This window comes from Scatophagus argus, chromosome 6 (genome assembly GCF_020382885.2).
Source record: "Scatophagus argus isolate fScaArg1 chromosome 6, fScaArg1.pri, whole genome shotgun sequence".
Classification (NCBI taxonomy): Eukaryota; Metazoa; Chordata; class Actinopteri; family Scatophagidae; genus Scatophagus; species Scatophagus argus.
Window position 1 is genome coordinate 21,624,352 of NC_058498.1, and position 285,761 is coordinate 21,910,112.

At 40.5% G+C, this 285,761-nt stretch overlaps 14 protein-coding genes and 1 long non-coding RNA gene across 43 annotated transcripts; 4 read left to right on the plus strand and 11 right to left on the minus strand.

Annotated features, from left to right (window-relative positions):
• Positions 1 to 975: 975 nt before the first annotated feature.
• sned1 (sushi, nidogen and EGF-like domains 1) lies at positions 976 to 25,921 on the minus strand. Of its 3 annotated transcripts, none has more exons than XM_046391268.1 (32): positions 25,505 to 25,921; positions 18,795 to 19,082; positions 17,485 to 17,625; positions 17,195 to 17,357; positions 16,975 to 17,100; positions 16,563 to 16,676; positions 15,903 to 16,016; positions 15,245 to 15,358; positions 14,060 to 14,107; positions 13,856 to 13,963; positions 12,376 to 12,468; positions 12,093 to 12,224; positions 11,614 to 11,733; positions 11,179 to 11,295; positions 10,524 to 10,667; positions 9,963 to 10,136; positions 9,704 to 9,817; positions 9,497 to 9,610; positions 9,286 to 9,399; positions 9,046 to 9,162; positions 8,623 to 8,910; positions 8,306 to 8,489; positions 7,933 to 8,045; positions 6,616 to 6,894; positions 6,367 to 6,508; positions 6,181 to 6,263; positions 5,324 to 5,422; positions 4,890 to 5,006; positions 2,159 to 2,246; positions 1,924 to 2,003; positions 1,798 to 1,825; positions 976 to 1,662 (listed from the first exon to the last, which is right to left on the minus strand). In XM_046391268.1, exons 1-31 carry the CDS (start codon positions 25,721 to 25,723, stop codon positions 1,800 to 1,802), a joined length of 4,173 nt encoding a protein of 1,390 aa, XP_046247224.1. In that variant the 5' UTR covers positions 25,724 to 25,921; the 3' UTR covers positions 976 to 1,662; positions 1,798 to 1,799. The 3 variants fall into 3 exon arrangements, with proteins under 3 accessions (XP_046247224.1, XP_046247223.1, XP_046247225.1); XM_046391267.1 differs by having other exon boundaries at positions 12,093 to 12,227; XM_046391269.1 differs by lacking the exon at positions 15,903 to 16,016 and having other exon boundaries at positions 12,093 to 12,227.
• A 130-nt stretch (positions 25,922 to 26,051) lies between these two features.
• On the minus strand, positions 26,052 to 59,621 carry crocc2 (ciliary rootlet coiled-coil, rootletin family member 2). 3 transcript variants are annotated; one of them, XM_046391265.1, is made up of 37 exons: positions 59,240 to 59,621; positions 58,127 to 58,283; positions 57,860 to 57,975; positions 48,002 to 48,169; positions 47,838 to 47,921; positions 46,984 to 47,087; positions 45,778 to 45,922; positions 45,212 to 45,318; positions 44,478 to 44,684; positions 43,403 to 43,499; positions 43,125 to 43,214; positions 42,899 to 43,033; positions 42,306 to 42,505; positions 41,737 to 41,919; positions 41,150 to 41,294; positions 40,905 to 41,051; positions 40,600 to 40,830; positions 38,115 to 38,308; positions 37,465 to 37,592; positions 36,975 to 37,120; positions 36,699 to 36,878; positions 36,279 to 36,413; positions 36,061 to 36,204; positions 33,668 to 33,906; positions 33,393 to 33,552; positions 33,134 to 33,301; positions 31,827 to 32,211; positions 31,641 to 31,720; positions 31,396 to 31,516; positions 31,154 to 31,317; positions 30,629 to 31,069; positions 29,872 to 30,021; positions 29,586 to 29,786; positions 28,400 to 28,531; positions 28,163 to 28,193; positions 27,680 to 27,859; positions 26,052 to 27,573 (listed from the first exon to the last, which is right to left on the minus strand). In XM_046391265.1, exons 1-37 carry the CDS (start codon positions 59,294 to 59,296, stop codon positions 27,362 to 27,364), a joined length of 5,964 nt encoding a protein of 1,987 aa, XP_046247221.1. In that variant the 5' UTR covers positions 59,297 to 59,621; the 3' UTR covers positions 26,052 to 27,361. The 3 variants fall into 3 exon arrangements, with proteins under 3 accessions (XP_046247221.1, XP_046247219.1, XP_046247222.1); XM_046391263.1 differs by having other exon boundaries at positions 36,975 to 37,144; XM_046391266.1 differs by lacking the exon at positions 28,163 to 28,193 and having other exon boundaries at positions 36,975 to 37,144.
• A 97-nt stretch (positions 59,622 to 59,718) lies between these two features.
• klhl30 (kelch-like family member 30) lies at positions 59,719 to 64,899 on the minus strand. The gene is made up of 8 exons (XM_046391270.1): positions 64,496 to 64,899; positions 63,048 to 63,885; positions 62,749 to 62,950; positions 62,115 to 62,201; positions 61,809 to 61,964; positions 61,288 to 61,476; positions 60,413 to 60,558; positions 59,719 to 60,286 (listed from the first exon to the last, which is right to left on the minus strand). The coding sequence occupies exons 2-8, from the start codon at positions 63,819 to 63,821 to the stop codon at positions 60,038 to 60,040; spliced, it is 1,803 nt and encodes a 600-aa protein (XP_046247226.1). The 5' UTR covers positions 63,822 to 63,885; positions 64,496 to 64,899; the 3' UTR covers positions 59,719 to 60,037.
• Positions 64,900 to 65,005: 106 nt separating this feature from the next.
• On the minus strand, positions 65,006 to 80,386 carry LOC124060829 (espin-like protein). Its single transcript, XM_046392173.1, has 11 exons — positions 79,968 to 80,386; positions 79,122 to 79,312; positions 76,817 to 77,003; positions 76,542 to 76,724; positions 76,272 to 76,403; positions 70,480 to 70,644; positions 69,223 to 69,364; positions 68,936 to 69,108; positions 68,687 to 68,851; positions 66,923 to 67,881; positions 65,006 to 66,085 (listed from the first exon to the last, which is right to left on the minus strand). The coding sequence occupies exons 1-11, from the start codon at positions 80,259 to 80,261 to the stop codon at positions 65,554 to 65,556; spliced, it is 3,123 nt and encodes a 1,040-aa protein (XP_046248129.1). The 5' UTR covers positions 80,262 to 80,386; the 3' UTR covers positions 65,006 to 65,553.
• Positions 80,387 to 80,788: 402 nt separating this feature from the next.
• On the minus strand, positions 80,789 to 85,952 carry scly (selenocysteine lyase). The gene is made up of 13 exons (XM_046392174.1): positions 85,809 to 85,952; positions 85,061 to 85,159; positions 84,773 to 84,882; positions 84,506 to 84,606; positions 84,239 to 84,416; positions 84,002 to 84,129; positions 83,547 to 83,702; positions 83,351 to 83,457; positions 83,188 to 83,224; positions 81,699 to 81,782; positions 81,523 to 81,622; positions 81,283 to 81,358; positions 80,789 to 81,184 (listed from the first exon to the last, which is right to left on the minus strand). The coding sequence occupies exons 2-13, from the start codon at positions 85,150 to 85,152 to the stop codon at positions 81,031 to 81,033; spliced, it is 1,323 nt and encodes a 440-aa protein (XP_046248130.1). The 5' UTR covers positions 85,153 to 85,159; positions 85,809 to 85,952; the 3' UTR covers positions 80,789 to 81,030.
• A 1,343-nt stretch (positions 85,953 to 87,295) lies between these two features.
• On the minus strand, positions 87,296 to 126,355 carry kif1aa (kinesin family member 1Aa). Of its 19 annotated transcripts, none has more exons than XM_046391832.1 (51): positions 125,983 to 126,354; positions 124,047 to 124,214; positions 116,022 to 116,095; positions 115,687 to 115,869; positions 115,527 to 115,592; positions 115,178 to 115,356; positions 114,723 to 114,834; positions 114,374 to 114,451; positions 114,162 to 114,227; positions 114,053 to 114,070; positions 113,862 to 113,940; positions 113,702 to 113,780; positions 113,267 to 113,409; positions 112,395 to 112,433; positions 110,628 to 110,830; positions 109,856 to 109,935; positions 109,303 to 109,378; positions 108,597 to 108,676; positions 108,356 to 108,462; positions 108,148 to 108,228; positions 107,854 to 108,034; positions 107,629 to 107,701; positions 107,193 to 107,283; positions 106,951 to 107,099; positions 106,673 to 106,851; positions 106,191 to 106,328; positions 104,170 to 104,484; positions 101,918 to 102,036; positions 101,711 to 101,796; positions 101,489 to 101,624; positions 100,994 to 101,156; positions 100,786 to 100,876; positions 100,578 to 100,696; positions 100,418 to 100,473; positions 100,078 to 100,293; positions 98,724 to 98,832; positions 98,488 to 98,554; positions 98,289 to 98,373; positions 98,073 to 98,178; positions 96,046 to 96,072; positions 93,544 to 93,658; positions 93,292 to 93,425; positions 93,143 to 93,204; positions 92,918 to 93,063; positions 92,038 to 92,226; positions 91,499 to 91,570; positions 91,272 to 91,390; positions 90,902 to 91,039; positions 90,621 to 90,813; positions 90,415 to 90,533; positions 87,296 to 90,327 (listed from the first exon to the last, which is right to left on the minus strand). In XM_046391832.1, exons 2-51 carry the CDS (start codon positions 124,150 to 124,152, stop codon positions 90,285 to 90,287), a joined length of 5,685 nt encoding a protein of 1,894 aa, XP_046247788.1. In that variant the 5' UTR covers positions 124,153 to 124,214; positions 125,983 to 126,354; the 3' UTR covers positions 87,296 to 90,284. The 19 variants fall into 19 exon arrangements, with proteins under 19 accessions (XP_046247788.1, XP_046247787.1, XP_046247785.1 ...); XM_046391831.1 differs by having other exon boundaries at positions 101,495 to 101,624; positions 101,711 to 101,817; XM_046391829.1 differs by having other exon boundaries at positions 101,711 to 101,817.
• Positions 126,356 to 129,449: 3,094 nt separating this feature from the next.
• On the minus strand, positions 129,450 to 138,207 carry LOC124061144 (tetratricopeptide repeat protein 39C-like). Its single transcript, XM_046392710.1, has 15 exons — positions 137,890 to 138,207; positions 137,509 to 137,693; positions 136,831 to 136,879; positions 135,719 to 135,847; positions 135,163 to 135,277; positions 134,367 to 134,727; positions 133,393 to 133,561; positions 132,957 to 133,050; positions 132,750 to 132,857; positions 132,552 to 132,661; positions 132,330 to 132,453; positions 132,123 to 132,220; positions 131,931 to 132,035; positions 131,787 to 131,825; positions 129,450 to 131,671 (listed from the first exon to the last, which is right to left on the minus strand). The coding sequence occupies exons 2-15, from the start codon at positions 137,655 to 137,657 to the stop codon at positions 131,582 to 131,584; spliced, it is 1,740 nt and encodes a 579-aa protein (XP_046248666.1). The 5' UTR covers positions 137,658 to 137,693; positions 137,890 to 138,207; the 3' UTR covers positions 129,450 to 131,581.
• A 1,111-nt stretch (positions 138,208 to 139,318) lies between these two features.
• On the minus strand, positions 139,319 to 141,988 carry LOC124060468. The gene is made up of 3 exons (XR_006843580.1): positions 141,490 to 141,988; positions 140,134 to 140,226; positions 139,319 to 139,780 (listed from the first exon to the last, which is right to left on the minus strand). It is a non-coding gene; the product is annotated as an uncharacterized LOC124060468 (long non-coding RNA).
• Positions 141,985 to 148,678, plus strand: zgc:103559 (Allantoinase, mitochondrial). The gene is made up of 11 exons (XM_046391474.1): positions 141,985 to 142,197; positions 142,391 to 142,542; positions 143,349 to 143,463; positions 143,569 to 143,715; positions 143,814 to 143,859; positions 143,999 to 144,092; positions 144,165 to 144,351; positions 144,466 to 144,604; positions 147,616 to 147,788; positions 147,906 to 147,938; positions 148,018 to 148,678. The coding sequence occupies exons 1-11, from the start codon at positions 142,051 to 142,053 to the stop codon at positions 148,165 to 148,167; spliced, it is 1,383 nt and encodes a 460-aa protein (XP_046247430.1). The 5' UTR covers positions 141,985 to 142,050; the 3' UTR covers positions 148,168 to 148,678.
• A 160-nt stretch (positions 148,679 to 148,838) lies between these two features.
• Positions 148,839 to 152,995, plus strand: agxta (alanine--glyoxylate and serine--pyruvate aminotransferase a). The gene is made up of 11 exons (XM_046391477.1): positions 148,839 to 149,394; positions 150,167 to 150,359; positions 150,755 to 150,819; positions 150,904 to 151,004; positions 151,089 to 151,159; positions 151,288 to 151,372; positions 151,451 to 151,549; positions 151,650 to 151,719; positions 152,341 to 152,436; positions 152,563 to 152,691; positions 152,789 to 152,995. The coding sequence occupies exons 1-11, from the start codon at positions 149,236 to 149,238 to the stop codon at positions 152,894 to 152,896; spliced, it is 1,176 nt and encodes a 391-aa protein (XP_046247433.1). The 5' UTR covers positions 148,839 to 149,235; the 3' UTR covers positions 152,897 to 152,995.
• Positions 152,996 to 154,220: 1,225 nt separating this feature from the next.
• Positions 154,221 to 156,468, plus strand: dtymk (deoxythymidylate kinase (thymidylate kinase)). Its single transcript, XM_046391479.1, has 5 exons — positions 154,221 to 154,483; positions 154,631 to 154,739; positions 155,589 to 155,679; positions 155,780 to 155,977; positions 156,067 to 156,468. Exons 1-5 carry the CDS (start codon positions 154,354 to 154,356, stop codon positions 156,175 to 156,177), a joined length of 639 nt encoding a protein of 212 aa, XP_046247435.1. The 5' UTR covers positions 154,221 to 154,353; the 3' UTR covers positions 156,178 to 156,468.
• Positions 156,469 to 156,527: 59 nt separating this feature from the next.
• Positions 156,528 to 163,626, minus strand: atg4b (autophagy related 4B, cysteine peptidase). 2 transcript variants are annotated; one of them, XM_046391476.1, is made up of 13 exons: positions 163,493 to 163,626; positions 161,746 to 161,847; positions 161,541 to 161,612; positions 161,311 to 161,409; positions 161,031 to 161,132; positions 160,853 to 160,925; positions 159,877 to 159,956; positions 159,143 to 159,339; positions 158,612 to 158,690; positions 158,340 to 158,485; positions 157,680 to 157,736; positions 157,181 to 157,274; positions 156,528 to 157,069 (listed from the first exon to the last, which is right to left on the minus strand). In XM_046391476.1, the coding sequence occupies exons 1-13, from the start codon at positions 163,500 to 163,502 to the stop codon at positions 156,996 to 156,998; spliced, it is 1,185 nt and encodes a 394-aa protein (XP_046247432.1). In that variant the 5' UTR covers positions 163,503 to 163,626; the 3' UTR covers positions 156,528 to 156,995. The 2 variants fall into 2 exon arrangements, with proteins under 2 accessions (XP_046247432.1, XP_046247431.1); XM_046391475.1 differs by having other exon boundaries at positions 157,181 to 157,289.
• Positions 163,627 to 165,779: 2,153 nt separating this feature from the next.
• On the minus strand, positions 165,780 to 174,221 carry boka (BCL2 family apoptosis regulator BOK a). Its single transcript, XM_046392487.1, has 5 exons — positions 174,082 to 174,221; positions 173,520 to 173,960; positions 170,580 to 170,708; positions 168,569 to 168,732; positions 165,780 to 167,213 (listed from the first exon to the last, which is right to left on the minus strand). The coding sequence occupies exons 2-5, from the start codon at positions 173,731 to 173,733 to the stop codon at positions 167,088 to 167,090; spliced, it is 633 nt and encodes a 210-aa protein (XP_046248443.1). The 5' UTR covers positions 173,734 to 173,960; positions 174,082 to 174,221; the 3' UTR covers positions 165,780 to 167,087.
• Positions 174,222 to 176,174: 1,953 nt separating this feature from the next.
• On the minus strand, positions 176,175 to 205,905 carry farp2 (FERM, RhoGEF and pleckstrin domain protein 2). Of its 5 annotated transcripts, none has more exons than XM_046391396.1 (27): positions 205,736 to 205,904; positions 204,815 to 205,046; positions 197,670 to 197,774; positions 195,778 to 195,820; positions 195,614 to 195,689; positions 195,151 to 195,248; positions 194,552 to 194,666; positions 191,877 to 192,024; positions 191,681 to 191,776; positions 191,395 to 191,558; positions 191,195 to 191,263; positions 191,008 to 191,065; positions 190,575 to 190,836; positions 185,080 to 185,264; positions 184,803 to 184,892; positions 183,883 to 184,016; positions 183,721 to 183,802; positions 183,391 to 183,628; positions 182,264 to 182,394; positions 182,101 to 182,169; positions 181,929 to 182,018; positions 181,122 to 181,204; positions 180,234 to 180,352; positions 179,277 to 179,416; positions 178,316 to 178,423; positions 178,066 to 178,217; positions 176,175 to 177,674 (listed from the first exon to the last, which is right to left on the minus strand). In XM_046391396.1, exons 2-27 carry the CDS (start codon positions 205,013 to 205,015, stop codon positions 177,581 to 177,583), a joined length of 3,150 nt encoding a protein of 1,049 aa, XP_046247352.1. In that variant the 5' UTR covers positions 205,016 to 205,046; positions 205,736 to 205,904; the 3' UTR covers positions 176,175 to 177,580. The 5 variants fall into 5 exon arrangements, 3 of the variants coding, with proteins under 3 accessions (XP_046247352.1, XP_046247353.1, XP_046247351.1); XM_046391397.1 differs by lacking the exon at positions 179,277 to 179,416 and adding an exon at positions 179,885 to 180,048 and having other exon boundaries at positions 185,128 to 185,264; positions 205,736 to 205,903; XM_046391395.1 differs by lacking the exon at positions 179,277 to 179,416 and adding an exon at positions 179,885 to 180,048 and having other exon boundaries at positions 205,736 to 205,903.
• Positions 205,906 to 213,482: 7,577 nt separating this feature from the next.
• hdlbpa (high density lipoprotein binding protein a) lies at positions 213,483 to 228,134 on the plus strand. Of its 2 annotated transcripts, none has more exons than XM_046391661.1 (28): positions 213,483 to 213,616; positions 215,774 to 215,845; positions 218,577 to 218,691; positions 218,810 to 218,973; positions 219,874 to 220,089; positions 220,179 to 220,385; positions 220,502 to 220,717; positions 220,837 to 221,043; positions 221,174 to 221,281; positions 221,434 to 221,538; positions 221,771 to 221,849; positions 221,965 to 222,104; positions 222,187 to 222,291; positions 222,384 to 222,497; positions 222,605 to 222,691; positions 222,781 to 222,912; positions 222,996 to 223,214; positions 223,653 to 223,874; positions 223,974 to 224,192; positions 224,302 to 224,440; positions 224,535 to 224,683; positions 224,879 to 224,983; positions 225,077 to 225,211; positions 225,478 to 225,621; positions 225,827 to 226,006; positions 226,235 to 226,351; positions 226,471 to 226,611; positions 226,701 to 228,134. In XM_046391661.1, exons 3-28 carry the CDS (start codon positions 218,616 to 218,618, stop codon positions 226,788 to 226,790), a joined length of 3,816 nt encoding a protein of 1,271 aa, XP_046247617.1. In that variant the 5' UTR covers positions 213,483 to 213,616; positions 215,774 to 215,845; positions 218,577 to 218,615; the 3' UTR covers positions 226,791 to 228,134. The 2 variants fall into 2 exon arrangements, with proteins under 2 accessions (XP_046247617.1, XP_046247616.1); XM_046391660.1 differs by having other exon boundaries at positions 213,484 to 213,616; positions 224,532 to 224,683.
• Positions 228,135 to 285,761: the final 57,627 nt, after the last annotated feature.

The following is a 285,761-nucleotide window of genomic DNA, read 5'->3' on the forward strand; positions in this document are numbered from 1 at the left end:
AATTAAAAGATAACATTAAATGAAGTGAATTCTGTGTGTTTGAGTTTGTGTTGGTTTCATGGATCAGGTCAGGTTTTCAATCTTGCGCCTCACTGGCCATTTAGTGCCTTTTCACAAATCTAATCTAAACTTTGTTTAGTCACGTGCTGCTGTTCCACGCAGCCAAAATAAGAATGAAAGTAAGATAAGAAGTGGTCAAACATGGATGGAGCAACATCTAATCAACATTGTACTGCAGTGACTATGGAGGTTTGGCACAATATACACATTTGGCAGAATACACAAGTGAATCCACAAGTACAAATGTGAGGTAACTGTACTTTACTCGAGTATTCCCATTTTACACAGCTTTATCTATTCCACCATGTCTCAGAGCACATGTTGTCGGCCTACTTTTTACTCCACATATTTGCGTTGCATTTGTCTGACAGCTTTAGTTCCTTTTCAGATGATAATTTTCCATCCCTCCTTTGTCCTAATCCTTGGTTACTTTGCTGGATGAGTGGGATCACTGATGAAGAACGCAGACCTTCCCACTGTGTTTTCTACTTTGAGGCCCTTTCTCCCTCATTTGGATTAATGTTAAAACCTATAGGGTTAGAGTATTTTTTCCAGTCTGTATTCACAGCTGTGAGTTGTGGAAAGTAGGTGCACAGATAGAAGTAACTAGTATTTTATATATTATATATGCTATTCCTTCTTTAGAATATGTAAAAATTAACCATGTTCCAATTTTTGGTACTTTTGAACTGACTGTCCTTTTAAATAACTTACTTAAATGATGATTAAACATAGTATATCTAAATATGAACAGATGCATGGGTATGTATCATACATACAAATAGCGAGGCTATTTAAATTAAACTGTTGACTATGTCTATGTGATGTGATTTGCATCAGTGCAAACATTTAGCAGGTTCCCATACATACATGTAAAATAAAAATGTCAACCCCAAAAGACACCAGAAACACAAAACATTTTAACATTTTTATTATTAAAATATTCACCTACAAAATGGCCTATAAACACTATTTACAGAATAGCGAGCAGTGATGCCTGCTAAGACAGAGAGAAAGATATTTATACAGAGAAAATACTGTGACACCGTTGTCAGAGGAAGAGATGAATTTATGGCGTGAGGAGAACTTTACCATCGTCTTTATCAGGAGATCACTGGGCCGGTGTAAGGAACAAATTGAGACTTGGAACAATCTACAGTTATTTCCCTGAGGGACAAACCTGCAGCTGAATCACAAATAATCATAAAAACCTCTCCTAATGTGTCAGCATGGATGTGAAAATGAGGTATACAAGTTCTCTGATGCAGTACTGCTGACTGCTTACCGTTAACATCTGCTTACGTATGTCTTTTGTATGACAAATCAGCCGTCAAACATCAAAAATAACGAATGATTTGGGCCATTTTTCAATTGTCCGATCAAAGTCCTTTCATGGAGCACGGAGCTACAAAAACAACTCTCAGGAATGAACAAATACAACGGTATTTTCCAATGATCTGTTTCAAAATTGTTTCAGTGGGCTCTGACAGGGTTTCTCAGCACAAACATGACCATAATCAGTTACTTCAAGTAGATTATAAACATCGAAATTGAAGTTTCACATGACAGCGTCGACAGTCTTTTCATTGGTATCCAAGTGCTCTAGAAAAAAAGAAGAAAAGAGTCATTATTTTCAATTGTTGAAAATCTTGTGACTCTCCACAGCAGCATTGCAAAGACGTGAGAAAACACTTCACCACAAAAAATATTATGTTGATTGTGTTAAAGAAAACAAACCTTTACTGTTGTCTGTTTGTTCTTCTGACTGTTAAAGAGAGTTAACATCAGCATGTGAGAAGAACTGCGTTGGTTTAATTGCAATAAAACTATATTAACACCGTTCAGACAGCTTTCTCAACTTACTCTGACTTTTCTTGGGAAGCAACGGTTCACAAATCTCTCGATAACAAACATCCTGCTGTACTTTATATGTCCTTTTGTACCTGCGAAGAATAAAACATGCTCACGGACTTCATCCTGTAGTTACAAATCCCATCTGCATTTCTGCGGCTTTGCACTTTAAATGTTTAAACATCACACACCATAAGTCATGATGAGGACAGGGACGCAAAGGGAAGCGTTCCTGGTAAAGACTTACAGGTAGTGGCACACTCCATCCTCCCAGACAGGCACGCTCTTGGTTTCAGAGTAGAGTCGGGTGCAGGGGTGGGGCACTCGCTGGCACACTGAAAACAGCGGCCACACAACATGAGGTATGAATGTCTGAAATATTGCAAGGAAAAGTCTGCTGGATGGTTTAGGAGTCACATGGGATGGAGCTGGGCCCTGGCTGATGGATGCTTTTAGGAAAGGAATGTTTAAACAACCTGATGCTGAATGTTTAGGTGAAGAAAGGGACCCAAGAGGGCCAAGGGTACATCCAGTGTCTCCTCATACACAGCTCCATCAGCATCGAATTATTAGTGAAATCAGATTTACTCTCTTTTTTACTCTTTTAGACATCCATTTATGTTTCAGTTCATGTATCCAGTCTAAAGCCTACTGATGTGACCAAATGATCACCTGTATATACTATAATAACATCAGTATGTTTTCATTATGATAATAAAGTTCCAAAAGTCACGCGGTATCAGTATTAGTGCAGCAGAAATCACAAACTTTCTTCAGAAACTGGTGCTAATTTTCTGTTTTGTTTCTGTTTTTCTTATGAACTGTGATGTCTACAATTGTGTTGTAGTATTTAAATTCCTTGATGGAACTTGCTTGTTGCAACAGATTTAACTCTAACAGTCCTGCAGTAAATACTCTGACTCAGACTGTGATAACTGCCGGTTAAAAACTCTTTGTACAGTTAAGTTGTTTTTATGAGATTCAGACTGAAGCAGCCTGTTCAAGAGGAGAGATCAATGATCAGAATAATTATCAATATAAATAGATTCCTGTCCAGCAAGAACATTTTATTCTTCCTCATGTCCATTCATGTCAATAAGACACTGGACACAGCAAATAATTCAGTCCTACAGGCTGTCATCCACATAAAGTAGTCATGGCAGAAAGACTTTTCCTCCAGGCAGCTGGAACTTTCCCATTTATAGACTGTTACAGTGCATTTAATACATGCTGGTGTCTTGAGTCATAACTGTGCAGTATCTTAAAAAGTATCTGTGCATGGGGAGATTCCAGTCATCTAAAGATTTTTGAAATTTGGACTGCTGAGAGATCTTATGAGGGCAGAAACCCTCTTTCTTCATGAATAATATATGAAATTGATTTACCATTGTAACCTTGTTACTGATTATTAATTTGAAGAAACCTGTCACAGATTAATTTCCTGTTGTTTTTTTCTTTTTTTTAGTTATCTGAGTCAAAGTTAAATGAGCCATAAGAAAGTGAGCTGAATATTTGCCTGTGAGATGTGGGAAAGCCAGTGTAAACATCAAAGCTAGAGTCTGAACAAAGATGGACGCTGTCCACAGATAATAAAGCCCCCCAGAACATTACAAAGAAGCCCTGAGTTATGAATGTACCACTTGCTCACTGAAAAAGGAAAGAAAGTGGTGCTGTGCTACTAATGCTGCTTGTGCTTTGTGCTTATCCATGTTGAACAAGCCATGCCCTTAAGCCTTAAAGTTAACCAAGTCATTCATACACTGTGTGTCAGAGGGGTCAACTGTCAGTGGAGTGTGTTTCCTGCTTTTAAGAAACCACGGGGTCTATACATAGCTCAGTGCTCTGTCAGTTTACATGATGAAATGCAAATCTAACACGGATTCTACACTGTAAGTTCACACCACCAAACGCTTGGGTTGCACTGAGAGAAAGCAGAATTCCAACACATTCCAACACACAGACACGACTATAAATCCCGCACTGACGCTCGTGACAGTCAGACAGCTGGTGAGCTGGTGATATCTTGCACTAGAGGCATCTATACACTGACTGCAGTTAGCATGAATGCTGCTCAAAAATTAAAAAGAGGTTCTATTGTTGTCACTTGAAATAGCATAATATGTATCCATTTGTAGATCATTTATCCTGTTCAGTGAACAGAGTTTCAATAGCTGACATTTTTCTGGACCTATTGAGATCAGAAGAACATGCCAACTCCACACTGGAACCCAGGACCTTCTTGCTGTGAAGTGACATTGGAAGTCACTGAGCCACTGTGCTGCCAACCATTAAAATTTCCTTCTTATGATTGCTCCACTGATAAAATACAAAGAAGAGACTGCTCCAGCTGATTTAAGGTTTGGAGAGGAGTTTTTGGCCATGCTTGCATCACAACAATGATGATCTCTTGGTTGGTCCACCATTTGATACAGACTGAAAGATCTCAACATCTGTTGGATGGATTATCATGAATTTATGGTACAAATAATCATATCCGCCCCAGGATGGAATCAATCAACCTGACTTGACAACATGATATACTTAAGATGTGAACATGGTAAACATAAGATTTGATTAAATCAGCACATCTTATTGAGGCAGAAGGCATGTTAGCATGCAGACATTAGCATTTAGCTCAAAGCACCGCAATTCCTGAGTACAGCCCCACAAAACTGCCAGCATATCTGTAGACACTCAAGCTGGTTAGGACGTGCAAGACTTTTTCTTTGTTTTAAAGAAAACATTTACATGAATGCTCCCAATCGGTCGCCTAATGCCAGGTGGGATAGACTCAAACCGCTGCATCAAAACTTCACTGATCAACTCTCAGATCAGGTGTTTAAGGCAAAAAATCAATCTCCCTGAATCATTTTTTGGTTATCTGAAAACCAACAGAATCCTAAAATGCAACCTACAGTATCTGAACCCACCCTGTGTGTGTGTGTGTGTATGTGTGGAGAGGACGCACATAAACTTACACAGTTCACACTGTCTGCCTTTGAACCCTGCTGAGCAGTCACAGATGAACGAGTCGCCTTCGTTCACACACGTACCTCCGTTCTGGCAGGGCAGAGTGCGGCAGTCCTGTGGCAGCTCTGAAAGACAACAGCTGCCATCAACATCCACAGCACACAATGACTGTGAGTCTCAGGTTTCAGGCTCGCTTCTCCACATTATCTACAGCTGATACCATGTGTTGACAGCCTCTAGCTCTTATACTACTTCTTCTTTTTCTTCTTTTCAAGGTTAGAATCTTTACTGACATTTCAATCACAGCGCTTGGCAAACACATGCAACACCACTGATACACTGTACATTAAAGACTATTAAGTGTCTCTTTCTAATAAGACATTCAACTTGTATATCAGAATTCCTTGCCGGGATCAATTGCAAGGGTAGACGTGCCACCTACCAGGCTTCGATCTTAAACTGTCTTCTTGAATCTCTAGTGCAAGACTGATTTTGTTGGTTGTTTCTTCCATCTTCTCTAATTTAATTGGTGGCTCAGGTTCTGCAAGGTAAAACATTTCATGTCATCAATCAGGGTAAAAAAGATAAAGTGAATGACGGATGTCATACTAAATTAGAAAGTTGGAACAATTAGACATGCTGGACACTGAGGACATTACATCGAGAACAGAACAATGTTAGACAGTAAGTAGCTTATTCTCTATAGAGCACAAGATGACACCTATAAAACTGTTTTTTCTGTTAGGTTTCAGGCTACAAATCTATGCACCGGGTTGCATTAAGTTATAAAAAAGTGAAAATACATGAAAGATTTCTAAGAGTAATTGTTTTCTGAACTTGTCACGCTTCGTGAAAAGTCGCTGGATACAGTGAACACGTGAACACGATAACGTCTGTTTGTGTGATAGGAGAGAGTCCAGTTTACATGAGGGGACCAGCTATATTTCATCCAGACAGGCCATGGTTAGGACCATATGGTTATAGGATCACTGCCTGAGTTATTCCATCTGCATCAAGATAAGCAAATAAGATTACTCTTTTATTATTTGGACATCCTGAGCAAATCAGAACCATTTCAATATGTTGGTGTAACATGTTAGCCTCATGGATCTCAGAGACATGCGGTGGTGTCCTGTTGTGTTCATATGGTTGGACTGGGTAGCTGTACTACATAATAATGTAACAGTACAACATTTCACATGTGAAACACTGTATATAACACATAAAATGTTTTAAGGAAATTATCAGACTGTTTCATGGTAGTGAAGCTTCACTGTGGTTGCTGCTACATGCACTTACTAGTGCGATGTCGAATGGTTTTTCGAGGCAAGTGAGTGAACTTGGCTGTTATCCTTCCCCTTCTGTCAATGAGTTCCGTGTATCTGCAAAATAAAAAAAATCAATGCTAATTGGCTAGCATTAGCATTGACAGCCAAATTTACAGATGGAAGCAAAGTATAATAGTCGTCAACACTCTATATGTACCTGGGCAAGTCATCTGAGTTCTGTGTTTCTGCTGTGCCCCCCAAGACCTGAGGCTGCGATGGGGGAAGTGTGCGACCGACCTGAGTCCCCTGTCCAGTCACGGCTGGCCTCTCTCTTCTGCCTGACCTTGCCTCCATTGGCACTGGGTCAAAGGGAATGTATACATAATTTGTTTTAAAATCCACTTTTAAGTAATCATGAATTTTGAAAGCGGTGATAGCGAAATGTTCTTTGAACACGTTCACTCACAGGTGGTGAAGGCTAAGTGTTGTGGTACACTGTGGATCTGTTCCTGCCCTGTGTTTTTGACGGATGTGAGAGCCACATAGTATTGCTGCCCAGGCGTCAGTTCACGCAGGGTATATGACCCTAATTTCCCACTGGGCAGGAAGCGACTTCTTGTATTCAACCCTCGGGTCACGTTGACCACAAAGCCATCTGGGATGTGTCTCGGGTGGCGGCTCCAGGTGATCAGTGCCGAGTTAGTGGTCACATGTGACAGGGAGAGGTTCTGTGGGGGAAGAGGCCCTGTGGGAATACAGGTCAGATGTTCAGATACTGTAACAAATATTCTTTTTGCTTTCTTTAAGTGTGGACTAACAATTCTTGCATCCATTGACTGATTAGCTAGATGCTTTATCCCATGATTAATAGTGATAGTAATAATAGTTTTTATTTGAATAGCCCTTTTCTCAGACAATAAGTCACAAAGTGCTTCACATTTGATTAAAAAAAAGGAACAAGGAGATCAAATAAATAACATTTATCTACTGAAAGCAAACAACACGATAAAAGAAAGTGACTACCTAAAAGCCTCTCTATACAACAGTGCTCTTATCTAAAATTAACTGGGAGCCAGTGAAGACCAGCTAAAATACAAGAAATATTTGATCTCCTATCTGTTTTATTTAAAAGCCTCACAGTAAGACAGGTAAAGAGAGAATTATGATAATCTAAAGAATTAGCTACATTGATATGACCAGTAGCTAAACAAATTAATATATTAGCATTTCACGTGCCATACACACAAAGCTGTCCTGCCCACATGGATTTACAAGTAACTAATTACATTATACACTATACAGAGGAAAGAGAAAATGAAAGGAAAGCACATACTGTACGTATCAATGTGTGTCAAAAGCATCAGGTATAAGCTTAACCAGCTTAATCAAACATACATTGATGATTGCCTTTTACAGAACTGAGCTAAAGTTTGACTTAAACTGAGCACAAACAGGCTCCTGTTTCTGGGAGAACAAATGACATAAAGTGAAGTTTAAGTGAAATTTTTTGTTGACTTGTAGCCACAAAATTGTGTTCACTAAACAACCAAATGAAAAAAACTATTTGCATAATGAATGAAATGTGATAACGCAGTGTAATTCTTTATATCTCATATGCTGCGCAGAGTGTACAGGTACGCAGAGATGTGCATTATAGTTCTGGCACGAGGAATCATGAAATAGAAATCCCAACACACTAGCTTCTCATCAGGCAGCCGACGGTCACGTGATTATCATCCTAATAATACATACTTGACTACTTGACCAATGATATGAAACCTACTTGTCCAGAATTGCAGTGGTCCAGCTGAGTGGCTGGTGGAGGGAAACTCATCAGGTCTGATTCCACTCTGAGTCACCACATCCACTGTGTACATCTGAGCAGGAAGTAATGAACTGGAAAACGAAAAGAGGCACATTGCACTACTGCGAACAAAGCATGATAGTGACTTCATCATCCTCATTCCACTGTTAAGAGCGGGAAACAATGGTGAAATACTACCCCCTAGTGGTTGAAAGGTATATTACCCCAAGCCGTTCGAAGCGCAGCATCTCAGCTGCACCACTTAGTGGACACAGGAGATGCTGCAGGTTTGCACGACAAACTGAAGTTTGGGGTTATCAGCATTCTTTGGTAGCAAAGTGCAGAACCTGACCTGAAGGTATGCTCAGTGGTGCTCGTGTTGACAACAGCAGTGCGAGCTTCACTCCCGTCTGAGGGCAGCAGAGACACGTGCACCCTGCTGACGGCTGCATGACGAGCTGCCTGAACCAGCCAGCTCAGCCATACCTGAGAGGAGGTCACATTGAGCACCTTCAGCTGCTCCACCTGCCGAGGTCCTAGCACAGAAACACACACAGGAACACATGAAAATACAGGCATGTATGCATTCAAACTCCTGTGACTGCACAGAGAGAAGCGCTTTCCTAGAGTCTTTTCTTACTGCTACAACATAAAAGCTTAAGTGCTCACTGGTGCGTATTAGTGCGGTGGCAGGCTGGCTGATGTCGTTGCTGTTGGTGTTGCGTTTAGTGGAGAAGGTGGAAATGTTGTACAGCACACCAGATGCCAGGCCTCGCATGACGTGGGTGGACTTCTGCCTGTCCAGCAGGTCCGATTTGCGATTACTCCGGCCCAGAGGACCGTAAGTGACTATGAACCCGCTGATCAGACTGCGAGAGGGCTCCGGCTCATCCCAGCGCAGCTCCAACTCGTTCTCCTCCACACGCACCACATGGAGACCAGAGGGAGGCAACAGGTCTGGGAACAGTGTCAACCTTACATGTCTAATCCATACATTAATTAATTAATTACAGAGCTGTCTTTGCAATACAGAGGGTGGAGCGGCACATGACAAGCTGAAGCTGGATGCAGTTTGGTGTAACTCTTACTGACCTTTCTCACAGTCTTTGCCCGTGTATCCTGTTTTGCAAACACAGTTGTAGTTGCCTTTCCTGTCACTCCTGCAGAGGCCGCGGTTCCCACAAGGCTGCAGTACACACGGGTTCTCCACTTGGGGGTGACAAAGACAAGCACTTGCTACAATACGGTTCATGTCACAACTGGCCGCAAGTTGTGTGAATTAGCTCTTAACATCAAGAAAACAGACTTGTGAGGAAGCACAAAGTCACTTACACATCTGGCACTGGTCCCCGAAGAAACCATCTTTGCATATGCACAAATAATTCCGCCTGTAACCCCGACACACACCTCCATTTAGACAGGGGTTGGACTCACACGCGTCCTGTTCTGCACACAGGTATTGACGGTAAAATTTGATTGCTGTCCTGTATAATCTGTATGTTAGAATGTAAAAGAAGTACAAAAAGCTGAATAAACACTGTACCAATTTCACAGCTATGGCCTTTGAAGCCTTGTGGACAATGACACAAGTAGGAGCCTGGCTGGTCCTCGCATGTCCCTCCATGTTTGCAGGGCTCTGACAGGCATTCATTTATGTCTTGTGGGAGTTAAACACACAAATATACAGGAAATACGTATCAGTGCACTCAATTGGGGCATTTAATATAGGAAGACTTTGGTCAGGCTTTACCTGTCTGACAGCGCTTTCCACTGAAGCCATCATCACACTCACAGTGGTAAGATCCAATCTGGTTCCAACATGTACCGCCATTAAGACAAGGCTGTGATAGGCATTCATTGATTTCTGTCATGATGAGAAATAGGATGAATCAGTGCTAACCAACATCAGTATAAACTGTTGTAATAACTGGAATCTTCTTCACTGGAACTTTGTGGGGCTCATTAATAGACAGTTTTTGTATGTACATGTGTTAGCGTATGTTACAGACCCTCACAAATGGGTGGCTGGCTCCAGTCCCCCTGAATACCACAGATGCTCTGGGTGGCTCTGGGAACAGACATGAAGCCTGTGTGGCATATATACACAGCAATGGAGCCCGGTGTTGTCGAGGAGAACTGGACCTCAGCGTGCTTCATTTGTGGAGGAGGCCCACAGCCCCACTCTGAAGGCAAGCATACCGATAATGTCAGCATGGCTGCATAGTAACACACGCTCACCAACACTGGGGCTTAAAGGAGTTCATCCTGAACATATCCAGACTCTCTGTTTTTGTCTTTCTAAAATTACCCCCAGCACCCTGTGAGAGTGTGTAGACATGAATCATCAGGTCTTACTTTATATAGCTAACGCAGCCGTTCTATATCTGTAAATGAGGGGCCTTCAGTACAGCAACACTGCTAAGATTATCTTCAAATGGAATACCAGTATCTCTACACTTCACAGCTCAGGAAAACCCCTGCCTGTTAATCTATTCACGTCAACATTGTACAAGCTTCAGCGTCTGAGTGAAAGCTGGACATTATTGCACGGTGACACAAGGTCTGCTTACCTGCGGCGGTTTGCACTGAGCTCCTGCTTATTTCACAGTGCCTGCCGCTGAAGGCCTCTGTGCATTCACATTTGTACTTTCCTATGTAGTGAAAACACGTCCCCCCATTCAGACAGGGGCTGGAGGCACAGGGATCTGGTTTCCCTGCAAGAAAACACACGTATTGAAAATTGGCAATAATAACAATAATAGTTTCATTTGTTTTTTTAAAAGGCACCTTTTGTGCAAAGATGCAACCTAAAGTGTTTCAAAGACAAAGACTTTGCTTTAAGTGATAAAACGGTAAAAATGGAGAGTTACTTCTAAAAGGAAGGCAGTGGGATATGAATGAAAGGCAGGTATCACTCATATCAAAAGCTTTAAAAACCAATAAGTAGCAAGTGCAGTGTTGGTAATGTGATCTGTTTTTTAACATTAGCTAAAATCCTGACTAAAAATAACTTTCTTTAGGGCTTTTTCAGTAAAAATAGAGCTGCAGTAGACATCTCATCATATGAGAGCTTTCAAATAACTGGCATTTGGTCTGCTAATTAGATTACTCGCAGTTTATTTCTACATGTGCTCTTTTGCTTTCACACAAGTTTTCGGGAAAGAAAGTTTTGTTTGTCCATTGCACATGAAAATCTTGTGAATATCACTTGAGGGCGGCACTCACCCACTTCGCAGTGTTTTCCAGTGAATCTGTAAGGACACACACATCTATAGCTTCCTGCCTCTTCCTTACAGGAGCCTCCATTGCGGCAGGGACCAGAAGCACAGGTATTGAGTCTAACTGGAAAGAGACGAGGAGAAGGGAATCCTTGAAGCGGAGACCACGTTAGCTTTTAATCACACAAAATAAACCTGTTCCAGTTCATTGGAATTCAAGTCATGATTCAGGAAAATAGCTCATAACTCAGTCATAAGTACAAATTATCATAAGCCTTTCAGCAATGTAATATTTCCATCAGCATTACAAGTAATGGCATGTTTCCTGGTGCTTTCAAAGCTGGATTTGAGCCTGAGTAACAAACCACAGTTCTGAAGGGTGTTTTGAGAAAGGCAGTTCACGTGAATGCTGTCTTCTAGTGGTTTCTATTCATAATGCTACCTTTTTCACAGTGGTTCCCCAGGTATCCGTATTTGCATTCGCAGGTGTAGCCTTCATCCCGCTCATAGCAGTAGCCCCCATTCAGACACGGGGAGGAGTCGCAGGCCGATTGGGGCTGTACTGAAAAATACACACCGATACTTGACTGCGTTCCATTGCAAATGGGAAATGGCACACTTAAAATTATTAATTTTATTCAAGCATGTTGTCCAGCCTCTAGAAAAACACAGATTATTTGTCATTTTAGGACTGAATCAAGCACAAAATCTCCTCAGAGCATTCAGCGGCAGCATAAATCAACTTGAAATGTCTCTCCACATCGTTAATGTAAGCTGCAAAACGTGACCATCTCTTTTGAAAAACAAAGTGACAGTTGTCAAGACCGGTGTCTGCCAAAATGTGTTTGTCGCTATAGAAACCAGCTGCTCATGCAGCAACACAAAGCTGCAAAGTGCCGGCTTAGTGCCTGAGGCTCTTACCATAGGGGTAGAAGTCCTTATGGTCTAGTTCTACCGCACTAGTCTGACACGTACACAGGTAGGTTCCTCCATACTCCAAACAGGGACTTCCATCAGGACAAGGCCTGCTGTTACTGCATGGCGTCTGAGTTACTTCTGAGAGAAAGGGAGTGTGTAAGACAGATTCACGAAACAAAATGGTTGCCGGTTTGTGACATTTGTGGACTTCCAGTGATATGATTTTGTTTCACATTCATCAAAGCTCTTGTGAGACACCTGATAGGATTATATGTATCATACTCACCAAACTGACAGTAGATTCCTGTGTAGCCAGAAGGGCATTCACAGGTCCCATTGCTGTCCACACAGACACCCCCGTTCTGACACAGGCATTCCTCTGCAGACACAGGAAGAGAGAGAGTGTCTGCGTCTATGTGCATGAGAGAGAGAGGCTCAAAGCTGGAAAGTTTGATCGAGCTACTTGAACTTTGAAAGCAACATTATGTTAAGTTTTCAGTACTGGCCTAAGCGTAAACGTAGGCAGAAGGTACAAATGGTCAACATGTGTACCATATGCTGAGCGTCTTTCATCTGCTATACTGTAAACTATGATTCGCTATCATTTCTCTTTCCCAAATCTTTTCCAACAAAGTTCACAGGACCAGAGGCTTACCAGTCAGCACGCTGCACATCCGCTCTGCACAAATTGTAATAATGTTTTTATTTTCCTCTCTCCTAATTGCAGCAGTGGATCAAAGGACGTGGCCGTATCACAGCTAAACTGCTCCCCTTTGAAGTCCTGGGAGCTCGATGGAGGGTATTATTTTTCTGATGATATGGAGCATATTTTGTGACCAGAACGTATGGCCCCCGAAGGCAATTAATGGATTGTTAATTTGCGAGAGACACTTTCATTGGCCACCTGTGCGGCCCGGGCCCTTTGATCTGAGAGCCTGATTAGGCACTTCAGAGTCCCACTACTTTCTCTTCCTTGGAGGATCGTGCTCCTTTTTCCACTGTGCCTTCCAAGTGAGCCAGGCAGGAAAGTATTTGGGAGATTTAAGAGAGCCTATATAAGCAGTGATAGTTATTTCAGCTCAAGGGTGAGAGGTAGCATGCATTTGCAATGGCTCAAACACTATTAAAGAGCTTTGGTGGGAAAAACGTGCGACAACTGCTATCAGAGGGTGACACAAACCTCTCATAGGAGCCTGAATGGCTCAATAGTTATTTCCTAAAACTAATATAATATGACAAAGACATTAAATGTTATATAAAACGACTGAGGCATGAAGCATTAGCTGAAGATGAGAGCGTTTTACATATTTTGTGTTCATATTGCTCCACGGTTATGTAAGCAGCAGCTGTGTTTCAAACTATAGCGTGGTGCAATGGCCAACTTCCAGAGGAGCAAGTAGTGGTGTGGAAGCATGCATATTTCAACAGCTCTGTCTGTAGAAATGACCTGAATACCAAAGAGCAGCTTTGACTCATAAAGAGGCCTTTTCAAGTCTAGACAAAGCACTTCCTCTTGTTGGTAAACTAATAAAATGTGCTATAAAACAATTATTCACAACATCAAGCGAGCGGTTCCCGTAGTAAACTGGGCGAGGCCGTGTCAGTTTTGATAATTACAATAATCCATCATCACAGCAGCCTCTTCCAGGGCAGAGCTCCAAATTCCTGTGGGATAGCACATCTCCTCTTTAAAAACCCCAGTCTGCCCCTCTACCTGCCCAGCTGCTGCCTGCGGTGAGCGGCAGTCGGGGCCAAGTGCACAATACCTTCACATTTGTCGCCATAGAAGCCTGGAGCACATGTGCAGTTGGAGATTCCCGAGCTTGTGTGTTCGCAGATCTGGTTCGTCTTGCAGTCTTCCTGTTCACATGAGGCTGCACGTGGAAAAGCATGGCAGGCTGAGCTGAGAGAATCAAATTGTATGTGAAAATATTTGGCAAAGCCTTAGCTGTAGCTGTACTTGCTTTTACCTGTTTGGTTTTCTGCCTCAGTTGAATTGACCTGAAGCACCACCAGCTCTAAGAGAGGAAAAAAGGAACATGCTTTAAAGGGTTTCATCCAAATACCAAGAAAACTTATTTCCTCACTTACCTCCGGTGGTATTAAGCAATGCAAGCAATAGTTGGATTTTTTCTTTATTATTCCTCTTCCTAAGAGACAAATGTCTCCAAACCAGGGCAAATAAACCAAAATCAGCACGACTGGATTCCACTAACTAAGATACAAGCGAGAAATAACTGATATGACACAGGAGAAATTAGAAAAACAGTCTGACTGATTATTATACACCAATATTAGCTCATCACAGATGCAGTAATGGTGCATAGATTGACCAATGGGCATCAGGAAACTATTGGCCATATTCTGATTTCATTCATATGATGTAAATTTGCAACATACACCAACATTTTTAATACATTTAGTTATTAAAGAATTTCTTGATAATAAACCTGTCGGTGGACGTTAGCTGGCAGTTGTGATACTGTTTCTAAGTTAAGACAAACACAGCTTTACTTCTGTGCTGCAGTTTTACTGATACCTTTATTTGACCTGATCTGGTGTGAGTGGGATTAAAATAAAAACAAAAAACAAATAAAACCCAAAAACTACATGCACTGCATTATTCTCGAATTTAGTTGAAGCGACCATTCAAAGCAGACAAAAGACATTTGCATATGCCACAGTCCTCTATCATAGGGAAAAGAGCCCTGTAACTCTAGAAAAACACTTGAGTCTTGAGTCTTGAGTCTAAACCACAGGACCAAAGAGCAAACTGCCCACACTGACAAACGAAGTTGTGCTCTATAGACGGATCTGCACTGCAGTGTCAGCTACCATGGTTTAAAAATGTGTGACTTCCTCTGTATGTAGAGTCATTTTGTTTCTTTACAGTTGTCAAGATCCTTGGTAGCAGCAAATAAATTATGATGACATAATATTTTTGACAGATCTTAACAGTGTCCATAGCTATAAACACTGGTTTTGTTCTCAAACAGGCATGGTAGGATTCTCTTTCTGCCTGTCCCAGTTGGAAAAAATGTGACTTTATAGAACACCAAACAGAAAGACAAAAGCAGGGCTTATAGAGGCTATGTCAACATTTTCAATCAAGATCCTTTTCTTAAAACATGCTTTTCTGGCAGAATTCCAGCTACCTGTCTCACAGAGCGCTCCAGTGAAGGCAGCAGGACAGATACAGGTGAAGTTGGCCACCCGATCAACGCACTCTCCTCCGTTCAGACAGGGCTGCGACTCGCATTCGTTTATGTCTGGAAGATGCACAAAACAAAGAGAAGTTTATCTGCTGATGATTCTATTTCCTCACTAGGAGCTTTCAGACTTCACATGGAAAAGCAAGAGGTTGCTTTGCTGTTGAAGACATTGAGGCGGATTAAGAGCACGGAACTTGCCTTCTGAAAGCCTAGAGTTTCACTGACCAGGTGTCTGGTATTAAAAGTAATCCTGTCTCATGTAGATACAAGGATTCATGAACTGTGCAAGGTCTGATAATTTAATTCCCTAGTGGGTTCATGTTTCATCAACGATCGGTCACAACCTGACTTCAGTGAACTTCCTCACCGTGGTTCAACTACATTGTGTGACCTCCTCCACCCCCTGACAAAAAGAGGAGTTGGTTGCAATTGAATTTAGCCATAACTTCAACTTGGACCCATTTTTCTAGGTAGACTGGGAAACTCTTTGGACAAAAACATCTGCCAGAACGACTGAATTTGATGTAGAAAGCAGCAGAAGATATTTCCTCTGAACAGAGATGCCTACTTTCCCTCCGGAGTGTGAAAAAATCCAGCTCACCTGTCTCACACAGGACACCAGTGTAACCCGGCTCACACACACAGGTGAAACTGCCAGCGCCTTGTACACACAGCGCATTATTGAGGCACGGCCTGTCTTTGCACTCATCAATGTCTGTAGCGCACACACACACACACACACACAGGGGGAGAGAGAGAGACACACACACGCACATGGAATATTTACTCAGCTGATTAATATATCCGCCACACTGCTCCCCTCACTCTGCAAGTATGTGCTGCTGGCTGTGAAAGGTATTAGAAGAGGTTTGATACATCTCCACAGGCTGGACTGTGGGAATAGGCACCAAAGCTCCAGAGAGGCTGGACAAAGATATTCTGAACTCCTTTTCGGTGTGGAAACTGCTTAATGAGGCACAAAAACACTTAAATTAATCCGAGTTTTTCCTGGTCTCAGGCCTGTTTTAGCATAGAGAGGACAGAAGTGAGGTTTTTTTTTCTCTGCTAAACATACTGTACAGTGACAATGTCTTCATATCTATAGATTTGTTTTGGGGTCATTCATTGCTACTGTGTAAAATGATATGTATGTGGTTTCAACTTTACTTTGAATTCATAGTTTTGTGCGCATTTCCATTCTACATAAAGTATTCTGTGGAAGAAATAAGATGAATGATAGAAATAAAAGTGCTCTTTGTACCTGTTTCACACTGAATCCCGGTGTAGCCAGGAGGACACTGACAGATGAAACTATTAATCTGGTCTTCACAAGTCCCGCCGTTCTGGCAAGGATTTGAGGCACACTCATCGACATCTACAGAGACAAGGAGAAATACAAAGGAGGTAGTGTGACTCTTTTAATTAGAGGAAAACATCTGGCCAAGTCAGTTAATAAGGTAACGTCAGAGGAGAATGCAACAGGATGGCATGAAGCTGATACAGGTATAAAGGAAATATCCAAGTGTCCCTTTGGCAGGTCAGGTGAAACCTAGTATTTTTTTACAAGTTGACATTATTTTTCCTGGCTGATCTCAGGTAGTCAGATATTCATTCACAATGTGCAGTGTGTCTCAAGATCAACAGAGCAGGAAGCCATGTCAACCATAACTCACTGATCTGGCATCGTCGGCCGGTGAAGCCAGCCAAGCAGGAGCAAGTGAAGGAGGGGTTGCCTGTAATGCAGTCATCGATGCACTGGCCTCCATTCAGACATGGTCGTAGGTGTGGGCACACTGAAGCTGTCGAGAGAGGTCAATGTAACAGGAATCTTAGAAGCAAAACTATAAACACAGCCAGTAGTAGGCGATCTAATGTCTCAGCAGCAAGTCTTACCCGAGTTATTACAGCCGCCCACTTCCACATTTGCATCGTCTATACGGAAAACCCATCTGCCTGGGTATCCAACATTGGTGGTTTCCTCAACGTTCACCACATCAGCTGTTCGAGAGCCGGGGATGTTGAAATAGCGCTGGCCATCGCCGGCATTGAAACCTGCCTGTGAGGAGAGTAACGAGGAGGCAGGCATCATAAAAGATGGCTCAATTAGAGTTCACAGGAAGCACATTGTACTGTACATTTCAAATTTTGACCATCACCATAAGCAATTAACCATGTGATCTTACCTGCGCTGCAATCCCCCCCAGACCAGCCAGGTTTCCTCCACTGCTGGCATGCATGCCTGTGGTCCAAGTGATGTTATTGTACTGGAATATAGTGAAGGAAAGCTCTCCATCTGTAATAAGCACCACTTGGAAAGTATTTACCTGCACAGAGAAGAACAGGCTCAGTTAAACTGTTTTCTGATTTCCACAAAATTTGGTAATGATGCATGCATCTGACAGACTTCATATTAATGGTACAGATACCTAATTCTCAGTCAGGCTAGAGACAAAGACTCCTTTGAGCCTGTTGTTGGGACAGACAGCAAGAAATTGCCAGTAGAATGAAATCTAATAGTCGTGCTTTCATCACATATCATATTCCAGTTTTAACCAGTAAAAACAAGGCTATTTCCTGGGACTAGGAGATTATCTAGGCTGGCGGTTCCTAATAGTTCGTCCCTATTAGCTCAAAGACCCCTTCATCAACAGCACCTGTCATGTTCCAGATATGTTAATTACACTTGATTTTATGCTTGTGGATGTAAAGCAACACTACAAAAATTGGGCATTATCTCCGCTAGGTATAAACCTGGAGGGGGATCGTACGTTTAGTCGTGTGTGTATCTGTAAGCAGATGATCTTGCACACTACCAGACCCATCCGCCTAAAATGTTTGTGCAGCTTTGTAACTGCATGCCCAAGCAACCCTCGCGGTGATTTACAATTTTTTCTATTGTACTGTTTGTTCTTTTTTATACTATCACTGGCTGCTGACTCGCACTCTTCTTCACCAGCTAGTAGTGGCTGCAAGTGATCAACAACTGATTCAGTTTGACCAAGACGCATCCACAGACATCTACAATTACTTTTAGCTAACTATTTCAACTGGTTACATATTATTTTTCAACCACTGGTTAAAAATCTTCTATTAGCTAACAATTTAAACCATTAGATTTACTTAACTGTTTCAACTTCTCTGATACCCTCCAAGATACTTTACGACACTCCCAGTAGTAACAAGTGGCTGTTAGGTGTTATAACTGACTCAGGTTGCTGAGAGGAATATATGGTGCAGTGGCATACATTTATGAAAGATCAGTATTCAAATGGGGGTGCTATTTGAATGATTTTGCTTGGATGGCTATTTCTCTTTTAAACTCAAAATATGGACATATTCTTAAAAATCAAATTGGAATTCCTATTTTTTTCAACTCAGTTATCTTTCCACATACCTCCTTGCGAGTATACCTTTGGGGTTGGCAACCACTCTCTAGGCCCTAAACGATATTTAAAATCAGAAAAAGAGAAAGAAAGTAAGTGTGAGTTTGTACCGGTGTGAGGGAGTTGCCTCCAAAGAAAGTAACTTGAAGCCATGTAGAGATGAGGACCCATGTTGCATTGAAGTTGGGGAACTCTGAGAAATATGTCTTGACATCAGCTGAGGCCCTCCTCAGGATAGAGGGCTCCAGGCTCTCTCTGTAGAAGACTCTCCCTGCTCGACGGTTGTCCACATCAGCCCAGAATGGTGCCACAACCCTTCTGTCCCCGGCAATTGGAAAAGCCACTGGCGTGAACTGAGACACCTCCCTCAGGAAAGATACCAGACCATTGTTGTTAACCTACAGATGAGAGAGTTGGAGTTATCTGAGTAAGATTAATTATACAGTTGTATATTTTGTCAAGTGAAGTCGCTGTGATTTGTTTGTAGGATGAGGTGGGGTTAGAGTGGAAGTGCAAAGGAGAGGAGGCAAAGGTGGACAAACAGAGGTAGTCTGACCTCATGGGGCAAACAGCAGCATGGGGCGGTGAGCGTTCCCATAACGGATGTTTGCACTTCTCATGTAGCAAACAGACGCTAAATTTATTCCGTGAAATGACAGCAGCTGAGAAAACCAGGTTTCCGCTACTTACGCACCTGCAAAGCCATCACACCAGGAAGGACGTTCACGGCCTTTAAATCCGCAGATGTCCGCCAACAGAAAAGTAACCAAACAAATTTTTCCACATTTCTCCTCTGTGAGAAATGCAAAGTCAGCACTGCGGCTATGTCCTCCAGCATAGTGAAATATCAACCTCCCACAAGATCATCTTTGACGTCCATAAATGTTGATGGTGTATTTCTGATGCAATTCGGTGATTAATTTGTTACTCAATTGACAGAAAATAAAGCAACAATCACTTTCACAGTCAAAAGTGAGGATTTCCTGTTTTTCTGTTTAATGGGATTGATGATCTCTGGATTTTGGAAAGCTGGCTGGAGAATACAGTATTATTATTAATACAGTATATTAATATAACACATATTGAAATAAATTTGAAAACTTTATATATCAGTAAGGTTTGCAATTACATCATCATGTTCTGCCAGAGGTTTTCCTGCCATGGAGCCAGAGGTAGTAAATGGTGGATGCTTCAGGGCAGAGGGGAGCTTATATAGGCAAGAAAAATGTGCAGAAAAGGAAGTTAAATGCTAGTAGAAGGAGTGTGATTAAGATATTTCTGTAAAAGATTCTAAAATAGCACTTAGCAATGTGGTAGATGACAATTTCAATGATAAAAAGCATTTAGCAGTGTCCTCCTATCAGGAGTCCCTATATGACAAGCATTAGGCGGTGTGCGACCAGCCACTGCACTGAATTTTGAACATTCAAAGAAACAAGCCGCAAATCCTGAGTGGAGAGGAAAGTTCTACAGGGTTGAATCCCCATGAAAGGCCTTCATTCATTCATTCATTCATTCGTACATAATTTCTGCATTTTATCAACAAGGAGAGATTCTTCTCACCATGGCACCTCTCCTGTTTCCTCTGAACTTTGCCTCGCTGCATTCAAGCCCAGTGGCATGTGACAGTGACAAAGCAACGTCAGATGTCTTGGCTCTGCTGCCTGCATGTATGAAAACCATAATTTGAAGGACTTTGCTATAAAAACAGCAGAGGAAGTTTTGTTTGGCACGACACAGGAGCTAAGTTAATTGCCCGACCACAGTCTTCCCCTCTGCATCAGCGTGATGTGGTGAGAACGTGGCTGATGTGGGGGGAAGAGAGGACCAACTGTAGGGACAGAGTCCAGGGGTCAGCCAGAGCGCCATCTGATACCAGGAGAAAAACAAGAGAGAGGGCATGGGACTGGATGAATGGAGGGATGTACATGAATTACAAACCTCCCACACCCACACACCCACTAATGAGAGATCTGTGGTGGCAGTGGTCTGGAAGTCACCCATCTTACAGCAAAATTAGTGTAGGAAATCATGCTGAACACTAAATAGAGTTTATGCTCCAATACTGGAATATGTTTAATCACCTAATCCAATCTCTTGTAGCATCTGGAACTGTTTAAACAAGTGTATTTCTTACTTGTTAAGGTTTTTTAGGGGACCACGCTGACATGGAAATGACCTTAGAAGAATTTAAGCTGAACCTTTTCTTTGCTCCATATCACATACTTTTCTTCTTCTCATGAATGTCAACAAGGTTATTACTTGTAGAGAGATCCAGTGAAGGGTGGTTATGTATCACACGTACGTGAGAGAGTGACTGGGTTCAGAGCTGCCTTGTGTTGTGCTGTAACAGGTCAGAATCACAGCGGAGAGAGGTGCAATCAGTCAGCCTTGTAAGAAGCATCTCTCTCACTATATTTCTTTCTCTCACTCTCAATGGTGCCACTCCACTCTACAACTCCCTTGTTATTTTTTGGGAATTCTTTTCCGGATATATCCAGGATTTTGCTTGGGTGGTTTTCTTAGGAGCCAAGCAATTTATGGACTAAAATAAACTTTCATCTGGCTTAAGTCAAGCCAAAGCAAACCCCTGAATGAAAAAGGTGCCCATGGATCAACTCAGGAAAACATTCGTTTTCCTTGTCAAAAACAGAGGTTTCACAGTTTCAAGCTTGTCCAATTATTTGACGGGGCCGAAGGAACTGACTACAGTGTGTGCACTTGGCCTGTCTCCTCAGCACCGGTTCACCTTTATCTCCAGAGAGTTTAGATCGAGGCAATAAATCCTGTGTGGAAGAGAGTGGAAGTGTAATACAAGTTACATGGTGCAAGTGATGTGGAGGCTTGGTGTTACAAGATGTGAGTATAAAGGTGTAATGTAGGGAAAATGTGCTTTAAACACTTTAATCTGCAAATCATGCTATTTAGGGAATTAAAGGGAATTAAAAGGACATCTCAAAGTACTTTCATCAGGTAATTCAAAGGAGGTGTGGGGGTGATTAGGCTAAAAAGTAATACCTAAAAAATATATTATCTATCTAATCATGTCATCCTTATAAAAATAGACGACATGAAAGCTCCCCAAAAGTGAAGTCAAAACATCTTGATCGCCCCCTGGTGGCTGGCTCCACTATAGGTCATAAATCCCTCCCGTCCTCGGTTATCAGAGGGGACTGTGACCAAACCAAAAACTAAATGTCAAATTTTGAGACGGTTCCTCTCATCACACTGATGTATGTTCAAGTTTGGTTTTAAACATTGTGATTGACAGCTGTGTGCTGAGTATGGGCAGGAAGTTGGTCCCATGGCTCCACTGCCTGATCACTATTGCACTCTGGCTCCGAATGACATCATTTTGTACAGTGGGAGGAAGACCATTCAGTTAGTTCAGACAGATAGTTCTTTTTTGGCACAAGATCCTCAATTGTTATTCACTATAACAAGGAAGAACCATGTGAATCAATTCATCCAATATGTATAGTCATCTAGCTGGCTACAGCACTTTATTGGTTTGTTCACATAGTGTAAATCAGCCTGTCAGTGCGGTCATGTGATGTTTGGAAATAGAGGTAAAAAGACATTAAATATCATAATTTCTATGAAACACCTGAACAGTAGTTTGTAGACCCCTTTAAGATCGATCACAGTCTAAAATCATGAGAATACTAATGTAATTTAAGGTTCAAACATCAACTTTTTAGCCAAATCCAATCAAACTTGGCATCAATCTAAAATAGTCCACTTCCAATTTGAACTACTATACTGGATAATAGCATGGTAAACCAAAACTGTGGCTTCTAACCAACGCATCTGAATACATTTATATAGAGTTTTAATTGAATAGTTCCATATTGTGGGAAATACGCGTTGTGCTTTCTGGCCCAGAGTTAGCTGAGAAGATGTACCAGACTAATTCTTGGCTGGGTGCGGTGACTTCCTGGAGGCCTGTCATCAATGTGAGCTAAACAGGCAACCAGCAGAGACTCCAGGAAGTCACTGCGCCCAGCCAAGAAACAGTCTGGTACATAACCCTCCCGTAAAACCACAACTTGCTGTTTTTACATAAACAAGCTTCCAGTGTTTATGCTCAGCTAAGCTAACCATCTCCAGGCTGTGGCTTCATATTTAATGGACAGGCATGAGATTGATATCAATCTCCTCATCTAACGTTTTGCAAAAGAGTGACTTGTGCATTTTCCAAAGTATTTCTTTAAAACGCATCATTTACTTTAAAACTTTAAGGCTTTTTAAAGTATGTGCAGATATATCTTGTCCACGGTGTATGAGCTGTTTCTAACATCACTCAGTCAAATCTCTCATCCCACACAGGCACGTAAAAGGCACTCCTGCAGAGTACAAAGAATAAACTTGATGCACACATCTTTGGGCCATACATAGCAGTGAGTGAAAGTCACCGAATGAAATTACACCAACTCCAAGTGTTGAAGAGGAGCAGATGAGCACTAGCAGATGTGCAAACTGTGAAGAGTGCAGTTAGAGTGTAGCATGTTTTTGGCAGGATCAAAATGCATTTGAATTTTGTTTAAATGTAGTTCATTTGTAATTACAGACAACCATATAAACATATACAACAAGGACTAGAGGCATCTTTCTCTTTTCATGAGTTTACGTATCTACAATAAATGCCTTTGATCATAAGCTTCTATTCTCACATCTGTTTTCAAACATGTGTTCTTTCATCTCTGACCTTGGACATCCTCCTTCATGTCCTTTACAGTGGCCATCGGTAAGAGTAGTTTAATCTGTGAACTGCATTGTTTGGAAGCTGCTAAGACGCTTTGCAGATACATCTGTGTTCTGTTAAAGTTATTGGTCATTTCTCAGATAAAGCAGCTGGACAGTTCCAGGGGGAAGACCCCTGCCATGTTATCTGAGGCGTGGGAGGAGGAAAGGGGGGGGGGGCTGGAGGAGGAGGAGGAGGAGGAAGAGGAGGAGGAGGACGAGGAGGAGAGATCCCAGCAACGTGCGAAAACCCCAAGACACAAACCATAACAGAGGGACAGCATGGTTGCCAGGAGGCAGAAGTGGAACTGGAGTGGGACCAAGTCAGGGGCGACCCGTGTTTGTAAAGTGATTCAATGAGACATTAGAGACCTCTGTAACCAAGTGTCACATGGCTGTAGCAGTCTTTAGATGCACTGCTGCATTTGTTGATGACAGCTGCTAAAAATAAGAAGTTTTCCTTCAGGAAGGGACAAAGGCTGACAGCATCTGCTGTGAGGGGTTTCAAGGTACACATACCACTACACAAAATGAGCGGGGACAATAAAGTCAGACAGCACCTGCAAAACATTGAAAATCAGTTTGGTTCTACAACTTCCATGTGGCACTAGCTCACAGGCATGGAACAAACTCCTGGAAGAAAATATTCATACAAATGCAGTCCCTTAGTGCTTACTTAAACATAACTGTTCAAAGCAGCTCTCTGGTGGCAGGGATCACTGTGTGGCTGGGTGTGCACTTTACAGCAGATGTTTAATGGCTTCAGGTGAGGCATTTAAAATGAGCGTGACTGTAATTTCAAGTGCCTGTCACAATGTGTTATTCCTCGCCTGGCTACAGAATTACATCCTAAAGAGACGCAGAGCGAGCTACAGGGTATCGTATCACATCTAACGCAGTACATTTCAGAATAAGGAGGGCTCAGATTTCTATCACTATTAGATGATCATTTCAAGATAAGATCAGCCAAGCAACCAGTAACTTGTCGTATCTTGTCTAATTGGACTATTGTGTATCAGTATTACAACAGGAGAAATGATGCACTGGAATGCTAAACATGCAAGGATCACAATGTTTGTCACATTGTGATCCTTGCATGTTTAGCAATCCATAGACTTCTGACTTTAAAGCTCTTCAGAAAGACAGAATCCTCAAATACTACACTTAAGAATACTGTGGAGATGTCTATGCACTGTGTGCACAAAAGAGTTTTAAAAATGTCTTCATTGGGAGACTGACCTCACCCGGTTGGCGCAGATGCTTAGATTAGAAAGACGATCTTTGACCTTGCCCATTGTTGCCATGGTTCCTCAGCCTCCCCTGCCCATGGTTTGAAAAGGGAGGAGACAGGAGGAGGAGGAGGGGATTCGGAGAGCAAACGCGGATGCATAACCGCAACAGGTGGTGTTGATTTAAGGGAGTTCTGTCTTTCCATGTGCTGGAGCTGAACCCAATACATGACAAAGGCAGATCAAAGTGTGTTTCACTACGCTGTGCGAAAATCCTTGTCAAACCATTCTGCTTCCTCCCATGAGCACTGTGCACCCCCCCCCCCCCCCCCCCGTCCGGCGTGCATATTTTTCCCCGCGCTCCCTCTGAAAAAGCTCACAGATGCTGCGCAGCAACAGTAAGAACACAAACTGTCATTTCCTTTAACCGCTCATTGTGGACTTATTAATACAGGGCTTACCACTGTTTCTGCTAATAGTTTCTCTCTGACTCTCCCTCTGTGCACTTGAAAGCCCTCAGAGTGCGAGGCGGGCACATGTAAAGTGGAGAGAATGTCATGGAGGATTGTGATTCCACCCTTGGGGGGGAAACACGATATTCTACAAATGAGGTTACACAGCAGAGCTTGTGAGCGCACACAAACATATACAAATTCTCAAAGGGCATTGAAATGTAGCATTTGGCTGCATGCCAAATCTCAACTCCCTGAGGTTCTTATACAATCCACACCATGTCAGTTTCAATTGCCAACTGCCAAGTGCATGCACACACACACACACACACACAAATACACCCAAATATATAAAGACATAAACACTCATCAGTAAAGACCCTGCTCTGTACTTACATAGAGTCCCGCGTGCCGGTCTCCAAAGAAGGGGAAAGCAACAGAGATCTCCACGAGCCTGGAGCCCCCGTCGTCCTGAGCGATGGTCTGGGAGTCCCCCTTGTCCTGGCCAAAGGGGTAGAAGTCTTCCAAGGGCACAGCGGGTTCCACCCCAGGCAGCAGGTCCAGGGAGAGTAGGGTGCAGAAGCAGGGTAGCAGGGCTCGCACCACCAACACCATGGCCTCAGCCACCCAGGGATGGAGCTGACAGCAGGCACTGCGCAGGGGAGGGAGGAGCACACACACCTGAGGCAACAAGAGCAGAGCAGAACAGGGCAAGAGTGTACTTTCCTCCTCTCAACCGCAGCAGTCTGAATCCTCCCCTCTCTGGCTCTGCCTCTTTCTCTCCTGACTTGTCCTTCAGTAGTGAACTGGGCTTCTTGTGTGAGACAGGGGAATACTGTGGATTCCTTGCATTCTGCTTGCTGCTGGGTGCTACAAGAGCTACACTCCGTCTCACTGAAATGAGACGAGGGAAGGAATGAAAGAAGGGGAGCAGCGTGATTCAGCTGAAAGATGTTTTTTTTTTGTGTTTTTTTTTTTTTTTTTTAACAATCCAGCGATTTGGTCCCTGATGGTCAGCTTAGAAATATCCTCAATAAAAGCTCTATTCTGCCTGCCAAAAGACTTCTTTCAGTTTTGGCCCCACCTCCCCCACAGGGATTCACTACCTTGCATAATTAGCTCCTTCCAGCCAATAGCTGAAAAGAGGCCGGTAACTGGATAACCACTGGGCGGATCTATGATAATCAAAGGACTGCTTTAAAGAAACTCTGACAAGATTTTCCGCTTTCAGTGAAACTCCCACTATGTAGCGTTACCAACGCATGCAAGGTTACACAGTGAGAGGACATGCATGTGCACTGTTGTGAAAATGCAATACTGTACAGTTAGAATGGAACTAAAATGGAATAAAAAGTGAAAAAAACACGCACACAGTAGATGCATGTGCGGATGGGAACACAAAACACATGGAGAACACAACATATCTGTGGTTTCTAATTAGCAAAGGGAGGACCACATATTAGCTAAATACTGTGGGTGAAAACTCTCAAGGAATGATGATCCCCACAGACCTTGGAGTCTGCAACGATCTTTGAAAGAAAACAGTGAAGACAGCACTGGCAACAGAGAGCGAAGGTCATTCTCTCACCCACAACACTAAATCCACAAAGGCTTTTAATGGTGCGAACCAAATGCCAGAACTTGCATGCCATGAAAGGGCAGTGCTGTCCTCTGAGAAGTTCACAGAAAATTTTTTCCATTACAAAGTTGTGTGGCCAACAGAATAAACATCATTATCAAATCTCAAATTGTATAACTGTGCTCTGATACACCCAGTTTATTAAAAACAATCACACACACTACTAAAGATTGAGACAAATACAACCCATAACAAAATACATGGTTACACTATACAGTAGAATCTTTATGACATGATCTGAAACACTAACAAAATCACAGCACCAGGAAAATCTGCAAACAATTACTGTAAATATTTGGAAATTATTCTCATTAGGATACACAAAGAGTGATTATGACATATAAAATTGGTACATGATCAATATGACAAATGAGAACATGAACAATCATAAGAGAATACAGCACCAACTAAGGAAACCTTTCATCACTTTGTTTCCTAAAAAAAAAATGACACAGCATAAACAGACGCAGTGAAGTGAGCCAGAGGAAATCCTTAAAACAATTTGGCACATCTAGTTTGCTCATAAACAAAACACTCATTGTTTGTTGTTGTTGAGTTTTCCTGCAGATTAAAGTAATCCACTGCGCACATGTGCATGGGTGGGAGCAAATGCCTCAGGAGTGTGTTTGTGTGTGCTTCCAAATGTGGACATAACTTGTAACATAATGTTGTTGGGAAGCAGCCAGCGGAGCCGTGAATGAGGAAGCCAGAGGTGCTACATACGTCACTGCGGGGTCTCTGCCTACACACCAGGTTGAAGCATCTGATTGAAATAGGCCTGTCGTCTCCTTGTCTCTTGATCCAGCTGCTCTTTCAGGGTCAGCAACTATGAACATCAATAAATTATCGAGTAGGTAGACAAACACAAGCGCACAGAAATAAACCTGTAATCACAGAATTAATCTAAATTCAAATGAAATTGATTAAAATACCTGTTCTTCCAGACATCTGACCCTCTGGCGATGGGCCTTCTCCCTGCTCTCCAGGGCTCGTTCTGCTTGGAGCTGACTGTCTCTCAGACGACCCGTCTCCAAATCCAACTCCTGGTGATGCCGAGCTGTCACCTCCAGGAGGCGCTGTGCGTGAGTGTGTTCCAACTGGGAGATTTGGGCCTGTAGAGAGTTTGAGTTTATAGAACTGAAAATAGAGTATTCCGTTGCTGTAATCAGTGTTTGGACACAAAGGGTGTACACTGAGGTTCGCCGACACTGGGGTTACAGAGGTCATGACCCCATGGCTCCCAGGGATTCTCAGTTCTCTAAAATCAAATCACACTGCAACAGCAGCAGCTTGCCTTTGAGAATTATGCCTGATGCTATAGTTCAAATGCAACTTAAAAGGCTTTCAAAGAGTGCAGGGATATCTAGCTTTTCATGCAAGCAACTACATATTGCCTTGACTGAAGCCGAAAGTACCTTCAGTGAAGTTAGAGAGGGTTCCAGAGTCCTACAAAAAACATTTGAATATTCTTAAATATGCCGTGAGTCACAGTAACATGTGAATATGTGCAAAACATACTTCTCCAAGACACAACAGTGTAGCAACTTTTAATTTCCTGTCTGAAACTGCTGAATGTCTTGTGATATGTGGTGTGGAGCTGATTGTGGTGTGACCCCTGGACCATCCCTGGCTAACATCCAGCAGCCACTGACCTGCACATACTGCACCTCCTCCTGCTTTTTAGCCAGCTCCTGCTCCAGGCTGTGGACTGTCTGCTCCAACTGCTCCTTCTCTCTGGCTGCAGACGCTGCCTCCTCCTCCCTCCTCAGCCTCTCCATCTCCACCTGACAACAACACGAGGGTGACATAATGTGAACGACTTTACCATGATTGTTCTGCACTCATGTGCCTTCCTGTAATGCGTGTAGCAGAAGCCAAGCGCGGAGCCTCTTGGTTCTCACAGTCCACCTACGTGTTTCCATCCCTTCAAGACTGCTTTGCACAATGTGTGACAAAGGAGAGGAATATGTGGAGAAATGGAAGGATGTTACGCAAATGACAAACTACAGGATAATGAAACGGCAAATTATTCAGATCATCTCCTCCTGCATGGGTTAATGTGACTGTCCGTTTGTGTGCCTTAGTGCTTCAACAACTGCATGTATTCACTTGATCCAGAATGTGGCAGCAAGACTTCTGACCAGCACTAAATGCATATTACTTCAGTCCTGGCTTCCATATGTACAAGGGATTCCAGCAGTTTTAGATTTGACTTTAAGACGTTTTTAATTACATTTTAAAGCCCTCTGTGGTTTGGCTCTCTCTATATTTCAAATATTCTACCTCATATTCCGCACCAAACCTTTTCAGGTCTGCTGACCAAAAGCTGGTTAGTGTAGTGCGGTCCAACAAAAGGGGGATCATGTCTGTACTGTTCTAGCTGTGACATTATGAAGCTGCTTCTCATCCACAGTAGCACAGCAGCTGAATCACTGCAACATTATTACTTTTTATGAAACTTGTTTCTTCTTTCTCTTACAGTATATTACTTTTACGAGACATAACTATTGCATCAACTTTTTTCATCTGTCTCTATAATGCTCTATAGTCCTTTATGGAAGTACCATTATAGCATTTAATGATCACAATTGTGTGTTTTAAATTTTATGATTTATTGTATTTGATAACTGTGATTTAGACAAGTTCCAGCAAGTCAAGACACATTGAGTTGAACTAATCCCAATGACTAGGAACAAAGGAATAGTTTGATATTTTGGTAAATATGTTAACTGTTTCCTTGATTCCATTCTTTATGCTAAGCTAAGCTAACCAGCTGATTGATATATGCTCATTTTTACCTTACAGGCATGAGGGCATGCAGCAGATAGGTGGGCTCACCTTTTCCAGTGTCCTCCTGAGTGCTGACTTGTCTTTACTGAGGCGTGTTAGCGCCCTCTCCATCTCTGCTCTCTCACTCTGCAGTTTATGCAAAGTGCTCTGAAGGTTGGTGACCTTGTCCTGGAGCTCCTCCTTCTCTCGCTGCAGCTGTTGGAAGGTCCCCTGGGTCTGCAGTTCAGCTTCCTGCTGTTGCTTCAGGCTCTGGGACACAGTCAGCCATCCACACATCAAAATGGTGTCCCAACCTTTGCACCTTTATTTGTGCTTTGACCTCAATGTGACTCACCTCCTTCAATGCCCTGTTGCACTTCTCCAGCTCAGATTCTTTAAGCTCTAAATCCTCTTGGGCTCGCTGAAGGTTCTGGTTCTGCTCTGTTAGCTTGTGGTTCAGTCTCTTACTCTCTGAAAGGGCATCTCGAGTTTTATCCAGACGCTCCTATAGGCACACACATGTTGGTGCACAGTATACAGTGAAACACCCAGTTTCACCAAACACATTTTTGCATTTGGGCTGACCTTGTGTTTCTGTCTCTTTTACAGTTCTTGACATAATGTTGAACATTGCAGACAGGAGTTAGATTTTTTATCTCGCCTTTTACTGTAATGACCTGACAGCTTTTGAGCAAATAAGGAGATTTATACCAAGCATGTCATGTTTTTGTTTGCTCAGTATCTTTAAATTGCAGTAACCAACTGAGACCGAAAAGCTCTCCGGAGAAGCTCTTGGAGAATTAATGAGCTTGCCGGTGCATTTTATAGCTCAGTCTTTGAGGTCCTTCAGGAAAACCACAGCAGCAAATGTAAATAAAAAAGACTCAGTGAGAAGGTTACATAGCTACACTGTTAATCAAAGCACAGCAATGGAGGCATTGCTATTCGTCTTATTTTGAAGTTTGAAACTTTAAAAATACACAGTGCACATGATTTGTTTTATGTTAGACAAGCGAGGAAATGTTTTTCTTAAAACTCATTTCTGCCTGTGGCTTGGTCATCCAGCATTTATCTTGTTAACTAATCCTGTAGTGAGGATGATGATGTGGTACCTGCAGCAGCCTTCGGTCCTGCTCACTCACAGTCAGAGCCCTCTGCAGCTGTGTGATCTGCTCCTTCAGGGCTTCGCTGCTGGTCCTGTTGTCACTGAGGTTGTTTGACAGTTTGTGGATCTGTTCTCTTAGCTGGCTCTCGTGCTGCTCAGCTCGAGCAAGTGACGTGGCTAACCTCTCCTCGCTGACCCTCAGTGCTGCACACCGGTCCTCACTCTCCCCCAGCTTCCTCCTAAGCTGTGTCAGTCTTTCCTGCAGTGCCTCTGCCTCTGCATCCATCTCTGATGCCCTTAGCTGGGCCCTCTGTAGCTCACCCTCAAGGGTGCGCTGGGAGAGCTCCAGATGGCCCACCCTGTTCTCAGCTGCGTCCAGGGACTCCTTCAGCTTCCGTTGTTCTACATTTGCACGGGATTCTAAACTCTGCGAGAGCTCCAACTTATCCTGTAGAGGAATTGCCACAGGAGTTGTCACTGGAGATGCTGTATGTTATTTTGGTTAATATTTATCTCTGTAGCTTTCACATACTTGCAGTGCACGGGACTCTGCCTCAGCAGCTTGCAGACTAGCCCTCAGTTGAGCTATCTCCTCCTCAAGGCTTCTCTTCTCCTTCTCTCTACGATGTGCTACTTCTTCCTGCAGGGCAAGGGATGCATGTGCCTCATGCGCTCTCTCTGCCATCTCTCTTTTTCCTGCGAAAATATGTCAAATACGCTGTGTGTAAACAGAATTAATAACTGATATTTACTGCATATGTAGGATCCACCTACCCTGCTCTGATTGCTTCAAGGACTTCTGTAGTTGTAGTAGCTGGGCTGCTGACTTATCATGGCTGTCCTGGAGTTCTGTCACCTGCTGACTTAGACTAACTACCTGAGCCTTGGCTTCATCCTGATGAAAGAACATATTTATGAGATTAAAAGTGCCAAAAAGTAAACATTAAGATGTAATAAGTGAATTCAATTTAGGATTGCTGAACTGACTGAACTGGTGGTCTAAATTATTAAAAATGTACCCTGTCTCTTTGCATGTCCCTGACATCCTGCTGGAACTCCCTTAGGGCAGTGTGCACTGAGTCCACATCCAGATCTTCATCTTTGCCGCAAGACAAGGAAAACACAGAGAACACACTTAATTTTGCACCTGCTTTTAGCACAAAAATGGCATCACGACACCTCATTAAGAAAGTGCATGAACGTACCTTTTACCTGCAGGTGATTTCCCCAGAGTGAAGGAGACCTTCTGTGTGACTTGGGTCTGCCTGAAAGCCTTGTATTACCGGTACCAACTAAGCAGCGCAGAGCTGTATACAAGCCTGCCAACTTGAGCTCCAGGTCTGTGCGTTTGGCATTAGCCTGGCACAGCTGCTCTTCTAGGCTCTGAACTTTGCTTTCAGCAAGGCCAACCTGCACAGAGAGGTTCTTCACCTGGATCCTGGCGTCTTCTAGTGCCTCCCCCAGCTGGCCGGTGGTTTCTCTGTGCCTCTGGTCACACTGCTCCTGATAAGCCTCTCTGTCCTGCAGCAGCTCTTGCCTCTGATGCTCTGCTGTCTCCAGTTCCACCACACGACGCTGCAGACCTGCAACCTGAGCAAACACCCAAAACAGGGTAACAAGACAGACCTAATTTACACCATTAGTCATGTGTATATTTATTATATACTGTGCATTATATCCACATATTTAGTAAACATGCCATAACAGGAGAGCTTTTAGAGGATTTAAATAGTTTAAAATGTTAAAACATAAATAAACACACTTGAATAATGAATAACACTGCAATGTAATTGCTGAAGAAACATGCCTCGAGCGTTATCAAGTGACCAAGGCTTGACTGCATCAACAACAGAGACGTGGCTTCTGTAAAGAGTCAATGTGCTATGGGACAACAAGCCTGTCAAGTTCACTGAAAAGATTTCTGAAAAAATCTTCTAAACCATATCATAAAAGGTTAAATGGTACCAGGAAGAATCCTGGTTGAGGCATAAACTGGAACAACATACTTCTTTTATCCCATTATAGTAGAGCTTCTCATCCTCAGGGCTGAGATGCTTGACAAAGAGAAAAGGCCGCTAGGATATTTCAAGGATATTTTAAAAACTGCTGACTGATGGGTATTGGCTTCGAATGCATCAAGAGTAAAAGTACACCAAACATTAATTTGATCTGCTGAGGTCTTGAGAATTTGGGGACCCTACAAATGGTGTTAAAAGCATTTTATTTTCTAGAACATTTTTTAGAAGTTAATTTTTTCCTCAAATTTTGCTGCACTATTAGAATACATAGTAAATGGTAGTAGGTAGTAATGGTTTCTTTAATAAACTGTAAGTGGTTTTAAATTCACAAAGCACACCTAAATACAACTGTCATCACTGCAGAATATTCAGTGTAGTATGGTTCATGTTCTCTGTCTCTGCATGAGTATGGCAGGTATTCTTCAAGTATGTATGCAAAGGTGGAATGTTTGCTCTAGCATGTTGTTAACAGACCGATTCCCGCAGGCCTCTACCTCATTCAGCGCTGCTTCTCTGCCAGCCTCACACTCCAGCACTCTCTGCTTGAGAGTGAAAGCTTCACGACGTGCCTCCTCCTCCTTCTGTTCCTCCTGACATACCCGGGCCTGCAGCTCTCGCAGCTCCTGTTTCTGCCGGCCATTCTCCCCTTCGAGGACCTTTACCTGCTCATGGTAACATACCACATACTAGTTAGAGGTGATTCTTTATATGAAATAAATCAGATGGAAAGCAGCTACCTCACTAATCTTTCACCTGTCTGCGCAGCTCCTGCAGCTCTCTGCGTGCCTGCAGGCGAGACTTCTCCAGCTCTCTCATACTACTTCGTAGAGCAGTTGCTTCCTGGTGCATCGAGCTTCTGCATTCCTCTACGATGGCCACTTTCTGCTCTTTCTCCTCCACAGCTCTTCTCAAACTAGTAAAGATATGTTTGAAGTTATAGCAATCATGAAAGTACTGACAGCTGTCGCTGTCCACAGTCACAATAACCACATTTACACAAAATCTCCAGGTCCATGTGATAGCCATACCTGCTGTTGTCACTCTCTGCTCTTTTGATCAAAGCTCTAAGCTCTTTGTTAGAGGCTTGGATGGCATCTTTCTCTCTAGTCTCATCACCCAAGAGCCGTTTCAGGTCCAAGGCTTCTTTTCGTTGCATGTCCCGATCTTGGGCACACTCCTGGAGCTCTCTGTGTGCCTCAATTAGCTTCCTTCGCTCTTTAATCAGTCCATCCTGTGCCTCCTGCAGCTGCCGATGAAGCACCTCTAGCTTCATGTCAGATTGTACAGAATGATAGGTATGGCATGTCAATTAGGGTAAATTAAGAGGTCTTGTGGATAAACAGCACACCCTTTATTCATGAGGTTAATAAACTGTAGAAATAAAAGTAGAAATACTTTGACTGTAAACCAAATCTAGAATTGTTCTGGTGATATGAATTCTAACTGCATATAAACATTGTTTATTGAAAAGCTAATAAGGACTTAAGTTAATAACCCAAAACACTTCTCAAAATTCATCAAAAAATTCTCTGAGGCTGCTATCTACAGAATATCAGATACTAAAACACATATATATAATTATCAAAATTGAATGGAAAAAATCCATCAACATACTGACATCTATACATATATTATTACTGTAGGTATATTGTATGTGATACTGACTTTGGATCAGATAATGTATTAGAAATTCACAGTTTGAAAGTCAAACCTCAACATCTCCCACTTTAAGTGCTATGTGCACAATCCCAAGACACTGTATGACCTATATTCTGTTGTATAGCAACATGTTGTGTGTATTGAGAGACACAGGGAGGACAGAGCTTATCTGGGCATGGATAAGAGCCAGTTCGGCATATAGCCAGGTGCTGTCTCTCCCCATCTCCTTACTACAGCTTGCCGTGTAGAAAGTCCACAGAGAGTAACATGATGAACAGCAGTCACCCCACCGCCCCTGCAGGGGTGTTTGGGGAGGAAGGGGTGAGGGAGGATGAGGAGGAGGAGGAGTGTTGTGTTCAGAGGCCACACAAGATGACTCTTTCTCATAAACTCTAATGTGAGAAAAAACAAGCCAGTGCTGATCTGTCCAATTATACTTTATTTTATCTGATTTTTTTGAGGGGGGGTGGGGGGGTGGGGGTGGGAGAGGAGAGAATATGAGGGCGGCAGTGTTGTGTTATGTGCAGGGGAGAGAGGGACCTGTAGTCCCAGTGGAGCCAGCCTCTCGCTGCTGCTAGGGAGAAAATAAACACTCCCCCACTGGTTTATTTACACAAGGGGTTAACTCAAACTTTGATTTCATATTATGGTACCAGGGACCGTATCCTCCCCCTCTCATTCTCCCTCTCTCTTCCCATTTCATGCTCACTAGCTCTCTGTCACACACTCTCACTCCTGCTCTGTCACTGTCTAACATGAGGCTCCTGAGCTGGAGTAAGAGAAAATAATCAAACAAGGGATTGAGCAGGGGTGGCGGCCAAACATGACAGTGACGCTGAAGTTTGACTTGATATATGGTAGGGAGGGTTGTCCAAAACCTCAAAACTTTTCTGCTCTGGCTCCACACAACCTCATTCACTATGCTTTGACATGACTAAGGAGACAGGGGGAAGACAGGATGATCCTCATTTTTGCTTTTTTATTGAAACCAAAAAGTCACACACAGATAAACAATCTTCTTTTCCAGGGAAAGCAGGCTTTTAAATCAAGGCACGGCAAGGCCCTTACATCTTAATGAGGTGACTCTGAGCTTGTTATTTCACTAAAACGCCCAGTGACCCCGTGCCTGCAATCCTGACCTCAAGCAACCCCGAGAGATGAGATTTATGGCTCTCATTTGGCTCAGAGGAGTATGTCACTGGGCCAAAATTATAGTCTCTAATTGCACTTTTGTATTTAAGGTCAGTGGAACTACATTTTCCTCCAGCAGGCTTGACAGGAAAAAGACACAGTGAGCGGGTGCTGAGCAGGAGTCGTAAGAGAGGACACTACTTTCTGCTTGTAGGATTTGGCACCGAGTACTCTGCACCTGATGGCACCCTGATGCTAGAAACACTCTGTGGCATTGGCCAAGTTCAACAGTCGGCCTATGGTAAATGGCTCTCCCTCACACTAGCACTAATTGGTGCAAACCCCCTTCTCTCTAGAGGCATATCCCTGGTCTCCCATCCTATGCCAAGCCAAACAAGCCCGTAATTTCCTATTCATTTCGGTGATCCTACTGTACAAACCAGGTGTGGTGACATCCACCCCATATATTCTGCGACTTGTTTGTATTTCCAAGTCAATATTGTAACATTCCCTCAAGGCTGACATTAGTCCTGCATGAGTCATCATTGCAACAGGTATTATTATACAATGGTGCCACAGAAGAGACAGCCATGATGTTTATGTTTAAAAGAAAGTTTTCAAAGGTCCTCACCTCCTGTTGTGTGTGTTCTCTCTGTTGGTTCAACTCTCTGACTTGCTCAGTTAGACTCTTCTTGGCATTTTCATGGGAGTTCAAAGACTCTTCAAATTGAGTGCGCAAGTGCTGCAGCTCAGACTGAAGAATGGCCATTGCATTCTGGAACATGGAGTTATATGTAAAGAACAAGAAAAGCGACCAGAGCCTATATGATCTTGCTGTATGTATTTCACCTTATCCTGTTCCTGTTTGCTCAGTGCCTCCCTCTGCACGCTCTCAAGCCCCATGCCTGCTGTGGCCAGGTCCTGCTGCAGAGCTGCTAGCTTCTCCATGAGGGCACCCTTTTCCTCCTCCTTCTGGCACAAAATCTGGTCACAGCAGACTGCAAGGTCAGGGTCATTTATAACAACAAGTTTCAAGATTATATCACGCTTACATAAACTTTCACTGAGGGACAAGGAAAGGATGTAGTGCCTTGCATGATGAAACAGGCAGGAGATGTTTACATAGACTTTTTATACACACAAACAAACAAACACTGTGAAGACAGCACTTGTTGTGGATGAGACACAATTCTCTAAGCCTAGGACTACCCTAAATACTCCAACATTTTAAAGTTCATACAAAACTCATGAAGGTACCACCTTACACACCTGCTGCTTTTCACTCTCAGCCCGCAGGAGGCTTTGGTTGTAGTCCTGCTGCAGCCTGGCCAGCTCCTCTTGCACCTGCTGTAGCTCCTTCTGGCTGTGCGCTCGCAGCTCATCACACTGTCTACGCAGCTGCTCCTCAGCCTGCTCCCGCTGAACTGTCAGCTCTGCACACTGCTGGTCCTGTCAACCACCAAACACATATACCACTGATAAGTGAATAGATAGCTGAAGTATTTGATTTGTCAAGCCACAATAACTATGCAAGTCTTATTGTACCTTTTGCAGACGTTCAGCTTCAAGCTGCTCTCTGTGAATTTGCTCTTTGTTGTTCAGGGTCAGCAGGGCATTCCTCTCAACATGGGCCAGCTTCTCCTCCAACATACTCCGCTCTTGTGCAGCTTGTGCTGATTGGCGTTCTGCATCTGCACGCATCCGAGCACCATCACCTAAACAGATGCATCCAATCTCTATTGAAATCCCATTTAGTTGTTAGATGGAGACCCTCGGGTTCAGCAAGATTTGATATAGAATTTTATTTGCGGGGGATACTTATGCTTGTCTTTATGTGGAACATGCTAACTTATCCAGTCCATGTGTGTTTGTATTGGGACCCTGGTCAGCTGAGAAAGCAGCTCCAGTGATCCTGCAGCCCAGCTGTTGCAGATCTCACAGCTGAAATATGGATCTCTAGGGGGCTGGAAAGGCTTCATGGCCAGAGGGCTTGGCACGGAGGACAGAGGGGTCTCTGAGGGAGGGGGCTACTCACGCGTCAAGGCCTCGTTAGCCAGGAGCAAGCTGTGCCTCTCCCCCTCCATCCTGGTGCGCTCAGCCTCCAGAGACGAGACAAGCTCCTGGCTCTCAAACAGAGCCGTCTCCAGGGACTCCTTCTCTGCTCTGGAACACAACGGTAAAATGGTTTGAGCTCAAAAAAAAGACCTTTGAACCACTAGGTGTAGAAGGTCATAAAATCCAATGATCCATCATGAGCTAAGTTTCCAAATAAAACCACATTACTTGAAGACTCTTGTTACATGTGACTAACTGTGTTTTACAAAGCAAAAACGACCTTAAATACACATTGGCAGTTGGTTTCACTTGACAAACACACAAACATACACTGAGTTATTTACGATGCTCTTGAGGAGACTGTACTGACTTACATTCATTCCTTACGCTCTTAACTTAACCATACCCATAACTGATACATGCTTAACCCCAACCCCGACCCTGAACTTAACCAGTGAAGACAGAAGCAAATTGACTGCAGCCTGTGTTGAATGCAACTGCAGAAAACAAGCTGGGAGAACTGGTTTTAAATTTGAAAGTGGTCCCAAAACATTTCAGAGGTCAGACCACACAAACAAATACACACACACACACACACACACACACACACACACACCAACACACTCAGACCTAAGTGCAACCAGCTCCTGCGTGAGACCACAGGCGTTTCGGTCAGCAGAGTTGAGCTTGACATCCAGAGCAGCCTTGTCCTTGGCCAGCTCCTCCCTGTCATGGGTAGCTCTCTTTAGGGCTGTGGTCTGTGTCTCAAGCTCCTTCCTGCACGCACAAAGCTCCTCTGACATAGTCTGCATCTGCCTGCTGACCTAGAGACCGACACACACACAAAAATAAAAAAATACCATTAAGCAATCAATCTATACTTTTTGGGTCATGAAAAAAAAGAGACTATACAGTAAATCATTATGTGCATACGCTACAAACTACAGCAAACGCACTTCATGGCTGAGGAAGAATGAGCAGCAGTTGTGTTATGGTTGGTAATATGTATTTGTTGGATTGAGAATGAACCGCCAAACCTCTACACGTTATGTAGCCACATATGCTGCACTAATATTGAACTCTACATACCCCTCTTTTCGGTGTTATGAAGCATAAATTAAACAAACTTTAAATGATTCATGACAGTGTATAGGAACTGCAGGGCCATTACAAATGCAGTGCCTGAAGCAAAACAAAAATGATTAGTGGGGGTTATGATTTTTTTTCCACTTACCACTTAAATCACTATGACACACCACAAGACCTATATCTAGAAACAAAAATAATGATCTGAGAACATGTGCAGCTCATGAAGAACTTGCTGAGTTTTATGCAGCATTTATTAAACGTTAACAACATATTATTGTAATGAAAGTGCTGAAGAGACGCCTGTCCTGTGATTCATCTTTTACTGTAGAAATTCACTAAACTCAGCAGCCAATTTACAATTCAAATTACACTTATGTGCAAACATGATAGGTTTGCACATGGCTTAAAGGGTCAGAGGAATACACGAGAAAACTGAATCCACTTTCACATTTATAAGCTAAATATGAAGCAACAGCCTTACCTTAGCTTAGCACTAAGACCGAAAGCAAGGGAAAACAGCTAGCCTGCTACTGCGCAAGGGCACATCAGTCTATCAGCAACTCCAATGCCCATAAATGAACATGTTATATCTTGTTTGCATACTCTTGACAAAAGGTTACATGTAGGAACTGTTTCTTGGCCTGGCCACTGACTTCCTGAAGTCTTGGCAATATCCCCAACATAACAAGACTCCACTGACTTAGCCAAGAAATAGTTCCAGCATACAAACCCTCGGAAAACCACAACCTCATCTTTACATTACTGTTTGTGTACAAATGAAACAAATTAAAGCAAATTACTTGTTATTATAATTATTAATGTTAATTAGTGAGCTCAAGAGCTACTGATAGCTATATTTTATTTACCTCTGGACAGCATTAGGCTAGCTTTTTCTCAAATCTACTAGTTTTTTTTTTTTTTTTTTTTATGCTAAGCTAACCTAACTGCACGCTGACTTCTTATTTAGTGAAGAGACACGGGAGAGAGTGGTATCTATCTTCTCATGTAACACTCAGCAAGAAGTCTACTTTGCTTATTTCCCAAAATGTCACCTATTCCTTGATGGGTCATTCTACTGGTTCGAATCAAACGATCATAAAGCTGTATTATGAAACAGAAAAAAAAGTTAGCTATAAACTGTAAGATCTCAGAATGTTCTCTAATATACTGTGCCTTTAGGGCTGGTGACTAACACACCATCGCACACTGCTTAAGTCTATAATGGGGCCTGCAACTTCTAATATTTCACTGCAACGGATTGTTTAAAAAGCAACAATCACCATAATTTGATTTTGAACCAAACTAAAATGAACTCACACTAACTAAATATTAGCACATGATGTCTTTCAGTCTCCCCTTAGGTAAATATGAGAGTGGATGAATTACACCAATGTTATGGGTGTCAGTGGTGCCCAATAAGAGGATGAAACATGAGCTTACTGCAATGTAGGCCACTCCAGGGCTTGTTTTATGCACAACTGATTTATTTTTACAGATAAGCTATCTAAAAATGTTTGGATGGAATTTGTCAAATTGTTTATGTTTGTTATATTCTAGCTGAGATCAACATGGTTATCCGAGTTTCACATTCACATTCAGAACAGATAACAAAACAGAAGAAGATTCCTTTCATTCTTTAGGGGACAAAACAGGGAGATCTGGAGCTGCTGAGGGAAAAATGGGAATACTTTAGGTGTTAATTTATTGGGTCTCTCACTAAACCCCACTGGATATTATCTGTCTATCTATTTATCTTTCCCAGTTCACATTTGTTCAGGAAGATCCCCTGCTTGTTATGTCCCAAGTTACTCATAAAACACAGAGTGGGTCTCAAACTGCTCTCCATATCCCATTTGAAAGAAAAAAAACATGACAGATGTGTCCAGTACCTCCAACACGTTTTATTGTGACCACAAGTCCCACAAACCTGCTGAAAGCCATTACTAACATCAACACAGTTCTCCCTGGTGGGGGGAGCTGGGGGGGCATGGAGACTAAAGTGTGTGAATGGCCAGAGATCTCTGACCTGGGACTGCTGCTCCAGAGCCTGAGCTTTCTCCTTCTGCAGCAGGCTCAGCTCTGCTTTGAGCTTCTGGCAGAGATCCTGCAAGTGGCTGTGAGAGCTCTCCAGGGCTTGTTTCTCAGCAAGCAGGACCATCTTCTCTTGTTGCACTTGTGCTGTCTCATCCCTGGCTGCTGCACGCTCCATTTCAGCGTCCCGTCTACGCTCACCAAGCTCTGCCTTCTCACCCTCTGTCTGGAAGGGAAGAAAAAAAAATTTCACTTCTGTTGTGTTCTACTCTGCCTTCCATCAACAGCACAGCTACTGACCTGCAACAGAATACGATTGAGTTCCACCTTGTCTTTGGCTAAACCTTCGCTCAAGGCAGCCATTTTAGCCAGAGAATCTTTTAGGGCAGCCTCCTGATTTCGAAATTTGATGAGGGCTAACTCATGCGCAGCACTTCGGGATTCCATCTGTACAGTACAGGTAGATCATTACTATGGGAGTTTAAACCCCCAGAGAAAATCTAATAATACAGACAAGTCTACCTGGTGCAGAACAAACAGTGTACCTTGCTAAGAGCCAAAGCCAGGCTGGCTTTCTCATCCTCCAACACCTCCTTCTGCAGGGTGGTTTGACTCAGAGCCTCCTTCACTGTCACAAGCTCCCTACGCAGATCTGAGTGCTTCCCTTCAAGCTCCTCCAGACTCCTCTCTCTGAAATACAAAATAACTCGCTCACACAGTTTCTTTGTCTCACACACACACAGATTATTTATACAAACAAAATCCCTTAACAGTAATCCATCTCCACTTTGAAAGATGGAGAAATGTTGGTTCCAAAGGCCAGACCTCTGAGGGAGTTACTTTTTTTCTGTATCGCATGACCTGCTCCAATTCTCAGCTAATCAAATTTTTTTGAAGCAAAAGAACCCCCCCCCCCCCCGCAAAAGTGGAAAAAAAATGTTTTCCTCTTGCATGAGTGCAGTAATGCAATGTAAATCATTTACATTTTCATCCAAATGTCATCTGGGTGCAATGCCGGCCGGAGAATGACATGTGTTACTGATCTGAGCTCTAAACAACTGGAGGTTGAGAACAATCCCAGGTGACGGAGTGTGTGTTGTGTAACGGTCATGCTGCCTTGTTCATGTTGTACCCTCTTTGGGCCTCCGTGCGCTGGCGTGCCAGCTGCATCTCCAGATCTTCCCTCTGCTGCCTCAGGAGATCCCGCTGTCTCTGGAGCTCCAGGGATGAGCCTCGCAGTACTTCCAGCTCAGTTTGCTGGGAGTCCACCTTCTGCTGCAGCTGTGACAGCAGCTTCTCCAGGCTGCCCTTCTCACTGACAGAGAGAGGATATTAAGGTCAGCTGCTGCGTCAACATCGTCATTAATGGAACAGTTGATTTTCTTCTTTACTTCTTGTACGATGTTGTATAAATATTGTTTTTGGAGAGGTTTCAGTGTGTTTCAATATGTTCTCATAATTAGAGTGAAAATGATCTGCTTAATTAAACATAAAACCAAACTACAATATTTGTCATCATCATCATAACCATTATAATATTTGTATTTTTCCAAAAACAACATTAAGTCCTAATGGCAGTTTCACAAATAGGAAAAAAAGTCTAGAAAATATGAATTAGAATACACACCTAATAAATTATTTTCTATCCACAGCCTCAAGACAGTTCAGGAAAATTATAATGACTGCAGGATCATAAAGTACCTGGAGATGTGCTCCAGTGAGCAGCGATATCTGTTGCTGTCTCTGAGGCTTTCCTCCAGAGCTTTTTTAGCCTCCTGACTTTCCCTCCTTACTTCCTGGATCTTCTGCTCTAGCTCTCTCCTCTCAGTGTCCCTCTCCTGCAGGTGATCACGCAGAGTGTCCACTTGCTCCAGGACAGCATCTAGACACCCACGCAGGTCCTGTGGTTTCAGTGTAGTGTTTGTGGTGTGTAGGTAAAGAAACTTGTTAGATATATTATCTCTCTAAAAAACAGTGGTTCCTAACATTTTTGGACTCTGACCTCTTAAAACTAAGCTATATATCTCATTACAGATTAACCCTTGTATGTGCATAAGCACTTTAACTGTAGATTGATTTTTCCTTGTTGAACCACCTCATCTGTTGGACTTTTAGATGCCCGAACAGGTTATAGAATACAGTATTTCACATGAAAAGTCTGAAAAAGAAACATCATTTTGAGAACATATGTGTACTTTGTGACCTCTCAGATTCACTACCCACAGGTTAGGAACCACCGTTCTAAACCTTAATATTGAGGAAATAGCAGCAAAGACCAGCCATTTTTGTTGGACCTGTGTTTGTTTCTGGTGCTTGGAGAGAGCACCCTGCACAGCCATCAGGGTGGTGTTCCTCAGAGGAGACCGGCCATGAAGAGGTGAGGAGGACATGCTTTCAGAGCCACTGCTATCAAGCTCACCACCAACCAACTGGATGTGGTTAACAAAGAAGAATGTAAAATCATTAATCGTCTTATGTGCTAACCTACAATATAGTTCAGCACGTTTGTTTTGTTCTGACCTGGTGAACATGGAATAAAATCTTTTGGAGGACTTGGATTTCTTTGTGGAGGACCTCCATCTCTGCTTTATCCTCTGTTCTCCTTGTCTCCTGTGCAGGAAACCATTAAGGTCAGATAAGCGGCATACATAGAGCAAGCCTGACATTCCCCAGACAGCAGCCCTCTAGACAAGGAAGTCGTGGAGTTTATCAAGCCTAAGGTCCAGACTGCATGCGATATAGCCCTCTTAACCACCCGTCTATTTGCCACCTCCCAGTCGTGATCCCTCAGGTCCCACCATCCTGTCCAGGCTGACTTGCATGGTGTTGAGGCTGGCATCCTTCTCACTGTTCTGGCTGCGGAGGTGCTTCACAGTGTCAGTCAATTCCAGGATCCTATATAGATCAATATTCATGTAAATGGACAGAGAACATAATCACACACACACAGTTACCTGAGACACAGTCTCTATTAGAACATCAACGTTATCATATTTTCTGCATACAATCATGAGATTAACAAAGACTTTTGATGACATCAAATGCCAGCTAAGATTCAGAATACAAAGGCACTGACTTTCCTGCAGTCATGTAAATGAAGTGTGGTGGAGGTGGTACAAAAGACTTGATTCTTCTATATGACGACGGACAAGAGCTGTTGTCAGGGAAAATAGCTTGATCTGTAGGATTTTAATGATCAAAGCCTGTGTAAAGTTCTAAGGTTCCATCTGGGGGATTAAATTTGGCTTTCATTTCAATCATAGGAAGAATAGGATTTTTGTAATTGATCAAATGATGGTGATGATCTCAGGATGAGCATTTCTATTTAAAGTCATGATGGGTTTTTTTTATTCCCAACACTCCTTCTTGATCAATCCAGAGACTACAGAAAAATATGGGTGTGGGATTTTTGTGATGTTAGTCCCAGGTTTACTTGGCTCTAGGTAGCCACCCACCTAGAACCAGATTCTTTTTTCCCTTTAAAGGAGACTTCTTCCTTGCTGTCCTCACCAAGCACTTGCTCACAGGGGAATATTGCTCTATAAGATTTGCTATTATATAAATCAAGCTGACTTTACTTTAGACTTAGTTTCTGGTTGAGGCGGAAGTGAGATCAGATTGTTCTTAACTGAACTTGCGTTATTATTTAGTGAGTCCCCAAAAGTTTTATTCCCAAAAGTCATGGGGATAAATGTACTGATTTTTGAAAGATAAGCAGAGACTTCTCTAAGCTGCCGCGATGTAGTTGAAACCAGAATTCAGCGACCCGAAATGTTTAAAGCTATAGCTTATGCCACATTGGCTACCATTTTCAAAAGACAGGAAGTGCTCTTGATGATGCCCTGGCCCATGTGGATTTAGAGATGGCTTTACCTGGAGTTAAGTTCAACTTTTTCTGCATCCCAGCGACCCTGAAGCTGCATAGCTTCTTTCAGCTTGTCCTTCAGTTGCCTCTCCAGTGCTGACATCTCCACACCACTAGAAGTGCTCTCCTGTGTTACTCTGGCCCTTACGTTCATGCAAGCAACATGCAACTGTCGGCTGGCTGCGACACACTCCCCACGCATATCAGACAGAGTCCTGTTGAGCAGAATCATGTGCATCAAGATTTACAGAATTTATCATAATATATGAAACATGGCATGCTGTTTTTGTTTTTGTCCAATTATATATTATATTTGATATTTATATATTTGAAAAGGATAGATGTCTGTAGTGGTTAATGGATCAGTTTCAGACACACAGTTTAAGTGACAGTACAGCCTCTGACATGACTGCAGCAGTCGATGAGCTGAGCAATCATTATTAAAGCAAATTACACCCAGTGATCACAGTGCTTCAACAAGACAGAAGCCATGTCTTTTAGGGCTCAAGCTTTGCCCTGATGAATGATTTCAACAGTGAGGCCTGACACCTTAAGCCATCGGTACTCCCAGTGAGGAAACACTGAGCAGGGACACTGGTGACCCTGCTGACCTATTCCACTTTGATCTTTGGCTCAGTGAGATGGATTGCGGTTGCAGGCGTGAGTGTGAGACACAGGGGAGGTGGAGGTTCTTGTGGAATCCTGCGTCGCTGGAGGGATTCTGGCAGTGGGCCACGCTCACCTGTCAGTGAAAGTCCTTAGCTGGGTGAAAGTGTTCCGCAGGGAAGCGGCTTGGCGCCACAGTGCTCTGACACGAGCCTGTTCACGACTCAGCCGGGAGGCACATGTCTGCAGAGACAAGCAGATAAAAAAGGGACTAGGGACGGGAGGGTGGGTGGCAAGGATTGCTTACAGCAAATGATGGCACCTCTCATTTTATTGTGATCCCAAACAGATGCAATCCTGAAACTCCTGGACTCCAGCACACTGGCACACATACAAATAATTGGATTTCCCTGAATCAACAGATGTAGCCCATTTGCAGCACGAACACCAGATTGTTTGTAGAAAATTTTCCTCCCCCTCAGCAGTTGGAATGTTTTCACAGGAAACAACAGCTCAAAAATCATAGCAATGAAATGAACAGGGAATGAGAATGAATTGACGAAACCAGCTATGAATGGAATTCCTACCCCATGTGAACTCAACAGGAGTTTAATTGCACAATCTCTGTGCAGAAGGGGATAAACTTGAGCTTTCTCTGTTGCTTTTCTTACTTGAGCACTTCATTTTTGTGGTTTTTCTCACCTCTTGCTCTTTGCGCAAACGGGTATCACACAAGTCTGCGTCTTCGCGAGCCTTCCACAGGCTCTCCGTTAGCCCGTGGTTGACGGTGCCTACCTGCTCCAGCTGTTCCCGCAGCATAGAGTTGACCTGACTGAGGCTGGCAGACCTGGAAATAACAAGACACTGACAGAGCACTTGGCACTTCTCTCCTGACAAAAACACTGTCGTGGCACCCTTCTGTAACCTTTCCACAGCAGCCACACTCACTCATCTGTCAGTCATAAAGTCAGCATATCTGTAGCCTTCAGATCCACCCTTGCCTACCACACTTACAGGGTGAACATGTGTGACAGTTTTATAACGTCTGTGTCAGCTTAGAATTTAATTTCGACCAGATTTGCTTGTATAGTCATTGACAAAAATGTTTACATCATTCGCACACTAAACACACACCCTGTTACAGTAAAGCACACCACATTGCTATGTTTGGTTATCTGGCTGAGAGCAGGCCAAGCCCATGTTTGCATGTATGGGATGATATCATGTTTAAAGGGAACTGAGATGTAGTGAAAGATCCAGTAATTCCAATAGTAAGAAAAAACATATAAGTCATGGTTGTAGACTTAATCTCTTGAGAGAGAGCTTGGTAACTCTGAGGCGAATGATATTTTAGCCAAAATGATCGGGTCCAGGCAAAGTTTCTGCCACAGGGATTTCAAATAAAGTTTCATAACTGTATAAATCATGGGGCATTAAAACCTGGCCTTGGTTGCAAAGGTTGGCCCAACCTTAATGTGAAGCATTGTTAAAATGCTTAAGGAGAAGAGGGCCAATACAGTCCCGACAATTTTCTCTGACAAATTGGATGCTGAGATTATCTGCCAAGGGCAGGTTCTGTCTTCTTCCTGCAGCAGTTACAGGGAAAAACACAACAGGAAAGCTCAAAGGACTGCTGGGAATATCCACACATTTAGCAGAAATATTTCGGCTTGTTTTCTGCTAAAAAATGGGAGGAATTTCTGACAGGCTTTTCCACAAATTAACTTCTTTAAGTCTGAATCCAAACAGCGACTTCCTGCTGCTGCTGTAGGTTGTCTAACTTCTAGATTCCAAACTTTCTGCAATTTTTCTTTAACTCCCTAATCAGTTACGAATGCAGAAGCTGAACAGGTTTCTCTCTTGGCTGGGTGAACTGGCCACCTGCACTGCATGGTGCCCATCACTCACCTCTTCTGTTCCTCCTCCAGCTGAGCAGACTTCTTCTGGATTTCCACGTTGAGATCCTGCTCTGTCCGCTGCTGACGCTGCGCTGAGTCCAGGTGGGCCTGCAGCTGAACACACACACGTACACACCACCAACACTGGCATCCCGATAATTTTTCAGCGCATTCTAGCAGTAGGAATTTAGCAGTTACAGCAACATAATTACAGTGTAAATCTGCTAATCCAAATTCTCTGTGGGGCCACTCAGCCAAGAATAATATTTGGATGAATTAAATACATTTCAATAAAAGCAAAAATCTTATTCACAACATGAAAAGAACATGTTTCACTTTTCAGCTCTGCAGGATTCTTTTTCTGCTCGTTAAAATTCCTTTCATTGCTTGAATAAACAACTGGATACAAACAAATGAGCACAAAGGACAGAACTGTATTGCAACAGAATTCTAATGTGGAGATATAATGGTCAATAGTTCTCATGTCTGAATTAATTATAACTAGTTCAACAAAGAACATGTGTTCTCAGAGATCAAACACGATTTTAACATAATTTGGAATATTATTGTAAATACTGCAAGATACTGTACTGACATTATGATAATGACCAAGATTTATTTTGCCACCCTGCCCTACCTTCTTTGTCAGAAGAAACAACTGGACAATACTTCTGTATGAAAAACCTAATGATTCGGAAGCAGTTTAATGATGGTTTAATGGTAGCAACGCAATATCAGTCGATGGCCTCTAGAGGACCCTAGTGGGACCCTAGTGTGCCCTTCAGACCTTAGACTTGAAAACTGACAGTATATCTACCACAAGCAACGCTAATTCTTGATGATTTTGCTACAGTGTAGACGTACCAACAATCTCATCTTCTCAGACTCTGAGGTCTTCCCCAGCACCTGCTCTTCTAGTTCCCCACACCTCTTCTTGTACTGGAGAACCTTGGGTACGACAAATATAAGGTGCACAGTTAAGCCAAAAGAACTTTATGATTTTCTTTGTGAGGTCAATTTCTTGTCACCTTGGTCTGCAGCTTCTGAACAAGTTGGGCTTGTCTCTGTTGGGCCTCCTGGTAGACCTGCAGCTTTTGCATATAAGCTCTCTCCTTGCTCTGCAATTGTAGGGATCTTGGTGATGCACTGTCCTGGTCAGAGTCTACTGCTGACTGCAGCATCAGCATCTGATCAAGCTGAATGGGGAGGTAACAAATGAGCTTTAGTTTGACAATGTGACAAGATATTGCACCATGCAATACATAAAACCTCAATTCCAAAAAAGTGGGACACTTTATAAAACACGAATAAAACAGAATTTGATCATTTGCCAATCTTTAATTACATATACTCAATTGAAAACAGTACAGAGACAATATATCTAATGTTTTATCTCATCATCTTAATAGATTTTTGCAAATATACTCTTATCTCTGAATTTGACAGCAACAAGCTTAAAACAAGTTGTGACAGGAACAACAACAGACTGGGAAAGATGTGTAACGCTCAAAAACACCAATTTAGAAAATTCCACAGCGAAACGGGTTCATTGGTAAAAAGATTCGCAAAATTTTTTCGCAAAATTTTCGCATTTGCGGTCCCTGAGGGGTATACCAGAAGCAGTGCTGTACACAAGTGCTTTCAGTGCATACACTAACTACTACTGAAATGACAGAGTTGTGTTTACAGTTATATATTATGGGAGGGGCAGATCATATCTGGATGGGGGGGAGCGGGGGTGGATTGGTTCCCTTGTGTCAACCCTGGGATTAACACCGTTATTTAAACCTTGCAAAACTTACTGTATTCTGTTTTACTGACCATTTGCCAATGGCGGTGTGGTAAAGTCATGCTGCAGGCTGCGTTATACTGAACTGCATGTTCATCACACCATTCACAAGGGTCCATTACACACTAAATACATTGGATTGCTTATCTAGATGGACCAATGATTCATGGTTGGGCTAAAGGATATGGTTATATTCAGATGAGTCATTTAGTAGTTTTCAACAACTCACTGGGAGCTTTCAATGTATTTATGAGGTGCTCTGTGAATGCATGTTCAGGTCAAAACAAAGTGAGTAGTAATTGCTATTACTGCGTGATTGAAGATGTGTATGTTCCCCATCAGAACTCATACCTCAGTATACCATCTGTATTAATTCAGTTACGGGCTGGACAAACAGTGGCTAGATAAAATAAAATAACATAAAAAAAAAGATATACACATGTACTGGTCTTTCTCATTGTAGAATCTCATATCTTCTCTCATATCTTAAATCCAAATGTCCTGTAACCTCTCAACCTCACACAACCTAAACTCCCTTTGCACCACCCACTCTCCTATCCTGGTGCCAGACACCCTGTCCTCACTAATACAAACCACATGGCCCTAGAGCACTAGAACACACTGCGTGCCTCCAGCTGCCCTTGCCGACTTCTCATTTAAAAAGAGAGGAAGAGAGTGAAGTCGAGGGAGCCCCCTCCCAGCAACACTCTCCAAACCACCATCCAAGCCCTTCAAATCAACCCCGGACCCACTCCCTCCTTCCCCCCTCTCTTCTGTACCTCATCTCTTCTCTGGGTGCTTAATCTCTCCAGCAGGCTCCAAGAGAGCCAAGACAATAGTCTCACTGTTCAACACTGAACCCAGCAACTTTGCCACCATTATTAACACATTTTCAAATGCTCTTTTCAGAATTTTACACTACAAACTACCCTAACGGCCATCATGCACTTGGCTCTGTGCTTTTGGTGTTTTTCTCCGAGGGCCCAGGGAGCACAAAAGTTTCTTTTACTGCCCGTTGTTGAGGTGACAGCTTTAGGGACTGAAAAGCAAGGAACAACATGGGCGGAGTGTTCGAAGCACACAAAACTGCAGCAGCTGTGTTTAAAGGGACTCCTGGAAACAGCTGTCTGTGGAGCATTAGTGATTATGCATCTTTTCAAGTATTTTGGCACAACTATAGCAATAACGCTGACTTACTAACAAGCATGAATTTCACAAATACACCTTAAATACAGGACCATAGCACACAAAGTTTATTGTAGCACATGAGCAAAAGATTCAGTTATTTCAACACATTTGCCACTGATAGGAATCTGCCCCAGTGGGAGCACAGTCGACTCCACAGTCAATTAAGCCTACCAGGGGTGCTGGTACAAAAATGAGAAATGGGCCCCAGTTGACCACCCACTACTATTACCTTTCTGTAAAAATGCAACAAGTGAGCAAAATATAAAGTTTACTAATGTCAAAAAATAGTTCTATGTTTAGGTAATAATACAGAAGTCAGATAAAGGCATTTGTCTCTTCAGGTGATACTGTACTTTAAAGGTATTCTTTGGAGTTTCAGACCACTAGCAGTAATATGGAGCAATATTTGTGTGTATCTCGCACATGCACATGGATGTACATGCACCTACATGCAAGCACCCAGGTAGTGCCGCCATACACAGTCCAGTCTTAAGCTTGATGCTACTCCAGTGATCAAAAGTTGCTGACGGGAACACGCAGAGAGGTGTAACAGTGCACCGACAAAGACAGTGCAGAAGACTGCCAGCTAGTAAACAAAGGTGCAATCAATGCAGAATTTAAAATCAATATTGGCTTTGTAAATGTTTCAACATGTTTGTCAGACCACAGGGAAACACACAATGCATTTTGATGAGGAACACAGAATGTAAACATTACTTTGTTTGTTTGAAAAAAGTGCACCTTTGATGTTTTACGTAACAAAACAAAATTGCAATTAATCAAACTACCACCAATGATACACACAGTGAAATGGCAACTGTGAGTGAGGACAATGCCATAATGTCACAAACACTTTACAACTGCTCTACAAACTTTTCCGTGTAGACCCTCTAAAATGAAACATCAGAAACATATATTACTAAGACAACCCAATCTCCTTAGAGCTCAAAGGTCATGCAAATTTCACAAATCCTGCAGATTTGTTTCTATATGGGCAAATTGTGGCATACATTATCCTGTCCATATGTCACAAGACCAGATGTATGGGTTGCTCAGGTCGATCAACAACCGTCACTGACTACGCCCTCCCTACCTTTGCTGTGCACTCAGTGACCAGGTGGACCTGCCAACTCCTACAGGTCTCCACCCTGTCCGGATAGGGAGGGCTGTTTACACTTTTCATACATCGCTGCAGTGTGTGGGCTTCTAGCCAGCGCCTCGCCCCTGCTCCACACACTACAGAGGGGACGCTTATTTTTATTGTTTCTCCCCAGTCAGCTGTAAAGCAGGAGGCCGGGGGCTGCTCTGGATTAGCCATGCTCCATGCAAGAAGCTCCCAAGAGGGCGCCACAGCAATGTGTTGTGAAGACCCCCACCTTCGCTAAACTCCCCAACGCCACCATTTATTCCCTAACTCTGCTTGCATCGTTTAATCTCATCACCCTCATCTCAAAGTGAGCTTGAGCTTGTTCTTCACAACACACCCATCCACTGGTGACAGTAAAAAGGCAAAAGAGAGAAGCGAGTAATCCCAGTTCTCCATCTGCCCTAACTCGAGGGCTTAGAGGGCTTACTGGGGGCCCAGAAGTGTGTTCAGTGAACACCAGTGCTATTTATGATCTGCCTCAATGTACAGCCACTCTCGAGCAGCCTCGGCGGCCCCCTAAACTGGGCTGAACCTAATCCCAATGTAGCCCAACTCTTTGAGGTCATCTACTGCCATTTTGCAATAAAGCTCAATTTATACAAAAACAGGCTTTTTGTCATGGTGGGTTTTATGCCTCCATATGGTTGCTATGGTTGCTTTTCTTTTTTTTTTTCATTCCTAAGTATCTGTTTCTTGAGCCCCACTTATGTTTCCAAAGTAAAAGACTTTTCAGCCTCTTAAAATGTGCTTTGAATTAGCTTTTTATATTTCTTGATATTTATGATTTGCGCCACTCCTTGTATTGTCTCTTTTGATAAATATTTCAGACAACATCAAGGGATAATCTTGCTTTGATTCATCTGCCAACAAGCAACAAGAGAATCATTTTCAAGGCTTTTGTGAAGGCTTTGGAGTTTGGGCCAAGACTTGCTGCCTTGCTCATATGGTCGATCAAAATCCAATCCATTTCAGTTACCAAGTTATGATTACAATACTCTTTCACTGACCTAATGTCACAACATTTGGAGATCTGATAACTCACCAGTTTGTCTATTGTTTCAACTGGAGTTTTTACAAATTGTCTTGCAATTTGTTATGCATTTCTGAAGTCATTTTTCTCCACATTGTGGATCCATACCTTTAACTCTACAGAAACATTCCCAGACAAATCTAGCAACCAATGCTCAGTCTTCTTTCTTGTTGTCTCTGACATACACAGGACATAATGTGGCCATGAGTGCTCAGTCCAGCCAGCAAGTGAAGGGTTACAGCTGCAATCGTTTTCCCTGGCTTGGCCTGGGCCCAGAGGCTTAATAAAGGGAATTAATGGAGTGCACTATCTGTCAGATTCCTAAACACAGCTGGAGCGGATGTCCATCGCCCCCAAGCTGCCCAAAAAACTTACTATCCTACTTCAACAACATACCCGTTCCCCCCTAACATTACCCCCTGAGTGCTGACTCTGTGAAAGAGCCCCAGCTGATTGTGAAAGCTGTTTATGTATCATCACTGATGGTAATTACACAATGTGGGATAACAAACTGGAAGAATGGAAGCGAGGAAGGGGAGCTGCTGTGAGTGAGTTACCATGGAATGAACTTTTTGATTATGGGGACAGCTGCTGTGATGGCACACAAAGATACAAGTGATCTGTATAAATACAGCCATGCTAATAATACATGCTGTGTACTCACAAGCATGTGGCTGGCCTTGTAGCACAGAACACAATGCCCTGTACACCCCACCCACCCCACCCCTGCCCCCAGCAAGGACAATGCTGCACAAAACCTCCACACAGATACACCCACTGAGTCAGCTCAAGACTTCACATTTGATTAGTCCCTCTTGACATGTAAAAAAGAACTGAAAAGGGTGCTTAATGTTTGACTTTAAAGTCGGGTAACATGAGTAGCCTAATGTCAAATGCTGAAAAGTTTTAATGGAATACTTTCTTCAAAAAAAAAAAAAAATCTGCACTGGGATGGACTTTTAAGAATATACTCTCTGGGGTAGGCAATTAATTTTTACAATTTCATGATAGTGGAGAGAGTCAGACCGTTCTGGCAGTGTTCCATTCAAGCTGCAGCATAAATTAATGGGTTTGTGCCAGCAGGAAAAACAAACTAGAAACTGGGGGGGGCAGCAGGGTAAAAAGGGACAGAAACACAATCCCTAAAACAGACTTTATCTGCTCCAGCTATGTTTGATGGGGCTCTTATGCAGAGACACAGGGGATTCAAGATTTCACAGGGCACTGGCAAATAGCAGTTGGTGTCAGAAATCATTCAGCAAGAGTTTATCTTTATCCAACTGACTGCCACACTGCAGTATTGTGCGGTCACTCGCTAAGTGTTCAGGCAGGAGGGTATGGATGTCTATGTCTGAGAAAATGCGCACTGGCCGGGCTCCAAAAGCAACACAGAGGGTTCAGAATTCACCCCAACATGTTCTCCAACCTCCTGAGGCCATCTAACTCACAAACTGGGTCAAGGTTTATCCTGGTTCAGGTGTAATTTTCTGGGGTCACCAGAGATCACGCTGAGTGTCTTAACAGAGTCACAGAGGAAAACTTTCAGAGTCCAGGTGTGACTTCACCAGTACCGCGTTAACAGTCCTCTGTCAGGTCAAAGAGGCTTCGGAAAAGTCAGGGGGAAATGGGGATTTGGGATATTTGGGATAACTATGTATGTATTTTTTGTCATTCGGTGGTGGGCCTGCTTCAGCAGACATTCTGACACGATGGATTTCAGAAATTTGGGCATCAAATTTAGCCTTCCCAGTATACATGTTATAGCCTTGCTGCAAACAGATAAACAAAATGCTCCACATCCATCAAATTCAAGGCTTGCAGACCAAATCAGGACTCAGGACCTCATTTTATATGGACAACAAGAGCTTGTAAAGGATATATTTTGTGTAATTCTATACGTGTAGTGTCCATAAACTACATGTCCCGAGAATACATGCTGATTTTTTATCTGCATAATGAAGGCATGTAGCCGCTAGATGTCAGTATATCCTAGACAGCGTCGAAATACCATTTAGCTGTTTCCAGCAGTGGCACTCCATTCAAGTGGCTGTAGCTGGTAGCATTAATAGTGGCGGCATATTGAGACATGGGAAAGTGAAAAAATGTTTGCGCTTTAACTGAGACAAGCCGATATGTCTTCTTTGTAGAGAAGCACTGGCAGTGCCAATGGAATACAACTTACAACTCTGACACCAAATGCAGAGCCAAGTATACTAACATTAGCCACCAAGAAAAGCAACAAAAGGACAAATCATTAAAAGGCTTCCTGAGTTCTCAACACAATGCGAAAGCCAGCTTTATAGCGCCTGAGGAAATCACACAGTTATCCAAGATTTTTTCAGTGGGTGCATTGAAACAGTTTATGTTAAACATATGAAAGTGTGTAGTTGTACCTTTGAATGTCTGATTGCCATTTTTTGTGCTAGAATTCTGTTTTCAGAGAGTTTATAATTATTAATGGGCAATCATGTAATATGATAAGAAGTAGCTATTTATATAGTCTTACATATACATCCAGCACTTGAGAAGAAACAAAATGCTAATGTGGCCAATGGGGATAGGAGGAGCAGACATTTTGGGAAATTGTGAACTTTGCTCCCTTCTCAAGAGTTAAATGAGAAAATTGTCAGTATTGTAAATATGAAGTTACCACAAACAGTTGATTAGCTTAGCTCAGCTCAATAGCAGGGAAACAGCTATCCTGATTCTGTCCAAAGTTAAAAAAAAAAAAAAAAATCACCAGTAGCATCTCTAAGGCTCACTAATCAATATGGTATGTCACATTAGAGAAGAAGCAGTCAAGGGCTGACTTTCTGGAGTTCTGCTCTCAGCAACCAACAGAGACTTCATTGTCACCAAATCCACTGATAAATTACTATGCACAAAGAAACATGGTAATAAAGGTGGGGAAATTAAAGCTCATGGAGAGACTAACACCTTCCTGTGACCGACTTTGAAGTCTTTTTGTCTTTGGCTTGGTACATAACACGCCTGAGAAATAAAACTTGACTCTTCTTGAAGACTGGTTATCTGTAAGTGAGCGAGGGAGTTTTGGTCTGTAAGTAGTTGTAGGAGGACATAATCCAGCTGTGAGATGCTGACTGTAAGATGTTTTATACTATATGGGCAGGATGATAACTGGTCCCCACCATGTTGTGTTTTTATCAACACATGCAACCAAAAACTGCTCAGGGCAGAGCAGATGGACTTGTATGATTATCTTTCAAGGAAGACAACGTGTATAATTATGAGCAAACTGTCAAGACAAATTGAATTTGAATTTGTTATTTCAAGTCTGACAAACATAATGATTGTAAATAGGGCACAATCTCTATCTCCTTGTCAGCTTTACCTAAAATTTGCTTGGAAATTTTAATTTCAACAACTAAATTTCATGTCATCATATCATATCGTATGACACTATTGAAAGTCATGGAATAATTATAATGTATTATCGCGCAACCTTACTCCTGAGATTTGATGGTGATTATATAATGTCTGTCTGTGATATGATCTCTTTGGCAGTTAATGTTGAGGGAGGAAAAGCTATGCAGATACTACTGTTGCCCCAAACATTAGCTCCACATGGATGCCACAGCCAAAGCAGCATGTTTAGCTCGAGGGCATTGATTAGCGCACTGCATTAACATCACATCACTGTCAAGCTGCTTAACAATCATAATCTGCAGAGGAAAAATAGCAGGGACAAGACAGGAGAGACAAGTCACAACAGGAGTCTTATAATAACTTCTCAGACACGACTGGATAAAACATTCAGCTGCGTGTGATCTTTGTGAAAAAATGGCTGGTCTCTCAAATTGCTACTCAGTGGTGTGAGCATCAAATATCAGCAACGCTTGCTTATGTTTTTTTTCTGTTTAGTGCCTTTTCACACATCTAAAAATATCAACAAATTAAATATGCTATATATATATATCTGCCAAGTTAATTGAGGTGTATTTATAGCCTAGACTTTAAAGTAAGTAAGAGTAAGGCAAGCAGTGAGAGTTCATTAGATTTAACAGCAGAATGAGGGCAGTGTTATCACAAATGGCTGCTTTGTGCACCATGAAAAATGAGCTTTTTCTTTGACAGTCTCCAGGGAGGAGGCCAGTGACCTTCACAACTTTCCCCCCAAAACAGCAGCTGCCAATGGAGGGGCTATGAAGGGAGACGCCGGTCCTGGTAAGCACAGGGGGTCTGAGCCTTCCTGAACAGACCACAAGGAAACCCTTCACGAAGCACCCTCCCATCTCTTATTTACACTTACAAACACAAAGATGTGCACACATGCACCAACACTCACCCCCCGACACACACAATGGATGCTTATAGAGCACATACTGTTATATGTATACCATAATTCTACAGTAGTTAGTTAAAGAAAACGTATGACATAAAATATGTGCTTGTGCCAAGTTACATTAATTAAATCGTGAATTTGTACATGTATTTTTCCAACTCAGTTTTCATTACAGTACATGCAAAGCTGCTTCAGCCTTGCCACACTGTTTGTTTGTTCAGCCTCAAAAGGTTTTCCCTGCTGGAAAGAGCATGGTATACTGATGTTTAATGTAGCCATATTCCATTTCAAACGTACGTAACTTTTGCTGTCAATGCTCTAGTGTGTCTGACCTTCTTGATCTCATCTCCAAGCAAAGCTGCACAAATTTACTATTGATAGCATTACATACTCCAACTCATTAACACTCAGTTGATCAACTTAAGAATGACTGCATTATTCCACTCAGAAAAAAAAATACTTTTGGCTGGATGGCATTCTGTTTAATTGCTGCACTAGAATGGATAAAATTCCAGACAACTGGACACATACAGTTTATTCAGAGCTTATTTAAAGAGATGGTTAATCAGTACTCAGGTCTGTAACATTAAAACTCAACAGCGCCTTATTATCCTCAGTCTTTCTGTGCTGAACTTCCCCTGCTGTCTGCTGGTATCTGTCCCTACCCTTGGTATTGTCAGTATGCCTGCAAGTACCTGCATGCATGTCTTATTGTGTTTTTGCTTTTATTCTGTCAGACAGTTTTATGTATCTTATGTACAGCACATGCTTTTTATGCCTATGCATCTGCTTTTCATGTTTTTTTTGCAGTTAGTGTCTAACAGTGCAGCACAGCGTGGTCTTATTCAGTCCATATTTGTATTAATGTTAATATCTGCCATTTTATTGCTTTACTGGTCTGGAATTATGAAACTCTTGTGTTGCATGTTTAATGATGTAATGTCAGGGTGTCCCAAATTACTTTTTGACATCAATATTCTCTATAGTTTATATTATTGTTCTGTATGCTTATAAATGATCTCAATAACTTTGTAACTATGGTGCATTTACAACAATGTTTACTAATGTGCACATTCCCTGTTAAAAAAAAAACAATAAATAAAATTATATATATCTGACATTATAAGCAATGTCTGCCAAAGTAGTTTCACGAGGTTAGGAAACAGTAAACATTTACTGAACAATAAGTATTTTGAGGTACTATTCATCAAGGTGCACTACACATGTTGACAGGAATGTTATTATGACTTTATTAAGAAGGATGTTTTCTGCTGTTCAAACCAAGAAAAAGTAAATGATAGTGTGTATCAGATGTACTTGCCTAGATGATGTCACCAGTGCATCCCACGACATTCATCAAAATAGCACAGGTACAACAAATGCTAAAAGTGTAAATAAGGTTCCACAGGTTGACCTGTGTCACGCCTACCCTGTCTGTGAGACTGCTGTGTTTGGCTAGCGGCTGGTCACAGTCCACGTGGCCAGGACACAGCTGCTCCCTCAGAGCCCTGCTCTCTTCCACATCGCTGACCTGACAGCTCTCACCTGGGATCAGGAAACAAATCATGCATACAAGTGTCAATCTTACCCCATGGGATATGACAATAACTGATATCTAGCAAGGCAGATTTATTGTTTGTACTGTTTGTGCTCAAAGCTTTTGTCTGTGCATGTCGATCAAAGCTCTCTTCCCTACCAGCTGGCTGCTCTGTCAGGTTGCTGGTGATGATTTGGCGTATGCGGCTGGAGACAGACTTGGGAGTGACACCAGACTCCTGTCCATCACCTCTAAGTGTCAGAGTCGTCTCTCCTGAGCTGCTCTCTCCTGAGTGAAGCAGGGACTTCTCCAACTCCTACAATTATACCCCGACAAATCACACAAACCATTCAAGTTAGACGATGAGGACAACAGAGGTGGAAGAAGTACTTTGTATCATATTTAAACTGTACTCAAGTAGAAATACAAAAGTATAAGCAAACAAAATGTACTCATTAAGTAGAATGGGCTGTAGATCGTTTTGTCCACTTTATATAGTTTAGGGTATTTTTTTATCTCTAACAACGTATACTATTTTATTGGTTTATATGAATATCTATGATCTATTAAATAACTATAAAAGATAATTGCACTAAAGTAAAAACAAGTTCAAGAAACTCAAGTGAAATTCCACTAAATTGTACTTAAGCCCAGCACTGGAGTAAATGCACTTAGTTACATAAAAAAACTGACTAATATCCTAACTTATTCTTAGGATAATTTATTAACTTAGTATTGTTTCATCACTTAAGTACTGTGTTTGTAAGTTAACAAGTAGAAAACAACCAATAAGTACTGCACTTATGTACAATTATGTAACAAGTGCTTGTACTGAACGTGAATATTTCCATTTTTTGCTGTTTTATGCTTAAAGACATCATTTTCATATGGAAATTATGTCAGTTTTACTCAGTCACTACTACATTTATTTTAAATCTTTACATGCTAGTTACTAATATAATGTCACTATATATTCTCCATGAAAGATACAGTTACTTTTGTTACTAAAGTATAGTTTCATGCTAATAATTAGTACTTTCACTCAAGTAAAATTTCTGAAAGCCTGACTTTGATTTGAGAGTGAGCAAGGATGCACGAAACCCGGAGCTTAAAACTGAAGCAGTTTAATGGAATTCAGCCATCTTTGATTCCATTATTTACACATTTGCTTTCTCTGACTGGACACGTCAAAGCGTCTTCCGTGAAAAAAAGGCCTGTTAAGATATACATGACATTTATTACACAGTGGGTGACAGCTGTTGTTTTACCAACCTGAATCACGGCCTCCAGTCTAGGTGAATGTGCACTTAGCTCCCGTTGAGAACTCATTGAAGAACTTTGAAGAGCTTTGACAATAAAGTGTTTAGAAACGTCACATTTGTCGAGTCGGAAGACAGAAAACCTGCTCTAAAGCTAGCTTGCCATAGGTTAAGCTAGGAAAACTTCAAATAAATAGAGGTCAATGTTCAGCTAAACAAAGCACAAAAATTACGCATTAAAATAATGTAATAAGAAATAAATGAAGGTCGTGCTGAAGTGGTACCTAAGAGGCTGCAGTTAGAGTTTTTAGCAAACAAACTTTCGGAGCGTCTGCATTCTGATACCAGTGACGTTACCGGGGTGACAACACGCTTCCGGCCCGTTGTCATGGAAATAGAATGCTTGCTTGGTTGTTTCCATGACAGGACAAGACGCCTCAAGCCTATGGGTTAATGATCATCAAGGCACAAAAGACAAAGTAAGCATTTACATCTGGTGGAGCAGGAACGCATTTTATTAAGCATTTTCACACACCATGATGAACAACCAACAACAACAACAATAATAAGAAGAATTATAACGATTCACACCCTTCAGTAACATAGAAAGGAAGTCAGATCCCAAACACATGATACAAAGTATAAATACACACCTGCTGAGCAGCCAAACAAAGCCCGAAGACCAACCAAGAATACCTGAGTATCATGTAACACACTATTCTAGGCCACAATGACATCCTGAGATAAACAAGCCATTTGCATTGTAAGATGATAAGAGCATGTGTCTGTGAACTTTATGAGTCCAAGCCCTTTAAGTTGAATCTATGGGGAAAACCTCAGGCCATTGGGATGGATCTAGGAAGATTGTGCAGACTCCGCTGTAGAACCAAAGTCTCGGCAGGAAGCACTCGACTTCCCAGGTATTGGATGCTCGATTATAAACCTCCACTTCCACCCCGTAATCTCCCTCCATGCCTTTCCAATGGCCTCCAGTGACAAACAGTTTGCCATCCAGAGCTACCAGGCCACCATTCTCGTGGAGCATGTGGAGTAGCTGGACCTGAAGAGAGGGAAATGTTGGCATATAGCTAAAGGCAAAACAACAGCAGAATACAACTGACTCTTTTTGCTACAGTCCTGCAGGGTTGTATGACTGTTTTGTGACTGCAGTGATATCTAAACCTACCTTCTGCCACATGTTTGCATCTGGATCATAAGCATAGACTTTCTTAGTGTTGTCAGCAACAAGATATATTGTTCCATCCACACAGACGGAACAAGGAGAGGACAAATACTTAGGGATGAACGGAGAACATATGCTGTTCCAGCTATCTGTAAAAAAAGGAAAATACATTTTGAATTTAAACAAATAAATAAAGCACAAATATCCAGAATTCAAGTTTCATAAAATCATCACGATATCTTCGAGGACTGATCGATAACGATAGACGAAATATTTTAAAGAAATGGGAAAAAGATCCCACTGATGAGATGAGATTTCTAAGAACAATTAGCTGTCTGAAGTCACACATCTACTAATTCACATGCATTATATAGGCAAAAGTATTGGGGCACCCAACCAGTGCACCAACAGGGACTCTTGGTATGTCTTGGTATGCTGAAGCATTAAGATTTCCCTTCACTGGAAATAAGGGGGCTAGCTCAACAGCCCCATACTAGTATCCCTCCTCCATCAAACATGACAATTAGCACAATGCAATCAGGCAAGTAATGGTCTCCTGGCATTTGCCAAACCCAGTCTCGCCTGTCAGACTGCCAGAATATCAGGATATAACTGTGTTACAACAAGTACTAAAATATGAAGTATGATATTTTATTTTTTAAGAAACTACAATACGAAGCAATAGAGGTTTTGTTAAAATACTATAAATAGCAATTCGTAAGTTATTACAAGAAAGTGGGGAAAATAGTTGATTCAGTACTGGAGCGATGAATATAAATGGTCTTAGATTAAAATCTGACACAAGAAACACAACTGAAAGTAAAATGAAAAAGGAAAAATGACAATCTCCAAGACAAGAACTTTGCTTTGATCCTTACCTATAACAGGATTGTAGCACTGCATGGTCAAAGCATTGTACTTCACAGCACATGAGCCAATCACATAGAGCTTCCCATGGCACGCTGTGGCAGTGAAGTTAGTCACATATTTTAAGGCAGGGCACGTCAAGGCCCAGGTGTCATTGTAAGGGTCATAATGCTCGACTTCAACACGATCTGCTGTTGTGCCTAAAAGAGGGAAATGTCAAGTAGAATAAGTGCCAAAGTTAAATCATGGTCTTATAAATGTAGAGAAATACTTAAATTTAAAAATGCATGTTTGTGGCAGTACTTAAATATCATCTCCACCACACCACACATGTAAAACACCACTGTGTTCGTAGAACCTGGCCATAGTTTAAACTATATTCAACCACAAAGAAGAAACTCAAGCAAATTCTGACAAACTATCACCACAGAGGTAAGCCATTAGGGGCAGATGAGCTGTTTGAATTTATCACAGTTTTCCATTGCGCTGCAGGTTTAAGGCACCACATGCAGGACTGTATTTATTTTCTCACCTCCAATGACGTAAATCTCCCCGTTGAGCGTTGCAGACGTGTGGTTAGTCCGAGGCCGGAGCATGGGTGCCACAGTAACCCACCTCCCTTCTCGTGTGATGTACTTCCAGGTCTCTGTGGTCGACCAGGTGTTGGTATTCGAACCTCGCGAGCCCCCTGTCAAACAGACAAAAACACTTTGTCAAAATTCTGACAAGATTTTGCATTCCTCACAAAAGAAACTACTGAATTCTGTTCAAAATCGTCTCCTTGCTTTCCTCCTGAAAGTTTCTCTGTTTTAAAAGGGATTGCATACACTTAACTCACCTGTGACATAGACATCATTGTTCAAGGACACCATGGAGTAACCCCACTTGTTAGGATTGGGGAAGTTTGGAAGCTCATGCCACTGTTCTGCAGAGATAAATAAAGGGGAGTTTCATGCTTGAGCATAAGTCAGAGAGTAAGGGAAACTATAGTATGAAAGTGATAGATGTATAGCAGGGAAATTAGAGGCAAAACTGTCCTCAAAGAGCATTTAAGTGAAAGTAAGTCAAAGTCAGGTCAAGAAACAAACAAACGGCTAAAAAATGTAACTTCTCTGGCACAGAGAATGCTGTGGCTAGAGTTGTCATTGCCTGAACATAAAACCAGAAATCTTAGAATGAGATGTGACAGTGTTTTCCTTAACATCCCATGAAAAACATGGACATGGATGCCTTCTTCCAGCGCTACACAATAAAATGCTCATTTGAGGAAGATGATCCAATTTTGTCACATCCAGGCTACATTCCTACGGAGCTGTTATTCTGTCAACACTGCATTTTATAACCTACAACCCGTCTGCCAAACTTATTTTTTCAAGAAATCAAACAGAAATTTCACAACAAAGTTCTGTTGTAAAATGGATTCTGAACTTAAACAAACTTGAAATTCGGATATGTGCAAAACATGTTTGTACTTGTCTTTGTGTTGTAGAAGGCACAGTTCCTGCGTAGCAGTCTTTGCAGTCTTGGGTCTCTGTCCTCATCTTCGTCTGAGTCATCTTCATCATCCGAGTCATCCAATGAACGACCTCCCATTACGAACAGCACCTCTTGCAGGTTTGGTTGTGGACTCTGAGAGTTGAGTCTGTCCCTGTATTCTGGTGCCAAATCCATTTTCTATAAAAGTAAAAGTCATGATTGTTTTTGGAAATGTTCTCAGATTGAGCAAACAAAGATAAGAGAGAAAAGGAGGAGGAAGTGTGAACTCACTAACCTCTCTGTGAATTTTTTCCACAGCTTCTTTGCAGCTGGGAGAGGCCTGCACCAGACTGTCCTTCAGCAGGGTGTCAGCCAGGTATTCCAGGCTGAGCAGAGAGAGACGAGACAAGGTGAGGAGTTCTGGAAAGTAGCAGAGTCGAGACTCCTTGTGGTGCCTGATCCATTTCAGGATGGCGTCCACACGGGTGCACTCTGACCGGATTTGTAGTCCTTCATCGGAGAGGCAGGCAATCAGCCTGTCCTTTCCCAGGAGTAGAAACTCCTCACCTTGTTGTACAGCCTCAAAGTTCTCCAAGAGGAAGGCCCACGCTTTGGCCATCACCTCAGGGCAGCCATGAATGGCCCCAAACTCAAGGATTCCCAGGCAGTTGGTTGCATCAATCTGGTGCTGGAGGTATCGGCTGCACACGGCTCTCACTGTCTGGAACTGCAGCTGGCTGGAGGTGCAGATCAACCCTTCCACATTGCTCTGGTTGATGGTCAGTTTGCCTGTGTAGGCAAAGTCCAACAAGCAGCTGAGTATATCAGGATCCACATCATGAAGCTCCACACGCGCAGCTATGCTCTCCACAAAGTCCCCTGAGAACATGCAGCGGAAGTATGTGCTGCAGAGGGCCAAAACGCCACGGTGACAGGGGAAGTCCCGACCACCTGCGCTCAGCGTTACATCGACCAGTTTGGGTTGAGAGCAGAGGGAGCGCAAGCCCTCCAGGATGCTCTGAGGGTGGGATGATAGGCAGAAGTCCAGGTCATCTACGTTCCGCACCATGGTCAACTTCACTTCAGAATGGAGGTTAAATTGTCTCTCGATGAAAACTGAGTTAACAGCTTACCTGTGATTAAAAAAAAAAAAAACTTGTGATAAAAATAATGCTGTCTAAACAATGTTTTTTTTTTTTTACAAAAAATCAGCAATAATTTCACCGCGAAGTAAAAAATGTTATTCAAAAACCATTTAAAAATTGCTGCGCTGATAACATGATATTGAAATGGCATAATACAGAGAAACCGCACCTTAATGCTATTGGTGAATAGTTTGCCATTTGGTATTTACAATAAAGTAAGTAGTAAGTAAAGTGGTGAAGTATGTATATAAGTGATATATTATATGATGTAATATTTTTCTTTGGTTTTACAACTAAGGGTAAAATAAAATGAGTTTTCGTACTGTGTTGCAAATAATAAAAGGTCAAAAAAAGAGCTGAAGAGAAAATTAAATCCATTTTGACTGTTATGTTTGGAACTTTGAAAAAAATACAGTAATTGTACAAAATGTCTTGTCTTCTTAAGTGTGGCACCACTGTGTTGTTACAACATACTTCTGGCTCATGATTAGTATGATATTTAACAGTAAGACTCTAATTTCCCCCGAAGCCAACAACAAATGACATTTCCTGTCATCAAATACTATAAAATGAAATAAGTTACCAACAACCAACTCACCACAGAAGCAGAGAATGGAAATAATGGTTCATCCTTCCAGTAAAAAAGCGATTCGCAGCCGAGCAGCTGGTTAGATCAACATGGAGTGGGCAGCATGGCGAAAGGTTTTTGCCAAGTCATTTGGACGACGGGCTGCTTGTAGTTCAGTTATTTTTAGGACTGACAGTGACTCCACGCTGCAGTCAGATTCCAAACAACATGCATGGGAGCCACAGCTGCTGTTACAGAGACATACTTAGCATTTTCTCAACAGGCCTGGAAGCTAGTAAAGGGGATGAATGATGTAGCACCAACTTTGTTATATGTTAAAAGAGTCAATTAATGATATTGTGATGATAGACAAAGGGCCACATGTCTACAAGATGGATACAATACATGAGGTTTGATTTATGGGACCACAAAAATGACAAGAAATAAAAATAAAATGTATCATCAGTTAAATGAGTATTTACAGTAAGTTAATGTATACATAAAGTCAGCCTAACAAGAAATGAAATTACACAAGTATCTGTGTAATGATTTATTTTGTAATAATGCCAGAAATGGTCCTCATTCTGTCTGATAATTGATTCTAGGTTTTTTTAGTGAATATGAACCATTAACAGTTTCCTTATCAAACCAAGGAAAATGAAGCAATCTCAAAACAAAGCTGTTGACTCTCAGAAAAACACAATAGTACACCAGGTAGTCTGGATTTTCTAATAGGGCTGGGTATGGTTAGAAATTTGTTGCCAGTTTGATACCTGAGTTTGAATAGCAGTACCAAAACATTTACTAAAAAGTCTTAAAATACTATATATAAATATAGTTTTTTACAAAATCTTTTTAAAACTTATGAACAAAGTCCAAACCTTTGAAACGTTTACAGTTTAATGTTTTAACACAATAAAATACCATAAAAAATTAACAAAATGATAAACCAAATCAGGCAAAATCAAAGAGTTTTTGACATTTACAAGAACTCAATTTACAGATCAAACAATATTAGGTTTGATACCCAGCCCTAATGTCATCTGACCACAAACAATACAAAAATATCAAAAGGATGACACAAACAACTACTCAAAATCAAAAATCTCTGCCTCCTTCTCTTTCCAAAAAGCGAAACTACGGTCTATGTATTTACAAATTTCTTCATTGCTAAAACTGGAGATGTCAGTTCCACAGTGGAGCACCCCCTCATCAGGTGTGGGCGTCTGCACAATGACTTTAGGGACCTGTCTAACTTCTGGGAGGCTGTGTTTTATCAATTCTACAGTGCTTTCAGACTGACTTACAGTGTTTCCAAAGAACTTCACTTTAATGTCCTCAAAGCCGTCCTTCCACTCGCGGTTCCCAGCCTCGATGTCCTGTATGACAGCCTTATGGAAATCCCTAACCAGCTCCCAGGGGAAGCTCCCCACGTGGTCGAACACCTCAAAGCACAGCAGGTGCCTCATTTTGCGTTCGTCCACAGGCAGCTCCAACTCCAGGATGTGAAAGTACCCCAGCATGAAGAGATCCAAGGTCAGGTTGTCGTACTCAACCGGCACGCCATCCAGACGAGGCAGGAACTGCTCTGGGGAGTAGAGGGCTTGCTGCCGGTGGAGCCTGTTGATAACACTGAACGGTTATTCTCTTGTATGTACTAAGCTCCAACTAAACTCTGTAAGCTTTGCAAACAAATACAGCTAAACTTTCAGTCTACTAATGGAGCACTAATCATTTCAGCATTACAGACAGCTTTTCAGCCCAAACTCAATAAGATAAAACCCCAAATCATTAGCTTGCAAAGTTGAAAAGGTGCACATTATCAACATTAACATTCATTTGTTGCATTTCTGGCTAAGTAACAAATTTAAGTCCACTATTGACCCATTCAAGCTTATTACAAACATTAACAAAGAGTTCAGCTAAATGTTTGCTTTCTAAAGCTGTCTTTGCCAGCTAGATGCTAACTTTGTTTTATTGTATTGAACTTGGAACCCGTGGTTCTGTTACTATCAGTAATTCCCTTCACGTTGCACAAAGTGACTTAATCAGTTGCTGATATAAAAATACGTTTGCCTCTCTATCAACAAAATCTTAAAGTTTATGGGTTTTCATTATACTTTATGAAGGGGCTGGTACTAAGTAAACAGCATCTGCACAATGAATGAACGCATCTTTTTCTAGTGGTTCTCCACAGTTCGTGATGTGCTCAGAAGGAACGGGTGCAGCATAAAGTACTAAAAGATAAAGTTGTTCCACACAACAAACAATGCCACTGTTTCACATCAGACTTTCAATTAAGGTTATGACATAACACACTGCCTGAAGTGTGTAGTGTGTTTATCCTTTCCTTTCATATTTGAGCATGTCTGCTACTGTATAAGCTTTGTATCAATATTTTGGGTGAATTTTTGAGACATGACATTGACATAATGTGAGTAGTGCAGTTGGGTGCACCTGCGTATCTGTCTGGATGGGACACTGGAAATCATGTTTCTCCAGTTTCCCAGCATCTTGTTCACAGCACTCCTCTGCTTGAAGAAATGTCCCAGAGAACTGTTCATTATATTCGACTGGGTGCTCTCCACACTGCCCCTGCCTCCTGACGCAGATGAGTCGGCCATTTCGGGGTTTCCGCCACTCATCTTCCTCTCTGCTACATCCTTGCTTTTCAGTGTCACAGTGTAGGCAGATTTCTTCCAGTGGCCTAAGAACAGTACAACTATGCGCTCCTTTCTAAGGCTGGTTGTCTCTAGAACATCTGCAACATTTTCATCATAGTCAATGCCAGAGTCACTGTTCTGGTCTGTTTCTGGCGCTGGACTCAAGATTTTAGGTTCTTTGTCCGACTCTGTGGCCTCAAGCTGTGTGGAAGAACTTAACATGACAGCTTCCGGTGGCTCATCTAACAAAGGTGAGTTCTGTGTCTCAAAATTAGATTTCAGGGTCCTCACAGACACGCCGAACTGGTGGATTTCATCCTCTATCCTCTCCCTGCGACCTCTGGTTGAGTTCTGTCTGTCTGGAGCCTGAGAGAACACAGTGATCAGGTCAGTGTTGGGCATCTTGCAGTAGGGCTGGTCAGTCAGGTTGGTCATGAGCAGAGACATGCTCTTTACAATGCCCGAGATGCGGCCGCACCATACAGGCAGAGGAACTTGACTCGAGAAGTTTCTGAATTGTGTGTTGACGGTGATGTTCACGATGGGGGCTGGCAGGATGTGCCTGAGCTCCTCAGCTAGACGAGCCAGCTCCAGCTCGTAGCCTTCACAGTTCCTCTGCATGGAGACGTTGGCAATCTGCTGCTCCAGATAGATGAGGTCATCCTCAGTCAGCAGCTCACCAGAGGGCCCCAGGATGGCATTGTGGGCTTGGGAGTACCTCCAGCTGACTTTGGCATATCTGTTCCCATTTTCCTGTAAGAGACGAGGCAAAGAGCCGGCAGATAAACACATAGAATGACATGCTGAGAGATTTTTTTAACATTTCACATGGCTTAGACGTGAGAGGAAAAGAGTAATGATATAGTAAAACTATGATCCAGACCTCAAAAATATGACTTGACCAGCAATGTGTTATGTCTTCAGTGATTTGTTATATGCAATTAAAACTAAATGATGATGGAATTTCCAAGTAATGCAGATTTAAAATAGCATTACAAAATAAGACCACAATTTTCGCTGTGCTCATTGTGGTCTGGTGAGGCTGAACAAGCAATAGTTTAGAAGGGCATCTGAGTAAGCTGCACAGTATACAACCAATGTCTCTAGGTCTAATTATCCAATCATCAAAATAGTTTAGTTAGATTAATTTGCCTTGAATCTTGTTGTAAGTAAGCAAGTAAGAAAGTCAATGTTCTGATTTCGAAATGGAAATAAACTGGAGTTTTGCAAACAAACATTATCAAATAGCCCAAAAGCTATCCGCCTGAATGGGAATGCGAGTCGGGATGTGTCGAAAATTCAAACTCTTGAGTTAAAAATGAAAAGGTTGCATTAGAGTTATGAGGGCGTGGATATCAATTCTTCTTTGATGTCTGCTTGCAAGCCACCATCTGATTTAAAAAAGTGTGTGTTACATTACCTGAGTATTATTTCCTCTAATTCACACATACACGCTGTTAACAAACCCCTGCAATGCCTATTATAACCAACATTGGATTCGTAAGATTTAGATGACAGTATAAGCCTAAATCCATAATGATCTTAGGAGAGATGTTACCTTCCTCCTCTGATCCTCCTCATCCAGCAGCCTGGCCTGCAGCTGTCTCACCATGACTTGCCTCTTCCACTCAGCAATGGGCCGGCCTCTCTCATCGTGAGTGGGCACCAGGTAGTCGATGTCCGACAGGTTGGCCTCCTCAGTGGGCAGGACCACCATCTTGTTCTACACGCACAAGGCATTTTAGACAAAGAAAGGGAGCGCTAACAAAGGAAGGATGTACAACATGAGAAAGCTTAATGCACTTACTGCTTGCCCAGTGAAGACTCCTGATAATCCTGACTGTTTCAACGATTTAATGGACTTCATGTCGCCAAGACGTTTTCTGTCAGCCAGGAGGTTTGCATTAGGCAACATTGTCTTTTCAGCAGGGACAGTTATCTCACTCCCAGTGGCTTTGGTCTGACTGAAACCTTTGATAACTGTAAATACAAGTCATATTCTCCGTTATTCCACTGAGCATTTCAGTAGTGTAACAGGTGGTGCATTTTTTTTGGTAAAAGAGTAATTAAAGCAGATAAACAGAGATGCCTCACCGGATGTTGCGATTTGAACCTGCTCTATTTTGCTGACAGCTGTTTTATCTGGCTGTGTGGGCGTGGGTGAAGCAGAAGGTAAAGGAGGTGCAGAGGGGGGCTGAGGGTATCTCGCCTGGGGGCACTCCTCACTCTCAGGTTGCTAATTTGGACAAAATAAGAGAAATAGCTGAGTTGCGTGAAAAATTCAGGGTTTCATCTTATACCCAAGGCAAGTGTCATTTTCATGCACAGCACCCACATTGTTTAAGTAGCAAACGTACTTGCCCATTTTTGTGACTATGAGTGTGTTGGTCCTGAAATGAGGTGTGGTCAAGCGCATTGTTGGGGCATTGCTATCTTAAAGCTACACAATCCGAGCGTGCCACTGAACAATAAAAACCCAGCCTAAAGTCAATGGCAGCAAAATGATGCTATTTAAATGATTATTTCGATAGTAAGATGTGCCTACATAGGTGGCTTCACAACGTCTGTACCCTCTGCTTGTTACAAATTAGTGATGCACAGATCAGTTCTTATGACCCAAATCTGCACTGAGAACCTGAGAGAGGCTGCTTTCAGTAATTCTAAATGTTTCAATGCATGCAGTGATGTTACTTCAGAAAATACAGTTTAAGCAGCAAAACTGAAAGCTGTAGTTCTAAATTTGACAGGACAGAGGACACTTTGACCTTCTCAAAGAAACATGTTTTAGATACCTCTGATGACCCTCAGGGTGGCTCAGGAGCTCAGTAACTTGACTCCAAACAACTTCACTGTATGAACTGGACTGTGTGTAACCTTTTGGATGTGTAGAACAACTCACAACATTAATTAACATTAGATCCTGACTGATCCTTAAATAATCAATGAAGTTGCTGTCATTCATGTGTAGATGTGTTTGAAATGTTTCTCTTAATGGGGAGACACTTGTCGTTTTGTGCTTCAGGGATCTTTGCAGATAATGTCATGAATATTTTTACACATTCAAAATGTGTTCCTCTACCCACCTGCCACCCATCCCTTATTAATCAGAATCATCATTTTTAGGTCCCAGAATGCCTGATCTATGGTGATCTGCACATCACAATGACCTGTGCAGCCCTTGTCTCATCCTCAGGAACATTTGGCTACATTTGTCGTGTAGACAAATGGAGCTGGTGATGCGACGTAGGACTGGGAGTCAGCAGAGGCAGAGGATTCACTGACTAACAACCACATACCAGCCATTTGTGCCATGGACTTTAGACTACAGATCATTTAAACCTGAATGTTTACCTTTAAACTATCCATGGTTGTGTTACTGCTGTACGCGTCCCTGCATGTGTCACTCAGGCAGCCGTAGTAGTCGTCCCTGCTGCTCTGCAACAACACCGCCGGCTTCACCGTCACTTCCTCCTCCACTGGAGCGGTTACCTCGATGGGCTTATCTGCACAGGCTGTCTGTGAATATAAAAGACATACCTGTGAGACATTTGACGACCAAATATATGATATATAATATATAATTTCTGTTTTTAGCACTTGCTCACAGTTTTCTAAACACTGTACAATCTCACAATGATAAACTAGTAGTCTGGACCTTGGACAAAAAAATTAAAATTATTACTTGAGTTTCAAATTTTAACTGCTATCAACGGCAATATTTCTCACCCAACACGATGCAGGTAAATGTAAAGGTAAGTGATATGTATTTGGTTCTGCTAGAAAGGCAGGGGCATACTGAATGGTAGAAACAGAATTGTTACAGTTGGTGGGAAACAGAAATGCAAACTGAGAAGTGGAATCAATCACTATAATTATTTTTGCAATAGAATTTCTTTGGTTTGTTTTCTAGAGGTCAGCAAGACATGTACAAAAAAACGGGACACTGAAAAACATAAAGAAACCAGAATGTGTTAATCTGCATATACTCAGTTGAAAACAATACAAAGACAATGTATTTAATATTTTACCTCATCAGCTTATCCTAACATATTTCAAACAAGTTAGGAAAGGAGCAACAAAAGACTGTGAAAATTGTGGGATGTTCAAAAAACATCAGAAAAATCCACAGGTAAACAGATTCATTGGTAACAGGTGATAGGAACATGATTGGTTACGAAGGGGGAATCCCCGAAAGGCTCAGTCGTTCACAGGAAAGAATAAAGTGCCACTTTGTGAAACACATGCTCAAGAACACTTCAGTAAACACAGTACAGTTACGGTCTGGTTTTTCTTACTTTTTTCTATTTTATCAAACAAATCAGTTCAAGTCAAGCATGTTAGTTTAATCATGTACTGATGTACGTTAAAAGTGTTTATCTTGCTAAGGAAAGCATGCTCTAATTTGAAAAAAAAAAAAACAACAACAACAAATGAACAAACGGGTTAAACGAAATTAACTAGAATGTCCAGATTGAAAGTAACATATCAAAACATTTTAAAAGCCTGAAGACACTCACTATGAAACAAACCCACGCAGCAACCCACGGGACAAGTAAGCAACCTTGAATAATTGGCAGCATTTCACACCACTGTAGGAAGGATGTAGGATGTATGGAAACATTTAGATCCCATTTAATGAACCTGCATTGTCTTAATGCACTCCATGCAGAATGCATATCAAATTCAGCTCTCCAAGGACATTATTAGTAACCAAAACATCAAAGGCAGCAGTAATATGCTGCTGCATGCTGTTGTGCTTTGTGTCCATGAGGTGGTCCTTGCCATTTCCTCTCACGCGGCACTTTGAAGTCGAACAGCACGAAATATGCTGTGACACCGCTCGGGCGGAGGAATAAACTTCCCCGAAGTTGTGCAATCCACAAATAGATAAACAAGAGGGCTGGGAGAAGGGGAGGGGGAACCCGATTCCTTTGTGACCCTTCTCGTAACAGTTCAATGTCCTAAAAGCCATGATGAACTGGTCCTTGTGTGTGTAAGTGTGTGTGTGTGTGTTTAATTAGACCCAGTGGCCAGAGAGCATTTGGTTTTCATCAGCACCCCATCACAATTGCCACGCAGATAGAGATAGCCTAGCCCTGTTTTGGCCTGGATCCACTCTCCTGCTATCAAAGACCACAAAGAGCACGATCACTGCAGATTAGGAGCCAAGAGTTAAGAAACAGCTCCTCAGTGCTGTCTCATTGTCGAACATGCAGCCCCAGTAATCCATGGTCCCTGCGGGTCGAGCCGTGAGAGAGTTGAAGTATTTCAGAACACCATGTGTATTTAAAAAACATGCCTTGTAATTCTGCGCCCTGAGATCAATCATTAAAACAACCTGCTTCCATGTGAAATGTTCATGTTCTCGGTGATAAATTGTGATGTGGAATGTACACGGCGGGTGTACATTATACACAGAACACTATAGTGTAAATACATGTCCACTCGCATGTTAAAATACTCTCAGGTTTCCTGCATGGAGGACACTGCTTGAGAGGCGAACAACTGACTCACACAGTGTTTTTGCCAACATTTACAACTATTTTGCATCCACTGTAGCTAAACAACACAAATGATTTGTCTACATACTGGAACATTTAACTACTACTGGATCAGAAAATTATATCAGGAAACAGTAAAAGATAAAAAAGAAAAAAAAAAAAGGAAATCAGGACCAATTTGAAATAATCAACAATGACAACACATATTAGGGCCATGAGCCTGGAGTATTAGTCATGCCTAACCGTAAGAGGCCACAGCTGATCAGAAAACAGGTAAAACACTGCCAAAACATCTGCCAGTTAGGGCCTCTTTAACAACACTTACAGAACTTTCCTTTCATTTTACAAAACTAAATTACTCACCCTGTCCAGTCACTCACTTATGGAAAAAAAATGCTCAAAGAAAAATAATGTTCTAAAGCCCAAAGAGGAGGAAAAACAAGCAAAACTGCACCTAAAGGTGAAAATGATCAATACAACAAAATAAAACTTCCAAACCTGAACCTTGAGCAACTCTCCCAGTGCACACCGATGTGACTTCACCTTACAGTGGAACTCCAGAGGCACTGACTCGTGCAGCCAGGTACCTGGGATGGCTGCTCCTCCACGAGGATGTGACACTATCGTAAGACTGCCGACCACTCGTTTGACACCATCATCAGCATCTCTGCCTGTGACCACCAGGCACCGGGCAATAAACAATAAACTCTGATCGGAGAATGCGGTTAATAATTAAGGGAAAGGATAGGATGGCCGGTAATGTCACTAATGCATGGACAAACCAACGGGCATGTTGTTGCACGAAGGGAGGTATCAGCGGAAGACTTGTCAAAGCTGCTGGAAAAGAGACATTTTATCCACATGCGTTCAGGCTTTTTTTTTTTTTTCCACTGGGGACGATTGAATGGAGGAGCTAATTCATCAAGCTTTTTAATTGTGAGGGCTGGGGTAGAAAATGTGACAACGGAAACACAATGTGACAGCATAAGCTCTAATGTGGAAAAGCTGACCACAACAAACGGATGATCGTGTCTAATTGTGGCCACATTTTTCAAGAATTGATGACTTATATCATGCACTGATACACCAGTTTCCTGATGAATATTACCTCTGCCTCATCATGATCCTCGCATTGCAGCAGCCCTGCTGGAAAAACATTTTGAGCACCAACACAAGGTTGCCATTTAGGGCTACAAAAATTTGTTATGATAGTTAGCAATTAATCTGTTTACAAGGGGTGTAAGAAAACGCTGATACAATATTATGTTTCAGGATGTTTCAGTATCGATTCTCAAAAACACTACTGATTTTTAACTGTTTACATGCAAAGATCTGTAGCAGTTACTGTTTTGTTACCAGAAGAATCCTGTAAGCACCTTTGTTTTGTTATATTATTCACTGATAAAGGTATTCAGATCTCCAGAATCTTGTGAAAACACAGCCCCACTGCTGATTATTGTCATGATTATTTGTTGCCCTCTTCAATGTTAGAAAATAGTTTTTAAAAAATCAGCAAAACTAGCTGAGAAGCTATGACTAATGAATGGGGTTGAAACTGTAATATCACAGTGTGTATGAGGATATGATATAGACTTTACACTCCTGATGTGAAAGAAGAGAACGGAGGGCTTCTTAAGATGTGGATCTACATTATATCCTCTGACAAACTGAAGAACACAATATCTCCATGAGACTCACTCCGCTGATAACGTTGATGAGATATTTTCATGTGCGCAAATACAAAAAGCTATAAAAGCATGTGTTTTGTTTCTCAATTGAAAAAAAAAGCAGAAATTTTGACAATGTCCTGAAAAACAAAGTGATAGATTAGATGACAATGTGCTTCCTCTGTTCAAGTATTCTAAAAATACCATTCTCAAACAACAGTATCTTTGGCCCGATCGCTGTGAATGCAGCGCAAAAGCCACAAATGTGCGTGAAGTAAACCTCACGCCACACACTGTTTATTTGATTGCAGCTGTTCCTGAGATGCGAGATGAGGAGGAGAGGTTGACAGCGCTGAACGAATCTGACCTCGATGTGAGTGATCCAAACATGCAGAGAGGCCAAATGCGCCGCTCTCCCCCGGTCAGTGTCCCAGCTCATTTAGGTCGCTGCTCGGAAATGAGATTATCTGACTGACACTTTAGAACAGATGAAACCTGTGATCTACGCAGCACGTTACAAACCTAAAACACCACCAACAATGTAATTAAAGCATCTCTACTTGTACAGCTCCTCTCTGGAAGAGCAGCTTTCAAAGCATTAGTCTGCTCTCCAAATGTCACGAAAACCAATTAAAGTTTATTTCAGGTTTTCTATCAGATGACCCCTTTGTTCACATCAAGCCTCAAGTTTGTGCATCCAATTCACACGTTGCCAAGAAACGTGATACATCATTTTGTCTGCCACCAGCATTACACAGCATCCAGAGGTGACAATCATAGCACTCCCAAGTCCCTGGAAAAAACATGACACACAATCAAACGTGTGTTTGAAGCCAACGACATCCTGCTCTCCAAGTCCACAAAGGGATAGAGTTGCGGGTTCCAGGCATCGGAATGGTGAAAACACTGAAATTTAAGCTTGTGGATCCCATAACGGGCTCAGCCCCTGGGCCCTGCACCTGAGCCGCTGGAGAGGGGTAACTGATAGGCCCTTAGCTGGCGGCGGCTCTGGCTGCGTTCGACGTTGCAGCGGCCCCTGCGCTAATTAGCTCTCCATTGTTGATGGGAGGATTATTTCTGAAGGGGGAGCAACGCCTCGCTGCCTCCCTATCATCATCCTCTTCATGTATGAGTGCTGCTCTTCCCTGGTGATTTATTCATGGCTTCGTCTTCATTGGCCGACAGCTTTCCTTACTCTGTGTACATCGTTGTGTAGTCTGCACTACGCAGGCTGCAGGTTGACAGCTGCGAGTCTTTAAGGTTCAACAAGTCCACTGACTGACTGGTCCACATAGGATCTTCTGACAGTTTCCTCTGTTTCCGATTAAAAATCAACTCCACAAGCTCAAATTACAGCATAGGTATTGTCTCTAACCCTGTAAACCTAATTATTATGTAGAAATTTAAAAGAAAAACTAAGAAATCAGGATATCAAGAGGCTGAACTCAGCAAACGGACTGTTAGAGTTCAGTGCAATCCAGTTCTTACTGCACTGACCTCTGACTTGATCAGGCAGCACAAACAAGGTGTTAACACTAAAATATTCATCAGTCACATTAAGGAGCGCTGTGCTTTCTGCACAAAACAAAAGAGCTAATCTCAGAGAGTCCTCTGTGGCAAGCTGAGAGCGACCAATCTCCTCCTGTACTCATGGCATCGCCCTACATTAATGCCTAATTAAACACAAAAGCCATCTTCCTCCCCCTACTTAAACCTCTTAAACTGAGAGCAAAGCAATCAGGCTGAGTGGAAGAGAACAGTGCTGCAGAAGGACAGGTCTGACCCACATGAAATACATGTCACAAATTAAGAAAGTGATTCACCAAGGTTCCAGATGTCCGTTGTTGACCCCAAACTAGCTTTGATTTCTATGCCAAAGTAGGCAGCTGGATAGCACTGACACACCGAGAGGACACAAAGCAGGAGCATGTGTCAAGTAAAATTTACTGGAGTAGGAGAGAGAGAGAGAGCTTACATTTTTCTCCATGGCACGGAGATATCTGGCACATTCACAGTGTCCATTGTACTCTGCCAAGTCTGCAGGTGTGAAGCCATCAATATCTTGGTCTGTGGGGCTTGCCTGATTGGCCAACAGGATTTCACAGCACTGAGAGACAAAGGGACAATATAGAAGACAAAGAAACAGGTATATATATATGTATATATATATATAAATATTGTTGTAAGAATACAGTTTATTTAGACAAGAACAAACAAAAACAAAAGAAAAAAAGGTGCGCCCAACCTTCAGCTCTCCATTCTCCGCAGCATCATGAAGTGGGGTCCCTCCCCAGTAATCCTTGATGACCTTTGAACCCATTTCAAGCAGCTTCTCCAAGATGCAATAGTGCCCTCTGCTGGCAGCAAAGTGCAGAGCAGTTGCTCCATCTCTGTCCTGGCAGGACAGGCCGACCTCAGTACACGTCACCTATTTGGGGTTCGTTGAGAAGGATCACAGGGATGACTGAAAACAAAGACAAAAAAAGACAAAGCAAACAGCTGTCGTGCATCTCTACTGACCAGCCACAGCACTACAGCTTGGTGGCCCATGTGAGCTGCAGCATGCAGGCAGGTCATGCCATCATGGGCCCTCAGGTGGACGTCAGCCCCGCATTCGTTTACGAGATACTCTGCAACATGCAGGTGCCCTTCCTGGCAGGCCAGATAGAGCGGGGTAGCACCGATGACTGTCTGGTGGTTCACACACCTGTACATCAACAACACGGACGCACAAGGTTAAGTTACCAGTATCAGCCACTAAGTGCTCAAAAACACGTTGTCAGTATTGAGACCCATATCAAAATTCTGCCAGGTGCAACATACCAGTTTGACATGTAGATGATTCATGATGTTCAACACGCGCAGCAGATATTGTATATGTTATTATTAGCCAAGATAATAGCTATTTTAAGCTTCAGTCTCACATGACACAATTTACCAGGCAGGTTTTTATTAAGATGCCTTCAAGGACGGTACCAAAAAAATAACACAAAAGTAAACAAAAAGCTTAATACTTAAAATGATGAACAAAATGTCTCCAGTATTGTTAAATCATACACAGCAACAGAAGCATAAGTATCTGAACACTATAATGTGAGGAAAAGCTTTAAAATGCAGTTCTATATGTATTCATAGTAGCTGTAATAGCGTGTACAAGATACAGGGCACATTAGGAACAGAGAGAATACAAACATCAGATGATCAAAAGTTACACCTAAAGTGATGGAAAAACTTAAAGCTAAAACTTTATATTGTTAGGTAGGAATAACATATAACAATTGTACTGTTGCTTAATGTGGTGATTCTGCAGGTCTTGTTCTGCTTTGAACTAACTTTATTAGTATCCCACACAGGGGAATATAGTAATGTTATCCAAAACATAGTGTTATCTACATAACACAAGGGTGACATGTGATTGACAGTGTCTATTCATGTATTATTCACAAGTTTACCGATGGTCACACGTGATGGCGTGACCCCGCCATGCGTCATGCGAATTACAGTCATACTCTCCTGTAACAAGGAGATGAAGCAGGAAGAGCAACCATCTGGTCCTCACAGTGCCACTGTCTCAGGTTTAGGAGATGGAGGAGATATGGGATTCAAATTTCAGATGTTCACCTGCCCCTCTACAGAAGTGCAGTCTAATAAACCATAAATCTTTCTGAGTATGAGCCACAGCAATAAATGAGTCATCACTTGATAATATCCAATCGTTATCGGTATATGTGATTTTACTTGTAGTGAGATAAGTCAAACAATGGTTTGACAGCAACAAAAGAACTCTATACTGCAGCTGTACCCAAAGCTCAACTATCACATCACAGTCATATCACAGAGTGTGTCTAAAGATTAAGACTGAAACACACAGTCAGTGTGTTTGTTGTTAACACAAGTCACAGTCAGACAGTGAGTGTCCTTTATTCTTTGGTTACTGACTACTTGGTAGAGTTAGCTTTACATAAATAATAAAGTCCAGTGTAATAAGTAGCACTATTTCACTATATTAAGAGTTATTTGTGTGTGTTGAATGTAAGCCCAACATTTCAGTTAATGTGTTAAATTATCAGTCAGGTTAAACTGTACAGTATCATTCAGCCTAACTGTGATGTATTAAGTAGCTGTTGTTCCATTTTTCCCTGTCCTTCTGCAGAGGTTATGTGGAAACATTCAAAATTAGGATTTGATTTCAAACATAATACCCATGAATTTGTGTTTAAGAGGGAAATAAATAGCCAAACAATAGGACGATTCCAAACTGATTAGATCCTGATCTTCACAGGTAAGCTACCATCCACTGTAGGTTGACTGAACAAAACAAAAGCTGGCTCCCAACCCATCAGTCTGAGTCAGCTGTGATGCATTAATACCAGGGCTTGTGACTGATAGTGTGAAGCAGATATGTTGAAATAGCTAGCAAAAAAATTTGTGACAATCTATGTATTCGGTGTTACGATGTTGTGACAGGATGAGTGAAAATTTTATCCCGCTGGTGCCACTGGACAAAAAGTTGTTTGTTCTCAAGGGAGCTTAAATGTCTGTTGAAAATGTCGTGGCAATCCACTTGACAGCTGTCGAGATACTTAACTCTGAACCACACACGTCAATGTCGTGGTGTTGCTTGAGAACGAGCCAGGGGTTCAAAAAAATCAAGAGGATTCCTCCTCTGGGAACCACGAATACTCGTGCAAATCCTCAAAACAATCCATCATATAGTATAAAAGATAATAGATATTTCAGTCTGGATCAAATTGGTGGACACACTGTGCCACTAGCATTGCTACAATAACAACTAATAGCAGCGAAAGCAAGGACTGTAACCCACCCAGGTGCCTGCTGAATGAGCAGTTTTAAACAGGTGAGGTCTCCACTGGCTGCAGAGTAGTGAGCAGGTACAGCTCCACAGTTCGTTTCTACCTTTGCCACTCCTCCAACAGAAAGCAGCCACTTGATGACTTCCACACAACCGAACCGGGCTGCGAGGTGGAGCGCAGTGGCACCAGCAGCATCCATATCCTGGAAACATCCACAAAAATCAGATTTAGATGGAGCTCGATGCGTGATGAGAAATTGAACGCCTCTGGTGTATGGGTTTTTCACAGGGTAACACTCTTGATTATCAAGACATGCTGAAGGGGCTTCATTACTCATGTATCCATGGATACAGTGCAAAATATTAAACAGAGACAGTTCATGGTCGCCATTAAGAATTAACAAGGAAAAATAAGACAAACTCTTAGAGTTGTTCTTTTTTTAGGCAGGTTCTTGCAAATTCAATCATATTGGACCTGTATAATTTTGAGAAACAACAGATGCAGACTTGACTATATACAAAGCTCAGCAGGAGCTCCCCTCATCCATCTGGACATAATTACACTTGCTACATAACACTAATGGATACTCAGTAAGTCAACACCATATGATGTAATCAGCCGGTAATACATAAGAAAAGGCAGTGTACAGTACCTTTTACAACTGCAGTGATGTAACCTCATCCTGGGATCAGTAAGATGACCATCTAAAGCCTGAATTTAGTCTCACACATGCCAAAGTTGGTGGGAATTACCAAGAGACCTGGACACGTGGCATCTCTCCAAGGCATTTGAGATCTCAGGGTCAGTTTCTCTCCCTCTCTTTGTGTGTAGAGACTGCTCTAATTAGATACACTTACCTCAATGTTGCAGCCTCCTTGGTCCGCGAGCCATTGCAGCTCCCGGATGTTGCCAGTAGCTGCTGCATCATGTGCTGGCGTTGCCCTGTTCAAGGCCCGGGCATCAGCTGGCAGCCCCAACTCGCTCACCAGGAACTGCAGGCACTCCAGGCGTCCACACCTCGCTGCGTGGTGCACTGGGCCAGCACCTTGGGCATCAGTGATGGCAGATGCGAGGTGGCCGGAAGATGCTAGGTCCCTCAGGGTTGCAAGATCCCCGGCTCGAGCCGCCTGGATGGCCCGATGAAGCACCATCCCCAGCTGCTACAAGCAGGTTATGGCACACAGAGGAAGCCCCCTGGAGCTCTCTGGATCCCAGCAGGTTACCATCTCTTTCTATCTCACCCTCAACTCTCATACAATAACAAAAAACTCATTGCCTCCTCCCGAGCCAGGAAAGTGACACCCGAGCTACAGCCAGCTGGCCAGCATGGCTGCTGGGGAGAGAGGAGGGGGTCAGAGTCAGCCAGATAGAAAGGTAATGAAAGACGGGTGGAGGCGCACCACTCGCGACCTCCTGCTCTCCTTTGTGTGGCAGCGACCATATGCTGGCACACACACAACAACCCTTCACTGGAGATGGGGAAGCTGAGGCGGCACGGAAACTTAAGTAATGGGAGAAGTCAGATCAAAGGCATGCTCAATTACAATGAGTGTTATTTTTTACAACTATTTTAAAAATTCATCTTAGAGGGGATGACTAAACAGCTGGGCAAAGTTATCATCTACAAAGAAGATTTTACAGTTGATTACTGAAAAATAAACACCAAATGAATAAAATATTAAAAGTGCATGGAAATATTTTATTTCAGTAACACTCATACATGCCACCCTGATTCCAGTTAGCTGATTGGCCGAGTACAGTGATCTCTCCATAACGTCACCCCTCAGGTCACTTCAACTTGTTCCCTTTGATTATTTATATGAAATATTTCATCCATTTTACACGATCCGTTAATGTAACAATAAACACATGCTGATGATGTATTTACAACCCTGTGCCCCAACAGAACTGTTTACATCATCAGTCCATTTCTTCCAGCAGATGCACAGTTTCCCTCAGGTCCTCCACGACTGCATCCACATCTGCTTTGGTGGTCCCCCTGCCCACGCTCAGCCTTAAGGCATTAGCTGCCACCTCTGAGGGTACGCCGCAGCTCAGAAGGATATGGGAAGGCCTGATGGACAGACACAGTGCAGTGCACGGGAGTTATGTAACTATAATCTGTGGTGTCTAGACAAAAGCAGAACGCGGGGAAAAGGGACTGCGTTTTACCTGTTTCCACTGTCTGAGTGGCAGGCGGCACCGACGCTGGCCAGCAGCCTCGTACAGTTGGACAATACCCTCCAGCCTAAAGCAGTAGAGACACGGATTAATCATTCAGAGCCTTTGTAGCTTACAAACAGTCGTGTGCAGGTCATGAACTGGCTCTGACACACATTGGTGTAGGGTTAGAGGACACTGTGTTGGACAGGCAAGCTAAAACAAACATAGACCAGAGACATATGACATCACCTTGTAAAGTTGGGCCAAGGATGGACACGTTACATGTGTTAGGCAGGATATCGGAGCCTGGATAGTGGCTGTTGAAGTGGATCTTGTCTTCAAAGATGGCCTGGAAAGGAAAACCTTTTTTTGTATACAAATTATAAGCAACAAAATAAAGACGGTGATGATGGAATCAAGCTTACCTTCAGTCGTTCTTCCAAGTAAAGTTTGGTACTTCGCATATGACTCTCATAATCAGACAAGTTAGAGGCCACCATTTCTGCAGCCTAACGAACACATAATAAATCAGCAGCTATAAATGAAGCATATGAATATGTTTGATATCTAAATAAATATGAATGACATTGTTCTTGTAGTTAAACTAAATTTGTTAGTTAAACTGAATTTGAATGAGGTTATAATAACGAGGTAATGATAAGGTAGAAAATGCAAGAGAAACATTTCTATAAAATTCCAAAAGACAAGAAGAAACTTGTGGTTGTTTGCCCCCACACACCAGTCAGGTGCAGTTTACTCTCACGTCTGCCCAGACTCGCGTAACATGTGTAGTGACTGATGTAGCTTCGTCAGCAATCACAATTGAAGCTCAATATCATTAAACCCAATGAGCCTGTGATGAGCTACAATACCCTCTGCAAAGAAGCTACAAGACATGGCTGATTCACACACGTTTAACCTGGCAGGACTGAGGACCTGTACTATCAGCACAGTTTCAAGGTGGACACCCAAGATCCGTGTCACCAGTTCAGTATCTGACCAATCACACAATCACAATCTGCTTCCCTTCTGTTCCAAAGCTGTTGAATAATAAACAGAAAACATTGCGACATCACAGTGAACTTGACCTTTGTCCATCTGGATATAAAACATGATCACTTCATTATTTTACCTCTATCAGACATTTGAGTAAAACTTTGTCATGATTAGTGCATGAGTTATGGCTTAAAACATTTTTTATGAGGTGACAGTGAACATTGAGCACCAAATTCTAATCAGTTCATCCTTGAGCCCAAGTGAAAATTTGTGTTAAATCTGAATTTGTTCGCTCAAAGTGTTTCTGTAGGATCATGTTTATGAAAATGGGAGGCGCAGGCAGAACTACAGTACAGATAGCTCAAAAGCAAAACATATTGCCTCCAGCCAAGTCTGCTGGGCATAACAAAGGCTGGATTCAATTGTTACACAACGCTATCATGTCACTTTGCCAACCATTACATTAATAACAGATTCTATGATACACAATATGATGCAAGGATGTGATGCAAGGCAACTGAGCAAATACTGCTTGTTTTTTATCCTGTGCAATTACCACATATCTCTGTAATTCACCAAAACGACAAGCTACAGCGCTACGACAAGCTATTTTATTTCTCAAACAGTCTTCACACTTACAGCTTCATAAATGCAGCCTTTACGACAGGGTTACTGGATTAAATTGCAAAACAATATAATGTGTTCTATTGATTTTTTTGTCCTCTGTAGTTCTATAATATAATAAACGGAGAAAAATTCCGATTTCTGTGAAAAATCCTACAGAGAGACTGGATGACCACCTGCTTTTCAGAAAAGCCAGTTAAATTACTTTAGTAAACATCTGTTAATGGATTCCAAAATGTATGACTGCGTTATTACTAAACAGCTAGTGACACATGTATGGAACAGGAAACATACCTTTCCCAAACCTGCGATCATTGGTGTATTTTCTGTGCTGCAGCATCAAGAAAGAGATACAACACACTGTTAGATTAAGATGTGCAGCGCTCTGATTTTGGCCGTTCTTTAATGCATATTTGGGGCTTTATCATTTCTTAAGAAAGATAATATAGTCTGTTACCCTGGTCTGAAATTTCTCTCCTGTCCTCCTCCAAACAACATCGGATATAACGGTGTTCTCGTCCCAGGGCTGTTCGTATACAAAGCACCAATCCGAGGGCCATAGAACTAAAAGTGTAAGAAGACCTGTTGATAAAATGTTTTTCTATTTTCCATCTGGTTCCAAATCAAGATATTTCATACACAAGATTTCTGACCTTGTGCCCCACTATGGTGAGGTAATCCACTCCCAGTTCACAGACATCTACTCGGATTTTCCCCAGAGCCTGAGCAGCATCAGTGTGGAGCAAGATCCTGAGCCGATCATGCTGCTTGTTGAGAGATTTAATCCTCTGGCAGATCTCTTGGACAGGCTGACAAGAGGAGGAGACGTTATTGCACTGCGCATGGGGCTATAAAAAGTGAAAGCATTTGTTTTTACATTGAAATGGTATTTAAAATTCCATATTTGATATATGATACATGGAAGGGTTTACCAGCTAATATAACTGTCTGCTTCATCAGCACCAGTTCCACCTTTGAAAACTGATGGATTCTTCTATTCTAGCATCTTTTCTATTTAAAAAAAATCTCTCAATTATGAGTGCTATAAAAAAATGCTCTTTAAGGTGAAGAGGCCATCAGGTTTCCAAGCCTCTTATCTGCTTCTTACCATGATGACTCCTGTCTCATTGTTGGCCAGCATTATAGAGATGAGACATGTGTTGGGACGCACTGCAGCAATGATGTCCTCCACCTCCACACGGGCTGTTACCTTAGATACAGGCACAAATGTGACATCTGTGACAGAAACACAGTCACCAAAACAAGTCAAGAAAGGGAGCAGATGCAAGAAAGCTACTTGATTCTGGCTTTAATTGGAGTAAATCTTTACATGATGGTCTCCTACCTGCTTTGCCATCTTTCTGTAGGTGCTCAGCTACAAGTTTGACAGAGTCATGTTCCACATTAGAGGTGATGATGTGAGGAAGGCTGTTGGTTCCATTCTGGTGCCCGTCAACTTGTTCTGCAGCCCCGCAGTTTCTCCTGAAATGCTCTATGGCAGTGTGGAGCACCAAGTTATTGGCCTGTAAGAAATTTGGTTTGCCATGAACCACAGCTGCATGCATCATACTACTATTCTGTTGATGTAGATGTATACAGGTGTAATGATTACCTCTGTTCCACCTGATGTGAAAATGATGTCTTCTGCTTTACCTCCAACCATTCTCGCCACATTGTCTCTGGACTGATTAATCAATGCCTTGGCTTTAGCACCTAGAAATAACAATGATTTATTGAAAAAGAACTTTTTTTACTGTTTGCGCACTGAGACACAACTTCATTGGCTGACTTCCAAAAACGTAAATTAAGGAAAAGCAGTATTGGTTCTCTGATAGTCAAGGAAATCAGTTTAGAATCACGATTCAATGGTTTTCTTCACCTGCTATGTAAGTGCTACTCGGGTTGCCCCAGGCATCCCGGAGCGCTTCAGAAACAGCCTGGATCACTTCTGGTTCCAGAGGAGTTGTGGCATTGTAGTCCATGTAGATCCTGCATTGCATTAAGTACAACGGAGAGAATTTCACGTACTGCCTAAAGTCTGTATACTACAGCGCTGTAACAAAACATCATGAGCATTTAAAATCACAACATCCATTTCACTTTGCATTCACTATCCTTAAGACTTTATTTCATTCAGACTGAATGGCCGACTGATGCGACGTCCTACCTGTTTGGATTCATTTCTGAATGAGGTTCAAAGGTATGGTCCGTGAAGGCGTGACGTTTTATCGACGCGATGCCATCGGACTGTTTGGCCATGATGATCCTGGGGGGAAATAACGCATTTAGTAGCATGTGTGTGTGTCAGTGCTGGCAATTTATTTCTCTCAGCTTTATTAATTAGTGTTGCATTCATTTGAACAACAGAGTGTGAGCTTTGATGAAAGACTGCAGGCCACACAGCAGGTATTTTTCCGTCTGTCAGCTATTGCTTATTCAAATTGTCATCATGGTTATTACGACGTAGCGTGTAAATAAATGCCAGCTGGAAGTGTAACAGGCTACGGAGGTTTACTTAAAGCACTTAAAGCAAAACATTTCGCTGTAACCTGGTCTAAAATACTGCGTCAACTAGCGTCACATTGATGCTGTCAGCAGCAGGTGTGACAGATGTTTACTCAGCTTTCGAGTAGCTTTCTTGTACCGACCGTGTTTCAGGTTAATTCATGGGGAAGCTCGTAACTGAAACATTAAAACACCCTGACTCATCCCTGGCAAAGTCTTACCAAAACCGAGATGATACTTAGGCAGCTAATGCAAACTCATCTGTTCACTTTAGCTAAAGCTAACTAGTTCTCATAACATTTTTTTTGCTAGCAAGATAAACAATTAGTTTATCAGCTTCGGAGCTCTTAAAATGAGTCAGATATGCTCTACTTGACATGACAAGCTCAAGTTCTTGACTTTTGTCTGACCTTGTAAAGTGAGGAGAAGGTTTCCTGAGTAGATTTACTGCTGTCTGTGTCAATGATCAGCTAGCTAGCCAGTTTGTATGACTGAGGCGCTACTCCACTGGGTTGCCAGATGCCTAAAGGAGAAACCTGCAAACAGCAACGTAAGATGTCATAGTGCCGTAGGACGTTCGAATCAAAGTATAGAGTATGGCGTTTTCGGTGTGTTTTTATATACAGTGTTTGTTTTATTGTATACATGCTATTTAGCTAACACAAGCATATTAATAAAAGCATAAATTATATTTTACTCAAACATAAATAATACATATGCAGGAGAAACTAAAATTCTGGGTTTGAAAGTCCGCGAAAATCAGGGTATTTCAGTGTCGAAGAGCCTGACAGATAATGTAAACCAGAGTCAAGATGAGGATTTTACGGATTTGAGATAAACAAAATGTACTAAGCTATACACAGTCCCAAATGCTAGCATGAGGACATGGCAACTCTGGACCCTGCTGCCATGGTGACAACCAGGAAGAGTGAAAGAGTGAAACATAGACACGTAGCTTTGAGCTTGTTCTCTAAAATATAAGCTTGTGCGAACATGTTTAAACTATGGAATATTTTAAGGTAGCAAAATTGGTGAAAATGCAGTCACTGCACTGTTACAACTTGCAACACATACACTATATAGACAAAAGAAATGGGCACCTGACCGTTACACTGGTCAGGGACTTTTATGACATCGCATTATGAACACATAGACTGCTTTCCACAAGATTTTGGAGTGTTTCTGTGGAAAATTCAAGTTCCACTTCCACACCAAACTCATCCAGCCATGTCTTTATGGACTTTGCTTTGTGCACTGGGACACAGTCATGCTGGGATAGAAAAGGGTCTTCACCAAACTGTTGCCACAAAGTTGGAAGCATAGCATTGTCCAACATGTCTTGATATGATGAGACATTGAGATTTCCCTTCACTGGAAGTTAAGGGGCCGAACCCAACCCAACCCTTGAAAACCCCAGAGGTGTGTCTGTATACTTTTGTCTATATAGTGGAACTGGGATGGTCATGGTCATGGTCATGTCTAAAATAAACACACTACATCAATTTTTAATATGAATATAATATTTATTATATTCCCTTGTGAGTATGAATATTCGTTTAAATGACTTCTACCCCGTTAATGACCTATTTTCAAAATACATGATGGGGAAGCCAACAAATTACAACGCAAGAAAAAATCATTTTATCTCAGGACAGGATAGAAAAATTACATTTTCAACACTTTACTAGTAACTTTCTCTGAGTTTCAAATATTGATTCTTTATTGTAAACAAGAAGACAATCTAACTGAGCATGTGCACAATGAGTGGAATCACTTATCCTTGTTTCCTATTAGTGAAATTCAAACCATTACAACCATCCCATGTTTAAACTATCCATTGTTTCCCCACATACCAATGCAGTAGATTCTATAAAGAAGAAGAGTCCATCACTTTGTGTTGCATAATTTCCATGTTTATTTAATATATGACAATGTGTTTAGTGTACACAAACATTTGACATTAAACTCCAACACTCAAAGACACTGACTGAACTACTGCCCATTTAAGATTTTGTAAATGGGTGCAACTTTATAATACACTGTTCACAGCAATCATGTTTATATACAATGCAAAATAATTTGAAAAAGGAAACAAAAAAAAAAAAAAGAAATGTACCGGTGCAATTTGATAGTGCAAAGCAAAAACAAAAAGAGAGAGAGAGAGATTAGATGTGGAAGCACAAAAATGTGAAAGGGCTGAGAAAAAGTAGTTTTTGTGAAGGCTGTCAGAGCATCATGGTGAAGGCAGATACAGAAATAACAGTGAAAGCATGACAGTAAGGTAACCTACAGCATTACTCTGTGCAGGATGCAATGCCTAACAGGGCCATGGTGAACCTACGTTCCCCCACATGTTAGTGGACATATTATTACAGGTGTACCACACAACCTTCATGTGGTTTCCTGGTAGTAGTCTAACCTGTCTACAATCAAGAAGGAACCAGACTGTGAAACCAGAAGACAAGTTTACACATCCATTCCTCCAGAATAAGTAATTTCAAACATTAATGTACATTCAGTGTGATTTTTTTTTTTGTTTTGTTTGTTTGTGTGTTTTGCTCACTAACAAAAGTTTGGTTGGCTCAAATGTGATGCACATGAAAAGGCCCAAAGAAAACAAGAGGAATGATCTCAACATGGAGATCAGAATGGGGCGATGCCAGGCTCAAGACTGGGTTTTAAAGGAAATGTGACAGAAATGAGTGCTTGAGACAGTGTAATGTACAGTACAGCAGGGTGTTACCTCAATGACAGTGCTATAGCAGGATGAAATACAACTGCAGTCTCCCTCAAGCAAGCCTTTGATAGACTTTGATCAGAACATTGATCACCCAACTCGTAAGACAACACATACATTTGATTGTTCGATTAACCACAACTACTGACAGTTGTACACACATGTAGGACTATGAAATGGTTTGATTATATTACTTCAAAATATGTCCACAACACAGAGAATACATTCCAGTCTCAGGAAACATGCTTATAGTAGAGTAAGGAACTGTATGGATTACTTCAGCAGGAAACATTAAGACATGCTGAACTGCTGTTAGTATGTAATCCAAAAATAATATTCTTGTGTAACAGATTGATTCTTTCAGACGTTGTCCAAGTTTGTAAATAAAATGTCAATTCGGTCATTGAGCACGCTCACTAGGCTGGCTGACCTGAGGCATACTCGTCGATCAATCGTCACACATCTCAGTATCTGTCACTAGCTTCAGTTTCTGATTCATAGTCAGTCTGAATTTGCTGCAGAAACTGCACAGTTGCACGGTTCCTCAAAGACAAGATGAAGGGATAAAAAGCAGTAGTCTTTCAACTTGGCATTGATTTTTTTGCTCTTTTCAAAGCATGATTAACAGAACCACATGCCTTCTCACAATCCTGAAATATGTTAAAGTCGCTGTTTTTAATGTATGAACATGAAGTACACTCTGTGTTATGGAAATTCAGCAGGAAAGAGATGTGACAAGCAGATGTGATGCAGACGCTTCCAGAACAGTATTATAGCAGCATGAAGGATGTAGTTTCGAAGCAACTGGCGCAGAGGCAAACTGTACAGTATGATTGAAAAGAGAGGCACTACATTTAATCAATATACATATCATTCAGAAAACCAGCTTCTTGTTCTGTACTGTGAGGAACAGTTTATACTTTTGATCATTTAACAAGGTAGATTTGTGCGGCTGAGGATGGACAGGCCACCGCAATATTCTCTACCTAGCAATATTCTGACCTTGTCAGATGTTTGTTAGCTGGGGTAAAGGTCAGATGTGACTACCCTAATCTTAAAGGGGGCAGTATTATTCAAGTAATCTTCAGCACAAAGAAAGTGGCCAATCATAAAGTTATTAAATTGTTTAAATAGCATTAACTACAAGGGGACAAGGTTGTATTATTCAAACATTTAAGGAACTCATATTAAAAAGTGCAGTGTGCAGAAATTGCACGGTACTACTACTTTAGAAATATAAATGTCTTTGTAAATAATAAATACATGCAGAAATAAATCATAAAGCTGTTAAATATCTAAATATATCACATTTTAAAAGAAAATTCAGATAGAGAATGGGATTAAATCGCGCTAAATTAAAAGTGATGATATTCAATTACTTGTTGTGTCAATGTAGATACCCTCAGTGCTCCTACAAGTAGCTAAAAACAACACGGATTTATCAGAATGCCACAAGAACATGAAGTCTATGATGATATGCCATTCCTTTGCCAGGCTGTGTGTGCTAACGTTCCCAAGGAGTTTTAAGAATAGGAGGCAGATTACTCAATGTCAGGATTCATGGACCATAAAGAAAAGACGACTGTGTCGAATAGTTACACTCTCCTGTCATTTTCTTCTTTTAGTGTGTATTTTCTAGCTGTATGCAAACCAGTTTCAACACATATAGATGTAGAGCCAAGTAGAGAAGAATCTGTATGTTTGTCTACTTATTGATGCAAATGTAACAATCCTCACTGGCATGGCAGCTTTAGGTAAAAATAAATGTCACTGTATTTTTTTTAAGGAATAAATGTATAAGGCTTGATGTGTCACTGACAACAACTACAGTACATTACTATACGTATGTAATCTGAGATAAGAAACTGTTGCTACTTCCTCCGTTTTCTCCGTTCGTCCAGCTATGAATAAACTCCAGTACAGTACAGTGACAGGTTTTTGAAGAGGTTCTTCAGACTACAAGACTCACACTGCAGCAAAGGCCTGACACAAAATGGGCGCTTTAGGTGCTGAGGACACTAGTGATAAACTGAGAACGTACAGAGGAAGGATGGTTGTCGGTGACTGAGGTGGCGGGAATGAGACTCAGCACAAAGGGGAGGAATGAGGACAAGGATCTATGTACATCTCTCATGAGATTTCTTCAGAGTCACATCCTCATCTGTCCGGCTCGTCTTCTCGACAGCTTTGACCTGACAGAAAAGAAATATCCATTTATATTAAAAACCCATCTCGTAGTTAAAATCTGTCTTTACTTTTACCATTGGAGTTTACTTTACCTGATAGTTCCAGCAAGGAGAGGATTAAACGCATAAAGCCAGTCATGCATCTCTTTGTCATTAGTGGCTTGAAGCAATATCCCACGATGTTCTGTACACACAGCAAATGTGTTCGGGGTCTGTTGAAACAGCCAGCAAAGCTTATTATACCTGAGATTTTCACCAATAAGAAAGCAGATTTTGGAAAATCTGGCGAATCAACCAACCTTCAGCATTGCCTGCTGGTCCTCACTGTACTCCACCTGGGCAGAGGAGAGGTTGAGGATGGCCCGTTCTACAGTGTCTCTCTCTGTGTTGTAGATGTAGACGTACGGCCGCCGCACCACAACATAGCGCTTCACCCATCCGTTGGTGTGTGGCTCCAGGAAATGTATGTAACCTTTCTTTGACACAATGGGGCTGCAAAAATAAGAGGTGAGATATCACCACGTGTAAGAACAGGACAAACGTGTCCACAGCACAAACTGAGTTGCTGTGGCAGACTCACCTGACTCTAATCTCCTGGATATCAGGGACAAATCTGCGGGTCCGGGGTTTGGTTTCAGAGCTGACGGGCTTTTTGACCTCCGCATCCTGCGGTGTACCAGGGTTGGGACTGGCAGCACGAGAACGAGGTGTGGGGGCTCTGCAGTTCAGAAACAAGAGGTGAATGAGCCAAAGCAACAAAGTCGCTGCATACATCTTATGTGACTGTACTGTGCAATGAATGAGTGGCTTTACCATCCTTAGTGCATCAACTTATCCTAATACCAAACATTAAAAAGAAAAAAAAAAAGCTAACCCAGACTGCCACACACAACAAAGGCTACCAGGGCTACCAAAGCAAATCCACCACACAAGTATGCCTTAGCACTGACCTGAGTTCAGTGTTGCCATAACCCTCAACCAGCGAAGGGCATGTTGAGGAGGGTGTGATTGTGTTGAGAGCAGAGACTGAAGTGGAGTCTCTTAGCGTTGTGACAGACATCTCAGAGATCTGTGAGACACACAAACACACAGACGCACACTTGCTCAACTATGAAATTCCAAGTGATGAGTACAAATCAGTTTTGTTTTTTCATAAATTCGAGTGTTTGAGCACTACCTTGCTTTCACTGGCGCTGACACACACATGGCTGTATTCTCGGTTAAAGGAGTGAGTGAGCAGACGCAAACACTGTGTGCAAAAAGGACAGAGAGCTTAAAATGTCTTCTAAGGTTAGATACAAGATAAGTATAATCAGATCTATAATATCATCAAAATGTAAGCACTATACTTCAAGTTGACATAAATGCATATATCCTGAGATACATTTCAACACTTGCTTGACATGACAGCGATCACCAAAGAGGACAAACTCTTTGGTTGGCATGAAATACAGTCAAGACTGCACTTAAAGGATCCATTTTTATTATTGCTAAACTTGAATTAGGTTGGCCACACTCCCTTTTGTGACGTCACATTCAATTTTCCTTTTTGAGGTGGACATGTAACTCCCTTAAAACTGAATCCAGATGTTACTATCGTTTTAAGATACACACACACAAATACACACATTGATTCATTCACTGTGGTCTCTATCCTGCAAGTTTTTCTTTAAGTCAAACATGAAATTCTGTATTCATTAAGCAACAAAGGCTGACCTTGGCAGCAAGCTCCCTCTGCCTCTCAGTGGTGATTTCAGAGCTGGAGCCGACCTCCTGGTCGATCTCGGTGGGCTGAGGAGACTCACTCAGCTCCTCAGTGACACAGGAGAGCAGGGACTCCTGGCCCATGAGCAAAGTAGACTCCAGTTTCTCCCTCAGCAGGAGGTAATGTTTGGTCTTCTCCACCTGAGAGAACGAGGGAAACAGCCTCACAATCAGTTTTGAAATCAGCAGAGGAAAACAGTTTATTTAGCAAGCTCTGGGTTGGTTTCCATCAGAAGCCCAACAGAGATGGCTCCCTGTGCTGCTTTCAATACCATAAATTATATTCTTTTAGGAAGTCTGATACTGTGTAACTCTTGAATAGAGTTCTTCCCATTTGTATATTTTTAACTTAAATGAACTACCTTTAGCTAGCTGTATCCATTGCTGACAAACTGTCAGACTGTTATTGTGCTCCTCTGTCCTGTTGAGTTCCTCAAGGATCAGTCCTGGGACATGTCTGATTTTCTTGTTACATGCTACCTTATTTGTCAGTTTGGCTTCGTGTCTTGTCATTGTTCTGCTGATGATATTCATTTTTAACTTTCAAATCTGGCTACATTACATAATTGGTTTTCAAATGTTTCATCTTGAAATTTTAAAGCTACACTTTCCCTGGTTCCCTGGCTTGTATCTCAAAGATTTGGGTCAATATAAATTCCCAGTTGAACTAGAGGACTCATCTTGGACCGGCTCAGTCCTGTCATTTTAATTGAAAAAACACTGCAACATTAAGCCAAGTAGTTGTAGCACCTAAAAGGAAAAGAAAGCATCTAAAAGAAAGCACCTAAGTTACATCTTATGCTTTAATAGAAAAGTAAGTAATGCCCCTCACATCTTGAAGGAGGCTGAGTTTCTCCAGCTCCCACTGGTGGTCCAGAATGAGGCTGTCACTACGGGGCCTCCAGCCAGCCAGGTTTTCCTCCCCACGAACGTAGGCCACTGAGGTGTCCAGCACCCGCCTGCGTCTCCTCTGCATACCTGGGGTGGGCAGGTGCAGGATTAGACATGATGCAAAGGCAAGCTTAATGCAAAACGGCAACTTTGTCTTGACTCTCACCTGGGCTTCCTGCATCTGCCAGGTTACACAGGCTCACCTCATAAACTCCAGTTACACGGTTTCTAGGGGAAAAAAAAAGATCTTTATCAACAGAAGGAACACATAACCACATGTTTCATGTAGTTTTCAGTTTAAAGCTTAAAACTCACCCATCTGCCGCTCTCAAGCTTCCAGTGCCAAAAAGGTTTCGAATAGAACGGGAAGCTGAGAGTTTTGTGTCTCGAGAGTAAAACACCATGCAGATATCTTTGGTTATGACTGCAGGCTGGGTGCAGTTCTCCATCTGCAATTGATAAAGGAGGAAGTATTTCCCACACTGATCCTCTAGAGTAATTCACACATCACCTCCAATGCAATGAGAGCTATTTCTGCTTCTCATGAATGCAGACATTGCACCATACCTCAAGGTAGGCAGAGAGGGTCATATAGATCTTCTCCCCATACGGAGTGACTCGGTTTAGTAGCAAGGAGTTGTGCATGGAGCTATCCCAAGCGGCCTCAAAGCGGTAGAAAGTCCTGAGGTGATCCAAGTGAGGAGAAACCAAGAAAATGAGTCAAAATGAATCCGCAGTCCAAATATAAGTCCTTCTACCTGAACTGTCAGGTCAGGTCAGGGCTAAACCCATGCTAAAGTCTAGCGACATAAACTTCAGGGTAAATCCAAAAATACTTGATTAATTAAAAATACTTCACTTACAGAAAGAATTTTAAATAATAAAATAAAATAACATGATTTGTAAAATAAACAAGCAAACAAACAAAAGAAATGGTCTTAATCAATTTACTATCAGCAATGTACAGTAGTTTAACACTCTAGTGAGTATTCTTTAGTATTTCAGTACACCAAAATTGCTAATGAAATCTTTTTTGCATGCAACAGGCTGACAGAGTTGATGATCTGCTCTGTACAAAATATTACAGAAAAGCAAAGAGAGCTGAGGTGATTATTAGTACAGAAAAAAGAAGGGGAGGGGGGATGAGAGACAGCCAAACAAAATGAGTGACAGGGCAGTGAAATACCTATGATCAAGTCCCAAGGAATTGCTGTGAGAAAGAAGAAATCAGCAAAAGAATAGAAAGTGAGAGTCAGGAAGTATGTTGTGGTTGTGCGCTTGTGTGGCTGGGATGGCGTTTGTCTTTTTTCACACTGTTATCTCATCACATGAACACTGCCATGGATAGTAGAGCTCACCCAGAAGAGAGTGTTGAGAAATCCTGTGGAAGGTGCTGATCAACTTGATGCAATCGCTCATCCTGTTCTACCATTGAAGAGGTCAAATAACAGCACATGGCCTCTCGAGCAAAACAATACCGCTCTCTATTACGCCTCTGATTTAGTCCATACGTTAATGCACACCATTTTTCCCATTTCCCCCGAGGGGAAATAATCACACACTAAAACCAGTTATTCTTCTGGCCTGCATCCCGGTACAGCCTCAAATTTAAAAAAGATAATCCAAGCAAGAATTGTAAAAGGAGACTAATGTTACTGTAAGCCATAAAAACAGGCTGAATTCACTCTTCATGAGGTTCAGATGTTGGGCCCACTGGCCTTGGACTGAGTTGACCTTGTGGGAAAGTGAACAATGTGTCAACCAAAAGAAAGCAAACAGCAATGGAGTGAGCTGACTCTGTAGTAAAGAGAGCTCACTGCTGCTCTGTGCGAATAAAGGGGATTCAGTGTAGAACTGGCTTGTTTTTTAAGTTATTAGCAAGTGCATTAACACACGCACACACACACAGTCACGCTCCTTTCCCAGTAGTAGAAAACTGTTCGCTTACACTACAAGGAAGCAATTTCCTCTTTGCACTACACCAACATGTGTTCCTCTGTGTTTTACTACCTCCTAAAAATGCGGCAGCCAGGACTGAAGTCATGCTGCTGGCGTAACATGTTAGGAGTCGTTTGTTTCTGGTGTTTGGCAGAGTTTCACTGAGGTACAAGCTAGATTTAAAAATATTCACAACATTGCAGCAATTTTGGGCAAAGTGCTACTGCTGAGGTAATGGTTCAGTGGATTACATTTTAATAAGTGCATTTGAATTCTGTGCCAGAGTGGGTACTGTAAATGATGAGATCCACATTACAGCACTTGAGTAATAACGTTGCTATGATGGGAAGTGTTCTCTGTCACTGGGGATTAGAGGTAACTAAGAAAAACATATTCATGGATTCAAAATATTGCTTCACTGTGAAGGTCAATAATATGAAATTACTAAACAGTGGAGTGGAGCGAGGAAAGCAGAAAATTACAGTTCAGCTTTTTATGAATATTCTCACCGAGGACAGGACGCATAAGTTGCTTTAAATGAACTGTGTTGTAATAATGGATCCCTATCCCCCCCTGCTGGCAAGTAGCACTAATACCTCATAGTGAACCATTCATACTTCAGTCTTTCATTTCAAATACTGTAAACAGATTAAAAAGATACTTTCTAAAAATGTCAACTTTCAGTTTCTATCAAAGATGTAGGAGTGACCAAATATTGATTGACTGTCTAATATCAGCCTTGTAGGACATTTCCTGTAGCAACTCCTGAAGTGGAAAGATAGAATGTGATACTGGCCCCACGACACCTCCAGCAGACACAGTCAAAGACAGTCCACGTGAAGCCAAGCGAGCCATGCAGAACCTGCCCATTGTAAACCGCAGCCCGATAACAGCTCAAAGACACGCCCAGCGCAGCAAGAGAACCAGGGACATGCAAAACCACACCCCGTCACTTCTCATGAGGGGGAGAAAACAAAGAGACACAGATGAATTGCTGACAGTAATGGCAGAGCAGCAGAGAGGGTAACTAAATCACAGGAGGTTGAAAAGGAATGACAGGGTGGACGTTAGAGAGATGACAGATGTGTCTGTCTGACTTAAGAGCATGGGAAAAGAGGCAAAATAATATACCTAGGCATGTCCGAATCAAGAAACTGTCTGCAAAAGCAAAAAACAACATTCCGTTAGTGGACTGGAGGGAGAAAAATGTTAGCATCCATATATACTTTGATGTTAGTCTCCGCAAGACTGAGCAGAGACCACACTGGACCACAGCCTGACCTGTTGCTGAGCCCTTAAACCCAGTTTTTGATCACTGATGCCTTAGCAAGACAAACATCGTGGCCTGAAAACCACAGGGGGTGCAGCACCATGGTCAAAGACAGGCTGGTCAAGCATGGCCCGTGCACAGTGCTGCATGGAGGGTTTGGTTGCTTTCGACTGACACTAAGCAAATCCCACGTGTGGGTGATGGTCTTGCTGGTATTGTTAGGCTTTGTTGCAGAGTGGTCAGGAAAGCAGAGAGATTAAGCAATGGGCCAAAAAGAAGGGATTGCAGAGGTCATAAGTTAACCAGAGCAAAATACAGTTTTCATAAATTTAACTTTAATTTAATAGTTTTGGCCAAATATACACTAATATTTGTCTATATAACATGCTACCACTTAAGAGTTATTCTGCCACCATACAGTGGTGGCATGAATGTTAAAAAATTTTCGATGTTAAAAGACAAAAAAAAATGAAGAGTTAATTTAATTTAATTTTTAATAATTATTGTATTTCTTGAATGGACATGTTAGCTACATGGCATATCAGTATATGCTAAAAAGTTGTCATTATGGCGATGGGATGCTTAAAGGTGCCTATTGCCCTCTACTGGCTGGCTGCAGAATCACATCAAATATTATGCACCACAATTCAGGTACTTTTTTTCCTGCATGATGTCACATTCACAAAGAGCTACCTATTTTATCTTTCCTTAGGGTGAATTCTTGGTAAAATTCTGTATGAATTTCAGTATGATATTAGGAGTTATATTGTCATTGGGTTGTTGTTTCCTGCTGGGTTTCATTCAGGCCAATCCTTCTTCCTGCAGCAATCACGCAACACACCCAGAACACCATTTTCATGGCTTCAAATATGACACACATAGGTCAGTGCATGATTAGACTTTTTCAGTTCTCTATAACTTCCAGGCTGTTATTCTTAAATATCACAAGTTCATCAAGGGATTCAATCAGTGAAATGTTGTATGTCCAATGTATGACATAGTCAAAATACAAATAGTTCAAGGTTTGTTAGTGATTTTACACTACCTGCAGTGAGACACACTGCTGGATAAGTTAGAATAGCATGCACTGTAACTGCTAATTCAACTGAAATGCTCATTTAGCGATGAGACAGAGTAATATCAGGGTAAAACAAGGCTCATCCTGAAGTCTGTAAGCAGGTCAGTGCTGGGGTTAGTAGATTTCATCATAGTTGAAAGATGACAGGGGTTAGAGGTGAGGTGATATACAAGGTGAGATGCAACACGTATGGTGCAATGATCAAACAACGAAAAGCACAGATTAACAAGGAGGGTCGCACAGCCAGCACGGACAGTGAATTCTTAACTACTGGTGTGGCAGATTTAGTTTTCAAGAGATACACTTAAAAAACTCAGGACATTTTTGTTTTGCTAAGGGTCACTCTGGACTGGATTTTTTACATATGGTCTTCTGCAAATACAAAAAGGAAACCATACTCATATGCTATTCTCACAACAATAAAGATAGGAACAAAAAGAACTTTCTACAGTTTGTTGTAACATTCAAGGTGTGCCTCCTCTGCCATGCTTTTTTTCTTTCACATACAGCTGCTTCAATACACCATGCATTTGCCAGTGTACTGTGTTCCAGTGCAGGAGCTTCAACAGCAGCAAAAAAGTGACAAGTTGGCATAAAATCACAAACATGGAGTGGTTTCCAAATTCAGCAAAGCTGCCACAACCTTAGAAGAAACAAAAATAACAATAATATATGAGGCATCTAGATGTTTCTAACACTGACTTCAAAACCATTCAAATTCAAATTTTTATGAAACCTACATGTGATGGACTGGCCCAGTGTCACGCTTACTTTGCAAAGATTCCATCAAATGTCTGCAGCAGTACGTACCGGTCATCTTGCATGGGCCTGACATACCCAGCACACAAGATGTTGAGAGAGAGAATATTGGGGTCAATGATGGTCTCATCAGCTTCAGGGGTGTTGCGAAGACGTCCTAGAAAGGCACAAGTGCCTCAGTCAGAGCAGCTCATACACAAGTCACTACCACTGTTGGTGCAGTGTTTGGTTTTCAAGGTCAGTTTTCAGCCTGAAAACCAAACTTACCCACAACAAGCTCACGGATGTCTTTCCATTCAATGTCTCCTCCTGATTCATGCACAATGGTAACAGCGATCCTCCTCTGTAGGCCCTGTGGTTGTGAAGAGGAGACAGACAGGAAAGAAACAAACAAACAAACAAAAAGAAATTCAGTACATATAAAATATTCCAAGTATTATATTTGCAGACAGTGTGATTGATATACCTGGTGTAGCAGGAATGTGCCATGACAAGGCATTCCTCCTCTGTGGTCCACCACTGCAGGGATGTAGCTGAGAAGATGAAAATAAGCTTCACTGATTTGGTCATGTGCCACTGATTAACAGTGCTGGAGACAGTTGGTTTTTCAGGATTATATTTCATAGAAAGCTCTCTGACAAAACATTCCAAACATCCAGCACAAGATGTTTGGTGAGGCAAGCAGTGACACAGGATACTCACTCTCCATTGGCTTCCAGCTCACAGATCTCAAAGAACACCATGAGATCATATTTGCTGTGGCAGGGTCCAGCCTGCGGGCGGGTCATAGCTGTCAGCTTAGTGGCAGGTACTGTGTTGAAAAAGGAGATAGCTAGCGTAAGACAGGTAAAGGGCAGACAGAGAGAAGACTAGTGTCTAACAGCAGCGAGCTGCTCTAACCCTACAAGGGAAAGAGAAAGGGAAGAAAAAAGGAAATCAGTGAGGCAGGGAAAGAAAGGAACCACTGAGTCCTGTAGAAGGAGCTCTTTACCTTCAGCAGATTTAGAAGCAACTCTGCAGTCCTATTTTAAAGGAAAATGCCACTAAACTTATTTAGGAAAATCTTTTTCCTTATGCAATTTGAAATTGTATTTACGTATTCTTAAACCTTTACAAGATCTGGATCAGTTATTATTTTACAAGACAGCTTATTGTAGTAACAAATGCACACTGAGCCAACCTGTGCATGAGGGAAAACATATGCACAATCTTTTTGAACAGTTTTCTCCTTCAACATTATGTTGTTGATCTGTAAAACTTGGCCTGACATATGAGCTGACAGCATTCCTCCAAATTAAGGTAGTTCCCCCCAAAAGGAGTTCAGAGTTAAGAGAGTGTGCATGAAAAAACAAACACATGCAGTTGTGAGGTCTGACCCAAGCTCAAGCAAAAACAGTGTAATTTTTTTTTTTTATTTTATGTATATTTGGACTAATTCACACATCATGTATGTACAGTATGGACTAAGTATCAGTAAGTCTGTGGATCAATACAGTTTATTATATCTGTGTAATATATAAGTGTACAGTATAATGTATAACATTCCCATCCCATCGAATTCAAGAAGAGCTTAAAGAAGGAACTGCAAGGAGAATCCACTACGCAGGTCGACAGTAAACACACAGTACACCAGAGAGTCAATCCAACCGAATCCTGGTACAAGAAAACTCTCTTTTATATCAAATAGTTTCATTTTTAAAACTATCACTAGTCTGTGAGCAGTAGTGGCTGTTAATTTAAACTATAGAGGAGAGATGTTGTTCTTTGTTATGGTACTTTATCTCACCCTTGCAGGAAAGTCATATCACAGGGTCAGTTACAGTATGAACCCAGTAGCTGGAAGGAATTCAGTGTTGCATTTGAGCAATAGTTCAGCAGAATTGATGCTTGTTGTCAGAGCAGCAACACAACAGAAGGGGTAGTAATGGAAGCAACAGAAACAGTGGGTAATGAAATAACTGCAACGTGGCATAACAGTCACTTGGTTTTGGAGTATACTTGATATAAAAAGGCTTTCAGTTGCAGGATTCTCTTGGATCTGACATCAATAACCAACCCGGCTTCTGAGCTTTAATAACTGAACAGATAGACGTGGGTGGAGCTGTCAGCTGAGCTCGCTCATTTGCTTCCACTAGGAAGGAAGCAGCCAAGCCAGCAGCAGACAGAGCATGGCCTGACAACGAGTCCACCAGCGCCCCACTGAACACATCTGGGACCAGGTATCGGATCAGCTCCAGTGATTTCTCCCGGTCCGGCGAGGCATCAGAGTCAACTGCTCATACCCAACAACATGAAGCTAAGATTGACATGACTTGCAGGGAGACCAGTACAAACACAATACAACATAAATAAATGGTGGAAATCGAGCAAAGTAACTCCACAAGCAGTGTGTTTACCTGGTTTGGACAGAGGCATCACCCGTGGGAACTGTCTTCTGCAGGGACGCAGTGGACTGGATGTGGAAATAAAAACAGGACATGTCTGTGTTAATGAAAACACAACAACATACATTGTATCTGTCTGTGTAGTGAATTAGTGGACTTCATAGTCAGGTACCTGATGACGTCTTTACAGAGTGGAAGAAAAGGCTGCTTCTGGTAGTGTCCAAACACCTCAAACACAATTGGCTGAGTTTTGATGTAGTCAACAAAGGATTTAGTAACTTCAACCGCAATCTATAAAAACAACACAGCGATGTCAAAATACACAATATTAAAACCCGACACAAGTCATCACTGTACAATATCTGGCTGATACTTCTTACATTCTGCACATGGTAGAAGCCAAGAGGGGGGCCACGTCCTGTGTTTTTTAGGGGTTCAGTGGAGAAAGCCTCATCGTGTCGGTGGATGAAACTGAAATCAATACAAAAATAAAACTATTTATATGTGAAACTGTAAAAGCAACATGATGGCTATTGGCAGCCAGTGGAGTAAACATGAATGATGAAGACATTTCGATGAACTGCTCACTTGAATTGGCAGAAGATGTCAGCATATTCCGCAGAGATGCTAGAGGCTTGCAGGACAGTCACTCTGAAGGTAAAAATATTACCAATTCTCAGGTGCTCCAGAGTGGTGTCAAGCGGACCGTCCAGACTGGCCTTCAGTGGATTCTCCAGCTCGTCTGCACCAGCTGTGAAAGAAGCGAAACCAAACACAGATTAAAGCTTGCATTCCAGCTTGTCAGTACACTTGGTTGTTTTCTAGCACCGTGTGCAAAGGATGGATGAGGTTTGTCCAGGACTTTGGGCCCTGACTTGAAAAGTGAATATGTATCAACTGCGCCTTGCTTCAGACCACTGCTGGACCTCGGGTTCCATTGAAAGTTTTTTTTTTTACAGAGAAATTGCCATTCTGCAGCCAGGTTAGGCCACTGTTGGGCCGAGTGGGACACAACATGCACACACACACACACACACCTTAACACACAAAACATACATCCATTCACTCATAAATTATGATTACCCGCACATGTGTTGTTGTTGACCTCATCAGCTGAGGGTCCCATTTCTGCATTCTGCCCCTCCCCCTCCACGATACGAAGCTCCTCCTGGGAAATCCCAGTGCGGGACAGTCCCACAGAGCAGGACTCGGACTGGAACTGCAAACGCAAGTTGCAAAATAGACTTAGCAGCTCAGTGTGCATGGGTCAATATCGTTTGTACTACATATAGTAATTTTCTCTACCTTTTCATACTGCTGATCCTCAAATGAGATTTTGGCAGTGCCTGACTGCCTCACTCCAGAGCCGTAGTCGGGAGCTTCCTCATCAGCTGGAGGGAAACACAAAGCACCTTCACTTCACTCCCTCAAGAAGTTTCACACAGCCTGCCCCTTAAAATCCCTTCATGCTCTTTGTCTCAGTGATGTTGAGGCTGACTATCTGAGCATTACCTGATATGGCCTGCACTGCCACTCGGAGGAAGCCCTTCACTTCTCCCTTCTCACTGACGATGGCCACACGGTGGACGAGAGGAACTGGGTACAGCAGGTTACTAAGGTAAACAAAAGCCCTGAATAGGGAGCAGAATGAGAGGGATGATAAAAGATTAAAAACAGCCGAGCTGACGAGATGGCTTACACTTGATAAAACTGCACTGGACTGGACAACAGAACACAGAGCTGCAAAGCAACCAAACAGAAGCTGGGACTGCTCTTGCGATGGCCATGGCTGCCCTTTACTATCGCTCTGTGGGGGCTTTTCCTCACCATCTATAACTATTGATATTATCAGGACAATTATGGGTCACATGCAGTAATCCTTAACTTTTGCATTGTACTGGTGAAAGCTTGGTGAGTCTAAGGAGCATGAGTGTAAGGGTCAACTGTGAATTATGTAAATAATTTCATAATACTGGAAACCAGCTCACTACTTAGCTGGACAGCAGGTGTTTTCCTCATGATTTCTATTCCTGAAATTAAGGGGAGCTTTTTGCATTGTTTACTGATTATACTGTATGCTAGTGCACTAATATGTGCAGCGTGAACGTGCCTCAGAATGAAAACACCACACTGTATATCAAATGTACAGAGCCGAAATAAGCACTTGAGGCACACTGTATTTGCATTAGATTTGAAAATACTTCAGCGAAAGTGACAAAAACTAAACTTTGAGAGAGTGAATATGGGAAAAACTGCGCTACAAAGGTTTATCTTTCTCGATTTCTCATTATTTAGTTTTTAGCTACAGTTCTCGATCTTGCAGTCAAGGACCACAACAGGGGTAGACATTTAAGGGTGGAGAGTGTCAAAAGGGAGAGGCTTATGACAAGATTGGTGAGGTGCAAAGAAGGCATGCTCAGGACAAAAAAGGGTGAACAAAAATGCTTTCAACTTCTCGACTCAAAGGAATCAAAAGCAAATGGAACAGAAACCATCATACGGCACATGGCTCAGCTTGAATAAAAAAACTGCCAACAGCTTGATATATTGTATGCTACATCAAAAACCAACGAATGACATCAGAAATCAAGCGCACCTCCGAGGTCAAAGTGATAATTTGTGTGAAGGAAGGGCACTAGTTCATCATCAGACGTATTCAAGTAAAAATTGACAAAAAAGGTCAAAATAAAAAGACTTGTGCTCTGGCATGCCTAAAAGAGACAGCTGCAGTAGAAACCAGCTCTTTCATCTTGAGATTTTGAGTCTTCCTCGAACACCACTTTGCTATTTTATATGAATAATTTCCAGACTCTTTTGTACTTATTCAGGTTTTGCAGCATGGTGAGAACATTTCTCTGTGGGTTCCTGTGTTATACAAATCACACCTGTATATACTCCATGAGACATGTCAGTGCATTTGTTAGTCTTGTTTAAAAGCCGCCAGTTTGCATTTAGCCACACATAAGTGAGACACACACCTCAAGCAGCTGTTGAGCATCAACTTTGCTTGGATTTCCATGGAAACAAAGGGTATGAACTGACCCACCCTGAACTGACATAAAGGACTTGTTTAATACAAATAGAAGTATTGTAATTTGCAAGAGAAGCATTTCGTTTAAGTGTGAAAAGACAGTTAGCAAAAAAAGGAAAATCAAGCAAGTCAAACTGGATGACATTAAAGCAAAAGATAAACCTTGAAGCCCAGAAATGTCTACACCAGTGTCCACTCAGTATCATGAAAAAAAAGTGTGTATTGGTTTTGACATTTGAGAGCATTTGTGTCTCAGACATGAGACGCAGTGACAGTGACAACCGAGACAGGGAATAGATCTTAAAGTGACTAGTTTGACTTGGTGGACTGAGCAAGCAGGAAGTGCTCAAGAGGATGGACTGAATGAAATTATCATCATCAAAAAAGTAGCCTATAGCCAAAGTTGGTTTTCAGATCTCCACTGAAGCTTCCCAGCTGAAATGCCACAACCCCGCATTGACATTACAACTTAAGTTTCCCAAGTGGACAGTTCAATGGAAAATACTAAGTATAAAGTAATACTCATGTGTCAGAAACTTGGATTCTTTGTGTATATTTCATGAACTCATGCACAACAGAGTGAGGACATTGTAAGAACATACTCTTGTCCTCTATTGGTGTTTTCTGAAATGTCATTTCATCTGTGCTGATGTCTGTCGAGGGAAACAGACCCTGCGTCTCAGCGTGAAAGAGCTAGTTTCCTCCACCAGCATGCTCCCGAAACCTCACCAACCTTCCCACTACACTGAATAATGGTGAGCGGTCGTAAAAGGGGTCCTGGCCTTCGCTGGAGCCTCGGCAGAGCTCTCCCTCATCATCATCATCATCATCATCATCATCATCATCATCATCCTCTCCCCCGAGCTCCAAGCACGGGTCGTCCAAAAAGATATCATCGTCCAGGTCCTCCAACTCCTCCAACTCCTCCTCCTCCCCTCGACCCTCCCGCTGTGGGTCAGCCAGCTCAGTAATTTCAGAGTTGGAGAGGGTCGGGGATGGGGTGGGGTCACTCATGCGCTCGCTCATGCATGTGTTGAAAATGGGGTTTCTGGTGCAGCCAGAGACATGGGAACTAGGTTAGTACAGTTAGATAAGAAAGCACACAGTTGTTGAAACAAGACGGGAGGCAGAGCACCATATGGACTGGACCACAGGAGAAAACCTGCCTCCTCCAAAATCTGCTTTTACTGTGTGTTTCAGTGGAGCGTATATAGTGGAGACACAAGGAACAGATGGGAGAGTGCGAGACAAGCAGCAAAGGTTGTTAGAGGCTTGCTGAGAGTGCATGTACAGTACTGGAAGGTGATGATTTACACCCTGTGAAAAAAGGCAAATCACCTCTTTCATTACAGTAGTAAGACATGGTTAGAGTAAGAATTTCTTCTTCACATCACTCAGATAGTTCTGTATCTGTTGTCTTGGCTCTTAACCTGTCTCTGTGCTGCTGGAAAATGTGAATTTTCCCCCATAGGATTAATGAAAACATATTTACTTAAAAACCATCTACGGTAATTTAACTAAGCTGATAAAGTTGAAAATATATTTATAGAAGACTAATTTAGTCTAAGTATCATTTAAATAACATAATAACAATCTTCTGTGAACATTTTAGATTATCAACTCCTAGTGTTAAGCCAGCGTCGGTAACACTAGTGTCATCAGTGTTAAACTCAGGAGTGTCCCATCATGGGCGTACTGAACCTTTGGTGTCTTGTCTAAGTACAAATAAACATCCACCTTCAGTCAACCACTGATATATGGTTTGACTAATGAACTATATTTAATTGGATGAAGGGCTTTTGAACACATCTGCCTGTGCTACTCACCTATGGTATGAAGAGAAAATCTAAAAGAGCTGACAAGCAATATACTTCAAGGGGACATTTTTCAGATTACTGTCTGATCATTTGTGCTTACTTGCAGCAAGTAAATGGCATCAAAGGCTTCATATGCTGAATATTATGTAACAGAGCCATGTGACTGTGTGTAGGACCCATCTGCAAGAGAGAGAATGAGGGAGCTTGGCAGAGAGACTGAGAAGGCTGTGTGCCAAAGTGGGAGAGAAAGAAACAGCAGGCTTTGAGTAGGAGGACTGAAGAAATCTCACATGTTCCAGGGCTGATTAAAAAAGACAGGCTTGGCATCAACCGATCATTTCAGTTGATTGTCAAATCCATCCTTTGTCTTGAAGCTGCAAGCCCGCGCTCAAGAGAAATATACTGACAACCGGCTACCAGCAAGAGAAGGGACTTCATTCAGTAATAATGCACAATGAATTTGAAAGTTGAAATTAGCAGCAGTATGCTGAGTTATAACTTATGAGAAAATGTCACACAGTTTTATTGTGAATAAAAATATAACCAGTTAATACATTTAAAAGGTGCTCGTGCAAATTTGTGATCATGTTTTTTGATAAATGATGCCCATGAAGTCTTTGATAAAAATACATTTTTATATTTGTTAAAATGGAGAGATTTGATTACAGTGACGCACTTAGCGCATAGGCTAGAAATACGAGACTTGAGTATGTGATGACCAAGAGACCATAATGAAGTGGGCTGCAGACTACTTCAACTTGGTGTCTCTGTCATCGTGGTCCATTATTTGACCACATGCACAGCATGTGCCAGTTACAGCCAATAGCCTCCCATTATCCTGAACACTGGATTTCTGTTGGCTTTTGTCTGAGTTCAGAATGAATGTCTTCCTGTCCAGTCTTCATGTCATACAGGGTCAGTGGTGTTTAGCATTTACCTGCCAACCAGGCGGAACCAGGGGAAGCGGTCATAAAAGGGGTCCCCTCCAGTCATCACATTTTCACAGTCTTCACTGGTATTGTTGGGCACGTCAGCAGCGCGATCATACATCTCTCTCATGAGATCGAGCCTCTGTCTGCAAGAAGCAGAAAGTGCCACGTTAAATAACTGAGCTGCAAACAAACACAGCACGGAGCTGATGAGAAATGTTCATGTGCTTTTTGTGAAATGTATTCCCCACTGAGATCCTATAAACATGTTTCATTTTTACTGTTTATTAAATGTTTGCACATTAAAGATTTGCATTTATGGGAGCAATTGCTTAAGAGAAAGTTTCTAGTAAAAAATAACTAATTTTCTGAGCTACAGTGCAGCACACCACAACAATATCACTAATATCATATATCATATATCAGTAATACATTGGTCTCAGACCTTTGAAAACATTGTCATGTAAAGACTTGCTGCATGCTCATGTACCTCAGTTTTTCCAACGTCCAGTAGTGAGTGGCTCCATTTTTCTGATCCTGCACCTCCACGGCCACAATAGTGCGGGGGAAGTGATGTTTCTCTCTGTCCTTGCTCACCTCTGGGGGCAGCAGGTCTGGGGGCAGTGGCGAATAGAGAGTGTCTGTGAGCAGCACAAACTGGAACTGGACCTGCAGGGGCACAGAAAGCATTTGTGTGGTCAGAAAGCCACATTGTAACATCAGTTGGTGTGGATATAATATAGTCTAAATGGCAGCAACATGTTGGACCTTCTTCTTGAGTTCTACACTGATGGCATTGGCCTCTTTAAGGAAGATGGCGTTCCCCCATAACAGGTCACGAAGGGAGGTAAACTGGTAGCACCTCCACTTACGAAAACTCCACACAGCCAGCTCTCTTTCCCTCTCCGTCCATTGCACTGCAAGCAAATTGGATAAAACATCATTATTTTTTTGAGTATTTTTTTTACCACTGATACAGATGGGTATATGCGCCAAGTAATTTGTACTACCTTCCTCCTCTGGCTCTTCTTCTTCTTCAGGGGCTTCCGGGTAGTAACGATCCACTTGCTTCTGAAGAGCTTCCAGCTTGCTCTCATAATCCTGGACAATTTATTAATGAAGATCAGTGTCAAGTGAATGTGGTCTTATCACATTAACAAGCCATGTAGGAACAAATGTCAGTGAGTAAACTGTTCAGCTGAGACCAAAACTAATTAAAAAATAACACTCAACTGTATGTAAAGGATAAAATAATAGCTCAGTTTCATTTAAGATGCTGTATGAGAGCTAATGACATTGATATTTTATATATACTGTATATATAAATACAGTACATATAATATTTGTGTGCAAAAAAAATAATGAACACTTATAGATCCATCTGAAAACAACACAGTTTTTCAATTAGTAACTTCCTGTGGCACACAAAGTTGCTTATCACTGTACCAGTCTTTGTTGCTCCAGAAGGTTGTTGGCCTCTTCTCTCTCTTTGCGATACTGATCTTCTAATTCCTGCAGCCTGAAGACATAAACAGAAGTAAACATCATAGGTTTGAGAAAGGTGATGTACCACCTCACAGGTCTACACGATGATGGTAAAACTCTGTCTGCTACCTACGCCGCCTTTCTTCAAAAAGTAAAGTCGAATGGCTCACTGTTTCCCCAAAGTACCTCTGTTCCATTTCCTGCTTCATGTCGATGCCCTGTTTCTCCAACAGCTCCCTCTGTGCGAAGGCCCAGTCCACAGGCTCAGCTGGGGTCTCAGCACATGGGGTCCTCTCCCTCTCAGCCCTCGCCTGAACAGGGTGGTTGAACCGGAACACATGGCTCTTCCCCAGGATGATACGGTTTCCTTTACGAGAATAAAAAAAATCTAAATGTGCTAAGCTAAACGCATATACATAGAGTGAAAATGCATATTAGGTAATACGTGGTGAAGGCAAAATTCACAGAGAGCCTACTGACCTGATTTAAGGACAGTGGGTTCTGTCACTCTCTTGCCGTTGACGTAAGTCTCAGCTCCTTCACAGGGCTCGAGGACAACTGCTGCTTATGAGAAAGAAAGAGAAAAGGACAGAGAAGAAAATATGAGGCTTCACTTCGTGCTTGTCAGTATCAAACTCTGATGTAAACAATGACAAGTCTGTGGGGCTTGAAGCTAAACATCACCCACTTTCTCCCATTGGACCACCAGAACTGGTAAAGGTGCAGTGTTCATCCTTAATAAAGTGGCCGCTGAGGACTATATCCTGACGACTGCTGGCATCTACACGACCTACCCTAAAAAAGAACAAGTGCCAAAATGATGTCAGAGCAAATTTTGTACTCAAGTGAACTCAACTGAACTGAACTGAAAGGAAGAAGATCCCTCCATACTGCATGTCTATTCGATGGGATGTCTGACAGTGTCTAACCTGGTGATCCCGTCTTTAATGTAGTACAGCAGGCACTCAGACATCAGAGGATCCTCGTTAAGATTCACCAGATGAGGTGTCTGATACAGAACAAGGAAACAGAAATTAGCTGAATAACATACATAAATCATTGATTACCCATATGTTACTTACAATATAACATAATGCACCCATTGCACATCAGAGAGCTGAAAAACAATCTTCCCTGGTTACAAACAATCAGCAGAAGTTAAAACCATGCAGACAAATTCATTCCCCACAGCTTCACAGCATGAGTGTTTAATGTAGTCTCAGGGAGATGTTATAGGGCTATAGGTCACAAATCACTGAAATGGGGGCACTAACATTATCTTTCCCCCCCATGTTTACACCTACTGCTGTCTTTGGGGAGTGTTTGAAGTGATTAATGAAGCAGATTTAAGATAACGCTTACAGAAAATGAAAAACCCTCGACTGAACTGCCTTGGCGGGGCTCTTGTTAAAGTGGGACTCAGAGAGCACTCAGAGAAGGAAACAGCTTTAAACACTTCACGGCTACAAACCTCATTGGGGGAGAACAACCCAACTGTGTCGATAAACACAGGCTGGGGCTTTCTAGGGCTATCGGAGGGCTTTGAGATAAATAAACAAACATTTTAGTGAATAATTTAAATGCCAAATATTCGATATTCAAATTTGGTTGAGGAGACATCTAATATTTTCTTACCTTCTTAGGAGAGAACACACCTACTGTCCCACCATCTTCTCGCATTGCTACACCCATTTCTGCCAGCAAAGCCTCTCTGTGGATGGATGTCAGACTCAGTATACCAAGCACCTGCATGATTTGTCTTTATGTCAAAATGCCTAAGTCATCAAATATGGCCTATATGAGATACATATGAGATACATAAGTCCATACTGCATGACCCCAATGTTTTCTCTTTGCTAAGAAGTCTATTTGTGCTTTCAACCTTTGGTGAAGAGGAAAACATTGTGCATGTGATTCATTACAATTGTCCTATTTCAAATTATGAAGTCATTTATCAGGACCACAAAAACATATTTATTAATTATATGATAAAAGTTATTATATTCTATTAATGTATTACTAGTATAATACTCCACTCCACACGTCCTGCTTCTCCACCTTGAAAAAGCATTTTTGCCAAGTAAATGTTTGTTTTTTTCTCTTTTCCCAGACAAAAGAGAATCTCAAGAGAAAAAACGAATAAATAATAAAAAAATAAAGAAAAGTAAAATATTGTTGCATATCTCACCTCTCCATCCTAATGGCTTCCGTTCTGCGAAGTTTCTCTTCCCAAGTCTCATTGAGTTCAGCAATGATCTTCTCTGTTTCCTGACATTTCAAAGGACAGTGGTAATTAAAGTAAACGGTCATAGCAAAGACAAGTATGGCGATAGCATTGTATTTCATCCTGTCAACAAATCCAACTGAAAAGACCAAAACCAATAACGACCTGATCCTACTATCAGGTAGCCAAAGCTGGATATATTTTCTTCCTGTGTGCTAGACAGCTGCGCTGTTGTCATAATGCCCCTTAATTAAGATGAACATGGACACTGTAGATTATTTTGACTCCTGCTGCCATAAATGCTCACTACAGAGCGCCAAATCCATTACTGAAAACAGTCCTCAACAAATGCAAAACTGACCACTTGTTTGAGTCCTGTTTCCGCATTATTTCAAAATGAAACTACAGGGGCAATGACTATGAACAATCACACTGAGTATAGGACTTTTGTTGTCTACAATTCCACATCTCTCTAAGCTCACTTCCTTTCGTCCCTATTTTATTGATTCTCTATTACAGGCATAAAATGTCCTCAAAACACTTAGAGATTTATAGTCAGAACAAATCTGTCAGCCTCACAAAGTCAGAGAGTATTGAGAAACAGACTAATATATTGCTGGTCTTGGTCTTCTCACACAGTGAGGCTTTATCTAATGATCTAAGAATAGGCAGCTGATGAGTGTTGTATACATGCTGTACAGTTACATTGCGTCAATGCAAGCTGTCCAGTATTCACCTTCAGCCTCTCGATGGCCTCTTCGCTGCCTGGGCTGAACATGATGCGGTCATGCAGACTCGCAATGGATCCTGCACGGCTGGACAAGGCTGAGAGAGACGGAGAGGGACTCATCCCCGTCATGGCATTGGTCACTGTGGAGAGATCATCCCTTTGATTCACAGCTTGGGCTTTATTGTTATTGTTCTCGTAATCGGATAGGTCTGTCGGGGTGGGACAGGGGCACGGCGTGTGTACAGGGAGGTGTATTGGGGTAATTGATAATAGGGATTAAAGAAATGGAAAAATGCAAACAGATAAGGAAGAGAAGAGAAGGGAGAATAGAAAAGAAACAGAAAGAATATTTGTGGCCTGAAACAATTCATATAAAGTCACAAAGACAAGTCTGAATTGCTAGTATACAAGCGAGGGCAGCACCAGCAGAACTAACTTAAAGGATGCAACAAGAAGTCCACCCAGCCATGACCAAAGAAAATGCAGCTAGTGCACAAAAAGCATCATTCAAAAACAAGAACAATTGCCATACATACACTGTCCATCTGCAATTTCAGATAATCTAGTATGAGACAATGATTCTGTTGCTCACTTCCAATCAAGCTTCTTTAATGGGGAAAAAGTTAGTCATCATGTATGGAAAATAAAATGCACAAGCCAGGCCTTCATTTGTGCAGAGACGTAATGACTCATTTGTAATAGCGTCATATTTCTGACAGACATCACTGGGAAGTCAGAATTCTCAATTAAGATTATTATCTAAAAGCAGCAAGATGCATTTAATGCTCAGTGTGCTTCTCTAAAATTACCAATGTCAAACAGATTACTGAAAGCAGAAATCCAGTTCTCTGGCAGAGAAACGCACACAGTGGTGTGTTTGTTTGGATAGCTTAGAAACCTACGCCATGATTGGACATTTTTTAATCAAAGTTAGTATAATTTTCTGCTTAACCAAATGGTCTAAAAAAAGTCTGATGCAGACATCATGCTTCCTGTTTTCTGTTTCTGTGTTTTATCTTGACATCGTTGTGGCACCTTGAGGGCCTATGATAGATTCTACAAAATAAAGAATAGCAACTCTGCAGCTGCTGCTATGGCAACACCGAGTAATACATTGGTAAAGTGCATCACAGTCATCCATCTGGACAGGCTGTTGCCTGCCAAGATGGATCACATAATATTGCCTTTGCAGTGTAGTTGATGAAGTCGTGTATTATAGGAAGACGATAAAAAATTATGGCATAAAATGAGATGACTACCTCAAAAGACCCATATTATGCAAGTGATTATCTCTGTCTGTGACTGAGGGCTGCATTATCATCTTATGTTTTCTGTCATGGCTGACAACAGGAGGCGATAGAGCCAGACAGAGCCTGCTAGAGGAAGGGAAAGCTACAGCTTCTACACTGGGGAAATTAAAGATCGGGATAAAACATATTTCACAGTGGTCCATCATCTTTGATATTGTATTGATCTGCTTTGTTGTTTCATGAACATTTAAGCTCTGCCCCACCAATGCCACAGCTACGAAGGCACACACAGATCTCTGCAGCACCGTGACATGGCACATACTCAGCTCTGGACAACATGCTACTTATACTGCATCAACATTAGTTACTTGTATTTCAGTGCAACTTGCCTATAACATTCTGAGTGATTGTTTATGACATTATGGTGCTGCAGAGAACACAGAACAACTACTATTTATGCTCACAGTTAGCACCGGCAATGCTAAGCTGCCAAAACAGCAAAAGCAAGAGCTAGAAAACACACATTTCAAACCCTCTATGTCAGGACCAGATGCTCGATATGCTGGGAGAAGACAAGATAAAGAGTAACAGGGAGAGAAAGAGAGAAAGAGAGAAAGAGAGAGAGAGAGAGAGTGCAACACCTTGAGATAAAAATGTTTATGGATTTAAACATTCACTCATTACTTGACCTGGGTAGGGCAGTGAAAATAAATAAACATCAATTTTCCTCCACTGCTCTCAAAGTACATAACTTTACAATTTCATTTCAATTCCTCTTTCTCTGACAAATTTCAATTAATTGTTTACACAATGGAACAAAAACATGCTTTTGAGACAAATGTGAAGATGCAGTGAAAAAGGGGGCAAGGTGCATTCACTTCTTTTTGTTGACCTATGCTATTTAAACAAATACACTAGCTCTTACATTTATCATGCAGTACAATAGTATCTTTACATTAGACCCTCTGTGTCCCTAAAATGCCTACAAAATCTCCATACCTTTCTTTCTATTAAATGCTAAAATTAGCTATCTTACATGGTTGCTCCAGAATTCTTGATATCCCACCCACACTGCTTCCAGAGAGTAAACTGCACTTTGACAGCGCTGTTCCCAAGGAAATATAAAGAGACTCACTATCTGTTCATCTACATTCAAGTCCTCCCATTGATTTTTCGGTGCCCCTTAATTGGCGTCGTTTTCTATCTAGTAGGTCAACACACACAATGCTTTTGAGGGAGAATACGAGTGCATTGCTTGTGGGGGGGGGGGGCTGGCTGGCTTAAGTGAGACTAACATCAAGAATAGTGCTCACACTAACAAAACCATTACCAAACGTTAGGAATTAAATTTAGAGATAGCTCTAATGGTCACATAAAACCAATAAATGACCTTACTCTCAATGATGTCACCCAGGCCCTGGGCGTAGAGGAGCTCTTTCAGACGAGACACCTCCTCCTTTAGCTCACGCACCAATCGGTTGTTGGGATCCTCATTGATGACAGCATTACAGCGAATCTGTTTGGCGCGGTCTGCATACCTGTGGATATAATGGAGGGATCATTGAGCTTGCTAACAAAGGTGAAAAAGGAGAAAAAAAGCGTGCACACACACATCACACACATTCACCATCCCCCTGACATCACACATCCAATGCAATTCTGGAGCCCAGCACTGCAGCTCATGAAGGGTGTCTGAAGTGTGAAACTGATGCAAGGAAAACGTGTATTACACAACACTGTGCTTTCACTGGCATCAGTGTCCTTCAAAGTCACACTCAGCAGCTGCGTGGGAGTTAAAAGATGCAGCAGAAGAAGTGGTCTGTTCTCTACCTGAGGGTGCTTAGGGTCTCATCGTAGTTAATGTCAGCTGGACTCAGGGCAGCTACCATTGCAGTGCGAGAATTCCCCCCTGACGCAATAAAGATAAAAACACTTCAGTTTGAGGACTAATGGATCAGTAACAAAACACTGGCAAAGTGTTTGTTCATACCCAAATTTTCTCTCAGCAGCCAAGTCAAAACTGAATCTCTGTAGGGGATGAAGCTTTCCACTTTCTTCTTCTTTTTATTCTGAGTATTCAATTAAAGGCACAATGAAAATCTATGTAATTAATGGCATTTAGGTGAAGAAAGACAATAAATAAACGCATAACAATTTAACTAAATAATTGAAATAAATTACCTTATTCGACCCAGAGTCCTAAAATGAAGCAAACAGTAAAATTAACGTGCTTATCCCACATAACATCTGCTTCATGCTCTGAAATACAATATGCAGACATAATACATACCACTTCTGCCAAAGCAGAGATGACTTTCCCCAGTGTAGTTAGAGATTTGTTGATATTTGCTCCTTCCTGATGAAGAAACAGATGATGTAAACACGCTGATTAACTGCTTTAATATGTAATTATTCATAGTGAACATTTCTCATGTAGGCAAAGATATGTGTTTTCAGATCTGTATTTTAATATCCAAGATGCGGTTGAGGGAAACATTTCACCTTCAGCCTGGTCCCTTTGGCTCCAGTAGAATCTGCCCTCTCACTGCCAGCCAAATCCACCAAACTTATTTTGCTCACCTGCAACAGAAAATCCAATAAACAAACTGCAAAACATCAGCTGTTCATCTTTGTTCCAGCCAGAGGTTTCAGTAAAAAAAAAAAAAAAAAAAAAAAAAAATCTAACAATGTTACCTTATCATTACAGTATGACCTTCAAACAATCATTGATTTCCAATTTACGACAAGATTTAAATCAGTGTCTTCAATCAGCCTGTAGATGAGCGGGGGCAGCTGTTCAATGTTAAACAAGTTCGTTCGAGATGTGATAAAGGAAAACCAAAAAACGTACCTTCTCAGAAGTGTTATCAGTGTCAGCATCATGGCGTTTCTGAGTGAATATGATGTTAAAGACAGCATGCGAGCGACTGCTTGTCTCATTCATGTTGGTGGCTGCCACAGTCCTGCACAGTGATTACATCTTTATCAGTTTATGCAGAAAACTGTTTCTACAAGGAGGATGACAAGAGGAAACAGCTGGTCCAAGAAAAGGAATTCAAAGTGAGAATAGGTAGAATACAAATAATTAGCTGAACCATTGCATGTTCCTCTACCAGAAATGTCTCTGATGTATTTGTGATCTCTAATTCAGGCACTAACATATCCAAACTCCTGGTATGTGACAAGTATTTTTATCTTTCAATTAGTTTTACTATGCAAAAGTTTCTCTGGCAAGAACCAAAAATGGTGCACATAGTACATTTCACCAGTCCATCTACAACAACAGAGTGTAAGCAGCTACATCACCTGGCCTTGTTGCCAGAGTCCATCAGGTCCTGGATGTCATTGTAGGAGGTGACAGCCAGCTTAGACAGGTCCTCCACATAAGGTCCCATCAGAGGATGTTCTCTGACACGCAGGTTCCCTTTATTTTTGGGGTTCAGTAAGTCCCTCACACGTTCGCAGTAGATCTCCATGTAGCTCACCTGTTCAAATTCATAACGTTAGCTTGAACATTCATAACAGGCGTCAGGTTCAGGTGTGCTGCATTTACAGTGTAACTTCATTTGGATTAGTAGCAAGGCTCTTGACTAATACAAGTAATAAACCAAACTACAAACAGAAGAATCTGATGGCAGAGAGCACCAGTGCTTACCTCCACAGAATAAGACATGCTGTTGTCTGTATTGTCATTGATCTTCGTGAAAAGATCTTCACACATCTGGGAGGTGATAAACAAGAACATTACGTCCATAATTGTTACATCTGAGAAATGAATTTTACTGTGAGCACAGGAAATCAGAATAAGCCTGTACCAGGGGAATAATTCCTTGCTGATCCTTGACATCCTGTTTCCCCATCATGGTGTAGGACTTGCCAGCACCGGTCTGCCCATAAGCAAAGATGCAGACATTGTAGCCCTCAAAGGCATGCAGCAACATTTCCTCTCCAATGTCTTTGTACACTCGCATCTGAGAGGCAAAATTGACGTCCTCGGGCTGTGGACAAAGATCAATAATTAGCCACTCCTTGAATTTTGTCATTAAACTAACAACTGCAACATAAAGCCATTCATAGTAATGCAAATGTGTGTCTATTTGTTGGGGGTGTCCATAAAATATTTGTACTGTAGAAGTGCAGAAAGAATTACCGAGGTGTGGGACCAGTAGGAGTAATCAAAGTTGAAGCTCTTGTTGTCTTTGGCCTGCTTGGGGTTGATGATGGCTGAAAGACAGGACAGGGAACACAGGTTAGAGGAAAGGTGAAACTGTATCTGAGCTGTGTCGGTGTCATGATGTGCTAACGGAGCAGGGAAGTCCCGTGTCGCCTCCTCGTTCTGTCATCTTTACTGTTTGGGCCTCTGGACTAAAGCCAAACATTAGACTGCAGATGTACTGGGACAAGAAATCTACTGGCATCATTTGGAAGATGAACACACGGAGCTGAAAAAAAACATGTCCTCACACTGCAGGTGGTGGATTGGACTGAAATACATATGTTGTGTTATAGCAGTAGCCATCAGCTGCTTGTTGAAACATTGCCAAAAAACTGACTCTACAGGATTGGAAAAATTGTAGAAAGGCAGTTATTACTTTCAAACATTAAATTATTTAATGAAAATATGTAATTTGGAGGTTCTGGTGAAATAACAGAGGGACTCACTACTGACCTTCAAATTTCAAGGTGACACATTATGAATCAATTATTATTACACAGGATGACTCAACCACATGAAAAACAAATCTGCCGCATAGCCCTGCTGGTGGCTGTGTGACGCTGTAGCACTGATTAAACTTTATTTTTTCTACTTAGCCTTTATTTGGATAAGACAGCTCATGCATTGATGGGGGAGGGGAATGGGGACGTCATGAAATGGGGATTTATAGCACCGCTTGTGATGTAAAAATGTCCATTTAACTAAATGAGTCAAATAGGATAATACTTTTCTTCCATTACATGTTAGTTTAAATGAAATCAAAGCAGTTTAAATGTAACTGTGCACATACAGCGCTCTTCCAGTCTGACTGACCTCTAAAAGTGCAGCATTCACACATTTACACCAACATTCATACACTGGTGTCAGAAGATACCATACAAGGTGCCACCTGCTCCTCAGGAGCAATAATCATTCACAAACACCCAGACACCAATGAAACGGCCATCGGGAGCAATTTGGGGTTCCACAAACCACAGAGGGATTGAACCACCAACCTTTGAATTGTTGGATGACTGCTCTACCTCCTGAGCCTTTTTATTGATTTATGATGGTCAGTGTTTGTTTTTGTAATTACAGAGAAACCCTGGTCTGGTAGATTTACATCCCAAAGATGATCAGTGATGACTCTTTAATTTGATAAAGTAGTTTCCTCCTGATAACTGACCAAACTTGAAATTTGATATATCTGTTCCGTCATACTCAATAACAAAAACAAAAACAAAAACAAACCCTAACCCTTCTTCTGCTTTATTTAATGTGTTAGTTGAGTTTTTTCCTTTGTATTCAAACTTCAGTTCTCAGGCTTTGAAGTGTAGCTGATGAGGTTTATGTAGCTTATAGTGCTGTATATCCATGATACATGCATCCGGAAAATAATATAATAATGACTTATATTTCACAGCTTTCTCTTTTGTCCAAATGTTGAACTTGTGGAATAACAAATTTGATACAACAACAAGATTACCGAGTCAAATGAACGTTCAAATATTTTCAAAAAAATCAACATGAAGCAACATTAAAGAGGATTTGCAAAAAAATTCTTTCAGAAATAACACTTGTGTGGTTGGATGCTAGCACCTACTATGCTCATTCTCATGATTTAGAAATACACTTTACTTCTGCTGTTTACATTGGTCAGTTAAAGCCAAAATTTCTGATTCAGATAGAACGATATATCTGGTGTGGTCTGGTCATGCCAGCTCTGAAAATGCTTCCTCCCTGCTCTCAGAGCTCCAAACACCATTTTCTCTGCTGATGCAGATACGGCCGATAATAGAGGAAAGGGCCCAGGGCTAAGTACACTCTCAAGTAAGTGTACACATGATTATTTCCTCTCTACGCTGCTACTATGTTTTCAGCTAGGAAATACAGGCCAGTGTGGCTGACTTGGGTTTTGGATTTCAGGTCCATTTATCACCATGACACAAAGATGAGGCGTCATTTACCGGGCATGATGTGTTCAGGTACTCGTAGAGGCACTGCAGATGCACTGCAGTTTATGCACAGCGCTCTCTTTCATATTTATCCTAGAGGAGCACTCTGCGCTTGTCATTTTCATAAAATACATGAGGTTTCCTGCTAACCGCTGCTACAAAATACATTTTATCAATCATCTAGAGATGTCCATTTCCCCTAATGTGCTCCTGCCACAAATGGTCTACAGTAATGAGCGATGACATGATACATGTTCAGAAATTCCTGTTAGACCTAAATATCTACTTAGAATTAGAGTGAGAGTTAACATTGACCAAACAATAGTTATTAATTCCTGTGCTCATTCCATTTGTATATCACTGATGGTGGTTAATCTGTTACCTGCCCCAGTTAACTTTGGTGTTTAGTGTTACAGAGCAAAATGGGGGGGGGGGGCACAGTTGTATAGTATAGTTAGTAGTTATAGTAAAAATAAGATAAACAAAGATAAGCCTTTATTAATCCCCAGAGGAGAAATTCATTCAAACATTATTTAAGAGAGGCTTTGTTAACTAGTCACTTTACAGAGAAATTGTTTCTCTGACGTGGTGATGCAGGTTAAACATTGAAAATATGAGTATATCAGAGTGGCTTCTAATATCTTGTAACAATAGCAACTTTTTTTCTTTTGCTTTCATACTGCATAAGCAGCAATAACACACATCATATATCCCAAGTTGCCGAGTGGTGATAACAGAGAAGAAAATGATTTGGGGAAATTGTTTTTTCTTGTAAATAAGGTTAACTTGGCTCTTCTGTACCAGAAGAAAGCCATCAAATAAAATAAATCTAAAAGGAAACATGTATTACTTTACCAAACCAAAGCTCTATAAAGAAATATATATCAAGATGTGGCTATTACCCAGAAGCAGCCTCTGCACTACGACATCCTCTCTTTGCTTATTCATCTTGGTGTGATTCATAAAAGACCTCCACAACCAGAACCGGAAAGAAAAGTGCTCTCAAATAATGTAATAACTTTACATTGGCAGTGACTGGCAGCATAGAGAAGTGCTCCAGTGAGACATGGGGAAGCTGACTATTTTATTTTAATTGAACTCAGTAGCTTGGGTGATGTCAGTTTGTGTGTCATAGAGTGATCACACCCTGAGGCCAGATTTAGCAGCATATTAAGCACACAGAGCATGTCTCCCACCTTCATCATGCTCCCTTTTACTATCCGACTTCTCTTTTTTGAAACTCTTTTTAATTACGGAGTGTTGAACTTACAGATGATGCCGGGTGTGGAAGCCACGTCATGGAAGGCAAACATCATTAAACAGGATACAACAGCAGCTCATTTTTCTTCTGGTAGTGTTCTCGCGTACTTCCTCACTAGAGGTGGTCAGCAGATTCTGCATGTATCATATCTGTGCTTTCACATATAAATTTCATATATAAACAAAAACAACTTAGCTGACGCTGATTCCTTAACCTGGAATATTGCAGCCAATCTTACCTACTAGTCTTTGATTCAGAGCTGTTTGCTAAATAATTTTTAATTTATTATTCATGAATTGCAAGTTATTTGTTCCTTCATGTTAGGGCTGAAACGTATTTTCATTATCGAATAATAAGCTTAAAAAATATAAGGGATGGCATGTCACCAGAGTTTAACGCTAAATACAATTCAACTATATTGTTTGCTGTGGTTATCTTGGGGTGTATCCACAGCTACCATCAGCTCAGTTAGCCATGGAGCTAAAGGCCAACTGAAGCTGACTGAAATTTTCCTGGACTGCAACTGGACCACAAAATAATCACTTCGGGCAACAGGGTTCATCTCAACGGGGCAAACCTGCAAGTCAACACGGACTGGACACATTCCCAGAGTTGTAAGAATATTTCCTTTCTTGACATTTTCTGAGTTTGTTTTGCACATTTTAGAGCAAACGCTATGACAGCTTGTGAAATTTTGCAAACTCTGCAGTGTTATACATCCTCCAGCTGAAACTATTCTGAGCTATCGGACTGCACAAAGTGGTAATGCGAGACGGGGTGGGCCAGGTCTAGCTGGTTGGCATGCTAACTTCAATAGATGTCTCTGCAACACAATACACAACTTTGACACAACATCAACACTACTGTTTCTTCATACTGTATTAATAAAGTAAGTTCATTTTTGCTTTGAAGCTAAAATTCTGGCCATATCATGAACATTATTGCACCTTTAACTGTTCCATGGTGACAAAAGTGTTAGCAAAAGCTTTTCTGTTTAATAATGCAGAAACTGTGCAACCTCTTTTCACAATGATCACTTTTCTAATACTCAAACCACTATAAATATTTTCAAATACAGGGTATTATTTCACCACTGCTGAATGCTTGTATTGCGCAGGAATAGTTACTCATGTTATGCATGTTATGTTTATAAGCATATTATGCTGCATGTTTCAAGGGGACTGTTCCACATTTATTTCTAAGGTCTACATGTAACCTCAAAGATATTGTAGGGTATGTTTTGAATAGCAACTTTTAAAAGCACTGACTGATTTTTTGTCACATGTAATGTGAGTTATCAATGATTTTATTTCCTGAAAATCAGTACTGGAATTTGAAAACAATGTAAAACTGTATATTTTGAAGCAACCCTCACTGAATTTTTATGTTTCACAAATTGTTTTGTGTGCTCGCTGCTCATTATTATCACTCATTTATCCTAATTGTACTGGTGATTATATGATCAACTTTAGTTGTCACACATTATATTTTCAGCATCTTTGTATGGCACGTTCCATGTTTATCTTTGTTCACAGCTGTCAGGTCTTCAGAATTGTGACTGAGTGATCCTGTTCTGACTGTCACGGGTGACCTGCCCCAGTCAATAGGAGAGGAAATGTGGCTGCATCAGCAGATCTGGCAGAGGGGACATGAACCCACTGACAGAGACAGAAGGAGAGCCACGTAGATGCTAAACTCAGCAGCACCACCACCGTTTATAGAGGTGTGCTTTCATTCAAATAGACTGAATACACCACAACCACACAATTTGCCACTGAGGAGGGACATAAACTCTTTTGTATATAGATATTACCAAGTGTTATAATGGTTAATATGAGAGATTTTTGATTCCATCCAGTAGTGAAATTTATTTAAGTTCTTTTGCTGTTCCATAAAATTCAGTCTATCCACCAAGAATATGCACCCGATTGCCTTCTAAAGAGAGGCCTAGTTTTCCTTCAGGTCTGTCCCCTGCATCTTAATTAAGGTCAGTGTGGGAGGGAAGAGCTCCCAGACAACAAGATTACTGCCATTCTCCCACTTTGTGGGAACTGGGCTATTGACCAACACATGAGTGTCAGCCAGCACAAAGCAGAGAGTGAGACACACACAAAAAACTACACAATTCCTCCTTCTTCTTCCTTTCCTCAACCCAGACTACAAAAAGACAAGGGGACATTTCTACTGAAATGCCCCCCCCAAGACACTGCAACCAATGGGCTTTTTCAGGACATCAGTGTCCTCACATCCTCCAGTTCACATCCAGAGCCATTGACTCAGTTTGGGAGAGAACAATCTGCCCTACTGAAAGGCCTGCATTCTCCCTGAAAGCAGCTTTGTGGTCTGTGTAGGTCTGACCAACAAAAGGTTTTCTAGTGCTGTTGGCATAATGCTAAACTCAGTTTAATCTCTGGATTTTGAGAGACTGATTTAACAGAGTCAAGTTAGGCCTGACTACAATCTGTTCACATATGTCTACTTTTGTCTGTAATGTGAGTGTCAGTGTGTGAGTGTGGGTGCCTTCCCACAGTATGTAAACAATCAAACTCAAGCCCCCCTATCTCCCAGGTTTAACTGGATGCAGGTCTAAAAAGATTTATGGTTGACTTATATTCAATGTCACAATAACTTCTGATTTGACTGATAAAATAAATCTGACAAAACAAAGACCAGAAACAGCCAAGTCTATAAAATAAATTGGCTCTCCATCTTTTTATGAAAGCATATGATATATTTTATACAAAGACTACAGTACCTTGACAGTGTGACTGATGATGTATATTATTGAATGAGCCACAGTACAGCTTGTACTGCAAACGTTGGGTTCTCCCCAGAGGTCTCCAAACAAATAAGAACAGGGTTGTGAACAATGCAGAGTATAAGCAAGAACTGTCCAAATTATCATAAAGTAAAGGACAAGTAGACACCAGACTGATTATCATGGAAACATGCCAGTGAAATTCACTGAAATTCAAGTATTTTTAAGTCACATGTACTTGGTGACCTTGCTTGTTGACACAAAATCAACAAAATGTTTTCACCATCATGGTAGGAATTCTTCAAGGGACAGTGCAAAAATAGAAACAATTAATTTGAAATTTTTAAAGTATTTAGTCTAAGGGATCACAAGGTGCAACAAATCACACGGTTAAAATATGACAGCCCAAAAAAAGCCACTGAGCTTGTTGTCTAGTCACCCATGACATGAGGAAGGAGGGAGGAGATGGCTAAATTAGGCCAAACGCTAAATATTTCAGGAAGCCTCATCCATTATTGACAAATGGCTTTACCTTGCTAAGCAGACTACATATCGAGTTTCTTTCCAGTCTCATCTCGACCGGCCCTCACTGTGCACTGAATAACCCAAGCAATGTAGGGTGCTTTGAACTACACACTGACGAAACATACAATATATGGCCACAAAAACAAAGTTGATTTTACAAGAAACAATCACTCTAACTGGAAAAAGTACACAATAAGTTACCCAAATGTGTTTAAAGATGATTTTCAAAATTATTCAGGTTCTTCCGAATGTATCTGTCAATTGTTGTGCTTACTGCATATTTGCACTGGTAGCAGATTTGACAGATTAATTATAAAATGTTAGGAGACAGTTTTAAATCTGGTTTAATCTGGCCACATAAATAACAGGCACTGCCCTAAATAAATACCAGGTCAAACATGCAGGAGATTATAACACCTACAGCATGATGTTCAAGAGATTTCACTTCTGCTCTACTGTTCGCTCTATTCAGTAATTGAAAAAATCTACTCTGTAGTAAGTAGACAGTCAACAGTCCTGTAGACAGTCTCAACAAGGTGACATCAAAATAATCTACAATATCTCAATAACCAGCCTCTGAAATGAAAGCTTATTATAAATAAATTTTCCACTCATCATGTCTTGGACTACATCTTGCTCATCCAAGGGTGATTTGCACAGTCAACACTAGCACTATGAAAGAGTAGAGGTGGACAATATAACCTAAACCTTCTGTCATGTTATATGTGATTTTATATTACTGTAAGATTATATATCACAGAACAGTAATTGTTCTGTAGATTTAATTAGGAAGTGGTTTTGCTTTCTTATTTGAACCTTCCAATGCAAATCAAAAACAACTGCCTAACATGATACAACACTCCAGTTAAAAACAGAAGATGCAAAATCGTAAAACAGTGTTTCAAAATGGCAACTTTGAGAATAATAATTTCAAGTGTTATCAGTCTGACAATCACGTTTTTGCCACCAACTGTATCCGACACGTCAGGTGAGAATTTGGTCAGTAGTGCAGTCCTGATTCCCAAATAACATCACCTTACAAGACAGATGGATTCATGAGATCTCAAGATCACACAAGAATCCAGACCTGTTTTACAACACAGTCTCAGCTGAGTATATAATAGAGACATTAAAAGATAGCTCCCACAATGGGAACAGTGTTGTCAATTATTATGTACCAGTGGACACATTTCTACCATCACATGGCATATGCCGTCTTATCGCCCAACCCCGTCAAGGGGAAATGTATAGTTTCAGTAACCACTAAATATGGGGGCTTAGAAGTTAAGATTAGAAAAGCCTGAATCCACGTCTTCTGACTGTAAAAGGATCCACCTGTTCCTACACTTTCATCCATGTGGTGTAAAGCAATGTTTTCTGCGTCTTATATTTATTCCTAAATAAAAGCATAAAACAGTCATATCAAGTACACGTAAGGCACATAATGCAGGTGAATTTTAAATTCATGTTAGGGTACTTACTGGTGGTGTTTCCAGACATCTGAATGATGCATTTACTTTCTTTTGCGGTCTCCCTTGAATTGAAGGGGCGGACCCGCACCGCCACCTTCACAGAGGCACCTGCCATGGTGCTGTCTTCCTAGCACCTTGGGGTGCCTTCTTTAGAGCCCAGATGTAGGGCCTGGAGGACTGTAGAAGATAGCAGAGAATCCTGAGTAATATAATTAAAAAAAACATATATACTTATGCCACCTTTTTGTCATGTGTTAAATTATGATGCTACAAGTCTAGTCTAGTTTTTTCATTTGTGTTAAAAATTGTAAGGGCTGAATATTACATTTTATGGCTGAGGTGATGAGCACAATAGAAGAGGGCAGGGCTGTGTGGCTGTAACATGAAAAGACCATGCTTGGTCAGCTACAGCCAAGGGAGATGGATAATAAAGCTAGCAACAAAAGAAGTGCAGCAGTAGCCAAATGTCAGACTATTTCCCTGGATGACAATGGCTCTGAAACCAGCCACAAATCCATGGTCTGGCTCCATCCAGCAGCTCAGCTTCATGAACAACTCCTAATTCGTCATACCGCCTCCTAAAACACTAAATATGAAACATTAAATCACTGTGTGATCGTAGTGTGTGATTGTGATTTTAGCATTGTGGGTGTATCAAGAGGAAACATGACTCATCATCCGTGCTGATCAAATTACAATGATTTGATGTTTTCATCAATAAGTTTAAACAGCAAGCAATATGATACAATAGGCTTTCACGGCACACCTATTTGCTAATATCAGTCATCATTTACAACATATTAGAAGAGAAAGTGTCATTTCTGTAACTTAATGTATGCCCAAGACTTGAGATGACGTTGAATTTTGCATCAGTATTCAAAGTATGTTCCCATGGTTTGTGACTCAGATGTCGGTCATCATTATTGAGTGTTGTAGATTTGCTGTGTCACCCTGCTTCCTGGTACAGCTGACACCTTAATTGATTTGTAAGACGCAGCCATGCAACTTTTTGGGAAAACAGTATTTTGGTTTTAAACGTGCAACTGTACTGAGGACAAATTGTCATTTTTACATAAAATAGACTGAAAAATATAAGAGATTAAAATACAACATTGTTTTAATATTCTGAAAAAAGGAATTAAGATGACATTCACTTACTGAAAGTGTAAAAAATGATCTTAGATATATATGTATATATGTGTAGATATTGATATATATGCACATAAAGTTCTGAACATTTGATCCTGCTTTCCTTCCCCATCGACATGCACGGCCATAATCTTCGCATAAAGATGCTCAGACCAATCAGCTGATGATGCAGCTCAGCTGGGCGGCCACCATTTTCCCGGTGACAAAGGCTAATGTAAAACACCACGCTCGCGGGTATTTGAGCGTGACGACAGTTTGGTGCAATTTTACCTCATCATTCATTTCAAAAATATGGATTTTTTTTAATTTAATTGGTAGCTTTTTAGCATGACAACAATACCATAAACCACAGATCAGCCCTGCCTAAACACTGATATTTTGTCAGGCTAAAAATTGTTAACTCATTGCTGCAATTACTCTCTGAAAAAATACTTCTTGCGTCATTTACAGAGGTTATGATAAAACATATCTTACAGTTACTAACCACACGTCTCGTAGTTTACATTTCGTCCAATGACAGGGCATTTATTTCTATCGTCCTTTCCACAAAACTAAAACACATTTTATGAAACAACATAAGTAATGTATAACATGACAGTATATACTGTGCCACAGAGCAGCTTCAATGTCACCCTGTCTCTATTTAGCCTACTATCTTTCCGACACTGACAGTCTCTTCAATGGCCGCACCCTATGCCCATCTCTTCCCAGGAGATTTCACACTAGGTAAATAAAGACTGTCTCATTAAACCTGCATTACCGGCGAGACAATGGAAAAATAAAAATGTAAGCCTACCTCCGCAGTGCCGGTAACGTCTTGCTACCGGGTACGTCTCCCGTGTTTGTCGTGCTAGTCTGCCTTAATATCCAGCCCTGTTGCCACTTCCACCTCCTCTGGTCTCCTCCAGGTCTGACACAGCCCCTGCTAACAGCCTCTCCCCTCCATGAAACCGGGAAGGGCTGAGGTTACCTTGTACCCACCAACCCACCCCCCACTGTCCTGCCTTGTCTTGCCAGTGGAGGCCCAGGAAGGTGGCCGGTCGGTTGTTTGGATGGTCGGCCGCTTCTTCACAATCTAAGGCGGTCAAAATGGCTCTGTTGTCTCCCTGTCTTTGGTGGGGATGCTCGAGCTCCACTGAGCCGGTGACATCATCACCGAGGGAGGTAACAGCATCAATGCAGTAGTGGGAAGAGACGGGGAGAGAGAGGAAGGAGGGAGGGGGGGAGGCAGGGAGCATGAGTAGGATCCTTCTTGAAACATCTCATATGTGTTACACTTTTGATTTAAAGTTAAAAACATAGGAAAGCAGGGACCTTTTTCGCCAAGGTTTAAAACAACCAAATGTATCTGCAGGACTGTTTTGAAGGCAGTGGACAAAAGGAGAATAAAACACGTTTGTTATGAATAGGGTTTAGTAGGTCAAGCTAGGGACATCAAGCTGAGAGGAGACAAACTGGCACAAAGCAGGTCTCTGCACCATGGAAACTGCCTGTTCAGTGAAGAACATTAAAGCATCTCATAGCACAGAAACAAGATTATAATGTAGTAAAAAATATCATCATGCATCTACTGCCATTATGGTGTTCCTGTATGCCTCTTTCTGAAGTAATATTGGTTGCCTTTATGAGCCAACACCATCTGTCTACTGGAGCCAACTGTAAAAAACTGTTTTATAAGCAGATTTGAGTATTTATGGACCAAATATATATATAAGGTAGACTTATTTTAGACAAATGAATGATTTATGTATTTATTTTTTGTTATCTAATTAAAATCAAAAGCATATACGAAGTGTTGTACTCATTAATTGCCTCAGAGCAAAACTGTTCATGATGCATATTAGTAAAAATGTTATGTATGCTGCTTGCGAAAGCTCTAAACACTCTTGAGCTGCATTCAAAACAAATACCTGTACCTACTGCAGCATATCATAAACAGCATTACATAAAAGGCTGTGGTCTTGATTACAGTCTACAAAAAATATTGACATGAAATTTAAGTGTCTGAATGATATGAATAATTTGAATTTATGCATTTGGCCCTTGTGCTGTAGAAAATTTAAGGGCAATTATTTATTTATTCTGTGTAGCAAGGAGACAAAGATGCAATGCAGTGCCTGGAGAGTCATTCCTCCAGTGAAGCTCTTGAAGAGTCATTGAGGTGATTGGAGAGATGAGAGCACCAGGGCCTTATAATGTCAATGTGCCCTTGTGCCAGGCACCTGACAGAACAGTAATGGTTTGATGGCTTTAGCAGTTGTTGCCATCACATAAATACATTTGATTTTCACTATCATGTTTTTGCTTGGAAGTTAGTGATTCTGCAGGGATGCACTCCCTGCCAACCAACTGCCAATCCAATATGTTAAAGTACAGATAATTCCCACTTTATTGCATTGTGCACCTATTAATTGAAATCGGTTTTCACCTAGAATGTGAATGAGTTCCTTAAGCCGTGCTTTTATGAAGATTCACTGATTCTCCCACCCATTGCACATGAGACTTAGCGGCAATAAAGAGTGGTGAGCAGGAACTCTCTATCTGGTGGTAGGATACTCTGGCTGCTCAAGTTTCAGCCTGAGTGAAACACAATGCAATTGTGTTTTGTGACCTTGCTCTTTGCGCAATCCTACGCTTCGTACACCCCTCCCCCCAAAACACACACACACTCCAAACACATTTGCTTGATGTGTAACATCTCTTGGGCTCCCTCTGTCTTTTCTATGTCCATCTAATGCAGTTGCTTTATTTAATTCATCAGCATTAAGATTTCAAGGTCTAATCCGTGCACAGAAAGAACATTCAGCTTATGGGGTAGCCATGGCCTGCCAACACTGAAAATAAAAGAGGTGAGTGTGAATCACAGCAGATAAAGGAAGATGATGTCACTGGCATGAATCACCACATACTACATGAGGTACCCCAACAACACTCTCCTCCCTGTTTGAAAGTGAAGTAGGCCATGCTGAAGGCTCAGTTTTATAAGTGCACATAAAAGGAAATATCTTTTGATTATTTAAGAGTACAAGGAAGATGCAAGGAAGAGTTGTGGTATTGTTTCTGCCCAGCCTGCCAGAGCTGTTATGCCATGTCTAAATTCAGTGGCACAGGAGACTGAATAATTTATTGGTTGAGTGAGCTGTTGCCCTGAGCCCAGTGTGACAGACATGTTTTCTTAAAGAGACAATCTTGGTGTGTCTCTTTCATGTACATGTAGAGCAAACTCCCACCTCAATCACATGCTATATGTGAATAACAGAGACAAAAATGAATGAATTTAATCATGAATTTAATTAGAAAGATAATCCTTTAATGGACGTAATTTCTCTTCTTCTCTTTCTCGTCAGTAAAAGAAGCTCCTGATTTTGATCGGAAATTATCATAAGAATAAACAGGTGAATTCTATATCTTTGAAGTATCTTTCTGAATCATACTGAACACATGACACACACAAATGCAAACACAAACACAGACACAAACACACAAACGCATGCAGTGGGTCCTTTGCGTGTTCAACCAATAGATACTGTATTTTCTTTTAGCTCTTATCATTGTTGTGTCTGTGGTGCTGCCATTGTGATCAAGGTGTGGGAAAATACAGTATTGTCATATCCTGGGTGCAGCCTATGAGTTTATCTCCCCCTGGTGGAATAAACAGAAGTAGACACTGTGGACAGATTTTTAAAAACAGGGTGAGACAACCTTAAACTTTCAACATTAAAACTTTGTCTGACTGACTCGTTGACTCTGAACCAATGATGACTGCTTTAAAGCTTTGCTTTCATGTCAAAAGAATTTGGTGGGTTTTAACCTGCAACACAGACTGGTTTGATTGGTACATTACCCCCCCCCCACAGCAAATACTTGCAAATGATCATTTCCCAAGTATCAGAGCTGTGTTATCTCCCTGGTCTGGTCTCCTAAAGTTATTCAATACCTTCCACATTCATCATATGTGTTACATTCTCTATAATACTGTCACCTTGATTGCCCATAGAGAAATTTTACTATGTTGGTCTATTCTATACACACACTGACTAAATGTCTGACCACTCTGTGAGAGGCATACCCATTCTCTTGCCCTTGTTCTTCAACAATCTATAGTACCATAGTGACAGCAACTCTCAATCAATCTTGTGAGACTGATGGTCACTGCTATTTTGCTGTTGGGCAGCAAAAGCTAAGGTATTTCAGGGAATAGGTGCATTGTGTCCCACTTGGCACATTCAGTGTAGCATTAACTATCCAAAGTACTCCAAGGCAAAGAAAAATTCCACATATTTGGCTACTCAAGAACAGTTTATTGTAGAGTTCAGTGACACATGGGAAGGCCATGAGCCTAACATGTAACCTAAATTTCAACAAAATCTCATGACAAAAGCAAAAAGTCTTTCAGCGACAGAAGTATTTGGTACATCAGGTAGGTTACTGACATTTCACCATTACATTACTTGCACCACACAGACCACTTGCACAGTGGTCACCTCGACATTTACCACATGTTACATCCACCACAGCCACAAGGGATGACTGACTTTGTCAAAACCATCTTAGTGAGAGTAAAACAAATCTATATGTCCACAACCTTGAACATGGAATGAGAAATACAGATAGTCATTGTTGTAAGATGCCCTCCTTTTATACTCATATTGCTTGCATGACAAAAACCCAGAGTGCTCATTAATAAAAGGCAATACCCTGCACAGAATAATTCATACATACAGTGTGAAACTATGAGAGTTCGTTAAAATCCCTCTTATGACAGAAATGTTACTCTTTGTCCAATTCAAGGTAACAAACATGAGTTTGAGACTCATGAAACTAAAATATTGAAAATCACACTTGTAAAAGTATAACTTTTACTATTTAATGAATAAACTTGTCACTAGTATTAACTGATTCAAAAGCCTTTATCACTAAAACACTATTAAAATAAGTCACTAGTAATATATGTTTATTAAGCTGACATTTAGCAGCACCTTTCAATGGTAACATCACAGTACCAAGTATACTGTATTGGAACACGGTAATGTATTTGCAGGGATGGGCATACAGGTACATTTGACTTCAATACAGTCTTAGAGCCTCTGTTACCCTGCCATACCATGCATAGTGCACAGGATCAATGCCTGGTGTTTCCACATAGAAAACTTTAGAGCATTGTGACATGTGGTGATTCTTCAATTACTATAAATGTATGAGATCTAACTACTTAAATGTGAATAACTCACAGCACTGTGTGATTTTAGGTGCCCACTGAAAATTTTTGCAGTTATTTAATTATCCCAAGGTAACTAATTAGACTACTAGACTAAGTTTGTCATTTTATTTCCATTGTAATTATTGACCCACAGTCTGATATGACTCAATGTCCATTTGCACTTAAACAAGCAAATACTTACAACTTAATTAGGAAAAGCATTTCTTATGAAAGAACAGCTGAAAAATCTGTCCCTTGTTTTTTTCACGATAACATAGGTGATATAGCAAATAATTTAAAGCATTTTTCTGTTTCATTATTGATGTTGTCTGAATGTTTTTAAAGAATGTGAAAAAAACTTTATTTTTTAATACTTAATGTGAAGTTACTGTCATTGGAAATACAATCTCATCAAAAAGTTATCTTTATGTGCTTGGGTGGGTGACTGAAATGACTGAAATGCTAGCTAACATATTTGGGTGTGAAAACACAGTTGGAGATTTGGGAAAATATGCTTAATTGTTGTTTTGCCCACGGTCAATGATTGATATCAATTTTATTTCTATGTATCCTGTTCAGAAATAAGCCAAGGGCACATTTAGCCTAGTTCATGGCTAAGACAAAAAAAATAAGAGGAAACAGCTAGCTTAGCTCTGTCAAATTGAAAAAAACAAAACAAACAAACAAAAAAAAAAAAAACGCACCACCAAACAAAGTCTTATTTACAAAAGTTATACTGTTTAGGAACACACCATAAAAGACCTTGTGGCTGGAGCTATTATTTTCACCAACTGCAGCTTCGGAACAGTGTTGTCCCATTAGTGAGCTTGTATTGGTGATTAACTTGCTGGCTAACAAGATATGTATGCACGGGTATCAGATCTTTGGAGGTTTTAGGCATAGATTTTAACTTGCTAGTAATAGTTAGGCCAGCCATTTCCATATATTTTGTGCTAGGCTGTTATGAACACATAACCATATACTGTATAGGCTATCTCTGTACAGAATGCAGATGACACTTAATATCAGTCTGGCTGGGTAGTATCACAAAAAAGTGTATTTCCCCAAATCCATTAAGAATGGAAAACACAGGAGTCTGTTCACTTGGATGTCATAAAGTTATTTTAAATGGCTAAAAACGGAATGTAAAAAGCCATGAACATAGCTTGAGCCATTTTAACTTCACTTCCTGGACTCACTGAGGCACTACTTCCTTCAGAGAAGCCAGGGCTGAATGGATGCGGACATGAAGCCTGTTCTCAAAGTCGTACCCTGTAAAATTTTCCTACAACATTTTAGATAGATAGATAGATAAATACATAGATTAGAATTCAAAAAATGTCATTTCTAAAATTGAATACATTTTGATAAGTTAGATCATTGCTATGCAAATATTTTACCTTTGCTTGAAGTAGAAATGATCTCCCCTTTCCCACTGTCTGGATTGCAAAAAAAATGTTTGGGTTATATCTGAGCACATGGTCACCAAATAAAAATATGAAGCAATAAAAATCTAATTGCTGTGCACAGAACACAGGACTGACCTCAGGTTTTACAAGGAGTATACATCCAAGCTCGTAGACGGCATACGGCTGAACGTATGAGTTGATATGTCGTCCATACTCGTCTCTAGCAGCCAGCTGGAATGCCTGGATCACATATAAAATGGATGGGAGAGCAAGTTGAGCAACGTAAATTAACTATAAAGTCATTCAGTGCTCAGTGTAGACTGATACCTGAACAGCGTCTCTCATATTCCCAAGACATTTGTGAATGGCTCCAAGAAGGAGGTGTTTCAGGCCTCTGCATGAAGCTTCATCTAAACTCTGTAACACTGAAGAAACATTAAAACAAAAATTTCACACAGTGTAAAATGAAGTTATTGGAGCTCTGACTGCAGCTAACTTGGTTATGTTGGCATGAATCATGAATGTTACATTCACCCTGATTCATTATCTGCAGTTTAGATGAGGAGCAGTTTTGAAGCGCTTTCCAAAGATACAGCACTTCAATTACGCCAAGGATGCATAGCTCTCTGGTGGGAGAGGTCTTTCTCAGTTTCTCAGCCTGCAGATTGGAATCAGACAGAGAAGGAAAACTTTTATGATACACTTTTGATGATTTTCGAAAGACAGAAAACAGGCTACATCTGCAGCGAAACCCACCCTTTTGACAGCAAACTGCTCTATCTGGTTGTTTTTTCTCTTGAACAGCTTCTGCACATCTTTGAATACTCCACTCGCTCCATCCAGATCACCTGAAGCACCCTGACACACTGGAAAAGAAAGACAGAAAGACAACTCAGAACGTAGAGTAGACACATCCCAGCAGTGTAAGCATATGATAGTGAGTGACAGGCTTACCTCCGGTCAAATAAGCATAGTAGCACTGCGACCAACGTGACTCATTCTTCAGCCTTTCAAATGACCTGAATGCATCTTCAAAATTCATCTCTATCATGCTGCACCAACCTGATACAAAGACAAGCAGACAGAATAAAATGAATCCCTGTCCTGGACTGTACGCCACATGCCAGTATGTCACAACAAACCTGATCAGTAAACACGTACCAATCTCATAGAGACACACATGCTGGATCTCTCTTTGGTCTGATGCAAGCTCTAATGCATCATGGAAACAGGCCAAAGCACTGTTGATATGGCACTGGGGACAGAGAGAGAGCACACACACCAACAGGTAATGCTAGTTATGTCAGACGCACACTACATGCATGTGTTGAATGACAGAGTTAGATAAGTAGATGGTGGATCAGATGTGGGTGAGTTAATGAACAATCTAACATGCATATTAATAACTGGTGCTTGAACTGAGACTGCTGTACCAGCGGGTGAAAGATTCTGCTGTTAAAAAAAAAAGGTTTGTCTCCTGTATATTTTCCATCCAATATCCTTAATCCAACATTACAAGTAATCCATTTATAGCTTCAACAGACTCCCATGTCCCATGTCACTCCCGTGTCACCAACCACGAGCCGGCTGTACATACCTCTAGCCTCTGGACCCGTCCTTTAAAGAACATAAAGAGGGATGAGTTGGGGTAAACCACCGACTTTTTCTGCAGAATAGCTTTGGCTTCCAGCAGCCCCTCATGTGTGCCAGAGCCATCCAGAGCAAAGAAAGGCAGCACTACTGTGTGGTACCACAAGAGGGCCAACCTGAGCAACAGCAGGAAATTCACCTCAGTCCAAAACTGTCAGTCAAAAGGCTAAATGAGAATGTGTATTAAATTGAATTTTTATGAAAGGTAAAAGTTCACACATTATGGCTTATTTTAACATGTTCTTTTAAATAGCATAAGGTCTTGCTAGCATAATGTTTAAGACTCACAAGACAAAAACATCAGGAACCACTGACATAGTTCACAGTCAAAGTTCCCAGGATGCCATGTAAAGGTAGTCTTCTCCAATTATTTAAGGTCCATTAATTTGTTTTTATGGCCAACTGGAAGTAATCCATCAAGCTCTAAGTATCAGGCAGTATACTTTGGATCAGAAGCCTTCTTCAAGGTGTGAACAGGTAGGAAGTGAATGTGGAAGTACAAAAGGTTAAAAGAACATCACTTAGCATGAAGTTAGCCTTAACTCAGAGCTTTTTCTCTGAAAACAGCCGCCTGCCGTGGATGAAACGACCCTGATGAAAGCGGTGAGAGTGAACTAAAATAGTGAGCTGAGAGACGCTGACACAGGTGTAATTTGGTCGCAACATTAGTGCTGAACATAAGCAACCCAATGTTCTTGGACGCTGAAGCTGAGGGGAACTGCAGAATTGGGTGATAATTATCTGTGGGTCTGTCACTAAGAGCAACGCCTTTGACATCACATGAAGTCATCTGAATGACTGTAAATCTAAAAATCAAACTTATAGCAGATTAAATCTTAAATTGACTTCGGTTGTACAGCTTATTGGACCTCCAATGCTGTTTCTCTTCTGCCAAAAATGATACTACCTGAGCCTACTTACGTAGCTAGCGGTGCCTTCATGTCCTTGCTCTCACTCGCATACATAAGGGAGGACAGGCCCTGGAGACGATCACCAGGGAAACCTAGCAGGTTGATAATCTTGAGCAGGTGTGGTGGTACCATGGAGATGCACAGGTGGAAGAGGCCGTAGCCGAAACTGACAGAACCCTTGAGCCGGTCCAGGGCCTCGGCTGTCACGCCGTTTTCGATTGGCTCATTGTGGTTGGCGTTGTCCGCTGAGAGGGACTCCTGGTTTACAGAGGACCTCCGCTGCAAGGCGTCCTGCAACTGGCTGATGTCACTGTGGCACTTATTGTACATTTTCCATGCCTTACGAAGGATCCAGCCTCCTTTAATATAAGCTGTGAGTGGAGACAAGAAACAAGATACTTGTGGAAATTGACCACAAAGAAAAGTAGCAAATCCTTACATTTAAGAAACTGGCACAAGCAAATGTTTGACATTTTTACTTTAAAAATTACTGAAAAGATTAACCGATTATCAAAATAGCAGCAACAAATGACATAATTAATCAATTAATTACTGCCGCTCTATACCACACTGATGAATTAATAAACATTTTATGCTATCACACCAGATCTAACGCCTACAGTATGTAGCTAGTCCTTATTAACATTTAAAGAGATGCTTCTAAATCAAACCATAATGTCTTTAGAAACAGTCAGTCATATGGACATACACCCGCACAATGGTATGTTGCTCCAAATACAGGTTGCCATGTAAGGCAGACATTTAAGATCCTAAGCTTCTTTGGCTTGTAGTTTGGATTTGATTACCTGAAAGCTCCTGCTTGACGAAGGAGAGCACAGCAAGGTACACCTGACAGTCAGCAACAATGATCTGTCTCTGTAGACGATCCACGACCACAACGCCTGACCTCTGAGAGTCCATCTGTCGCACACACACACACACACACACACACACTGCGTCATTCTCCAGAGTCCGGCAGCCAAACTAACGAGGAGTTTCCTGAATGACCCAGAGCTGCTAGACAGCCCCCACACTCATAAGTCACTTTGCTGATTACATTTCACAGAAGTACTAATTCAATTTGTGAGCGGGCTTGGCATGATCTCACTGCTGCCTGCATCATTAGGCATGATGCCAAGGATATGAACCTGTTATCTGAACTACAGCCTGCCCTGGTGGTGGTATTAGCACACATCAGCAACAATGGAATGAAAGTGAGAAATCTAAATATATCAACTGGTGTTTCAGTTGATGCTCAACTTTGACAGCAGCACTATCATCAGAGTTTAGTTTACAGGTGTCTTGTCATCACGTAACAATCCACAGAGTGTAGTTTTGAATTGTTCATACTTTTGTACTCACACTTTTTTTAATCTTGTTTCTGATTGTCTCTATGACTCCGGCGCTGTCGCTTTCACACAGTTTCTCTGTAGTTCTTAGGTCATCGCAGGCCATCTGCATCTTCTCCTCCTCAAATGTCATCATGGCATTCTAACAATGCAATGCAGAAAAAAATAATATTTTAATAAATATAAAAAATAATAAATACTTTGTCTTCAGATATAAGCTGTGATGTGTTGCGCTATTATTCTGGTACTAAATTGTCTTGGTTTGTGATGCAGAGATGTGTTTGAGCTGGCTTACAAACAGAAACATCTTGTAACTAGAGGGAAGGAGAGTTATAGTGTAATAGTCTTAAAAAGGACAAAGAGCTCTTTCTGCATTACAATAAACAGAGGACCACAGCAACATGTGTACAGCTGTGTGTTTGGAGTTGCTAGAAAGATGCTACACAGCTAATGTAATACAGAGATTTTTGTGTTGAGTTCCTGAACCCTCTTGAGGAAATAATCAGACTTTAATGAAGTAGGGAGCACTGAATGATTTTTTAAAAATGTAGTGAAATTTGACTGACAATTAAAGATATGTTTTTTCACATTTTCATATTTTCATGTAAACCTCTCTCCATTTGTGCTGAATCTATGTATGGATAATCAGGACAGTCAGATGCGGACACTCCAGCTGCCCTCGGGGTCATTTGCATCTTGGTACAGAGGGTGACATCATCTCTGTCTTCATGGCGTATGGGTCTTGTCATGGTGTGTGTGTGTGCGTGTGTGTGTGAGACCACCACACTGTGAAAAATCTCCCTCTATGCTCAGCAGTGTGAGCAGCATTACAGTAATGTGCTTCTCTGCGAGAGCTGTGCTGTTCATGAGAGGAGGACACATCCATTATGTTAATGGATGGTAAAGCAAGGGAGGATGCCAGTGGTGACAATGATGCAACTAATTTGATTTAATTTTAATTTATTTCAGGTCTTGATAATGTGTGTTCTTCTCAGTAACTGTGACTGTATGGGCTTGAATGTAACTCTATTAATCACTGCATTTTTTTTTTTTTTTTGAGCCCTTGCTGATATTTCCTCTGGTATTTCATTGGATCATTTAATCACCAGCTGAGAGGAAACTCACCAGGAAACTGACAAAACTGGCCCCAAAGCTCATCAGCGGACTCTGGGTCCTATAGAGTGATTAGAGATGAGAAAGATGAAGAGAACACACAACAAAAGAGAGCCAAAGAATCATAAGCAAAAGGAGCCATGCACGGTAACTTTTCCCAGCAGGCATAAACAGAGCCTGCTCAGAAACAGGTGCAGCCCTGGTCCCCATATTCAAATGTTAAGACTGATATCAGGGCTCTAACCACCATCACCATTTGTCTGACCTTACAATAATCAAAAAATGCCTCAAAACATACTTTCAACAATCTGATGATAACAGCTTGGATCAGTAAGTGTCCCTAACAGGCTTTGATAAAGAAGCCTTTAAGGCCCTGCAGGTGCATGGATGATACTAGTCCTATGGCTTGTTTCCATGATGTCATCTCTGTGTCAGAAACATTAAATCAGAGGTGGTCAGAATGTCAGTGTTATGATAGGTAAAGCAAAAACAGTTCTGTAGTTGAAGCATGCTGTTGCATATGTGGAGCTGTTTATACTGTCTGCACGTGCGGTACTCAGGGTGCTGAACGTCATTTTGATGTCTTTGACGCCACTTGCTCTCTCAGAGGTAATTTCTCCCCGAGCTTATATTTTAGACATGCACCATAGTGTGGAACATTATTATGCTGAGAAATGCTAAAATAATTACCTGTATCTCCTGAAGAGCTCGTCGCTCTCTTTAAATCCGTTGTTGAGCAGCATGTTAATACCTTGCAGGGCCATCTCAGCATCATCTATGTGCTCTGCCTTCACGTCTACCTGCTGCTGCTGCTGCTGGGACTGCTCGGGACCCGCCATTGTTTCTACCACAGCTCAGCGGCTGTTGGATCAGACCTGTGCGATGGAGAAAGAAATGTGAATCTGTTTCTTCTCTGAAACAAACCCGCATTGGTTTTCTTCAGCTGATATGGGAGACGACTTTGAACAGAGACGCGCCTCTGGTCGGTTAAAAAAAAAAAAAAAAAGAAAATAGAAGAAGAAGCAAAAAAAATAGCCGTTCAGCTTCCGCAGGCTCCAGACGTCTGTGTACCTCAGGGATAGGCCACTGGTGCCCAGAGGGGCTCAATCACACTGCACTCCAGCGATGCACACTTATCATTGTACTTGCCGACGGCAGACGTCTGCACGCTCAGTCGTGACACAACACACCGTTATTTGTCCGTCCGTTTTTTCTCCCCATTGCAACTCTGTGCCGCGCAGCAGCATCCGATGCGTTACATAACGAGGATGATCCGGGCTGCTGTGCTGCTCAGCCAGTCCCGACGTAACGCACTCGTCAAAAGGCCTGGCGTCATAACGCACAGCGCACCGCCGGAAGGATGGAGGGATGAGGCGAAGCTGCATCCCGTCAGCCTCCATCCCTCAGACCCCCCACCCACCCCACATACACACACATACAGCCTGCAAACCCAGCCTCCTCCTCCATCCGTGAGCCTATGTAGGCACTGCCTGAGCAGCCTGATGACAGGTGAGTGAGTAACGACAGGTAATTATCACTACTCATCTGCATGTAGGCTTGCAAAGGGCTATGATCTATGATTGTTGAGTGCAGACGATTTTTTTTACATTTACAAGAACGGAAGACGAACATTTTCAATAAGTGTTCCTCTCCTTTACAAGGACAATATCCTCCATGTGGGCTTTGATTAAAAAACAGCAGCAACAAAGACATTTGAAGTACACACAGTACACAGTTCGTGTATTGTGAAGGTAACTAGACTTGACCAGTTGTATATGTTAAATCTGCGAAATGCATTGCGTTGAAAATGTTTTGAGATGTTTTTTAAACCAAGAATGTTGGTAAACTCAAATTTTCATACCATTCTTTCTGATTTTAATAGTATTTTTGAAGTAATTTTCTAGACCCACACTGTGTCCCCGTCCCATACCACAGCTGGCCTATGTACAAATTATCACTGGGTTTTGAGTATGTAGTACACAGCCTCTTTAAGTGGACTTTGTCCATACGAACTTTTAAGATGTCTACCCAGTTGTTGCTGTTGTTGTTGTGTACACACTGTGTCCCATTTCTTCACTTTCCAGTATCACTCTTAACCCCAATTAGTTGAGTTTACTAGAACAACGCACGGAAACCAATTGCCTTAAATGGTTTTTAAAGTTTTTACACAGTGGTTAAACTAGGCATTTTAAGTTGTATTAATGTAACACCTTAATTAAATGCAATAGTCTTTACTAAAAATATTTATCTCACATGACTAATTAGTTTCTTTTCGTAAAAAATTACTATTTTAAGTTCAACATACAAATATATATATATATAGCAAACAATCTAATATGTATTATTTCTCATTACTTAAAATCATTTTTAAACTAAATATATACACATACATACATATATATACATCTTTAGTAGTTTTTTATTATTGTATTTTATACAATAAAATAAGAAAGAAATAATAATTCAGAACATCAATTCATTAGGTTCAACATGTTTTATTTTCTAAATAATAGCCTGCAACAACATCAACTTGCCAAAATTGTACAAAAAAGAACGGCATTAAAACGGTCCACAAAATCTGAAATGCAAATATTTGCACCTCAGTACAAGTAGACCAAACAGGTACAAGTTGAGGTTTTCTGATATGGCCCTGTATACATTTTTCCTTTAAACTGTCAGCTGGTTTCAGGTCAGTATGCCCCAACATCAGGAGCACCTGCTGGATGAAGTGGAAGGTGTTTCTCATGGACTTGGGATAGTTCAGGTGTAATGCTTACATCAGTCCAAACAGGATGCATGCAGCCTTTGGCAAGTCCTGAAGACTGTCCATGACAGTTTCTCCCTCAATGACAATCTTTAAGGATGATGGACTGAAATTGAGGGGAGGCAACAGCTCGGTACCTTCATGTTCAACAATGAGGATCCCAATGTCAACTTGGTGGAACGAGTCACCATCATCACCCTAAAAAAAAGATAAAATCATATTCTTATTAAACAATTACCGATATTGTTGGAAAATGCAAATAGAATTTTGTCAAATCATCAGAGTTAGACACAACAGCAAAAGTATGATTTGGTTGTGACTCTGAAATAGATTTAATACATGAGGGTGAACCTAAGCAGAAACTGGATGAAAAGATTGTACAAATGATAACTGGAACAACCGGATAAAAGGCCATTTTGTGCTGTATTTGACAGGTCTAAATGGAAAAGGTACAAGGAAAAAAAAGCAAAAAATAATCATCATTTTGATAACTATCAAAAATGAGACCTATTGAATAATGGTAATTTAATAGATATTGACAGGATACTTACAATGCATGTTTTGTAGAAGTCTGTAGGCTTGTCACCAAGCAGAAGAGGAAGTCCTCTGAGCACCAGTGTGTGGATGTCAGCTGGTTCATTAGTCTTAGGAAGTAATATGACAATACATGTTAGAACAGAATATGTTAGAATATGTTGCCCTTCTTCTAGTGGTTGATAAGGGGCCATCCTTGCCACAAACTTTTGTTGTGACATCGCTTTGTGAGACAGCCCTGACTATTCCTGTAACAGCTGAATCATCGACGTCTGTGTGACGTTTCTCTCCGTCTCTGACTGAATTGTGCTGCAGTGGCTGAGACATTTCACACAACTGTACTAAGTGCTCTAAAACGTCTTGTACGGAACATTTTCAGGAACATGAAGAAAAGTTTGCATCTTTAAAAACAGGGCTGCAAAGCTGCGCTCTAAATGCTCACTTAAATCGTGCAGCTCATCTTTGCTTTGCTGTGATCCTCACTGTCTTCTGGATGGAGCATGTCATTTTGAAGCACATGTTCTTGAGCTGTTTCTTCTGTCACATTCCCTTAGACTACCTCTGGCTTCAACATTATCCAGTCCAGTTCTGTGCTCTTTACTCACATGTGCATTAAATGTGGAGCACACATTAGTATGAAAGTTGCAGGATTTGTATGGACACTGCACTCTGGGATTAACTTTTAAATATGTTTTTAGCAAATGAGAGGAAAAAAAAATCTGTTTCTGTGCAGGATGCTGAAAAATCACATGACTGACAATGAAAGACGGTTTGGCACAGCTCTGCATCACTTGCTTCCTGATGAAGTTTGGATGGCAGGACATTAATGGAGTTGAATGTGCACAAACAGTCTGGGTGTAGTTCTGTTCTACCGGAGCTTCCATGTTTTAATCTGTAATGTTTTAACAAGTAACCCCTTTTATCACATATGAACTCACAATACATGCAGCTCCAAGGCATCACTGAAAATCCTAAACTAAAACAGGTGAAGTGAAAAAAAGATCACCAATATCTGCTTTTGATCGTTCTTTTAAAATATCGGCACATGCATGAATTAACCCACTCTCATGGACTGCGGCCAAGCCAGCCTCCCCAATGTTTTCAAGTGCCTCTGTATATGAGACACTACGGTAATAGCGAGTTCGAACCAATTTGAAGGCTGCCATTAAGCGCTCTCTATTTAGCTCAACAGTGGCTCGACAAAACAATAAGAATAATAACCTAAACGCTAACTTCTTCTAACCTTAGCTAATCTGAAATGGTGACAGCGACAAAGACTTCAATGCGGAGCTAACTCGTGCGTTTAGATCAGCTGTTGTCTTTCGAATAAATCTATTTCCCAAGAAGATACGGAAGTACACTAAAACACTCACCTTTCACCTGTATGAAGTCGCACTCCAGAAGCCCTCCATTCCTGAAAAGTCCTCTGTCTGTTGGTTTCAGGGCGCAGCAGCCACAGGAAGGTTGACACTAATTACAGCGAGCTTCAAATTTCGAATAAACTCCTCCCCTCGCAGAAACATAGCATAGCGTGCAATGTTTACTAGACACGATCGTTGCATTAAACATTTCACTTAAATATTGCAATCAACGACTTGTATTTTGCAACGAGACCAACTTTTTTACTAAACACAAAAGATTAACAAATGGCAACTAAAAAGCTTGATTAAAACTAAAAATCTGGGTTTATAGTCACCATACTTAACTATATTCTTATATGCATCTAATCAGTGCTCTTATATCAGAATGTGAATTATCTTAAATGCTTGGATCTGAAATTCAGCATTGTCACACGTAAGAAAAGTCAACAAATGACTATCCTTTGAACCGACAGGCAAGGGGTGGTGCCTCAGCCTTAGGCCACTGAACTGCTGAAGAGCAGAAGCAGAGTCCGGAGAGTCTGCTGTACTCATGAACGCTCCGTAAAGCCAGACATGGAGCTTGCATCAGCGGTTGGTGCAGTGAGGAGTAACAGGGTACTGGTGGGTGACGAACTTCGTCCTGCTGTGATTGTAATAAAGGATGGCAAAATCCACCAGATACTCTCACACAGGGACTTTTCTGGGGATGTTGCCTGTGAGGTAAGCTGACTCATTGGTCCCAGCTGATACTCCACCTGGTGGAAAGAAAGTAGGCATATGGAGGGAGACATCCACCCATTTTTATATGCATTTTCAATGTGTGCAGGTCAAATACATTAATATAACACTCCTAATCATCTTTTTGCATGTAAACAGTGGTGTTATCCCGTATGTAACCCAAATATGATGACAGGTGCTGGATGTGGGTGACAGTGTGGTGATGCCAGGAGTTGTAGATTGCCACGTACATGTGAATGAACCAGGCCGCACCTCCTGGGAGGGTTTCTGGACCGCCACCAAGGCTGCTGCAGCTGGAGGGGTGACAACGATTGTGGACATGCCCCTGTAAGTTGGACACTTCCTCCCTCTGAAATCAATAAATGCCCACTATCACTGGTGGAAAGTAAAGGTCGCAGGGTAAACAGATTGTGACATTACTGCTTTTAAGTTCTCCTCAGGCAAAGATTAAATGGGCAGTAGTTTAAGATGTGAAGTGAGCATCTTACAGTCTTTGCTATGTGAAGTCCTTGTATTTATGGGAATTTAATTTTTACACGCATTATTTTTGTGGCCAACTAACTGCATATTCAGATGACAGACTACAACTAGCAATGTTATTTCTAAATTCTTTGAGCTGAGAGGAAAGTATTGTGTGGGCTGAGTAGACTGTACAAATCAAAAACTGTAATACTTGCATTATGTCATCTTTTATAACAACAGTCTTTAACTCAAAAACTGTGTGTTTGTAGCATAAATAGATTATTTCAATCTTGGTCAGAAGTTAACATCTTAAATTATTGATGACACACAATGCAACTTTTCAAAATCAAAAGGCTAATAAAAGATTAATAACATATTATATTATTAGTATATTAATAAAGTTAGATATCTGAACTACCACTTTCATCAAGCTAGTGGAATAATGTTTGCTGCTGTCCTTGCTTTAACTGTCTTGTCTTTAGCCTAGCTGGTATGCTAACAGGCCACATTAAGCTTTGATACTGAGGACTGATAGAGCTGAATGTATTTAGCTGATTAAGGCGAGGGGTATTCAGTTGGTTACAGTCTGCAGATACTATCACCAGATGCACCAGATGCCACACTAGACCTTTAAGGTGCCACCAGTCATTTTTGTTTCTTTTTTAAAATAGAAACAGCATCCCTCCAACTACCACACTTGGTAATTTTCATGAGAAGCTGCAGGAGGCGTCGGGGAAGTGTTTTGTGGACACAGCCTTCTGGGGAGGTGTGATTCCTGGCAATCAGGTACAATAAAATGGCTTGGACAAAATAAACACATTGTCATTCTCAGTCAGACTGTGCTGCTTCTCTGTGACCAGAACATACACGAATAACTGATTCTCCCTATAGCTAGAACTTCGGCCCATGATCCAGGCTGGCGTGGCTGGCTTCAAGTGTTTCCTCATCCACAGTGGGGTGGAGGAGTTTCCTCATGTTGCCAACTGTGATCTACACACAGCCATGAAGCAGCTGCAAGGCACAGGAAGTGTCCTGCTGGTAACTCACCGCCTGCAGTACTTTTCATAGTGCTTTTAAATCCACATTCCCAGATAAAATCCGGGTAATTAAAATGCCTTCCGTATTGTCTCCCGTAGTTTCATGCAGAGAGAGATGTTGAGCAGACAACAAAGGAGAAAGGGGGTAAACAATAATTGAAACAAGAAGATCTGTATTGGAATTTTTTTTTTTTTTAAAGTTGTCAGCACTGACTGAATAGAATTTGTTTTCAGTAAAGAATGCTTACATGTTCCACACTCTTGCCTACACCCCCTCCATACAGACCCTACTCAGTACTCCACCTTTCTGCAGTCCCGGCCAGATGTCATGGAGGTAGAAGCAATTCGCGTCGTCACAGACCTCTGCCTCCAGTACCAGTAAGACCATCAGCAGGATTTTGCTGTGTTTGTTGCATTGGCGCCACAATCAGCTAACCATCTGTGCTGCAGGGTGCGGTGCCATATAGTACACTTGTCCTCTGCGAAGCCTCTGAAAATCATCCAGGAAGCTCGGCTGGCCGGAGCCCCCTTGACAGTGGAAACTACCCACCACTACCTCAGCCTGTGTGCAGAGGACATAGATGCAGGGGCCACGCAATTCAAGTGCTGCCCCCCCATCAGAGGATCTGTTAACCGGGTAAATAGAATGGGGTGCATAGCAGATGAATATTTTTAGCCTCAACATAAAACTTTGCAGCACTTGCTTTATTATTCTTTGGTTACTAGCGAATGATTGATTTCGTCCCCACAGGAGCAGTTATGGACTGCACTGAAAACTGGGGAGATTGACATGGTGGTGTCTGATCATTCCCCCTGCACCCCTGACCTGAAGAAACTGGACAGTGGAGACTTCACACAAGCTTGGGGAGGAATTTCTTCTCTACAATTTGGTAACAACAATTCATCATTCATTCCAAATCATAATTTCATGAAATGATTTGGAATTTTATGTATTAAATATGTCCCTAAAAAGTTGCACCTCAGCCCACTCCCTAATTCAGTGAACTGTCGTGGCCATTAGTCTCTTTCCAGGATGTCCTGTTGCCTTATTCATTTTGTGCATTGGATATTCTGCCCCTTTTAAGGCCCCAGTAAAAACTAAAGTCAAGGACTTGAAGACCAAGTTGTCACAGCTGCCTTCATGTCATATCTTAGAGACTGTAAATACAAGCAACTAAATGGTGAAATCATTCACAACAGCCCGGTACTGGTGATTATGGGTGGGAGATATGCAGACTTACTGAGAGCTACTGTTTGATATCTCTCACTTGGTGAAAGAATTACCCTAAGTGTCAATAAAATGAGGCCAAAACGGCTACATAACCAACATCACTGATAGGTCAGTGTAAATAGAAATACAAATTACACAGATCAATATTTCAACAATTAAATAACTATGTGTAATGTGAATGGGGTCAATTGTAGTGACATGTAAGTAGCTCGTGCAGTTTGCTTCTGCTCTTTCAGCTCAATGTCGACAACTTGACTGTTTGGTTCACTCTAACTGCTCTCATCAGCCACATTTCCACCTGTGTTAGACAGCTGTTTTCAGCTAAAAGCTCTGATAAACTGACTATACTGTAGCCCAGCAACAGACAAAATTAAAGCTAAGTAAACACACAATATAGACTTTATGGGGCTATTTAGCAGGGGTTGGATTAGGCCTCTTTCTTCCAGTGAAGGGAAACCTCAATGCTTCAGCATACCAAGACACCAAGACAATTCATTGCTTGAATTTGAATTGCTTGAATTGCAAATTTATTAAAAATAAAAAACCAAAAATGTAACATGTACGTAAGTATTCACACCCTGTGATCAATACTTTGTTGAAGCCCCTTTGGCAGCAATTATGGCCTGCAGTCTTTTGGAGTATAAGCTATAAGCTTGGCACACTTATTTTTTGGCAGTTTCTCCCACTCCTCGATGCAGAACCTCTCAAGCTCCATCAGATTGGATGGAGAGTGTCAGTGTATAGCCATTTTCAGATCTCTCCAGAGATGCTCATTAGGATTCAAGTCTGTGGCACTCAAGGACATTCAGAGTTGCCCCAAAGCCACTCCTTTGTGGTGCTGGCTGTATGCTTAGGGTCGTTGTCCTGTTGGAAGTTGTCCACAGTCTGAGGTCCAATGCACTCTGGAGCAGGTTGCAGCAAGGATGTCTCTGTACATTGCTGCAGGCATCTTTCCCTCGGGGTTCGGATCTCCCAGTTCCTGCTGCCACAAAACATCCCCACAGCATGATGCTACCACCACCACGCTTCACAGTAGGAATGCTTTTGGCCAGGTGATGAGCAGTGCCTGGTTTCCTCCAGACATGACACTTGACATTCATGCCAAGAGTTCAATCTTTGTTTCATCAGACCAGAGAATTTTGTTTTTCGTGGTCTGAGAGTCCTTCAGGTTTTGGCGAACTCCAGATGGGCTTTCATATGCATTTTACTGAGGAGTGGCTTCTGTCTGGCCACTCCACCATACAGGCCTGATTGGTGGAGTGCTGCAGAAATGGTTGTCCTTCTTGAAGGTTCTCCCCTCTCCACAGAGCAACACTGGAGCTCTGTCAGAGTGACCATTGGGCTCTTGTTCACCTCCCTGACTAAGGCCCTTCTACCCCAATCACTCAGTTTAGTTGGGCAGGCCACTGTTGGAGGCCACTGTGCTCTTTGGGACCTTTAATGCAGCAGAAATCTTTCTGTGCCCTTCCCCAGACCTGTGCCTCAAGACAATCCTGTCTCAGAGGTCTACAGACAATTCCTTTGACTTCATGGCTTGGTTTGTGCTCTGACATGCACTGTCAACTGTGAGGGCTTATATAGACAGGTGTGTGCCAATCATGCCCAATCAACTGAATTTACCACAGGTGGACTCAACTCAAGTTGCAGAAACCTCTGAAGGATGATCAATGGGAACAGGATGCACCTGAGCTCATCTGAGTGTCATGGCAAAGGGTGTGAATGCTTATGTACATGTTACATGTTTTGTCTTTCATTTTTAATGAAAAGCAAACTTGTTTCACTTTGTTATTATGAGGTATTTTGTGTGGAATTTTGAGGAAGAAATTTAATTTAATCTATTTTGGTGTGAATACTTTCCAGATGCACTGTATAATTGATGTGACATTATCTCACTCTGATTTAAAATTGTGTCAAAGGTCACTGACTTATCAGTGTCTCATGTTCATTGAACTGACAGTCAGTGCCCTGATCTAATTCACAGCAGTGAAATGATGATCTATCTATAACACTCTATACTGATTATTATAGAGGTTTTGCATGTGACTTTACAGTTCTTATCTGAATGTAGCACTCCTGAAGTGGAAAATGCACCAGCATAGCTGTAAAATTTCTGTGGCAGCTATGACAAAGTCATGGCAGTTTTCTCATTATTCACTTTCTGTGAATCAGCTGCAGGATTAGTGCCTAAATGACAAATCCTGTTTGTCCTGTTGTACATCTGAGGGAGATACTGGTTTACAAAATGTACAACTTAAGCCTGGCCTGGGCAATATTACAGAGAATTTCTATGCAAATTTTCTCTTAGGGTGGATTAGTTGCTCCATTCTTCCCTCCTCCCAGCCAAAATCTTTCTGACAATCACTGACACTGAGCAAAGTTCACAGAGAGGTAAACAAAGCTGAGTGCAGTTTAGAGGACAGAACAATTATTTACTGTTCAGACACAGAGTCTGAGAGAGTGGTCAAAGTCTGACATCAGGAAGGCTCTGCCACAGATCCACAGTGTTTGTGGATTCATCACCTCACAGGATTACAACACTTCCTGATGTGATTGAACCTGTAAGAAAGATTTAATGAATGCAGTGGAGAATAAATATTTCATGGTGTCAACTTTATGTTCTCTAGGCCTGTTAGTCACTACATCCTATTTTTTTTTTTTAACTATTTGAAGGTTTGCCTTTGTTCTGGAGTTCAGCTAGCAAGAGAGGCTTTCAGCTGTGTGATGTGGCGAGACTCCTCAGCCGTAAAACAGCCCAGTTGTGTAGCCTTGACAACCAGAAGGGTGTCCTCGCCCCCGGCTACGATGCTGACTTGGTCATATGGGACCCAGAGAGAGAATTTGAAGTTAGTATAAAGAGTCCTTAACATCAGTTAACACCCTATATGATTCCATATCCAGGATTTTCTCACAGCTACGCTTGCATTTATTAACCTTAGTTTCATTTTCTGTCATGCTCACAGATTAAAGAAGCAAGTGTGCATCACAAGAATAAGGTAAACATGTTAAATATGTAAGCGGTGTGATGTATAGAGAACATTTTATATAAATATGATTGTGTGTGTGTGTTCACAGCTAACTCCTTACCTCGGCATCACACTGCAGGGAGTGGTGTGTGCCACCATTGTCAGGGGGCGGCTGGTGTACAGAGAAGGCTCCTTCTGCCCCGAGCCTCTGGGGAAGCTTCTCCTCATCCCTCAGAGGAAAAGTCAAGCCCAGCTGTGAAGCATAATGACAACAACAAGCTGCTAGAGTCAACCTCAACGTTTCTGACTTATTGTGTTGTCTGAAAGTGTTCTTCATTTCTCTCACAGTGCTTTTCTTTACATTTGATTATCTAAAAATGTTTACAGCACAGTTTTAATTTTTAACAGATAGCAACACTTCTTATTACCTTGTGGTGTTTGTTATCACAATTGATCAAAATTAAACATTCCAATTTGTGATTATCTGTAAAGCAGAATTTTTCAAGGTTTTATCGTTATTATATTATATTTATGAAGCCAGAGGAAGAAAACACGTTCCTTCTTTGATGAGATATGACGCACAGCCATTCTTTTGTTTTATTGTTTTGGCAAGATATTTTCAAATCATTTTCCTTCAATTTTGAATGAAAGCTTACTTTACATTACAACACAAGTTATTCCTGCAGTTATACAACATATCATTCTAGAAAACTAATCATTTTTTGGATGTTCTGGGCATGTGGATCAAACTGAGTGTACTAGAACTACTTGACAAAATACATGACGCTGGTGGTGACACTGGTCTTATTTCTTCTAATGTTAATTAAAAGAAAATCTCCAGAAATCAAAATTTGGTCATTATACAACATCAAAATAACAACTGAAAACAAAAATGTGTCTAACTAACTTTAATTGGGCAGAACCTGCAATTAACTTTTCAATATGTAGGCTAACAAAATAAATTACACTTGTAAGTTGTGGAAAATAGGTTTGACTGTTTATGTCTCCTGTTTATTAAGGCGAATGTGTAGCAGAGTAAGAGTTAAAACTGGTGCTCTGGAGAGTCTGCAGTCAATGATTAACATTGTTCGGGTGACTTGTTTATCTTTGAAAATGGGAAAGTATCAAGATACCTGAGCTCACTGCGCACAGGAAGCAACAAGTGTTGACATAAAAAGACAGAGATAAAAGCAGAAAATGTTGTGACAGATTCCTGACCTGAGGACCTCACTGGTCAGACTGAGGGGTGTGCTCATTTGAGGTTTTGCTTTACCTGCTTCCACATTTTTTTTTGTGGTTTTACTGCGTTGATCACACTGCTGGGAACATGTCATCTGTCTCCGTACCCCCACCTAAATGCCTGCAGAAACCGATGGTGGTTCCACATCGTCACATGTTTGGACCAGGCCCTTCTAATGTTCCTCCACGAATCTTAGAGGCTGGGGCCAATCCCGTCATTGGACATATGCATCCTGAGATATTTGAGGTAACTCAGCGGGTTTAACACACATGACGTAGCCTGTCAAGATAGACAGGCACAAGAAAAAACACATTAAGTTAACTTCGGCAGTTACTTCTTTCAAAGACAGAGCTCTAAGTTACATTCTACCCCATATCTTGTGTTTTCACTGGTGGAAAACCACTATGTGCATCTAAGCCTACTGAACATAAGTGTCTTTACACTTTGCACTTACTGAAGTACATTTTTACAGGTTACTTTTTTCCAATTTCCAAACAAGAAATTGCTAAATCTAAGTCACTTTGCTTAAAAGTTTGGAAAGCAATGGTGTGCTTGTTTTGCTATCTTTGTAAGAACAAATTTTTCAAAACAAAACATTTTCACACATTTCTGCATTATGAGGACATTTTGACCTGTTTTCCCCATTTCATAGGACTGGCTGAAGGTTAAGACTTAAAGTTAAGATTAGAATTAAACTAGGGTGAGGCCAGTGGCTGGATTGATGTGTATGAGAGCAAGTGGCAGAGATAGATACATCATTAATATAATAAACATTAAGATTTATTTTCATTGTTGAATAATTTGTCAGTTATTATTTTGATTAAACAGTATGGTCCATAGAATGTCAGATGAGTAAAACAATGTCTATCACAATTTTATAAAAGTTCCAACTGACATGTTTAAATGTCTTGTTTTGTCTGAGCAAAAATCCAAAACCCAAAAGGTATTCAGTTTAAGACAAAGTAAACCATCTGAGAATCTGGAATCAGAACTATTATCAAAATACTTTATGTTCCAGATAATGAATGACATCAAAAGTGGAATTCAGTACGCGTTCCAGACTCAGAACCAGATGACTTTAGCTGTGAGTGGTACTGGCCACACTGCTATGGAGTGCGCCATCTTCAACACAGTGGAGCCCGGGGAGAGCGTGCTGACTGCCGTCAACGGCATATGGGGAGAGCGGGCAGCAGAAATGGCTGAGAGGATAGGTAAGGCTGACTGCATTTGATATTTTTCTATCCATAAATACTTCGAAAATACCAAAGTCAACAATGTATATGTCCATCTCTCAATAATTTCCGAATTCTCTGTCTGTGGCTTTCAATTCCAAGTCCAGTGTATTCTGCTTAAGGTGTAAGTCTTTAATACCAGATCACAAATACAGTAGTTTCATTTGAAAATGGCCCAAGAATTTCAAACAGTTGAGCAGTGTAGTTTTTAACAAACAGTGCATTTGTTGGGGACTATTTTCAGCTGTGGATTACATTTGGTATGTTAATATAAAACTACAGTGCACATGTTCAATGCATAAAAATTAATTAAAAAATATATTTTAAAACATTCTGAGGTTCAATCACAGAAGTTCTGTGTGTCAATCCAACAGGTGCCAGAGTAAATACCATTGTAGCGCCCCCCGGTGGTTTCTTCACAAACACAGAAATTGAGCAGGTACCAGTCTCACCAGCTATCAGGTCACTCAGTGAATTCTTTCAAAGTTATGGCCCGTGTGATCATACTGTTGTCTTTTTACAGGCCTTATCAAAATACAGGCCTGTGGTGTTCTTCCTGGCACACGGAGAATCTTCTACAGGAGTCTTGCATCCTTTAGATGGGATCGGACAGCTATGCCATAAGTAAGATGCAGGGTTCACACCTCAATCGTCATCACATCTGTAACAAAAATAAGGCCGTATAATAGTTACAATTTATGCATGCAGGTATAACTGTTTATTTCTGGTCGACTCTGTGGCGTCAATGGGAGGGGCCCCTCTATACATGGACCAGCAAGGTTGAGTATTAAATTCTGCTAGATGTTTCAAGTCTCTCTGGGAAGGTTTATGAAACATTTACTGTGTCACAGTAGCTGTTGTGATGACACCAAATACAGTTTTATTGTGAGTATTTGTGTATTTGCAGGGATAGACATCCTATACACTGGTTCCCAAAAGGTTTTGAATGCTCCTCCTGGTACAGCACCCATTTCCTTCAGTGAAAGAGCATGGTGAGAAATATATAAACATGAAATAGTTTAGAGTATATTGTAAGTAACATGTTTATCAAAGGCTGACTCTACCCACAGCCAGAAAATATTCAACCGGAAGACAAAGCCTGTGTCATTCTTCTTGGATTTGAGTTGGCTTGCAAACTATTGGGGATGTGATGACAGGCCATCGAGAGTGTAAGACATCTTTCTATTTCCCTGCAGACAGGAACTCATTTTTAGCCATACTTCCACAATTTCTGAACATTGCTCGATCGTCTCTGTTTCCTCTCTATAGATATCACCACACAGGTCCAATCACTGCTTTTTACTCTCTGAGGGAAAGTCTGGCTGTCCTTGCTGAAGAGGTGGGACATGTGTTCAAACCAAGTATTTTAACCACCATGAGGTGTAAATTTTAATGTGTCCCGTAATTAGGTTCATAACCATATATCCATCCATCCATTTTCTATACCACTTTATCCATCAGGGTACACCCTGGACTGGTCGGAAGTCAATTGCAGGGCTAACACGCAAAGACAGACAACCACATTCACACACGCACACCTAGGGACAATGTAGAGTAGCCAGGTAACCTAATGTGCATGTTTTTGGGCTTGTGGGAGGAAGCTAGAGTACCCACGCAGGCACAGGGAGAACACACAAACTCCACACAGCCATGAGGCGACAGTGCTAACCACTGTGGTTATTGGTTGATATGATATTGGTTCATGACCAAACAAATTAGCAAAAATTAAAGTAAATATACTCATTAAGAATCAGCATGTTCATGGTATCAAAGCACCACTGCACCTGAGCATAGCCTCATAGAGCTGAGAGCATATCTGCAGACTACTAGTGTTGTACACTAAACCTATATTAGTATCCTTAAAATGAATATGAACATAATGAAAATATGGGATGTGGGTAAATATATACTTTAATATTTGGATTGTCTGTCATTAAGCCTTTTTTCCTATCATTCTAAGGGTCTGGAGAGTTCATGGGAAAGACATGAAAAAGTGGCAGAGTATTTTCACGCTGGCCTAGAGAACATGGGTCTTAAGCTTTTTGTCAAAGAAAAAGTGAGTTTTAACACAACCATGAAATTTCCACCTGTGGTGTAATTTATGTCATACAAACAACTGTGGTAACAAGAAATCTCAAAAGATGGAAAGGGGAAAATGTTCTGACTTCAGTGGTTGTTACAGAAAGCAAGACTGCCTACGGTTACCACTATTGTTGCTCCTCATGGATATGACTGGAAAGAGATCACATCCTACATCATGAAAACACATAATCTGGAGATTTCTGGGGGCCTTGGACCATCTGTTGGTTTGGTAAGAGATTATGTGTTTGAATACCCACTTCTTTACTTTTTATTTATGCCCAAAAGTCCCGTGTAGCCTTACTCCCAGATGTTTTTGGTCTTTTCAGGTCCTGCGTGTGGGACTTATGGGATGTAACAGCAACAAGGCCAATGTTGACATGGTGCTGGCAGCACTGAAAGATGCTCTGAAACACTGTCATAAAAGCAAAGTTTAACATATTGCTGTTGGATGCTGTAAAGATAATCCTAAATAAGTGCTACTATAATAAGGAAAAGACTGTGTGTGTAACAAAATAAATCACTATTCTCAGCAATTGTCTTGTTTGACTCAGTTACTACTTGAGTGGGCTTGCATTTATAATGCTGAAGTAGCTTTTGTCAGCTGAAGTCTGTGATCTAAGCCTTCACTTGTCTTTTTAAGCCTGATAAAAACCCGCAGGAACATCTGAAATATCCAAATCTGAAACTAAAAGGGTTTTCCCCGCTGTATTGATTATTGTATACAGTTTGAACACCTTATCATTTAAAGGGCCAATTGCAGGTTGGTGACCCCAATAAATCTTAGGAAAATTATGTAAAAACTATATTTTTGGAAAACAAAAAATACATTGATACACTACAGTAACATTTGGAGTTGTTTTTTTGTAAAAGAGTTACATGTTCACCCAAAAAAAGACAACCTGATGTTATATAAGGAGTGACAAAGCTAAGTCAAGGAAAAAAACCCCACTATTTGCTATTTCCTCCATTTCCCATGAGCCTTTGCAATTGGTATACAGTTAAAGATTTGTTGGAGATGTAATTGTTCAATGATATATATTATGCTTTTAATTGTGCTATCAGAACAACATGAAATGTAAATCACTGTTTTGTTTTTTTTTGATTGGTGATTGAAAATATACCTCTGAACAACATTTGAAAAAAAAAATATTTCTCAGCTACCGCTCATAAAGTCAGTTCAAACAGAATATCATTATCTGATATTATCTTTTCTATATTAGCTAGATAGATAGATAGATGCTTTATTGATCCCGAGGGAAATTCAAGCACCAGTAGCCCATTACAGCAGTGTAGGTTAGTCAAAAGTAAGCAGACAAACAACCAAACAAGGCTGGGAAAAATAGACTAAACATACTAAATAAACTAAATAAACCAACATATGCTACATAAAGTACCATAGAGTGCAGAGAAAGCAGGTCAACCAGCCACAGTGTAAGCATATGTAAACGGATTGCTACTCAGAAAATGAGTTATAAAGTGCAGGTTAAGTGTGCAAAACAATATAAGATAAGGTGCGCAGTGGAATAAATGTCCAACAAATGAATGTGATTTTTACGCCTGATGTGACAGACTGTCGCTGGGATAGTGACCCCTGACCCCTGAGTCATATTCAATGCTGTAATACCTGTTCTTTATAAATAATACAATAAATAAATAAATAAATTGTTTATTCGATTGTAATTAGTATTTTCGTAATGCTCTTGGAAGCCTGCGGTATTCCATAGACATTTTATTTTATTTTGGAAACAACAGGAAGAGGTTCGTTGTACTTCCTGTGTGTCGCAGTCGTTTCAGGAAAAGGCGGGTAAATGATGAGGATTCTTGCGCAGTGTTAGCATTTAGTAGTCCAAAGAAGGTCGTTTTAGCCCGGTTATCAACCATCCAAACAATAATGGCGTGCAAAAGAGGAGCCCTCATTGTGTTAGAGGGTGTAGACAAGGCCGGGAAAACGACGCAGTGCAAGAAGCTAGTTCAGGCGCTGCAACAGAGCGGCCGACCGGCAGAGATGATGAGATTTCCCGGTAAAGCACGTCATTCTTATCGCTTTAATGTTAGCATAATCTTAAATTGGGTCTTCTTCTCACCCCCGATGCAGCTTTGTACTTACAGAATAACGTTTTCACGACTGTTTAACATTAATATAGCCGCGGTGTGGTTTCTTTGGGCAGACAGGACCACAACAATTGGACAGCTTGTAAGTGCCTACCTGGAAAACAAAAGTGATTTGGAGGACCACACAGTGCACTTGCTGTTCTCTGCAAACCGCTGGGAACTGGTGTAAGACTTTTGTTTGCTGTGTTAAATAACCAAATGCTTCCTTTGAGAACCATCGAAACGCTGTAAAAATATCTCAAAGCCTTAAATTCTGCATGTTATTAGAGTATATTTCCACGGCAAAGATGTTTTTGTAATAATGGCGGCGTTCCGCTCAGCGTAACTTTAAACTCTGTTACTGTGCGTGCTGGCCCACTGGAGTAGCTTACTGGGAGCCATAGTCAATGTTAATAACCCTACCAACCCTTTTTTCAGATGAGTCAGATGTTAAAAGTTTTCACCAATGTTAAGAGTCAGCACAAATGGTCAGTTCACCCAAATTACAAAAACATCAGGTAGAGATAACACCAGGTGATTTTAAAGACTGGCTCGATGAAAGTTTATAGACTGCCAGTGTCACCTTCAGAGATTTCAGTGAAAACAAAAACAACCCCCCCTAATGGTTCCTGGCAATGCACAGTTTTGTGTTTGTTTTTGTAAATCACGTTGTACCTGAGTAGCATATGCTAAAAGTCAAACTATATTTGTGTCCAATTTTGTTAAAGAGGTGTGTCATCAACAGGAGCCAGTGGAGTTCAGGCTTGACGACAGGGTGACACAATTAGAAAGTATTGAGAGACAGACTAACACAATTGATTTGGGATTTGTTGACAGTAACAAAAAACAGCTTTATCCTTTTAAAAATGAACTTTGAGTAAATGTACTTATCTCTGCAGTCATCTTTATTAGCAAAGTGCCGAATTCTAATCTGAAAAGTGCATATTGTCATTATCCTTGTTAAGTTCCTTCTAGCCTGTTTACATGATGTCCTGAATTTTCTCGTGCAGCCTAATGAAATAATTCTGACCACAGGCCTTTAATGAAGAGGAAGCTGGAGCAAGGCACCACTCTGGTGGTAGATAGGTACGCCTTCTCTGGAGTCGCTTTCACTAGTGCCAAGCCGGTGAGTCTTTCCTCAGCCTTTCAAACTCTGCATCCGTCAGACCACATTCGTTAGTGTGTGTGAAGAGCAGCAAATAGTCTGACATGCTCATCTCCTTCAGGGATTCTGTCTGGACTGGTGCAAGAACCCTGATGCGGGACTGCCAAAGCCAGACCTTGTTATGTTTCTACAGCTCAGTCCAGCTGACGCTGCTCTCAGAGGTCAGTTTGGAGAAGAGAGATATGAGACCAGTGCTTTCCAAAGAGTGGTTCAACAGAAATTTGAACAGCTGATGAAGGATCCTTCTGTCAACTGGCAGGTATGATGCGGGTCTCAATCAGTTTATTCCAAGGTGATATTTAAATAAACGATGGTAAAACAGCTTCTGATCTAAATTGTTTGTTCTAGGTAGTTGATGCTTCTAAGAGTGTTGAGGATGTACACAAAGACATCACAAACCTCAGCCTCAATACTATCAACACAGCTTGCTACCTGCCACTTGGAGAGCTGTGGAAGTGAATGTGAACCTGTCCGAGTGAGACCATTTTGATACAAAGACAGTCTGTCGTTACAGTGACTCTGTGACTTCACACTTGGCTCAAGTTCCCTTTTTTTTCCTTGTTATTGAATGCAAAAGATGAATGCCTTGGCTGTGATTCAGATATGTTTCTATATTGTCTTGGAATTGAGCAGAACCATTGTCCTTCAGATTCTGATTTTATTTTTAGTTTTTAATCCTCTTACACCGTCTATTGTTTTTTTTCACCTGTCTACATATTGTGTTGATTAAATAAATTATCTTCAAATGAAGTGGTTTATGGTTTAGACTTGGCAAGGATACTTTGCATGAACAATTAATACAACTCGTCTGCAGATTTGACTTAATTTGGTTTCATTACAGGCTGTTACAGACTTCAGTTATTAGTGACAAACTGCGTAAGCCATGGGCGTCATGAACCATTGTGTTTCTATACAACATAAAACTGTTATGGCAATTTCACTTATGGAGTCAGGGAAAGGCACCATATCACTTCAGAATAAACATTTAAAGTGTTAAGACTCAAATGGAAACACAAGTATGTGAAAATGTGCATACAGAATTTATCCTGAGCTCCTGCTACAGCTTCCACCAGGCAGTCTCAATGTTGGATACCGAGAGCGATCAGTGGCTGTTGAGAAGAACGCTGTGTGACACACTGACTACACCATTGGAGCTGGACTGGCTCAAGAGGTCTCCAGGTAATGTTCATCCCCTCAGGCTTCCCCTCTGATACACAGAAGAGACAAAGAATCTCTCGCCAACTGTTGAGAACAGTAAATCATTGTCCATATGTTCCTCACAGGGAAAGGATCTCAAACTCTTCATCTTCTGAATCAAAGAACCGCTCCAACCTGTCCGAATCTGAGAAATCTGTGAAGTAGGGCGTTAATACGTAAAAGAAAGAAAAAACAACCATTTAAGTTAATTTTTATAAAATGGATCATTGGAATATATTTTGCGAAATAGAAAAGGTTAATTTACCAGGAGTAAGGTTAATGGCATCCACGCTGACCAAGTGAGAAGGCTGACTGTCTACTAGTTCAAACATGGGCAGGCCCCCTCTGTTGCAGGACAGCTGAAAGAGGAGGACCTTCATTTTTTTTGAGGTACAAAAAGCATAATATGCAAGAATTTCCATTAAAAAAAAAAACAATGTATGGACTTTATCTCTCTAAATCATCATGATCTCCTAAATGTTTGCATTGGTGTCTGTATCTGCAGAGACTATGTCCTCTGTGTATTTTCTTGTTTTATTTTTGTTGTGTTGAGGATGTTTCTGGGTATCAGCTATTCTGAAGCAAGGTTGTGCATTTTTGACTCTCATTCTCAGGTCGTCAAATAGCAACATTTTGGGTTGGCAAGGACACTCAACAATCAAATATCTTTCTCTGCAATCACTTAATTTTGTTCTGCAAATTATACCTTTAACTGCTATAGACAAGTCAAAAGGAGTGACACAAGAACTGAAAAAGAAACGTACCCTTCGTATGCGCATACACCAGTCATCAAACTCGTCCTCTGTTCTGCAGAAGAAACCCTGGCAGAAACCGGAATGCAATCAGCTGTGGAACATCTGAGGTACTGTAAAAACTTTCACTCTACATTCACATTTAAAATGGGTTTTGGTGCTACAGCTTCTGCAGGTTTCTATTAAGTTAATGAGATAATGCAGAGTGGGTCGAACTGGGGGGGCGGACTTGGCATCGTTTGCTGGTGGGTTTTTTTTCTTTCTGATTTTCCATTTGACCAAAGCCTGTATAGACACAGTCCCCATGTTTAATCTTTTAATTGAAACAGGCTTCAACCAAGTACTGGATGCTATACTATTCTCTAGTTAGATCTTGTTTAACTTACCCACATCAGATGAAAGTAACGTTAACTGAAACAACCTAAACCTATCTGTAGAAGTAGCACTTTTCTTGATGAGGAGATGCCATGTTCCCACTCTCACCACAGACTGGAGTTAATGCAAATTTATAAAAGTAAGATTAACTTTCATAATTAAATCAATTTTTATGACCTGCCAAATTTATATTTAAGACATTCTGGCCTAAAATTCCAGTTTTTTGATTTTAGACTTTTAAGTGACCCACAGAAACCCTGAGTTGTACACTATGAAAAGCCTCCCTGCTGTTCCTACCGCTGCGATGGATGGGTCCAGTTCACAGATGTGCATACGACAGGGTGGGTGCTGACAGTGGTACGTCTCATCAGGGACCTTGCCATCTTCACATGGCTCCACTGCAGGCTGAGTGGTGTGTGGGTCTAAATAGATGAGTTCCTCTCCTAGGGAAAATAAACAGAAAAGCATAAGCAGATTGTTCTCTTGATTTAAGTAGAAATAATATGATGAGCATGAGGTTGCAGTGCACAGCTGCGTATTTATTTCACAAACCCAGGGACCAGACATACCAACATAACCAATGAAGTAATGGGCACTGTTGGGTTTTCCCCCAATAACACCCAGGGACTGAGGCAGCATGAAGCATTGCTGTGGAAAGAGACAAGAGGGTTTATCTCACCCTGGCTGTAGCTGACTCTGCCTCAGTGGTGATTCAGTTATCTTTTTTCATACATTTCCCAATTCATTTCAAATGACATAAAAGTTGGATATGACCATTTTCCAAAGCGTACTATTTCTTTTCTCTTTTTTTTTTGGTACAGACGCTTAGTGTAAATAATTTAGTTCCTTAAGGGACTAAGGGCCATAGTCAAATCTATAGCCACCTGCCAATATGCTTTAAAAAAAAAAAAGAAGGTAACTTTTGAGGTCAGTTTCTTTATTCTTGTAAGCATTTAGGACTGACTGAAATGGAGAGGAAAAAAATGACCATCTTTTACACAACACCTACATGCAAGTACAGAGGTTTGTGTTTGTGATATCTGCTGTGTGATATCTGAGTCATAAGACTGTCACTTCATACCCATGTTGAAATACCTCACCTTGAGGGTTTCGATGTAGGCCTCATTTATATCACTCAGGCCCAGCCTGAGGGGGATGAGCAGGACCAGAGGTTTCCAGAGAGCCGTCTCCTCCTCAGCCAGGGCACACGCTCCCTCCAGGCAGCCATTGAGCTCGCCCACTCCTTCTGGTTCAGCACAGGCTCCTGCAGTGTCCAGCCAGGGCATACAGAGACGCTCTGCAGTGGAAAAAATAAGCACAACATCATTGATGCTGCAATTAGTCTTAGATCCTGTTTGTGCCTGATGTTAAGCAAAACTTCTCAGCTCAGCTCAACTTCTCTTACAGTTTGCAATGGGTCATGCAGTAGACTAAAATAAGAAATGGATTAAAACAGACCTGCTTTGAAAAATACTGATACTGACTACTCAGCTGCTTTACGTTAATTGAAGACAGCAGTCCATTTTATGGATGCTTTCCACTGAAAGTTGTTTTTATCCCTCCTTCATATATTTGCACTTAGAAAAGTACCAAAATGCTGCTCTCGAATGAACTTGTTTTCTTTACTTCAACTCCGACATTTGAATTTGTTTCCACCTACAATCGTTGTCGTGCAACAGTAGTACAATTTAGCTGAAATTCTTTTTAAACATTCCCAGCTTGTCTATACTTTAACCTGGAGGAAAGAAGTATTGGAATGACTTTTAAACTGCTCATGTCGGTGATTAAAAATGGGATGGGGGGTGGGGAATGACTTGAATACAACTGCACTCACTGATCTCCTCGATGACCACGGTGTTGTCCATTGCGACGTGTACAACTAATCTGCTCCACGTATCGAACACGGCCAACTTTCTGAAAGCAGGACAGCACACTGAGACAGTCACACTTAAAAGAGTTGTACCAAATTGAAAAGGTATTTCTTCCAGTTGTTTATGTCCCCAGTATAAAAGATGTTGTCTTTTTTGTTCATTATTTGACAGTGGGATGGATGAATACATGGTGAGAGCAGAAAAGAAAGACATCTTTGTACCATGTTGGAGCACAAGAATGCACTTACTCACTCTTATCCTCATCGACTGTTGGAAGGGCTAATGCTTATAAAAGTAGCAATGTTCTCAGAAAGGCATGAATAAGAAAACTGCAAGCTAGTAAACACAGAGTATTGAATTATTTGTAATACAAAAAAAGAGTTTGTATTACAAATGTTTTGAGAGTAAATAAATGCATTCAACACATATTGTTAAGTGTTGTTAGGTATACAGAGCACCTTTAATCCACCGTATAAGTTGATATGGGTCTAGACCAAAAATTTGGCACTGAAAACAAAACATGCACAAAAGGAAACACAGGCATTGACAATATAAACAATATCTGAATGAAATGAAACAACCTTTTCCCAGTACAAGTGCTTCAATGCCAGTGTGTACCTCGGGATCAATAAAGTATCTATCTATTTATCTATCTAATGCCAAATTTCAGTGGCTGTTATACCCCTATAGTTATCAATAAATAAACTGCAATGATGCATTAGTTTTGCAATAATTGTCAGTTTGACATACAGGTAAGAGAAATATCTTCAGCTTTCGGACCTGGGCAAAACAAGCCATTTGAAGGCCTCACCTTGTGCTCTGGGAACTTGTGGACTTAGAACTTAGACTTACTTTTAAGTAATTGTAAAGACAAATATCGGAGTAAATGATTAGAAATCTGGAGACAATTGAAATGTCTAGCTTCTTTGCAGTACTTACTTTAGAACCTGGGCAACTGTGTTTGGTCCATACCACTGACCTATAGGCTTTCCCTCTCCAACTCCCATTTGGGCTACAGAAATTAGCAACAAGATAAGACAAAATTTAATGGAAACTCTGAGGACTGAATGACAGAGTCCTTGATAATAATCAGAAAAGTCTGACACTCACTACTTACCAATTTGATGGATGGAATAATAGCTGTCTTTTTTGTCAATGAAGGCATTGAGAATACTGATGTACTCTTCTCTTTGTTTCTGCCCTTTGGCCCATCTCCAGTCTGAGAACAAAAAGGCCAGTTATTAAGACTGTTTAAAACAAGCTCTGTTTGTATAGTCTCTTCACTGGAGAAGAGCTGTTTGTGCCACACAGTGATCAAATCTGTCATTTATGTGGACACGTATCCATCTACAATAAAGGGGAATATTTCTTTTTTTATTTTTTCAGAATAATCTTACCTCTGCCTAAATGTCTACACATCAAGGCCTCGCCGAGGATCATCTGGCCGCACCGCAACATACACCCCCATCCTGTATCTGATGTTGGCCCCGTCCCACCTGAAACACACCAGAGAACCATGCATGATATTCCCTTTTATAGTCAAATGTGAATATCCAGATTACTCAAATCTCCAAACTCAAGGAGTGCAGTTAAGGGGCTTGACTAAATCACATACTTCTTCACTTACCAATTGGTGGGAAGTTTTTTCTGTACGTGAACCACAGTCGTGAAGTGACATCAGATAAAATCTCGTCTTTCTCTATATGAAGACCAGAAATCACCACTTTACAATGCACCCACAGAGAAAGGTGTACACTTGCTAATATGAATATTTATAACTTTAATACTCATTTCTCCTCATCTCATGTTCACTTTAGATTTCACAGTCCTACCTGTGAGTGCACTGTATTCTTTCCCTAAGATCCACACAGGCTCTGAGGTCTCAGGAAAATCTTCAAATTCTCCAAAGCGAAGTGTGTCGTATGTCAAGGTAGCTGCAAGAAGAAGCAAAGTCAACTGTAAGTATGTGGATAATTACAGAGGAGAAACTGCTGGTGGCTGTGTTGTTGGTTACTAACCACTTGTTGCAGCTAATAAACGTAAAGCTATCTGCGAGAGAGCAATCATGGACGATCAAATAATTTTGTGAAAATTACAGTCACTTCTTGGAACGTTGTTCCATATGCCCTTCTTTAGTGTACAGAATTTAAATATTGATTTCTGTACAATAATGTGTTGGGTAAACTTGTGTTAAACAGATTTTAAAAACCACAGTCAAAGACATCCTGAGTAGGGCCTAGTAGAGATAAAGCTAAAAAAAAAAACCACGACAATCTTGAATCTTATATTTCCCATAGTGCAAGTGGATAGGGTTATTTGTTGTACCCTGACCTCCCAAGTTTGGTCAATACCTACATTTTTCACAGCTTTATTTTGTATTTCAGGATTTCCATTACAAATCTGTAGTCAAGCCCAGGCTGACATAACTTTGCCAACAATGAGATTATTTTTTTCAGACTTGAAAATGTTGAAAATGTCCACGGATGACATTTACCACTGTTTTCACTGGCTGAGTGATACTCCTCAAGATGAACAAACAATTTCCCTTTGATAATAGAGAATACATACATGACAACAAACAACTAACTGTCTATATGTCTCCCTTGTACATCAAGCAGTTAATAAATAAATACGTAAGTAACTATATGGTTGTTTTCAATAAAGTATCACTGTAAAAAGAATTCATAACAGTCTGTATTCAGCCTAACTTTTCACTGCAGCTTAAAGTACTGGGCTCTAAGCCAAGTATAAAACTTGGCAAAAAGTAATGATGACTTGGACACTCTTTAATAGTCTACTTCTCCTTCGGAAAGAAACAATGGAGTTTGGCCAATTCGAACTTGTTTTCATACAGTGGAATGTGTATTTACGCTTTTGTTATAAAGCAAAAGGAACTTAAAACAGACCAAAAAGTTAGCTAAGCAACTAGCTCAGCAACTGTCAATTAGCAAAACAGAAAACTGTGATTTGTAGCTTCGCAGGTAAAGAACGAAGTTATGTATACGCAGTCGATAGAAAAGACACTGCAGTATAAAGTGTGTTCGCTATCTCTGAGTGCTATTATTCAACTACAACGAGTCTCGCTGCACACCATCAGCCCTCCCATAGCTAATAGAATTCTCCGCGCTAAGTAGCCCAATAATGATGTGATGGTGACAGTGCATCGGCTGGGATGTTCATCTTGGGCGTAACATAACGTTGGCACAAACAGTCAACTCAAGGACAAAAGGCAAATTATTAAGAGTGAAACTTCACAGGAACACATGACATTAACGCATATGACATTTGGATACCGTATAGGAAGTGTTATACGACTGTGCAGCGAGCTGTCAAAGCTGGGAATCCACCACATTTAACAATAACAGCAAGCTAACGTTAGTTAGCACTTAGCTTTAGTCATCACTTTAGCAGGCTAACGTCACCGAGGTACAAAGCAATCTGTGTCTGAGTTGGACTAGCAGCTGGAGTTGGCAATCTTATCATGACAAAGCAAGAGATTTGTGCTCTGTTGTGATTACTGCTAGACTAGTTTGCTATGGGAGAGAAACTAATGTTATTTTATTAGAAAATATCGCTTACCTGCATCCATCCCGACGGTCTTCACCCTATCTTGTTTTGTTGTTCTCTGCCCTCTGACTCGCTGGACCAATGGGAAGAGAGTCCTGCTCTGGAATTTGGAGAGAGGCGGGACATTTCTTAGAACATCCAATCAGATCTGTCAAGGGGGGTTATTTTACCTTAACCAATCAGTAGCGGCTGACGTATCCGTCCCGTTGGCGATATTTTTCTCCCCAGGAAGGAGAATGTATGGCCCGCCTTACTCTGCCTCTGATTGGCTTACCCTGAAATCGTTTAACCCTAAAGTCCATGGCAAAAGCGATCGCAATCAATCAATGAATAGGTATCTATCTAATAGATATCTACACTACATATACGAAATATTTAGTATGTTTATATATCTCATTTAACGGTTCATTGTGCAGGATTTAGGGGGATCTCCTGGCAGAAATTAAATATAATATTTAGAATTATGCCTTCATAAGTGTATAATGAACCTCAGAAGTACTGTATTTTCACTACTTTAGGATGAACCCTCCACAGAAGGACTGGGTCCTCTTCCAAGGAGTCTGACATGTTTCTTCAGTAACCCTCACTGGCTCTAAAGAGTGCCTTACACCTTTTTGTTTAAGCAACCACTATTGTTTCTCCTACACCCTTGGAAGGAGACAGTGAGGAAAAGAGCGTCAGTTGCTTGCAATGTGCAATCTCACCACTAGGTGACACTAAATTCTACACTCTGGACCTTTAACAGATCAGACCCAGAATCAGTGTTATTAAAGGGAAACAAATTAAATATCCTCGTTAGAATAAAGTTGAAATAACAGTTGTATGTCAGCAGAGGGTCTAATTACATTTCATTTTCATTAAAGTGAATTTAAAAATCTTAAAGCCAAGGCAAATCCTGCAAAAGTCAGTGGCACAGGAGGCATAGCACGAGGCAGCCCAAGATGCTCAGTTCTCTCTGCATGTTATTATGCAGCTGCAGCCAATCTAATGGCATTCAGGTCAGACTCATGTCATGTCTGAAGTGATATGGATATGTAACAACGCCCGATCTTTTAACAGTAAATAAATAAATAAATATGGTTATAAAATGGAGGGTTTTGCAGAATCTTCCACTATCAAAGTACTTGTGTGCTGATACAGCTGTGGAGTAGGTGCACTGCTGAGGATGCTCCATAATAAATCCCAGCAAGAGTGAGCTGTGAAAGCAAGAAAACCCTTCAGGGCATCGTATTCAATAGGATCATCATATGTTTATATGTTTCTGTCCTGAGAGAACAACTTATCTGCAAACGATCAACTTTTAATGAGCTTAGAAAAACAGCAAATTTTCAGCTTTGTGATAATGCATTTTTACAGCTAATCCAGCTCTGTCACATTTCACAGTGCATATGAGACTAAAACTTTAATTATAATAGAATCTCATAATAAATGCTACAAGAAAATAACCAGTGCATGGAAAATGTGACAAAGAAAGACACCACATCTTGGACTCCTTGCAGTGTCCTGACAGAAAGACTAGTGTGTCAGAATTTCTTTCCATAACATTGTCAAATAGGACCACAGTGCATTTGTCACACACACGCTACTGTAAACTTGGTGAAATGAATGGTCTTGTTGATGCTGCTAGTAAGAAGTGTCAAATAACAAATATGATTCTTTTATTTCTATATAAAAGAGATATGCGAACATAAGGTAAACCAATGTTTGCTTACGTTTCTGTTCCCTGAAGTTGGTCCCTCATTTCTGGTTACGTCATACAGGTTGTAAAAGCAGGAAAGTTATGATTGGTTGGGGACCAACATCTGTCATTTCTCCCAGCTAAGTCCCAGAGAGAATTTATGACAGCAATCCCCTAATGTGACACATAGACAAAAACATGTAGACTAAACCCAGCATCAATTCATAGATTAGACTGTCTTAAAGTTTTGACTAAGTATGTCATAAATTTGATGTAGTATTATATGGTATAATTTTGACTGAGGATCTCTCAACTTTCAGTATCCCCCTAATATTTTTGAATTTCTGAGACAGAATTTAGACTATCTTGACCATGGTAAATATTTATTGGGTTTAATCAAAATAAAATGTACCTTGTACCTGTACCTGTACCTTTAATTTCCCTTAAATATAAAAATCTGGGTGTATTAAATACAAAATCACATCTTCTACTCTCATAATACACCTGCTTCATATTAACAAAGTATTCGAATGCTCATTACTTGGGATTGTAAAGATGAAACAGCTGCAAAACAAAATGTGTTTGTTAATTGATCAACATTTACCACTGCAGACTTGGCAGACATTTCTAAAGACCATTTATTATTGTTAATATTTACAGGTGCAAGATCATCACTCAAACATTTCTTTATTTTCTAGGACTCCTAGTGCTACGCGCCTTGTAAAAGTGACATTATTCATGGAATAAATCTTACTCATAAAATGAAATGTTATCAAAGTGCTCAATGAAAATACACTGTATCTTGCATTATTACAATGATATTTTACAGTACAGAAATATAATACACTGCCCTACAGTGAACAATGAAGAGAAGGGAAAAGGTGCATCAAATGTATAGTGTTGTCTAAATTACATACATGTAGTTATTGAAGGTTCAATCAATCGGTCAGATTCATTAAGGACTGTATGGGAAATAATCGATTCGGGGAGGGCAGAATTCTACAGATGACTCTGAAAAAGAAAAAAGCCCAGGCTACACTCTCCCCCTAACATCCAAACATAATATCAGAGCATGAATGGGTACAACTTGTTTCACGATTAAGAACTAAAAGAGGAAAAGCATAAATAATATAACATCAGTTTAAACCATTAAGTTGACAGGACAGTCAAAATGTCTCATTTCACTTTGTCAATTACTATAATAAGTCAGCAATAAGAAATTTGAAATTAAATTACCATTTGACACATTTCATTTTTTTTTCCTTTCTGTTGTGATGATGGGCAGCTGTTGGTAGAGATTTACACTGTAACAACTAACATCCAGAAAAATGGATGTTTCCTGCGAGCTGTGACTGTGATAGTCCTATTTGACTAGGAATGTACATTCATTGTGCACACAGACATTAATTATAACTATCTGGTTTCTTGTACTAATGCGTGGGCAGACTGAAATATAACATAAATGTGGAGTGAGAAAAAAAACTGAAAAACACTCCCGTGCCCCCCCACTCCCCACCCCGGAAAATATAGACTGCTTTCCCTTAAGAAAAGTTCCTCTTTTTCTGAACCCCATCCCCCTAATAACCTATACAGTCCCTTAGTTAGAGCAAAATATGTTGTATTTTGCATTTATCTGGTATGCACTAGCCTTTTTGGGCCATCTATGCCACCCAGGTGGGAAATTGAGATTTTTGTGAGACCAAGTCCTCAAGAATGGCCTCAGTGTCCCGAGGAAAATTTGACTTGAGTGTCAATATACAGTAGCTACCATTTTCAACCACTAGGGGGATACGTGTTCATCAATGAAGGCTCAGTGCAAACGAGTGTAAACATAACCCAAAGCAGTGAATGCTTTAGTGGAGTGGTGGAGCTGGTGGTGCTGGTGACGTACAGGGCTGGTCAGTCTGCTCAGAGTCCAGTGTGCGATTCTCACTTCTCCCTGAGGAGGTACAACACGGTGGCCTTGAGATAGTGTCCAAAGGCACAGGCTGCAGACACCAGCCAGTGAGAGCGAAAGCTGGGATCAGTGCTCACCACACATTTTGTCATGTCCACCTGTAGTGGGAAAGAGGACACAGTCTCATTCATGCATCCACAGAGCTCACCAAAAAAAAAAAGAAAAGAAAAACACTTTTTCAAAAACTATGCAAAAAGAAGTAGACAGTACAAATCCCACCTGATTTGTTAATATTCTGAGAATCAGTCACAGTGTGCTTACAAATGTGTTATTTCATCACCGAAGCTCACCAATGCTTACTTCAAAAATCAACTTGTATGACAAAAAAACCATCACAGACATTGAAATTCCACAACTGCTAAGCGTCTGTCCTGACACTACATCACAAACTGCACGCACTGACATCATCTCCCAGCGTAGAAACGTTACTGCTGGAGTTTACACTGCGGCTCATTTGCGCTTATGAGGTCAGTTATACAATGCAGTGGTCCTCATTTTGCCACACTCCACTTCTCTTCAAAACAAAACCGACTTGGGTGCCATGTCTCTGACAACATGGGCGTTCATTCGTTCACTTGTTAAGCTCTTTCCAGCAAAGCAGAGCAGAACATAGACAGAGGCACGTTGCCAGGCCTTGTTCCTTCTTGTCCCTGAGTTTCTCTTTATTGTTTAGGTAGGATTTTATCAGACAGGCCTTTCCCATCTCAGGTGGGGTGATCTCATTCCCAGGCTGTTGACTACCTGGGAGTGAGACAGAACAAGCAACTATCTTTTTCCACCTTGGACAGGTTTCCACAGAAGACACATCTGGTGTCTGTGGCAGTGGCTCTCGTTTGTGTCAAAAGCAAAACATTGCCAGTTAAATTTGGGTTAAATCAGCAGGCTGACTCTATCATACTATTCTCATGCAAATACAAGTTTCTGACTCATAAATTAGAATTCATGTCAACTTCATAGTTGCATTTACATCTGGGAACTGATTTCTCCAGAAGCTTCAGTATTTGACATGGCACTTTGTAATATGGGAGTGCCAAAAAAACCAAACAAATATGGATGCCTCACATCAGCCAAAACCTGTCGTAATGTATGTAATGTATAATATTTCTGTGATATCCTACAGGGACATATGTGCTCTACATAGTATTCTACACTGATATTTACAGATGAAGTTTATGATGTTCAGTATTGTATTTGTATCTCATGATCTTTATTCACATTTATCTTCTACTGCATGATAATCTTAATAGTTTTCTCCTAACCAAAGCAGTGTCTTAGTGAAATACTATGGAGACCAGCACGCATTTGTACATCATATTCAGATAATATCCACGCTGGAACTTGACATCAAGCATATGTGTAAGGGTTAAGTGATTTTACAGAGAGCTTGACATACTGCCACACCCAGCAACACCCACACAAACAAGATCAGCTCAAATAAAGAAGTTTCCCTCACCCAGCCTCCTCTCCTTTTCAGCCATGTGGTCAGGCTTTTGCGGACGAACTCCCCCATGCAGTCAACAATGGTATGGACCATAGCCGGATGGCCGTGGCGAACGCAGTCCACGGCCAAAGCTCCTGCCACGGCGTACAAAGAGACCACCTTCCCCCATGTTACTCCTGGCAGGAGACAAGTTACAGGACAATCAAAATGTATGTCCTGCTATCCAATGTATGAACACAAGAAAAGTGATTTGCACACAAATGGAAACGGTAAAGCAAAGTGGACCGCCTCTTTCTGACGAGTCAGAGCAGTTTTTAGAGCAGCAAACGTCTGTCAGCAGCTCTGTTAAAGACGGATGAACAGATTGTAAAACCTCAGCAGCAGCCAGGCAGTATATCTTCAGACAAAAAAGAAAACCTAAACACAAGGCTCGATTAGCGAGCAGCTCATTTTTCCAGCCTGGTTCATGTGTTGAGTGAAGCTTTATGCTGCCGCACCATTTACAGCCAAAGCTTCAGGTTACTGCAAATAATGAGGGTTAAATAAAACCTTCAGTCATGCTTCATCACATATGATGTTAAATGTCTATATCATACAAATCAGTTTGAACCACTGATATTTCATTGTCCCTATATAGAAGGTCACTGTGTGGATGTTAACGAACAAAAAAATCCTATCAATACTAATAATACTACCAGTAATAATCAATTACTTTGTCCTTTGTCCTCTTTAAGCTCATATGGAAGCTAACTAAGGCTGGCTACATTAAACTTCACCTCCAGCTGCTGTTGTTCAGCAGTTCAACACTGCACTTTCATAAAACTAAAAGCTTTGTAAAAATTGATGCAGCACAGGCCGAGATGTTCGAGGTGTTGCTATAAAAATATTGTGTACAATCGAGCCAACACAACATTTCCCACTATGCAACTGTGACTTTTGGTACAACCTACTTGACACAGCTTAGAGTATAAAGAAAGACACTAAACTGCCCTGTAGAGCTCACGGGAACGGAGAGTCGGTTGAAATTTGTGAAGACACCGAAATTTAATCTACGGTGAATATGAAACTATTGATTCAAACCGCTTTAAATAAAGATTTAAAGAAAAGGCACAGGAGCCAAAAAAGGCTTTACCCTCATCCTACACTGCTGCATGATGTGATGTGTAGGATGTGACATGATGTTTTAGCTGGAGTTTATCTGTTTGTGACCATTTGTGACCAAAACATTAGAGTTTGTAGTCCTAATCTACTGCTGCTCATGACTTCCTCTTCACACACTGACTGTCAGCATTACTGCATGTCCAAATCTACACTGTGATCACTGAGGGCTACATTTTCAACCTGTAAACTGAATCTCAAGCCTAACTGCAATTTGTTTTTCCAAAAGTAAATCCCACTCAAACTCATGAACATAAGAACAATGTTTGGGTTAAGGTAGATATTCTCTCATTTTAATATGTTTGAAGTAGTCCGTGATTCTTGCAAGTAATTATGCATGTACTGAGCACCAGGCAGACCTGATTTGGACTCTTTGCAGCAGATTGCTTTGTTACATTCCCAAAGGAACAAACCAGCTGAGGTTCATGAGTGAACTCCCTGGTTGGGGTCCAGACTGTCTGTAACAATCACTCACTCTAGCAAGGAGTTAACCTAATATGGACTGAATGTTTTCCCTACGATTCCTTTCCTGTAAGGGGATAATGGCTGCAAAAGAAATGTTTCTCGCTCAGTGAAGAGTCCTGTGGTCACTCTGCATAAGAGGTGTTTACATGAAGACGTAGACTGGAACTGATTCATTTTTCAGAAGGAAAAACTGGTGAAAAACTTTCACCATCTTTATTGTATTTGTCTCAAGCTCTGAAGTTCCCCCTTTCTGATAACATCAAAATGAAGAACTTCCCTAAAAGGACAACGGCTCTTTATTTTCATGTCCAATTTAGTGTAGCTCAAAGTTAAACCTGATAACAAAGCACTATAGTTAGTTCCTATGGTCCAGGCCTGCCTTGATTTACAATAGACCTACCTGTGGAGAAAATGTCTGCAGCCACAGCCAGGAAAGCATCAGACACAATGCTCTCTGACGCCACTGTGATATTGAGCTGTCGAGCTACATTGCGGTAAACGTTGGGTCGAAGGTACTCCAACTCATCACCTGGCCGAAACAAAAGAGACTAAACTCAATAAACAAGAATCCACTAAGTGTTTGCAGCACACATTGACTTTGTATTGAGGATATACATACAATTAAGACTTTCGAAAGTAGCAAGAACACAATGCTCCTCTTACAAATGGAGAATTGGCTTCATTAGGAATAAAAAGCACCATTGCTGGATTCAGCGTGGTTTTGATACTACCTTAAGCGGTCAGCTATAACCAGTAGCTTCTGGTAGATAATACAAGCAAATTTGAACAAATTATGGTTGAATATTGCTGTATAACAAAACTACTGTCGACCTAAATTGTAAACAGTAGTTCAGCATTCACCTCCTGGTTGTCATTTGTAGCTCCAATGGCTGCTGTTTCGCTAAAAGCTACATACTCTCACTTTAAATTTAAAGAACACTGGTCACCAAAGCTGTTACTTTCTCAAGCCTCTGATTTGATGACGATATAAACATACAGCATGAAGTTTTTACAAATGACAGCACTAGGAGTGGCGGTTAAAGTACTAATGAAACAATATTTAATGGATAAAACCTGCATTTTGTTTTGACTTAAACAAATAGATCAACATTTTGCGGAAATACAATCGCTCATTTGCTTTCTTGAAAAGAGTTGGATCAGAAGTTTGATATCTCTCATGTGTGTCAGCTGCATATGTGGCTGGCAGAAGGAAACAGCTAGCATGGCTCTGTCCAAAGGTGAAGTCTCGCCCATTATGGCATCTGCCATGGGACCTTATTTCAGAAAAAAAATCTTCTTCAAAATTTACAAAAACCAAAGTGTAATTCATGGCACAATTCAAATGAGACATTTACTAACTGTCAGTATTTCTTCTGAAATAAGGTCCCATGGTTGTGCATAGGAAGGCGAGGGACCTCTTCATAACTTTTTGGAGTCTCTTGGAGCAACTGGTCGTAGACAGCCACCCGATTTTTGTTTTTCCACTACATGGTTTTTGTATGGATTAGACAAAGAATATCTAACGTTTTGGAAGTGCTTGTAAGCGTATTTTGTTAACTTTAGACAGAGTCAGGCTAGCTGCTTGTCTGTTTATAGTCTTTGAGCTAAGAGAATATTTAGTTGTTAACTGTAGATGCTTTACTGTAATCCAGGATACCTTCTAATCTCTAATGATCTAATCTCCTCTGTGGATTCGGGGCTCAGAAGTGTGTCAGCTCTGTTTTGACCACAGTTTTTGAACTCCTCTGAGAGACTCTCTGCTGGACGGTATCCACTAACAGTCTTTGCTGGATATGAATTAGATATGAATTTCCAGTGTATTGCGTAACTATCTCAACTGGTAGTGGGCTGATAACCACAAATGGAAAAGTGAAACCTCATTCCGGAGGTTCCATCTGCATCCTGTCAGTTTTCACACTGGGCAAACATCCAGGCAGCGAAATATTACAGAAATGAAACTATGTCCCTCATTTTCCGAGGGACTCCCAGGATTTTCCTGAAGGTCTTCCAGTGAAAATGAAAGGTCGTCCCATTTTTGACATTTTTGACAAACACATTTTTGAATGAGATGTAATGTCAACCCGGACCAGTCATGCACATTGAGGTCATATGTCTAAATCATCCCTATATAATTTTAAAGACATCTGAACATTCTTCTTCCTTAGTTTTTTGCTTGTCCTTTTAAAAACTGTTGTTCCAGTTGTGTTAAATGAGGTTCTAAAAGCAATTTTTAGATTGTTCTCCTCTGTACAAAGTACGGTACATCTATTTTGTTTTAAACTGACCTTTGAGCTAGCAAGCTATCTCTCCATCTATCTAGCTAGCTATGGTTAGCCGGTTAGTCTATATTGTCCACAAATTGATACTCGTTAATATTATTTGTGTTTAAAAATAAACATATTAGGGCAATACAGGCGGCATGAGGTATCAGTTTCTGTGGCCTTTAATTGATCAAGTGTAAAGTGCAGTTCATCTCCACAAATTTCCTGGAAAATCTGACGACATGACCTTTTGTGTCAGCAACGGCAGGAGAAACCACGAGCTATTGTGACAAGGGACAATTCTGACATCTCAAATATCACCAGTCGGAATGGAGACTGGAGTGTGTTGATACCCCTCCGCCTGTAGCCTGTGTCACAGCTGGCACAGCTGTAAGACACATTTACAACTGACTCCAAAACCATCAAAACGGTGTTTAAGACATCAAAATAGATCAGCTGTTTTTCTGAATCATTTGAGAAATGTTTTTTCTTAACTTAAAATGTCCGTATATACTATGGTTCAAATTCAGACGCTGTATTAACTTTAAATACTGCCATGTTGGCTGCAAACCAACATATTTTTCAGCTATTATTTTTGCTTTGTAATAGGAGCCTGTATTGAAACTCAGCAGATTTGAAACTCAGCATCTGGTTGGAGGCATTTAATTCTTACACATTTTAACAAGGGGCGTTTGGAACATTTTGCACCAGTCAGAAATATGACAGAACCACGAAATTCTGCATGTGGTCTGTGAGGTGGTCAGTTTCTGCCTGCCTCTCATGACTCATACTTTAGTTCTTCTGTCAATCGATATTCTTGGTCATGTTTTGTGGTCCTTGGTATATGAAGGTGTTACACATGTCATTACCATTGTGATGACTGTTTACAAGTAGAACAGAGATATCATAAGTTATCTACATAAAAGTTTAACTATTTGAGCAATTGTTGAAATATGCCTTTAAATGCAATAGATAACATTGAACTCACATTCTACGGTGTCCATGAGTCCTTTACGGTGCATTGCACACACTCTGTGCATGACAGACTTCATACAGTGTTTGACTGTCCCATAACTCACCCAGCCACAGCAGAACCGACGAGATCTCCCCCAGTGTTCCACCTGATGCAGCCAGTCCGTGTTCAGGCTTAGACCAGCCTATCCCGGCACGGTTCAGCCTGGAGTGAATGTAGTCCCTGCACAGTGCTTTGGCCTGGGACACCAGCTCCTTGTCGGTGGGCGAGCGGTCAAACACTTCGGCCGCGAACACAGAGGAGCGGCGCAACATCTCCATGCCCCTGTCATCCGCCGAGGACTGCGCTGCTCACCACCCCGCCTCCACTGCCTCCACGGCCGGGCACGGCGGCCACTCGTGCCTGACAGCCCCACCCCTTCCCTCCTCAGTAGATAGGAAGACCTCTGGAGATTATCCTCATAACAAACACGCGGATTAGACTGTGGACATCTTTTGATAGCCTGGATAAAGCTGTCCGACGCAAACGCAGTCAAGGTCTAGTGAAGCTGCAGGTTATACAATGGAGAAAGCAGGATTAAGACGAGAAAACTTTTAATAAATCAGAAAAGTTCAGTATGCATCCCTACTCGTTTGTAATAAAGCTAAAGGCAATTAAACTACACTTACCCAGAATGAACACGGAACAACTGAAAGGTTATCCTCGGCGGGCTGCATGTTAACCTGGCACTGAGCACAGAACTGCTTTTGATCACTGACTTTTATGAACTAAAGATTTGCTGCCACGTTAAAAAAAAAAAAAGCTCTCAGTTTTTAGCCTGACAGGCTTTCCTTCTAAGGGCACTTATTGTGTAGTCCAGAGGCGGAGATAAGGGGACCAACACAAGCCCCGCCCCCCCCCCCCCCATCCCCACTCATACAACTAACACACATGCAGTGAGGACATGATCCAGTACTATCTCAGCTGCTAGTCATAACTGGATTTATTAAAGGTGTGTCTGCAGAGCAAAATGTCCAAACTGAGTGATCAGGTTGTGAAGCAGAGATTAGACATTGTTAGGAAGTGAAATACTGCCCTCAGTGAGTGTATTTACTATTACTCCACAAGAAATTTGGTAGGATATAGAAGTCTTAAAGGGGGACTCTGACAATTTAGTACTGCACTTCCATAAATGAGGAGGGGTGTGTGCGAGTGACACACTAAAAAAAGAAAGGTCCAAATCCAAAGCAAAGATGATGAAATTCTGCTCGTGCCCACTTTGCAAAGCAGACTTTAGATCATGAATTTTACTCTTCAAACCCAAAATCACTCTGATGGATATCATCATTCACCATTATTGCCATTTCCCAGACTTTAGAAAAAGCCCCTGCCAGAGCTACAACCAGGTAAAATATATATAAATATATAAACTCCAAATTTAAAACTTTTCAAATGAAAAATGTTGGCAACATTTTATATGCTGATTCCCTGTTTAATTTTTACTAAATATACTGGCTAAAATATGGTGCAAATCTGTGTCCAAAATGTGGCTACTTTTAGGCCCACACAAAATCAAATGAAGAACTTTCTCAGCAGTTTTTGTTTTTGAGCAGACATGCAAACAATGTCAAATAAAATAGAACATAAACAAAGGAAGAAGTCAAAATTTCATCGGTTTTTCTCCAGAGCTGACTGAGAAGATGGTCGACTGGATACAGAGGGAAACAGCTGGCCTTGACTGATCAAATAAAATGTGGCATGTTTAGCCGATGGGTCAGGGTGTCGGATGACTCAGCATTTCTATGAAATCCTGCTGGTGTTCTGTGTAACAGCAGGAAACAGCCACATATGATGAGCGTAACCTGCTGTCTGTTAACAAGACCTACTAAAAAAAAAAAAAGGTGGAGTGAATGTATGAAGTAGCCCACTGAACTTGCCGCACTTCTCCACAGAGCTAATCAGACAAGTGAACCTTGTGCCTTATGGTTGTATAAGTTTAACTGTGGTTAGGCAGTTGTCATAACGACACGGGTCGAAGTGGTGCTGCTGCTGTTTTGAAAGCACGACACGGGGATGGCAGAGAATGATCAGCTACACACCTTCACCACTCCCTAATGGAAAGCTGTTTGAATAGATTTCCGTGGCAGATGAGCAGTAATGTCATTTCTGGGGAAGCCACCACACCCACTAATCACGCTGTTTGGGCATGCCCGAGGAATGCCCCACTTTGTTTATGACTGCTCGACAGATTTGCAGATACTGCACAGACAAGAGGGCCAAGTCTTCCAACTGTAACTGACACCTTCATCATGAAAATGGCTGTGAGAATTTTCTTTACAGCACAAAACCTTAGACAAACACTGTACATTCCTGTCAGTTTCTGTAGTAATTTTGAAAAATTCTTTTACTGGCTGTAAGGCACTTACATGGTCTTGCACCAGCCTACTTGTCCGACTGCTTCCTATCTATGACCTGGGACGGCCCCTCAGGTCCTTTGGCAAAAATCTTTCAGCTGTTTCCAAGTGCAGGTCAAATGTTTTGAATGTGAAGACAGAAAATGCAAATGGCTCACTTCTGAATGTTAATTCAAACTAATGTCCGATACAAAATTTCAGTGTAAACATGGCCATAGTGAGTTAACGACTGGAGCGTCTTCTGCTGTTGACACTGGTAAGGATGTTTATGTAAATATCTAAATGCAAAATGTGGACATTTGCAGGTTTTCTGATAAATAACACACAGCCTGTGAAGCAACTGAAAATTATCAGCACAAAGCCGCCAAGAGAGTGAACGACTTTTATTTGTTAGGTTTTCAACGGAATAACATGAGGACTACACATGGGGGCGTTCAGGGGCTTGGCCCTGATGAAATGCTAGACAATAAATAGGAGTAACATACTGTATGTTAACTGTGCAACAGTCAGTCTCTTCCACACACAGAATGTCAGATGGTTTGGAGATGACCTCCATCATCACCTCATCTTACAGCTCCAGTGGCTTCTCTCTCTCTCTCTCTCTCTCACACACACACACACACACACACACACACACACACACACACACACACACACACACAGGATAAAGATAAGATTCCAGTCTTATTACAAAAAAAAAATAATACCATGGCTGCATGTAGGTCGCTAAATAACTATAATAATACGTGTCATTAGTGTCTCTCTTGAGTCAGCTCCCATTTGTCTAAAACAGTCTGACGCACAGCAAGACATCATCACCAAGTTAAAAATATGTTCTTCTGGTTTGTACTTAGAAGGAAAATCTGCAACTTTTACACAGAGTAAACACTACACAGTATTTCCTCAAGTTGTTACCCCTTATGCAAAAATAAAAACAGGATACATTTGATTACATTTGATATTAAAGAGAGAACTGTAGCACCAAACTGGCCGTAATGTCGCCTAACTAACACGGAGATTTAAGCAGAAAAGCTCCCTTTTGAACATTTGCGACCCCCTTTGAAACCTCAAGTGGTGTTTTCGAAACAAATACTACTTACACTAATAGATCTACCAGAGTCATTCCCAAAACATTTGAAACCAAAATCGTTCGTGTGTCACTGTGACGACAGCAGCATGAATTTCTCAAAAACTCCAAACGCATCTCCAAAACTGACTTTCAACATTCCATGAACCTTCTGCTCGCCTCCACCTCACACACATCTGACTCTTTCAAAGTGCGTACCTTCATTTCCTACATACTGTATATCATTCCCGTCTCAGTCATAGCACAGTGCTGTAGCAAACCAAGCTTCAGTCGTCATGTGCTACAGATTAAAGTCCTTTGAAAAGCCTGAACCGAAGCCCTTTGTGGTGGAGTTGGTCCCATATAACAGTATTTCCCATAAGTCTATATAAACACCTCAGCTGAGCGCTATACATGCAAAAAGCTGTTCAAAACATGCATGTCTCCCTTTCATTATATCCTGTATACAGGAACAAAAGTTATCATTTACACCATTAATCCAGAAAAAACAAACAAAAAAAAAAAAAAAGCACAGACCATTAAGTATTTAATCCTTAAACTGAGAAATGTTAACACTTCAACTGGCAGCATCTTGTGGTCTCTTGTGGTTGTCACTGCACGAATGTTCATTTCACTTGAACATTACAGTGAGACTGGACAGTCTTTCTGCTGTCCAGAGGCCCAGCCTCCAGATACATGATGTTTGATTCAGTTTCCGTTCATCTCCACAGGACCTCCCTTAGGTATGAGCAGGCTCATGCGGCCCGTAGTGCTCGCTGCACTCTTGATAACCTCCATCCATCTGCAAAGACGTGACAGCACATGCAGACTTTTAACTGTTATTGCACTGCTGTGAAACACGCTACATTGTACTGGGAATTATGCTGCATTTGATTTGTACTCGTAAAAGTACTCGTAAAGCATCGACTGTAAAAAGGGGATGTGGTTTTGTGTTCATTTTAGTAAGGTGTATACACAATATTGTCTTACTGCAGCCTATGGAATGCCATGTAATCTGTTTTTTATCAACTGGTGCTGCTTGTAACCGGTCAATGTTACTATAACAACAAGGGCTGAATAACGTTAAAAATGAACGCATCAAATTCGTTTTTAACGAATGTGACGTCACTCTGAGTCCAGCGTTACGACTTACGAGTACAAAACGAATGCAGGGTTAGAAACCAGTCATGTACCTTTCAAAGGTGTACTCGCTTTCTGCCCGGAAGAAGTAAACATGGGACTTGAACTGCAGTTTGAAGACGTACTCCTTGTGGATGCTGTCGGACTCTTCGGGGGTGCTGACCGTGTAGCCGAGCAGGGGGAGGCTAGCCAATGGGAAGTCATCCTGCAAACAGAGAACACTTCCTGAATACAGAGCCGCTCATCTCAGCCACGTTTTAAATGTCTTGTAGGAATAAGAAGTGTCAGAATGGGTCTGCTGACCTGGTGAGTCTTGTAGAAGAACAAGCAGAAGTTGGTAAAAACAACCCAGAGTTTCTGCCAGCCATTACTGTTCTTGAACTTCCTCAGGAGGTAACCTGAGAGCTGGTTCTACACATGGGGAGAGAGCAGAGAATGTAATCAGTGCTTGGTTCTAACAAACGTAGAAAATGTTTATGGGATTATTATGTATGTGATCATTTGTTCTGTTCGGGTCAATCATGATTTCTCTCGTCTGTGGAAGCTTTGTTCCAGCTACTCATCAATCAAGATGGTGAAGGTAAAGTATCCAGAGTGTAAAAGTAGGCCCACCAGGGCAACAAGCGCTCATTTGACCTGAGTTGACCAATGTCCCTTTCAGTTCTGTCATTGCTTGCCACCTGTTCTTGTTACTGTTACTAGTTTCTTTCTTTAAATGAACTAGATGAATGTATACTATAGTACTACAGTAGACTTAAATGTGTTGCTTTTTTCCCTCTATTTGATTGATATATTTTTATCTTCCATCCATCTATCTACTCTGCTTTGTTGGGTGATTGCAGATTGGAGTGGATATTTGGATCTGTGTACAAATGCTGCAGTTTATTTTACTCTAGTGTCTCGGGGGGTATGATGGATAAAAATGATGAATCAATATACAAACCAGGGCGAAATCTCAATAAAAAGCTAACAATATTTGGTTTTCATAGGATTTCTGAGTGTGATTACATAATGAGCTGTCTTAACCCAGTAATCTTTCCTATAGAGACCTCAGAGAAGGTGCTCTGTTAAAAAAAAAAAAAAAAAAATCATACAGGAATTTAGCAGAATCAAATCAAATGTTCTAATTATCTTTATGTAAATATACAAGTTTTATTTATTTATTTCAAGTTAATAAACTTAAAATTTTGAACCCAGAATGATTTATAGCGTACAGTATCAGTAACATCTTCTAGTAAACCATCATGGCTCGAGGCTCTGGTACCTGGTTCATGCGCAGGTAATCAGTGAGAGAGAGGTTCTGGTTTCGGTACCAACAAACATGCGTGATGGTGTTTGGTCTTTGGCCCTGACCGAGGAGATAGCGAGGAGGAAGCTCTGGTGAGACAGCCGGAGAGCCAAAGACTGAAAGGGTGAAAAGACAAAAGGAAGAAAGGGTGTAGAGAAAGTGTTAGCATGTTAGCTTGGAGAGGAAGGAATGGGAAAGAAAGAGAGCAGCTAGGAAGTTTCCAGGCCTGTGGAGTGGGAATGTTAGCGTTAGAAATTGTGACCAAACCTTCTTTGCATGCACAATATTAATATCCTATCAACTGCATAACAAAAGAAGGACAAACAACCTTGCAGCAGACAACAGAAACACAGGATATTAACAGTCACCAGGGGAGAAAAGAGGGACATGAGAGGAAATTGAAATGGTTAGGAGGAGGTGGACCGCTGACACGCACCCCAGGCAGATGTTTTCTCAAAACCACTGTCTCAGTGTGGAAGAACATTATTTCCACATGAGCAAAGCGACTTTTGGTCTGTTTGTGCTTGTTTATTCAGGGCGTGTGGGTGTGTATGTGTGTCTTAATGTGGGCAGAGGAGGAGTACCTCCACAGCCAGGCTGTGATCAGACATAGACACACTGGTATTACGGTGCCAGCACACATGCATGGTGGTGTTGGCACGATGGTGCGTCTGCTTGTCCAGTGAAGTACGGGAGGAGTTCATGTCATCCTCCGACTCCTGCTCCAGAGAAACCTCGTCAGACGATCCTGGGGGGGAGGGCGGGACAGGAAGTTGTTTGGAGGAAAGGGATTAACGGTACATTTGAACCTACATGTTTTCTTATTCAGCTGAGGAAAACACAAAAAAGTCACACAAAGTACACTTTTCCTCTCAGTAAGTACTGAGTTACTGTGCATCTTGAGAGAACACTGAGGTCAACAGAAGCTCTTACGGTTGGAGTGATCGCCGAGTCCCGGGTCAAGGAAGATGCTGGATTTCTCTTGCGACTTCTTGGCCATGTCAATAGCCAAGTTCAGATCCTCAATCCACTTGCCCATTTCCACTTTAGAGCTGAAATCACAAACACAGACACAGACTGAATTGCACATGCTGAGAGGTCATATGCATTTACAGTACAGACAGGAAATACAAAGCGTCTCAGTGCATGTTTTGCTTTAGCTGAACTCAGCAGTGTTACTCTGGGTGTGCAGGTTTGCTCATTCTTGTCTGACATGATGAAACCACTGAATGACCATAAATTCAGCAGTCATGACCAAGTGGAAGATAAATTTCATCAAAATTTTGATCCACTTTTGTTAAGCAAAATGTGCTCAAAAGACAAATTACCATCTGAACTTATCCTTTAAAGTATGTTTTCCTTCAAGAGATGAACTGAAACATCACTTTTACTTTATTTTACTTTAATAACAAACTTCACATATCTCAGGAACTGTTCATGCGATGGACCTCACACTTGGTGGGTGCGTGTATTGCTGAGGACCAAAGGACATGTATTGTCAAGTGTGAATTGTTTGGGTGATAAAGGACTATTGTGGACCTCTCCGATATGGCGGCCATGCAGACACATAGCTGCAACCTGCAGCTGCCAACCAGGTGTTTCTTTTTATTTCCCCTCAAAAACCATTCATTCAATCAGCAACACACACAATTTCTCATCATTTTGATACATTCATCACTTGATTGTCACTTGATACACTTAAACACATGCACATATACACACACACAGGCCTATTTTCAATGGGAGCGGCACTACTAACGAGTAACTGTAACTACTACAGATCTGCTTAGAGAAACTCTCACTATTCTCTCTCCTTCTCACCTGGCAGCCACTACAATGGTCCTCTGAGCAGAGTAGATGGTGAAGCAGTGGGGCACTGACCACTCATTCTCACTTTCCTCAACCTACAAGCAAAGAAATTCAGAAAACATTAACCAAACCTTGGAAGCATTCACTCTAAACACATCTGTATACAAAAAACAATTTAAACTGAGGACTGAAGGGGGAATCGGAGTCTGGGGGGGGGGGGCTGACTTGCGGCTCAGACAGACCTGGTGAAGAACCTCTGCTGGAGCATGTATGTGTGTCTGTTTGGAGGTAAAACCATGATGTCATGTCCCGCTTTTTCTAAAACATGCCTATCAGTTTTGCATGATCATCACATCACCAAGTCCTGCTTATATCTCATCATTTGAGATGCCTGTGATTTAGAATGGCTTGATCTACAGATCTACAACCAGCTGCAAGGACTGATGTCATTCTGCATCTTCAGAAATCTGCTACGTGTACTTTTTTTTTGGCAAATTTGTCTACAGAAGCATGGGAAAAGAAGGGTAGGGTTTGGGCATCCAAGCTGGCAGAGCTCAGAGGACTTACCGGTGCATCCAGCACTATGAGCTGCAGCCAGGAGTAAAGCAGAGACATGCAGAGTTAGGAAACCCAGGCCCTCCCTTCTCAGTGCACACTGATCAGATCATAGTGACAATACTAACCTACACATCTCATCTCACCGTCAGGTATTACTATTCTTGTGACAGTGTACCCACAGCTGTAGAGGGATCTATACGGGACAAACGAAGGTTAACTAGGGACAAAAGTTAGAAGTGAAGCGAGGGCTTGTATACTCACTATCATGCCATGAAGGGGTAGCTGGCCGTGGACTTTAAACTGATTGGTAGCCGTCACACCTTTGCTTGTGTAGAGGAGCATGTCTGAGAACTGGAAAGACAACAAACATTTCTTCCTGAGCACAATGAAGGAGGTTTTATTACTGTGTAAGTGATTGTAGTTTTGTACAAACCAGGAAAAACATCCTCTGCTGCAGTCCTTTCTTGGTAAGCTTGTACAGACACCCCTCTCGTATGAACTCCTAAAAACACAAGCGGCTTGTCAGATACTCCGTGTTTCACTTTCAGCCCGATTCCCAGCAGCCCCTACCCTCTGTGTGGTGTCACTGCTCTCACCCTTCCAGGTGCCGTTAAGTTCTCAATACCAATCAGGTCCCTCTGCAGCTCCGTCAGCTTCTGGAAATTCTCCAGGCGGATGAGGCTACTCTGGAGCTGAGTGGCTATCTCAGCCACTTCCTTCAGGGCCTCTGTGAGGGATCACAACAGTGTCTTACTTTCTGAAACTCAGTTCATTTTGAGAAAATACATTTTACAGTATTTTGTATTAATAAGTTACAAGTAATTTCCAAGAATCATAATTTGAAGCAAAAGCACAAATATCTGTCCTAGTATCTCACTGTAAGGCTGACAGCACCCGAGCTGCTTTCATTATAAGTACTTGACAGAAAAGTCAAATACCACTATACTGCCAATGTATTTTAAAAGGTCTTTCTGTTATCTTTTTGACAAAGATCAGAACACACAATATCTGCACTGGCAGATGTTTTATTTCATGTAATGTGTCATAGTGGAAGACATCTTAATGCAGCATCTGGGGATGTCTCATGGCAACTTCTTTGACATGTTCATGAGATGTTGTAATGAAATGACATGAAATGTAAACAGTTTTTTTTTTTTTTTTTTTACTTCAGTTACTTCGGTCCCTTCCATCAGGATCGTTGGATCAAATGTATCAGACCTGTGAGTGTGATGTTAACAAGAACAGTTCACCCAAAAATGAAAATGCGGTCTTTATCTACTCACCCCCATGCCGATGCAAAGTCGGGTGATGTTTTGTCACCCACAAAGAGGGCAGGGTGTGCATGCTAATGCTTTTAGCTTTTTTACTACAGTAAAAATTTCAGCTTAAAAAGGGTGTAAAATACATCTTTTCAAATCAGTTCTCTGGAGTCTCACAGACTTGGATTATGACAGATGTGCTATTTTCTGTTTTTTTTCTCCTTAAAATACTAATATACTGTATATGTAGTCTGGCTCCAGCCTTATTACATTGGTTATCTGCTCTTACTACACTTAGTGTGCTAGAACAAAAAAACACTTGTACCTGACTTTGTGTATGAGCGTTGCTAAACTGATTAGTTATCAGTTAGTACAGCTGTTAATACGATACGGGTTTAAGGGTCATGTCGCAAGATGTGCCATGCTGTTAATAATACAAGTGAGAAGACTTGTGGAGAACTGACCCTTGCAGTCGTCGTGATCACGGTGTGTGGGAGAATAATGCTTGCATAGTCTCTCCAGGATGAGTTTGTAGTGCATGAGGCGCTGGATGGGCTTGAGCAGGAATGTGTTGAGGGGCAAGTAGCAGACCTTCTGCAGCTCAAACTCTTTGTAGACTGTCTCCAGCTTCTTCAGCCTCTTGGTGGCTTTCTCCAGCTCAGTCAACACCTCATCGTGTTTCTGCAGGTAGCTGGTGAATTCCTGGGGGCAACAACAAACACGCACAGGATGAAATCCAGAACGTTCGGCTCCACAGTCCAACATGGAAAAGGGAGCTGGCAAAACATCGTCACCTTGAGAGCACACATGTTCCTCAGCATCACATCACCAATCCTTTGGTAGTCCCCTTTGACATGAGCATTAGAGCGTCCCTCCCTGAGGAAACACACAGATTTTGTCTTTATCATTATCACACCGGAGGTTTCCACACAGAGAAACAGCGAAGGAGCACGCACCAGAGAGCCAGCCTCTGGTCTAACTCCTTGAGGAAGCCTCGATGGAACTCATAGATGGGGTCGATGTTGGAGAAGAGGAGGGTCATCAGGCCTTCGGGCATGGCATTTTCTTTAATCACAGCGCTGCGGAACCACTGGAAGCAAGACAGGGACAACATACTGTTAATATATATTCTTCTGATAAACTGGCAAAAAAGACGTGACAGGTTTATGAGACGGGCATCTGAAGTACTAAGAGCCTGTTGTGCACATATTTCAAAGCTAATCATTATCATATATTCTGTGTTTTATTAAGTCTTTTCTGCCTAGAGGTTCACACATTTTACTTGAAGTGCTTTAGATAATCACATTTCAAACAGTAGACCTGTGTTTAGGTGTCCTGTAAGACTGTCCCCTAAACGTTGTAAACAAGTGTTTAGTGTTCCAACTCTATTCTAATTACGCTGCGGAGTGAATTATGTACACTTTTTTGTATATTTCTAAAAGCTGGAATTCTGAGGTGACTGAAAACTTGTCTTTTATAGTCTTTCTTTTCAGACTTTCTATGTACTCGTTTTAATTAGTTTTACAATTTTTATTTAAAAAAAAACATTAAATTTGAAAGTTTTAACTCAAATTATATATGTTTTAACTTTCAGTGATGGAACTACATTTACTCAGCCACATTAAAATAATAATCAGTTGAGCCCTGTATGCAAGATACATACATGCATCATTCATTTTTACCTGTACTTTTGATACTTAAGTACATTTAATACCAGATACTTTCAGACTTTTACTCAAGTACTAGTCTTACTACTATCAAAGTAATACTTTAGTACAAGCACACGACTTTTGAGCACTTTTTTTTTTTTTTTTTACACTATTGTGCACATTTACTTGGTTAATCCAGATGAAAAGTGTTTTTCAAAGAAACTCACCACAGTGATGACCTCGAGGTCTTTCAGGTACGTCCGCTCTGTGGTCAGAATCTCTTTGGCAATGAAGTAGGCTTTGTCGGTGGGATACCGCTGAGGGAGAAGAGGGACAAAAGTTTAACAACTGAGTGATGGACAACATTGCAGCCATGAGAAAAATCTAATCCATCCTCCTCTTGCATTACTATAACAAAAGGGTTGAAGAAAAGTCAGGTATTGTTACTCTTAAAAAAGGGTTATGAGGCAGGGGGGGTGGAAGGGTGGCATGCAAGCAGTGTACCTTCCTCCTGCCCTCCTCCTCCTCCTCTAGCCTGGCATTGCTGCCCACCTCGCTCAGGATGGGGCTTTGCAGGGGCGACGGGGCCTGGCCCGGCAGGCTGAGGGTTGACATCTGGAAGGAGGGCGACATGCAGAGGGGACCTTTGGGGTTGAGCGGCGAAAGCTGAGGGCTGTCCACGACTGAATCTGTGGAAGAGGGAAATCGCTTAATTAAGTCAAATAAATAACATTCCAAAACAAGATTAGTGTCAGGAGGTTGGGAAAGTAAAAACAGAATCGAATCACAAAAGTTACAGAACTCAGGACAAATATGATCTTTGGAAATGGGTGGAGTTTAAGTCAAAAATCTTTACAGGAAGTGGAACTTAACACAATAGCATATTTGTAACCGTGCTTCAACAGGTTGCATACAGTCAAATATATAACAGTAATGCTCATCCACAGTTATCTTACTTCCTTTCAGAAAAGTGGTGCACATCTGAACAAAAACAAGTGGAATAGTTCATCACACACACTGGCCACGAATGAAAGGGGAGCCGGCAGAGCAGACCGACGCATGTAATGGTTCCCACATTTTTCCCCCTGCCGTTGTTTCCAGAGCTTTCTACAAGAAGGACAAATGATTCATTGCCAACTTATAAGAGCCTGGTCCCATTTCAGAGAACTGGCTCTTCTGCTTTTGTTCTGCCTGTGAGCTTTGCTACACAACAAATCAGGAGACAAAACAAGCAGATGAAATGCTGGGCTATCCTCTTTACTGAGACACAGGTCACCACAGCTGTTCTTCCACTTCTAATAGAGAGAAGAAAAAAAAGGAGTGGGGCAAGACTGAGAAAGAGAGAGAGAGAGAGAGAGAAAAAAAGAATTACTACTCGACCCGGAAATAATTGCTCACGCAAAGACTTATCAGGAATGTGGCTCAAAGGTCAAATAGTTGTTTATAGTTCATTTGAAGTGCCCCAAATGGAATGACACGAGAGGGGAAGAGAGGGGACGTCGGGCTCTGCAGCAGGAGGAACGAGGGTTTGCAGTGGAATGACTTGGCTCAAAGCCCGTCCAAACAGGGAACACGAACACACACACACTCAGCTGGAATTAGGCTGAGGAATCTTGTGTACGAGTCCGACCCAACCCCCAACAGCACATGAGTTTGTTGTCTCAAATATAAAAAGGAAAACGGCTGCTGACTACGTTGTTACATTGAAGAGCACTCCACACTAAAAAGGATACTTTACTTCTCTAGAAGGACACGTGATCCACTCGTTCAGAATATGAAAGGACTTGGCTGAGGAAAGGGGTTCTTAGGAGTCATCAGAAACAATTTGGAGTATGTTTCTCCTGCATGTGAGACAAATTTTATGTGGGGAAGAAAGGTGTTGCAAGTTGCTTCTGAACAGTTTTACTTTGTTTTCTAATTATGCAGAAAACGACAAAGCTAAAGAAACACCTATACGCAATATTCTCAGCCTGGCGTCTTAGTATAACCTTCAAAACATCAAGGAACTCTTGCTTCTCTCATTTCTTCGATTCTACTGTAAGATTTTGGTCTGAAGTCAGAGGTAAATTAATTAAAGAACGCGTAACTGCCCTGAGGTTTCTGTTAAAGCAGCTGAAGGAATTACATCACAATTGCGTCTTGGATTTCAGTCTGTATCCCAAAAAGAATTTTAAGTCTGACATTCATGGTACCCAAAAGTGATTACTTTATTCTTGAGAGTAAAACATACAAACATTAAGTACAGGATGTTTATAAGTCAATATACATGTTCAGGATTAAGTGATAATTAATTGATGCCTAAGTGCAGTTAGTTTAGCTGGTTATAACTGTCAGCCCGTCATTAATTAAATCTTTAGTTGAGATGTGGGAAGAATAACATGGCAGAAAAAGAATCAAAATTATGTTCCACACACTTCAAGGTGACACAGGAACAACTGCTCACACTTCTGGCTGTAGTTAGATTGCAAAAGAAAAAAGAAAAAAACACCACCTCTGAAAATGTTTCACTGTTTTTGACGGTTTTCATGAGGAAATATGAAAACGGCTACACGCCATCCTTCAAAATGACAATGAAAAATGGTGAGTTGTTAACAACGGATGCTTAATTAGTAAAGAGGAACATTGTTAATTTCCACACAGATGTTCATTGGATATATCCCGACGCTTTTGAAAAGTAATCAAGAAAGTGTACCTGAGACACACGAAAGCATACTGCATGAAAAGAGTCAAAATATGTGCTTTAAGGCACTGCGGTGCAAGACACAAAGAAAGCTTGGTGACATCTACAGAAAGCGCAAATTTTGCAAAAGCCAAGTGAAGCCTGCCTTTAGGTATATTAAAGTGAGCTTAAATGAAATGAGGAAATTAAAAACTGGATTTGCCAAGTCAAGACTGGAGGCGGAGGACGAGGAGGAAATGACATCAGTGAAATAACAAAATACTACTGATTAGTTTGGTATCGATGCAGTATTAATTTTTTGTGTTGCACGGCACAAATAAAACAAGGTCAGGCAATACAGAGATGCCTCTGAGGCCTGGAGCTTGGATAACGATTTAAAAAAGAAAAAAAAAGTTTTGTACATGCTAGTACGTTAGCAACTGACCACACGACAGATCTCTCATTCCTATACCTTATACTTAAAAAATATATATATATAATAAAAAAGAAATAAGTAGCTTATGTGCAAAAGCCCCCCCCCATTTCCTTCCAATAAACTGAATACTATGTAGTTAGTACCCTGAAGATAGTTAATGCCAAAACCCCAAACCATGCTAAAGGCCACCTTCCAGAACAGAGACAAAGCAACACAGGTCTCTAACAACGCACAACTGCTTCAGTTAAAGCCTTAGCTTCTCTATCCAAACGGCTTGCTGGAAGTTACAAAAAGTGATGGTTTCTAATGTTGGAAAGTGATAAATCTCTGCATTTTAATTTTAATAATCAGGAAGTACTACTATGTCACTATGATACATGGTTGACTAACAACTGCAAGGTTGCTAAAGAATCACAAAGTCTTACATACCTGTAAGATGATACATTCATTTTTATCGAAAGTGGTGTTAACAGTGCACTTAATGGCTCATTAGTACACTGCTTACATTCTTCAACTTAGCTTAACATAAAGAAAAGATGTTAGTTGGAATCAGCTTTGGCAGACATGGTGAGCCTACTACTTGCTGTGGACTGGGCGGATGCTGGAAACTACTTCAACCAGCAGGTGTCAGTGAAGCACAGAAGTGCAAATGGAAAAGTGGCTCCATGGCATGTGTTGTGCCAGGAGGCCCGTGAGGATCGCTGAACCTGGACGACTTTTATTTTTACCCTGAGACTGGAGGAGTTAGATAAGAGAACGATTAATGATTACCATCTACTGGAAAACTCTACACTGCAAGAGAAGCACCATCTAGTAAATGAGAATTTAAAAGGCAAATGATGATGATGATGATTACTAGTAATAACAATAACAGGAGTTACTATTTGTTAAATACTTTGCAGACTAAAATATCACATTTTTTTCTGCTTACTTGTTGGTCAAATCACAATATAGATAGAACTCACCATAAAAACCTCTACATTACTTACAAATTTCCTTTAGTTAGCTACGCCAGTTTCACTGAACTGGGTGATCAAATTAGAAGGTGGTGTAGAACATTATTTGTCTGACATTCAAAGTGAAATTATTATGTATCCAATAAAAAGCCATTTCAAAGACATTCCTATGCTAATGTGTACATTCATGTTTAAAAAGATGTGAAATGTGTAGCAAAAAGATATGAAGCCTCAAAAGTAAAACAACAAGTTTTGCACTCGCACTTTGAAGGCCTTGAGGGTGGGGGAGTGGGCAACCTGCTGATTTCAGATCAAAATAAATCTTTATCCACAATCTACTTCTTCAGCAGAATTGTAGAGCTATTGTAGAGCTTTGTTTTAAGGTTATTTTAAGTCTGGCTGTAATCGGCAGGGCATTTCAACATTTTTTTTTTTTTTTTTTTTAAAGATCATGGACCATGATTGCAATTTAATAGATCGTGATATATTTTTGGCCAGATCGCCCACCACTACTTGAGGGATTAACTCAAAGTGCAAATAGGCTGAATGTTGCAAATAAGACAACTAAAGAAGACAAAAGAAAGACTGTTTCATTCCAAATCTCATGGAAATTAAGATTCATGAGAAGACAGGAGTGATTTAAAAAAAAAAAGCACCACAACCTGGCCATGGCAAGGCCACACCAGGTCAAATAAAACTCAATAGCACTGCTGCAGAAATACAACACATGGAACAGCAGATGTTTTCCTCCACTTCCAAACGAAAGCACCTGACACAACACAGATGTGCATTGATGGGAAGGCTGCTGCTCCGAGTACACAGGTTCACGTGGTTCAACCATCTTTGTCGTAACTGATAAACGCACTCTGAACGTGATAAGCATTGCTGAAACTAAGGGTAAACTGTAATATACGTGTACTAAGCTGTTGCTAATCCTTATTATTATTAACTACACTGTCACACAAGTGTTTTCGCTATAATCTGGACAGCCCTGTGAAGAGGCCTCAAGTGCTATAAGTAAATATGATTTACATTTTAATGTGAGGGGCTCCAGAAGGATCAGCCATTGCCAAGGACTGCAGGTTGTGGCACTGAAGGAGGAAACCCTCTATACCACTGCTCCCTGTCAGCGGATTACTGTAAAACAAGTTCTGCTCAGGGGGAAGGACGCTATCAGAGCCCCAGTCGGAGTCTGAATCCGAGCTACCGTTTCCAGATCCCTCAGTGGCTGTGGGTGGGTAGCTTAGCTGCTCGAGTTGCTCTACAAGGTCACTGAACTGCACAGCAGAGCTGCTCTCAGATCGCACTGAGTACGCTGGGAAGTTGACCATTGAGCTGGCCTCTGACTGGATGTCAGAGCCTGGCAGGCGAAGCGAGGAGGAGTCATTACCTCCATAACCCACTGACATGGACTCACCTGCAGAGCTGAGCCCCAGGTTGTCCAGAGAACTGCACTCGGAACGGTTGTTAACCAAGGAGCTGGTCTCAGAATGACCGACAATGTTATCAGGGAAGGGATTAGTATTCCCATTCAGGTCCTCGATGCCCACACTGAAGATCCTGTTTTTGCTGAGGTCAGATCCCTCAACATAATCAAACTGATCTACTTTATCATCAAGCCCAAAAGGGAAGGCCTCAGCCCCTCCACCGTAAAAGGAAATCTCAGTGGGATCGTCATCTATGAATTCCTCAGAGACATGCAGCGGCGAGCTGGACATCGAGAACATGGGATTCTGTTTTGTACGCAAAAGCTCTGCCTCAAAAGCCTCAGGTGTAAGAACTCCCTTCCTCTTCCCTCCAACCCCTGCCACTGAGCATCCGGTTCCCCTTCTCCCACCCTGCTCATTATCCTCATTGCCATTTTTGGAGGGCTGTGATCGAGAAGTGCCACTCTCTACACACACAAACAAGGGGCTGCAGTGTCCTGCCGCCTGATTACTAGGGGCACCTTGAAAAGCGTAGTGAGATGGGGAAGCAGCCTTGACAGGTTCTTCCTTCGGAGGGCTGGGGGGTCTGGTAGCTTGCAGAGGGGACTGAAGCTGGTGCTGGTGCTGGAGAGGCGCTGGAGACTGGCTCAGTGTGGGCAAAGGCTGCGGCTGAGATTGAAGCTCTGTTCGTGGGTGAATGCTGGAGGTGTGTGCTGGGTAGAAGGACACGGTAGCGGAGGAAGGAGAGCCTGGGGCCCTGAGACTGTCATTGAATGACAAATTCTGAAACAATGTAACACAGACAGGGCAAGACAAAGACAGGGTGGGAGGAGAAAGACAGTGGAAAGTAATAAAGAAGAGGAGACTTGTATTAGCTTATTCGTTATGACGTAACGTGGAATTTTTTTTGCAAAATCTGTTGCACAAATGCATCAACGCTGTAGTGCCACTGACCTGTTTAGGCACATCTGTGGCGAAGGAACGAGCTGACATTCGTATTTTACTGTTCCTCCTGAGCAAGAAATAATTTAATGGCAGGATTATTACCATGAAGGCAGTGCCAACACATTTCTCAGACAATACTTATGAAGGCAAACAACTTGTTTTTCCGATGAACGGTGTCATATGGAAACACTCGCACCTCTGGTATGGCGTCCTCTTTGCTCCGTTTTCCCTGACGTACTCAACAAGTTGCTTCTGGGTCCTTCCACTAACAGAAAGAGTTTTGAATTAAAGCACTAATAATGACTGAGGCATTGTGTTTTTTTTTTTTGTTTCTCAATGTTCCTTTAAATAAGTATTAAAGACGACACATCTCGTTTTTATGTCAGCATGAAATACCTGTATCGGAAGGAGGAGCCTCTGGTGAAGAGGATAGCTTTGGATTTGGGTTGCGGTTGGTCAAACAAACGAAAAAATGAGTGGTATTCCACACAGATCTTCCAAAAGATTTTACATTGGTCTCGACTGGCCATCATAAACTCGAGTGTGTCCTGATGAGGCCCCTAAAAAGTTGATGACATCACATAGCAAAACTGAGTTCCTGGTTTACAGTGGATGAGGAATGTGAGACATCCAACTTTGGCATGTTCTGAATTAAGACATCAATCCCTTCATTAACACTTACATGAACCTCTGGGTGGAGCTTGATCAGGAACCGTTTTCGTTTGAAGCTCAGTTTGCGAATTTTGGACCAATTGAAGGTATTTATTTTTGTGTTGCCCTGGAAGAAAAAGTAATGTTAAAAGAAGTAACCTATAGCTACATTTGTAGGAACAGAGAGTCATGTCCACAAAAGCAGCTGATATAAGAGCAGCAGTCACCTGAAAAACCTGAAGGCCCATATGAGAAACAGCTAGATTAATTTTGGTGCCTTCTCTGTCAGCTGCTGGGTGGAGGCGGACGCCGTACATCTCCAGTTTACGAGCAATCTCCAGGATTTGGAAATCTGATTCAGCTGGAGTTTGGCCCCTGGAGAAGACAAGAAAACACATCCAACACTTAGCAAGTGTGTGTCCTCTTCATTCAAGCGGCATTCACAATATAACTTAAAAGTTTTATTAACAACACACAGGTGTGTGTATACAGGTGTGATGAACTTTCAGAGTACAGTTCTACATTGGTTCAAAATCCGTCTCAAAAATAAAAACTGTTTTCTCTTATTTAACTATGAATCCAAGCTGAAAAACAAGACAGAGTTCCCCATGGCTCAGTCCTTGGATTTTTTTGTTTTTAACCTTTACATGGTTCTATTAGAGCAAACTATTAAAAACAAGGAAATAACCCATTACAGTTTTGGAGACAACACCCATTTAACTAAATGACTATACTCACACATACTTTCTCAGTAAGTGCACTAAGCAAATTGATGTTTGGATGCAAGAACTTCTATTAAAAAACAAAAACAAAAAACAAGGCAAAACTAACAAAAGGAAATAAATACAGCTCAGTACTCATCTCAACCCTTTGAAAATGTACCAAAGGAAAATCATAGTGTAATATGCCTTAAATCTAATACCATAGTGATTTTTTTGCCAGCCGCAACTGTGTTGCTTTAAGCCCATTTTAAGCGCATTATGTTTTTATGTTTTATGTTAAGTTTGCGATTGTTCGTATACAGCAAAAACAATTCCTCGTTTACGTGAATGCACTCATGCTCAGATTAGGAAGACCTGGTTTGAGTTATGAAGTTGATACCAGGTGTTGTGTTACCACTTTATGCGACTGTGGTTGTAGTTGTTAGGCTTAGTGATGCCAGATAACGATATTGTGGGTACAGTAAACTTGCCAGTGAATGAAGAAAAAACATGAATACGTCACACTAAAGCTCTGCACTTATTTCCAATGTGTCATAGAACAGAGTTTTAAATATCGTTGCACGCATAATCTTAAGCACCTTGTACTTATTTGAATTCACCTGTATTCATCTATAGATTGATTATCTTTTAGTAATGTTGATACAAAGAGTTTGATTTTGATTTTCCCATAGAGAGAGAGCAAAAATTGCAATAAAAACATGGTGGTTCTCAAACCAATAAGGTTAATGATAATTAACCAAGCTTTTGGTGCATAAAAGTATAGTGTTGGACCAATGTCCATTCTACAAGCTTCTTTTTAATTTACCACAAGAAATGTAACCAAAGATTGTATCATGACACGTATTTAGAGTAGTGTGTCCTTAAATCTTTTATAACTTCGAGGATTTGAGAGGCATTATCTAAAACCATGTGATTACAACCAAACAGCATGTTAGGAAGACATATCCATCCAATCATCGCCACATTCTAATTTTGTTCATCCGTTAAGCAGTGAAATCTCCTTAGGGCCCTCCCCTGCCCCAGTAGCCTTATGGCTAATAGACCAGCCAGAGAAGGGGATTAGGCCAGGGAACTCTCCGCTTGTGCTTCCACATTGGCAACCAAGGGAAGAGATTAGCAAAGGTCTTTAGAGCCGCCTAATACACTCGGTTGGCCATAGGATAGCACTGTGTTAAAAGAAGGCTGGTGGTGGGAAAAGTGCAGCGAGTAGTGGGAGACTCGGGGCTGTGAATCGGGCAAAGCCTCTCATTAAGGCTTTTTCACAAGAACAGTTATCTGAGTTCAATTACCTCATTATAGTTAATATTAAACATTTTTATTTAAAAATCACACTGAAGTAGGTGCACAGAGAAGGCACCTTGTTAAATTCCAAAAACTGATCCATGTGATGTCTTGGGATATGAATTTAAGACGGTATACAAAGGTTATAAGCAGCAACATGTAGTTGGGATTCAAAATTTATGGTTGTGCAACATTCAGCTAAAAACCTTCAGGAAAGAGTAGCTCTGATTTCTAGAAGATTCCAACCTTTTAAATTGTATAAATCTGCAAGACAAAACAATCATCCACATGTATCCATATAAACTCAACCTCCCAGCGAAGTGAAATTCATTTTCTATTTCTTGCAACGACATTTGTTGCCTAATGCCACAGCGAAGATCAACAGTGATACTGTTCTGGTGTGCTGTAGTGATGCTCTTCATTTGTTACTTACACTCCATTCTCAAAGGAGAGAACAATCACGCACAATATTATGGTCTTGTTTGTGAGCAACGCCAAGAGAGCAAAGTGATGAACCACATTTACTCTTTTCACTGAGAAGAAGTTGTCATTTGTGTACATGGACTTTAAAAACTAAAGCATGAAAATAATACAGTGATGATGAACTGTGCACAATGCAGTTGAACTGCCAGCAGCTGCGACAAAACAACCTGCTGGCAGCCTGGCACTCAGCTGCTCCGTTTTGTGGTAGGGATGGGAAACTGCAGCAGTACATTTGTACTTTATGGCATTTACAGAACTGTTTGAAGCACGTGGAGGAGGTGTTCATTTTGACATTGTTACAGAGGTCTGAGAAAGACAACTTCCGTCGTGTGTGACGTTTCGAATGCTCACACAAAGAAAGCCTGGCTAGGTCGAACTTGCTTTTGTAGTAGGACAGATCAGAGGAGGAAACTTACAGGTGCCTGCGGTGGAGCTCCATGATCCTCTCTTGTACCTTCTCTTGGTAAGGCAACAGCTTGTTCATCCTCAGGAATTCCCTGTCTGCTACATCATCATAGTCACCAATCTCCGCTGTGGTTCAAGGAAGAGAGAACCATTGTTTTTTCGTGGTACACCAAGGTAAACATCTATTAAACAAGGTCCAGTGTGTGCACTTTTGGTGTTGGTGTTTTTCCACTGATGAAAAACAATTTTATTTTTCCATGAGATTAGGATGATGTGTTTTACACTTCTGAATATATTACTTTCTAACAAGATTTACTCTTTGATTATATTTGATGATAAATGTTAGTTTCCATTTTTTTCTATGTACACCTAACTAAAAGAAATGCAGTCTGATGAGACAGTCCTGCAATAAAAACCAGCCTCTCATGAAGGTTATTCTGTTCAGTTTTTGTTCAAATGGTTTTCGAAAATTTTTGATCACCTTGAAGGCTGCAGGTTGTATGGTTGTTGAATTAGACTGCATTGCACTCACAGGTGTTGAGAAAAATGGCTTAATCTGACACAATACATTTATTACAGAATACTTTTTAAAATACCAGTTTAAACCTACACTGGACAAGGTGAGAAGCCAGTAGGGCTCCAGTATTTTCTGTGCAGATCAACCTGCCCTCCATCAGATCTTTCTTCATCTGCAGCGAGAATAAGTACCTGAAAAAAAAACAAAAAAACAGAAGAGGCTTAGTGCCCATCAATTTATGCCCACGATAAGTAAATAAAACAGAACTTATTGCAAATTCATAAAAGACACAAAAAGTATTTTATCAAAGCTAAACATCATGTGACGGCTCATCGCAAAATAGCCCCCTGAATTTCTACTGATTTATTAATGTAAACATACACAAGTCCAGATTTGTTTTATAAACCTTCCTCCGAAATTCCATCAAGATTTTCAGGAGGACAAAAAAAAATCATAATTATATGAGCTTCTGAAAAGGGAAAGTAAAATATGTGTGGGATTTAAAGCATGAGATAAAAGTACTGGTAATACCCAGTAGGAAATTACAGTGACTGACCTTGTGTACTCCTGCAGCTGACCAGGGTCTGGAGGAAAGAATTTCACTGACAGTCTAAATAGTGTATTTGCCGGTCCTGAAAAACATGAAAGCAGATCATCAGTGCATAAACACACACACCGTCATTAGGTGCCAATATTGAGCCAATATTTCAGCTCACTTACTTCTGACTTGTTTTGCAATGGGCTTTGTGGGTTCGAGCCAAACCTGAAGAGAAAGAAATAGTATCATCTTCACAATATTAACAATATGAGATTATTTATAACAAAACTGACAGATGGTGACAGCTCTGCCTTAAACGCCTCCCTTGCTACAGAGCGATTGTATGTTGCGTCATAGACGTAGGTGATGGTACAGCGATGTAGCAATGTTGTGGGGAAATACTGGCTTCATTGTCTGTGGAGGAGCCTGTTTGCCATGTTACATCTGGGCCTGATTGAGGGAGGAATGTGTACGATCCAGACAGACAGATTGAGAAATAGGCATCAACTGACATTTGTCTGAATCTTCCGCTCAGTTCATAGCTTAATATGTACTTATGCATGTGCTACGACATCAAAATAAATTCAGGTACAATACAGTTTCTAATGCATCTGATTCATACACAATTAGAGCCACTACTATGATTTACTGATCGACAGAAAATTAATCAGCAACTATTTTGATTATAAATTTCTCCAAGTAATTTTACAGAGCAAAAATGCCAAGCATTAGATGGTTCCGGCTTCTCAGATGTGAGGATTTGCCCTTTGCTAATTGATAGAATGCTGTACAGTATTTGGGTTTTGAACTGTTGAGTCAAGACGTCAGCCTAAGCTCAGCAAATTACTGGCTTTTTCAGTATTTTCTGAATGAAACAACCGTGAAAAAAAAAAATGTTGAATGCTGAATTTTTCTTATGAAGCTACAGCTGCCTGAACAATGGATAGTTAAGTTCAAATGTTATTTAGTTCACTTTGCTGACATTCATATCAGGCCTAAACACTCTACGTTAGTCCAAGCATAACATGTGTTTCCAAAACATGCCATAGTGTGTATTCTTTACCCCATTGAAAAGTTCATGACTTAAACTGCTTTCATAAAAATCAGCAAAGCACGCAACTTCAAAACATTCAGTCTGTTAATAGAAAGTGGCTCAGCAGCAAAGCTACAGTGGTGAAGGAACCAGGACACTCACTAGTATTTAAAACTAACATGAGAAGAGTTGCATGTCGCTGAATGTTTTACTTTAGGCTTGTGACTTCATAAGCCGAACTGAGCATCAGATGACACGCCTGATGTTAGCCGTTACTTCCAGACACCTCTACCTGCTAGTGATGACGGTTTCACAGTAAAGTGAAAAGAAAGGGCAGTACTTTGGACTAACTCTACTCTCATGTGTGGCAAAGGGACGAGTAAAGAAAAACAAAGCTGCTGAAGTTGAAACAATTTGACCTTTGACCTACATTGTCATTTACCTTTTTGGTTAGAGGCATTTTGTTTTCTATATCGGCAGCTGCTGCCAGCCTGATCTTTAAACAGTTTTTGACTTGGGTGAAGTATTCTTTAGAACCAACACTGCAGAACAACAAGTGTACTGTATACAGTATATGCAGTATGGCTTTTCAATAGTGAACACTGGCTCCATTCTCTCTGAAGAAGTGTATGTTTCACATCTCTTTTCTGTTGCTTTACAAAAAAAAAAAAACTTGTAGGTGGTCCTGAACTCCACTTCTGGAAGAATAAAACAATGGAAAGTCTGACACTTGTGTATGGGCACTTGTGGCAGACAAGTTAAAAATATTCTCCAATTGCTTAAGTCCAGTAAAAACAATCCCACATAACTCCTGCAGAAAGCTAAAGACAAGGAATGTGACTGGTTGAGAAGTGACTGAGGAGCTCATCGTGTAGCCTGAAACACGTCATGCTGTCACCAAGCAGTGACCTTTGAAACGCTGCGTGCCTTTGCTGGTCAGCACCTAATTGACGTGTATAAACAATTTGCGGGTCAGTTCCTGGATATTCATAGTGTCTCTTTTAAACAGGAAACTAAAGACATGGTTGTTGGTGTACGTACCCAGTTCATCTGCATGTTCTGAAACTCGAGGCCAAAGTAATCGCTTTCTATGAGGTTGCCTCTCCGGAAAACCTCAGAGAGGAGGGTCTGTCCAAGAGCTTTTGGCTGAAAGAAGAAAAAAAAAAGAAAAAGAAAAAAAAAAGGAATTATTATTTTCATCAGTAGGTCAACATAAAAGTCCACTGAGGACACATCTTACAGGCTCAACAGGAAAGAGAAACTTGTCTGGATTAAAACTAGTTGGAAGAACAACATTGCTGATTAAGAACATAACATATGACTATTAAAAACTCATTTTTGCTGAGGTGACGAAGGCCATGTCTGTGTTCAAAGCACGGAATAAATGCTGTCTGTGTGGTGTAGAAAATATTTGGCATCTGTAAATGATCCACTTCGTTGTGTGTTTTATGTTCGCCTATGTTCCATCTGTCAATTCAAATGGTTTCCTCAACTTGGATGAGCAAGTAAGCTGCAAAAAATGTGTCCTACTGCACACTATCAGGCTCCGGACAGGGTGCAGCAAGAAAACTTACAAGCAGGAAATCTGCCGAAGTTTACCTTCTCAACGCTGTGGGGTTTGTTTTCACTAAACGAAGAACTAATTACTATGTACTAAGAACACACTGCACTTGAGGTTTGGAATCCTAGCCTGTGACTTTTTGAGAAAATTATAGCCTGAGACATCTGGTTGTAATGTAAAATAGTATTTTTAAAAGCCTTATAAAAAGAACTGCTTTGCATTGGCTAAAGTAAAGCGTTACAACTGAGAGAGATTTACTGTAGTTAGACTTTTCATTACTTTGATACAATCATATGGTCTACATTCACAAAATCTATAAATTGCAGGTGAAACCTACTAACACAACATCCATAAATTTAGGAATTTGTTGTAAAATGCTCTTTTTCCGTGCATTTACAGTGTCCGATTACAGCTGATCTCAACCAGAGAGAAAAAAAAAAAAACCCCGGTGTGTTAAAATACTTTGTCTGGGTTGCCTTTGAGTGCGGCCCAAACATACTACGCAGGCAGCATCAGTGAGTATTCAAAATGCATCGGGGGGCCAAATGTGAGAAACACTGAGGTATTCTGTCTCTGTTTGGTTGGTTCACAGGGGTTCATTCCATGCCAATTCAACAAAAAGTCGATGTACATACATACTGAGCCCTGAGCAGACTGAACCAATGTCCAAAGTGCTTTGCAAACAAAGTTATGAGAGCAAAACCAAATCTTCCTTGTGCATTTTGACAATATTTCCATATAATAATCCTTATTCTTCCCTTTTAAGGTTTAGAGTTTTCACCTCTTTTGGGATATAATTTAGGGTAAAGCCAGGATAAATGTAGTCTAAACAGTTGGTAAATAGCAATGCCAGTGTGAAACACGTATGAGCCCAATCACTACTGTGACAAATATTCATCTCTTCTCCATTTTAAAATGCTTCTTCACCAAGCTGGGAGAAATAGGGCAGCTGGTTTGACAAGAAAACCAGAACTGATGGCAATAAACGCCTAACAGATTTTCTTGCTCAGTGTAGTAGCCATGAGCAAGCTACTCTGTTGTGTTGACTGTGGTGTGCTTTCAGAAGCCTCTCCTTTGTGTTACTCATTAACCCTCTGCAGGAATGCCATGCTGCATTCACAGCACTCTGGTCTCAAGGGAGAGTAAAATCCTGCTCTGGGACATTCGGCTTTATCTTGCACAATCTGAGAGGGAGGATGACATTTTCACATTAATCTATATGCCACTGCACAGCTGGCAAATATGGCATGGTACTAGGACTGCAAATCACCTTCACGTCCTCCTGCATCAATACACAAAAAGTATGCAGTACAGCGAATACACGTAATTATGCGCCGCATTTACCTCATTTCACATCCAAAATAACTACATGGAATTTTGCTACAATGCAGACCTGTGCAGATTATTTTCCTTCAAATAACTTCCTCTTACTGCTGACCAAGTTTATCTGCATGTGCAATCACATAGTGTATACACTGTGGCCATATAATCATTATACCACTGCAGAAATGCCAACCCTTTGGATATGCTTGGCATTTCTGAATTTAAGGACAGCAACAAAAAGTGAGAAGGGGGAGAAATAATGGCACGTGACAGATCCTAACATTAGTGGATCTGATTCAATTCAATTCCGAGTCCAATAATAGACAGACTGGCATAAATGAACCAACAAGAATTTTGGCAAATGTTTGAAATGATTTATTAAACAAACAAACCAAGCATTTCCTGCCTCTGTTTTACATTATCGTAAACTGGTTTTGGACTCAGACAATACAAGCACCTTCATGACGGTAACCAGGGCTCTGGGAAATTGTAGAAGTATTTTTGACAGTTCTGACATTTTATCAATTAAAGATTACAGTGCACTAATACTAATCTAAAAAAAAATACTACTAGATGTTGATTTAAAAAAATATTGTGGCATTTCATTATTCTCCAACCAACTCAGTCCTGACTTGCCATTGCCAGTTTAAAAGCACTGCCCCTGAGATGGAGTGAGGCCAAAGCAAATCCAATGATGTCTCACCCACCATGGCCAACCCATGACTAATAAGTGTGTGTTGCAAGACTCAACTCAATCATCCTTTTTGATAATAAAATTATTTAATTATTTTAATTTAATTACAAATTAATTATTAAAATTATTAAATTAAGATGAGGAGAAAAACTAAATTTAACTTCTTTATTTTGAATTTACCACCTTACTTTGAATTTAACCATCTTTAACATTAGGTGCAGAATCTGTTTCATTAGTGGAATTAAGGCTGTAAGGACTTCAAGATATCATTGCTACTAATAAAACCAAATAAACTCGTGGATGATTATGAAACTACCAAATGCCAACACTATTCACTGATAGCTCAGTGCAGGCAGTGGCCACAACAGTGCAGCTGAGTCTAGTGGCTTTGATTTTGATTCACTCCTAACAAACAAACAAACAAACAAATATATTTAAAAAACTGCTATACTGGTGAGCTAGCTACACACAGCCAGATCTCCACACTCTCCCCTGTTGCTCTTTCTACTGCTGCTCTCTATGGTGCACACTCTATTATCGAGGGATATGATAGGCTGTTTATGAGCCAGGACCTTTTTGTTATCTGCTTTCCTTCCTGTTTAAGTGAAACTCAAACTTTACACTTATAGATGTAGTGTTTATCCTTGATACACACCACCACCATTTCATTACCAAGGCATGCATATAGTAAAGGGCCACATGACGTGCAAATAAACGTGTCACAAATCAGTGGACTTCTTCCTAAAAGCCCGCCTGGCATTTTGAGCTTAGGCAGCCTGTGATGTGACAGTGAGATCACATGCAGTTTGTTCACACCCAACTTGTGGTGTGGACCACAGTCTCATCTCTGAGCTCTAACATTAAAGGCAGGTCAGTGGGTCACCCAATCAAGCAGCAGAGAGCAGCAGGGATTATGACAAACAGATGTTTCTCAGAACACAAATCTTCTACTGTGTGTGTGTGTGTGTGTGTGTGGCAATACAAATGCCATGAAAAGCCTCCAGCTACAAAGGAGGACCGCCTTTCTCGTGCACAGAGAACAAAAAAGAAACGCAGGTAACCCAAATATCACCCAGCCTAACTCACGTCCAGGACTTGGGTGTACCTTGCGTCACAGGTTGTATGACAGGTTAAGCACTATCAGTGAATGACAGGGTGTTCTAGTAGAACCTTCTACTGAGAGCAGGGGTGTGTTGGGGCTTGTATCTGGGACAGTGGGATGTTCATTGTTAAGATCTAGCCACCAGAAGGTTTCTGGATGACGCACGTTTTTAAAACGCAGAACACCACTGGCCACTTTCACAAGTTTGAGGAGAGATTTCAAATGTAAACAGGTTCTTCAGGACACGCACGTGGGGCAGCTGGCCAGAGCGTTTGTTGGCAGATAAACCCGACACAGTGGTAATCAGGTAACGAGGTGTTTCAGTGTGCCTTCTGCTCAGGTCACCTGTGTCACCTAGATACTTTCCAAACCAACCTAGACCTGAAAAACACAGGAAAAAACCTGAGCTAGGTGGGACCTCACAGAGTGGCAGCCAATTACACCAACGGCTAAATATCTCGACAGTAACAACAAGAGAGAAGATGAGATCAGTACTGTGCAGAGCAGGAGTCTTTGTAGGCACAGCCATGAGCTTAGCTACTTCAGTACACAGTGGGACAGTGTGAGCACTTTGTAGAGATGAGAGGCGAGTGCTCAGCTGTAGTGGTCGTAATGAAAGCAAGAGTACTCCTTTTTCTGAGCGTGCACACAAAACACAAGCCCAATTCAGCTCCATTACCCAGATAATTACACAGTCATGGTAATACTAGTCTGATATAACCATCTCAAAATATTACAAATTGCTCAAGAGAACAGTTAAAAGACTGTGAAACACCATTATGTTTCACACAAAACAATGCACAAACACAATGCCAATTGAGTTACTTTTACTCTGCCAAAAATCAAAAAGTGATTTCAGCAGGACTTCACTCCTGAGTGGGCCCCCTCCCCCACCACCAAGGCTCAAACTTTGTACTGGCCATGACTGCTCCCTCTGAAATGCTCTTTTAACACCAGAGGCTGCCCCCTTTGCCCCCCACCCCCACCCACTTGGTTGTCAACCTTGCTATTTATGTGCTTGTTTGCTAACACTAAAGCAAAGGCTGCCCGGATTCCCTCCCACCGATGCCCTGACTGTACTGCATTTTCACACAGCTAGGCTCCACATCCCACCCTCGGCCTTTTTGCGAGTTTTGAGCTGGAAGTTAAGGCCAGAAGAGGGGCTGGCTGAGCAGGATAAAAGAAGCCTGTGTTTCCTTGCCCTGTCGGCCCTGCCTCCCTGTCCAGAAACCACAAGGCTGAGCTTTCTCCTGTGCTGGCTGTGGGAGGGGCCTGTGGACAAGAGCCATGCAAGCAAATGTCTGCTGATGATGACCATGCAAGGTACCTGAAGCAGATGAAGGCCACAGATCAAAGCATGGATGCTCTCATTTAATTTGTCTATTGTAGTTCTAGACTAAAAACATTATGTGACCATAAATAAATGTGCTCTATCACATCATATGTTCCTCTTGATTATCCAAAGATGAATTTTCAGTTGTAAACTATAAAGCATGACAAAGCCAGGAGCCCTACTTGGGTATAAGAGAGCCACACATTTTGGATGGAAGTGTATTTATGCTTCACTGAACAGTACACGGTGACTGATCATAAAGACTTTACACAGATGTATGTGGTATTTGAACAGCTGAGCAACCAAAATGCCACAATGAGGGGATGCAGTTGCTTGAAGGCCACAACCATTTCAATCATTTCAATGCTGTATCTATTTTTGCATATAATATACATGAGGAAAAACTACAATTACAACATAAGAGAAGCTTCGCTACTTCAGTCAATTTTATTTTAAGTAACTGTGGTCATATAGACATAAAACTAATAACAATATAGCACACTGGCAGTCATGTACTGGATGTATAGCTCCGCAGCCATTCTGTACATAGTCATGAGTACTATCCTCCCACCAGCCCGCGCCTCCTCTGTATGAATGAGCAGAAATATGAAGCGATGTTGGGCAGTGGTGAACAACAGATCCTCTCAGAGGCCATCTTGTTCTGTAGTCTGCTTGACAACAAGATTGCTGTCATTCCCCTTTTGCAGCCATGTATTTCTGTCTGCCACCTCCTATCAGCACCATGTCCACAGCATACTTTGAACTCTCTGGGTCACGTTCAGTTCAATATTTAAGGGTGAATATTCTCCAAAAACTGACAAAAAACCCCCCGAAAGTTTATTTTCCTCCTGACTGAGCAGCACAGGGAGCCACTTCCACAAATTAAACTTGGGTCTGTCATATTACATTAGCTTAAGACTTTGAGACAACATATGGTGCATAAGATTATGAAATGTCTGTCTCAGCAGTGCCCCCACTCTACATCTGCCAGAACCGTTACTATTGTGACTACATGCGGATTCAGGGCAGAGTGGTTTCAAAAGTAAAATGTACTAAGCTATTCTAAAGGAATTAGGAGCCCATAAATCCAGTTGTACTACACTGCAGATTAAAACTCCTCTACTGATCGATAAGTCATTGACTTGATTGTTTATTCATTGTGGATACTCCACTTTGACATTTCTCTCACTGCAGAATAGGCAGGAAACATGCTCTGATATAGTGGCTTCCTTATTGCTTCCTATTTGCCTTCTGAATGGCTCCAGCAGCATGTTGGAAAGTAAACATGGGAAAGCACTGTGACACAATGGATCTAAAAAGTTTGCGCAAACCAAGAGTCACGCCAAACTTTAGAAAGGGATTAACCTCTCCATAAAGTAATTCAAACGATAAGAAGAAACAACCGCTATCATTCCCGGATAGTTTCACTCATGATAAATTGGAGGTCATGATTTCAGCTTCAGTATAATTTGTCTAGCATGTTAGCTGTTGCATAACTTTAGGCTTGATAATTTATTTTTTAAGTCACTTTGATGATGTGAACTGAATTTCATTAGAAGCTGACAACACCAAAATGTATCAGCCGTAGTTTCTATGACTGACTGAAAAAATCTTGGAAACCTTGTCATCTAACAATTTTATCACCCTTTAAGTAAGAAAGTAAAAATTTAAAAATGTAAAGCCTGGTGTTGATCACTACAAAGCAAAACCCATCAAAGCAAGAATAGGCCTACTGTAATTTGCATATTCCAAAATACCCGGCATTGCCGAATACACAGGTTGATTGTTCAAAGTGAACAATTTCTGTTTCCATTAAAATGCACACTTATAAAATAACTCAGTTTAATTAAAGTGTAACCTTGAGTCAAGGTTGATCAAGACTCAGAAACACAAAAGAAAACTACACCTACGGAGCAGAAATCACAGCTAAGACAGTAAAAAGTGCCCTGGTGAGTTATACTAGGATGCCCAAATAAGAAGCCTTAAGGAGGAAGGGATTTCAGCACCAAAGCCAGATAGCAGCTGTCACAAACCCAATCCACACGCAACCAGGGTATAACCATGACTCATAGCTAAGATGTGGCCTGCTGTGTAACAAACTGTCATCTTATCACAAGGTGAATAAAAGAGGGATGGAAGAAACACAAAGAGCAACAGTTGAGGTGAAACTTACGTCTATATCAAAGAACTCCTGAGAGTCGTCCAGCCCCTGCACACGGATCTGCAGTCCTCGCCCATGGCAGTTACTCCCACTGATCATGTTGCCACTGAGACTCTGGCCTGGCTCCAAAGTGCTGATACCAGCATTGAACTGGGCTCCCAGCCTTGTGCCAGGGGTCTGCAGGACCCGGTATGAACCCTCAATCTCTCCCATTACTGCTCTGAGCAGCTGCCCCACCTCCCTCCTGCAAAAGTAAGGAAATTATCACAGAAATCATTATCAAAGTTGGGAAAAATACAAAATGATGAAAGATTTGTGGTTAAAATATTGTACTGCTTTGATCTGGAGTGAGTAAATCTGTCATTAGGCTTTTGAGTGTTGTGGGTTGACTTCAGGTGGCGGCTGGTTTTACATAGTTAGTGCATGTTTCATTCTAAAAACTTGTCTGGCTGTCTGAAACCTTTTTTTGCGGACACGAGGCTCATTCATCATACGTGTAACACCCGCATTTGACATATCTGAGACCAATGGCTAACATTCATCTAAACATGAGTTATCTGTGCGGCATTCAATAAGACTGTGGGTTGAAGCCGATTAGAGAAGACGACCTAAAAGTACAAAAAGAAACGACGCTGTGCCGATTTAGCGTTTAAGCCTAGACTGCATGTGGGCCTAAGTGGGTCACCAACACATGAATGATAGATTTACCAAATTTTTAAAGCGAGAAAAAACAATGTAACGACATTCACGCACTACACAAAACTCAAAAAAATGTCTAAGCTAAGATTTATTTTTGAGAAAGGGAGCTCAGGGGACAGTACTTTACCGACGAGAAGTGAACCGAATTATTAAAGATTTAACCCGAGCTTTCTCTTCGAAAAAGTCGACATACAAGACTATCTTAATATGCCCATGAAGAGATATAAAACTTACCGGTTTTCCCGTATCGAAACTAAACGCTAAAAGTTTGTTACACCGACAGGGATTCGACTCCAGTCCATGGTCGTCGTCGTCTTCCAACGGAGTGCGTGCGCACTCAGACTAGTTTGTCATTGGCTAAAGCAGTCCCATTTGTCCTGCCATTGGTTCACATGTGGCTCAGGCTTGTAGGCTGAGAAGGAAGATTTACCTTCCTTGGCTTTAAATAGCTTTGATGGATGGAGAGTAAACTGGTCCGCCTGAAAAATTACATGTTTTGGATTTTTAATAAGGCCTCTTGGAAGTTTAAAAAAAGTGCATGGTGTGCGTGTGTTTGATCCACAGGCTGATGGTTGTCAAACCCCCGAGGAAATAAAGTGATTGTTTATCTCATTGCTATATTTGATGACCCTCAACGCGAAAGTTGAGCTAAAGTTTGACGCGTAGTTAAAATGAAAGAGATGTGGCTTTCCTGTGTAAGCTTAAAATAACACACCTTCGGTAACGTGGTTAACACATTCCTCTGAACACACTGGATATTAAAGTGTATGTGTGTAGGCGCACGTTTGACACTAAGACAAAAAAGAAAAAGCATCAGGCATCATGATTAAATAACAATTAAATAACAATAATAAGGCTGACCTGACAGGCTCAACTCCATTCTCAGTAGAACTGTACATTCATATCAAATCTAATCATTTAATTTAATTATAAAAGACAATAGTAGGCCCCTAGCATAATAACAGAATAAGTAGTCATTACAATCAAATTCTTGAAGCATACTGACAGTATGAGCACATTTGTTATTGTTTATAATGTGGAGAGACTCAAGTACTTCCTGAATTCAGTCTTTAAAGATTCAAAGGATTATTGCAACCATGTGAACTCCCCAGTAAAGTCAGCAAGTTGACAGTCCACTGAACGTTCTGGTTTTTATTTTCATAGTATACCCTTACATCCTTGGCTTCCAGCTTAATTGAATTATTGGTTTGAGATTCAAAATAATTCCCCTTTTCCAGAACTCTGATGTGTACCGACATTCAAAAAAATTATGTTGTTTTTTCAAGTTCCTGTAATGTTTGCCTTTCAGAGTGGCATTATTACTGACAGTCTTTATAAGTGATTTTGATAGAGCTGAATTCCTCATAGCCTTCATTTTGTAAATCTACAAGAAAAATCCTATCCCTGTTAAACCAATACTGTAAAAACAATGATTCATTCTTTCTGGTGATGTAATTGTTGTCTGCTCATCCAAGGGTTGTGGACAATGTGGACAAAGTATCATTTTGCTGCTGCCAGAACCTGTTGATCAAAGATTTTCCCAAGTAATTTAAGCACTACTGGCCAGATGGTGGCACTGTAATTAAGGCCCAAAAATGTAATTTTGCAAAGGCCACGCCTTTAAAAGCTTCACAAACATATTAAAAGTTGCATTAACAATTTTTTTGTTAATATCTTATTCAATTTGCAAGATAACAATGAACTTGAAAAGATGTGACTCAGCACATAAATAGAACAAAATCAACAACCATTTGGTTGGTAGGAAGTGTGTCCATTAAGTACCTGAAAAATACCCTAAAAGTTTTATCAAAGCTACCTTACAGAATAAAAACACGGGCATGGCATAATATAAATCAGAAATTCTTTGTCCAGTCATCAGAAAACTTACAGCATATGTGTGTGTGTGTAAAACTATATTGAAATTGCTCAGTAGCATTATTGTTATTTTTCTGTTGAAGTGGATCAAACTGCTGTGATGTGGAATGAGTATGAAACATGAAGCCTGGGATATATAAGCAAGTTCTTCCCAAAAAATAAGAGCCCCAAGGCTGCACCCCAAGTCCAGCTTAGTGTACTCTACAGAAAAATCTTCTCGGACAATGGAGGTCCACTGTAGTTTTGGCTGATTTGCATGAATGAGTACACATAAATAAATTCATAAATGAATATTGTCTATCTACTTTTTGGATGTTGACCTTATCAGTACCGTATTGGGAATATTTTGGGAGTAATCTTACTGAAGCATTTTGAGCCACACAGGGTGCCACAAACACCAGCAATCTCTACCTCAAAACTCCGTGGACAGAATTTCACCACTTTAGGTGTGTATGCTATGGGGGCAAGTGTTGAGAAGCAGCAGGGAGGGGACAGCTTTGCTGCTGAGGCCAAAGATGTGTGATCGCTTGTCCCTCCATCCACAAATCGCCATGCGGGTGGCCCTTAGCTCCATTGCTCCTGATGGAGGACCTGGAGCATGGCGATGACTTGCTGAGTGCACACCCAGGAGTCCCCTCCTCCACCTCAACTGCCCTGTCAGCGACAATATTTTATCTGTTGTAAAAGGTGCTATCATTGAGATATAGTTAGACCACTGCCCTCTTAATAGTATTTATCTCGCCCCAAAGCACTAAGTTGATTGCTTCCCGCTTTGTTTATCTTTTGAAGCGATGGTGCACAATCTGATTTGTTAACCTCAGTTCAACAGCATGCAATGTCCAAATGGATCACTGTCCTACCTGGCTGAGTGACCTGTGCTATCAGCTGAGTGGTATGCCATGTCCACTGGGTGGCAGTGCAGGATGACTAGATAGGTGTCTGATAGCTGGATAGGTGGTGTGCAGCTTGGGTAGGGTTTAAAAGAAATTACTCTCCAGATATGGATAGCCAAACAACAACAACAACAGACAGGACATATCAGAGGGACATATCAACTAGGGATGATTTTCCAGCATCAATTATGACCAAAAACTACTTTAGGTAGGTTATACTTACTACATGTATTACTACAATCTACTGTATGCAAAATTTACCGTTTGTTTTGTTGTGTTTTGAACAACCCTTGGACACCTATAGTAATTAAAACAGAAGAAAAAGAAAGTTAAAACAAATGACTGATGATAATTAAACCTTCACTCTCTCTCCATTGTGCTATAATAATGATGATGTCCCCAACAGAGCCGTCAGATCTGCAGACAGCAGGACTAGAAAGCCGTTGGGAAACAGGAAATAGAGTGAGACAGTTGTGCTGTCTCCCATTACTGGCTCTCTTGGATCCATTTTCACTCTGGAAACTGGACTGTTGAAATTAAAAACTGAAACTGACCTTCCGTTTCTTAGAAGCAGATGTGTTTGAAGGCATGATCAAAGTGAGAAATTGTATCCTGTAACTATATGACTGCTTTCTGTATTTACTTTTGAGAAGTGAGAGCTTGAACAGGTTTGTACATTAATCGCCATGAGTATTTTGTAATATCAGTTAGTAATTTGCACCCTAAAATCAATCATTCTTGTGCAGAACTTATACTCCCAAATGCTGCGGGTGTTTAGCTGTAGACTGCTCGTTTAGAGAACTTTTTCCTTCCAGTTTAATTCCCCTTCATAATAGTGATGTCTAACTTGTCAATCTAAAATGTCTCAAAAGGTCTTCAGCCTCTCTAAAGACCCCTAAAAAACTAAATTCTCACTGGAACCATTTGGTAAATTCTGTACTTCCAGTGCCCTCTGCTGGCAAACCATCAGCTGAGCATTCGACTTTACTGCACCATATTTGCAAGTGTAAACATTAGGGGTGTGTGTGTGTGTGTGTGTGCAGTTATTTAATACATAGTGAGGACTGGAACAAATTTTCAGCGAACAGTACGAGGACCTTTTTGGAAAATCAAGACATTTTGGCTGGACCTCAAAACAGAAAAGACCTGTTTGAGTTAAGGCTTGATTTTAAGGGTTATCTCTCTGGGCTGTCTATGCAGTATGCGCCACCCTTGGTGTACAACAGTGATCTGTGGTAAGGTGATCAACACACCTTTACTGAGGGCACGATTACCAATAAACCAGTGTTATTCTTTCATTAAGAAGCTTTACACAAGTCTGGTTTAAGTTATCATGGACACTTAAACCATCAGACCAGCCTAGTCCTGGTGAGGTTAGTTTTCAAGCTTTAACCCAGGCTGAACAAGTATCAATCTGTTCTCCTGTGACGCTTCCTCTTCACTGCTGCACTATAGTCAGTTCATTATTCATTGACAGCAGGTGAAAGGTGTAGTACACCCTGGGCAGGTCATCAGTTCATCACTGGGCTGACATATGGATACAAACAAGCATTTAAGGTCACATTGAAGCTTATACAGGCAATTAAGAGTCAACAATTGAACCAGCCTGCATGTCTTTGGATTGTATATCAAGATATCTTTGCTTTAGTCTAACTGCGGATTTTAATTTAAATCAAGCTAATAAATGACACATGGCTGAATCATCATAATGAAAGCAATATGTACATCATTTGCTTGTGCTGCAAATAAAACTGAAGAAAGATGCCCAAAAGTTCTTGAACCTAAATTATAAGAGAGGAAAACGAATGCAGTGTTAAAAGATGTAATGAGATTATTTAAGTAGCAAAGGTGCAATTAAAGGTTCAGTGTGTGGGATTTAGGTGGATCTAATGGAAGAAATTGATATAATATTCAATATTATGTTTTCACTAATACACAATCACCTGAAACTAAGAACCCTTTTGTTTCTGTGACCTTAGCATGAGCCTTTTATATCTACAGAGGAAATGAGTCTTCTTCCACTACTGGACCTTATGAATGAATAATTCCAAGTAAAAGTCTTGGATTCAAAATGTGATTGAAATAAAGATAGAGGATAAAATGTACTGTAGTATCAGAAGAATTCAAATCTCTATGATTGGATGTTTTTTTACTGAACTGCAGCTTGAGGCATAGCTGACTTTAGTTTTTATGTCCACAGATTTGTAGCTTTGACATTTTTTGAGCTAAATAAGTTGTGTTCACCTTAAGTACTGGTGGTTCAGCCAGTTTCATGTCCATCCAAAACGTAAGCTCAAATTAAGATAAAAAACATGAAAAAAGGCATTATTGACCTAATGTTACCTGTGCTCCCCTCTTGGCTGTCTTTGGCCTCTGTGTCTTCCTCTTGACTTAGTAAATGATAAGAATCACATTGAACTAATATCATCCATCCATTTTCTATACCGCTTATCCGTCAGGGTCGCGGGGGAGCCGGAGCCTATCCCAGCTGACTACGGGCGAGAGGCGGGGTACACCCTGGACTGGTCGCCAGTCAATCGCAGGGCCAACACACAAAGACAAACAACCACACCTAGGGGCAATTCAGAGTAGCTAATTAACCTAATGTGCATGTTTTTGGTATTGTGGGAGGAAGCCGGAGTACCCGGAGAAAACCCACGCAGGCACAGGGAGAACATGCAAACTCCACATAGAAGGGCCCAGACCGGGATTCGAACCTGGAACCCTCTTGCTATGAGGCGACAGTGCTAACCACTGCACCACTGTGCCGCCCTTGAGCTAATATCATGAAGAAAGAAAATAAAATCACTTTTGGTATTGTGATAGAACTCCCCATACTGTCCTTTATTCTTAAATGAAGTTCTATCATACTACAGCTAAATAGATAGATCCCATTCATCAATCTAATATATGGCATTACATAAACACATATATTAAAAAATGGACACATATTTCATATTTACACATATTTTTTCTCTTATGTCTTAAAAATATTTGAAATATATGTAGCAGAAATATGCAATTGTATGTATCTTATCTTATCATAATAATTTTTGCTTTATACATCTCTATGTGTATGTGTGTTTGTGTGTGTTTGTGCGTAGATGTAAAGATCTGATATGTGATATCCGTATCTGTGATACGCAGGGGCAGCATGGCAGTCGCCTCACAGCAAGAGGGTTTCGTGTTTGAATCCCTGTCTGGACCCTTTTGTGTGGAGTTTGCATGTTCTCCCTGTGCCTGTGTGGGGGTTTTTCTCTGGGTTCCTTCAACAGGCCCAAAAACATGCACATTAGATTGCCTGGCTATTGTGAGCGTGTGTGTGTCTGGTTGTCTTTGTGTGTCAGTGCTGTGATTGACTGCCGACCAGTCCAGGGTGAACCCCGCCTCTCGCCCTTAGTCAGCTGGTAGTATTTACTTCTTTAATTATTGTATAGGGTGGTTTAAAGTTCTACATTACTGATGTATTCAGATACAATGGAGACATTTAACAGTGCAACAATGCACGCTGTGCAACACATGTAATCAGAGAATCAGTCAGGTTATTGTGCCATCACAGAGCTGCTCATCTGCTTAATTTCTACAAAAAAAAAGAGCACTTGTTGTTTTTTGCCTGTTGACAGTTCACAATGCACTTTTCAAAACTCTGTTTTAACCTGATTTGTAGTTACATACTTATTATGGCTGTCATTCTGCCTGTATATTGTAGATTCTATTTGTTAATTTGATTAATTTAGATCGATAAATAGATACTTTATTGATCCCGAGGGAAATTCAAGCATCCAGTAGTCCATTACAGCAGTGTAGGTTAGTCAAAAGTAAGCAAACAAACAACCAAACAAGGCCTAACTGTTAATGGGAAATTTAATTTTGCTTAATTTTGCTTATTCTTTAATCTGCTGTTGATGTAAAGCATGCAGGAGAAAGATGAAGATGGTCAAGAGAGTATGGAGTCTGGTATGGGCTAGACTTTTTCATGTTTCCATGCTGTCTGATTTGTGTGCTTCAGGATAAACACAATGACAGCAACACTCCAATGCAATGTAATAGTAGGAGAATATGATACATTTTGAAGCTGTAGACTGCGATGCTACTGTGTCTTTTACTATATTATAACCTCTGAAAAATTACATATAATTATAATTACTTCCCTGAACAGTTTGACCACGGAGTCATTCTCAAAAGCAAAGAATTTTAAATGCCTTTGGTTAACACAGAAAAAAGTGTCTTTTAAAAAAATCATAAAAATGATAGGTTTCTTGAGTTGTCTCTTGTTGTCCTCCATAAATCAGAGAATGGACACCTTTTGCCACAGTAGTGAGTGACACAAGAGAAACGGCTTCAAATATTTGAGATGCTTTCCATTATGTTACAGACAGCAGTGAGCAGACTGAGCGGAAAAATGCAAAGCACCTTTTAGCTCATCTGTCTTTTGAGCATGAGTAAAAGCTTATATTCAGTTATTATATATTAATCTGATCTACACCAAAATAAGAAATCCTTAACTTTGCGCATGACATTTTACCCTCATGTGACCGACTCAACGAATGTTAACTAACTCCATCTGCTGATGAGAAACAGAAGATTCTGGAAGAAATTTTTATCAGTAGAAATTTGTGTGTGCAAGAACATAGTGGGTAACAACAGATGAAAAGAATCACTGTTTTAGCCTGCTCAGGAAAATACTTTCAGCTGGGACAGTTTTGACAGTTCGTGATTTAGCAGCGATGAGGTTGTCCTCATGATGCAGAGTGGACTGACTTTAATCCTTCTTGGTGGTCTACGTCTTGAGCTCAGTTAGAAGTTGAACTTGTTTTTTAATGCTTTTAGCAGTCCCCTAACAGTAGACTGCAGACTCTGTGACCTTGTGCAGTCAATCCATTAACACCTAGCTGAGGAATGATTCAGAACTAAGAATGCAACCTCTCTGAACTTGTGTTACAGAAGTATTTCTGCATCTGTTTCCCTCGAAGAAAACTACTCAACTGTTTGGCATGTATAGCTCTCATAACAAAAACACTATGGGCCTGAACAGAATTTTACCACTCTCGTCTCCTGAATTCTCTCCTCTAGACCATTTTTAACACGCCTTTACTATGTCTGCAGTGTCTACGAAATACAACATGAATCACATTTTACGCAGTGTAATGAGGATTCATAAGTTACACGAGTCCGTCACATATGAAAATAAGTTAGGCCTATTTGTAATCGGACTCTTGGACGTGACGTAGGAGGATATGATTGGTGGGCGGCACTGGTATATATCCGTCAGACTTCAATCCCACCTTCTCGCCAGTGGAATCATCTCAGCTTCTGCACCTTCAGGGCAGACGAGTACAGAAAATAAGTAAGTACTTCACAGTTTTCTATTCAATACGACTGTATTGTTATCACATATGACCTCAGGCGGACACATGCGTGACGAAGTTATACTTGTTAAGAAGACAGTTTGCTGGTGAGCCTTGAACGTTACACTATGTTCTGGCCTGACTCCGTGTCATTTCTCCCCTGCTCAGCTGTGTGCCTACGTGGACTTAGCGAGCTAGTAGAACAAACTGTAAGCTAACACGAGCTCGCTAGCTAAAGGCTGCAGTTCAACTTGTACTTTTTAACAACCATGCCAGTGTTGGCTGATTTAAAGAAAACAATGACACCGGCTTAGTGGGGAATATGGCAGGGAGATTTAGTTTTTGATTCACTGTTAATGTCAATATCTTTCGCTAGCTAAAGTACAGCCTAAAGTTCTGTGTAGGGCTGTTTGAGTGAACCAAGCTACATATTAGCCGAGGAGCTACGTGTCACAGACGCAGGCACCATGGTCAAAGTTTTTAGCAAGTTTGCTAACTAGCTAGGGATTTGGAGCTAACGATAATAATCCATGCTACAATGATTTTGCCACTGAAGACCCCGCTTCTGCGAAGAGACACGTATTTGCTAAACACCCGACACTATCTTAGTGCCCCTTACAGTTAAGATAATGTTATTCTTTCTCGACCTCAGTTCATTTTTGTGGTTGATCAGCGTTAGCCAACATGACGGCAGCTAGCATTAACTGTAATCTGTCGTTGGCAACTGTCAGCTAGTTAACTTGATATCGTGTTAGCTAGCACTCACACTAACCAGTAACTTAAATCCTTAATCTGGGATTTAGGTATAATGTTCTATAAGCTTGAAGGATGTCATGCTAACCGCTAACGTTAATGCAAATTTTACTGTCCAGAAGAGACGTGTTCCGTGTTAATTTGTCAGCAGCTCATTAACATTAATAATATGGTAGGTTAGATATTATGAATGTAAATTTTATCACCTTACGTTGGTTGGTCGCTTTGTGTGGTTGTGTTTTTCTGAGCATTGAGCTCATGACAAATGCAATAGTTATTAGTCACCAATTTAAACGCATCACTGTACCCATGATGTGGTGACGTTAGTTTAAGATAAACAGCTTAAATTACTGTGTTACGATTCACATGTATTATTTGAAACCGACGAGTTACACCTTCCCAGTGCTTGCTGCGGGGGTAAGAAAGGAAAGGTCCGCCTGACATTAGTTGCTTTAATAATGTTAGGGAAGGGAACAGGCCATATGATGATGTCCGGCTACACTATAAACAGACAACAAAAGTAGGAGTTGGTTAGTTACATGTTAGTAGTTGCAGTTACTTTTAGTGTCTAACTTGTAAATGATGGAAATGCACAAAATGTACATTTAATGATTATAGGCCTCTTGCCGTATACAAGTTGGGCAAAACTTTATGGAAGCTTTCACATACCTCCGTGGAGAACAAAACCATGCCTATGATCATTCTCGGGTGAAGAAATTAGTGACACGAGTGCAAACTCGTAAAATAATTCCAGACGTTTTCAAGATGCTTTCACATAACTTAATGCCATTTAAAATCATACAGGCTTTTATAATCATATTCATTGTCTAATTTTTCTATGTTTTACACAAGGGAGCAATGCCCTATTTACCTGAATGACCCACAGCAACTTTTCATCAGGCTCGTTTGGACAAGCCAGATGCTTGTCCAACAGACTGAACTCCAGTGGTACCTTTATTATACTGGAGATCAGTAATGTGCTTCTTGGCATCAACTTTATCTGAACACGTCTTCAGATTCAGTTGTCTGAGGTGGCAGTATTTTGGCATGATGGCAGTGTTTTCCCTACTGGTCTCATTAGAACCATGACTATCAAAAAATATAAAAGTTAGACCTCAGCAGTCGCTGCTTCTGTTTAACAGTCACAGTGAAGTTTGACTTCATTTTCTGTCTGTCTCAGCTTTCCATTTAATGATCAACTATTTTAAAAATATACACTGTTGTGTTGTCAACCATTTTTAGTAGTTCAAGTTAATGGGGTATTAGTACATTTACCCAAAATTTCAATATAGCTTTCATATTTGTGCACACATCACTCTAAACATTCCTTTCTTAGTCTTTCTTTGAAACAATAAACTGTAATGGTTATTTGATATAATTGATTCTTTTTTTGTGATCTTTAGGCAAAAGCTGGCAGGCTGACGGGAACTTACATCTTTACAGGACGGATTATCTGGTAACTGACCATTTAGCTGGTAAGTTCTTGCAAGTGGTAGCATTGTTGACACTGACCCTAACACTGGCATAAACAATTAACAGCATACTGTTTCGTAACCTTAAATATGCTGCTGCCCATCCCAACCGTAACTTGAAAATTGGCCTTGTATTAATGAAGTATGATTAGGAATGTGAAGTAAAAATCTTATACATTTTGACTAAGCAAATTTGAAAAGATAACTGTTTTCTCATTGAAATTTTGGTAAGCCCTCTCTGTGTGTGTATGTTGTCCCGTGTACCCTTGTACTTCACTTGTTTTCAAAAATTCACTAGAATTTTGGCCAACAAGGGGGCGGAAGATCTCAAAGCAAGCTGAAAAGCGTAGTCATAACACGTAAAAATCTTAATTTGTCCCACAGTCTTGGTGTCTAGCTAACATTAACTTAATTTTTAATTAATTTTCCATTTTGAAGTTAAATCTTTTGTAAACGTAAACTTGATCACCAGGAGACTTGTTAAAATGTTACTATATTTTCATAGTAATTGAACTACCTTCCTCTTGGTGAAGGTATGAGTTAAAGCAGGCTGCAACAAACGACATCGTTTTATGTTGAGTTTCATGCTTTTTCTTTAGTACACCTGATCTATTCTGCAGGAATATCTAAGAATAATTCTTAGATAAATATTCTTAATCACACTGAAAAATTTCCATTTACTATTTATTTTTGGCTGACACTGGCCCATTGAGTTGCAAATGTGCACTATAACCTGTTAGAATTTAAATTGGCGCAAACATGCAGCTGGGTTTATTAAACTTTGACGTGGCTTTGTTACCCTCCTTCATGGATGACTTTGACATGTTTAGCACTTTTGCCTGCCACAAAAATGTCAACAAAGCAAGGGTGGGCTAACTCCAAAATTAAATTACTGTTGATACAGTCATCCACATGTCACTGTAATGAAATCCATATGAAAAATGCTCTCTCGAATGCTATGCCATTCTTTTTGTAGAGTTCATAGCAATGTGTGATTAAGGGATATTCATGGACTTAAATTGGGAACAGGGTCTGTAAATGATAATGAGTGCTGGGCAGATCAGCTTTAAGTTTATGAAGCCTGACAAAGAAGAGGCCACCTAAAGGGTGTTATAACGTGTGTGTGTGTGTGGGGGGGGGGGGGGGGGGGGAGATGGCCTGCTAAACTTAATACCACCATGTTGAAGCCTGAAGACAATTTCCTTCAAGTACCTCGTCCATGCAAAAGCATTTGAATATCAACAAGTTGCTGCCATGTTTTCAGATGAATTTCAGGCATGCCTGGGGGCAAAATCCATCCTAAAACAATTCACATTCCTCTGCTTTTGTTGGCAGCACTTTACGTTTCTCTGCCAGTCAGTAAAACAGAACAGTGACTCCGCACAATATGTTGACTTTCATCTGCAATAGTTTATTTCCTCCTTTGCAGCGTAAGAATAATAATTGTCAATGGAACTCACTCAGCACTGCCACACTTACTTAACTAAGAAATCAGTAGCTGTAGGGTTTCTTTTATAAATGTCATGGATGAGAGGGTTGGCTTTTTTCTTTCTTTTTTTTTTTTTTTTGTAAAGAGTTATTGAAATTCAGATGCTAGACAGGACAACTGAGTTTTCTGTCAGTGGATTTTTACTTTAATCCTATCCAACATGGATATACAGAGGGGTCAGTGGGGAAAAAATCCTCTTAACCTTGGCACCTACTTACTGAGTTGAATAACACTGGACAGGGACAGTCAAACAGGAGACAAACTGGTTTCTCCTAAGAAGACAAAATGTACTGTAGCTGTTGCCCTGCCCACAGCAGTGTTTTCTTTGCGGTGCCAAGGATAATAACTTTTTCCGTCACTACTCACAGTCTCAGTCTTCTCACACACACACACACACACACACACACACACACACGCACACTAACACCATGCTCACATGGTAATGTGACAAGAAGTGTGATTATTCCTTGAGAGACATGGCTTCTTTTGATAAAAGGTAGATTAGATAATGGTTAAAATCCCAAAGTCCACCTATGATAAGCTTGTGTATCATGCTAAACGTGCGCATGTGACACTTCGGTGGACAAGTCCTGTTTCTCACCATTCAAAGTAAGGGCCTTGTTGGATCTAGTTTCAGCTACGAGTGTATGCAAAATTCAGTTTCTTAGTTAAATAAAGGACTGATCATCTGCCTGTGTCTCATGCAGTGCTTCTGTGCAAAACATTTATGCTGGTGTAGCCCTGATTTGCAATAATATGATACAAATAAGAGGTTGCTGTGTCTGTTAGAATGACACTAAACATTCATAACTTGGTAAAATGCACACTTAAATATTTATGAAGCAAGTATAAACAACAGACTGTAGTTGGCAATAATGGAGTACCCAAAATCTTGTTAATTATTTCTCATTACATGTTTACAAAGAGATAAGCAACAATGTGTGTTAAAGTTCAGAAACAGACATCCTTGTTGCTGCAATTGGTCACATAGAAGTATGTGACATTAACATTTTCTAACTAAGCTTAGCCCACTTCAGACAATTAAGACAAAAAACAAATACAGAAATCCTAAATAAACAAAACTGCGATCACTTTGACAGAAAGTGTTGTATTAGTGTTAGACCTTTTCTCTCCAAAGTTGATGCTCATTTAAATGCTCATTCTGTTGCCAAACTTCTGGAAATGATTTAACTTTCTGTTCTATGTTGCCAAACAACAACAAAATAATGTAAACTTTCTTTTCAGTGGCACACTCGGACTCTGTGTTAGCGTGGGATTTTCACCATGAGCTCAGTCGCTGTACTTACGCAGGAAAGCTTCAATGAGCACCGCAGTGGGCTCTTGCCAGAGCAGAGTGGTGGTGAGTGTGTTTCTTTCTTTTTCTTTTCTTTTTTTTTTTTTTTTTTTTTATAAAGGTTAAGCTTGATATGCAAAGTGCAATCACAGTCATAAGTGGACTCATCTGTTTGTATGTTCAGCTGCTGTGGCAGGAACCAATGCTGGAGAGGAGGAGGAGGCCCTTCCTACCTACAAGGATGCCTTCCCACCTCTGCCTGAGAAGGCGGCCTCACCTGAGGGGACCCAGGAAACTGCCAACGCCTGGACCAAGATCCGTCCTCTCAAGTCTTCTATTATCACCCAGGTATAACATTTTCAAAACTGACACCACAATTAAAAAAAAAAGTTTGCTTGTTAAATTGTGAATAAATATTGTAATTTACTGACTTGACTTATGTGCTTTTGTTTTCTTGGTAATGGTGGAAGGTGGAGTGTACTTCCACATCCAGTTTCTTCCAGTGTGTCCATATGCCCACATTTCACTGGATATGTGGGAAAAAAAAAAGAAAAAAAAGTTCACAAAAATTCTGCCTTATGGACAAAATACATTGTATATACATACATGTGTATACATTGCACAGCAGTACACTGAACATGGAACCCGTTTTGGTGGAGAAATTTCTCCTTCCTGGTGTAGTACTTGTCAGTACTTGTAGATTTTTTTTAAAACCATTTTTTCTGCTGAACTACGGAAGACAAACAAATTTATATTTACATAACTTGTCCTAGTGGTTTTGTGTGGAATTAATTTGTCTTGGCATAATGACATTGGTAATTTTAAGTCTTTGTTTTTGCATGTTAGCAATTTCATAGTGTCATTCTTATATTCTTTTCTCTACAGGGTGATGGAGATAACTTCCACAAAATGATGTGGGAACAGCAAACTAGTTTTACTTTTCCTGCTTTAAAGCCCACGTGTCACCAGTTTAACCTTTCCACTTTTCAATACTGGTGCACTGGAGTTGTCTAGAACCCTTCACTCATGTACTTTACCCTACAGTTTCTGTGCATGGTGTAAGCATGTACAACAAGGTCCTACATTTTTTTTAAGTTCACAGGTGGTGGCAGCTGAACATTCTGCAGTTTCAAACCATGTTTTGGTTTTCAGTGCCAGTGGGTCTCATCAATTTTGAAAGTCAAAGCAGCTCTGATGTAACAATTGTTTTTTCACATCAGTTTGACATAATTTGTGTTTTTCCACAAGGTTTTCCATGTGCCGCTAGAGGAGCGCAAGTACAAGGACATCAACCAGTTTGGGGAAGGAGACCAGGCAAAAGTCTGTGTGGACATCATGCATAAGACTGGAGCCCACCTGGAACTCTCCTTGGCAAAAGATCAGGGTCTCTCCATCATGGTTTCTGGAAAGCTGGATGCCGTGATGAAGGCCCGCAAGGAGATTGTGTCCCGACTGCAGACTCAGGTTAAGAGAGCTGTCTTTGTTGATCATAACTGTAAACGGTGTTAAAGGTTGACAACAATGGTGCCAATTGTACATGTTGATCTTGCCAGGCTTCAGCTACTGTCACCATCCCCAAGGAACACCATCGTTTTGTCATTGGCAAAAATGGGGAGAAGCTGCAGGAGCTCGAGCTCAAGACTGCCACCAAAATCCAGATCCCACGACCTGACGACCCCAGCAACCAGATCAAGATCTCTGGTACCAAGGAGGGCCTGGAGAAGGCAAAGCATGAGATCCTGTTGATCTCTGCTGAGCAGGTAACATGGTTGATCAGACAACAAGCTCACTTTATTAAGGCAAATCCCAGATTTCACACCTTTTTAGGCTGTATTTTCAGTATTTTCCCCCCTCCCTCTTGTACTTTCTTTTTTAGGACAAGCGTGCTGTGGAGAGGGTGAACATTGACAAGGTGTACCACCCATTCATCACTGGTGCCTACAATAAGCTGGTAGGAGAGATGATGCAGGAGACCGGTGCCCGCATTAATGTCCCCCCTCCAAGTGTGAACAAGACTGAGATTGTCATCACTGGGGAAAAGGAGCAGGTGGCCCTTGCTGTGGCTATGATCAAGAAGATTTCTGAAGACAAGGTACACTAAAATCAAAATTATTACAGCGTTTGTTTACACAGGTTACTGGTATGAGCTTTAAACTTATTTCCTCTGCTTAAATGTTGCTGATCCATCAACCCTTTGCATTTTCATTGCAGAAGAAGAATGCCACCACCATTGCAGTGGAGGTGAAGAAATCTCAGCACAAGTATGTGATTGGCCCCAAGGGAAACACCCTGCAGGAGATCCTGGATAAAACTGGTGTCTCAGTTGAGATCCCACCCTCTGACAGCAGCTCAGAAACCGTCATCCTTCGTGGGGAGCCAGACCGTCTGGGTCAGGCACTCACTGAAGTTTATGCCAAGGTGTGTGATGTCTTAAAATGGTCTGGTGATGGCCCTTGACATTGATAATTGCTAAAAAAAAAAAACAAAAAAAAAAAAACTAACTAATTTTTTTTTTTTTTTTTTTTTTACATTTTCTTTCCTTTTGCAGGCAAACAGTTATACTGTTTCCTCGGTCTCAGCTCCTTCTTGGCTCCATCGTTTCATCATTGGCAAGAAGGGGCAGAACTTGGCCAAGATTACCCAACAAATGCCCAAGGTCAGTTGAATGATGAAGTTCTTAACCATAGTACTTAAAAAAAAAAAAAAAAAAAAAAAATATATATATATATATATATATATATATATATATATATATATTCCATTTAGATTTTCATTTTCCAATTTATTTTTCATGCGTTTTCCATACAGGTGCATATTGAGTTCACCGAGGGAGAAGATAAGATCACCCTGGAAGGTCCCACCAAAGATGTGCAGATGGTGCAGAGCCAGATTGAAGCCATTGTTACAGATTTGGTGAGTGCTGAGTTAGCTGTATAGTTCTGTCTTTGACCTTGAGCCAAAGCCAGCCAACCAAGCAAGTCAAGGTCATTTGCTGTCAAGTTTGTTCTCTTAAAGGAAGACTGAAAAGGGGCTTTATTGTAGATTAATTGTGGAGTTTAGTTCATAAAATACAACTTTAAACACTTAAAAGTTACACTTGAAATATTCCTATGACATTTATGTTTTGTCTACTTCCACCTTAAAGGTAAGCCGCATGGACTATGCAGAGATCAGCGTGGATCCCAAATTCCACAGACACCTGATTGGAAAAGGGGGCGTTAACAGTAAGTACAGTGTTACTGTCTAAAGGCTGGTGTACTGAATTGCAACAGTGGGGGAAAAAACTGGAGTTGTATCCTTCTCAAACTTTGTATTTATTGATTTGCTTTTTATTTGTAGTCAACCGCATCAAAGAGCTGCACAAGGTGACTGTCCGCATTCCCCCTGACAATGAGAAAAGCAACCTGATCCGTATTGAGGGGGATCCCCAGGGTGTGCAGGAGGCCAAGAAGGAGCTGCTTGAGCTTGCGTCACGCATGGTGAGCACAAACTTAAATTCACAGACAAGATGCTACAATCTGGATCCTGATGTGCCTTCACTAAACAGACTGTTTCTTGCAGGAGAATGAGCGTACAAAGGACCTGATCATTGAACAGCGTTTTCACAGAGCCATCATTGGCCAAAAAGGGGAGAAGATAAAAGAAGTGCGCGACAAATTCCCAGAGGTAAACAGTCAGCTGGTAAATGGTGACAGTTTTGTCTGTATTAATCCCATTAACACACTGTGCTTTAAATACTCTAATGATATTTGTTCCAGGTCATCATCAATTTCCCCGACCCCGCACAAAAAAGCGACATCGTTCAACTTAGGGGCCCTCGAACTGAGGTGGAAAAATGTGCAAAGTTTATGCAAAAGATAGTGGCTGAAATGGTAAATCTTTACATTACAGTTATCCTGGATACTTTTCAGATAGTAAAGATTGTTTAGTTTGGCATCCTTAACTATGTTAGTTAACTTTAAGTGATTCTTTTTGTCAGGTGGAGAACAGCTTCTCCGTCTCAGTCCCCATCTTTAAGCAGTTTCACAGAAACATAATTGGAAAAGGAGGATCGAATATCAAGAAGGTACTGTTTATTTAAATGACAATTTCTGTATTGAATGAGGTCTTCAGGCTGTCAAGGTTTGATTTGACCATTTTTCTTTTGCCATACAGATTCGAGAAGAAACTAACACAAAAATTGACCTGCCTGCTGAGAACAGCAACTCAGAGATGATAGTCATCACTGGAAAGAAGGCAAACTGTGAGGCTGCACGGAATCGCATCTTGGCCATTCAGAAGGAGCTGGTAAGCATATTAGTCTCTTGAAATCTCATGCTGATGGGTTGACATCTCACACACATGCCTAATTAATGTCACATTGTTTTCAGGCAAACATCACAGAAGTGGAGGTATCCATTCCCTCCAAGCTGCACAACTCTTTGATTGGCTCAAAGGGCCGTTTTGTTCGCTCAATCATGGAGGAGTGTGGTGGCGTGCACATCCACTTCCCAACTGAGGGCTCAGGGATTGATAAAGTCACCATCCGAGGCCCTGTAGAGGAGGTGGAGAAAGCCAAGCAACAGCTGCTTGCTTTGGCAGAGGAGAAGGTTTGTAGAAATGTCTCTAATAGTGATTTAAAAAATGAACTTATGCTGACCCTTATAAACTGTGAGTGATTTGACACAAACATAAAGGAAGGGGTAAAATGGCAAAGAACTGCCTCATTCGTCATACATCATCTCATGCTGAGAACTTCTTTCAGTGTTCTTTCAGCTGTCAGAATAAATGGCAAGCTTGTGCATGGCCAGTGTCGGATACTGACGCTGAAATTTGTTTTGGTTGCTTCAGTTTTCTTAAGATTAGATCATGTTTAGCCCATTTGAAAACTTAAAAACAGGGTGTTTTGCATGTTAGTTGAGCATGAAAGGATTTACCATGTTCTCACTTCTTTGCTGTTATACGATCAGCTTTTGTGCTGACCTTTTAATTGAGGTTGAGTAATACATTTCTTGCAGTAGAAACTCATTTAGTAATATTTTCCCCAGCAAACAAAAAGCCACACTGCTGAGTTGCGTGCAAAGCCAGAATACCACAAGTTCCTCATTGGGAAAGGTGGTGGAAACATCCGCAAGGTTCGTGACAGCACTGGAGCCAGGATCATCTTCCCCACTGCAGAGGACAAAGACCAGGAGCTCATCACTGTGATTGGCACTGAAGAAGCAGTACAGGAGGCCCAGAAGGAGTTGGAGGAACTCATCAAGAGTTTGGTGAGCCTCAAAATTATATTGGAGTGGGACAAGGGAGGATAAGGCTTTGGTTCTCTAACAATTGCGTGAATATTCTGTATATTTTCTCCTCTGTTGCAGGACAACGTCATTGAGGATACTATGAATGTTGATCCAAAGCACCATCGCTACTTTGTGGCTCGCCGTGGTCAAGTCCTCCGGGACCTTGCTGATGAATATGGTGGTGTGATGGTGAGCTTCCCTCGAACAGGTTCTCAGAGCGAAAAGGTCACCCTCAAAGGAGCCAAAGAGTGCGTGGAAGCAGCAAAAAAGCGCATGCAGGAGATTGTTGAGGACTTGGTTAGTGGAGACAGTTTTGTTTTGCTCTTTATTGTGTGTGTTTTCCAGAAAACCCCCATATTTGTGTCCAAATTGAACTCATTTGCCATTTAAACATGTTCTTTTCCAGGATGCTCAAGTGACTGTTGAGTGCGTGATTCCTCAGAAGTTCCACCGCTCTATCATGGGTCCCAAGGGCTCGCGGATCCAGCAGATCACTAGAGATCACAATGTACAGATAAAGTTCCCAGAACGTGAGGACCCTCAAGGTAAATGCATGATCAGCGTGTAGAATTGGGAATACAGACCTTTTGAATAAATTTCTTTTCTCATCAACCTTTGTTTGATGCATTCTTGTAGCAGCACCTCCCGCGGAAGCCGCTATTCAGGAGAATGGAGAGGCCAATGGAGAAATGAAGGAGCCTGTTGAGCCAAATGCACCTAAAAAGTGTGATGTGATAGTGATATCTGGTCGCAAAGAACGGTGTGAGGCTGCCGTGGAAGCACTGAAGGTATTCTCTCTAGATCCATGGTTCAGACCTTGATTAGAATTAAATGGGGGGGAAAAGCGGTCCTGAAAGATGGGACCATGACTCGAGGTTGTGGACATTGTACTGTGGCTTTGGTCTCACTTTCAAAATTGTTACACCTGTAGTGTGTATATGATATAAGTGTTGCTTTGTCCCCTAACTTTCTCTGTTCCTTAGGCTTTGGTTCCTGTCACTATTGAGGTGGAAGTGCCTTTTGAGCTTCATCGATACATCATTGGACAGAAAGGAAGTGGAATTCGCAAGATGATGGATGAATTTGAGGTGAGTGTTTCAGACTTAGCCTTGTAAACCCAGGGATGCACAAGGTTTTAAGTTTTCCTGCCAATTCACCATGACCTCACCGTTTCCCTCCAGGTTAATATTCAAGTGCCTGCTCCTGACCAGCAGTCTGATAAAATCGCCATCACCGGCTTGGCCAATCACCTCGACCGCGCCAAAGAGGGCCTCTTGGAGCGCGTCAAAGAGCTGCAGGCCGAGCAGGAGGATCGGGTTAGTATTGTGTGGAGAACTTGTCTTTTCATAGCCAGTTTAAGTGTGTGTGCATGTACTGGTATTTTGAAATGTCTCTGGACTCTCATAGAGGAGTTATCTTTGAGATTACTTTGACGGCCATCATCATTATAACCTGGAATGGAAAGAGCTTTATTAACTTTTCCAATGGTGGCTGCCGGTTTCACAAGTAGTGGTAGAAGTGAAATGTGTTTAAATTCCCAGCATTCTAACCCAGAGCATTATTTCCATCTACTCCGCTACAGGCACTCAGGAGCTTCAAGCTGACCATCACTGTGGACCCAAAGTATCACCCCAAAATCATTGGCCGCAAGGGGGCCATTATAACAAACATCCGCACTGAGCATGACGTTAACATCCAGTTCCCAGAAAAGAATGATGAAAATCAGGTATGGCACTTCTGCAGAACTCCGTCAGCACAGCAGGTGTTGCTAATTAATTGAGCTCATGCATGACAGGACTACATGAGAACACTCAAAGAATAATAGCTGCAAACAACTATAGCAGTTACTATCATAGAAGTTATTATGAGAGAATACGACCAATGTTTTTTTTTTTTCACACTTTTTTCTTTGTCTTTCCTTTTCTTAACAGGATCAGATTACTATTACAGGGTATGAGCACAAAGCCATAGCAGCACGAGATGCCATCCAGGCTATTGTGGATGAGCTTGAAGAGATGATCTCTGAGGACATCACCCTGGACAGCAGGGTCCATGCCCGCATTATTGGAGCCCGTGGCAAGGGCATTCGCAAGATTATGGATGAGTTTAAGGTGAGGCTGCAGAGACTGGAGAGATTTTCTTATCATATAAAACAACATAACAATGTGCTTGCCCTGTGCTGCAGATGTGAGCTGGTTTGAAGGAAATGGCTTGAGACTCTTGTAAACCCATGAGTTCTCCACTTTTAGCACTCCACTTTCCTATGTGTCTGGAGGTGTTCAAGGTGGATTGCGGAGTCTTTTTTGTGTTATATGACTATATGACTTATCATCTTTTAGGTTGATCTCAGGTTTCCCCAGAGTGGAGCTGCAGACCCGAACCTCGTTACAGTCACAGGTCGTCCTGAGCTTGTGGATGAAGCCATTGACCACCTCCTCAATCTGGAAGAAGAATATGTAAGCTGATGCATGATGACTGTTGATTTTTTGCTGGAGATACATAGTATAGGAAATGGTTTTAATGTTTTCCTTTTAATAATTAGTGCTGTTTTTACTTTATTGTGCCTGTTTGTTAGATGGTGGATGTTGTGGAGAACGAGGCAAAGATGGCTTACATGAGGCCTCCTGGGGGTAGCGCAGCTGCCGTGGATGAACAACGTGGCCCATCCAAAGGCTTTGTCGTGAGGGAGGCTCCCTGGACCACTGCCAATGAGAAGGTGAGCATATACCTAAAAACCTGATACTAAATTATAATTGTTCACATCTTCATTTTTTAATCCCCCCCTTTTTTTTTTTCTACCTTTAGGCCCCTGACATGAGCAGCTCTGAAGATTTCCCCAGCTTTGGAGCCCCAGTGGCAGCCAAGACCTCTCCCTGGGGACCCAAGCGCTTCTAAGTTGTGCTGCTACAGGTGGGCCTAACCCTAACCGGACACAATCTTCCCCTTCATCATCCCCTTGTTGACCTGGACTGACCGCTGACCCTAAAAGTCTTCAGTTTTGAGAATGTCATCCTTCTCTGTCTACTTATTCTGGTCTACCCTTGCAGATTCATCAGTCTAAAAGTGCTTTCAGATCCTGTAATTGACTTGTGAGCTTTGTATCTTCATTAAATGATACTGTCTTATGCTAAAAAAAAAAATTACATGTGACAGATGTTGCGGTTAAGTCTACAGTCTACACAAGACTGACATTTGAGTGTGTATTAGACCTCATATTTCATTGTGGTTTGAACTGTTATACCAAATTCAGTGGTGGCCAGACATCAGTTTTTTGGAGCTGCCCTTAGTTGCCTTTGCAGGGTGGGGTAAAGGGATTGAATTACTGCTGGTCGTGACATGTTCAGATATGATGCCTGACCGATGACGGGGCCAGCTGTGTCAATCACCCACCCCTCCTCCTGCTTTACTCATGTAGCCGAGTGAAACTTGTCAGTCGTTAGCCCTCAGGCACACTGTCGTGGTTGTCCTCCGTCACATCTTTCCATTTGCGTTCCATTCGCTGTGCTTCTGTGAATATGGTCAAGTAATGGCTTGTACCTTGTAGCCTTATGAATTGGTAAACTTTACAAAGGGTAAGGGGTGAGGGGATGGGGAGTGTTTTTAGCCACTGCAGAATGGTACCCATTCAAACTGCCAGGTGCTTGGAGATCATGCCAGACCTAAACTTCTGTCAACACTAGGCTTAGAGCTCCAATGTATCAAACCTCACACTAACTGTTGAATGAACTCTTTTGACATTTCAAAGTACAGCACTCTACAAAATGTAATGACTGTGTTTGTGAGTGAAACAGCAGACCATCTTGTGCCAACCATCTGTCTAGTGATGTCCTGTGTTACTCATCCTCTGAATTGGGTCAGTGTCCAGTCCTTTTGTCTTCCAGTTGCTATGCAGATTGTTCTGTTAAATAGCAATGGCCCTTTTTTTTTATAAGCCTTACAACTAGAAAGATACAAACCAGGTAGAGGTGATGTCTAGGTACATTATTAATGGACAGCTGGATGGATTGTTCCTTTTGAAGGCTCTTGGAACACCCAGACTTAATGTAATTGGTCTAATTTGGGGCGTACAGATTTTGCTTGCTAACTGCTAATTCAACACTTAGCGTCAGCCTACCTTGGTTTATATCCTCCTAGCATTGAATGAAAGATTATGCAAATACCATTGAAGTGAACGGTTATGGATGACACTGGAAAAGAAATTGTCCAAAAAGTCAATAAAAATCGAAAATCTCTTGTGCATCTGTCTGACTCTTTAATGAACACTGTTACTCATTTGCTCGTGGACTGTAGCGCAATATAAAATGAACAAAACTGGAAAAGCTGGTACATTACAAAGCCTGCTCCTAAGTGCTCAAAGGTTTGTATGACAGCCTTACTCTTTAGCCTGAGGGTGGTGCTAGAGGAAAGGTCATGATAATCTGCATGTGAGCTTTTGGCTTGTCTTTCTAAGGTGCATCTCGATTGTTCTCGGAGCAATGGCTTTTTTTTTTTTTTTAAATCAGCCTTACAACTAGAAAGATACAAACCAGGTAAAGATGATGCTTGAGTACATTCTTTGTTGACAGCTGGATGTTACTTGTTCCTTTGAACGGTTTTGGAACATTTTTCCCCAACTATTGTTATAGGTTTAATTTGGGGAGTTCAAATTTAATTTGACTTGGTCTAATATGATTAATGAGCTTTAATAAGCACTTATTAAGCATATTGTAGACCTTGTATGAGGCTTGTATACCAAGCATATAATGTTACAATAGAAATTAATATGTATTTGGTGCATGCACTGACACCTTGCCTGTAAGCCTTTTTGACCTGATTAGTTTAGCATTCAATCTCATTGATTACACACTACTGACCTGTATATGCTTTGATAAACGGTATAAGAAATGTGTGGAGACTAAGTCCTATATCTGTAATTTACGATGTAAATCAGTCGGTCTATAAAACATCATAGAAAAAGAGTACACCCATTAGAATTTCCTAAAGCACAAGAATAAACCCTCAGATCACCAACCAGAACAAAGAAATTGTTATTCTCTCATTCTCATATGGTGTCAAGCCACAAATACAATTGCTTCTCTAAAATAAATATTCAAGTACCTTTCATACCCCTTAAAACTACCTGAAGGGCAGTTTGTAATCAGTGTCAAAGATTTTCTCTTGGTTAGCTCTTTCACTATCAACAATTTTAGAAATCCTTTCCCTTTTGTGGTTTACATGTGTTTGTGAAATACTTAAACAGACAAAATTTATTTTCCTCTCATCCTCTTTTTTCCTGAATGCTGATAGAGGTGCACTCTCAGAACTCATGAAGTGCTCCTGTGTGTTTGAAAGGAGCAACGTAAAGCTCTTACTTAGCTTTGAGGCATAATCATGACACAATTAAGATAATTTCCCAGCGACTGCTGGTGGCGAGAAAAGCAATTTTTACGCCTTGTAATCGAGTCTGGCTGTCAGATTAAGATAGCAGGTGATTTGAAGGAAATTGTCTTGGCTAACTCTTTGGATTGGGATCCTGGTGGCCTCAGGTATCTCTTTGCCCATTGAGTTCGCCTGTAAGGTAGCACAGTTTTGATTTTGAAAATGAAAGAAGCATTTGAGTGGTGGATTTGTGTCTCTGGGCATTTGTCATCTTATTACCTGCCTGTGCTACCATCTACTCCTGCATCTTGTGACTTAAAAGAGTCAAGTAGCCTGTTATCTGTGTCTCACTTTCTTTCTCTGTCTCCTTCTTTCACTTGCCACCCAATGACAAACTCAAAATTCAACACATATAAGATTATCGTGTGTGGAGGTGTTATCTTCATGCACTGGACAATCTCACAAATATTTCAGCAATAAAAAGCCTTTGTTCATACAGCACCTTCAAACAACAAGACATCCATCCAAAAACTTCATTCAGTAGCTGAGCAGCATTCTTAAATGGCCTTTTTCTTAGTTCAGTAGGGACAGTTAGTAGTAATAAATCCTGGGAACGAAGACAATAACTTCCTTCTATTTTTGACCCTTCTAAATAAGCGTATGCCAGTGGCTGAGTCAATCAGTGGAAAAGGCAGACCACACAACCTGCGCAAAGATCAACAGAGCGTAAGGGCTTTAAGATTTGTAATAAATCTCAGTTCTCTATAATAAGCTAAAATTGACTAAAACAGAGAGTAGAATAAATATCTTGCAGTTATAGTGAAACATATGAACAGACCCAAAATTATTTGTACTCACTAGATAAAACAAACTAAGAAAGCAAATTTTTGCCCATGTTTCATTTCCAAGTATTCATATGATGCAAAAAATAAAGATAAAAATATTGTGATCAGGGTACACAGTGCCTTCACAAGGTATTCAGACTCGTTCACCTTCTGCACACGATAATGTGTAATGAACTTAAAATGGATCAGATACACATATCGACTATCAATATATACACAATAAATGTACAAATGTTTGTACTTTGTTTTGCAGATTTTTTACAAAATGAAAAAAAAATAAATAAAATTACACCCTATGCTCATGGCACTCCAGATTAAGCCCAGGTGCACCCTGTTTGCACCCTGTATAAACCATGGCTAATTCAACTGATTGAACATGATTTAGAAAGGTACATGTCTGTGTATATAAGGTCCCACAGTCCAAGAGACTCTCTGAACACCTCATTCAGGCCTTTTCATAGTATGCATTCTGACTTGTCAGAGCAGGAAAAGCACAGGTGTTACTGATAACATTAATGATGGCTCTGTGCTATTCAAGTGTCCCAGTAAGCCAAGAGAGTGTGACAGTGAGCCATCATGTACAAGAGCGGTGCTCTGAAACAGAAGCAGCTAAATGGAATTCAGCCATCCTTCACGTTATCATTTACACCTGTGCTTTTTCTACCATCACATATCCAAAAAATGTCTTTGATGAAAAAGTTAAATTGTGTTGAGGCACGAATTTAGTGTTTTGTGTGTGTGAAAGCCCTCCTAAGTTCTTTGTAGCTATTAGTTTCATCGTACACAGTGGCTTTACTAACTTTAGGGGTAAATGGTATATTAAATGTGGCTGTGATGTAGGGCCAAAATTGAAACGTAATAGTGGTCCTCTGGCCAAAACAAGCAGCTATTGTAATTATTTTTAAGATGTGAATGATGCTTCGATCTCAAATTTCCTTCCTTGACTGCTTTCTCAAATCTTGTATAGATTATGTGTGAAACTGCAAATTTTGCTAACGATGCTAGTGTTATTTGGACACTTAGACTCACTTCATGAAACGATATTTTGGTCAAGGCTCAGGTGGGATGTGTCTAAAATATTTTGTGGCGTCTTTTACTCTTCAGTCTAAACATGTCATACCTTAGCAAGCTAATAAGTGTGTTAACGTTGTGTAAATATTTACAGATGATTAATCACTGTATAGCGACAAGTCTGTGGAGTGCAACTTGTTTTAATTCAGTGATCAGAAGTCTCTAACTAGTAAACACTTTCATTTCACTTTCAACACTAAATTAAGTCTGTTTTTAAGAACAACTGGTGTAACCTGGACCAGGACTGCTTTTGGCCCACTGGTCACATTCAGTATTCAAGTCTAGAAGCTGACCAAGAACCTAATAACTTCTCAATCATTACTCATGCCAGTTGAGATATTTAAATTCTTGTACTTTATTCCAAAAATTCTTGGTCGTAATACTTGACAACGCCATTAACAGCCCATTTCTCAAAGACTATTTGTAGCAGTAACAATGACCCACACTATCAAAACAGTGTATGCTGTCCAGCATCAGCATGTATTATGGAAATTGGATGGGCTGAGGGATCAAAGTTAAAATTCCTCCCTCCACTAGATGGCATTGATAGACCTGAATTTGATATTCTGCCATGCAGGACCAGCCTCCACACTCAACATCAGCTTCCTCAGTGTGTACAAATCTCCTCATACATATTAAAGTATAAATTAAAGCTGGCCCAGAACTAGGCAAATCCATCATCTTTTACTATATATCTGCTATACAACTGTTGTAACATGCAGAAAGAAAAATTAATTTCCTGTGGCCACTGAACATTACTTTTTGAAGCAGCTGTATTAACATTATGGTGATTGTTTTTTGGAAATATTTGAGACCGCTTTCCTCCACTGGCTGATTGTCTCTTGGTAAAACTTTGAATTTGAACGATTATTTTCCCTGTAGCTTTAACTGAAATGTATGTGAGTATCAGTTTAGAAATGTCAAGTATGTGCACCTTACAATGTTAAAAGACCATTTATTGCGGATATCACATTGGAATACATAGATGGCATTAGGAGTGTCTGCTGAAAAGATATATTTTATATTCCCATTTCAACAGATTTATCAAACAAATTAGTCGTATAACAGCATCATGCAGTAATAATGAGGGTGAAAAACTGTATCCTGTGTGTTCGAATTCATCCACGAGGAGTGGAATATTATAGCTGTGGCATCATTCATCTTAAACTTTTCTGCAGTTTCGATACAGGAAAAAAAAAGATATTGCATAAATGTTTTCTGGACCTCTAATTTTAATATTTTATTTGCTAAAAAAAGACCCCATCTGTATGTCTGTCGAGGTCAATTTGGATTTTAGGGCCCTGGCAGTAAATGGCACAGGCAGACTGTGGAATCCCCTGTGATCGAGACTGGCAGGGCTCAATCAAATGATGAGAGGCAACACATTCACATGCAAGTGAATACAATGTTCCCCCCACACACTCCCCAGAAAAGGCTTGGCTATGTGAAATTTTGCTGAACTTCTATTAAAAAAAAAAGAAAAAAAAGAAAAAAAGAAAAACATTCAATTTGCCTTCTGATTTGCCCTGCATTGGGTTTGCCTCGGTCAAGCTGAAAATCACCAACCACATTTGAGTGCATTCTTGAGGCCGTTGACAGGACATGAGCACCATATCTTAAGATTTTAGCGAGAGAATGGCTCCACACACCTCAAGTATATATTCGACTGTGTCAGCACTTCTGCTGCAGTTAAAAGGAAAAGAGGGAAAGGTAAAGGAGAGACGTGAACAGGCAAGCTTTAATGTTGGGACTCCGTTATAGTGACCAGTAGGGGTCACATGTGGCCAAGGAATTCACTGCTCACTTAAAGGTGCCATCTGCCATCCAAATATAAACAAGAAGGCTGCCCCACACCACAGTTCAAAATCTGCTATGAGTCTTCTTTTTTTTGTCTATCTACATAATATTGTCATCCTGCTTCTGCACTTAGCTATTTTTATTTCTGTCTACTCTCTATGGGCATTATCTATTTGCATATTTCTGTCATGTGGCAGATATTTTAATAAGCCAACTAACGGCAGTACATAACAATCTGTTATGTTAAAGATCCCCTACCCACATGTTTTAAGCCTGTTTTGAAAAATAATTTAATCTGATATGGTTTTGCACAAAAAAGGTTCAATAAACTACTTATGGATTCTTAAAAGCGTTCTCCTTCTACCTCACAGAAAAATCCAAAACCTATGAATATGTAAATAGGTTTTATTTAACTGCTTGATGATACTGTCTTTACTGTTAGGCTCTTTCTTGGTGTATGTACACTGGAGGTATCAGTTTTCTGGGCCATGATTGGCTCCCAAATTATTTGTGATGACATCAAATCAGCATTAAAACTCTGAAGGTTTGAGGTGTCAAATGCTACAAATAAATCAAGTAATAATGAGCAAAATGTTTTTTTTCACCTAATCCTTAATGATACTTATGAATACCTGTGATTTGTGATTTCTTATGTCATTTTTGATTTTATGGACTATCAGTCGAATTAAACATTTTACAAAAGTAACTCTTAATGGGGCCACACATTTTGTCCCTTAACACATGCAGGTACCGGCAGGTTTTAAGTTGTGATTTGCTACTAAAGGTGAGTTCCTACCTGAAGAGGTGTTAGATAGCACAAATAGCCTCGTGTTCCTGCACGCTCCAACCTGCAGCTCCTGCTATCTCTCACTGCTCAGCCTTGTTTTTAAGACGAACCTTACCACAACAAACTGATGTACAGACAAGATGGCACGACACTTTGCTGTTTGTTGTTGAATCTGTTGCTCATAACAGAAAGGCAACATAATTAATTTTATGTGCATGTATATATATATATATATATATATGTATGTATGTATACATGTATACACACACATACTTTTAAACAAAATAATGTTGTGGTTTTGTCATAGTACTTCTGTACAGTTCTGTGGATTCAATTGTGCATTGCCATTTACAACTATGCTACAATACAATGCAAGGTATACGTGTAACAGTGATTAATTAGAAATAACTACTAATCAGTGTTTTGTCGAGTTTGCTCTCCGGTCATTTCTGTATTTTATGAAAATATATAATTCGAATCTTGAATCTTGTTTGAGATGTGTAATTTATCAAAGTTTTTATTTATGTCAGTGAGATGTACACCTTAAACCTTACAACAACTATGTAACCTAATGTTGAGATAATAGATAGATACATAGATAGATAGATAGATGACTTTATTCATCCCCGAGGGGAAATTAGGTAACAAAAATGAATCCACACTTTTATTGATTACATTTTTTTATATTTTCATACTGTACAAAAATGAATTGAAACCAGTGGATCCCAGAATGTAAACTCCATGAATGAATAAATAAATAAATGTCCTGTTGAGTTTTTGACCATTAGTAGCACATACCTGTTTTGTATTTATTGTACATATGCACAAAGATGTAAATGCATGCATGGACGACTGTAGCCTAGCAAATCAATGTTAGTAATGCAAAGTTTTAAAATAGATCTTTGGTGGTGACACTGGATGCAAACAAAACTGTTTGTTTACAGTCTACCTTCACAGGGTACCTTTAATTTACTGCAATATCAGATCACCTCAACACGCTGCTGTGAGTCACAGCAATTAACACCATTGCTCACTCAGGGCATTCTGGGAAAACATGTGCTTCCACCTCCCCTGTCCTGCAGAAGGTTCATGGTAGATGGTGATGAAAAATGACTGCAGGAAAGAGGATTTGGTGAGGCGCTTTCGCACAATGACATTGTCTGAACTACAGCCTCCTCAGCGTGCCGTGCCTCAGCGACAGCCCTTTAGTATTTCCTGTCAAACAGAGCATTGTTGCTTTTAGTTCACCTTAAGTGTCTAGACAGTGGTTTTCCTGCTCCGTTGGTTCTCTTGGATTGAGGCCAAATCTTCACTCTTGGAGGTGATAAGAGTCTTATCTTGCTGTTAGAGGGGCTAGAGACTGGAGCAGAGCTCAAGTGAGTGTCACTCAGGTAGGAGTGTGGGCACCTTTAAGAGCAGCAGGGATAGTCAGTCGGCTTACAGTACTGACAATGAAACACACAAACATCAGACCCTCATATTCACTTTGACTCATTTTTTAAAGAGTTATTTGAAATCGGAAACTGAAACTTTTACAACCTTTCCTGTGTGGCTGAAAAGGGTGGAAAAACATTTTCAGTTTGAATTTGCCTCAGGTCTGCTGGGAGCGTGGGTATTATTTATTCCTTGCTCAGCACTGTTTTGGGCTGTCCTCTATTAGTAAATCATCGTACAACAGACAAGGGCATGCGAAGGTGCCATGTGTACAGAAATGCAAGAAAATTTTTCAAGTTATAAACCATACCAAATAGCTTGTGAATGATGCAAAACAAGCATATCAAAAGGGAGCTTTTTGCTTTCCAGCGCCACAGTGATAAATTATAAGACTGAGGTCATCCATTGACGTACAATGAACAGTCTAAATTCTTCCTGACAAAGGGCAAGAGGGTAAGACAACGACTATTCAAACGCTTCCCTTTATCCTTGTCTTTGCTTGAAAATGTTTGTTGTGAAAAGTCCAAGGTCCCTCAAGTAAAAATCAATCCGTGGATTGTGCGCTGGTCCTTGTCTGAAGTCCATTGTGGCTATATTCCCCAGCCAGGTAACACAAGAATGCTGCTTTTATTCTCAGAATAGTTGATCCACAATATTGGCAAATGGTCCTTAATTCCACTCTGTGCAAGGTAACTCTCCAGCTTGAAGTAATTCAGACTCTTTTCTTTTCTGTTTGAATGGTGGGCTTGTGTTGCAAAATGAAAAGGAGTCAATAGACGTGGATGATTTATTCAAGGAAAAAGCATTAAAACTTTGGAATGAGAAGCATGACTGTATTCTTTTGTGAAGGGCATGTTATTTTCTACAACACAAGGCAAAATCTATGGCTGCTCAATTCATTCTGTGCACACAAAAGAAACTGAATTGATGAAAGGGCATGAGGGAGGAAAAAAGTTTGTCTGAATTCAAAGATAGGCTACATTTCCCAATCTCCTACCTAGGGTCCTGTGAACCCTGTATATATATATTTACCTCCATTTCTTTCAATTATAGTTAATTTCTCTATTTTAAAACGATGTGCCAAGAATATAATGAAACAACGCAGTTTCATGGCAGTTTGTGACATATTGATGATAACATAATACTTGCACATGGCCACATTTTTTTTTTCTTTTTGTGACACTCCCCACAAGTAAAAATGGACAATTTGTGTCCACCTACGCAAATCCTAAATACTAAATGTCACCAGTATTACACAAACAAATGCTTTTTTTAAAATTAAAACATTAGCAAAAGTGAGTGCTATAGATTCATTCATGTAGCTGTTTCACAAACTGAAAATATCCTTAATCAAAGCTCTTTTGTTGCCTAAACCTAACCTAAAACAGTATGTGAACCCTGGATTCTGTTGTGACAGTCCTGGACTTTGTATGGCCACCATCCACTCAAACCACCTGCCTGAAACTGCAGTGTGGTTTATATGCATTCTGTAAAGTGGTGCAGGTATGAGAGACAGTCATGCAGAGAATCAAGAAAAAAATGTCTAATTTGTGTCTAAATACAAAGAATCATTGGACATTATATTTTGTGACTATTTCACAAATTGCAGTGATACAGTATTGAATAAAAGCTTGCATTAGATGAGAATTAATTTCATTTTTTTTCTCTGTTGATTTCTTCTGTATGCTCTGGCCATATGTGTTGTATAATCATACTGTTTTGATGCTTCAGTTGCTCTGACATTTGATGGTGCAGGCTGTCAGGACTTGTCTTGGATTAAGGGCAGCATCAGGGAGACATATGTCCTTTCTGCTTTTGTATTGGTTGGTTTTTTTATCTGGGCGAAATATAATTTTTATCTCACTTCATTCAGAATGACAGTTCCTCAAAATCGCTCCACACCAAGGGATATTCATTACTTTTTGTAGACCTGCCTGGGTAGCCCGTCAACTTTTCATCTCCCTTCATCTCTCATCTATTTCACTCTCTCAGAAAGCCTGTTTTTTTTTCTCCCTGGCAATTTTCCTGCTTTACTTTGCTATGACCTTCCTGCTTAAATTGCTTGGCTTGTGTTATTCACAGTTTGAGATTTACAGAGAATAATATTGCACCATAGGATTTCCCACACTCTTAGGTGCCCAATAACTTGTGACAGAATTTCTGTGACCTGGTTGTCTGTATTTTCTCAGCTTAGGTCGAGGTGATGGGGGCTGTAGTTCTCATCTAGCTTCACTGAACAAAATGCTCAACCTGTCACGTGTATCCAAAACTGCGCACATATTTCACAGGAGCCAATTCATTCAAGGAAGTGTAATGAAAAATAGAACTAATAAAGGATATTTTTCCATTTTTGGAGGTAAATCAGAGCCAGTAGCAAGACTGAATGAGCAGGCCACATGCATGTTTGTCTTGGCTCTACATATTGCACTGGAACAGAGCAATAAGGGAGTCAGCCTGACTTGCTTGGAAGGAGCTCCTGCACTTGCAAAGACAAAATTACGCTTTTTACTTAATTTAAGACAGTGAGCACTTATCTCTTGTTTTGTCACCACTGCACAAAATGTATAAAAGGGGATGTGCACAAGTAGGCCTTATTCAAGTGTCTTTCCCTCTATCTTGCAAAGAGGCTTTCACATTGTCACTCTCTCATTTGAGGCACATAATAGTGTCTGGAACTCTCTGTGGTCCATTGTCAACTACAGGACTGGTTGTCCATTTGGAACATCTAAAATACTGGGAGGGCTTTAATCTTTCTTCATTATTTTCCAATTTTGGCTAAATGTGCACATAATGCCTCCCTCCTCTTATAAATGAAACTCTTTGACTCTCTCCCCATTCCTCATTTTTTCCTCGCCACACTTTTCACCTGCTTTCATCTTTTACACGGGACAAATAAGTAATCCAAGTGTACGCTCCAAATGTGGAGATGGAAGGATAATTGAGTCGATAAACATTAGGGTCAGGGTGAGATCATTGTTCGAGCTTGTTCAGGAGGTGCTTAGTCCAATCACAATGCGCATATTACCATATTTTTGTAATTTGCCATAACAGTGAGAATTGACCCAGGAAGGGCTACTTCGCAAAACTGTGATTGCGTGAATAGTTAACAGGACGTTTAGGGTCACACTGTGACTGCCTGCCTGCTATAGCATTTTCTGTATAGAGCTGCATCTTATAAAGCAACTTGCAACCTCTGTGCAATTTATTTTGATATCTGAGATGAAAAATTTAAGAAGTATGGCCGCTCTAATTCTGCACCAGACTACATTTATGATGTGAAAATTTGTATAATCTGTGACATGCTCGGTAGAAATGGGCCACACGAAATATCAATGTGCCTTGATCTGACCCCAGAGAATGTTGTGACTGTGACAGATGTGATTGGTTACAAATATGCACATCAGCCTGAATAGTTGGAGCTCTTGCTGCTGGTCACCAGCACTTAGCAGCTAGCTAGAACAGCAAAGATATGAAGCCCTGAGTGCCACTGCTAACACAGCCATTGTACCTGGGTTTCACAGAGTTATAGGTCAGGATTTATCAGCCAGCAAGAAAATTACTATGTTGATGGAACCTCTGATGATATATTTATACATGCTTCAGCATATGAATGCATGAATAAATGGTTGCAGTTCAGAGTTATTTCGATCCAAATGAAACAGCTACAAGCTAATGCTGTTCCATTTTCTGGAAGTATGTTTTTGGAAACAGACTGCAAACCAGCCTACAGACGCCCATTCGATGGAAATATCAGCCATGTTGAATGAATAATCATGTGTTGAAACGGCTGGCTTCACTGTGCACATGCACTGATGTTACATTAACGTACAATTTATATATAATGAAGGTTAATAACATCACTCAATCACTCAGTTAGAAAATTGTTTTACTGTGCAGTTTAAACAGCTTTTTGTTAAACGGAAAACAAAAACTGACTGTCATAAACTCACAAACATCTTGGTGTTTAGTATTGTTCAGCATGACCAGTAATATCTGGTACATTAGCTAGTGGAGATATAGGCCTTGGTATTGCTGTGCGACGGATATTGAGTCATTTTACTAACTTTTAGACTATTTTCTGCTTTTGCTACTGTCACACTATGTTTTACATTTCAGCCAGTCTATCTCAACTTTGCAAAATGTTGCTGTTATCTGCTAGCAGAGGAAACATTTAAAATCTGTAAGCGTTACACGAAAATACAGTGTTGTACTGTAGTATTGGCACAGCAAAGAGAAGAAGAGCAGGTGTGATTTTTGAATTTCTTTATTTGCAGCAGGAATTCTTAAACATCGAACTGAATGAAAGCCAAATGACCTTGATGACACAGAAACCCGTATCTGTCATTCCAACTGGGTCATTAACTATTTGTTGATTCCCTTTAAACTTGAGATCACTTGACGCCTTCTGTCACTTTGCTCGCTGTCCAACATGTACCTGACCCTCATGTTGCTGCAGATGCACTTCTTACAGTTTAACCCTCACTCGCTTTCATTTTGCCAGTAAGCTTAGGGGTCATGTACAGTATGTAATGCCACATGTTTTTTTAGTCACAGATCTTACAATGAGAAGTTATTAGGTAGTCTACTTGTTCTATACTTGAGTATTTCTATTTTACACTTCTTAATACTTCACTATATTTCAAAAGCAATTTGATTTATTTGACCATTTTGTGTTTTTTTAGCATCTGTTCTTAGAATACGATGGAATGTTCAGTGTCATTTTGGTGTTTTGTTGAGTTCTTAAAGTATTGTTTTCTTTGAAAATGTAAAAATGTGACAGTTTTGCGAGACTCTTCTAATACATTTTCAATCTAACAATCTGTTTTTGCTTTTTCCTAATTCCAGTGCAGATTGTTTCAACCTACAGACACTTCAGGTTGTAATATTTTTCCTCCACTGACATATTTCTTTAGACTTGACTCTCAGTTATAGACAGAAATGTCTGGATAAGTCTGGAGGTTTTGTAAATTGAACAGTAGCCTGCTGGTGTGGCTGGTTACACATTAATGAATTGGCAATAATAATCCCATAAACTATATACCGTATAATACAACAATATCAAAAGACCAGTTTTTCTGCAGAACAAGTGCTCTCACTACTTTGAGTACATTTTGTTGATCATTGTTCTGTACTTCAGTGAAGGATTTATTTCCTCAGTCACTAAATAAATACCTTCACGAGAACCATTGGTTAGACTGGTAACACTGAATTACAACAGGCAGCTTTTATTATTACTATTTAGACATGACTGCTAGATTTTTACGTCTGTCTACATGTTCTTCTGGATACCTCTTGCTACAACTTGATGCTGCCGATCAACAAATTGGTCTGATGCAACTTTAAAAAGGCAATCTGTTATCCATGACTTTCTCCAACACCCAGTGGTGACCTCTAAGAATTCCAGCAGTGCTTATCATCTCATCCTACTCAAATCCATGGTCTACACCCCCCACAGTCGTCACACACGCTGATCCGTATGAGTGGTGTTAGCTAAACAATGAAGTCATGCTTTCACTGTCTAGATGGGTAAGCTGCTCAATCAGAATGACTGAATAATGTAATAGTTGTATCACTAAGCAGTTTAAAATGCAAACAAAAAAGGTTGGTGGAGAGATGTGAGTTTTTTCCCCCCCCACTTTTATAGGCTGGAAAAGTAAGTTTGGAAAACCACAAATCTGTTAGGAAAGTGTTCCTGTAGTCATTGGTAATGATTAATGATCCTACCAATCAATCATGGATATATTTTGAGCTCTGGAGCAGTAAATCTGACTCATTGCCTCTTAAAGCTCAACAAAGGTTTAGAGTTGGAGAAAGATGTTTTTCACCTAGCTAAGCTCCTTTTGCTTCAGGGGTTTTCAGCTGGTTCACATTTATGAATTCCCCAATAAACACCTTTGACCCTTCATGCATCACTACTCACCCACTTCAAGGAGCAGCTGGGAGCCTTGTTGAAGATCACCTCATCTGAAGAAAGAAAAACTGTTATGTGTTTCATCTTCCTGCCCTAATTTTCCCCATGTTTCAATTCCTTGGATTTGCGCTGACGAGTCCTGTAATCAGAAATTCCAAGCAAATCAAATATTACAATGAAGTATACAGAGTAAAATCCAGTTCCCCTTAATTAGATGTGTCAGTGTTCAGAGGATCTGCGCTTCATGTACCTCAAAGGATCATTTTCTTCTGTAGATGATCTAAGCTTGGGTCATACGAAAGAATTAATACAGTTAAACAGATCAGAGTTCATTTGTAATATGCTGCACATTGCTCAACAAAGCAGGAGAAAGAGATGATATTTTCTCCGGTGCACGTGGTACTGTCTGTCAGGAACATTAGTACCTAAAAATGTCTGCATGACACAGAGGCGTATAAAGCAATCATGAGACATGAGAGACAAGGCAGAAATGATCAATATAATATGAAGGTAGTGATGAATAAAATAGAGTGAAAGCTGATGTGAAGCAGGCATAGGGAATGGGGTGCAGTGGGGAGGTGGGGGGTGAGTTTTGAATTAAGCATTCATTGAAAAAAGAAAAAAAGAAAAAAAAATCTGAATTCCTGGGTCCTAATCTTTCGCTCCAAGCACTGCACTGCTAAGCTCTGGTTTGGGATGACAGGTCCCCCACCTGGACAAGCTTGGACAATGTCTCTGCTATGTCTCATTTCTGTGGGAACAGTGCTGCACAGACGGCTAATCACGTCCGGAACCAAAGGCACCTGCCCTATCTGCCTCTACATTTGGTCGGGAATCTTTAAAGAGGCTAAACCTCACTTTCATGCTTGTCTTTTATTCACGGTAAGTGCTTATCGAAACCGAGCTGTTGCCACTGCCCCATCTTCCCTCCCACAAGCTCTGAGAATGCTTGACGTAAGTACAGCCAATCTGGGTAAATACGAATCTCTCCTTACTGTCACTGCTGGCATATTATGCCCCTGAGGGAACATTCTTTTCATAATATCATAAGCTGCTTAGCGGTGTGCTTCTATTTAAGGCATACATATTAATAGCTATAAGGAAATCATATTTGAACTGTTCCCTGCAATCAATGTCTTTGGGTTTGCTGTTATACTTTGTATAAGAAGGTGCTAATAACTTGAAGGCACTTACACTGGGCAATCTAATCCCTTTGTATGATAAAGACTCGTCTTGGCAGGAGAGTGTGCCAGATCATAGGACAAGGTGCTGCAGAGGTTTAGTCCCTCAAATCACAACCCCGCTCTTTCTTTCCCTCCTCTTTTCACTGGGAAGTACGAGCAATATGAGGCCCAGCAGCCAAAGTTACTGCACTAATACAAAAAGTTCTGAGATGCACTTGACAACAGCCGGTTTAAGTCTTTCCAGTCATATGTAGGCTCTGTACACACACACTTAGGCAGTGGTCTCTTGTTTTTTAACACACTAGTGAATGGCATGATGGTGAATTTGAGTGAGAGCATTTGGGAATCTATTGGAAAAGTGTGCCGTTTTAAGATCAGTGTGGGTTTGAAATATGAATGCTGCGTGTTTTCATTACTGATTAATTGCCAATTATTTTCTTTGTCGATGCATAAAATGTCAAAAAATGATGAAAAATATTTGTCACAATTTCCAAGATGAGCTCTTCAAATGCCTCGTCTTGTTCATTCATGCAAGTAGATTCAGTTTACAGTGACACAGAACAGAGAAAACAGTTCATACGTGCCCCTGAGGAAGAAGGAGTTTGTGCTTAAAAATGGATTAAACAATCAGTATAGTTGCACATTAATTTCAAAACCTTTTAGAAAATAGAAAACTACATGAAGCCATTTAAATAAAATATACCGTAATATCTGAAGTACTTGAATAGTGAACACATAAAAAAATACTGCAAATAATACTAGCTTTTGTACTGAATTTCTTTTTTACATTACAAAAGTATTCTTCTCTAGTGACAGATTAGACTCTCGTTCTTTCTTACTCACAATGAGCACAGAGTGCGGATGAAGAGCTACTTATCAGCAATTAAGTCCTCGCAGCTTTCACTCGGAGAAATGATCACACTCTGAATGAAGTTAGTGGATTTTAACATTTTCCTTTTTTAAAAAATATTTTGGTGCAGTCTTTCTTCATTGCAAAAATATTTTTTTTCCAAGTAGATCTCAGTAGAGCTTTGTAGGCTGCAGGAATCAAAAGAATTGGGGCGGATTCTGAAAACTTCCCAAGATTTTCAATTAAAATAATATTGTTGCTCTATTTTCTATGGAAATAAAATTATACTTTTCTCTCTAATTATTTTTTTTTGTCTAAAAACCTCTGGGAACATATGAGGAATATGTAATGAAAACACATACACAACACAACACATAAGAATTTATGAAAATCATAATTCTGGAACTTGAGCACAGATGCTGTTATTAAAGGAAACTCAATGTCATGTTAGAATAATTGGTACTGATCCTGCATCACACAACAGCACTGACATTATTGACAGTATAGATATTTAAAAATGTTCACCGTGGGAGGAGGCTCTTGTGGAGCTCGCTCTGCTGTGTCATTATCAACGATTGGGGCTGGATTATTTTGGTACAGAACAGTTCCAGTAAAGGCCCAAGGCTGGAGTTTTGAACAAAGAGGTTCATACAAGGCCAAAAACAAATTCTAGAATTTAGTCACATTGACCAATTACAAACTCTCTCAAGGTGGAGTTTTCTTAGATGAAAAATACACTTGATTCAACGTCTGATGCCATTTTACACTATTTCAAAATAGCGATGTGAAATTTCAAAGTTAACCGTACAGATGAAAAGAGCAAAGGAGTATCTTTGAATCTTGTAGAGGAGGACTCTGACAGTGCAGTCTGAGCCCAGCAGGGGGTGCTGGCTCACAGGGCTTCGAGCCGGCGAGCAGGAGGAAGAATTTGGCGCGGTTGCTGGGGCACAGCTCTCTGAGCCCAGATGAGTGCTTCAATTGTAGGGATATTTTCCTCTAAGCCTGTGGTTGACAGCAACACAGTGCACTTATTTAAAGCAATTTCAAACATGTCTTGTCTGACAAGTTTTAAATCCTACTTAACACCCCGTAACAGCCACGAGTTTACTGTCAGAATTAAAGAAGAGAATTCTCAAAGGGAGAGAAATTATCACTTCCATTTTGTTCACCGCCGTTGTTTATAAAGGACATGGCAGGGATGTTTACCTAGGGATGAATATATTATTACCTTTCTGCTACACAGTGTTTTTCAAGCTGGAGAAAGGGCTGTTTAAAAGTTTCCCTTATATTTTTTTTTAATTGCTGCCATTACAGCTAAAGGAATAAAGACGAGCCTGAGCCCCAGTGGCTTTCAGACTAAAAGCTCACAGAACATTTTTAGCGGAAATAAAAACCTATATGTTATGTTACATAGCGTCTGTAATAAATAAAATGCATGTGATACATACGCATGTACATTTTTCCTTCCCACCATCACTTGAGATGTTTTCCTTCTCCTTTTAAAAGATATGACATACATCATACAAGCAAGCAAATTCATTCTATTTTAAATGCACCATCTATTTTTTTCAGGGTTTCATTGTGCTATTTCTGCTCTGGGTTACACCTGTGTTTATTTCAGTTACCACCCAACAAAGCATTTTATTTACATTAAGACACAGGGAAACAAATCTAGGCCTGCCTCAGCAGTGGCTCATGCCGTGCCTTCACAGATGGGCTTTCCTGCTCAGATTCCTCATTCTTTATCAGTCCCCAAAAGCAAAAAAAGAAAAAAAAAAAAAACCAAATCACCAAATGTAACAATCTTCCCCCTGTCCTCCTTGTGATTGCATGTTAGGCACTGAGGTGATAAGCACACTGGTACGTGTTGTTGCTGTGTGAAAGACACCCTTTATCGGCTCATACCTCTGACTTGTGCTTAGTCTAGTCAGCCAGAGAAATATGACGGAAATCTGATAGGGGAATGGTCCCATCTCAACATCAGCGCAAGTACACGCCTAGCAAGCCAATGTTTATGCTTCCCGGGCCTTCTGTTCTCAAGGGAAAAATGTCAATAGAGTGTCACAGGGAGCATCTTGCCAATGAGAGGGTGTCTTCTGACCTAAATGGCAAATATATCAGAGTGTGTAGAATCATCAAATCCCTGCTCAGACGCTGTTATTTGAAGATTCAAATGTAGGAAATAGAAACTGTACATGTTTGCATATTTGAATTAGTCGATTTTATTATGTAAACCATGCATGCAGAGGGGAGAATGAGATCATTTGTGGCTGGTGGACATAAGGGATTTTTCTTGCTGTTGTGAGCAGGGTGGTAAGCTCACGATGGAGTGACTGTAATTACTATGAGAGAAGTCATCAGTGGGAAAGTCACACACCTCATGCCTTTACTGCACAAGAAGTTTGTTTTTAGTGTTTGTTTTGTCTTAAAACAGATATATTCTGTCTTAAAACAGATATATTCTACATGAATGTAGAAATGAAAGGACATTTTTGGAACTTAAAACAAATATTGGTGTGTCTGATTCCCACACGAGACTGAATACTTTAAAATCGGGGATTGCTTTTTTAAAAGATGCCCTTCTCATAAAGATCACTGCTGGATATTTTTGCCACTTACTGTCTTTTCTTTCTCTGATAACTTCTCAAAGGTCTCTCTGACTTAACTCACCTGCTTATCGGCCGGTTGTCTTTTGCAATTCCTTCCACCTGAGTTTGTATTGTCTGTTTGAGCACCTTTGATTCGTTGGCTCTTTCGAGGTTTGTCACAAATGACTGGGGGGTCTTGGTGAAAGACTGAACAAAGACATTTGTTTCCAGCTATACTGCCACCATCAATGGCAACATCTTGCTTGTTAGCTGTGCAGAGCGAATGAGAATGTGGATAGGGGTATTTGGAGGTGGAAGAAAGGAGATGCTATCCCTGCTAAATGAGGGAAGATTCACACAGTATAATGAAGGCTGGACCCATGGCTTCACAGCTGATGTGTATCTAAAAAGGCCTGGTAAATACTGTTTCGGAACAGAAGGCTTTATCTGCAGATATACATATCCCCTGCAACCACTGGCCCCCACATGAGGGCCACAGCTATCTCTTGGATCACTTTTATTCCTGTTTTTTTTTTTATCTGAAAGGATGGAAAATGTGAGACATCATCAGTTTAACTCTTTGAGAGTTTGTGTGAAATTGTCATAGATAGAGTAAGATTCAACCAAATGGATATCTAAAGGAAAATTTGGAAATTCTAGTGACAAGTCAGTTGTGCCGTGTTGCATTATAACAGAGAGCGCTATTGTTGATCCAATATCCCACACGTGAGAAGCAAAACAAGGTATTTCTCCATGTTAAAGCTCACACAGAGGTTATGTGTTGTAAATGATAGAAACGGAGGCATTTGGAGTGTTTCATTTTATGAATAATTTACTCCAGGGTATCTCACTACTGCTTTTGTGTTCAAAATCTGACATTCAGTAGAGATTCTTAAAACAATTCAGTCAAAAAGAAGAAGAATTGTATTCCGAGCAAAGATTCATTCATTTAAATATGAAATGGTAAAAACCGACAGTGTGTCTGGGTCAAGCTGAGTGTGCTGTCCTAATTTAATTGAAAGTAAGTGTATAAAATATCTTTCCATGTTGGCCTTGTAGTGCGGCTTTAAAACAACTTTCGATTTATTGACATTCTCTGGATGAATAAATAAATGATTCTGTAGAAAAGGTTTTCAAACTTGTTTTCAAACTTGATCTTTTGGCCTGGTGTACTAAGATTTGCACCAAGACTCACCATATTCCTTTTCAAACTGGAGACCTTTTAGTCACTCTGTGTAGTTCAGCGTCAGGGGAGAAGAAACAGGTGTGTTAACATTTAAGTATAGTTTGTTGTTTGTTGCTTTCAATTCCAGTCTACTGAGAAGTACTGACAAACTAACTTTATCCGGATGGTTTTCTCCTTGTATACTCATTGGAGTTCATACTATATGCATACAGTAACAAATAATATCTAAACATCTAAACTGCCAGACATATACTGTGTTAGTAAAACAACATTTTTACCAAATGAGATTGTATAAAAAAAAGTGCCTAAAATCTAGTTTTCTTATGGAGTGTGTATGGCTTTACCATAGACATAGTACTTTAGAAAAAATCTTATGTACTGCCACATTGAACAGATATTAGAGTTTTATTCCAGTTTTACCTGCTGTACATGAATCAGTGAATAGTGTACTTAAATACAAAAAGTAAAAGTACTCACTATGCACTAAAATACTCCCTGTAAGTGCGTTACTGTCATATCTGATGTTTTTGGATTAACATTACTACTGCATTAATGTGTATCTTGTAATTTAGTGTTGCACATGTTTAAGGCTGAGCTCATTTTTATTACTTTACATATCTTGAGAGGCTTTTCAAAAGTTTATTTCGCTCAAGAAGAATTTTCTCAACACATTAAGGGACACTTACACAACTCAAATGTAGAGGAGTGAAACGTATTGTATGTGCCTCTGGGACGTAGTGGAGTCCAAGGATTAAGTTGCACAAAATGGAATAGTCAAGTTCATCAGTCGAATTGTGTTAAATCATTCGCAGTGTGTCACAACGCCGCAGGCTGTGTGTGCGCATGGACGTCAGCTAAAGGGGAAAGTGGAAGTAATGTGGCTCCAATGGGGTGAGAGTAAGGGAGGGAGTGTTTGGTGGTGGATGGGAACATAGACGTTTGTCTGTCACATGCAGCCTGGTTTGCTGTATCACATTTAACCACAAACGTCTTCTAACCTTAAAGCACAGAAATAAAAAAATCTTATTTGTCACTCTAGATAGCTTTGTTATAATTACCTTTGGTATAATTTGCCCAAGTTCAACAGAATGAACATGTTTAGTTTGAGGCCACATTGAAAACTGACAACAAACTCTTTTGAGAATCAGCATCCTCATTACTTTGGTTAATGCAAACTGCTTTGCTTTTAGTTTTAGTTCCACTCTTAATCATGCCTTAACCATACCTTAATGGCCAAAATAATGATATGCAAAATATAAGCTTACATAATATTGACAACGACACTCGGCTGATTCATTCAGCTACCTTCTGATTGTTTTCCCCAAAACTTATTAATCTACATTTATTTAAGTAAATAGTACGAAGCCCTCCAACTTTGCGTAGAGCTTTCCAGAGTCTTTGCAATATTTTTGTAACTCTGCCTATGAAGTTGTATTCAGATGTTGTACAAAGTGCAGATAAAATTGGGGCTTTTCAGATGTTTTGCTGCCTTGTGGCAAACAGCCCATGGCCAACTGCAGGTCTGAGACCTGATGGTCTGGAATCCCAGCTGTAGGCAACAAGATGCAAGGAGATGTGGAAATTGACAGACATAAATAATGAGTAAGCCCACGCAATCCCTTCTTAGGCCCAGTGGAAATCACAGTATTGGCTGCAAGGAGCAAAGACCTTGCCATTCAGTGGCTTGGCTTTGGCTTAGATGGTACAGGTTCTGTGTCCTCTACGGGACAGATTGTTTCCTTTTCTCCTGTCACTGCAATTGAGCTATTGCGAAGGAGGAAAGGAGAGTAGGAAAAAGGTCAACTGGATGTGAAGCTCCTATTATCAGCAATCTTCCCCTGGCTTCCATAAGCAGCTTGTTTCTAAGCTGCAGCCTAGCCAAGCATGAAAAGAATATAATTTCAGCCAATCTCCTGGTAGCATGGGTGCACAGAAAGCCATTGTAAGGCCAGCAAAACAGTCACAATAGAGTCACTGGCCTTCCTGATAAAGATCTGCATAGGTAATGCCAGGGCAGCAATGAAGGCAATTTTTGCTTCCTCACATTTAACTCAACTCCCTGACTCTGACCACTGTCCTGTGTCAAAGAAAGAGATGGATAGCAGCTTTTGTTGTATATAATTACAAGCAGCATAGCACAGCGAACTACCAGCCTCTTCACACTTTATCTCCCAGCTTGACCCTAAACATTGTTTGATTTTTTTAAACTTCTCTAACTCTGTGAATATGTTGTCAGGGCGTAAAAAAATGCTCAAATCTTTTTTGTTTGAGTGATCAAGGTTTTCCAATTTTATTTGTGTGTGAGATCCAGTGCTGGAAAACAATCCATTTGACCATAGCTGAACTAAAAAGAAACTAAAACTGAAGCACACTGAAAAGTGATGTATTGCTGACTTCAGTGCAGTGTCTCAAAGACAACCTGTTGCTATTAATCATGTACAAAAAGGCTTACCTTTAACTTTATTTTTTTGTTAGAGTAGTTTGTTTGCCCATGCACAGCATCATAATACATACAATGCAAGTTAGGTGGCTCACAGCCAACAACATAAGAACACATACTGCCTCTATTACAGTAACACAAACATGCAAACTAATAAATACTCCACACAGGAGTCTGCCTATCACTACAAACAAGCAAACAAACAAACCTTTCTAAGATAGTTGATAAACAGACAAATAAAAGGCTGATCATAAGCTATGTCCCGAAAAATAATAACAAAATTGGCCATTGTTAAGTTTGTATTACATATGAAACATAATCTGAATTGCCTTTTTGACCACTTTGCACATGCTTCAATGGCATTATAGCCTTCTAAGTTCTCACAAAGTTTCGCCCCTTTCATCATGATCCTATCACCTGTTACCTGTTTACCTTTCGAATGTCCCAAACAGGTGTTTTCTGAGCCTTTCACAACATTCCCAGTCTTTTGTTGCCCCCAACTTGTTTGAAACATGTAGCTGCCATTAAATGAGAATGACTGTCGTTTGAGAATTAAATGTCATCTTCGTGTGATATTTAAGTGAATACTGGTTAAAAGGGATTTGCAAATAACTGCATTCTGTTTTTATTCATGTTTTACACAACTTTCTTGGAAATCAGGGTTGCACAGTCATTTTATCAGTCACCTTAGTGAGTGGCAGGTAGTGAGTTTATTGTAGTGTTCTTTTTTCTGCTGAGGCTGGAAACAATGTGAACGAGGGTGGTAAGACTGAACCATAACAGGAAACCAGCAGGGTGAAAAACACTAAAATGTAAATGAATGGATTCTGTTTTTATGTGTGTTTTATGCAGCATCTCAATATTTATATTTATTTATTTATTTATTATTATTTATTTATATTGGAACTGTGGTTGTACACAGTCATTTTATTCAATGAATTCAATTGAATTTTGAGCCAAAACCAACAAACATAAAACCTATGAAACTGATTGTATCCACACTATTATTTACACAGATATTTGGACAAGCTAAAAAGTCAGTAAATAACTTTGTCAGTTTTACTTTTAGCAACACCAATTTAAAGTTTAGATTTCACTACTAACATCAGCTCTTCAAGCAACAGCAGCAGTGGTTCACCGTTTTTAAATTTCTCACTTGTCCTCCAGTGTAGGCCAAAATGACAAGGAGGAGTCATATTGCAATATATGGTGTATTAATGCACCTTTGCGGTCAATCAAGGCCACATTAAATTGCAGCATTTTTGAACATAGTTTGGTGTGACATTGTCCTTAGACATCAAAATGGCAGATATCAGTTCTAGTATGAGATAAGTAATGCTCATTGTTTCACAGGATGAACTGAGTGCTGCAAAATTCCTCTATACAGTAAGGATGACCATACCTGTTCAAAGCAGGATAAAGAACCCCTGTGCAGACTGATGGCGATTAATTCTATCTCAGCTCACTAACAGCATATTTTTCCTCAGATTAGCTGTGTAACGGGTGCTATAATTGAAATGCATCTGATGTAACTTGGACAACTCGCAATCCAGCAATAGAGGAGATACCCACAGAAAGCTGATGTGCAATCACTGCATTATTTTCAGTGTCAAGGAGTTGCTGAGAAACAAATGGGTCGGTTACCTTTCTGATAACTAGAATAACAAGCAGGTGAACTAAGCCTGCTGCCTGAAGTTCTTGCAGTGACCAAACACAGGAGGTGGAAGTTTGGATCACATCAGTCCGGTTTGATGTTGAGTACATGCATACAAATTACTTGTCAAGTGAGCACTACAACTACCCACATTTCAGAATCAGAATCAGAATCAGAATCAGAATTCCTTTATTTATCCCTGAGGGGAAATTCGTTTCTGTACAGACAATGCACTTGCAGTTTTCCTGACCAAGAAAGAAAGTGAAAGATAGGATAAACAACAAAATAGGATGAACAACAAGATAAGTATGAATCTAAAAAATACAAGTATTTACATGTGTAGTATAAATCAAAAAATACGGGTATTTACACATGTAACATATATACATTGTATATATAAAAGTATGTGTGTCCGTCACAGTGCAGAGTTTAGCAGTTTGATGGCGACAGGCAGGAACGATTTCCTGTGTCGCTCTGTGGTGCATTGTGGGAGTAAGAGTAAGAGGGGGTGACAGTCCTCCTCAGGTCCACCACCAGTTCCTTGGTCTTTGTCACATTGAGCTGTAGGTGGTTTTTCCCACTCCATGTGACAAAGTTGTCCACTACAGTCCTGTACTCTCTCTCACCCCCCCCAGTAATACACCCAACCACTGCAGAGTCATCAGAAAATTTCTGAAGATGGCAGGTCTCTGTGCAGTGATTGAAGTCTTTGGTGTAGATGGTGAAGAGGAAGGGAGAGAGGACGGTCCCCTGTGGAGCCCCGGTGTTGCTGATCACTTTGTCTGACATGCAGCACTTTAGGCGTACATACTGCTGTCTGCCCGTCAGATAGTCTGCGATCCAGGACACCAGTGGGGCATCCACCTGCATCGCTGTCAGCTTCTCCGCCAGCAGAGCCGGCCTGATGGTGTCAAACGCACCTGAGAAATCAAAGAACATGATTCTCACAGTGCTTGCCGGCTTGTCCAGGTGGGTGTAGACAGCAGGTAGATGATGGCATCGTCCCCTCCAAGGTGGGGCTGGTAGGCGAACTGAAGTCGGTCCTGAAGTGGTTGAACCATGGGCCGGAGCTGTTCCAGGACGAGTCTTTCTAGGGTCTTCATGATGTGTGACGTCAGAGCCACAGGCCTGTAGTCCTCACTACAGTCCCTCAGTCATTAAGTCCATTATGGAACTTCTGGGTGTAATTGTCTCAAAACAAGAGCACAAATAGGAAACTAAAAAGACATTTTAGCCTCTGAGCAGCAGATCGAACCCAAGGCTGAGACTCCACCTGCACCTCCTGTGTGCTGCGGCTCTTTTCCCCTCGCTGCACCTTCACGTGACGAACTAATTCACTGATCAGGCTTGCATGCCATGTGAACATAAAAGATGAGGATGAGCTAATTTCATCTTGTGAGTGTAGTGTAGTCATACACAACCACATTGTGCCTTAAACAATGTGCTGTATCTCTTAATTGAGTCCAGCACTTTCATCCTTTTTTAATTAAGCAGGCACAAGTTCTAACACCTCACCTGGAACTCTGTGCTTCTGTTGTCTTCTGAAGACTGTTGTGTTCATGTAGCTGCAAGGCTTAATTTATCCAAAAAATATTATGGTACTAGTGATTATGGGTTTAAAATTGAAAGATTAAAAACTCATCCTTATTTCACTCAACAGTTAAATCACATACTACACAAAAGCAGTTATAGTATACGCTAGTCAAACTGTACAAATTGCATAGCCACAGTTTAGTGAGCATCTGCTGTTGTAAATATTTCCATTTTAGGGACAACCATTTTCCACTGCTTTTATTACATCATGAGATATTTTTCTGTGTTTAACTAAATATGTTGAGACTGATGCAGTGTAATTTTTTATCGCCACACAAAATACTGGTTGTTTGTGTGAAGATTTCATTTCCATTTTATAATAGATACAGCCAATTATTTTGCAGTTGTAGATGTGTGTGTTGGCTCTTGGCTAATGGCTGTTGCTCATCTCATGAGCTGGTTACTGTTTCTATCGTAAGAGAATGTAGTTAAGAGTGTCAAATGAAACCGAATTCCTTTATTTATCCCAGACAGAAAATTCTTCTTTCTTACAGACATTGCAATTTTCCTGATGAAAAAAAAAGAAAAAATAGGAACAAATAGAAAAAATAAAATAAAGTAAAAGATAAAATATAAGATATTTACACACATATATAGATTTATAAATTTCCAGGGTAATGTACAATGTCTGTGTGTCTGTTACAGTACAGAGTTCAGTAGTTTGGCGTCAGGCAGGAATGATTTCCTGTGTCGTTCTGAGTTTCTAACTGAATGAGCTGCTGTAGCTGATCAGTACATTGTGAAAGGAAGTCCTGTATAGTCCTTTGGATAACACCCAGTCCAGTTCATCTCCCACAACATGGTGGCGTTCTTGATGATGCTGTTGAGTCTGTTGGTGTCCCTCACCCTCAGGCAGCTGCCGCAGCAGGCAGCAGCATATGTGATGACACTGGACACTGCTGACTCATAGAACAGCCTCAGCATCGTCCTGCAGATGTTGAGGGACCTCAGCCGCCTCAGAATATAGAGCCCTTTCTGTAAACAGTTTCTAAAACGTTCTTGCACCAGTCCAGTTTGTGATCCAAAACATACATCGGTGGTTGCATGCTAGCCAAACAACATGCCTCTGAGCTGTGGTTAAGAATTAAGAATTAAGATTAAGAATCAGCTTTATTGGCAGTATGTATATTTTTACATACACACACTGAATTTGTCTTCTTTATTTGACTCATCCTTAGTTGAACACACATGCAACACCCAGCAAATTACATGCAGTGAAACACACACAGGAGCAGTGGGCTCAAGCGCCCGGGGAGCAAATTGGGGGGTTAAGTGCCTTGCTAAAGGATGGCCTTTAATCACTCCAACGCACCCAAATTTTTCCTGCCCTATTTTCACTGTTATTTTCACTATTTATTTTTTTGGTTTCTACCAGCTCCTGTGAATATCTGGTTGTTAGATGTTCAGTGCTAGACTATGTCCTTTGGCTGCAAAGTTTGTCTGTTTGTCTGTAGTTCTGGACCGGTAGTGAACAGTGGGTTTATTGGCACATACAGCTGTCTGCTTCCTGTCGGAAGTGTTAAGACTGAACATTAGCAGTAAACTTACGCTGTAAAAAATGAAACAAGGTGAAAATCACTAAAATGCTATGTAGCGCTAATGGGAACTGCAGAGTTAGTGATCAATTTTGGTAGTTTCATCACAGCTAACATCTTTCATATTTTTTTTCTGTTGTTAATATAAAATATTTGATAGTGCAGTTTTAAAAGTGCAATAACCTGAACTACTGCTCACACAAATTAACATCAGCATAATATTAACACTAACATGTAAAGGCTGTGAAGTCTGGTGCTCAATCCACTCTGAATTTTCTGATTTTACTGTAGTTTAGTTGTGTTTACCTTAAATATTTTTTTCCCCCATTCAATTCAGCTATGAGTAAAATCAATTTTAAGTCATAGCCTTTGAGTTACATTTAGGATTTACAGCTTGTAAATGATTTGTGAATATTACCTCATACAACATTGTGCACCCATGCTGAACACAGCTTATTTTAGTTTCAATCCAAACCTCTATTAAAAAAAAAATACTGTTGACCTGACACAAATGAACCAGTGTAGAGGTAACTTCTGGGTTTAGCTGATTGCTGGATGATTGACTATGGAATGATAATGATGATATCTGAGTTACAACCACAAAGGGCTTCACATCACCCAAGTTAAGAAAATAATAATGAAGATGACATTTAACCTTAGAGTCTCATTGACAAAGAAAAAAATCTCCTCAGCACGTATTCATTTAAATATGCTTTATACCTTTTGTCTACTATTACCTTTTAAATCAGACTGTCAAAGCTATTTTGGGGTGGTTGGGGTGGGGAGTCAGTTAGGAAAGGGACTGCAAATTGCCATCAGCTGTAAAGTGGTGAGAGTGAATGCAATTGTTCAAACCAATTCATCTGTACCTTTTAATTGCTTCCGTTCATGAAAGAGTCGAATAATATTATACTTAATGGCACATTTCACGCTATTGGTTTAACTGGCATATTTGTGCCAAGAGAAATTCAGCACTTCTGTGTAAGAGCATCTTGAAGTTAATGTTCAGTTATAGGTCTATGGCTGACAAAAGGCCATCATGTTCTCATCTCAAGCTGTCAACATCACAACGCTTTCTTACACCCTTGTGTGTAAGCGTGCTCACGTACTTAATGTGCAACAGCACTTTGGTTAAGTGCAGGCACAAATACTACATGTTCACATTTATGAAAAGCAGCCTACTAACCGCTAGTGTGCATGTAGAGCCTGCCTGATTTTAGTTTATTCAATAATTATTTTCATTGAGAAAACTGGAAGATCATTGATATTGTAAATGGACAGAAAAGACATCTAGAAGTGCCTTGTCAGATAATTAATGTGCAGCATCCAGTCTTTTGTGTTGAGTATGAACAGTGGAACAGTGGACGAAAACCTTTTGGTCCGTGTGATTTAATGCTATAACCAAATCATTGGGTAAGTGACTAACATCTACTATTATTATTATTGTAGTTTTATCAGAAAAACTTAGCTTAGAAGTTAGCTATAGAGATAACTCACAGACAAAACACTGAGAAGTTGTTGGAATTACAACAGCAGGTATGGGGAAGATAAAATTCTCCAGATCTGTAAAGTATCACTTCCAGCTGTTGTAAAATACATCAGAGTTGTCTACAGTTAAAACGCTCTATTGTCTGATGCATAGTGGACTGTGATTGTAGCCACAATACAGATCCCATCTTGTCTGTTATCTACCACAAAATCTCAACAGGAAGGTGAAGTTGCAGGGTGGAGAAGAATGTTGAGATTACATTTTTTCAGTGATTGGCTTTGTGAAGGAATGCATATCTCAACGTTTCACAGAAGTATCTGATGTGATTTGCAGTAAAGGTTTGTATATTTTAAGGAAAATGTCCTAAAGCCACAGCAGTACCGTGTGGTAGACATGTTAGTTTTAGTGAGTCAAGTAACCCAAAGAGAGACAGAGATCTCAGGGTAACAGTGAACAATATGGAGACTGCCTGCTAGCCAAGTTCTACCTACTCCCATACACCCATAGGACTGATGCCAGTTAGTATTATACATATTATTTGTCTTAATTTGTTTCACTTTTTCTTTAAAAAAAATGACAAAAAGAAACCATAAGAGTATTTAAAGTATTAAATTCCAGGATCAATAAGCAGTATCAATAAGAGTAATAGTACAGTTTAAGTCTTAACAATACCCATCTCTAGTTATTCATTCATATGTTTAGCTACATACCTTCCAACAGCAAGGCCAGGTTTACAATGTTTTAAAAATCTTGCAAGGACAAACCAAAGTGAAAATCAGACCAGTTTTATAATACGTGGAAAGCTCCTGAATCAAAAGCTAATTATTTGAAATGAGATTTATGATGGCAAGCCTTGACCCTTTCTGCAAACAGTAATAAGAAAGGCATACACATACAGAGTCTGGATGTGTTAGAATTATCTCTGAGCCACTCTGAAACGATTTGTCCTTAACCATGCCAGACACATAGGTGCTATCTCACTGCTTTTGTTTCCCTAGTTTTACTGTATTTCAGGGTTCACAGGAAGAGGCCACAGTTTTGTATCAGCATTGTGAGAGAAATTTTTTTCTTCTTTAGAGATAAACCATTTTTTACCCTCAGCACAGGAAAACACTGCTGTGCGCTCACACATCTTGTTCTGCGTGTGAAAAAAAAAAAGCCACATTCTCTCACGTTGGCCTGTCTGGAATAGAAGAATGCTGATTTGCTTGAGGTAAGGAGAAGCAATGGCCATTTAATTAACCTTCCCTGCCTCAATCTGCTCACAACAATTTTGCCTGTGACTCCCTTTAATAGTTTAATGACCTTGCCATCAGTAAGACTGAGAAGGACTGAGTCAAGGTATGATTTAATTAAAAGCGTCCACATGTTTAAGACTGTACATATGGCGATGCTGAAGCAGTGGGGTTCCTCGGAGTGACAGAACTGACCTTGCTATTGAGTTTCATAATGACAGCGTATGGCACACTGTAAATAATTAGACGACAAAGGCGAAAGAAAAGTACCCTTTGAATAAGACGGTCGTGTATTTTCACTAGTTGCTTTTGTAATCAACATCCAGTAGTGCTGACTTTATCCACAATATGGTGCTAGTGCCCCTTTCAGAACACACACTATATGTAGCCAGCTGCATTAAAGATTAAATACCATATGAGCCTTATGCTTGCAGTGTGTTGGTCAGGATTGTCTGGGAGAAGTTAAATGGGCCCATTAGCACCTTTCTTGGGGATCAGAGCTTCATCCAAAGTGGACAACAAACATCAGCTGTGAAAGCTGTACATCAAGTAAATGTCACAAAATAATAACAAAAGTTTATATTAGACGTATTCATCTTAAAGACAAGTAATGACACTCAATGACACTACAGACAACAGAAATTGTAAAATCATGTTGATGAAAAATTGGTTTGCAAGTACTCACCTTTCTCCAGGACTTAGCTAGCATTGCTGACTATGTGCTAAATCTACTAGTCAGTCAGTGTGTTCCACAACTGTCTGTAACCTGACTGACAGACTAATTCTGTTGGTACTCAAACAGCGAAAACAAACAATCCTATTTTGGTGAACAGTTTCAGTTTGCATTTTGACTAAATACATATGAATAAATATATAAAAAAAGAGAATCCTCCTGGCATCATTGATCATCAGCTTGATTTGTTGGTGACAACTGGGTGCCAGGAAGTTGTAATGATGGGACATTTTCTGTTTTAACCAGGGTTTGGTGCAATGATATGTGCTGGCTCAAACTCTGGCTCACTGTGTTTTCACACAATATCACATGGGAACTGATTATTTCTCTCTTTTTCATTAGTAGTATATACTTCTCTCACCATGAAGTACAAATGGCCTTTCTGGCAGAATTATTATTATTATTATTAAAAGACACAAAAGAAAACTAATAAACTAATAAATTAGTGAGTCTATTGTAAATTGTCATTTTCATTTAATATCATGAAAAGTACAAAAAGTTGATGCCTAAATTATAGAACTTTCTATAGACATCATGTTTTATACCATTTCCACTTCCTAATCCTTTTCATTTGCTGGTTCATACGAGACACTGGCTCTATGTTCTCTTTCACAGCAGACTCTGCCAGCTCAGAGAATGATGGAAAACTGCCATGGTCACCTGTGACAGCTCAGCTGACTGTCATACACAGTACCGGTCCACTGATGAGAGTGAAATTACTTCATAATAGTAGGGGTGTTCCTGGGTTTATATAACGATATGATAATCCTCTTTTCACACAATGATGATAATGATCATTATTATGGCAGGGGAGTAGGGGGCGAGGAAACCGCTCGGAATGGAGACTTTGCTGCATAATCCGCGTGCCTTGAAAGGTTAAATGCGGATTTGAATACTATGATCCCCCACTCTGAAAATGATAGTTCTGTATTTGAAGAAAATGTGCTCATTGTGCACTTTACCTTGCGGAGCAGCACGAGTGGCACACTCTGCCAAAGAACACATGCTTGCAGTGCTGTATTTGCACAAGTGATAATAACAATAAAAAAAGGCATTATGAAGAATGACTGACTTAAGAAATCCATGGTTAGAGGAGTTGTTGTTTTACGTAAGTTTAATTGAGGCTATGGTAGCCTAGAGGTTGCAAAAGCAGGCTTTAAACCAGAACCACAAGAGCGAAAAGATGTGGGCAGGGGAGTGAAAATGCCATGCTTTATGTTGCCCTACAGTACCACAGGTTTCCCTTAGCCTCTCACTTTAACCCTAGCTTCTCTAGTGCATTAGCTCTATTGCTACCAATGAAGGACTATACTAATAGTGCAACTGTTACATAAACAGTTATATACCCATTTCTGCCAGTGTGAATATGTGTAGCTGTGTGGTGGTGGCAGACCAAAAAAAATCAATATATCTAAAATGTTTGTAGTTGTACATGTCTAACACATTGAAACAATGCCAAAATGTGTATTGTTTTTTAACTAAATTCTAACGTCAACATTCAAGCATATTCATGCTTAAATGCACACAATACTGGGTGCCATGAATGTCTGTATAAAATGTCACAACAGTTCCAGTTGTTGTTGTGATATTTTAGTACAAAGTGATGGACCGACAGAGACAAGTGGGGGACCAACAGACGGAGACCTTCCTCTGATGTCTTTTCCACTGCTCTGCCTGAACTTTTTGTGTTTTGTGGAGTTTCCTGGTGAACTGCTGCTAACTGTACTGAGCTGACCAAACAGCCAGACAAACCCAAGCCATTCTGATGGCAGGGAATACAGTATTGTGTTTCCTGATGGATCAATGGATTTCAGTGTGACTTATATAGACAGTCACCACTAGTTCAGTTAGCCATAAAGCTAATGCTAGGGGCCTTATTGGCAAAATATGACAATATGATAATGTTTAGTTATTTGTAACATGTATATAAAATATCCACTGAAATTCACATGTATCTGTACATCTTAATATCTCTATGACTTTTAAAATGAATCCAAATTTTGCTACAAATCAAATCAGTGGTATAGTATAACAGTGACAGTGACATGAGCGTATTCCCCCAAACAAACACTCACTGCTTGTTAAAATACGGTTAAATGGTAATTAGAAGAAACAATAATCCTTTCAGGGTTTTATGCAAAATCACAACATGATGTGTGGCTTATATGATAGCTAGTTTTTCTTTTTTTAAGGCAAACAACAAAAGAACATGAGGGATGTTCTGCCTACAGAACCAAGGCTACAGTCTGCATGTTTTCATGAGGCACACGTTTGCATGTTACCCTATGCATACTGTATGTGTGTATGATATGAGACTAGTATGTGCAAGACAGTCAGAGTGAGTGCAGTAGAGGATGTGTAGTTTGTGCCAAATTTCAAACATGATTTACATTCTCAATGTAATGTATTAAAACGTTGACAGGGCAAAAGGGATTCACAAGATGCTGCATTAGAAACTCAATTTCTGTGATGAATTGCCTGAAGCCACTGAATTACAAACTGCTCCCTACCACCTTCCCCGACTCACCCCCTCCCATGGCTCAGAAGTTTTTTTTGTGCGTGTCAAAATCTTCTTAAACCTCTCTCTTAATCTGATCTGCTGAATGTGAGAGGGTGAAAGGATTTTCAGACTAAAAAGCATTCATTTTTCGTCTTGTTGTGCATTGCCTTTTCCAAGTGCTGGGTCAGTAATATTCAAAACTTGCTGCTTTGCTCTTCCATCTCCTCGGCACCACTCTGCTTGTCTCGGGCTTATGGATGTCCTTTCCACACCTACTCTTTAGTCATTATGTGTGACTGGTGAAAAGCTGCCACCATACTAAACTAAGTGTAAGCATTATTAACTAAGTATTATAGATTGATGGTGACACTTATTTATATAGGGTAGTAGCACTGGGATATGTACACCTATGATATATTCACCCTGCATACACAGTGAGTGGCTTTACCGGACTGCATACAATGAGGTGATGATTAAAACTCTGAGGCTTGTGGTGATCAGTTAATTAGATGGACTCATGAAGAAATTTGCAAATGAGAGTATGTGAAACAAAGTTTTATGAGGTTTTGGAATATGCATTAGGCTATAGGTTTTCCTAATGATATCTTGTATTTATATGACAACCTGCTGCAAGTCATAAGATTTTAAGTACCTATTAGCAGGACTATTACAAGCTGTTCCCTTTTTACTTAACAGAAAATTAATAATGTATAACTGATACTTCTTTGAACGTGTGTGTTTATTAGGTTAAACCAAATTCTTGCTGATGCTGTAGTTTAACATTAACACCCTAACCTTCACACAGTCTGGTGTGTGGTGCCACTGCCATCGTGTCTCCTCCCTCTTCACTGATGTGAGAAGTGGTGACTTTTGCACTTTTTATTTCTTCCCAAAAAAAGGAAGAAGAAGAAAAAAACAAATTTGTGCAAAGTTACTAGATGCTATAAGGACGCTTAAGTCCCAAACAAAATTCTATAATATTGCGTACTACTGCAAAATACAATATTATCACTCTTTGTAAGCTGTTTATGTCACCAAGTTCAAAGTAGATCCACTTAGCAGATCTATATAATGTATCAGATGTAAATGGATCAGATTTGTGTTGACATAATCAAAAAACCTCTTAAATATCAAACAAAAATTTGATTTGCCCTCTTGTTCGCATTTCCCTCTCCCTCTCACTTATTAGACTTTTGCACTCGCTGTCAGCTTTTAGTTGCCAATGCTTTTGTTTGAGCCGCTGGTCTTTTTGTTTGCAGTCCTGTCACAAACCTCTTGTGTGGGTGTTTCAGGGGTGCTTCCCCATTGGCTAATGAGACTCAAAGCTCAATGCACCTGCTCATGCTCTTCTGTGCAGCAACCACTGACTTTTTATCAAAAAATTAAAAGGTTAATAGTTAGCACAATGACAAAATAATTTGTTTGCATGTTAAAAGATTTATTTGATATTTTAAAAGTTTTGTTTGATTATATTGGCACAAATCTGATTCCATACGTGTACGGTACCCACCCAGAAAAAGTAAATGTCTGCCTTCTGGATTTATTTTGGCACTGACTCTGGCATGTCAGAAATAGGATAATAAAAATATAAACGCTGAATAGAGAGCTAGAAGATAAACACAATAAATAACTGGAGGAGGAAAGTTCTTTTTTCATACAAGTGTCTGATTCATTGTTCTTTGGGTTCATGTTTTATTTGGATGATGGTGCCGGCCTGTGTGATTGTGCCTCTCCTCATTGTTCTTGTTGATTTACAGCAGCAGTACAATGGTGTAATAGGAGTTTGGCTTTGCTGCTTGAGAAGAGGTTTTGAGTAATGCAAGCAAGGTCTTTTGTTTGTGAGCTTGATTGCGAGGAGTGGAGAAGCCTTGGAGCTGTCATCCCAATAAAGAAAGCTCCTCTGTACAGCGTTAACACCAGCATCCAATCAAAAGAGGGGGAAAAACAGATTTAGTTCACTGCTGTTTGCTTTTCACACAGAAAGGCCATGCATTAATGGAAATCCAAATATTCCAGCATTACCAGAGGATGATAATGTAAATTCAAGTTAATATTGGTACAATGTGTGTGTGACAGTTTGCCATAATGCGCTCTTCTTGGATTAGTCATTCATTAAACAGGTTTGCCATGCAAAGCCACTGTCAGATTTTTGTCAAGGAGGACAGAAAAAGAGAGAAAACAGTGCCAACAGAAGCTCTTACAATTAAATTCTGCAGCCTGATTATGGTGACCAGTTTAATCTCAAGCATGTGAGTTCCTCTGTAGATTTGGAGCAACAATTCTTTGCAATAATAGAACAGAAATACAGGCAAAACAAAAGACTGTATTAAAGTGCTCTGTTTGGTTTAAAAGAAGATGGGAAGCATTGTCAGGAAAATTATGTTGTTTCACATTAGATGCTTTAGAATAACAACATCTATTTATACCTTTTATTCACTCCTTCAGTGTGGCGTCTGTTTTCTTTGCAGTGTTCTATAATACAAGATGTGAGAAAAGGATCAAGTGCTATTGTTTATAGTGCCAAGAGATCCTGCAGAGATTTGTAGCTATTGTCTTGAATATGCATTTATCATGTTAAAAATATTTAGAAATCTGTGCACTTTCAATATTCACTATACTGATAACATCATCAAAACGGTTCTGTTTGTTTCTTATATCAAATAGTGACCAGTTCATACTGAAAAATTTAGATATAAATGCATACATTTAGGTCATTAACTTAGTCAAACTCTATTTGTAATAGAATCTGGCTATTTATTTTCTTTTCAGTTTATGTAATATATTTTCTGGATGACTGTGATTAAATCAGTGATGTGTGATAAAGTCAGTTGACGAGAAGCAGCATGAAGGACTACATAGGACTCCAGACTTCACTCTTTTGGCATATGCACGTGTGTGTGTGTGGATGTATCTTTCAAAATTTAAATCTTAATTCATATCTTTTCCAAAGGTTTATTGACTAAACCAGGTATAGATGGACTTACCTCATTTAAAATGGGTGTCATCCTAATGTTATAAAATAGCCATGTCATACCTTTCTAATGTTGTTTATATAATTTTATTTATATATTTTTTAACTTCTCTATATGCAGTGTTAATTTGTTTTCCTCTACCAAAGTCGTGCTAAAACCTGTTGCTGCAGTTTAATGTTAAAATCTGCCAGAATAATACAGATATGTAACCCCTGTTTAGCTTCCCTCTGCACTCTGTCTGCTCAGCTCCCTCTAGAGTCAGCTGTGCATTCAAGCTGCACTGCTGATCTTCCCAAGAACCTGAATTGTTATACAAAGCATGGTCAGTGTAATCTTCAGACTGTCTCATTAGTTTGAATCCAAATATACTTCAGACACCATGAAACGTTTAAGTCAAGTATTTTTCCCCAAACCAGATTGCAACTCTGATTTCAGGCTCTTAATCTGATGACTCTACACACAGCGGCAGCAGCAGCAGCATGGATGTCACACACACACACACACACACACATGGTTTCTTGAAGGATACAACTCGCTGATGAAAAATAAAGATCAACACAGCTGCCACACACTATTATGATACAAAATGTAGTTTGGGCTTATGTCAGTGATAACAAACGACAAAGACACAAACATTTAACAACTTTAAATATTCAAAATATGTGCAGTTGCTGTGCATGACCTGATGTGACAAGAGTTCTAAGAATGAATAAAGCTCCTACGATCCTGTGTGGTGTGACTGACTTCTTAATCATTGTATGTGACTTTTATTACTTTTGTCATTATCAGGTAATGGTACACAGGGGAAAATTTCCTCCTGTCCAAAAAAAATAAAAGACCTCATTTACACGTCACTGTGACCAACAACCTGGCTTTAAAAAGAAATTACAGCAGTAGTGTAAAGTAACTCATTATATCTTGTGATACTCTAAATGGACAGATACAAAAAGTCAAATTTGATGCTGCAGAACCAGAGATACTGTATTTCTTGTTTCATACATTCTTCATTCTTCAAAAATCTGGTTCCTACTTTACCCACAATGCAACACTGCCTGTATGTTATGCTAGCAGGGGCTAATGTAGCGCCAAGCCTCTCATCTGCAGCAGAGGTGAGGAGCAGCTACAGAGGTCTGATAAGCTCACTTCGTTCTAAATCTGTCAATCAATCAATCAATCAATCAATCAATCAATCAATCAATCAGTCAATCAACCAATCAATCAATCAGTTTCATTTTTAAACTTGTGGTCTTCAGCTCCAACAAACACTGACCCTGGTCATCTGAGCCAACTTATCGGGCTTCTTGCATCTCCAGTCTGCTTATTTCCACGTAGGCAGTAGTACACCTCAACACCGGTAAACAGACTTTGATGGGTAAAATTAAAAAAATAGCTTAACTACACTACTTTAAAATCTAAAATATTATAATGGAAACTATTGATAAGTTGAATATTTGAACATTGGCTACTTTATATTTTGTTAAAAATACTTAAAACACATTTTTTGGCCACTTGGGGGTAGCAAAAACAAGTTCTAAACACAACAACAGCTAACATACAGTATTATCAACTTGTATACTGATGAAGATGTTTTCTGAATTGCAAAAGGAAGGATTTTCTTTGGTAGCAGTTATTAAGTATTTGAAAATATGAGAAGCAAAGCATACTGCAAGCTGAGTCACATTACGGTCTCTGGCCAACATAACACTTAATTCTTGTTCATTTCTGAGTCACACATTTTTTCTACAGTCACATTTTTTCAAGGATTTTCTGTAGGGTGCATCTAGTGCTTCCTTCATTCTGAGAGAAATAGTGAGCTACACTGTTCCTGTTTGGATAAAAAAATGGCACATAGTAATATAAGTTTGTTTGACTGCTTTTGTCATCACCGCCTTTAGGACACACAAGCATCATAAATACTCCATACATCCTCTCATACAATTCTGGCTTTGGGTGTGCGCTGTTTGTCACTCTTTGGAATTGATAAAAAAAATTGGTCTCTGGAGAATGTGTTGTTACTGCCATAAAGGGAAGGCCATGTCCACATTATTATTTTTCTCATTGCGAGCATCAGTGTGTGGCTTTTCAGACGGCTTTAATCTGCTCTCCAGCTGGACACGTGGGACTTGGCCTTGCCCCCTTGTCACCCCCAGCGGACTCCTGGTGGTAAATATCAGATGGGGCCCTCTGCCACTGCAGAGGAGTGATACAATCAGCATTCAGAACAATACCCAACATAACATGACTTTTTCAACTGGTGGTTACGGCCCTGAAGTGGGTTGAAGGAAAATTCCGACGAAACAGACGTGACAGATAAATAAATAAATAAATATATATCCGCAGTAAAAACTAGAATGTGAAACTACTTAATCTGCACTTTTGTGAGTTTGTGGGCTTCTCTCCACACATGTTTGGTAGGTGAAGTTGTTTTTCATTTGAATATTCTGAGCTCACAGCTATAGGAGTACATTTTCTTTTTCTGTATTTAGATTTTCTTGCTTAAAATTGCAGCTACAGGAACCCTTTTGGCCCCTAAAGGGATCATGTTTTAAGACCTTCATGAATATCACATCACTGTTACAACTTTCTCCATAACCACTTTGACCAAATAGCAGATGATGTGGTCTTGGTGTACACCTTTCTGCAATTATACTTCTCATTAAGAGAATTTTTTGGACTACCCATTGCAGAAAATAGCAAAAATAAGTTCTTATTAGTTCTCCTATTCATATTTTGCTTTTTGATGATCCAAATGAATTTTTTGAATAGCTTTAAAATGACTGCATGTGTCAAATAATTACACTGCAGAGCTGAAATAGTTAATTATTTGATTAGTTCTTTTGACAGAAATTCATTGTCAATAACTTTAATACCCAAGTAATTAAACAAGTGTAAATATTTACATATTCAATTCAATTTTCTTCTTTTTTCAGTTTTCTAACACATTGATTATGTTTGGGTTTTAAAATGTTGATTGGACAAAACAACTTTGCAAAACAACAACTTTGAAATGGCGATTCTTTACGCATTGGTAAGTTGTTTCACTATTTATCACGTTATAGTGCTGATCACTGAGTAAAACATTGGGCCAATGATTAATTGACAGTGAAAACGATAATTACTTGCAGCCCTACTGTATTGCATGTATCTTAGTTTAAACCAGATGTGAAAAATTTTGAAAAATGTGTTTAAACTGAAGGCCAATTTTCGGATTAGAAAGAACAACAGTTATGAAATCCTGCTGATATGTTACAAAATGCTCAAAAAAAGCTCTAAAAATACTACAAATGCAGCTGAAGAATTGTTCACTGTTCATACTGACTGACACTTATTGTTATTCCTATTTGAGCACCGTTTTGTTATTAATCAGTCAGGTCAACTGGTGAGTGCTGTCACTGCTGAAATGGCTTTAATATGGACTACCCCTCTGGGACAAACTTGGTCATTAACTCTAATGCCATTTTCTGCCACAGAAACCTTCCACCCTCCCTCTTCACCCCCTTCATTGATTCCAAAATCAAGAGTCAAATGACTCCCAAGACGTTTCAGCACACTCAATTCCCCTCCTTGGAAACTAAAGGGCTGGATCAAATCTTTTGCCTGGACTCTGACCTGCTATTCCTCTGCACATAATCTCAGTCAGCCTGAGGACGCAGGACTCACTTCACCTAGACTGACTGTCTTGAACAATTTGTGCCTTGTTAAGAGCATGCGGGCACATCATTTACAGGGGTAAAGAGGGAGGGGTGAAGGGCATCGAGAGAGAAAGGCAAAAAGCCTGTGATGAAGATGAGGGGAGGACAGGTCAGATGGCAAGTTACATCTTTAACATAGCTGCTATTGATTTTAAATTCTTCCCATGGGAGAGACAAAACGTCAGAGGCACAGTGTGAGTCGTCAGCACCTCTGTTGGTATCTATGTGTGTGGCATAACAGCTACAGATCAAATGCATCCGGCACACACAATACACATTACTTGTGATTTTACAGTGTGATCTAATGAAATCACCCGCAGGAAGTTGGCAGCAGGCATGCATGTATTGCCCTTCAGATGAGGCCTGATGTATGTGGCTTGAAAAAATGATGCATTTAAAGTCAGGCTGAAATTAAAATAAATTTAAATCAAAAATCAGCATATTTGGTGTGTGTTAGAGTTTAGGCAACATTGTAATTACCAAAAAAGAAGAAATTGTTGAAATGTTGTGGTTCAAATCAAGGTAAAATGCATGGAGTGTCGAGGTCACATGACTTCCTGTTGTTGTGAGTTTTGACAGTTCATTTCCTGGTTTTCACAACAGCTAGACTTGTGAAAGAGAGACACAGCACTGTGTGCAGGGGCTGCTAGTGGCAAGTGTTAAATGACATGACCTAAAAGTTATGTCTAACGGGAGTCGCTGGTGAAGTTACAGAGGCTAACTAGCACCAAACTTTCCAGGTGGAAGTTAGTTAGCATAACTTGCTACCTTCTCTGCCTCTTTTAAAACATAAAAATATGCTCAGTGACTGCAGTATCACTATGGGCTGTGTTTCCTTCAACCAGAACTTACATTTCATTTTAAACTTCAACGCTGTCAGTGGATATATGAATCAGGCCACCATCTTTAGTGATCATCAGTGGAGACTGTTTGTGCTTGATTGAATAGCTGTCAATACTAAGCATAATCACCTTATGTGTGTGCTGTGCCATGCATACTTTCTAAAGTTTTATGAAGGGACACATTATACTAGTATTTTCTGTAAAGAAGTAATGATTTATTTCTAATCTGAAAGCATCAATGCAACACTTGTTCTTGAATATGTGAACCTTGACCTCTCTGGCTATCACAGTTTATTTGATTTTAATCAGTTTGCCTTATGGAAAAAATAGGACTTACTGAGACAGAGTGAAAGAAGTTAATTGAAATACTGTGTTGATTCAAAGAAAAAGATGAAAAGCATTTTGAAATGCTTACTTTTCATCAATTACTAATTCAGTATTGTATATTGAAGAGGTCAGAGAGAAATGCCTGTACAAGGACCAACAATATACACTATAGTGTTGTAAATAAAGCATGAAAACCCTCCATAAAAAAACCCCTACTCTCTGTTAAGGTAAGCAATAAGGCACTGAAAACGATGCATTTAAAAGAAAAAAAATTACCATTTGAAATGGACTCAGCTGTTGTCTGTTAAATAGATGTCCTTGAGAGATAGGGGTTGCCTTTAAAAGCAACAATAGATCTTTTCATCGTTGTCTATGGCTTTGCTATTTAGGCCTTCTATTCCAGACTGTTCAAGGCAACCACTAGCCCATCTTTGGAACGTGGATTTTTTTTTTTTTTTGTCTTCGTCATTTTATATCATTTAGAGTCGCTGTTATCCTCATCTAGATATTTCAATTGCCTGGGCTCTTTGCCATAATGTCATTTATTGAATCACTGGTTTGCACAGTATTATTGGTCCACTGTGAATAAGTAATGGCTCTGCAGACCACAAAAGCCACCACTCGTGTCTCTGCAGTCTGTCCACTCATGGGAGCAGATGTAGCTTTTCTGCAATGATCAACAATACTATTTTAATCATTATAATGTCTGGTTTTTTATCATTAGTTTTTGATCTGTGTTGTTCTGATTATTAGCACTAAAACCACAAAGCTACATTTCATACAGTAAGAAAAATCCATTTATTGGGACAAACTGTGAATAAGCACATAAGACAGTCTTTACTTAAGTAAAAGCAGCAATGTTTGAGGATGAGCAAAGCTGCATACAATGAAAATAGTGAATGTACCTCATAATTGTTAGTACAGTACCGACTAATTATACTTTATTGTACCAGATTGCACTCATATGTTACAAACTAGAGTCCTGCTGATTGTCAGACTGGATTGAAATTTATCTTGTGTTCTTGATAGTTTAGTATTTTTTTTTCCATGCGTTGTTCTTGTCTAAAAATATATATATATAAAAAATACTTGAGTAAAATTGTGATGATGAATTTAGTTACCAGTGGCATCCTGGCAACCACACAAAATGGTACTCTGTGATATCCACAGTGACATCTTTATTTACACAAAGACTCACAGAAATCTTATAATACACCGTTGCAAATTTTTAGGGGGAGTGTTTGATTTGATTCATTAAAAACCAACTTTCCAATGTTGGAATGAGAGGGGAGAATTGACGCAGCAGTCTGGTGTGCATAAGAGGTTTCCCTTCCCTGAATCAGTAGTGCACAGAGCAGGTTAACAGTCCTGCGCCCAGGGAGATGAAAAAGCATAAATTAAAGCACTCCCTCAAGGAGAAGAGGGGGTGCTGGGTTACCAAGGCATTATCAGCACCGGGTGAGAAGCACACAGAGCTCAGTTTCATCCTCATGTTCTTTGTTAACACAAAGGGGGTCACCTCCGTATGAAAGGAAATATAATAACACAGAGACCCTCACACAATGGCAGACTGCTGACAAATTCTCACCTAATTCTGCCCTTATACTCACCATTCTAAACTCTTTCAGGGAGAAGCATCAAGGCTATGGTGATATGGTGCAAAAAGGGCTGCGTGGAATACAACATGTTTGCTGATGAAAAATATAGCACAGAAATAAAACAAGCACGCACATGCTCACTTGAGAAATGTTTTAATTATATACAAAAGAATGTAGCTAATAAAGGAGGGAATTAAGGCAAATGCTTTGAGAGATTGCGGGAATTTGGCCAAAAGGAAATGAGTTGCCTCACAACCTCTCTATCCCTCTCTCTCACGCTGTCTCTCTCTCTCTCTCTCTTCCTCTCTCTCGCCATCTCCCTCTCTCTCCCAGCCATTAAAAGCCTGCAACTTCAAGCAGTTTTTTAATCAGCTAAAAAACATATGTGGCTTTGCAGCTAAGACAGCTTGCCCAGGCGCTGATAAATGCCTATCACTAATTTGCATACGGTAGAAGCTACCCTTTAATCAGAACCTCTAATCCCTGACGGTATTAATGATTTTTTTCCTCCTCGTATAGTATCATGTTTGCTAATTCCAAAGTGATCAGCTTCTTGTATGCGTCTCTTTTTTTGTGCTGGCATAATGGCCGAGTTGAGAACTTCTGTTATCCTACTTTGGCACATAATTAGGACTACAAAGGGGGACAAATCGCACTGAATGGGACTCACAAAGAAGAGCTCCTTTTTTCAGCCCCTTCTTTTCTGCCGAGCTCTCGTTAACAGTTGTGTCACTTCATATATAGCTGCAGAAATGGGGAGAATTTGATGCCAAATCTTGAGTACACGACAGCGCTTAAGAGTTCTGCCCAGGCACAGAGAAAAATCTCAAAATTTACCATGTAATTAAAATGTCTATCACCCCTTGGCTGGTTTAGGGGTTGCATTTTCTCCTTAAAGTGGCACTCTAGGCTATAAAACATTCCTCTTAATTTCTTAGCTAAGCACCTTGCAGAGCACTTGTATTTGACCTTATTTTCTGTCTTCAGAAAAATAAAATTCACTCTCACTTTACTTGATCAAAGAAAAAAGACCAAAGTTTGTGAAAGAGTGAATAAAACTAGTGCGATGAGGATCACCGCAATATTAGTAGCATAACAGTAATAGGAATATTCCTGGTACTAAATATCTCAAAAGGGGTATGGCTTGTAGTTTGGGTCACAAAACTGGATTAAAAATGAAAGGGAAAAAGAAACAGAATGTCAACTAGGTACACACGACAGCTGATTTATACAATTCATTTGGGCCATTACTTTTCATTAAAGATCAAATGAAATGGGTACTTACTTACTAAGAGGCCTTTGGGGAGCTGAATTGCAGAGAAGAAAGAAGATTAAACTTTACATTCAGCCCCAAATTTAATTCAGAAGTAATCAATCGCATAATGGGCCAGCAACTGTAGCCGGGGTGATTGAAATGAAATTACCATATTTTTAATCTTAATTTTCCACACTGTTTATCTGACACTGTCAATATAAAATACAAACAGATAATGAAATAGCATTATATTGACACTACAATCATCTCTCGAGCAGCCCTCTGTGATTAAACCGCTGGAATGTTTGATTACATTTTGTTGGCTGACATTACAAATGACACGGATGCTTCGCCGAGACTTGCTGCCGGCTGGAAAATGAGCCTATCCATCAAGGACTCCTGGCAGCTTCTCCCTTCCAGTCGATGGCTACTGCCAACGGTCTGGGCACCCTTCTGTCAAGCCGTTTAGCACCCTAGAAGGGGTGGGGGTGGGTGGTGGCTGTTAGGGGGTGGAGGGAGGTTGAAAAAGATGGGGGGACAAGGGGGTGAGACGAGTGATTCACGGCTCCCTTGCTCTGCTAATGATACAAAAGCAAAGGAGTCACAGAGTGGGAGAGAGAAAAATGTCCCAGGCAACATATCGCCCATGCAGGTGTCTCTTGGCGTACCATAAAGGGACCATAAAGCTCTCACAATGCAAGGCCCACAGTCTGCAAATCAACAGCTCAGCTGCTGCCCTGGATTAGGACTGCACTGCAGCCATCAAGCCCTGTCCACTGCTACACCTAACGCCATGACTAGCCTAATTACTTTTTAAGGGGCTCATCAATTTGCTCTTTGGGAAACTGGTAGAGAACTTCAATAGCAACAGGAACAATATGAATATTTTATAAAAGTCAAATATTGGCTAATAAAAACATGTGAGTTGTTCCTCTAAATAAGTTTATTTAACAACTTTTATGTTCAAATGTGAAGTGGCCTGCTTCTTTAATAAATGACTATTGTGAATAATAATTCATTCAAATAATCCATCTCGATTGTTCTTATTTATCTTCATATTCTAAGTCTTCTTCACAAACATTGACACGGTCTCCTAATTATTTAGCATTTATATACTATACAATATATTTGTTTAATTAAACAGATTTATTAGGTTGTGACTCTGCACTCTGCCAAATTATGAGTAATTACAACAGTTTTTAAACACTGGACTGACCTTGAAAATATTCTCAAATAATTGCTGTCTCTAACACTGACACAAAGGCCCTGAGTGGAAAAATGAACATAACCACATTATCAGTGCAGCAATTCACCACATTGGATTAAAAAACAGAATATGAATGCAGTCATCCATGTCAGCACATGGCTATGTGCTAAATAATATTTAACCTGTGTGTGTATGTGAACAATCATTCCAAAAATTTTCAGTTATTTAAAGATTAGTGGGGTGCATTATTAGCAAAGAAGAAGAGGCTGACTTTATTTAATTAGGTACAACACACATTAATTAACATCAGTGTTTTATAAATGCATCAGTTATAATGGCAAATTCCCTCTGCACCCCCTGGGCAGGTTGATGTTGTTGATTAAAAGGAACAAAACAAAAAAATCAGACAAACACAAGAAGAAATCTGTCATTTGTTTCAAATTTAAGAAGATCTTTCGATTCGAAACTAAGAAATTAACCCACAACAACAACAAAAATAGTGTTGAATCATGTCATGTCTGGAAAATATGGCTGAATTTTTGCTTCCAAATGGCAGATGGATCAGTAAATGTTTACACATAGTGTGTACAGGCACACTGTGGGAACACATCCATCCAACCTGTTGAGGTGAGGCGACATCTTGACTAACACTGAAGGAACAACCTTTGGTAGTGTTTACCCTGCTACAGTTATTGTAAGTCTTAATTAATTTGTACTGTAGTCTGAAATACTGGACTGACACTGAAATCACCGGTTCTTCAATGACAAGTTATTATTACAGTATGATAAAGTTATGCAGAGATGTAAAAATGAAGCAAAGCAGTCACACTGCAGCTATCACTGCTGATAGGTGGAGGGGCTGCTTGACAGAGGGGTACGTTAACATGGCAGTACTCTTCTTTTCTAAAGATGAGACCTTGAGCATTAAATGAAGCTCATACCTGGCTAAATATGGGAATCTGCCAACAATAACACTGCCACTGTTGTCACTGGCACTAGCATTACTGCTGCTGAAATGTGAGGTCAGCACAGCTCGAAATGTCACGAAACGCTTAAAAATGTGAGAAATTATTTTATTTGTTTCATTCATTTTTACAGTTCAAAATATATTCAGTGTTATGAATACAAAGGTTGTCTTCTAGTTGCTTTAGAAAAACAGTTTTAAGTCTTTCATTGTTTAGAATGTTAAATGGTTGCAGCCTGCTTTGTGCTTTGGTACTCTCTCTGTACTGTAGGGATGTGTCATTTTGTCAAATAATAATCAGATATCATTCAGATTACAGTGAAAAATATATAAATACAGAAGGACTGATAGAAATCTTGCACTGACAGAGAAAAACATTAAAAGTGAGGCTGAAAAAGACAACTCATATCATTAGTCATGGCAGTGTTATGTTTCACAGAATTCCTGAAGAATAAACCGCAGTGACACTGTTTTGGAAGCCAAGCATTGTAGTATTTGTGGAATCAGTAGTATCAGCAGTCCTGAAGGTCACGCTGATAAGACCTAGGATTTTCACCTCAGAATTGCATTGTGCTCCGACCTTGAAGCCCCCTGAAGTCGATCAAACCGGCATGACGGCTGCTCCACCACAGGACAGCCAAGTTCAGAGAGATGTGGAATAACTGAGGATCAGTGCTTAGCCTGGGACCTGGTGAGGCAGAGCCCACCAACACATTGGCATTATTCAGCTTGGAGAAAAACTCACAAACTGGACTCATTTTCCACGTAACTGTTCAGAATTCCTGTAATGTGATGCTTCATTATCTCTCAGACATCCTTCCAGACATCCAACAATTGATAACTGGTTTGCAAACTGTTTCAATATAGTAAGCTGCTAGGGGCATCTTAAAGTGTTAACAATTAATGACTGAAAATATAATGCAACACAGTTCATGATATTCCATTCCATATTAATATTAATATTTTATATAGAAATGAAATATAATAAGACTGAATTGATCAATGAAGTATTGATGTTTTTCATGAATACTTCTCCACTCTCCACGACAACTGAGTAAACATCATCTACTGATGAAGGCCATGAAGTGAAACGTAAACTTACCCTCAGTTAAGAATTTTATGTCAAGACACTATTTCAAGAATGAAACCTTTACACTTTTATAAGATTTGAACCCATGTATTACATATATATATATATATGTATATAAATATATCAAGCCACCTTGTAAGGTGGCTTGATAATAAACATTTACATGGCTCAGCTGCTGATTCTTGTCATTTTGTAGTGATCTGGCACAACAGTGTCATTCCACCCCCTACAATATCACATCTGTTCTTATTAATCATCTTTCCTGCCTTTTCTTTCACACTTCGCTGAACAAACTAGTACTCTCTCGCTCTACTGCTGTCACAGAAAGTTTTGATGACTGAATTGGCACTCAGTCATTAAAACTATGAGTAACTCTGCCTTATATCAAAAACAAAATGAATATGTTGGTCATAAGTACGGTTTGATCTCTCTCTCTCTCTCTCCCTCACAACCCAACTGGTCAAGGCAGCTGGTCGCCCACCTAGAGCTGGGGTCTAGTCCAAGGTTTCTGCCTTCTAAAAGGAAGTTTTTCTTCACGAGTGTTGCCAAGTGCTTGCTCATGGGGGAATGTTGGGTCTCACTGTATTAAAAACTATATTAAGGAACATGCCCTAGACCTGCTCTATTTGGAGAGAGATATGGGATATCTTTTGTTGTGATTTGGCAATATATAAATAAATTAAACCGAATTGAATTAGCACTAGTGCCAACTATTACTTTGCTTAGATGGCAGGATAACTCGGTTATCTAACTTTAGAGATGTCTGTGGATCCTTTCACCCCATAGTTGGGTCTGCTTAATTTAAGAAAACATGTCAACAACTAAATGATGAGTTGTAAGGTGGACAGCAGAATCAGTGGAGTTGAGTTTTTCCAAGTCATTGTAACATTTTGTGTCGGTTTTCATCCAGTCCACATTAGGGATTCAAAGCAACATAACATTTTCTTAAACCTCATTTCTGTGACTGCATTTTTAGGAATTGGTTTTACTGAGGGCGGCACGGTGGTGCAGTGGTTAGCACTGTCGCCTCATAGCAAGAGGGTTCCAGGTTCGAATCCCGGTCTGGGCCCTTCTATGTGGAGTTTGCATGTTCTCCCTGTGCCTGCGTGGGTTTTCTCCGGGTTCTCCGGCTTCCTCCCACAATACCAAAAACATGCACATTAGGTTAATTGGCTACTCTGAATTGCCCCTAGGTGTGAGTGTGAGTGGTTGTTTGTCTTTGTGTGTTGGCCCTGCGATTGACTGGCGACCAGTCCAGGGTGAACCCCGCCTCTCGCCCGTAGTCAGCTGGGATAGGCTCCCCCGCGACCCTGACGGATAAGCGGTATAGAAAATGGATGGATGGATGGTTTTACTGAATTCCAGCTAAGGTTGGACAATATGGCTAAACTAGGGGGAAATCCATGATATCAGTTCTTTCTTTCTCTACAAGATGCAACAAGATGAAAATGTTAAAATGTCATATTTTTATTACACCAACATAGATAGATAGAGCATTAAAAACCAAGTTCAAGAAAAATAAAAATCTGCACCACTTGCAAGGCTGTGTTTGTTACATCTCTTGTAGAACTACTGGTTATCCCACGCATGTATTGACTGTCAGTGCCAGATGCTTCAAGTAAGACTGAACAAAGCAGAATCCACAAACTGTGTTAATTTTAAAGGTATATTTAACTGTTGTTTGCTGTGAATTTTTTATTATTGGGACACTTGGACGAAACATTTGGGGCTACTGTGGCTACTGCGTGACTGGTGTACTTGCCCACTATCCCTCTGTATAGGTTCAGATTATAAGTTTTATAAGTTTTATGTCCAGCATTTATGTCCAGTGCCAACAGTCAGTGACAATGCAGGGAGGGGTGTGTCATTTATGTAGCTAGTCAGAAAGTAAGGTGTTCATCTGCTTGTAAAAACTCACACCCTTACAATACATGTTCATCAATTTCTATAACTTTCCAAAACCAACAATCCCACACTGAAGTTCACTTCCCCTCGTGTATGGCCATGTGTTTGGAGGTGGGAAAGCAGGCACTGAATTTCTTTCAAAGCTCTCTTTTAGACATTGGTTAAAGAAATGTGTCTTCTTTGCCAGAGTTTGATGTTCTTGTGTGACAACAGAGCTGGTTATACAGCACCAGTCCCAACATCACAATGTCACAATCATAATAGGCAAATGTGAAGCATGCACACTAAACTAATTGTCTGTTTTCAAAAATACCACCCAGATAATTAATAGTCTGATAAAAGGAATGGTCCAAGGTTAGGGATAAGTCAGTGTAACTGCTGATATAAGATTGGACACTGTCACAAGGCACAATTAAACGCTAAATATATTGTTATTGCATTTAGGGATGCATTCAGAGAACATATTCCATATGGGGTAATCTGCATGAAAAGCTGTAAGCCCTTGGATACTTGAAGATTATGTTAATTGACAAGTGATTTTATATTTGATTTCTGTCTTTAATCAAATGTTTTGTGTAACTGTATGGCCTACACTTCCCCTCTATCAAAAAGGAGGCCTTGATCTTTAATACAATACAGTAATGGCTATCAGACAATAACATGACACCTCAGAGAAAGGCCAAGCTGTTGCTCTGTGGGTGTGCTCACAGTAATGCTTCAACAACATAAAATGCTGCATTTTTTTCAATCCTCTTGTAAAGCTCATCCTCTGCAAGCTCCTCACACTCAGAAACCTTGTCTTGTCTGTGTAACCTGTTGATGCCTTGCTGCTTTAATCCTTTGCTACCCTAAAACACCTTACATTTTTGTAATTTCATACTCTGAAACCTGATTGTTCTGCACTCCTTTACTTTTACATTGTATGATTAAGGATTCTTGAACACATACCAACTGTGGTACATGTACTGCAGCCTGCTGAATTCCCCACATAGACATACGGTTCAAAAATGTGAAGAATAAATAATTCAGCTGACAGTGGATGAATTTACACCAGCCTTGAACAATATTACAGTGAACAGTGTCTTAGAAGTTTTGAATCCACAAAGAACAATGTTGAGCAAAAATCAATTACTATTTTTCAGCATCATCGGCTTCAGCACAATAAAACTCTGACAAGCAAGTCTGTATTCAATGGTGAAATCAATACAAAACCTCAACCCACTCGAGAGACAAAGATTTTGTGGGCCAAGAATAGTTTTTATTTCGCTTTTTATTTTCATGTGTTACTGTTCAAGTGTTAACTGTTTGAAAGAAACATTTCTTCAGGAAATGTTTCCATATGACATCCCGTGAATCCTGACGTTGTGTTTCTTTTCATAAATATTGGAGTGAGCCCAAGGACCAAATATTTTATCAGAAGCTTTTGAATAGCTGTTGCCTATGTCTCAGTTGACTATTCAAACTATTGTGACTCAAAGGAAGTGAACAAAATCTGATAAAGAGATAAAGTAACAGAGGCCATCCATTGGTAAAGCTTACATTGTGGGCATTTCAATTCTAAGTTTTGCTTTTCATGTCAAGTTGTCTTTTTAGCCACTCTAGCGCCAAGGCTTTAGAGATGGCCCAGGTGGCAGTGTGCCATCATTAACGAGCTGGCTTAACAATTGGGAGCAATTCTGGGTTCAGTGTCTTGCCCCAGGATACTTTCACATGTGTTCAGGAAGACTCTGGGATTCAACCACCAACCACCAAACGACCTGCTCCACCTCAGCCACAGTCAGCAGTTGGATGTATTGCTATAAAATTTTGCGTAGATATTAATAATTATCAGAGGATGGATTCTACCGATCCCCCAACTTTTGCTCTAGTGCCAACATGAAGTTGATATTCACTTTTTCAATGAAATGTCTCTCTCTAACAGTTTGATGGACTCCCATGAAATACTGTAAAGACATTCATGATGATTACCACAGTGAAGCTGTCAAGCCTTGAAGACGCATTGTCATGAAATTTCACGTACCCCTATGAGTGAATTATAATAACTTGACATCCCCCTGATTTCTAATATAATAATTTGTTTTCATTTGTCAAATTATTTGTTTATGACCAAATACATGCAAAACTATTGATCTTTCCACCCTCAGATGTACTTTGTGTATAGTGCTAATCAGCATGTTAGCAGTGTTGATGCTAGCATTAAGCTCGGTTGAATGTTAAGTAGCTACTGAGTGCATCTTGCAGCATGGCTGTAGACTCTGTTATTTATTGCTCACCATTATGACAAAAAGTCATAGGCTGTGTGAACTCAAGCCATTCTGTCAGAATTTCAATGACTGAAAAAAAAAGAACAACATTTGACAGACCCCATGACGAGCTAGCTGAGGGACAGTGGTCACTTAGGAATCACGCCACCTGTCATTGTCCTTGGAGTACAATGAGTCTTTCACATAAAGTGAGACAGACATCCCCTTACTCCCCCTTCATTTTGACAAGGCGTAACCTTTTTTCCCCCCTTCAAAATGCAGCAACTCTTTCCAATTGAGTTGTTGTTGCTGCCATTGCTATTGGCTTTCAATAAGGCATGGGGTTATCAAAGAGTGAAGGAGAAATTGCCTTGGCTCTGCCGTAGCCCTGATTGCACTATCAGAGCCGTCAGGGAGGCTCTTTATAAAGGGAGGGCACAAGGGAGAGCGAGGTGGCGGCTGGCGTTGCCCCCCTGATAAATCAGTGCATGCTGGCAGCCACTGCTTAGTGCAGCCAGGCAGCACCAGAGTGCCTCAGTTCAGGGTCGGTACTTGGCAAGCCCCCCTCTCAAACAGGGCTGTCTGCACCCGACCGCAGACCTCACTGCTCCCCAGACTGATTCTCCACCGCTGCCCTTGTCAAGGTTTGTTTGTTTATCCCTGGTCCCCCCTCTACCCTCACCATACCATATTGTTTCCCACCATGCCAAATTATTCTCCCCCCTTTTTCTAACTTATTCCTGCATATTTCTGAACTTCATTTATTGAATCAAAAAGCTGTGCTGTTTGAATTTGAAACATGCCTTCATTTTTGTCTATAATTAATTGTTTGTTCTTTATTTTTTGGTTTATGCAGCTGTTTATAGAACCAGACACAGAGACCTCAGAAAATAAGTCAATGTCTTAGACTCACTTTATGTTAGGTTGAAATTTTAATTTCAAAGTGAAAAGTAGGGATTTTTACAATGAAACCAATATCTTTGAAATTGTTTTTTGAGAGACAAATGAACGTTAAAATCAGATATATTCAGAAATGTCCCCACTTTTTTAATATCTATAGCGCAGAGGATTAAATACCTGTTTAAAGTACATATTTAGATTGTAATATCACCTTAAATCTGAAAACATCTTTCCATCTGGGGAGGAAATCATGCCACCGTTAACATTTCTCATAAATTTGTACTCTTCATCTCCAATTGGATGCTCAAGTTTATTACCCTCAATAAAAATCTTGATTTGTTGTACTCTCAAGTGTAGTGCTTGATACAGCTGTAGCACAGTCATCACTTCCAGTGAACTGACAAACCCACATCTCCCTCTTCCTTGTCTTCCATATCCATTTCCATACTGTCCTCCAAAGAAACCATCATTCTGATCGCTTGAAATCAAGTGAAATTAAAGGATCACAGTGCTTGGGGGTGGGAAAAGGAGAAATTATTTAATTAATCTGGCCTCCACTCCAGGTGCAGTGGGTTAATTCAGATGCTCATTGCCGCAGCTTTGAGATCGCCATAAGTGTTCAATTACACATACTTAAAAAGGCATGGGTGAGGCTACACATTGCCCCTCGTTCAGTTCAGGTCCTGATTAATTTCAGATTTATACTGTCATTTGCTTCACCCTTCTAATTTCTCCTGCCACTAGGAATCAGTTTGGAGTTGTACAGGACCTCCTCAACTTTTCTAATTAGATGGACATGAATATAGTGGTACATGTCATTAACAGTGTATTGATGTACATGAAGCACTGGGACTGTGATGGCACCTGGAGACCAGCTGATCTGCAGTGTTTTGAATATCAAGAGGCCATGTTCTTCAGTCAAATTAAAGCATGCAAAAATATGCATTGGTTCGTCTTGATCATTAATGCTATCTTAATGTAACTGAGATTTCATTTGATCATGTTACAAGGCCTGGTTGAAGTTATAAGCGTTAGAAAGAAGTTTAAACCTGAATATAGGCCTACATGATTTCGGAAATCAAGGTGATATTCAAATTCTCCTTACTTTTTTGTGTAAGGAAATATAACTATTATGATACTTGCTTTTTTGGACATATTAGTAGAAACAATGACCAAGCTTCTGACAGGGCATCTTATTTGGCAGAAGTTCAATAATATGTAAGAGCCAGTGTAGAGGCACACCATCAACTTCTGTGGTGCACTGCTGTCTGGAGTGCCGCATACTGTGTAGACTACTGTCATTGGTGAGAAGTGTCTTCCCTTTTTCAAAAGGGCCACATAGTGTTGTACTGTACTATTAAGTGTCTTTATTTCGTGGGTCTAGATGAGGTGACAGCAAAAACTCATTACAACAGTTAGTCCTGTAACCTCAGCACTCCATGCATCATACCACCATTTGTCATGACATACAGGAAGTAAAGTAGGGAGTTACATGGAAATGTAGAGCGTTAAAATCACAGATGGGACTAAGTGACGGCCAACAATGTTAGTTAACTACTTCCTTTATGGCCGTTGGAATAAAAGTGATACTGTCCAAATCAAACCATGTTACTGGCAGTATTAGTCAAAAAATCATCCTCCTTGGAAAACAATAATGGACCTAAAGGGGGCATCATAACTGTAGAATCAGAATCAGAATTCCTTTATTAATCCCTGGAGGGAAATTCTTGTTTCTACAGACAATTGCACATGCAGTATTCCCGACCAAGAAAGCAGAAAAGTGCAGAGTATAAAAATAGGATAAACAAAACTAAAATCTCAAGTACAGTAGTTTTTACAAAAACTGTATTCAAAATTTTTTAAGAAAATTTTAAAATACAGGTATGTACAATGTGTAAAATTTAAAAATACAGAAAAATAAGTAATACTTGTAAAAGTTTTGCCATTGCATAGTACATACTTGACCTGACTTGAGTGGAGTTAGCAGTGAAGTTGTCAATTTCACAGTAAATAGCAGTACGTGAATAAAGGCTGCAGCTACTCCTGTGTGCCATTTCTCAACTGCTGCTATGGTTAGCTAAGAATACAGCTTATGTTAAGGGGATACTTTATGCAATGGAACACAAAGTATAGATAAAAGTATCTAGAACAAAAAGTGAGTGGAGTCAAATTGAACCATAGCCTGCAGTGGGAAAACAATTTTAAATTTCTTCTTTTTTGGTAATCGTAATTTTAAGGTACATGAGTTTAAGGTACATGATGATTTCTTAGCAAAACCATTTTCAGTTTCTCTCTTCATTCCATTTAAAACATTTGAGTCCATGTGAATATTTGTTTTAAAGTCCTTACATTGACCATGAGTTGTTTAAAACAGCTCTCCAAGGTACAAAGTAAGTGACAGTCAAAGCTAAAAGGAAACATACATGAAGCAGTTACACCCCCCTGCACTATCAGATAAATACCAAGCCAAGAGTGTCTGCATTTGTCAAAGCAGTGTCAACAAGTGAGCCCGATCATCTCTAAAAGATCCAGGATGCACAACAGAAGCCATGTCTCCCTCTGGCTCACAGACGGGCCCCTCAGCTGGGCCCCTTCCTCCTCCTCCTCCTCCTCCTCCTCCTCCTCCTCGTGAGCAGTGAGGCTAGGGGACGCGTGGGGCCTTTTGTCTGAGCAGTGTGGGGGGCCGCAGATGTCGTTCCCCAGAGACGCAGCGGAGGTTAATGATCTCACAGCCTCTGCTAAAATAAATAAATCATTTCCAGTCAGGAGTCTGCATAAATCTTCACTCAAACGGCGATTTGCTGGAGCAAGCACCACCAGTTGCTAATGACTGTTTTTTTTCTTCCTTGATTGCCCGAGGGGATAGGCTGTGACACAGATGAGTTCTTTCCCTCTCTCTCTCTCTCTCTCTCTATTCCGCTTCCCTCCCTCCACCTCTCTCTCTCTCTCTCTCTCTCTCTCTCACACACACACACACACTTCTGCGGCTATTCTTATTCAGAGCATGTTTTGTCAGGGGACATTAGCTGGCTGACAGACGTCTGGTTTGGATAGGAGGTGCATTTGTAGTGACAGTGGTAGTTGTTCCTTGTTTCTGCTGAGCTGATATTAAGAGACGTGTGTGGCGCTGCTGCTGTCACGCACAACAGAGCGCAGCACAACATGACGCTACACAACACCTCACTCAGTCTCATTCTTGTACATTCACATATGCTTTCTTCATGTCAGTTTATGCAAGGTAGATGATTCTATGAGAACTACTTGTGAAATTATTATTATCTTTATGATGTGTCATGCTTTCCCAAATAAACCATAATTCATTTAGGTTGGTGTTTTTCAGTGGTATCACATCTAACTTCAATTATTTGAGTTTCATACTTCTAATTTGTGCAGTGGAGTTCAATCAGTGAGGTGTTTTTTGTGTTATGAAGTCAGCCTACATTTTGTTAAATCTTTTTAATGTAATTCAAACTGATTTTGACCTTTCTGTTTTATGTAGAACAGAAATAATTAGAACCGAACAAAACAAAAACTATGAGTCAAATGACCAATCAGTTGATTAACTAATAAATTAATTACCAAGTATTTTTATAATAAATACGTATACATATACATTTTTCACTCTTTTTGTCAAGCAGAAATGCCCCAAAACTCTCTAGTTCAGCTTCTTCACTGTGAGGATCTGCTGCTTTTCTCAGCCTAAACTGAATGTTTTTGCATCTTCAACTATTTTTTGAATAAAACAAACAATTTTAACATGACACTTTGGGCTGATATCACTGGGGATTTATCTATTTTTTTCACTATAGACATTTTATGGGCAAAACAATTCATCCTTTGATTGAAAAATTAATTGCTGGTTGCAATCCTAGTATTATCCAACATATTATCCAAAGTGGTCCGAATTGTTCATTCACTCTTTCACTTAATTTTGAAAAATTCTTAATGATTTTCTTAAGCGGCACAATTATAGTGAGTTGTAACGAAATGACTGACAGTGAACAATGACTGACACAGTGGGTGCTTGTGTCACTAATTAGGGAAGAGTCACCACTTGTGTGGCTTTAGCAGTTAGCTGCTTAAGTAGTGTCATCAATAGACATGGCTCAGTAATCAATGAACTCATTCAGAGCTAATTAGGACAGTCGTACTCAAGTAGTGAGATTTCATAAGACAAATGATTTATATTAATATAAGCAATTAAAACAAAGTCATGATGTTAAAAACTACCACTGTAAATGAATTACTTGAAGGAAGGGTGATCTGTATTTTAGTAAAGAGTTGTTGTTAATAAACTTAAAATATTAATGGGGCCTGAATAATTTCACAACCATGGCCGGCCTGTTCAATACATATTCAGTCAGGGCATTCAGTTACTAAAACATTTTGTCTTTAATATGTCAGAGCAGAGTTTAACAGCAATGCTTGGTACAGTACCTCAACAAAGAAAATGCCTGGGTAGATCTTTATTTCAAGGTGAAAGAGAAGTCAAACACTGATACAAATTATAGATCAAATCATAAATATATTGACTGGTGAGGTTTTTTTCGAGCAACAACAAAGTCAATAAATAAAGTCATTACCAGAGCTTAGAACAGAGGCACCCGATTTTCTCTTTTATCCTGCAACAACAAAAAAAAAGAAGAAGACAGAGGAGTGAGAAATAACAAAAAGAGAGGGAGAGAGAGAGAGAAAGAATTGCACAGAGGCTTTTCTTTTCTTTAAAATGCTGCATTAGGTCTTTTCCTGCAGTCAGTTTTCATAGTTCAAAGCTGGCAGTTCAATAAATAGCTGGAACTGGCACATCTCTGTTCTTGCAAAAAGAAATCAATGTTAATCCTATTACCGGCAGTTATCACCTAGCCCAGAAACGGTGGCAAGTAAGAAAAAAAAAAAAAAGAAAAAAAAACTGAGATGTCAAAGCGGGAAGGGGAGAGAGAGCGAGAGAAAGGGAGAGAGAGAGAGCGAGTCACCCTTCATTCACTTTCAAACACAGTTTTGATAATTTACTTCTGTAGAAGAAGAAGAAGGGTGGCGGGGGGATGGGAGGAGGGAAGTGAGCTTCAGTTACTAGGAAATGTGTGTGTGTGTGTGTGTGTGTTTACGTGCGTGTGTGTGTGCTTGTATGCCTGTGGAGAGGGGGGTCCAGGGCTACTGATGTATTCGCACATAATGCTTGGATCAGACCCTGCTGCTGTAAGCAAGATGTTTGAGGCACAAAACATCATTTTTGAAAAATGTTCACACCGCTTAGCAATCCTCTTCCTGGAGCGCCCTGACATCTGGCCTTTCTCCTTCTCCCTTCTCCTACTTTCAGTCCATCCTCTTTGCTTCTCAGTTGGTTTTGGGGGAATTGAGGACTGGTACTGTGGAATAGTGAAAGAAAATTATCACTACACTAACTGTGTAGGTTCTTTAGTAATCTTGTAATGTTAAAGAAAAGTCATTTTTCAGATAAATATGGTCATTGCAGCTTTGAATTAAATATTTTTTTAGGAATGTTGTGAGGTTAATTTGTATTTTTTGTGTGTGGTCTGGTTCTTTTCAAAGATGATTGATGTTATCTACAGTAAGGCAGGGTTGCAGGTAATAGTTTATTAGCTACTACAAACTGCACCACCTTTTATTTATTAAAATGAATGGTGGTGTAGTTTGCCTGAGCAGCAGTCCAAAAACTTAAACATATTCTGTTTCTTATGTCATAAAACAGAGAAAAGCAGTAAATGTTTACAACTGTCAACTTAGAAATGGGTGATATTTGAAGATTTCTCTTGAATAGTTTCCAGCTATTTTCAACTAATTGATCACTCAAGGAATCAAATGTGAAACTATTTTAACAGCAATCAGAGAGAAGTGAACTTAGCCTTAGTGCAGAAACAATCGGCCAGTTAATCAACTAGTAGATTGTCAGAAAATGAATCTGCTTGGTTGATTAATTATAAGTAATCATAAAAACAACAATTGCCAAAACCCCACTTCTTCCAGCTTCTGAAATGTGAATAAATTCTGGTTTTGTCAAAAGTCTATGATGGTAAATTGAATATCTTTGTGTTTTTTTTAGCTGCTGATTGGACAAAGACATTGGAAATGTCACTTTGGGCTCTGCAAACAGACTAAATGATTAACTGAGAAAGTAACCAACAGATTACTCAGTCATGAAATAATTGCCAGTTGCAGTCCCGGTGATGAATGATAATATCCGAGGCAAACCTACAATAGCAGCTGAAACAATTAATCGACTAGTTGATTAGTCGAACAGAAAATGATCAACAACTATTTTGATCTGTTTCTTCTTTTTAAGCCAGAACATTTTTTTAGTTGCTTCTCAAATGTGAATATGTTCTGTTTTTCTCTTAGTCTTCGTGTTTTGGACTTGTTTTTGGGGAAAAAGAAAAAAAAACAAACAAACCGCAGGTTGTCAATAATTTTAACTGCAAGGACAGACGTCACAGCTATAATGATAAATGCTAAATAAATGGTATCTAACCAATTAAATGGCAACCAGAGGGAACTTAATAATACATCTGAATTTATGATGGACTTTCTGCTTTTTGCTGATTTTGTAGACACAACAGTTAATCAGGGAAATTAGCCAAAAATCTCAAACCTTTTCTGGTTGTAGCTTTTCAAATGTGTGGCTCTGATGCTAGTCAAAGCAAGACTTTTAAAGATCTTGGGCAA

What these genes read in the sequence shown, in the direction of transcription:
- sned1 (XM_046391267.1), bottom strand. Translation starts at nt 25,723, where the DNA reads ATGGTGTTGGTGGTGCGAGCCCTGCTACCCTGCTTCTGCACCCTACTC. An exon ending in TGGTGTCCTGTGTGAGACAG is followed by an intron (nt 15,359 to 15,902) that starts GTGAGCTGGATT and finishes TGCATCTTCCAG; the next exon opens with ACATAAACGAATGCGAGTCG. An exon ending in AACCATTCGACATCGCACTA is followed by an intron (nt 5,423 to 6,180) that starts GTAAGTGCATGT and finishes TTTACCTTGCAG; the next exon opens with AACCTGAGCCACCAATTAAA.
- crocc2 (XM_046391263.1), bottom strand. Translation starts at nt 59,296, where the DNA reads ATGAGTTCTCAACGGGAGCTAAGTGCACATTCACCTAGACTGGAGGCC. An exon ending in GCAAACAGGAACAGGATAAG is followed by an intron (nt 36,205 to 36,278) that starts GTGAAATACATA and finishes TCCATGTTCCAG; the next exon opens with AATGCAATGGCCATTCTTCA. An exon ending in AGGACCGAAGGCTGCTGCAG is followed by an intron (nt 30,022 to 30,628) that starts GTACCACATCAT and finishes GTGTGCCTATAG; the next exon opens with GAGCGTCTGGATAAAACTCG.
- klhl30 (XM_046391270.1), bottom strand. Translation starts at nt 63,821, where the DNA reads ATGGTGCGGAACGTAGATGACCTGGACTTCTGCCTATCATCCCACCCT. An exon ending in TGGAAAAAATTCACAGAGAG is followed by an intron (nt 62,951 to 63,047) that starts GTTAGTGAGTTC and finishes TTACTTTTATAG; the next exon opens with AAAATGGATTTGGCACCAGA. An exon ending in ATGCAAACATGTGGCAGAAG is followed by an intron (nt 60,287 to 60,412) that starts GTAGGTTTAGAT and finishes CCCTCTCTTCAG; the next exon opens with GTCCAGCTACTCCACATGCT.
- LOC124060829 (XM_046392173.1), bottom strand. Translation starts at nt 80,261, where the DNA reads ATGGTGCTTCATCGGGCCATCCAGGCGGCTCGAGCCGGGGATCTTGCA. An exon ending in CAACCATGGATAGTTTAAAG is followed by an intron (nt 69,365 to 70,479) that starts GTAAACATTCAG and finishes TGTCCAAATTAG; the next exon opens with CAACCTGAGAGTGAGGAGTG. An exon ending in CCATCCAGACAGATACGCAG is followed by an intron (nt 66,086 to 66,922) that starts GTGCACCCAACT and finishes TGTTATCAACAG; the next exon opens with GCTCCACCGGCAGCAAGCCC.
- scly (XM_046392174.1), bottom strand. Translation starts at nt 85,152, where the DNA reads ATGGCCAAACAGTCCGATGGCATCGCGTCGATAAAACGTCACGCCTTC. An exon ending in ACAGAAAGATGGCAAAGCAG is followed by an intron (nt 84,130 to 84,238) that starts GTAGGAGACCAT and finishes TTTCTGTCACAG; the next exon opens with ATGTCACATTTGTGCCTGTA. An exon ending in ATGAGACAGGAGTCATCATG is followed by an intron (nt 83,703 to 84,001) that starts GTAAGAAGCAGA and finishes TCCTCTTGTCAG; the next exon opens with CCTGTCCAAGAGATCTGCCA.
- kif1aa (XM_046391829.1), bottom strand. Translation starts at nt 124,152, where the DNA reads ATGGCAGGTGCCTCTGTGAAGGTGGCGGTGCGGGTCCGCCCCTTCAAT. An exon ending in ACCCACTGTCCTTAAATCAG is followed by an intron (nt 108,035 to 108,147) that starts GTCAGTAGGCTC and finishes ATTCTCGTAAAG; the next exon opens with GAAACCGTATCATCCTGGGG. An exon ending in ACCAGCAGGCAATGCTGAAG is followed by an intron (nt 90,534 to 90,620) that starts GTTGGTTGATTC and finishes CTGTTTCAACAG; the next exon opens with ACCCCGAACACATTTGCTGT.
- LOC124061144 (XM_046392710.1), bottom strand. Translation starts at nt 137,657, where the DNA reads ATGGCGGGTCCCGAGCAGTCCCAGCAGCAGCAGCAGCAGGTAGACGTG. An exon ending in ATGAAGGCACCGCTAGCTAC is followed by an intron (nt 133,562 to 134,366) that starts GTAAGTAGGCTC and finishes GCTGTTGCTCAG; the next exon opens with GTTGGCCCTCTTGTGGTACC. An exon ending in TACTCCTTGTAAAACCTGAG is followed by an intron (nt 131,826 to 131,930) that starts GTCAGTCCTGTG and finishes TTTGCAATCCAG; the next exon opens with ACAGTGGGAAAGGGGAGATC.
- zgc:103559 (XM_046391474.1), top strand. Translation starts at nt 142,051, where the DNA reads ATGGAGCTTGCATCAGCGGTTGGTGCAGTGAGGAGTAACAGGGTACTG. An exon ending in AATTTCTTCTCTACAATTTG is followed by an intron (nt 144,605 to 147,615) that starts GTAACAACAATT and finishes AACTATTTGAAG; the next exon opens with GTTTGCCTTTGTTCTGGAGT. An exon ending in GTGTGCATCACAAGAATAAG is followed by an intron (nt 147,939 to 148,017) that starts GTAAACATGTTA and finishes GTGTGTTCACAG; the next exon opens with CTAACTCCTTACCTCGGCAT.
- agxta (XM_046391477.1), top strand. Translation starts at nt 149,236, where the DNA reads ATGTCATCTGTCTCCGTACCCCCACCTAAATGCCTGCAGAAACCGATG. An exon ending in ATCGGACAGCTATGCCATAA is followed by an intron (nt 151,005 to 151,088) that starts GTAAGATGCAGG and finishes TTATGCATGCAG; the next exon opens with GTATAACTGTTTATTTCTGG. An exon ending in GATGACAGGCCATCGAGAGT is followed by an intron (nt 151,550 to 151,649) that starts GTAAGACATCTT and finishes TCCTCTCTATAG; the next exon opens with ATATCACCACACAGGTCCAA.
- dtymk (XM_046391479.1), top strand. Translation starts at nt 154,354, where the DNA reads ATGGCGTGCAAAAGAGGAGCCCTCATTGTGTTAGAGGGTGTAGACAAG. An exon ending in AGAGATGATGAGATTTCCCG is followed by an intron (nt 154,484 to 154,630) that starts GTAAAGCACGTC and finishes TTCTTTGGGCAG; the next exon opens with ACAGGACCACAACAATTGGA. An exon ending in ATCCTTCTGTCAACTGGCAG is followed by an intron (nt 155,978 to 156,066) that starts GTATGATGCGGG and finishes TGTTTGTTCTAG; the next exon opens with GTAGTTGATGCTTCTAAGAG.
- atg4b (XM_046391475.1), bottom strand. An exon ending in AGAATACAGTGCACTCACAG is followed by an intron (nt 161,613 to 161,745) that starts GTAGGACTGTGA and finishes GTCTTCATATAG; the next exon opens with AGAAAGACGAGATTTTATCT. An exon ending in CGTGGTCATCGAGGAGATCA is followed by an intron (nt 159,340 to 159,876) that starts GTGAGTGCAGTT and finishes TTTCCACTGCAG; the next exon opens with AGCGTCTCTGTATGCCCTGG.
- boka (XM_046392487.1), bottom strand. Translation starts at nt 173,733, where the DNA reads ATGGAGATGTTGCGCCGCTCCTCTGTGTTCGCGGCCGAAGTGTTTGAC. An exon ending in TGCAGACATTTTCTCCACAG is followed by an intron (nt 168,733 to 170,579) that starts GTAGGTCTATTG and finishes GTCTCCTGCCAG; the next exon opens with GAGTAACATGGGGGAAGGTG. An exon ending in TGAAAAGGAGAGGAGGCTGG is followed by an intron (nt 167,214 to 168,568) that starts GTGAGGGAAACT and finishes TTCCCACTACAG; the next exon opens with GTGGACATGACAAAATGTGT.
- farp2 (XM_046391395.1), bottom strand. Translation starts at nt 205,015, where the DNA reads ATGGGAGAGATTGAGGGTTCATACCGGGTCCTGCAGACCCCTGGCACA. An exon ending in TGATCACGACGACTGCAAGG is followed by an intron (nt 182,395 to 183,390) that starts GTCAGTTCTCCA and finishes GATCCCTCACAG; the next exon opens with AGGCCCTGAAGGAAGTGGCT. An exon ending in ACTCGGCGATCACTCCAACC is followed by an intron (nt 180,049 to 180,233) that starts GTAAGAGCTTCT and finishes CCTCCCCCCCAG; the next exon opens with GATCGTCTGACGAGGTTTCT.
- hdlbpa (XM_046391660.1), top strand. Translation starts at nt 218,616, where the DNA reads ATGAGCTCAGTCGCTGTACTTACGCAGGAAAGCTTCAATGAGCACCGC. An exon ending in GAGGATCGAATATCAAGAAG is followed by an intron (nt 222,692 to 222,780) that starts GTACTGTTTATT and finishes TTTGCCATACAG; the next exon opens with ATTCGAGAAGAAACTAACAC. An exon ending in TGGCCATTCAGAAGGAGCTG is followed by an intron (nt 222,913 to 222,995) that starts GTAAGCATATTA and finishes CATTGTTTTCAG; the next exon opens with GCAAACATCACAGAAGTGGA.